The sequence below is a fragment of the Leucoraja erinacea genome, chromosome 2, assembly GCF_028641065.1.
Source record: "Leucoraja erinacea ecotype New England chromosome 2, Leri_hhj_1, whole genome shotgun sequence".
Lineage (NCBI taxonomy): Eukaryota > Metazoa > Chordata > Chondrichthyes > Rajiformes > Rajidae > Leucoraja > Leucoraja erinaceus.
The window spans coordinates 61,726,474-61,953,204 of record NC_073378.1 but is presented as its reverse complement, the minus strand read 5'-3'; the positions used below and the strand labels follow the sequence as shown (position 1 = coordinate 61,953,204).

Sequence of the window (226,731 nt, the reverse complement as noted above, 5' to 3'; positions counted from 1 at the left end):
CAGCATATAATGAATTTATTCTTTGAGTCCTTGGTGTTATATCCGTGATATTCGGGTGATTCTATCCTTTCGGCCCGCGGTTCTATCATAGGGCAAATGCCTGGTGTATAAGGCCAACCCTTGCCTATTACCCTTTGATAGGCAATTGTGGAGATAGCGTATTGTTCTTGAATATTCTTGCCTTAGGTCTTATCGTACGTAATTTCATCCCTAATACAATTCTCTCCCTTATTAAAATTTTTGGAGTACCTTGTAAATACTTCCAGTCTACTGATCAAATATGCCTTTCTGCTCCAGCATGACACTGAAATATCTTCATTGTCCTCATTCAGAGTAGTATAGAAAAGCCTTCTCAATTATTAAAAGGATTGTATTTTTGGGTATAATCCCGTTTGATCCTATTTATTAAATTGTTATATATATTTAGCCTTCTAGCTCTAAGCTTTGCTAAAATTTTCTGATCCGATTTTAAGTGACTGCTCTATACGACCCGGTTCATCTAAAATCTTTATCTTTTTTTTGGTAGACGTTATTGTTGCTTCGGCTAGGTTTCTGGTATTTATTTTCAGTGAAATAGCTGCATGTGTAAATTGATATCTTGGTTACTATTGACTCCTGAATCTTTTATAAAGTCATGTACTAAAACGCAGAGTCTTGTCCGGGGCTTCCCCCTTTTTCAGTGAGTTTATTACTTGTTTTATTCTTCAACTAGTAATCCGTGGCTCCTAATTGCTCTTGGTCGAAACTTCCAATTTTGGAAGCTTGCAATTAGCTAAAAAATTGTATTTTTACTTACATCTGCCGTTATTTTAGATGTAATAACATTATGATAAAATTGGGCCACTCTTTAATCTCCTACAATGTTAGAAACTCCCCTTATCCAATTTAATTTTTTAGTAAGAGTTTTTTTTCCTTTTCTCGTTGCTCTTCGTTTCCTCGCAAGTAGTTTATGGTGGCTTTCCCCAAAGTCGAAGTGTGCTTGTTTGGAATTTGGCATAACTTATTACTCTAGCCGTAGTATCTATTGACTTTATATTTCAATCAAGTTCTTCTTTTGTTTATTTATGTTGGTCCAGTTACTTGTCCATTCTAATAAGTTTATTTCTGTTCGATCCGCTGAAGTTTCTTTTATTTTCCTTATTTTGAAACTTTGGTAAGAAATTATGACACCGTGAATAATGCCTTGAAGGTTTCCCCATAATAGCGGGCAGAAATACCCGCGTGTCATTTATTTCGCAAAAAAGTTTTGTTTGTTCTTTTTATACTTGGGGTATATACTAAAAAAACATAACAAAAAAAGAAAATAAATAAAAAAAAAAATAAACAAATAAAAAAAAAATAAACCCCAAAATAAACACCCCCCCCCCTCAAAAAAATAATTATACATAAAAAAAATAAGGCTGTATGTATTACTATGTTGTGTGTGTATATCTAGGTAATGAACGCCATCTAACATATATATAAATCTATAATTATATTGGTGTGGTATAGAACATAATAAATAATAAGATTCTAGTATGTGTAATAGGTGGTGTGATATCTATCTGGTGTCAAATATAATATGGAACTACTGTTTCATAATTATATTCTCTATAAAAAATACTGTGTAATATAATGCGGGCTGTTTTAAATAGCAAAGCTGTAATAATAAAACACACCCACCTATAAACTATTATATATATATATATAAATGATGATGTTGCGGTATATCACACATTCTATAATGGATCTATATCTAAATAGCTAATATATATCTAATGACAGTGTAAAAACTCTGCAATAATAGGATATACACACATACTACATATAAAAAAAAATATAGAACCACAAACATACAAATAATATATAGAACCCCCATATAAATCACCTAAACACATAACCCAAACTATAACAAACAAAAACAAAATTCAAAACCATTATAAATTATAGCATAAAACAACCGCGCCTATTAAATCCAAAAACTAAAACAATGATATACCCCCCGTAAACTACTACTCACCCATATACAAACACATATAACAAATAAATATATACATACTAAATATATAAGAATAATATATATACAATATATAACAATCATACTAATCACATAATACACAAAAAAATAATAAAATTATATAAATACATACTATAACCACAAAAAAAAAAATAAATAATATAAGACAACAACCAATATTATACATATAACCACGTCATGACATATAACTACAATGCATATACAATAATACACACATAATCTATATAATATAAATGTATAACCTATACCCACCCCCCACATAATATATATATATATAAAATAATATGCCATTCATAAAACAACATATATCTAGAATATATGTATGTTGTACATCCACAACATAAAAGTCATAATGCGTATAATATATATTTCATAATGAATATATATAGAATAATAAACTGTGTGTGTAAAACCTGTATATAAAACGGGTTGTGTTTGTTTAATATGTGTGTGTTGTGTATTAATATATCGTTGTGTAGTAAGTATAAATTTAATATTGTGATAAGACATAATACTATGTATGTATATATAATAATATATACACACACACAGCATCCCATATTATATATCAACACACACACATATCTATATATGTATATATATATACATATATTACCTACCACATGGACTTTGTTCCTATACACATCATATATCCCATGCCATATGTTATATACATTATATAAGTATTTAAAAACTCACAGGTCTTAGTTTTAACAAGACACTTCCCTAGCTTTATTGATTTATATATAATGGGTCTATACACACAGATTGAACATCTCCCCCCATTATTATATTTTGAAAATTATGCTCTGCGATTAAAAAATCTATTATACTTTCCTAAAAATTTTTGTATATTATATCAAAATTAGGCGCGTAAATATTTATCATAGTTAATGTGTATTTTAAATTATCTCCCGTGACTATAACATATCTTCATATCTCGTTATCCAATATGGATTATCTTTAATTAAAAGGTATGCCCTTCCGAATTATAATGGCCGTGCCTCTTGCTTTAGAGGTGAATGAGGAGTAATATGTTTGACCTATCCAATTTGCCCTTATCTGATCTGAATTTGTTGTTTTCAAATGTGTCTCTTGTAGGAAAGCAATATCCATATTTAATGATTTTAAATTTATGCCAGAATTTTACCTCTTTTAATTGGCTCATTCGCACCTCTGATGTTCCAACTACAGAAGGTGAGACCTCCGATATTTATTCGACTATTATCTTGCATTGGCTATTATTACCATACTGTATGATTCATGTGATGCAGCCAAGTACCTCAGAATCCCGAATCCAGAGTTGTCCTTCATAATTTCTACAGTAGTTCTACATCGCCTGACACTATTAAACATAATTAAGGGAAAGAGAAAAACATAAATAAAGTGTACATAAAAATAATTGAGTCATACAACACATAATTGTGAATAAACAAAAAAGTGTGAATGTAACTTTATCAAAAAAGCGATAAATTACAAAAAAAACACCTAAGCAGCTAGATTTGTTTTTAAATTGACCTCCGTCGATGATATTATGCACTGGGCCTTGTCCCCTATTAGAATTTGACCCAACGTTAGTCGGTCCCTCTAATTGTTACCAAAATTATCATATCAGTCATCGCTGAACAGTTTTTAAAATAGAATAACATAAAAGGGAAGGTTTAAAATAAAAGTAATTATTTGTTAAAATACCTCGTCAAAATTACACTTTTTCATTTACCTGTAATATTGTTAGTTATACTCATTATTAGTATTTCGTATCTAAAATATATTCTAACCTCCCCCACCCTTTCCTGCTATATAGTTATCGTGTTAGTATAGGACATGTACCGCCTTTAACATTGGTTTGAGTTTATTGCGCGTAATTGGATAATAGTCATATAGTGTTGGAACAGATGCCTCATATCATGGCCATTTCAAAAGGAGATGGTCTCATAATTCTCCGTGCTGAAGGGTTTGGTGACGAGCTTGCGACCTTGAGCTTTCATATGTGCTTTCAGTTCAGAAGTTTTGTGTAACGGCCCTTTGTTATTAAACAGCACATTCTTGCCAGATAAGCTTGTCTGGTAACCGTCTGAAGCATTCTAGTGTCTTAATTGTAACAGAAAAAACAGAGTTTCACAGATAAAATGGCTATTATTCTGTTCCTCCTTGATTTTGTTTAAAATATCCAGACCTTTTTTGACGGTAAGCTGGGGAAGCTGCTGCTAGTGTACAATATGGCAACTGACCAATCCGTGATGCCTGTAATTCGCCCCGCCGCACAGAGTGTCATTCGCCATGAAGGACAAGGTGGAGGCTATGCTAAGGACATGTCGATATGGGTGTTTTTCTGGCATCAGTCAGCGAGCCCACCCGAATGGGTCCTCCACCATTTCGCCACACATGAAGAAAGTAACGAATGAGATACGGGTGTGTGCATCAACCCAAGGACTTGAACTTGGCTATTGTAAGAGGACAGAAATATTAAAGATCAGAGTATTCACAAGTAATAACATCCTCATTTTAAAAAGCTTATTTAAAATTGTTCTCGCTGTAGGAATAATGAGTGCCACATGTAAATATCCATACTTAACGTAATCTGGTAATGCTGCGCATCTCCCTTTGCAGTCAAATGTAATTGCAATGCCATAATATACATTGAACCCATTACAATTATAGACATAGGATATTCTAATGGGAAGATTGGACAGGTTGTATGCAAACACTAGATTTAAACCCGTGGGCCAGGGGTAAGTTCACCTAGCTTCATTATTTACTACCAGTATATCTATGCCAACATTTATCATCGACTCTCATGGGCTGAATTACCAAAATGCTACCAGTGCTGATCGGATTGTTATACTGGTCGCCATCATGATGAGAAATATAAAGGTTGCATTCTTTGTTATACACTTTGTTCACCATGCATTGAGAAACATGGATATGCCATTCATGTGGGTATACACAACCCCACTTCTCAAAGTCATTTATGATCGTATACTCTTTTTGCCATATCAGCCAAGCAGAATTCCTTGCACATGTTTCTGGGAACAGTTTTCAGAAAACACATTCAAAGGCTGAATAGGGAAGCAGCAAATTTCCACTTTGTTCCACTATGCATGCGTACTATTTCACACAGTTAAAGACCAAGAGCACAACTAAGTGACATCCCCTTCACAATTGATAACAATAATCATGTTTTAATTTAATGGTTGAAACACAAATATGTCGAAACAAAACATACTAAACCAACATTTTTTCCCCACTTGGCTAATTTATGTTTTTTGCGTTTGTCGTCTTTGTCTTTTTGCGTCGTGTTTTTTGTTGCGTTTGTCTTTGTCTTTTTGAGTCGTGTTTTTGTCTTTGTCGTTTGTCGTTTTGTCTGTTTCGTCGTCTTTTTGCGGTTGTCTTTTTTCTTTTTGCGTTTGTCGTTGTGTCTTTTTTTGCGTTTGTCGTTTGTCTTTTTTGCGTTTTGTCGTTTGTCTTTCTTTGCGTTTGTCCGTTTGTGTTGTTTTTTTGCGTTTTTTGGTTGTCTTTTTGCGTTTGTCGGTTGTCTTTTTGCGTTTGTCGTTTGTCTTTTTGCGTTTGTCGTTTGTCGTTTGTCTTTTTGCGTCGTCATTTTGCGTTGTCATTTGACTTTTTTGCATTGTCGTTTGTCTTTTGTCTTTTTGCGTTTGTCGTTTTGTCTTTTTGCGTTTGTCGTTTGTCTTTTTGCGTTTGTCGTTTGTCTTTTTGCGTTTGTCTTTTTGCGTTTGTAGTTTGTCGGTTTGCGTCTTTTTGCGTTTGTCGGTTGTCTTTTTGCGTTTGTCGTTTGTCTTTTTGCGTTTGTCGGTTGTCTTTTTGCGTTTGTAGGTTGTCTGTTCGCGTTTGTTGGTTGGCTTTTTTCGTTTGTTGCATGGTCTTTTCTCGTGTTCCGTTTGTCTTTTTGCGTTTTGCGTTTGTCTTTTGGCGTTTGTCGTTTGTCTTTTTTGGCGTTTGTCGTTTGTCTTTTTGCGTTTGTCGGGTTGTCTTTTTGCGTTTGTCGGTTGTCTTTTTGCGTTTGTCGGTTGTCTTTTTGCGTTTGTCGGTTGTCTTTTTGCGTTTGTCGTTTGTCTTTTTGTCGTTTGTCGTTTGTCTTTTTGCGTTTGTTCGTTGTCTTTTTGCGTTTGGTCGTTTGTCTTTTTGCGTCCGTTTGTCTTTTTGCGTTTGTCGTCTTTTGGCGTTTGCTTTGTATTTGCGTTTGTCGTTTGTCTTTTTGCATTTTTCGTTTGTCTTTTTGCGTTTTCTTTTTGTCTTTTTGCTTTTTGTCGTTTGTCTTTTTGCGTTTGTCGTTTGTCTTTCTTTTTTGCGTTTGTCGTTTGTCTGTTTTTGCGTTTGTCGGTTGTCTTTTTGCGTTTGTCGGTTGTCTTTTTTTTGCGTTTGTCGTTTGTCTTTTTGCGTTTGTCGGTTGTCTTTTTGCGTTTGTCGTTTGTCTTTTTGCGTTTGTCGTTTGTCGTTTTGCGTTTGTCGTTGTCTTTTTTCGTTTGTCGTTGTCGTTGTTTGTCGTTTGTTGGCGTTTTTGCGTTTGTCGTTTGTCTTTTTGCGTTTGTGCGTTTGTCTTTTTTGCGTTTTTGTCGTTTTTTTGCGTTTTTTGCGTTTGTCTTTTTGCGTTTGTCATTTGTCTTTTTGCGTCGCCGTTGTCTTTTTGCGTTTTGCATCCATTGTCTTTTTGCGTCGTCGTCTTTTTGCGTCCGTCGTTTGTTATCATTCGTTTTGCGTTGTCGTTTGTCTTTTTGCGTTGGTCGTTTGTCTTTTTGCGTTTGTCGTTTGTCTTTTTGCGTTTGTCGTTTGTCTTTTTGCGTTTGTCGTTTGTCTTTTTGCGTTTGTCGTTTTTTTTTTTGCGTTTGTCGCGTTTATCGTTTGTCCGTTGTGCGTTTGTCGTTTGTCTTTTTTTGCGTTTGTCGGTTGTCTTTTTGTCTTTGTCGTTTGTCTGTTGTGCGTTTGTCTTTTTTCTTTTGGCGTTTGTTTTGCGTTCGTCTTTTTGCGTTTGTCGTTTGTCTTTTTTGCGTTTGTCGTTTGTCTTTTTTGCGTTTGTCGTTTGTCTTTTTTGCGTTTGTCGGTTGTCTTTTTGCGTTTGTCGTTTGTCTTTTTGCGTTTGCGTTTGTCTTTTTGCATTTGTGTTTGTCTTTTTGCATTTGTTTGTCTTTTTGCGTTTGTGTTTGTCTTTTTGCGTTTGTGTTTTGCGTTTGTCTTTTTGCGTTTGTCGGTTGTCTTTTTGCGTTTGTCGTCTTTTTGCGTTTTTCGGTTGTCTTTTTGCGTTTGTCGGTTGTCTTTTTGCGTTGTCGTTTGTCTTTTTGCGTTTGTCGTTTGTCTTTTTTCTCTTTTTTCTTTTCGTGTGTCGCTTTTGTTTTTTTGTTTTTCTATTTTCTTTTTTCGTTTGTCTTTTTTTTTGTTTTTTGTCGTTTGTCTTTTTGCGTTTGTCTTTTGTCTTTTGTCTTTTTGCGTTTGGCGTTTGTCTTTTTTCGTTTGTCGTTTGTCGTTTTTGCTTTTGTCGTTTGTCGTTTTTCGTTTGTCGTTTTTGCGGTTTTCGTTTGTCGTTTTTCTTTTTGCGTTTGTCGTTTGTCTTTTTGCGTTTGTCGTTTGTCTTTTTGCGTTTGTCGTTTGTCTTTTGCGTTTGTCGTTTGTCTTTTTTGCGTTTTGTCGTTTGTCTTTTTGCGTTTGTCGTTTGTCTTTTTGCTTTTGTTTTTGTCTGTTTGCGTTTTTGTTTGTCTTTTGGGTTTTTGCATTTGCGTTTTGGGTTGTCTTTTTGTTTGCGTTTGTCGGTTGTCTTTTTGCGTTTGTCGGTTGTCTTTTTGCGTTTGTCGTTTGTCTTTTTTCGTTTGTCGGTTGTCTTTTGTGCGTTTGTCGTTTGTCTTTTTGCGTTTGTCGTTTGTCTTTTTGCGTTTGTCGTTTGTCTTTTTGCGTTTGTCGTTTGTCTTTTTGCTTTTGTGTCGTTTGTCTTTTTGCGTTTGTCGTTTGTCTTATTGCGTTTGCCGTTTGTCTTATTGCGTTTGCGTTTGTCTTTTTGCGTTTGTCGTTTGTGATTTGTCTTTTTGCGTTTGTCTTTTGTCTTTTTGCGTTTGTCGTTTGTCTTTTTGCGTTTTCGTCTGTTTGTCTTTTTGCGTTTGTCGTTTGTCTTTTTGCGTTTGTCGCTTTGTCGTTTGTCTTTTGGCGTTTGTCGTTTTTCTTTTTGTGTTTGTCGTTTTGTCTTTTTTTTTTTTGTTTTTTGTTTTTTTTTGTTTTTTTTTTTTGTTTTTGTTTTTTTTTTTTTTTTTTCGTTTGTTTTTTCGTTTGTTTTTGTTTTTTTTTTTTTTTGTTTTTGTTTTTTGTTTTTTGTCGTTTTGTCGTTTGTTTTTTTGCGTTTGTCGTTTGTCTTTTTGCGTTTGTCGGTTGTCTTTTTTCGTTTGTCGGTTTGTCTTTTTTTTTTTCGTTTGTCATTTGTCTTTTTCTTTTTGTCGTTTGTCGTTTGTCTTTTTGCGTTTGTCGGTTGTCTTTTTGCGTTTGTCGGTTGTCTTTTTGCGTTTGTCGTTTGTTTTTTGCGTCGTTTTTTGCGTTTTGTTTGTTTGTTTTTTTGCGTTTGTCGTTTGTCCTTTGTGCGTTTCTTTTTTGCGTTTTTGCGTTTGTGCGTTTGTTTTGTGTTTTTGCGTTTGTCGTTTGTCTTTTTTGCGTTTGTCGGTTGTCTTTTTGCATTTGTCTGTTGTCTTTTTGCGTTTGTCGGTTGTCTTTTTTCGTTTGTCGGTTTTCTTTTTTCGTTCGTCGGTTGTCTTTTTTCGTTCGTTTGTCGGTTGTCTTTTTGCGTGTGTCGTTTGTTTTTGTCTTTTTGCGTTTGTCGTTTGTCTTTTTGCGTTTGTCGTTTGTCTTTTTGCGTTTGTCGTTTGTTTTTTTGCGTTTGTCGTTTGTCTTTTTGCGTTTGTCGTTTGTCTTTTTTCGTTTGTCGTTTGTCTTTTTTCGTTTGTCGTTTGTCCTTTTGCGTTTGTCTTTTGTCTTTTGTCTTTTGTCGTTTGTCTTTTGTCGTTTGTCTTTTTGCGTTTGTCTTTTTGCGTTTGTCGTTTGTCGTTTTTTTTGTTTTGTCGTTTGTCGTTTGTCGTTTGTCTTTTTGCGTTTGTCGTTTGTCGTTTGTCGTTTTTTTTTTTGTGTTTTTCGTTTTTCTTTTTGCGTTTTTTGTTTGTCTTTTTGTGTTTGTCTGTATGTCTTTTTGGTTTTGTCGTATTGTCTGTTTGCGTTTGTGGTATGTCTTTTTGCGTTTGTCGTTTGTCTTTTTGCGTTTGTCGTTTGTCTTTTTGCGTTTGTCGTTTGTCTTTTTGCGTTTTTCGTTTGTGTTTGTCTTTTTGCGTTTGGTTTTTTTGCGTTTGTCGTTTGTCGTTTGTGTTTTTTTTTTCTTTTGTCTTTTTTGGTTTGTCGTTTGTCGTTTTGCGTTTGTCGTTTGTCGTTTGTCTTTTTGCGTCGTCTTTGTTTTGTGTCTTCTTTTTGCGTTTCTCGTTTGTCTTTTTTTGTTTTTGTTTGTTTGGTCTTTTTGCGTTTGTCGTTTGTCTTTTTGCGTTTGTCGTTTGTCTTTTTTGTCATTTGTCTTTTTTCGTTTGTCGTTTTGCTTTTTGCTTTTGTCATTTGTCTTTTCGCTTTTGTCGTTTGTCTTTTGCGTTTGTCGTTTGTCTTTTTGCGTTTGTCGTTTGTCTTTTTGCGTTTGTCGTTTGTCTTTTTTCGTTTTGTCGTTTGTCTTTTTGCGTTTGTCTTTTTGCGTTGTCGTTTGTCTTTTTGCGTTTGTCGTTTGTCTTTTTGCGTTTGTCGTTGTCTTTTTGCGTTTGTCGTTTGTCTTTTTTCGTTTGTCGTTTGTCTTTTTGTCGGTTTGTCTGTTTGTCGTTTGTCGTTTGGTTGTTTTTCGTTTGTCTTTTTTGTCTTTGTCGGTTGTCTTTTTTTTTGCGTTTGTCGTTTGTCTTTTGCGTTTTGTCGTTTGTCTTTTTTGTCGTTTTGTCGTTTGTCTTTTTGCGTTTGTGTTTTGTCTTTTTCGCGTTTGTCGTTTGTCTTTTCGCGTTTGTCGGTTGTCTTTTCGTGTTTGTCGGTTGTCTTTTCGCGTGTGTCGGTTGTCTTTTTGCGTTTGTCGTTTGTCTTTTTGCGTTTGTCGTTTGTCTTTTTGCGTTTGTCGATTGTCTTTTTGCGTTTGTCGTTTGTCTTTTTGCGTTTGTCTTTTGTCATTTCGTCGTTTGTTTTTTTGCATCGTCTTTTTGCGGCGCCGTTTGTCTTTTTGCGTTTGTCGTTTTAGCGTTTGTCTTTTGTCTTTTCGCGTTTGTCGTTTGTCTTTTTGCGTTTGTCGTTTGTCTTTTTGCGTTTGTCGTTTGTCTTTTTTGCGTTTGTCGTTTGTGGTTTTTGCGTTTGTCGGTTGTCTTTTTTGCTTTTGTCGGTTGTCATTTTTGCGTTTTTCGGTTGTCTTTTTGCGTTTGTCGTTTGGCTTTTGTCTTTGCGTTTGTCGGTTGTCTTTTTGCGTTTGTCGTATGTTTTGCGTTTGTCGTTTGTCTTTTTGCGTGGTCTTTTTGCGTTTGTCCTGTGTCTTTTTGTATTTGTCGTTTGTCGGTTTCTTTTTGTCGTTTGTTGATTGTCTTTTTGCGTTTGTTGTTTTTTTTTTTGCGTTTGTCGTTTGTCTTTTTGCGTTGTCTTTTTGCGTTTGTCCTTTTTGTTTTTTTGCGTTGTCCTTTTTCTTTTTGTCGTTTGTCTTTTTGCGTTGTCTTTTTGCGTTTGTCGGTCTTTTTGCGTTTGTCGTTTGTCTTTTTGCGTTTGTCGTTTGTCTTTTTGCGTTTGTCGTTTGTGTTTTTGCGTTTGTCGTTTGTCTTTTTGCGTTTGTCGTTTGTCTTTTTGCGTTTGTCGTTTGCCTTTTTGCGTTTGTCGTTTGTCTTTTTGAGTCGTCTGTCGTTTGTGTCGTTTTTTTGCGTTTGTCGTTTGTCTTTTGTCGTTTGTCGTCTTTTTGTTTTTGTCGTTTGTCTTTTTGCGTTTGTTTGTTTTCTTGTTGCGTTTGTCTTTTTTGCGTTTGTCGTTTGTCTTTTTTGCGTTTTTCGTTTGTCTTTTTGCGTTTGTCGTTTGTCTTTTTGCGTTTTTCGTTTCTGTCTTTTTGCTTTGTCGTTTGTCTTTTTTTGCGTTTGTCGGTTGTCTTTTTGCGTTTGTCGGTTGTCTTTTTGCGTTTGTCGTTTGTCTTTTTGCGTTTGTCGGTTGTCTTTTTGCGTTTGTCGTTTGTCTTTTTGCGTTTGTCGGTTGTCTTTTTGCGTTTGTCGGTTGTCTTTTTGCGTTTGTCGGTTGTCTTTTTGCGTTTGTCGGTTGTCTTTTTGCGTTTGTCGGTTGTGTTTTTGCGTTTGTCGGTTTTGCGTTTGCGTTTTTGCGTTTGTCTTTTTGCGTTTGTCGTTTTGTTTTTTTGCGTTTGTCTTTTTGTCTTTTTGCGTTTGTCGTTTGTCTTTTTGCGTTTTTCGTTTGTCTTTTGTTTTTTTGCGTTTGTCTTTTGTCTTTTTGCGTGTTTGTCTTTTTTCTTTTTGCGTTTGTCTTTTTGCGTTTGTCGTTTGTCTTTTTGCGTTTGCGTTTGTCTTTTTGCGTTTGTCGGTTTTGCGTTTGTCGGTTTTTTGCGTTTGTCTTTTTTTGCGTTTGTCGGTTGTCTTTTTGCGTTTGTCGGTTGTCTTTTTGCGTTTGTCGGTTGTCTTTTTGCGTTTGTCGGTTGTCTTTTTGCGTTTGTCGGTTGTCTTTTTGCGTTTGTCGTCGGTTGTCTTTTTGCTTTTGTCGTCGTATTGTCATTTTTCTTTTGTGCTGTTTGTCGTTTGTCTTTTGTCTTTTTTGCGTTTGTCGTTTGTCTTTTTGGCGTTTGTCGGTTGTCTTTTTGTGCGTCGTTTTATTGCGTCGTCTTTTTGCATTTGTCTTTTTGTCTCGTTTTTCGTTTTGTGTTGTCTTTTTGCGTTTGTCGGTTGTCTATTTGCGTTTGTCGGTTGTCTTTTTGCGTTTGTCGTTTGTCTGCGTTTTTTGTCTTGTGCGTTTGTCGGTTGTTTTTGCGTTTGTCGGTTGTCTTTTTTTGCGTTTGTCGTTTGTCTTTTTGCGTTTGTCGTTTGTCTTTTTGCGTTTGTCGGTTGTCTTTTTGCGTTTGTCGTTTGTCTTTTTGCGTTTTTCGTTTGTCTTTTTTTTGCGTTTGTCGGTTGTCTTTTTGTCGTCTTTATTTTTGCGTTTGTCGGTTGTCTTTTTTGCGTTTGTCGGTTGTCTTTTTGCGTTTGTCGGTTGTCTTTTTGCGTTTTTGGTTTTGTCTTTTTGCGTTTGTCGTTTGTCTTTTGCGTTTGTCGTTTGTCGTTTGTCGTTTGTCTTTGTCTTGTTGCTTTTGTCGTTTGTCGTTTGTCTTTTTGCGTTTTTGTCTTTGTAACATTGTCGTATTGTCTTATTGCGTTTGTCATTTTCTTTTTTGCGTTTGTCGCTTTTCTTTTTGCATTTGTCGCTTTTCTGTTTGCGTTTGTCGTTTTTCTTTTTGCGTTTGTCGTTTGTCTTTTTGCGTTTGTCGTTTGTCTTTTTGCGTTTGTCGTTTGTTTTTTTGCGTTTGTCGTTTGTCTTTTTGCGTTTGTCGGTTGTCTTTTTGCGTAGTCTTTTTGCGTCGTCTTTTTACATTGTCTTTTTGCGTTGTCGTTTGTCTTTTTTTTTTTTGCGTGTTGTCTTTTTGCGTTTGTCGGTTGTCTTTTTGCGTTTGTCGTTTGTCTTTTTCTTTTTTGTCGGTTGTCTTTTTTGCGTTTGTCGGTTTGTTGCGTTGTCGGTTGTCTTTTTTGCGTTTGTCGTTTGTCGTTTTTGTCGTTTTGTCGTTTTTTTGTCTTTTTGTGCGTTTTGTCGTTTGTCTTTTGTCGGTTGTCGTTTGTCTTTTGTCGTTGTTTTTTGCGTTTGCGTTTGTCGTTTGTTTTTTTTGTCTTTTGTCGTTTGTCGTTTTTTTGCGTTTGTCGTTTGTTTTTGCGTTTGTCGTTTGTCGTTTTGCGTCGTTTTTTGCGTTTGTCGTTTGTCTTTTTTGTTTGTTGTCTTTTGTTTTGTCTTTTTTTGCGTTTTGTCGTTTGTCTTTTTGTCGTTTGTCGTTTTTGTTTTTTGCGTTTGTCGTTTGTCTTTTTGTGCGTTGTGTTTTGCGTTTGTCGTTTTGTGCGTTTGTCGTTTGTCGTTTTGTCGTTTTGTCGTTGTCGGTTGCGTTTGTCGTTGCGTTGTTGTCGTTCGTCTTTTTGCGTTTGTCGTTTGTCTTTTTGCGTTTGTCGGTTTGTCTTTTTGCGTTTGTCGGTTGTCTTTTTGCGTTTGTCGGTTGTCTTTTTGCGTTTGTCGTTTGTCTTTTTGCGTTTGTTTGTTGTCTTTTTGCGTTTTTGTCTTTTTGTCGTTTGTCGTTTGTCTTTTTTTCTTGTTTTTTTTTGTCTTTTTTTTGTTTTTTTTTTTGTTTTTTTGTTTTTTTTTTTGCTTTTTTCTTTTGTTTTTTTTCTTTTGTTGTTTGTTTTTTTGCGTTTTTCGGTTGTCTTTTTGCGTTTTTCGTTTGTCTTTTTGCGTTTGTCGGGTGTGTTTTTGAGTTTGTCTTTTTTGCGTTTGTCGTTTGTCTTTTTGCGTTTGTCGGTTGTCTTTTTGCGTTTGTCGTTTGTCTTTTTGCGTTTGTTTGTTTGTTTTTGTCTTTTTGCGTTTGTCTTTTTTCGTTTGTTTTTTGTGTCTTTTTGTCTTTTTGTCGTTTGTCGTTTGTCTTTTTTTTTTGTCTTTTTGCGTCTTTCTTTTTTTTGTCGGGTTGTCTTTTTGCGTTTGTCGGTTGTCTTTTTGCGTTTGTCGTTTGTCTTTTTGCATTTGTCGTTTGTGTTTTTGCGTTTGTCGGTTGTCTTTTTTGCGTTTGTCGTTTGTCTTTTTGCGTTTGTCGTTTGTCTTTTTGCGTTTGTCGTTTGTCTTTTTGCGTTTGTCGTTTGTCTTTTTTGCGTTTGTTTTTTGTCTTTTTTCGTTTTTCGTTTGTCTTTTTGCGTTTTGTCGTTTGTCTTTGCGTTTGTCGTTGTTGTCTTTTTGTCGTTTGTCGTTTTGTCTTTTTGCGTTTGTCGTTTGTCTTTTTGCGTTTGTCGTTTGTCTTTTTGCGTTTGTCGTTTGTCTTTTTGCGTTTGTCTTTTTGCGTTTTGCTCATTTGTCGTTTATCTTTTTGCGTTTGTCGGCTGTCTTTTTGCGTTTGTCGGTTGTCTTTTGTCGTTTGTCTTTTGTCTTTTTGCGTTTGTCTTTTTGCGCGTTGTCGTTTGCGTTTGTCGTTTGTCTTTTTGCGTTTGTCGTTTGTCTTTTTGCGTTTGTCGTTTGTCTTTTTGCGTTTGTCGTTTGTCTTTTTGCGTTTGTCGTTTGTCTTTTGCGTTTGTCGTTTGTCTTTTTGCGTTTGTCGTTTGTCTTTTGTCTTTTTGTCGTTTGTCTTTTTTCGTTTGTCGTTTGTCTTTTTGCGTTTGTCGTTTTTTTTCGTTTGTCGTTTTTCGTTTGTCGTTTGTTTGTTTTTTTCGTTTGTCTTTTTTGCGTTTGTCGTTTGTCTTTTTGCGTCCGTTTGTCTTTCGGCTTTTGTCGTCTTTCGGCATCCGTCGTCTTTTGGTGTTTGCGTTTGTCTTTTTGCATTGTATTTTTATGTTTGTCGTTTGTCTTTTTGCGTTTGTCGTTTGTCTTTTTGCGTTTGCGTTTGTCTTTTTGTCTTTTTGCGTTTGTCGTTTGTCTTTTTGCGTTTGTCGTTTGTCTTTGTTGCGTTTTGTTTTTTGTGTTGTCTTTTTCTTTTTTTGTTTTTTGTTTTTTGTTTTGCGTTTGTCGTTTGTCTTTTTGCGTTTGTCGTTTGTCGTTTGTCGTTTATCTTTTTTCGTTTTTCCTTTTGTCTTTTTTCTTTTGTCGGTTTGTCGTTTGTCGTTTTGTGTTTGTCGCTTTGCCGTTTGTCTGTGCGTTTGTGGTTTGTGTTTTTGCGTGTGTCGGTTGTCTTTTTTGTCTTTTGCGTTTGTCTTTTTGCGTTAGTGGTTTGTCTTTTTCTGTTTTCTTTGTGTTTTGCGTTTGTCGTTTGTGTTTTTGCGTTGTGTTTTTGCGTTTGTCTTTTTGCGTTTGTCGTTTGTCGTTTGACTTTTTGCGTTTTTCGTTTGTCTTTTTGCGTCTGTCGTTTGTCTTTTTTCGTTTGTCGTTTGTCTTTTTGCGTTTGTCGTTTGTCTTTTGTCGTTTTTTCGTTTGTCTTTTTGCGTTTGTCGTTTGTCTTTTTGCGTTTGTCGTTTGTCTTTTTGCGTTTGTCGTTTTTCTTTTTGCGTTTGTCGTTTGTCTTTTTTCTTTTTTCGTTTGTCGTTTTTTTTTTTTCGTTTGTCGTTTGTCTTCTTGCGTTTGTCGTTTTGTTTTTTTGTGTTTGTCGTTTGTCTTTTTGCGTGTCGTTTGTCTTTTGTCTTTTTGCGTTTGTCGTTTGTCTTTTTGCGTTTGTCGTTTGTCTTTTTTCGTTTGTCGTTTGTCTTTTTGCGTTTTTCGTTTGTCTTTTTGCGTTGGTCGTTTGTTTTTTTGCGTTTGTTTTTTTGCGTTTGTCTTTTTTCGTTTTGCGTTTGTCTTTTTGGTTTTGTCGTTTGTCTTTTTGCTTTTGTTTGTTTGTCTTTTGTGTTTTGCTTTTTTGCTTTGTCGTTTGTCTTTTTGCGTTTTTCTTTTGTCTTTTTGCGTTTGTCGTTTGTCTTTGTGCGTTTGTCGTTTGTCTTTGTGCGTTTGTCGTTTGTCTTTGTGCGTTTGTCGGTTGTCTTTTGCGTTGTCGTTTGTCTTTTGTCTGTCGTTGTCGTTTTCCGTTTGTTTGCGTTTGTCGTTTTCTTTTTGTCGTTTGTCGTTTTGTTTGTTTTTGCGTTTGTCGTTTGTCTTTTTGCGTTGTCGTTTGTCTTTTTGCGTTTGTCGTTTGTCTTTTTGTTCGTCGTTTTTTTGTTTGTCGTTTGTCTTTTTGCGTTTGTCGTTTGTCTTTTTTCTTTGTCGTTTGTTGCGTTTGTCGTTTGTCTTTTTGCGTTTGTCGTTTGTCGTTTTTATTTTTGCGTTTTCGTTTGGTTTTTTGCGTCGTCTTTTTTTGTTTGTCGGTTGTCTTTTTTTGTTTGTTTTGTTTTTTGTTTGTCGTTTGTCTTTTGTCTTTTTGTGTTTGTCTTTTTGTTTTTTTCTTTGTCTTTTGTCTTTTTGCGTTTGTCGTTTTTCTTTTTTGCGTTTGTCGTTTGTCTTTTTGCGTTTGTCGTTTGTCTTTTTGCGTTTGTCGTTTTGCGTTTGTCTTTTTTTGCGTTTGTCGTTTGTCTTTTTTTGTTTGTCGTTTGTCTTTTTGCTTTTGTCTTTTGTCTTTTTGCGTTTGTCGTTTGTCGTTTGTCTTTTTGCGTTTGTCGTTTGTCGTTTGTCTTTTTCTGCGCGTTTGTCGTTTGTCTTTTTTTTGCGTTTGTCGTTGTTTGTCTTTTTGCGTTTGTCGTTTGTCGTTTTTTGTCTTTTTGCGTTGTCGTTTGTCTTTTTGCGCGTTTGTCGTTTGTTTTTTTCGTTTGTCGTTTGTCGTTTGTCTTTTTGCGTTTGTCGTTTGTCTTTTTGCGTTTGTCGTTTGTCTGTTTTGCGTTTGTCATTTGTCTTTTTTCGTTGCGTTTGTCGGTTGTCTTTTTTGCGTTTGTCGGTTGCGTTTGTTGTTTGTCTTTTTGTCTTTTTGTTTGTCGGTTGTCTTTTTGGCGTTTTGCGTGTCTTTTGTCGTTTTTGCGTTTGTCGTTTGTCTTTTTGCGGGTGTCTTTTGTCGTTTTTGCGTCGGTTTTTTTGTCTTTTTTTGCGTTTGTCGTTGTCTTTTTGCGTTTGTCGGTTGTCGTCTGTCTGTTGTCGGTTGTCGGTTTGGGGTTGTGGTGGGTCATTGTTCTTTTTGCGGTTGTCGCTTGTCGTTTTGCGTTTGTCGGTTGTCTTTTTGCGTTTGTCGTTTGTCGTTTGTCTTTTTGCGTTTGTCGTTTGTCTTTTTGCGTTTGTCGTTTGTCTTTTTGTCGTTTGTCTTTTTGCGCTTGTCGTTTGTCTTTTTGCGTTTGTCGTTTGTCTTTTTACATCGTCGTTTTGTCGTTTGTCTTTTTGCGGCGTCGTTTGTTTTTTTCGTTTTGTCTTTTGTTTTTTTCGTTTGTCGGTTGTCTTTTTGCGCTTGTCGTTTGTCTTTTTGCGTTTGTCGGTTTGTCTTTTTGCGTTTGTCGTTTGTCTTTTTGCGCTTGTCGTTTGTCTTTTTGCGTTTTTTTTTTGTCTTTTTGCGTTTTCTTTTTTGCGTTTGTCGGTTGTCTTTTTGCGTTTGTCGGTTGTCTTTTTGCGTTTGTCGGTTGTCTTTTTTTGCGCTTGTCGGTTGTCTTTTTGCGCTTGTCGGTTGTCTTTTTGCGTTTGTCGTTTGTCTTTTTGTGCTTGTCGGTTGTCATTTTGCTGTTGTCTTTTTCGTTTGTCTTTTTGCGTTTGTCGGTTGTCTTTTTGCGTTTGTCGTTGTGTCTTTTTGCGTTTGTCGTTTGTCTTTTTGCGTTTGTCGTTTGTCTTTTTGCGTTTGTCGGGTTGTCTTTTTTCGTTTGTCGTTTGTCTTTTTGCGTTTGTCGTTTGTCTTTTTGCGTTTGTCGTTTGTCTTTTTGCGTTTGTCGTTTGACTTTTTGCATTTGTCGTTTGTCTTTTTGCGTTGTCGTTTGTCTTTGTGCGTTTGTCTTTTTTGCGTTTGTCGGTTTGTTTTGCGTTTGTCGGTTGTCTTTGTGCGTTTGTCGGTTGTCTTTGTGCTTTGTGCGTTTGTCGTTTGTCTTTGTGCGTTTGTCGTTTGTCTTTGTGCGTTTGTCGTTTGTCTTTTTGCGTTTGTCGTTTGTCTTTTTGCGTTTGTCGTTTGTGTTTTGCGTTTGTCGTTTGTCTTTCTGCGTTTGTCGTTTGTCTTTTTGCGTTTGTCGTTTGTCTTTCTGCGTTTGTCGTTTGTCTTTTTGCGTTTGTCGTTTGTCTTTCTGCGTTTTTCGTTTGTCTTTCTGCGTTTGTCGTTTGTCGTTTTGCGTTTTTCGTTTGTCGTTTGTCTTTTGCGTTTGTCGGTTGTCTTTTTTTGGTTTTTCGTTTGTCGTTTGTCGTTTTTTGCGTTTGTCGTTTGTCTTTTTGCGTTTGTCGTTTGTCTTTCGGCGTTTGTCGGCGTTTGTCGTTTGTCTTTTTGCGTTCGTTTGTCTTTTTGCATTTGTCGTTTGTCTTTTTGCGTTTGTCGTTTGTCTTTGGCGTTTGTCGTTTGTCTTTTGCGTTTGTCGTTTGTCTTTTTGTCGTTTGTCGTTTTGTTTGGCGTTTGTCGTTTGTCTTTTGCGTTTGTCGTTTGTCTTTTTGCGTTTGTCGTTTGTCGTTTGTCGTTTGTGTCGTTTGTCTTTTTGCGTTTGTCGTTTGTCTTTTTTGGCGTTTGTCGGTTGTCTTTTGGCGTTTGTCGTTTGTCTTTTTGCGTTTGTCGTCTTTTTGCGTTTGTCGTTTGTCTTTTGTCGTTTGTCTTTTGGCGTTTGTCGTTTGTTTTTTTGGTCGTTTGTCGTTTGTCTTTTTGCGTTTGTGTTGTCTTTTTGGCGTTTGTCGGTTGTCTTTTTGCGTTTGTCGGTTGTCTTTTTGCGTTTGTCTTTTTGCGTTTGTTTGTCTTTTTGCGTTTGTCGGTTGTCTTTTTGCGTTTGTCGGTTGTCTTTTTGCGTTTGTCGTTTGTCTTTTTTCGTTTGTCGTTTGTCTTTTTGCGTTTGTCGTTTGTCTTTTTGCGTTTGTCGTTTGTCTTTTTGCGTTTGTCGTTTGTCTTTTTGTTTTTTGCGTTTGTCGTTTGTCTTTTTGCGTTTGTCGTTTGTCTTTTTGCGTTTGTCGTTTGTCTTTTTGCGTTGTCGTTTGTCGTTTGTCTTTTTGCGTTTGTCTTTTGTCTTTTTGTCTCTTTGTCGTTTGTCGTTTGTCTGCGTTTGTCGTTTGTCTTTCTGCGTTTGTCGTTTGTCTTTCGGCGTTTGTCGTTTGTCTTTCGGCGTTTGTCGTTTGTCTTTCGGCGTTTGTCGTTTGTCTTTCGGCGTTTGTCGTTTGTCTTTCGGCGTTTGTCGTTTGTCTTTCGGCGTTTGTCGTTTGTCTTTCGGCGTTTGTCGTTTGTCTTTCGGCGTTTGTCGTTTGTCTTTCGGCGTTTGTCGGTTGTCTTTCGGCGTTTGTCGGTTGTCTTTCTGCGTTTGTCGGTTGTCTTTTTGCGTTTGTCGGTTGTCTTTTTGCGTTTGTCGGTTGTCTTTTTGCGTTTGTCGGTTGTCTTTTTGCGTTTGTCGGTTGTCTTTTTGGCGTTTGTCGGTTGTCTTTTTGCGTTTGTCGGTTGTCTTTTTGCGTTTGTCGTTTGTCTTTTTGCGTTTGTCGTTTGTCTTTCGTGCGTTTGTCGTTTGTCTTTTGCGTTTGTCGTTTGCGTTTTTGCGTTTGTCTTTTTGCGCTTGTCGTTTGTCTTTTGGCGTTTGTCGTTTGTCTTTTGGCGTTTGTCGTTTATATTAAATTGTTAATATAATTATTTAGCCTTCTAGCTAGAATCTTTGCTAAAATTTTCTGATCCGTATTTAGAAGTGAAATAGCTCTATAAGAACCCGGTTCATCTAAATCTTTATCTTTTTTTGGTATAAGCGTTATTGTTGCTTCTGCTAGGGTTTCTGGTAGTTTATTTTCAGTATAAGCCTGCATATATAAATTGAATAATCTTGGTACGATTGACTCCTGAAATCTTTTATAAAATTCATTATTAAAACCGTCTGATCCTGGGGTCTTCCCATTTTTCAGTGAGTTTATTATTTGTTTTATTTCTTCACTAGTAATCCGTGCTCCTAATTGCTCTTGTTCTAAACTATCCAATTTTGGGAGCTTGCAATTATCTAAAAAATTTGTAATTTTACTTACATCTGTCTTTATTTTAGATGTATATAAATTATGATAAAATTGGGCAAACCTCTTATTAATATCCTTAGGCAATGTTAGACACTCACCCTTATCCGATTTAATTTTAGTAATAGTTTTTTCCTTTTCTCGTTGCTTCAGTTGCCTCGCAAGTAGTTTATGTGGCTTATCCCCAAATTCGAAGTGTGCTTGTTTTGGAATTTGGAATAATCTTATTACTCTAGCCGATAGTATTCTATTGACTTTATATTTCAATAAAGTTATCTTATTATGTTTATTTATGGTTGGGTCAGTTGCATTGTCCAGTTCTAGTAATTTTATTTTCTGTTCTGAAAACTTTGGTAAGAGATTATGACACCGCGAATATATGCCTTGAAGGTTTCCCATAATAGCGGTGCAGAAATACCCGGCGTGTCATTTATTTCGAAAAAAAGTTTTGTTTGTTCTTTTATATACTCATAACCCTGCGGGTTATTTAATATGTGTGCATTGAACCTCCAAAAAGGTTTTATACTCGGCATTCCCTCAATTTTAAGTATAAAAGTCAATGGTGAGTGATCAGAAATAATACTATTATGATATGATGGTTTATTCGTATACGGGATCAATTTTGTGTCCAATAAGAAATAGTCAATTCGCGAATAGGTTTTGTGAACTGATGAATAAAATGAGTATTCCCTACCACTTGGATTTGCTATTCTCCAAACATCAGCTATGTTATTATTTTTTATATAAGTATTTAAAAATTCACAGGTCTTAGTTTTAACAAGACGCTTCCCTAGCTTTATTGATTTATCTAAGTATGGATCTATAACACAGTTGAAATCTCCCCCCATTATTATATTTTGAAAATTATGCTCTGCGATTAAATCTATTATTTTCCTAAAACATTGTGGGTTATCAAAATTAGGCGCGTAAATATTTATCATAGTTAATGGTGTATTGTAAATTTCTCCCGTGACTATAACATATCTTCCCTCTTTATCAGATATGGAATTCTTTAATTTAAAAGGTATGCCCTTCCGAATGATAATGGCCGTGCCTCTTGCTTTAGAGGTGAATGAGGAGTAATAGGTTTGACCTATCCAATTTGCCCTTAATCTGATCTGAGTTTGTTGTTTCAAATGTGTCTCTTGTAGGAAAGCAATATCCATATTTAATGATTTTAATTGTGCCAGAATTTTACCTCTTTTAATTGGCTCATTCGCACCTCTGATGTTCCAACTACAGAAGGTGAGACCTCCGATATTTATTCGACTATTATCTTGCATTGGCTATTATTACCAGACTGTATGATTCATGTGATGCAGCCAAGTACCTCAGAATCCCGAATCCAGAGTTGTCCTTCATAATTTCTACAGTAGTTCTACATCTCCTGACACTATTAAACATAATTAAGGGAAAGAGAAAAACATAAAATAAAGTGTACATAAAAATGATTGAGTCATACAACACATAATTGTGAATAAACAAAAAAAGTGAATGTAATTTATCAAGAAAGCGATAAATTACAAAAAAGCCACCTAAGGTAGCTAGATTTGTTTTTAAATTGACCTCCGTCGATGAGATTATGCACTGGGCCTTGTCCCCCTATTAGAATTTGACCCAACGTTAGTCGGTTCCCTCTAATTGTTACCAAAATTATCATATCAGGTCATCGCTGAACAGTTTAAAATAGAATAAAATAACAGGGAAGGTAGAAGATTTGGATTAAAATAAAAGTAATTATGGGTTAAAATACCTCGTCAAAAATTACACTTTTAATTTACCTGTATGTTAGTTAATTCGTTATTAGTATTTAGTATTTAAAATATATGTCTAACCTCCCCCACCCTTCCTGCTATATAGTTAATCGTGTTAGTATAGGACATTACGCCTTTAACATTGGTTGAGTTTATTGCGCGTAATTGGATAATATGATAATAGGTCATATAGTGTGGAACAGATGCCTCATATCATGTCCATTTCAAAAGGAGACGGTCTCATAGTTCTCCGTGCTGAAGGGTTTGGTGAGGAGCTTGCGACCTTGAGCTTTCATATGTGCTTTCAGTTCAGAAGATTAGTTCGGCCTGTGTTATTAACAGCACATTCTTGCCAGATAAGACTGTCTGGTAACTGTCTGAAGCGTTCTAATGTTTTAATTTGAACAGAAAAAACAGAGTTTCACAGATATTATTCTGTTTCTCCTTGAATTTTGTTTAAAATCTCCTGGGCGTATTTGCAAGCAGAGTCCGGGTCCGTGAATGAGCGTTGCTTGCCCTTAAACGTAATTAGCATTTTTGCTGGAAAGATCACGCCATAACGAACTTCAGAATGTCCATATAAAATACTGCTTGCCCTTTTAAACTCGCGTCTTTTTGCCAGAATTTCCCGAGGATAATCCCTGTAGAATCTTACGATATTATCAGCGAATGTAAGATTTTCTCCATAGGTTATCTTCTTTAATAGAGTTTCCACAGTTGAAATATCTAGAAACTTTACAATAGTGTAGCATTATCATGTTTTTGGAAGCGACCCACTCGATGAGCCAGATCTATCTTTGGGTTTTCAGGAAGTTTGAAAACATCTTTAAGTAGCTTAGTAATAAAATCACGCATTTGAAGGCCGTGTTCAGCACCCTCTTTAACTCCTACTATTCTCAGATTTTGCCTCCTTGAGCTAGCCTCTAAATCTTGACATTTCTCATTCAGTTTATTTGTTAACTCCCAATTCGTATCGTGTTGTTTTTTCAGACCTGTTATCTCTTGGCTCATCTGTTCCATCTCACCCTCCATTTCTTCCATCAATTGTTCCGTGTCTGTTAATTGCTTCAGCAGGGTGTCATGTTTGTTGTTATAATCTCTCCGCATACTTTCCATTTCCTTCGCTGTCCTGGACTCCAAATCTTTAAACTGCTGGTTCAGGGCTACATAAAGCTCTTTTACTTCGCCGCAGCTATTATCAATTTTCTTAGAAAGATTGCCCTCCATAGTGGAGAAGTTATTCTGAATTGTAGAATTCATTTTGGCAAATTGCTTCTGAAGATCTTTAGTAATGTCTTATTATGCCTAAGAGATTGATCTCTTAGGTAGGCATTAGTGTCCCATGCCTTTACTATTTATATTTACCAATTACCATTTTATAATGTTAGTCAGGGTAGACAGTGCCTACCTTGCCTACCCTGACGCTATGCCTGGTGTTCAAGTTCGATTGAATTTCGATCTCGATTCAGGAGCGACCATGTACAAGAAAGGGTATCCTATCTGTGATTGGTTCTGTTTATGACCCTTTGGGATTTCTTGCACCTTTTACACTGCCAGCCAAGTTGATTTTGCAGGATCTCTGTAAAAAAAAACTTGGATGGGATGAGAGGATAATGCAAACCTTCTCCCAACGATGGACAGAATGGTTAGCGGATCTCGACAAGATCTCAGAATTCAAAGTGGACCGGTGCATGAAACCTACAAACTTTGGTCAAATCAGATATGCACAGCTGCATCACTTTTCAGATGCAAGTGAAAGTGGCTACGGTACTGTTTCATATCTAAGACTGGAATATGATAACAATGAAGTAATTGTTGCATTCTCAATGAGAAAGGCCAGTGGCACCGTTGAAGCAAATGACGATTCCCAGAATGGAACTTGCAGCCGCCGCCTTGAGAGAAGCACCTAAAGGCTTAAATCAGAATAACATCAAGAGTGTTATGCATCAGAAAAGGATAAAATGAAGTTTTAATCCTCCTGCTGGATCCCATCACGGCAGTGTTTAGGAACAGTTGATCCGCATGGTTCGAAATGAAGCAATCTTAAATGATCGATCGACCCATTACCAAGAGTTCTGATGATCCGAGTAACCTGGACGCATTTACACCAAATCATATTCTTCTGTTGAAAACCAATCCAATACTACCACCTGAGCGCTTTGTGAAGGAAAATGTGTATATTAGACGCAGATGGAGACAGGTACAATATATGGCCGATCTTTTTTGAAAAGGTGGACACAAGAATATTTGCCTCTAATCCAAGATCCATGGTTGAGAGTAAGAACATTTTTTTATTCCAGGTGATATCGTTTTGGTGGTTGATTCTACTGCACCACGAGGTTCTTGGTTGATGGGAAGGATACTGGAGATCATGCCAGATGTTAAGGGTTTGGTGTGTACAGTACAAATTCAGACTAAGAACAACATTTTTGTAAGACAGATAACCAAGGTATGTCTGCTTCTAGAAGAATCGCTAAGGAAGTCTGGATGTTAACAGTGCATATTACTTTAGTTTTTTGTTATATGCTAAGCTTTTATAGCTCCTTTTTAAAATATCTATTGGTAATTGCTTCGTTATATACTAGAACAATTACCGGCCGGTATGTAGGAGCCATTTAAGCTTGTCAGTATATTATAGTTGTGTCTAATATTTCTAGTTCTTATCTGTATGTACGCTTGTAAGTGGGATTTGATACATAGAGGGGTGTGGATACTTAGGTCGAGACTAGCGCAGACCCATAGATTGGAAGTTAGTTTCGCCTTAAGGGATGGTGAGTACAACAGTTTTTTACCACGGCAATGACCGTACGGTCACGACTGTATTGTCTGAAGAAGAAACAGAGGGAAAAGTTATGAATTACTTCAATAAAGACTAATTAATCAAGAGACAATGACTGGAGGATTAATTTTTTACTATCTGCTATCTGTGAGTGCGGCGAATGCGTAAGCTATGTCTCCACCACATCCCGTTGAAGTTGGACATGGAGAAAGTATACAAACTGCCATTATAAATCTGGATACTCAAGCTGGATTCTGTGGTCAAACATTTTTAACAAAAGGCATCCAGTGGGTTTCAAAAGCCCGACCTCAGACTGAATGGACACTTCCAGTTTCTGAAGACTGCACACATCTCTCTGGGCAACACGCAATCATATGCCAGCATTTGGCCCATATACCTATCTAAATATTTTTTAAATGCTGCGATAACACCTACCTTAACTACATCCTCTGGCAGCTTGTTCCTTACATCTACCCCTTAGGTTCCTATTAATTATTTTCTCCATCACCTTAAACCTATGTCCTCTGGTTCTCGATTCTCCGACTCCGGTAAAGAAACGTTGTGCATCTATCTGATCTATTCCTCTCACTCCTATATCCCGACACGAAATGTCACCTATCCGTGTCCTCCAGAGATGCTGCTCAACCTGCAGAAGATTGGCTTTTTTTTGGAAGCCAGTATCTGCCTTTCCTTGTATCCAGTTTTTTTTTAGCCTTTGTTTTTTTAATTTACCATGGTTGTATGTGTCCTCAGAATGCAAGTTTTATTGATGTCGGTACCTTATGTACACTGCCTGTTAGGAATTGTGATTTCTCAGTGGCTTGATTTAGCAATGAATATTAATCAGATTTTTAAAAGTTCTTTAAACCTATATTTGAGGTAAAAGAATGAAAATATCCTGGTTTATAACTGCATTAATACATTATAACATTCCAATACAAAGTTACATTTTCTCGTATACAGCATCAAACAACTGAGTTACAAGAAAAGGCTTCTGAATTTCTTTAAAATTAGAAAATCAAGGATCAGATAATATTTTTTGACAATCCTTAAAGTGAAGTATTGAGAATGCTAAAGAAACTGACATCTTTGGCTTTTTCTTCCTCAGCAAAATTGTAAAAAAATATTTGATGAGAAACATACTGAGACGCAGTCTTTGGACTGGAAACTATGTACAATGAAACACGTATGAGTACACCTTTGATTTGTGGGCTGTGTAGTTAGCCATTCCTGGAAGATCTCCAGGGTTTAAGAAGCCATGAATCTAGGAAAAGTTGGACTGTATCCCACTTTAAACATGTAATTGATTTACCTGCAATATACTGAGTCATAGATAACATATCTTTTTTTCCCCCAAGTGCGCACTGGTGGAGCTATCTTATCAATATTGTGATTATTTCAGACAAATGGGTAAATATTAAATTTGCAGCTGAAGACAAAATGCACTTATCCAAAAATGATACTGCCAAATGGAGGAGTATGCTGCAGGAGCACACAGCCATTGCATTTCCATTTGACATTTGTGCTGGAAGACTGCCACGTCACCTGCAGTAAATGCAGCTCATAATCACACATATGGAGGTGTTGCTCTTGCTTTGAAGAAATCTGCCTTTTACAGCAATTCTCAGCCAACTTCATCAATCAAGTTTAATTCCTATATTGTTTTTCAATGGTGCATTACAGACACCTGTTATGAGACACAAGAAATGGAGAACAAAGATTGAAGCCCAAAAATGTTGCGTGCAATATTTTTCTAGTAATAACTGAGGACTAATGAGTGTCAGATTCAAGTCAGATACTGATATAAGATGCAACAGTGTCAAAGGAACATTGTTCAAAAATAACTGCAATTGTTGCCAATTTCAAAAAAATATATGGGATAGACAGTGAAGGACAAACTGATTATTATTTTTTGATTATCTGCATATCTGAAGTTTGGATGATATCAATGATTCATGATCTCAGCCTTGAGCCATTCTGCTCAGTGTCATTGATGGACAAATTAGATAATCAGCACGGTGGCGTAGCGGTAGAGTTGATGCTTTGCAGCGCCGGAGACTCGGGTTCGATCACGACTACGGGTGCTGTCTGTACAGAGCTTGTACGTTCTCCGTATGACCTGCGTGGTTTTTATCCGAGATCTTTGGTTTCCTCCCACACTCCAAAAGACGTACAGGTTTGTAGGTTAATTGACGGTATAAAAGTAAAAAATTGTTCCTACTGTGTGTAGGGTAGTGTTACTGAGCAGAGGTCGCTGGTCGGCATGGACTCGGGCCGAAGAGTCTGTTTCCACGCTGTTTCTCTAAACCGAACTAAACAGAAATCGACAAATAGAACAAATATGGGAAGGTTGCAAAATATTGCAGATGCTGGAAATCTCAAATAACAACAAAAATGCTGAAATAATCAGCAGATCAGGCAGCGTCTGTGGCGAGAGAAACATTGCGAATGTTTCATGTCCATGAGCGGTTCTGATGAAACGATAGAGGCAATGGTTTGAAAAATGTGGCATGGAGCAGTTCACTAACTTCTTAACACAGTTCATCGACCTGAAACGTTTAACAGTTCCTCTTTTCACAGATGCTGCCTCACAAGCTTTTTTTCTTAAATTTAAAGTAGATAAAAGCAAACAATGAATTTCACTGCATCCTGGTGTATGACAATAAATCCATCCGAATCCAACTCAGGTAGAGAATGCATTGCTAAAGAAGGGACGAGGGAAGGAAGGGGCATCAACTCTGGTACTGCAACAACAGAGAATTATAAGCGATAGAAGAATTGAAATAAGACCAGTAGTTAGAGTGCATAGGGGGAATTGATGTTCCAGGGATGAATCCTTAATTATCTAAATTTATTACAACCTGGTTCATGTTTCAAAAATCTCTTGTGTACAATGGTATTAGATGGATTACATCAAGATTGCGAGGCAGATTAAAATACTGTTCTTGTCAACACAAATTTAGGCAAGAGGATTAAATGTTGGCCAATACATGAAGGGAAATTATCTGACTGCTGAACGTCAACTCGGGGTATAGTCATGATCTCTGAACTACCTAATTGCGGCCCTTGCACTTTCATTCATCTCACTTTCTCTGTAGCTGTGACATTATATTCTGTACTCTGACATTTTTCCCTGAACTTGGCTATGGCTTAATCTTATTCATGTATAATATAAATTGATGGGATAGCACACAAGAAAAGTGCTTCACTGTATCACGGGACATGTGACAATCTGAACAAATATCTATACACTTTCTTGTTAAGACACTGTAAAACACATTTGGCTCATCTAGTCCAAATTACATTGTGTCAGAGAGCTCAGAAGTATTCACATGCTGCAAAGTCTGGAAAGACATTCAGTTGTTGAGCAAAGGCATACCGAAGCCTGCTTGCCCCGAGTGCTTGCAGTTACCCCCCCAGTCAGGGTGAGAAATGCCCCAACACAAAATGCAGAATATGCTCAGCAGCTCAGGCACCATACACAGTGTAATGCATTTAGGGAGTATTGATATAACAGTTTGATGAACTTTGATCAGAACTGGAGGAGTTAGAGATGAAGTAGATCAGTGCTTCTTAAACTAGTTCAGTGTCATTCACCCTTGAGTCTTTATCACGAAATTTCATTTACCCTCGACTAACTTTACTTATGTTTTATGGTATTTTTTGTCTTATTCTCTATGTGTGTCAAGTCTTATAATGTTTTTGTGCAGATTCCCCGCTTGAAAGGGATCTGATTCATCCACCCCGAAATGATGAACTGGATTTCACTCAATGACCAAACCACTTCTTTTCCATTTTTTTATCTCCTTTTATTTTGGCAGATTCAGCAATTAATTGACAGTTTCACTTGATTTATTGCTTCAGCCATTACTTTGAAGGCATTTGGATGTTGTAGGTCTTAAGGTATTTAACAGTTTAGTCTTTTAGCAGATGAAAAACTGGCTGCCAATCGGGTGCTGTAGATAATCAGTCCTGCATGCCTTCGCTGGCGATCGCGGCAGTTTTTAGGACAGTCTCTTAGATTATACTGTTCAAGTTTTTAGCCGCAAGTCAACTTCCGTCTTTATCCTCGCTTCTGGTGCTGTGTGCCCTTTTTTAAAGCCCCGTACGGAACTCGGCTAATCTCCGCTTCTCTGTTCACGGTCGGGCTGACTCTGCTCCCGACCGGGCTTTCTCTGCTTTCTCACCCCACCGGGTTGACTGTACCCAGTTGGGCTGAAGACTCAGCCTCTTGTCGGTGGCTTTTCTGGACCTGTCTGTGGCCTTCACGGTACTAGGCCCCCACCCGACGTCTGTGGCTGCTGCTTGGGCTTGGCTGTGGGCTGCACAGCCCTGGATACATTCCAGGTAAGCTGACACCGTGCTTGGTGACCCTTACTGCCCCTGCTTGATTTCCTAGCTCTTCCCTCAGCTATTGCTTCCCGTTTCTACCTTTTTTCTTTTTGGCGCCAATTCAAAACCATTTGGCTTGGTGCTGTTCCACTTGTTTCCAAATACTACTTCTATTTTTAACTTTTGTTTTCGATTTGTCTTGCTGGCCTTGTTCTTATCTTCTTTCTTTTATCCTCGTCGCCAATTGTTGTGTATTCGGATGCTTTGAACAATCTTGAATAAAGGCTCGGACACGGGAGGAATCATACAAGCTTCTTTACTGCAGGACATAGAAACATAGAAACATAGAAATTAGGTGCAGGAGTAGGCCATTCGGCCCTTCGAGCCTGCACCGCCATTCAATATGATCATGGCTGATCATCCAACTCAGTATCCCGTACCTGCCTTCTCGCCATACCCTCTGATCCCCTTAGCCACAAGGGCCACATCTAACTCCCTCTTAAATATAGCCAATGAACTGGCCTCAACTACCTTCTGCGGCAGAGAGTTCCAGAGATTCACCACTCTCTGTGTGAAAAAAGTTCTTCTCATCTCGGTTTTAAAGGATTTCCCCCTTATCCTTAAGCTGTGACCCCTTGTCCTGGACTTCCCCAACATCGGGAGCAATCTTCCTGCATCTAACCTGTCAAACCCCTTAAGAATTTTGTAAGTTTCTATAAGATCCCCTCTCAATCTCCTAAATTCTAGAGAGTATAAACCAAGTCTATCCAGTCTTTCTTCATAAGACAGTCCTGACATCCCAGGAATCAGTCCTGGTGAACCTTCTCTGCACTCCCTCTATGGCAATAATGTCCTTCCTCAGATTTGGAGACCAAAACTGTACGCAATACTCCAGGTGTGGTCTCACCAAGACCCTGTACAACTGCAGTAGAACCTCCTTGCTCCTATACTCAAATCCTTTTGCTATGAAAGCTAACATACCATTCGCTTTCTTCACTGCCCGCTGCACCTGCATGCCTACTTTTAATAACTGGTGTACCATGACGCCCAGGTCTCGCTGCATCTCCCCTTTTCCTAGTCGGCCACCATTTAGATAATAGTCTGCTTTCCTGTTTTTGCCACCAAAATGGATAACAGGACGCTACCTTGTCTTTTCTTCTTCTGCATACTTGCCCCAGACATCACAAGACACAAATTACTTATCCTAATTATCCCATACCTAACACTCCTCCCCCTTTAACTTGGAGGCCGGTAACACCAATTATATTACATACATAATACTCCTCCCCCTTTAACTTGGAGGCAGGTAATACCTTTCATTACAGTTTGACTTGACAATGTGTATACATTTTACATATAATTTATTGTGTCACATGAGCAAAAAACATAAATTAACTCATTTCTTAAGTGTTTATTTTATTCAACTTTATGAACATCCTAAAAGTATGTAAAGAAAACTAGGAGTTAAAAAGTTTAATTACCACTGGAATTGGAAAATCATTTGATTAGAATGAACAAAAAAACATTCCAACATCTAAACACAGGTCTTCAACACCATCCTACCCTTTCGGGCTTTCATTTCCCATTTATTTCTTGGAAAACTAGCTAAAAAAACATTGGTCTTCCCTGAAAGGTTATATTACAGTAAATTTGGGAAATATCCTGCTACACTGAAATTAGAGAACCATAGGTAGAGAGAAAAAAACATATCAAATTTCCAGCTCCACTGCCATTAAAGCAATAAGAGCTTACTAACTACTTTAAAGGCAATGCCTTTTTTAAGCATAGAAAAAAATATATAAATACCTGAATAAATTAAGTAATTCACCCTTCATTCACCCCTTTAGCTTCATTCACCCTTTGGTGAACCATTCACCAGTTCAAGAAGCACTGGAATAGATGATAAATACGGTTTGAATCGTTCCATGTAGACACAGGTGAAGAGAGTTTTGATAGGCAAATGGTTAGATAAAGGCCAGAGGTCATCACACCACCCCAGAAATAAATTCACCATGAGTATACGCTTCTTTAGACTCCATACACATTATTCCAGATGCAATCGAATCCCTGCAGGTCACTGCCTATCACTTTCCTTGAATCTGAAAACAGGGTTGAGGAGACTCTACCACTCTAGCAGTCATTCACATAGAAGGGGATGCTATGTGGCTGCTTTCAAAGCTTTTTGCTGCGTTCTGTTTCTTGACATCGTGAAGTGGTTCACATATACATAAGACCGGGCCTCGGGGGCAAGCCAAGGTGGATAGTGCACTCTGTACTTCTGGCTGAACATGTTGCAAATTCAGCCTCATCTTTAATACGTGTGCTGGACTCCACCATTATTGAGAATGGGAATTTTCTGAAGCTCTTTCTTGAATTTCTAGTTTGCTTGCCACCTCCGACCCCTCCCTCTCATCATTTGTGCATTCTAGTCCATTAATTATTGAAAAAAAGGAAATATTAACCATAACACATCAATATAAAAAATAGAAAAAAGGTAATGAAAACCAAATTTATACTAGGAACAATAAAAGGCAGTTCCAGACAAAAAGAGTCAACAGGTCAATATACCAGCAGGTGAAATTCATGAATTACAAATAACTTAATAGATGGTCAGGTGAAGCAGAGAACCCAGGTCAAAATATGTTGGACATTAATAGAAGTGAGAGATACCGTAGATGTTCTGGTCAGATTCTGCGACAGAAGTTCAAGTATAGGATAATGATGAGGAGAATATATACAGGAGAGTTGCCTCGGAAATTAAATGTTAATGTATGCAAACAAATGTTTTATTGGATATATCTGGCAAAGAGGAAACATAATAAAGGATAGAAATACTTGGCTGGGATCCGAGTGTTGAAATAACAATATTAGCTTCATAAATAAGTGGGAACATGACTGGAATAACAAGGTCTAATAGATTGCTGGTCTTGATCAAACAGAAAGTGTGAGATTTTTAATTAACTTGAAAATCATTTCAGATAAATGGGATGGTGTTGGGGATAGGAGAATTGGACATGTAAAATATATGTGGGATCTTGTACAAAATGGATTGTCGATAACAAGATAATAAACAAGTGTAAACCGTAGCAGTGAGGCACAGTCAGATAGAAACTCAAGCACTGGGATTCCAAAGGGGTGACTGTGGCTGACAAGGGAAGTCAGAGACAGAATAAAAATAAAAGAGAAGTACAACATAGCAAAGATGAGCGGGAAACAAGAGGATTGGGTAATGTTTAAAGAACAACAGAAGATAACTAAAAAAGCAATACAGGGAGAAAAGATGAGGTATGAAGGTAAGCTAGCCAAGAATATAAAGGAGGATAGTAAAAGCTTCTTTAGGTATCTGAAGAGAAAAACATTAGTTAAGACCAAAGTTGGATCCTTAAAGACTAAAAAATGTGAATTGATTATGGCGAACAAGGAAATGGCAGATGAGTTGAACAGGTACTTTGGATCCGTCTTCACGAAGGAGGACACAAACAATCTTCCTGATGTACTAGTGGCCAGAGGATCTGGGGTGACGGAGGAACTGAAGGAAATCCACATTAGGCAGGAAATGGTGTTGGGTAGACTGGTGGGACTAATGGCTGATAAATCCCCAGGGCCTGATGGTCTGCATCCCAGGGTACTTAAGAAATTGGCTCTAAAACTCATGGACGCATTGGTGTTCATTTTCCAATGTTCTATAGATTCAGGATCAGTTCCTGTGGATTGAAGGGTAGCTAATGTTATCCCACTTTTTAAGAAAGGCGGGAGAGAGAAAACAGGGAATTATAGACCAGTTGGCCTGGCATCGGTGGTGGGGAAGATGCTGGAGTCAATTATAAAAGATGAAGTAGCGACACACTTGGATAGCAGTAACAGGATTGGTCCGAGTCAGCATGGATTTACGAAGGGGAAATCATGCTTGACAAATCTTCTGGAATCTTTTGAGGATGTAACTAGGAAAATGGACAAGGGAGAGCCTGTGAATGTAGTGTACCTGGACTTTCAGAAAGCATTTGATAAGGTCCCACATAGGAGATTATTTGGCTAAATTAGGGCACATGGTATTGGGAGTAGAGTGCTGACATGGATAGAAAATTGGTTGGCAGACAGGAAACGAAGAGTATGGATTAACGGGTCCCTTTCAGAATGACAGGCAGTAACTAGTGGGGTACCACATGGCTCGGTGCTGGGACCGCAGTTATTTACAATATACAGCAATGATTTAGATGAAGGGATTCAAAGTAACATTAGCAAATTTGGAGATAACACATAGCTGGGTTGCAGTGTGAAATGTGAGAAGGGTGCTATGAGAATGCAGGGTGATTTGGACAGGGGTGAGTGGGCAGATGCATGGCAGATGCAGTTTAATGTGGATAAATACGAGGTTATCCACTTTGGTAGCAAAAACAGGAAGGCAGATTATTATCTAAATGGTGTCAAATTGGGAAAAGGGGAAGTACAACGGATCTGGAGGTCCTTGTTCATCAGTCAATGAAAGTAAGCATGCAGGTACAGCAGGCAGTGAAGAAAGCAAATGGCATGTTGGCCTTCATAACAAGAGGAGTTGAGTATAGGAGCAAAGAGGTCCTTCTGCAGTTGTACAGGGCCCTGGTGAGACCACACCTGGAGTATTGTGTGCAGTTTTGGTCCCCTAATCTGAGGAAGGACATTCTGGCTATTGAGGGAGTGCAGCGTAGGTTCACAAGGTTAATTCCGGGGATGGCAGGACTATCATATGCTGAGAGAATGGAGCCGCTGGGCTTGTACACTCTGGAATTTAGAAGGATGAGAGGATATTTTATTGAAACATATAAGATTATTAAGTGTTTGGACACGCTAGAGGCAGGAAACATGTTCCCGATGTTGGGTGAGTCCAGAACCAGGGGGCCACAGTTTAAGAATGAGGGGTGAGGCATTTAGAACGGAGATGAGGAAACACTGTTTCACAGAAAGAGTTGTGAATCTGTGGAAAAGTCTGTCAGGAGACACGGGGAGAAGACAGGAACGGGGTACTGATTGTGGATGATCAACCATAATCAGCCGAATGGCCCACTGCTGCACCTATTGTCTATTGTCTATAGTGACAGCAAAACAAGCTTCCCAACTGTGATGCTTTATTAATCTCAGGAAATATCAGAAATTAGACCATAGCAAAATTTTGCAACTATTGTGGAATTCAGGTGAAACAAACTGACAGAATTCTATTACGCAAGAAATGCAGCATCAATCATGTATGTCAGATAAAATTGGAAGGTATGAATGGAACTTATCTTAGTGGTAGGTCAGGTGCAGAACTGGCTAATCTGGTTAGAAATCTTGTTGAAAAAATCCAATCTAAGATTATGAGTTGGTTGTAGACTATCAAAACAACACTATAATATGATGCTGCATAAAACATTAATGGTATATGAGAGGGAGAAAGTTATCTAAATGTTAAATTCTGATTATTCTGTGTTATCATTACTGCCCTAAGGACATTTGTGAAGGGTATAATAAATGTACACAAAATCAAATAGAACCAAGGGATCAAATTAACATCCAGAACCAAACTAAATTAAACACCAAGTTATAACTTTAATAGGACTCGATTCAATGAAATGAGCGAAGAATTTAGACATATTAATTGGAGCATAAAGTTCGTCAGCTTTTGGAGGTCAAATGGATTATTCTGAAAGAATAATGTTTTCTGATAGGGGATAAGCCATGGAAGTGCACGTGTAAAGCCAATAAACTCAGACTAAGCAACTCCAAATAGATTAATAATAAATAACTTAAAAATGAAATTAAAACCATCTGCATTCTGCAGGGAACAAGAAGGACTTAAATTAACCAATCATAGATTTATCAGAAGGCAAAATGGTAATTGTTGGAGCTAAAATAACTTTTAAAAAGCAGAACTGCAGATGCAAAAAGATGATGGTATATAAACTTTCCAGCTACATTAATGTGTTAAAGAGATGAGATGTTAAAGTATGATTGGACTGAGATTGACATAAGGAGATAAATATTTTCAATGGCTAATTTAATCAAAACACTGACAGTGTTCAACACGGATACCATTTTGACACTTTTTTGTTCTGTTGCTCTAACTGTTCCCTGCATTTAACACCTCCCTCCAATTAACGTCTACTTAAAACCATAATTATACACTTCAATACAAAATAGATGAAATTCCTATTCAGATATCTTAACATAATTCATTTTCTAGCATCATTTTAATTGACTTAGCATAATTCTCATAATTCTATACTCAAGGGAAGTTTTGATTGACCATATTTCTCCCCATTCTTCATTATCCATTGCAAGCAAGTTCTGTTAACTTTGATAAGTTTTTTTCTACAAGTACAGATAGCAGCAGCTTTAATTCAGGTCCATCTAGAATTTAAAAGACAAAGTAATTTGAAAACAAACGCTGATCATTTAAATTTGCAGTCAGAAATGAGCTGGAAGACAGCTAGTAATGTATGGTTCATCTTTAAACATTCAATGATGGTGCGTAAAATTTTCAGAAAAATAAGGATAACTTGCTAAAGGCAAGCACAAATCAGCATTTCAAGGAACATATTATTATTGTCAGTCAGCATGGATTTATTAATAATAATAATAATAATAATCTTATTTATATAGCACATTTTTAGTCAACTTGCATTGACCCCAAAGTGCTTCACATAATTACATTACATTCACACACAGGCAAAGTTGGGTGAAGTGTCTTGCCCCAAGGACACAATGACAGTATGCACTCCAAGCGGGATTCGAACCAGCTACCTTCCGGTCGCCAGCCGAACACTTAGCCCATTGCGCCATCTGTCGCCCCGAAATTAAAGGAAAATCATGATTATATTTTTGAAGAAATCAACAATGTGTCAATGAGGGTAGTAGTGTTTGACATGACATAGAAAATAGATGCAGGAGGAGGCCATTCGGCCCTTCGAGCCAGCACCGCCATTCATTGTGATCGTGGCTGATCGTCCCCAATCAATAACCCGTGCCTGCCTTCTCCCCATATCCCTTGATTCCACTAGCCCCTAGACCTCTATCTAACTCTCTCTTAAACCCATCCAGTGACTTGGCCTCCACTGCCCTCTGTGGCAGGGAATTACACAAATTCACAACTCTCTGGATGAAAACTTTTTTTCTCACCTCAGTCTTAAATGGCTTCCCCTTTATTCTAAGTGTGGCCCCTGGTTCTGGACTCGCCCAACATTGGGAACATTCTTCCTGCATATAGCTTGTCTATTCCTTTTATAATTTTATATGTTTCTATAAGACCCCCCTCATCCTTCTAATCTCCAGTGAATACAAGCCTAGTCTTTTCAATCTTTCCTCATATGACAGTCCCACCATCCCAGGGATCAATCTTGTGAACCTACGCTGCACTGCCTCAATCACAAGGATGTCCTTCCTCAAATTAGGGGACCAAAACTGGACACAATACAACCATATACAACTGCAGAAGAACCTCCTTACTCTTTACTCTTTACTCCTATACTGAAACCTCTTGTTATGAAGGCCAACATTCCATTAGCTTTCTTCACTGCCTGCTGTACCTGCACGCCGACTTTCAGTGACCGGTGTACAAGGACACCCAGGTCCAGCTGCAGCTTCCCCTTGCCTAACCTAACCCCATTGAGATAATAATCTGCCCCCTTGTCTTTGCCGCCAAAGTGGATAACCTCACATTTATCTATATTATACTGCATCTGCCACGCATCTGCCCACTCACTCAACCTGTCCAGGTCACCTTGCAACCTCCTAACATCTTCTTCACAGTTCACACTGCCCCCAGCGTTGTGTCATCCGCAAACTTGCTAGTGTTGCTCCTAATTCTTTCTTCCAAATCATTAATATATATGGTAAACAGTTGCGGCCCCAACACCGAGCCTTGCGGCACTCCACTCGCCACTGCCTGCCATTCTGAAAAGGACCCGTTCACTACTAATCTTTGCTTACTGTCTGCCAACCAATTTTCTATCCATGTCAACACCGTACCACCAATACCATGTGCTCTAATTTTAGTCTCCAGTCTCCCGTGCGGGACCTTATCAAAGGCTTTATGAAAGTCTAGATCCACTGGCACCCCTTCATCCATTTTACTCAAAAAATTCTAGATTAGTCAAGCATGATTTCCCTTTCATAAATCCATGTTGAATTGGACTAATCCTTTTACTGCTATCCAAATGCCCCATTATTACCTCTTTAATAATTGACTCCAGCATCTTTCCCACCACCGAAGTCAGGCTAACTGGTCTGTAATTCTCTCTCGCAGGCTCTCTCTAGACACAAGGCTGATTTACAAAAAAGAGCAATGCTCTGGAGTAACTCAGTGGGATTTCAATGTTTTTTGTTTGAAGTACTTTTTAAGATAATGTAGGGCCTACATGAGAGATAGGAGCAGGTGATTATTATTTTTGTTATTGCACGACCTCCAAAAACTGGGGGATTATAGTACAGGCTATCCCTCACCTCAAAAAGTGAGGGGATTTAAATGTGTTATAATTTCAAATGCTCTTTTTTTTGTATGCCGTTGGAAAAAGGGACAAGAAATAATCATCACATTTCCTGATGTTGCAAAGTCATACAAATTATGTTTTACTCTGTAGGGGGGGGGGGGGGGGGGGGGGGGGGGGGGGGGGGGGGGGGGGGGGGGGGGGGGGGGTGTGGGGGGGGGGGGGGGGGGGGTTCAGAGTGTTTAGGAATGTATGTGTTCTCCTTTTGACGTATATTTCATTTTGATTTGAATTTAGAATCATAAAACGATGACATTAATAAAGTGGGTATGTTTGTGGAGACGTACCTTTTTTAAAAGACTTTCGAGAAATCTAAAATGCATTAGAAATATACATTTCAACGCAATGGTGCCAAATTGTACCTGTACGTGTTTGGTGTAAAGAAAACGTGACATAATTTACGTGACGCGTAAATTATGACGCTTAAATGACGTGCGAATAACGCCCAAGTGGGACAGGCCCTTGAGTCTAACAAAGACGTGCTTTCTTTGTGGACATGAAGAACAGCCAAGTTGTTGAAACGGCACTGGTTCATTGTGGATCTCAGCCATGTCTTTAACCGTCTCGCCATCGAGAAAGATCTCTCTCTACAGTTTTGTTCGAAGGATTGACGAGAATAAGTTTGATCAAGATGATCACTTCCGAGATAAGACATGTTAGAGCTTTATCAAACTGTTTCACTGGCTTAATACAAGGTGAAGGGGCGGCAGGGCACTGGCGGACGGTCAGTGGGCGAAGGGTCACCGGGTCAGTGGGCGGAGGGTCAGTAGGCGGAGGGTCACCAGGCAGCACGATCTCACCTACCTGGTACCAGGTATCAGGGGACTGGCTACCGGGGGATCTGGGCGACAGGTCACTGATGTATTGGTTACAGGGCACCCGCTCCGTTTATCGCAGTGTTTACGGGCGTGTAGATGGATGGGGTGACAGCGGGACTGCCCCGGGAGCGGGACTCAGGGTCAGTGAAACGGGGTGGCACACGTAGTACCCCATGACCCGAGGAGAGGGCAGAGCACCCTGGGTGGGTGGGATACGCCGTGGTGGGGAGCTAGAGAGGGGTGTTGGGCGGGAGGGTGGTGTTAGGCTGGAGATGTTGGCATGCAAGGAGGAGTGGAGTTGGTACCAATATTGCTGCTGGAGTCGATGGATGCAGTGGATGGCGGCCATTTGACTCATTGAGCCTAGACCATCTCTTTAACCATATAACCATATATAACAATTACAGCACGGAAACAGGCCATCTCGGCCCTACAAGTCCGTGCCGAACAAAAATGTTTTCCCCCTTAGTCCCACCTGCCTGCACTCATACCATAACCCTCCATTCCCTTCTCATCCATATGCCTATCCAATTTATTTTTAAATGATACCAATGAACCTGCCTCCACCACTTCCACTGGAAGCTCATTCCACACCGCCACCACTCTCTGCGTAAAGAAGTTCCCCCTCGTATAACCCCTAAACTTCTGTCCCTTAATTCTGAAGTCATGTCCTCTTGTTTGAATCTTCCCTATTCTCAAAGGGAAAAGCTTGTCCACATCAACTCTGTCTATCCCTCTCATCATTTTAAAGACCTCTATCAGGTCCCCCCCTTAACCTTCTGCGCTCCAGAGAATAAAGACCTAACTTATTCAACCTATCTCTCTAACTTAGTTGTTGCTCTTTGAACGAGCAAACCCTTTTATCTTGTGATCCTTACTGCAGACGCTGGTTTATACCAAAAATAGGAACAAAATGCTGGAGGAACTCAGTGGATCAGGCAGCATTTCTGTAGAAAGGTCCTGACCCGAAAAGATACGTCACCCATTCACTTTCGCCAGAGATGCTGCCTTACTGAGTTACTTCAGCAATTTGTGTCTATCTTCCCGAATGCCTTGCCCTTCCTCCCAGACTTTTACAAGGTTTCCCCTTCAGTGCTAGGCCCAGCCCTCTTTGTGAAGGGTCTCCTGAAGGGCTGTCTCTCCACTCTCTGCCGAGTTTCTCGCCTGCCGTTCCCTCATGTGATCACCCAAAGTCCATGTTGTACGTCTCTTTGAAAACGCCCTTGTTTGTTCCACCGCAGGATTGTGAACATAATCTCAGTCTCCTACTCCCTTCCCCTGCAACGTAAATAGCCCGAGAGTCTACACATGACAGATCTTTCATTGCTCACCTATTCTGGCTTCCCTACGAACTCTTGACATCCTCCCTGGTGTGAGACCAGAGCTGACCCTGGAATCTATCCGGGTTTAGCCAGTGTTTGACATGGCAGCTCTCTGTGTTTTTTGTCCCCGATTCCTCCATAAATAGGAGCAGGAAGGTTGGGTTATTCAGCAGCATTCTCCATTAGTCCGACCCCTTGATCTCGTGCCCTCAGATCCCGGGTTCCTCGTCCCGTTGCTTGCTTCCACACGGCTGCGTGTGAGTGTGGGAAGCCTCCACTCTCCCACCCCCTCCAACACCCCCTCCTTCACGTTCTCCGGCCCGCCATCCTGCCCCATGAGTTGCTGACCCCCCCCCCCGGTGTGTTACGGATGAGGTTGGTGGTTCCTGCAGACACTGAACTGTCCGTGTCGGTCACTAAAGTACATCCGCTGGGCTGCACGTTAACTCCCAGGGGAAACATTGGTAAAAAAATGGGGGGGTTTGCAGCGTCCCCCCCCCCCCCGGTTCCGAGGCCCATGTGTATGCCTCTGCCCAGGATGATTTTTTTAAAATTTTATTTTTTTAATTAATTTATTGAACAGGTTAAAAAATACAAACACAAATAAACTTGTAAGCAATAAAAAAAGAAAATAAAACATAAAGGAAAACAAACAAATAAGTAACTCAAATAATACAAATAATATCGTTCATGTTCAAAAGGGGTAAGAAGAAGTTTGAAAACTTTTCTGGTCCTACCCGCTCTTATTTTCTATACCTGGAAAAACAAAATAATGGGAACAAATGGACCCAAAATCTGTTGAACAGTCCACAAACAAGAAATAACCAAACAGAAAAGAAAATCACTGGTCCAGCTCATAACCATTCAATCTTTTGTTTCTGAAGAGTGTTTTTTAATTTGAATAGAGTCTTACATTTTTTCAGCTCATCATGGCAGTTATTCCAGAGACTAACACCCTTTGCTGTAACACAATGGAGTTTTGCATTAGTTCTTAGTCCGGTTTTTCGAATATATAGGTTCCTCGCAGGTTGTGTTTGCTTTCTCTCCGTTGGAACAACCCCTGGATATTACAAGGCAATTGCTGATTAGCTGCTTTGAACATAATTTGGATAGTTTTATAATCTGTCAGATCTTGAAATTTTAATGTTTTTAGTCTGATACATAATGGTTTTGTTGATTGTAGGTGGTTTTATGTATAATTCGTATTGCTCTTTTTTGGAGGATGAAGATTGGATGTGTATTTAGAAACATAGAAACATAGAAAATAGGTGCAGGAGTAGGCCATTCGAGCCGGCACCGCCATTCAATATGATCATGGCTGATCATCCAACTCAGTATCCTGTACCTGCCTTCTCTCCATACCCCCTGATCCCTTTAGCCACATCTAACTCCCTCTTAAATAAAGCCAATGAACTGACCTCAACTACCTTCTGTGGCAGAGAATTCCAGAGATTCACCACACTCTGTGTGAAAAAGGTTTTCCTCATCTCGGTCCTAAAAGATTTCCCCCTTATGAAAGAAAGAGATTAGTTAAAACAAATGTAGGTCCCTTGCAGTCAGAAACAGGGGAGTTGATCATGGGGAACAAGGATATGGCGGACCAATTGAATAACTACTTTGGTTCCGTCTTCACTAAGGAAGACATAAATAATTTGCCGGAAATAGCAGGGGACCGCGGGTCAAAGGAGTTGGAGGAATTGAGTGAAATCCAGGTTAGCCGGAAAGTGGTGTTGGGTAAATTGAATGGATTAAAGGCCGATAAATCCCCAGGGCCAGATAGGCTGCATCCCAGAGTACTTAAGGAAGTAGCTCCCGAAATAGTGGATGCATTAGTAATAATCTTTCAAAACTCTTTAGATTCTGGAGTAGTTCCTGAAGATTGGCGGGTAGCAAACGTAACCCCACTTTTTAAGAAGGGAGGGAGAGAGAAAATGGGGAATTACAGACCAGTTAGTCTAACATCGGTAGTGGGGAAACTGCTAGAGTCAGTTATTAAAGATGGGATAGCAGCACATTTGGAAAGTGGTGAAATCATTGGACAAAGTCAGCATGGATTTACGAAAGGTAAATCATGTCTGACGAATCTTATAGAATTTTTCGAGGATGTAACTAGTAGCGTGGATAGGGGAGAACCAGTGGATGTGGTGTATCTGGACTTCCAGAAGGCTTTCGACAAGGTCCCACATAAAAAATTAGTATACAAACTTAAAGCACAAGGCATTGGGGGGTTCAGTATTGATGTGGATAGAGAACTGGCTGGCAAACAGGAAGCAAAGAGTAGGAGTAAACGGGTCCTTTTCACAATGGCAGGCAGTGACTAGTGGGGTACCCCAAGGCTCAGTACTGGGACCCCAGCTATTTACAATATATATTAATGATCTGGATGAGGGAATTGAAGGCAATATCTCCAAGTTTGCGGATGACACTAAGCTGGGGGGCAGTGTTAGCTGTGAGGAGGATGCTAGGAGACTGCAGGGTGACTTGGATAGGCTGGGTGAGTGGGCAAATGTTTGGCAGATGCAGTATAATGTGGATAAATGCGAGGTTATCCATTTTGGTGTCAAAAAAACAGGAAAGCAGACTATTATCTAAATGGTGGCCGATTAGGAAAAGGGGAGATGCAGCGAGACCTGAGTGTCATGGTACACCAGTCATTGAAGGTAGGCATGCAGGTGCAGCAGGCAGTAAAGAAAGCGAATGGTATGTTAGCTTTCATTGCAAAAGGATTTGAGTATAGGAGCAGAGAGGTTCTACTGCAGTTGTACAGGGTTTTGGTGAGACCACACCTGGAGTATTGCGTACAGTTTTGGTCTCCAAATCTGAGGAAGGACATTATTGCCATAGAGGGAGTGCAGAGACGGTTCACCAGACTGATTCCTGGGATGTCAGGACTGTCTTATGAAGAAAGACTGGATAGACTTGGTTTATACTCTCTAGAATTTAGAAAATTGAGAGGGGATCTTATAGAAACTTACAAAATTCTTAAGGGGTTGGACAGGCTAGATGCAGGAAGATTGTTCCCGATGTTAGGGAAGTCCAGGACAAGGGGTCACAGCTTAAGGATAAAGGGGAAATCCTTTAAAACCGAGATGAGAAGAACTTTTTTCACGCAGAGAGTGGTGAATCTCTGGAACTCTCTGCCACAGAGGGTAGTTGAGGCCACTTCATTGGCTATATTTAAGAGGGAGTTAGATGTGGCCCTTGTGGCTAAGGGGATCAGGGGGTATGGAGAGAAGGCAGGTACAGGATACAGAGTTGGATGATCAGCCATGATCATATTGAATGGCGGTGCTGGCTCGAAGGGCCGAATGGCCTACTCCTGCACCTAATTTCTATGTTTCTATGTTTCTATGTTATCCTTAAACTGTGACCCCTTGTTCTGGACTTCCCCAACATCTGGAACAATCATCCTGTATCTAGCCTGTCCAACCCCTTAAGAATTTTTACCATGACACCCAGGTCTCGTTGCATCTCCCCTTTTCCTAATCGGCCACCATTCAGATAATAATCTACTTTCCTGTTTTTGCCACCAAAGTGGATAACCTCACATTTATCCACATTATACTGCATCTGCCATGCATTTGCCCACTCACCCAGCCTATCCAAGTCACTTTGCAGCCTCCTAGCATCCTCCTCACAGCTAACACTGCCCCCCAGCTTAGTGTCATCCGCAAACTTGGAGATGTTGCATTCAATTCCCTCGTCCAAATTATTAATATATATCGTAAATAGCTGGGGTCCCAGAACTGAGCCTAGCAGTACCCCACTAGTCACTGCCTGCCATTGTGAAAAGGACCCGTTTACTCCTACTCTTTGCTTCCTGACTGCCAGCCAGTTCTCTATCCACATCAATACTGAACTCCCAATACCGTGTGCTTTAAGTTTGTATACTAATCTCTTATGTGGGACCTTGTCGAAAACCTTCTGAAAGTCCAGATATAACACATCCACTGGTTCTCCCTTATCCACTCTACTAATTATTCGTCAGACATGATTTACCCTTCATGAATCCATGCTGACTTTGTCCAATGATTTCACCACTTTCCAAATGTGCTGCTATCCCATCTTTAATAACTGATTCTAGCAGTTTCCCCACTACCGACGTTAGACTAACTGGTCTGTAATTCCCCGTTTTCTCTCTCTCTCCCTTTTTAAAAAGTGGGGTTACAAAAGTGGGGTTCCTTTACTCGGAGAGTGGTAGCGGTGTGGAATGAGCTTCCAGTGGAAGTGGTGGAGGCAGGTTCTTTGGTATCATTTAAAAATAAATTGGATAGGCATATGGATGAGAAGGGAATGGAGGGTTATGGTATGAGTGCAGGCAGGTGGGACTAAGGGTAAAAAAATTTGTTCGGCACGGACTTGTAGGGCCGAGATGGCCTGTTTCCGTGCTGCAATTGTTATATGGTTTATATTAGCTACCCTCCAATCCTCAGGAACTACTCCAGAATCTAAAGAGTTTTGAAAAATTATCACTAATTCATCCACTATTTCTGGGGCTACTTCCTTAAGTACTCTGGGATGCAGCCTATCTGGCCCTGGGGATTTATCGGCCTTTAATCCATTCAATTTACCTAACACCACTTCCCGGCTAACCTGGATTTCACTCAGTTCCTCCATCTCATTTGACTCCCGGTCCCCTGCTATTTCCGGCAGATTATTTATGTCTTCCTTAGTGAAGACAGAACCAAAGTAGTTATTCAATTGGTCTGCCATGTCCTTGTTCCCCATGATCAATTCACCCGTTTCTGACCGCAAGGGACTTACATTTGTTTTAACTAATCTTTTTCTCTTCACATATCTATAAAAGCTTTTGCAGTCAGTTTTTATGTTCCCTGCCAGTTCTTTCATAATCTATTTTCCCTTTCCTAATTAAGCCCTTTGTCCTCCTCTGCTGGTCTCTGAATTTCTCCCAGTCCTCTGGTAGGCTGCTTTTTCTGACAAATTTGTACGCTTCATATTTTGTTTTGATACTATCCCTGATTTCCATTGTTATCCACGGATGCACTACCTTCCCTGATTTATTATTTTGCCAAACTGGGATGAACAATTGTTGTAGTTCATCCATGCAGTCTTTAAATGCATTCCATTGCATATCCACCGTCAACCCATTAAGAATCAATCGCCAGTCTATCTTGGTCAATTCACCTCTCGTACCCTCAAAGTTACCTTTCTTTAAGTTCAGGACCCTTGTTTCTGAATTAACGATGTCACTCTCCATCCTAATGAAGAACTCAACCATATTATGGTCACTCTTGCCCAAGGGGCCACGCACAAGACTGCTAACTAACCCTTCCTCATTACTCAATACCCAGTCTAGAATAGCCTGCTCTCTCGTTGGTTCCTCTGCATGTTGGTTTAGAAAACTATCCCGCATACATTCCAAGAAACCCTCTTCCTCAGCACCCTTGCCAATTTGATTCACCCAATCTATATGTAGATTGAAGTCACCCATTATAACTGTTTTACCTTTGTTGCACGCATTTCTAATTTCCTGTTTGATTCCATCCCCAACTCCACTGCTACTGTTAGGTGGCCTGTACACAACTCCCACTAGCGTTTTCTGCCCCCTAGTGTTTCACAGCTCTACCCATATAGATTCCACATCCTCAAACCTAATGTCCTTCCTTTCTATTGTGTTAATCTGATCTCTAACCAGCAACGCTACCCCACCTCCTTTCCCTTTCTGTCTATCCCCTCCTGAATATTGAATATCCCTGGATGTTCCAAGAAATTTGTTTTGTATGTGTTCCCCCATACCTCCATGCAGTAGATCATGTATGGGAGCATGAGGGAGCAGTACAACATATACAGGGAGGCTTGATTTAGTAGGTCTCTGGCTTTATTCAGTATTGCAATTGATTTGGATATTTTGGCTTTAATATAATTTATGTGAGGTTTCCAAGTTAATTTGTTGTCAATTAATACTCCAAGAAATTTGATTTCAGATACTCTTTCTATTTCTGTGCCATTTATCATGAGCTTTTTCTGTGTTGGTTGATCGATTTCCAAATATTATGAATTTTGTTTTACTTAAATTCAATGTGAGTTTATTTTCGTCAAACCAGATCTTCATCCTCAGCTCAATTCCTTTTCCATACTATCCAGGAGCTGTTCCAAGTTGTCTCCACAGCAGAGTAAGTTAGTATCATCAGCGAAGAGAATACAGGTGAACAACCTTTTATCCGAAAGCCTTGGGACCAGACACTTGTCGGATTTCGGACATTTTCGGATTTCCGAATGGAAGATTTGTAGCGTAGATTAGGTAGGTAGCGCGGGCGGCTTGAAAAGTCTGGAGCGACTGCCTCCTCACCGGAGACCAGGGAATCATTGTAAATCATTGCATAAATGTTAGTCAGTTAGTTTGGAGGGATTTTATGTGGTGGTGGTGGGGTGGGTGGGTGAAGGGGTAAACTTTAATTCTCAGTCCCCTACCTGGTCGGCGACTCCCAACATCGCGGAGCTGGGGGCTCCGTCCGGCCGCGGGCGGCGCCGGTTGTAGCTCCGATCCCGGCAACTCGACCCCTGGCTGCGCGGCGCTCCAAATCCAGCGTGGCCCACGGCCAGACGCCCGCAGCCCCAGCTCCGCGAACGTTGGGAGAAGGCGGCCTCAGCGCCCTGGAGCTTACCGCACAGCGACCCGGTAAGGCATTGCCCGCTTCCTGCTGGTATCCCAGCGCTGCGACGCCGCCGACTGCCAACATTGCGGAGCTGGGGCTGCGGGCGTCCGATCGCGGGCGGCGCTGGATTTGGAGCGCCCCGCAGCCAGGGGTAGAGTTGCTGGGGTTGGAGCTACAACCGGCGCCGCCCGCGGCCCAGCTGGGAGTTTGCGGCCACAGCGCTGCAGAGCTTACTGCATGGCGACCCGGTAAGGCATTGATCGCTCCCCGCCTCTCCGACCAGGTAGGGGACTAAGAATTAAAGTTTACCCCTTCAACCCCCCCCTTCACATAAAAGTCCTCCAAACTAACATTTAAGCAATGATATACAGATGTTTAAGTGTCTCCCCGGTCTCCGGGGAGGAGGCACCCGCTACAGTAGTACAGACCTGGGTTGACCATGGGTCGTTTCGGGTCAAGTTTGGCGCCAAACGCGAGCTTTGGTGTGCAGACGACATCCTGGAAAAAATGGCCGGTTTTCGGAGTTTTTCGGTTTCCGGAACACCAGATAAAAGGTTGTGCACCTGTAGTTTCAAGAGTTTTTGACACTTCACATATATTATTGATATACAAAATGAATAATAATGGCCCTAACACTGAGCCCTTGGGCACCCCACACGTAACCTGCAGTAATTGTGATTTATGGTTTTGTATTTCGACATATTTTTCCCGGTTCTGTAGGTAGCTGGATAGCCATGATAGTGCGATGCCTCTAATGCCATACTTTGTAGTTTCTTTATTAATAACTCATGGTCTACGGTGTCAAATGTTTTTTTTTTTTTTTTTTTTTTTTTTTTTTTTTTTTTTTTTTTTTTTTTTTTTAGGAGGAATCGCATTTCCTCAAGATGAGCAGTGTCCAACATACTTGCAATCCACATTTTAAGCGTTGGTATTGATGTACCCTTCCAAAATTTAAGTATTAATTTTTTTGCTATTATTAAACCATAATTAAGGAATAGATTTTGAGATGTGTTCAATTTATTCCCATCTTCCATTACACCAAATATAATCATTTCAGTATTAGGTTCCATTCTTGTCTTGAATAATTTTGTAAGTATTTCAAAAATATCATTCCAAAATCTATAAAGTTTTATGCAGGAAACTAAGGAGTGTGTTATAGTTGCCTTTTGGGCTAGACATTTATCACAAGTGGCGGATATATTTGGATAAAATTTGTTCAATCTTGTTTTTGAATAATATAATCTATGTACAATTTTAAATTGTATTAGATTATGTCTTACATTAATTGAACATTTGTGAATATATATCAGGTATTTTTCCCATTTAACCTTCGTAATTTTTATCATTAATTCCCGTTCCCACTCTTCTCTAAGTACCTCTGTCGATGGTAGGTCTATATTTAGAATACTATTATATAAATAGGATATTAATTTTTGTGAGTCAGCTTCAATATTCATTGCTTCTTCCAATAAGTCAGGAGTTACTTTTTGATATCCTTGTATATATTTTTTCACAAAGTCGCAAATCTGAAGATATTTAAAATATTGATTGTTTTTCAATTTAAATTTTAATTGTAGTTGTTGGAATGATAGTAGGTTTCCTGTTTCGTACATATCCCTGATCCTTCTAATTCCGAGACTTTCCCATTGGTTATATGTCTTATCAATAAGAGATGGTTTAAATAAAGGGTTATTCGCAATTGGCATTAACAGTGATAGATTTCTTAATTTTAAAGATAATTTTATTTGTTTCCAAATTCTTATTGTACCATATATAATTGGGTTCTTCTTATATATTGTGTTAATTCAGTTTTTTGGGGGAAAAGAGGATCGTTCCTATATTACAAGGATGACAATCCTCCTTCTCCATTTTTATCCATTCTGTCTGTTGTGTAGAACTATCCAACCAATAAATCATATTCTTAATATGCACTGCCCAGTAATAATACATAAAATTCGGAAGTGAAAGTCCCCCGACCTCTTTTGGTTTACATAAGTGTTTTTTTGTGATTCTATGTGATTTATAGTCCCAAATATAATTTGTAATGTTAGAGTCTAATTTTTTAAAAAAATATTTTGGTATATATACCGGTATAGACTGAAATAGGTATAGTAATTGTGGTAGGAAGATCATTTTTATTGCATTTATTCTACCTAATAATGATAAGGGAAGTGTTTTCCAAAATTTAATCTGTGTATTAAGTTTATTTAATAAAGGTATGAAATTAGCATTGAATAATGCTTTATATTTTCTAGTAATCTGAATACCCAAATATTTAAATTTTTCTGTTGCGATTTTAAAGGGGAACTTCAGTAAGTGTGTAGGTTCTTGAGGTTTTAATGTCATGATTTCGCTTTTGTTCCAGTTTCTTTATTAATAACTCATGGTCTACGGTGTCAAATGTTTTTTTAAGCCCAAAAAAATTCCTACTGCATACTCTTTATTTTCTATTGCCTTAGTAATTTTTTCTATAAATTCAATGATTGCAAATTAAGTTGTTCTGTTAGCTCTAAAACCATATTGTTGTTCGTACAGTCTGTTATGTTTGGTGATAAATTCGTCCAGTCTTGTGTAAAATATTTTTTCCAGTATTTTGGAGAACTGTGGAAGCAATGAAATGGGTCTGTAATTTGAAAGTACATGTTTGTCTCCAGTTTTATATATTGGTATGACTTTAGCTGTTTTCATTTTGTTGGGAAATACATTTGTAATCAGTCCCTTCAAACCGGTGTGAGTCAGAGGTCTTGCTATGCATTCTATAATGTTTTTAACTGTAAACATGTCAATATCATGACAGTCTGTGGATTTCTTACTCTTGAGTTTTTTTACAGTGTCAATAATTTCTTTTTCTTCAGTCCCTCTTATAAATATTGTATCCTTTACATTTATCTCTTTACTTTCTACATCATCGCTGCTACCAGTCTTTGCAATTTTTCCGGCCAAATCAGGACCAAGACCAACAAAGAATTTGTTGAATTCGTTTGCAGCTGAGGCCATATCAGTGACTATTGTGTTGTTTATAGATAGGAAATGGTTTGGATATTGTGCCTTTCCATTTCCTTTTTTAATTATGGCATTTAATACATTCCATGTATTTTTAATATTGTTTTTGTTGTTCTCCAGTAACTTACTATAGTGATCGATTTTGCTGCATCTCATGATTTTTGTTAGTTTGTGTTTATATGTCTTATATTTTTCTTCAGCTTCTGCTGTTCTTTTCTTTAAAAAATGTTTGTACAATAAATGTTTTTCCTTACATGCATTTAATATTCCTTTAGTTATCCATGGTTTATCAGCATATTTTAGTTTCACTATTTTCTTTACTGGAGGACAATTGTTTTCGTACAGTCTTGATACAGTTGACGGAAATGATTCGTAGGCTACATTTACATCTTTTACATAAACTTTGTTCCAATCTTGTTTCGATAGGTCTTCTTTGAAGGAATTAACAGCATCTTGTGTTTTGTGTCTGGTTATTTTTATTGTTTTGGTGTCTTTTTTGATCCTGGTACAGCTCTGTATAGTTGCAAAGACTGGCAGGTGATCACGTGTCATTTATTACTAAGCCACTCACTACTTTTCTATCCATAACGTTTGTGAATATATTGTCGATAAGTGTAGCACTGTGTGTTCTTATTCTGGTTGGTCGTGTGATTGTGGGGTATAAGCTGCTGCTATACATTGCATTGATAAATTCTGTGGTTGAGTTGTGTTCTTGTGGGTTTAGCAGATCAATGTTGAAATCTCCACAGACAAAAAACATTTTCTTGTTATTTATATTGTTGTAAAGTTCCACTAATGTTTCCTTAAACGTATCAATACAAGATCCTGGTTTTCTATACACGCAGCTTACCAAAATATTTTTTGATTTCTCAATCTCAATTTCTACTGTGATGCATTCCATGATGTTGTCTATAGCAAAAGACATGTTACTAGCACATTTACTTTTGTAACTTTTATCGACGTATAATGCAGCCCCCCCACCTTTAGAGTGATTCCTATTAATATTGAACATTTCATATCCCTCAATCCCAACCATGTTAGTTTGCTCCTCATTAAGCCAAGTCTCAGATATTGCTATTACTGTGAAAGTTCTGTCCATTTGCCTTAAACAGTGTTTGATCTTTGAGACATTTGAATTTAGGCTCCTGCTATTAAAATGTATCACTGATATAGAACCATCCATTATTACATTCCTTTTGAATTGTTCTTCTGTGTAGTACTCACAATAGCTGTGTGTGTTATTGTAGAAATTATTTTCAGGATCAATGTCATTTTCAATGTCTTGTGATTTATGTTCAGTGTATTTAAAACAACCCAAGTCCAGTCTTTCATATTCAGGAGATGGGTGGTTTCTGTCTGAGTTTGTCATGGGTGTTCTTGGTGTATTCAATTCAGAGTGTATTCAGTTATCTTGTGTGTGTTTTTTTTATACCTCGAACTTATCCAGCTCGGTGATGTCCCTGATGATGAGCACTTTCGCTGCCTCTGGTGTTAGTCCATTCAGTTTGATGAGTATTTTGCAATTTGAAACCCATGTTGCCTGAATCTTGTTTTGTTTTCTCAGAATGCGTGCTTTCCTCGCGATGTCCGCGTCTTCTTGATGAGGTGTTCGTTGATGTACACGTCGGTCCCTTTTAGTTTCCTTCCTTGTCTGAGGGTCAGCTTCTGATCCAGTGAAGAAAGGGGCATTGCAAGATATTCTTCTGGAAATGAGATGGGTCAGGTGCACCAAGTTTCCAAAGGGGAACATTTAGGAAATAGTGATTGTAACACCTTAAAAATTAGTTGAAAAAGTTGAAAAAGTATTAATTGGAGATGGTAATTTCCAATGGGATGAGAGTGGATCTGACATTGGATGTGGAGCATAAAAGTAAGAATGTTGTGTTGAATTACTGTAAACCACTGAACGTTTCTGATCACATATTTACCATATTATTGAAATGCATTACTGCGAAAAATGCAGACTGTTGAATATCAAGAATAAAATAGTGTGCTGACAGATTTAATGCTTGACCTTATGGAATTTAGAACCCATCTGGAAAATAAATAACTTTTTGTCAGCTACATTAGATATCTTAAATGTATTTTCTTTCAGCATGAACTCTTCAGACAAAGGCTCCATATTTCTGCCACAATTATAGTCAAGTTATTCCTGAGAAAGCCACGATAATTACGATGAAAATGTGATCCATGAACCATTTTTATCCACATGCTATAAAGCATGTCATAATTTTTCTTTTAACACCAATGTGCTGTGTTTAAACATTGACCTGTGGCTTCAACTGAAGTGTTACAGGCTGTTTAACAAATTCCTCAAGAAACACACTGCATTTACTAAAATAGGCAAAACTTTAATGTTCCAATTAAATGCAACTATTTTTTACAGCATTCTAACATTTTATGTCACCCAAAAATGAGATTTGAAATCTAATCATGCTGAAGCATGTTTTCCAACAATTCCATAGACAAGTAATATTACTAATATTATTAATTTTGAATGAAGCTACAAAAATAAAACAAATCTTGTTTTATCACTTTCATTTAAGTACATTGCTATCACAATAATTTAAATGTGGAAAATATTAACACCAGTTCACAATTATATGATTATTGTATTAAAATATTAATTCAGATTTTAAAACTATTCACAATCACAATTTTATTTTAATTATGGCAGAAAATGCCATTGAACATGAATTATTGTGCTACAAAATAAGTGCATCACCTAGGCAAAATAGCAATTAAATTATAATCATAAACTGAATGGTATTCAGAATCTTACTAGACGATATCATGAAATAACCAAAACATATCATTCACCCTTAATAAAGAAAGAAAAAATGAAACACCATGTGTTATTTTGCCCCACGGACAGTTCAATAAAAATGTTGTTACTTGGGCAAGTCAAAAATTGCAGTTAGACCATTCTTAACACAAACACGAATGGGTGCATACACTAAGCAATAATGTGTCTTTTCACAAATTAAAGTGATTATAGTACTCTACTATTACAAACCAAAACTGATTCTGTAGCACAAATTTTCACTCTAGTTCATTTCACTGTTACATCTGAAATGAACATTATCGATACAAAATTCCATCGGTCAGAATTACATATAAAACTGATTAAAACAAACATAGATTAACAAAATAGACATTAAATAAAGGAGGAGGATGCTTCTCAACCTTAATATATTCTGCATGGACATTAACCTAGTTGAAAAATAAGTGACCAGATATTTTAAACATCTGGAGGAATTAATCGCAAATTACCTTGATAAGTATATTTCACTAAATTTCAAAAATAAAACAAGTGACTGGGTGCTATATTGATATTCATTAGCCTTATTGCGTAATATAAAATAAACTAATTTCTGGCAGATATTTCAGTGCATTTGATTTCCAGCATGTTTGAGATAAGAATGAATATAATAGCATCTTGTGATCATCAATACATTTTGTATGGTACTACGCACATTAAATTTTAATGTAACGTATACGATAATCCACAAAAATAACCTTTTATTGATTTAAATTGTTCAATTGCAGATGAAAGAAATAATTCCATACCTAACATGAAATACAACCGCCATCACCACTCAAAGCTTCAGAGCTAACTATAAAGTGATGGCATTTAAAAATAATAAACCTAAGGTTGAAAGATTAATGCTTCAAATGAATGATAAGTAATACAGTGCCCTCTATAATGTTTGGGACAAAGACCCATCATTTATTTATTTGCCTCTGTACTCCACAATTTGAGATTTGTTATAGAAAAAATCACATGTGGTTAAAGTGCACATTGTCAGATTTTTTTTAAAGGCCATTTTTATACATTTTGGTTTCACATTTGGGGTCTATGTATAAACACTGCTGTAATTTCTACATGTTGAAACCGAAATGTATAATACCTTAATTAAAATCTGACAATGTGCACTTTAGCCACATGTGATTTTTTCTATTGTGCGAATGTACGCATCATATTTTGTGGGATTCCTATGATATCAGGTGGGTATGTGGTATAAAGCCTGTAAATTATACACTACAATTAGCATTTACTGTGAACAGGTACGGATTTGCAAATAAATATACAGGCCTTAAGGAATTTCTTATCAGGAGGTTTGGCCTAGGTGACATCGAGCGGGCAGCTCGGATTTTCAGAATAGACGGCCTGGGCAACCGCCAGCCGTCTGCCCTCCTGGAAGACATGCTCACCCTAATGGGGGGCCATGAACCTTGCTTTCTATTTAAATACGCCTACCTGCAGCAGCTCCCCCCCGACACTCCCTTGCAACTCGCCAGGGATCCATTTACCGACATGCGGGCGCTGGGTGAACTCGCCGACGAGCTGTGGAATTCCCGCCATCAGAACCTGGAAGCGCTGACCGTCCTTCCCACGGCGTTTGGAGGTTCAGAGCAGGTCGGGACCGCTTACTTTATTAATTAATATTAAGCTTACTTTAGAGATACGGTGTGGAAACAAGGTCATCGAGTGCACACTGACCAACGATCACGAGTACACTAGTTCTATTCTACGCACTAGGGACAATTAACAGAAGCCAATTAACCTACACACCTGAAGAAGGGTCATGACCCGAAACATTACCCATTCATTCTCTCCAGAGATGCTGCCTGTTCCGCTAAGTTGCTCCAGCATTTTGTGTCAACCTACATACCTGTATGTCTTCGGAATGTGGGAGGAAACCTGAACAATCAGAGAAAACCTACGTGGTCACAGTAAGAATTTGTGTCCTGTACTTGTAGTCAGGATCGAATCTGGATCTTTAGCACTGTAAGGCAACAACTCCATTGCTGTGCTCTTTGTTTTTATAGTTGGAATTATTTACTCAAGATGTCATGTCTTTTGAAATTAGCTTAAATCTTCGAGTCAAAGAGTTATATTTTCATAACAATATAGGTTATTCCATTGAACATTCCAGATAATATGAAGGCTTTAGAATTTAAGTAACAGAGGACTTAACCAGATTGAAAAACATTTTTTTTTTCTGCCAACTGCACTGCTCTGATGAACAGTTTAATTAACGGAAATATAAAAATCAAATTTTTTGCCTCTGAACCAATTTTGTTTTCCTTCTTCGGAGCAAGTGGTGATACAAAACCAGGCCTGGGCATTTACAAAGTCTTGCATTAATATTGGGTGACTGGTCTGAACGTTAGCATGTACCTGTGTACCAACATGCCATACGCGTTCTATCCTTTATACAGTGTTCAACCTAATAGAACCATTGCAAAGTTGAGAAATTTATCATATGTAGTTACAAATGCATTTAAGATAATAAAGCCAAGTTGCACAAAGGCACACAAAGTGAAGAATTTCTGACAGAAATTATTTGGCCTCCCATTAGATAATCAAACAAACTCAGGAAACACTTATTAGTCAAAATAACCACGTCATGTCATATTTTACTTCAAGTTAATTATAGACAATAGACAACAGGTGCAGGATTAGGCCATTCGGCCCTTCTCGCCAGCACCGCCATTCCCTGTGATCATGGCTGATCATCTACATTCAGCCTTCTCACCATATCCCCTGACTCCGCTATCTTTAAGAGCTCTATCTAACTCTCTCTTGAAATCATCTAGAGAATTGGCCTCCACTGCCTTCTGAGGCAGAGAATTCCACAGCTTCACAACTCTCTGGGTGAAAAGGTTTTTGCTCATCTCCATTCTAAATGGCCTACCCCTTATTCTCAAACTGTGGCCCCTGGTTCTGGACTCCCTCAACATCGGGAACATGTTTCCTGCCTCTAGCGTGTTCAATCCCTTAATAATCTTATATGTTTGAATAAGATCCCCTCTCAGCCGTCTAAATTCCAGAGTATACAAGCCCAGCCGCTCCATTCTATCCACATATGACAGTCCCGCTATCCCGGGAATTAACCGCTTGAACCTACGCTGCATTCCCTCAATAGCAAGAATGTCCTTCCTCAAATTTGGAGACCAAAACTGTACACAATACTCCAGGTGTGGTCTCACTAGGGCTCTGTACAACGGCAGATGGACCTATTTTTAGGTTTCACTGTTTAATCCTTTGTATTAGAATTGCCTCACCTCGGAATCGTGTACACAATGTTTTTCCTCACTCTGAAGCAAACATCTTATTCTGTGGACATTTTAAGTACTGATCAAGAAAGGTCGTAGTTCAAGGATATAAAACTAAATACCAAGTTAAAACCAGATTTTAAAATTGGGGACCGTTATAAGGATAATTCATATCTTAATCTAATCAGAAGCATCCAATATACAAAATCAAATATAGTTGCCTTAAAGCCAAAGTGACCATGTATGTACATTATATTTTGTTTAAATAATACAAATTGTAAGAAAAATGTAGCGCATTGCAGTTCAATGTAATTTTCATCACATAGAGCATGAGACATTTACTCTGCAAAATCAACATCTTAAAAAATCATAAATCAACTGTTTCAATGAATTATAATTAGTTGATTAAAGTTAGCAGCATTATTCAGAAACACTTCTTCCATTTTCAACATTTAAACAAACCAATTGTTTGGATTAAAGTTAATTGCTGTCATCTTTCCAATTTCATGATGTACCTTTTTAAAAAGTATACATAACAAAAACAGTGTACTAAAAGATATCATATTTTTACCAAAGATATCCAAGCATACTCCTTATTTAAACAGTGTGACGAGGTAGGCCTGTCAATCATCCAGTAGGTTTCCTTTCAGATTTATGAGGCAGGCCCAGAACTGAGGCTTGGTCTTTTGTTTCAGATTTTCCAACAACACTACCAACTTGCTTTGTGGACTGTTTCCAATGGTCGAATTAAACCTTCTTCGTAAACACGCAGGATGGCTTCGCAGACAAATTTGTATTGACTCTGGAATAAATAAAATGTTATTTAAATCTTGCTTTAATCAATTCAAAGTAAAATGAGAATGACGATTTGCACATGGTTACTCGTTCTGGATTGTTCCATTACACATAATCCCTAATTCTTTTGCCCACATTGACTAAATTAAAACATTTTGAATTCTAAAAATCTGTAGCATTTAAAGCAATACAAAAAAAGTTTATTCGGAAACATCACATCAGATTCGATTAGTTTATTGCCAAATTAGTTTTACACCAAATTGCAATGAAATTCCTTGTTCGCGTGAAGTGCAGAAGTACATATGACACTACCTACAGTACAATCATAAACATGATAGATACAACAATAAATATGACGATTAATTCAAAACAGCAGAAAAGTGCAAAGATTGTAGTGCAATCTGAAATAATGTAAAGCAAATATGAAAAGTGAAATAACAGATTAACTCATGAGGCAGAATTAAGAGCCCATGGCAACATATCTGGGAACAAGATACAAAATAAGTAATTGATTCAGGAGTCTGGTAGCAAATGTTCCAGGAACAAAAATAAAATTAATATATTTTTCTTAAAACGTTAAAATAGATCAAAATGACCAGCTAAAATCAAAGGTAGACAAAAATGCTGGAGAAACTCAGAGGGTGAGGCAGCATCTATGGAGCGAAGGAAATAGGCAACGTTTCGGGTTGAAACCCTTCTTCAGGCCCCTGTAAAATCTGTAAAATGCTGTAAAATCTTGTTACAGCAGCTTTAACAGTTAAACATCCGAAGACACTTTATTGAAGTGATAAAAAAACTATTTTGCACTGAGGCACAAATGAAGGTATTAGGAGAGGCAACCAAAAACTAGATTAAAAATCATAAATTTTAAGTATCTTCAAAGAAAGTGACAATGAGTAGGGAGAGAATTTCAGTTAGGTGCCATTGGGTGCTGAAGGGAAGGCCAGTTATGGTGAAGTAAATTTGCAGATAATCAAAAGGCCAGAATTGTTGCACATATATTGGAGGGTTGCAAGATGGACTTAAAAACGAATCTTATGAGAATTGTTAAGGCTTGTTGCTTCAGCAAACACAGGAATGGTGGATGAAATGGGCTTTGACAAATAGGATATGTCACAGGAGCAGAATCAGACCATTCAGTCTATCAAGTCTACTCTACGTCATTGAATCATGGCTTATCGATCGATCCCTCTGATCCCCATTTTTCTTCCTTCTCCCCAATTCTGGCCGGTGGGCGGCGCGACTCTGGTCAGCAGCGGCCTCTGCAGTCTGTCCGCGTTTTATTATTTTCTGTCTGTGTTTAAATGTAGTTTTTGTTATTTTTTGTTGGGGTGTGTGTGTGGGGGGTGGGGGTGGGGTGGGAGGGGGGGGGAAACTTTTTAAATCTCTCCCTGCACTGGAGACCCGACCTTTTCTCGTCGTCGGGTTTCCGTTGTCGTTGGGGCCGCAACGAGGAGCGGCCTCCAACAGGAAGAAGCCGGGGACTCTGGTGCTACGACTCACCGTCGCCGTCGCGGGGCTGGCCGAGTCCGGAGCGGGTGGAGCGGTGGAGGAGCGCTGCTGCTGCTGCTACCGGGGAGTCGGAGGCTCCAACAGCAGGTCTGTGGACGGCGGCACCGGGAGCCCGCGGCTCCCTGGAGGGAGACCGCTTTTCAGGGCTCTCGCAACGGCGACTTCCCCCGCCCGAGTTGCGGGGTTGAAGAGCTCCTGGAGCGGGGCCTAACATCACTGCCCCGCGCGGCTTGGAATGGCCGCGGGACTCTGCGAGCGCACGCCGGGGGCTCTAACACCAAGACCCGGTGTGCGACCTTGCACCACCCGGCGTGGCTTTAATGGCCGCGGGACAATCGCCATCGCCAGCCGGGGGCTTTGACTTTGACTCTGACATCGGGGGGGGGGAGAGTGCAGTGGAGAGATAAGTTTATTAGGCCTTCCATCACAGCGATGTGATGGATGTTTATGTAAATTATGTTGTGTCTTGGGTCTATGTGTTTGTAATGTATGGCTGCAGAAACGGCATTTCGTTTGGACCTCAAGGGGTCCAAATGACAATTAAATGTATCTTGTATCTTGTATCTTGTAATACCTTTGACACTCTTATGGGCCTGTCCCACTTAGGTGATTTTTCAGCGGACTGCCCATGACTGTCAAGTTGCCGGCAGTCACCTGAAAAACAGGCAACTGGAACAGCGACTGTCAGAGTGGAACACACACACAAACACATTGCTTCCTTCACCAAGCTGCGTGAATTTTTTAGACAGCGCTCCCACCGCTTGCCCTGTCCAAAAAAATTCACGGCCGCTGCTGACGAGAGTCGCGCCGCCTACCTGAGAATGTTGGGTACTCAAAAAATGAGTACAAGTCTCTTTGCACCAAAGATTTCTGCATTTTTCCGTTTAGAAAATAATCTACTTTCGATTAAAGTCATTTACACCTAATAATATAATTAGGTTCAGAGCAGCTATAGCTTTGGGAATTAAGCTGTTCCTGAGTCTGGAGGTTCGGGCGTAGAAGGCCTTGTAACGTCTGCCGGAGGGAAGTAGTTCGAACAGTCCATTACAAGGGTGTGAGGAGTCTTTATGGATGCTGACGGCCTCCCTGAGGCACCGTTTGTAGTTCATGAAAATAGAAAATGGTTTGTAGTAGAGTAACGCGTTTATGTATTTTTATGTAATTTCTGAGTGGTCTATCAGACATACAGAATGTTGCAAGTAATATTTTACCCAAAACTCAGGTAGATGCCCTCCAAGTCTGGTAGCTGTGTCCCAATAATCTGCGCTCTGCCACCTACTACCAAAATGCATGACTCCACACTTTGCTATGCTACATTACATCTGCCACTCTCCCAACCTGTCCAAGTCCTTCTGCAGAGTCCCTGCTTTCTCTACCCAACTGCCCATCCACCTATTTTCGTATCATCTCCAAACTTGGCCACAAGCCTTTAATTCCCTCATCCAAATAATTGATATAAACCGTGAAGAGTACAAGTCCTAGAAATGACCTCTGCAGAACACCGTGAGTCACTTAAGCCAACTAGGAAAAGGCCCTTTTATTGCCACTCTTTGCCTTCTGCCTTAAGTAACTTACAGGGAGTGATGGGCCTGTCCGACTTAGGCGACTGCAGGAGACTATGCAGTCACCACATGGTCGCCACATGTTCGCGGGTGGTTGCTGGGGAGTCGCCTTCATGGTCGTGAGGCATTCCCACATTCTGGGAACTAGTCGCGGCCTCATTATGGTCACCGCAAATTTTCAACATATTGAAAAATTAGCAGGGACTAGAATGAAGCTGCCATGGAGAGTAGCGAGAATTCTCGTGCTGTAGGTGGGTGGCCAGGAGGTCCTATTGGGTTGCCAGGAGGTCGAAGGTTCTCGGAGGTTCTCGTAGGTTGTAGCTGGTGCTGGCCGGTGAATTTCATTGGCTCATTGGGAGAAAAAAAAAGTTAGCAGCAGAACCAAGGATTACTGACCGGTAATGTTAACGTCCGCCGAGCTTCACAGCCGTGTATCTCTGGCTTCTTAAAAGTTGTCCCCACTCCTTCTTCCCCCTTTTTCCCGTCCTCTTTTAAAGGACTTACCGTACTGTGCTTTTTAACTTATTAATTACAGCGGCAACCTTCCTTTGTGGTGTGTGTCTGTATCACAATGGCTTTGGCCTGCATGTAAAGGGCTGGTGAAGGAAGCTGTGTGTGTGTGTATGTGTGTGTGTGTGTCTGTTGTGTGTGTGTGTGTGTGTGTGTGTGTGTGTGTGTGTGTGTGTGTGTGTGTGTGTGTGTGTGTGTGTGTGTGTGTGTGTGTGTGTGTGTGTGTGTTAGCAGCAGTGTTCAGAACCAAGGATTACCGACCGTGTGTGTGTGTGTGTCTTTGTGTGTGTGTGTGTGTGTGTGTGTTTGTGTGTGCTGTTTGTGGTGTGTGTCTGTGTGTGTGTGTGTGTGTGTGTGTGTGTTCCACTCTGACAGTCGCCGTTCTAGTTGCCGGTTTTTCAGGCCACTGCCGGCAACTTGACAGTCACCGGCAGTCGCCTGATAAATCGCCGAAGTGGGACAGGCCCATGAGTTTGAGCAACTGAACCAACATTTGAGGATTGATATCCCATCTTCTGATCAGTTGCCATATTGAACAATTGTAAATCAGGATCCTATTATGTCAAATTGGTATCATTCTACACAGTCAAAAGATTCTCTATGCTAGCAAATTCAATTATTTTCATAAAATTTTGCCTTGAATATTAGTGAAGCCTTTTAGAATAACCATTTCAACCAGCAGTTAGAATGCTATCTAATACAGCATTCTCGCAGACAGCAATCACACTCTAATTTACATAACCTATGATGGAACTAAATGGATGTTGTGCAAGGTGATGCATCAGAATTATGTGCACTTGAGTGTTTGCATGTGGCATTAGATACGGACCTGGATAACAAAGAGTGTATCTGCATTAATGCAACATGTTAAGACATTTGGAACATTGCTTAAAAAATACTAGAAATTTAATTTTAAGACATCTTAAGTTAATGGTGAGAGCAGATATGTATCCTGCCTGCGTGTGTTCTCGTGGTCAGCATGGTTTAGTTAAAATATAAAAGCGATAAGTATCCAGAAAGAACCGAAAAGAAACCAAACAAAATTTACCACAAAGCGCTGGCTTGAAAATTTGATTGATTGTTCCTTCTGGATTCTTAAAACATAAATATATTCAATATTCCTTCATGCTTATTATCCAGATCTTACCGATGTTTGTATCATCATAGCTCGTTGATCCCTCATCCTTCTAACAATATCCAGTGGGTACACAGGTTGGCCATTTTCAATCAAGCACACTGCTGTCTCCATGGCAATAAGAACACCAGTACGACCAATTCCAGCACTGCAAAAGAAAAATCAAACAAGATTTAAATTAAGTATAAATTGGAGGCAATAAATTTAATATCGTTTAAATCTTTAGTCAGTGAGAGCAATTTAAAAGACTGAATGAGTGATAAATGTACATTTCTGAAAATAAGGGCATCAGTCTACACCTATTGTACAACAGGTTAAAGGAAAAGTAATTACACTGCACTGATGATAATATTTGTATATTTACGAGATCAAGATGCGAAATTGAAAGATGTATAAAATTCAAAAGGCCATCTGACTATTCTGCTCACGGAATTTCCAATCCATTTTCACGGTTTGATTAAACAGACAATATTCTTCTTTGTCCTGATCTTCCCACTGTGAAGTATCACGACAAGCAAGTAAAAACAAGACAAAAACCATTAAAGAATCTGACAAAAAGAATAAAAGGTAAACTGTAACAAAATATTTCTGTGGTGATGGAAATAAAGAAACACAAGCTCAGTAACAGCTGAGGAATGTTGTAATATCAATATTAGTGCTTTAAAAAAATCCAGACAGCGAACACAATTCAGCAATTTACAATTTAGTCAATTTTTAGGGCGACAGCAAAATAAAGTTTTAATTAATGAAGAAAAGTCAAAAATATTATTATGCATCATCTTGTAAGTACATTGTTGAAACAATCACAAAGATAAAATCACAGTACAAAAAATGGCGAAGGTTTGGTGTAATGCATTTCCAATTAAGAAAATAATTTAAAATACCAATCTAACTGGAAAATGTATTTCTCATGCAACACTCACCCTTGCAATCTAAATCAATTAAACATTTGTAACACAATGGCTTGTGATAGAAGTAATGGGATCAGACGATCCGTAAATCACATCAGAACACAAACAGGACAAGGCTTCATTATTGACTTAAGATGGTGTGTCAGGTATTCTTATACATTGTAACTGCAACCAAGATCAGCATGAGAGCATTTTGTTCCTCAGCAAGCAAAATTATCTTCCTTACTGAAAAGAAAATAAGTACCTGCAATGAACAATAATTGGCTCATTATCCCTTCCAATTCGTTTCTTTCTCACGAAAGTCACAAAGTCAAAGAAGTCCATTGAGTCATCAGGAACACCATGATCAGGCCACGCCACATATTGAAGATGACTGACAACACGTTCTAGTCCTGTCTGAAACAACAAAGAAACAAAAAACAGTTACATAATTCGAATATCACTGTACTTTAATTGGTACACGTGACATTAAAATACCTTTGTAGCAAGAATAATTACCTCAGAATGCTGCTTATACAATGAAAAGAGCAAACAGCAAATGAAGTGAAACAGGTTTACACTGACTGTGGGTGGTAATACCATGTACTCTAATTTTGCCCACTAATCTCCTATGTGGACCTTATCAAACGTTTTCTGAAAGCCCAGGTATACTACATCCACTGGCTCTCCCTTGTCCATTTTCCCAGTTACATCCTCAAAAAATTCCAGAAGATTAGTCAAGCATGATTTCCCCTTTGTAAATCCATGCTGACTTGGACCGAGGACATGACTTCAGAATTAAGGGACAGAAGTTTAGGGGTAACATGAGGGGGAACTTCTTTACTCAGAGAGTGGTAGTGGTGTGGAATGAGCTTCCAGTGGAAGTGGTGGAGGCAGGTTCGTTGGTATCATTTAAAAATAAATTGGATAGGCATATGGATGAGAAGGGAATGGAGGGTTATGGTATGAGTGCAGGCAGGTGGGACTAAGGGAAAAAAAGTTTTGTCGGAACGGACTTGTAGGGCCGAGATGGCCAGTTTCCGTGCTGTAATTGTTATATGGTTATATGATCCTGTTACTGCTATCCAAATGTGTCACTATTTCATTTTTGATAATTGACTTCGGCATCTTCCCCACCACCGATGTCAGGCTAACTGGTCTATAATTCCCTTTCTCTCTCGTGCCTTTCTTAAAAAGTGGGATAAAATTAGCTACCCTCCAATCCACAGGAACTGATCCTGAATCTATAGAACATTGGAAAATAATCACCAATGTGTCCACGATTTCTAGAGCCACTTCCTTAAGTACCCTGGGATGCAGACCATCAGGCCCTGGGGATTAGAAACATAGAAAATAGGTGCAGGAGTAGGCCATTCGGCCCTTCGAGCCTGCACCGCCATTCAATATGATCATGGCTGATCATCCAACTCAGTATCCTGTTCCTGCCTTCTCTCCATAACGCCTGATCCCTTTAGCCACAAGGGCCACATCCAACTCCCTCTTAAATATAGCCACAACTGGCCTCAACTACCTTCTGCGGCCGAGAATTCCAGAGATTCACCACTCTCTGTGTGCAAATTTTTTTCCTCATCTCGGTCCTAAAAGATTTCCCCTTTATCCTTAAACTGTGACCCCTTGTTCTGGATTTATCAGCCTTCAGTCCCATCAGTCTACCCAACACCATTTCCTGCCTAATGTGAATTTCCTTCAGTTCCTCCGTCACCCTAGATCCTCTGGCCACTAGTACATCAGGGAGATTGTTTATGTCTTCCTTAGTGAAGATGGATGCAAAGTACCTGTTCAACTCGTCTGCCATTTCCTTGTTCCCCATAATCAATTCAACTGTTTCAGTCTTCAAGGGTCCAACTTTGGTCTTAGCTAATTTTTTCCCTTCACATACCTAAAGAAGCTTTTACTATCCTCCTTTATATGCTTGGCTAGCTTACCTTCGTACCTCACCTTTTCTCCCCGTATTGCCTTTTTAGTTATCTTCTGTTGCTCTTTAAAAGTTACCCAATCCTCTGGCTTCCCGCTCATCTTTGCTGTTATACGTCTACTCTTTTATTTTTATACTGTCCCCGACGTCCCTTGTCAGCCACGGCCGCCCTTAACTCCCCTTGGAATGTTTCTTCCTCTTTGGAATGAACTGATCCTGCACCTTCTGTATTATTCCCAGAAATACCTGCCATTGTTGTTCCACTGTCATCCCTGCTAGGTATCTTTCCAGTCAACTTTGGCCAGCTCCTCCCTCCATAGTCCCCTTTGTTCAATTGTAATACTGACACTTCTGATTTTCCCTTCTTCCTCTCAAATTGTAGATTGAAACTTATCATATTATGGTCACTTCCTCCTAATGGCTCCTTTACCTCGAGTTCCCTTTATCAAAACCGGTTCATTACTCAACACTAAATCCAGAATTGCCTTCTCCCTGGTAGGCTCCAGTACAACCTGCTCTAAGAATCCATTATGGAGGCACTCCACAAACTCCCTTTCATGGGGTCCAGCACCAACCTGATTTTCCCAGTCTACATGTTGTAATCTCCCATAACATCTGTAGCATTACCTTTGCAACATGCCAATTTTAACTCTTGATTCAACTTGCACCCTATATCCAGGCTACTGTTTGGGGGCCTACAGATAACTCCCATTAGGGTCTTTTTACCCTTGCAATTCCTTAGTTCTATCCAAACTGCATCTCCTGATTCTATGTCACCCCTCGCATGTCACTGTAATTCCCACATCATACTTGCCAATTTCTAACTGAGCCTCAAGCTCATCAACTTTAGTTCTTATACTTTGCATTCATATAATACTTTTAATCCATTACTCCCCTCACCTTTCACACTGATTTTTATTTCACTTGGCCATACTCTCCTATCGGGGTTCCATAAGGCTCCATCCTAGGCCCTATTCTCTTCTCCCTGTATATGCTCCCCTTAGGCCAAGTCATTCAAAGGCACGGCATTTCCTTCCACTGCTATGCAGACGATACACAACTCTATCTCTCCTTGAAACCCAACAACCGATCAAATCTACTCGGCCTTATCCACTGCCTCGAGGATATAAAGTGTTGGATGGCCCAGAACTTCCTCCAACCAAACGAGAGTAAGCCCGTGGTCATCCTACTTGGCCCCTCGGACTCCATCAAAACGATAGCAGGCAGCCTTGGAAGCCTTACCCCATTACTCAAACCTCACGTCCAAAACGCCGCAGCGAGACTCCTGACAGGCACCCGAAAAAAGGACCACATCACCCCAATTCTGGCCTCTCTCCACAGACTCCCAGTGCAGTTCCGAATCAATTTCAAGCTCCTTCTTTTTGTTTACAAAGCCCTTAATGGGCTTGCCCCCACCTACATCGAAAATCTGCTTTCCCACCATACCACCTCCAGGTCCCTCCGATCAGCCAACTTGGGGTTACTGACCATCCCGCGGTCTAGGCATAAGCTCAGGGGCGACCGCGCTTTTGCAGTTGCAGCACCTAGACTATGGAACAGCATCCCTCTTCCCATCAGAACTGCCCCCTCCATCAACTCTTTTAAATTTAGACTTAACTTATTTCTACTCTCAGGCCTTCCTTGAGGTTCTCCGAGGGAGCGCTGTATGTATGTATTTATGTATGTATTGTTGATCTATGTACCACTGTTTGTAGCATGTTAGTACCTGCACTAATGTAAAGCACTTTGGTCAACGAGAGTTGTTTTTAAATGTGCTATAGAAATAAAATTGACTTGACTATCCCTTCCTGAGCTTTCTGCCCCGTTAATTCTGGTGCCTTTCTTAACTTTTCTTATACTCTCTTGCCCTTTAACTCCATCCTTATATCTATAGTTTGTCTCCTCCCACTATTTAGTTTAAACCCACCCGTGTAGCAGTGGCAAACCTGCCTGCCAGAATGCAGGCCCCCTTCATGTTAAGGTGCAACCCATCCTTTTTGTATAATTCACTCTTTCTCCTAAATTGATCCCAGATGTCTAAGAATCGAAATCCCTGCTTTCCGCATCAGATCCTCAGCCACACATTCAGATCCCCTATCTCCCTGTTCCTGCCCTCACCAGGACGAGGAACTGGAAGCAAACCGGAGATAACCACCCTGGAGCTCCTGCTTTTCAGCCGTCTTCCGAGTTCTCTGAAGTCACATTGCAATAGACAATAGGTGCAGGAGTAGGCCATTCGGCCCTTCGAGCCAGCACCACCATTAAATGTGATCATGGCTGATCATCCACAATCAGTACCCCGTTCCTGCCTTCTCCCCATATCCCCTGACTCCGCTATCTTTAAGAACCCTATCTAGCTCTCTCTTGAAAGTATCCAGAGAACCGTCCTCACCGCCCTCTGAAGCAGAGAATTCCACAGACTCACAACTTTCTGTGAGAAAAAGTGTTTCCTCGTCTCCTTTCCAAATGGCTTACCCCTTATTCTTAAACTGTGGCCCCTGATTCTGGGCTCCCCCGACATCGGAAACATGTTTCCTGCCTCTAGAGTGTCCAAACCCTTAACAATCTTATATGTTTCAATAAGATTCCCTCTCATCCTTCTAAACTCCAGTGTGTACAAGCCCAGCCGCTTCATTCTCGCAGCATATGACAGTCCCGCCATCCCAGAAATTAACCATGTGAACACTCCCTCAATAGCAAGAATGTCCTTCCTCAAATTAGGGGACCAAAACTGCACACAATACTCCAGGTGTGGTCTCACTAGGCCCTGGTACAACTGCAGAAGGACCTCTTTGCTCCTATATTCGACTCCTCTTGTTACAAAGGCCAACATGCCATTCGCTTTCTTCACTGCCTGCTGTACCTGCATGCTTACTTTCAGACTGATGGACAAAGACCCCCAGATCCCGTTGTACTTCCCTTTTTCCCAACTACGCCATTTAGATAGTAATCTGCCTTCCTGTTTTTGATACCAAAGTGGATAAATTCACATTTATCTACATTAAACTTCATTTGCCACGCATCTGCCCACTCCCCCAACCTGTCCAAGTCACCCTGCATTCTCATAGTATCCTCCTCGTAGTTCACACTGCCACCCAGCTTTGTGTCACCTGCAAATTTGCTAATGTTACTTTGAATCCTTTCATCCAAATTATTGATGTATATTGTAAATAGCTGCGGTCCCAGCACCGAGCCTTGCGGTACCCCATTGGTCACTGCCTGCTATTCTGAAAGGAACCCGTTATTCCCTACTCTTTGTTTCCTGTCTGCCAACCAATTTTCTATCAATGTCAGCACTCTACCCCCAATATTGAATGACAATACTGGTTCAAGGGACCAATTGGTTGAGAGTTCCTTTCACAGCGTGTGGCCAGGGTTAAAGTTGCGGGGAGGGCAGGAGCATTGAGGAGGGGGCCGAGGATCATGCTAGTAACCCACTCATTCACCGCTGCTGCTGCGCTCCAGGCATGGAGCCACTGCATTGTGGCTGGGAAGGACAGCGAAACTGGCCGCCGGGACCTCACATCTGCCGGCCCGCTGCCCTCTGGCAGTGCTCTCAGGCTGAAAACCTCTCTCCTGCCGCTCGCCGGCCTCAGTCATGTCAGCCGCTTCCCGCAAATCCTTACATTCCAACAGCCGAGTAACCTAAATTAGTCCCTCGATCGCGCTGTCGGAATTTCGCCGAACTTGAAACAATTCGCCGATGGCTCACGGCCGTTGCGGTCCGGATCCGCCCCCACTTCTACTCCCTGAGCGGGGCCAAGAAAATTGAAGATGGACATATAATGCAGGAGTAACTCAGTGTGACCGGCAGCATCTCTGGAGAGAAGCATTGGGTGACGTTTCGGGTCCAGACCCTTCGATGAGTCTCGACACGAAACGTCACCCATTGCTTCTCTCTAGGGATGCTACCGGTCCCACTGAGTTACTCCTGCATTTTGTGTCCATCTTCAAATGACGTCACGTGCTCCAGACAGCTGTGCGCATGCGTGGAACCTTCGTGGCTAAACGCGACCAGGAGGTTGCGTAATTTGCGTGCCAAGGACACATAAGTGGGACAGGTCCTTAAGATTCAATTATGTACCTGACTAAAGATAAAGAGAGCAGGAGTCATTACATTACAATATCTGAAGTGTTTACACATGGAACCATGCCTGTTGGTCGTCAAAATATACCAAGACATGAAGACTTGAAACAATGGCCTTACCTGAAGGATATCAAGATATCTGAAATAAATTCTAGTGTTGATCTACTGATCGGAATGAATGTTTTGAAGGCATTGGAACCTATACAGATTGTTAGGTGATGGACCGTATGCTACGAAAACCCGACTTGGTTGGGTTAGCAAAGGCTCCTTAAAAAGGAGCCATGAAAAAGAGAATCAGAGGAGCTATCCTATTACTATCCCAGTACTGCCCATTATATTGTGGGTGGGATTTATGACGTATATTTGAGCGTGTATGGGTCTATGTATCTTGCGCAGAAGCTTAGTTTTTAGTTTAGTTTGGAATGAGCATGGAGAACGTTTACCCTTCGACCATGCGAAGTCTAACGGAGACACGAGGAGTTTTCTAATGTTGAAAGCGATAAGCTGGAGTTCGATGAAGATTATAGATACGACGCAGAAGAAATTTCAACAATAAAGATTTTATTAATCAAAAGACTATGTTTTGGAAGACTTATCTATGAAGAAGCTCTGAAGGTCTCTGATGGTGAGCTCGCATGCATACAGAGACATTCCTCTCAACCATGCTGTCCATTTAGTGGCTAGAGGGGCTAATCTCTTGAACGATACAAACATCTGCCGCTACAGTTGGTTTATAAGATTATAAGTGATAGAAACAAAGAAAATAGGTGCAGGAGGAGGCCATTCGGCCCTTCGAGCCAACACCGCCATTCATTGTGATCATGGATGATCGTCCCCTATCAATAACCCGTGCCTGCCTTCTCCCCATATCCCTTGACTCCACTAGCCTCTAGAACTCTATCTAACTCTCTCTTAAATCCATCCAGTGATTTGACTTCCACTGCCCTCTGTGGCAGGGAATTCCATAAATTCACAACTCTGGGTGAAAACGTTTTTTCTCACCTCAGTCTTAAATGACCTCCCCTTTATTCTAAGACTGTGGCCCCTGGTTCTAGACTCGCCAAACATTGGGAACATTTTTCCTGCATCTAGCTTGTCCAATCCTTTTATAATTTTATATGTTTCTATAAGATTCCCCTCATCCTTCTAAACTCCAGTGAATACAAGCCCAGTCGTTTCAAACTTTAAATACCTGGGAGTCCACCTCACCGAGGATCTGACATGGACAACACACACTGCCACACTGGTGACTAAGGCAAGGCAGTGCCTTTACCACCTCAGGCAGCTGAGGAAATTCAGAGTCTCTCCGAGGATCCTTCAGTGCTTCTACTCTGGGGCTGTAGAAAGCATCTTGCCCGGCAACATCACAAACTGGTTTGGGAACAGGAAGGTTCTTCAGAGAGTAGTGCGTTCAGCTGAACGCACTATGGGAACTAAACTCGCCCCCCTGCAGGACCTATACACCAGGAGGTGCAGATTCAGAGCCAGCAACATTATGGGGAACCCCTACCACCCCAGCAACGGACTGTTCCAGCGGCTATGGTCAGGCAAACGCCTCCGCTGTCATGCTGTGAAAACAGGGAGGATGAGACGAAGTTTCTTCCCACAGGCCATTATAGTATATTATCTTTATATACAGGTGCACAACCTTTTATCCGAAAGCCTTGGGACCAGACACTTTTCGTAATTCGGAATTTGTCGGCCTTCATAATGGAAATTTTTTAAGCGTAGACTTTTATGGCTGGCTCAGTGGTAGAGTGCTCGGCTCATATCCGCAAGGTCGCGAGTTTGTGCGTTGATCCCGGCAGTTCCTCGGTAGCGAGTTTGAGTTTTCAATGTAGTTATTTCTTGCAGAATAAATGGCTGTATGAAATGCAGTGTGTTGAATGAATTCCTGAATTTGTAAATGTGACCGCAGCATTGAATCACCTCTCGCACTCATATCACCCTAGCGGGGCTACATGCCCTTAGGCGGCCTAAGGCGACACTTTCACACTCTTATATCCGTGTGCAGCAGAGGCGACATGCGTTTGGCGCCAAACGTGAGCTTTGGTGAGCTTTGGTGTGCAGACGACATCCTTTTTGTCTGGGATCGGCGCTCCGGAACACGCTTCCTCGTGGATACTGGAGCAGAGCTCATCGTCCTGCCCCCTTCGCTGGCCGACATTCGTTCTGGTAAGCGGGGGCCCGTCCTCACCGCGGCGAATGGCAGCCCCATCCGCACATATGGAGTGCGCATGGTTCAGATCGTGTTCGGCTCCTGCCATTTCTCGTGGCGGTTTACCATTTCCGACGTCTCCCAGCCATTGCTCGGGGCCGATTTCCTCCGGGCGCATTCCCTCACGGTGGAAGTCAGGCGTCAGCATTTGGTCAACGCCGCTACGATGGAGCCGATCACGTTGCGTTTGTATCAACCGGTGGGACGGCCCCTGGCGTCTGTGGACTCCCGCTTCGCACGGATCTTGGCCGCGTTCCCAGCCATTCTGACCCCGCAGTTTCGATCATCGGCCCCTAGCCACGGAGCGGTGCATTTTATCCAGACTACCGGCCCACCACTCCATGCACGAGCACGCCGACTGCTGCCGGATAAACTGCGTCTGGCACGGTGCGAATTCCGCACAATGGAGACCTTGGGGATCGTCCGCCCTTCGAGCAGCCCTTGGGCGTCCCCACTCCACATGGTCCCTAAGTCGAGCAGGGGCTGGAGACCTTGTGGGGATTACCGACGGCTGACCGCCGCAACAACAGCGGATCGATACCCCATATCGAGGACTTCACCGTCCATTTGGCTGGGGCCACAATATTTTCAAAAGTGGATCTGGTACGGGGTTATAACCAGATCTCGGTTTATCCGGATGACGTACCCAAGACGGCGATCATCACGCCATTCGGACTTTATGAGTTCATGCGGATGCCATTCAGCCTCAAGAACGCTGCGCAGGCCTTTCAACGCCTAATGGACGGGGTTTGTCGCGACCTCGATTTCGTGTTTGTGTACCTGAACGACATCCTGGTGGCCAGCCACTCGCAGCAGGAGCACTGCGCCCACCTTCGGCAGCTCTGTCAGCGGCTCAATGAGCATGGTTTGGCCATCAACCTCGACAAGTGCCGTTTTGGTGTAACCGAGATTGACTTCCTCGGCCACTGCGTGACTGCGCAAGGTGCGGTTCCCCTGCCTGACAGGGTCGACGCCGTCCGTCGGTTTCCCCGCCCACGCACGGTACGTGGCCTGCAGGAGTTTGTCGGCATGGTGGCTTTTTACCATAGTTTCGTGCCATCCGCGGCCCACATCATGCGGCCTCTGTATCAACTTCTGGCGGGTGGGCACAACAAGAACGTTGAATGGACCCACGAGGCAGTGGCTGCATTTGATGGCGCGAAGGAGGCCCTTGCTCGGGCTGTACTGCTGGTGCACCCGCGGGAAGATGCCCCAACTGCTCTCACAGTGGACGCCTCGGAGTCGGAGGTTAGTGCTGTGCTGGAGCAACTGACGGGCGGAGGCTGGCGGCCCCTGGCCTTCTTCAGCCAGCACCTCAACCGTGCGCAGTCAAAATACAGCGCATTCGATCGTGTACCTGGCAGTGCGCCATTTTCGCTACTTCCTGGAGGGCCGCCCGTTCACCGCCTACACGGACCACAAGTCGTGCACTTTCGCCCTGGCGAAGGTTTCCGACCCCTGGTCCGCACGACAGCAGCGGCAATTGGCCTACATATCAGAGTATACAACATCTATCCGCTACATCGAGGGGAAAGAGAACCGGGTGGCTGACGCATTGTCCCGCCCCACTATCAACGCCATGTTCGAGGTGGCACCCGGAATTGACTATTCTGCTCTGGCAGAGGCACAGCTCACGGACGATGAGGTGCCCGCCTACCGGACTGCCATCTCCGGCCTCCGCCTTGAGGATGTCCCTCTCGGTCCTGGGGGAGTGACAATCCTGTGCGATGTGTCGTCCGGTCAGCCGCGCCCCATCGTCCCTGCCACCTGGCGCCGGAGGGTGTTCGAGGTGATCCACGGACTGGCTCACCCATCAATCCAGGCGACAACGGCACTAGTGGCCGCTCGTTTCATGTGGCACGGTCTGCGCAAGCAGGTTGCCCATTGGGCTCGCACCTGCATTCCGTGCCAGACGACAAAAATCCAGCACCATGTCCGTGCGCCTCTCCAGGAGTTTGGTCTACCTCACCGGCGATTCGACCATCTCCACGTAGACATTGTAGGGCCTCTCACGCCGTCTCGGGGCATCACCCACCTTTTTACAATGTTAGACCGCTTCACGCGGTGGCCGGAGGCCATTCCGCTGGCCGATACTTCAACGGCTAAGTGTGCTCGTGCGTTGTCCGCGCACTGGATTGCTCGCTTCGGGGTGCTGGCGCACATCTCCTCAGACCGGGAGCCACAGTTCACCTCCGAGCTGTGGTCAGCCATGGCTCGCTTGCTGGGGGTGCGGCTACAGCACACCACGGCTTACCGCCCTCAAGCTAACGGTCTGGTAGAGAGATTCCACCGGCAGCTAAAGGCAGCACTGACGGCACGACTCTCCGGCCCGGACTGGATGGACGAGTTGCCGTGGGTCATGCTGGGCATCCGGACTGCTCCCAAAGAGGACTTGGCCTCATCTTCGGCGGAGCTCGTGTACGGGTCGCCACTCACGGTGCCCGGGGAGTTCGTGCCGTCGGCGCCGGGGCAGCAGGGAACGCCCTCATCCACCCTAAAGCGCCTTTGTGAGCGAGTTGGCAGGCTCGCACCCGTCCCGACATCCCGCCATGGGACATTTCGCCCACACGTGCCATCAGCCCTCAGGGACTGCCCATACGTCTTCCTGCACCGTGATGCCCACCGGACGCCACTCCAGAGGCCGTACGAGGGCCCGTTCCGGGTGCTAGAACACGGGCAGTCGACTTTTGTCCTGGACATGGGGGGCCGGCCGGAAACAGTGTCGATTGACCGTTTGAAGCCGGCGCACCTGGACACAACCTCGGCCTCGAGGGCGCCCCCCCTTCACGGCTCCCTCCGCCTGTCACTACACCTGTCCTCTCGCCGGTCCCTCGACCTGTCCCTCCACCTATGCCTCCGCAAACCCCACGATCTGCTGACTTCCGCTCACGGGCTGGCCGGGTCGTGCGCCCGCCGGTGCGTTTCGTGCCTCTGGTTCTGGAGGGGGGTGTCCTGTGGTGGCTCCCAAGGGTCGCGCCATCATACTGTCGAACCCCTCGGCACGGCAGTGGTTCAGTCTGGAGGCGGCCCTTAGCCAGAGGGTTTAAAGGCAGGGGTTTGGGTGCCATCTTTCTCTTGTTTGGTCTTCCCTACAACCGGGAGGAACATAATAAAAGGTGCCTCTCAAAACACTGGACTTCGTGCTTCCTTTTGAGACCCACGCACTACATTGTGACAGTTATATGACCTCTGTGACTCTGCAAAAAGCCACAAGGCAGGCGAGACCAACAAAGAGGGTCGTGATATAACCATTACGAGTGGAAAACTATTGGTGAGGTGGAGCCATGGAAGATAGGTGGGAGCAAGTGATTGGCTGATGATAGGGGAATGTCTGCAAATGATTGGGTATGGAAATGCACCAGGGGTGGGGCATACAGAGTTGAACATACCATAAAAAGGGACGACTCTTTGAAACAGGGCATTCACGTGGGCTGGCTGAATGACTGCTCCAGCTTTTATTTGCAAATAAAGGCTTGAACTTCTTAAAGAATTCTCCGCGTCACCTGAGTTAATTTGAGTATTAGTAACCCCAACACCATCAGGACTGTAAACTCTTATCTCACCAGGGACTAATTTACTGTCTTAATTTACTGTGGTGTTGTGGCTTTTGTAAAAATTTATTTTCCAACATGTGAATACTGATTCTGTTCTGTAGTTTTTGCACAATCCGCAAGCATTGCCACTTTCATTTTACTGCACATCTTGACTTGACTTGACTAGGCAGGCAAATGGGACTAGCTTGCATGGGGCATTTTGGTCGGCATGGATGAGTTGGGCTGAAGCATGAAGTTTAGTTGGAGTCACACAGCACAGAAAAACCATGACTCCATCTACACTTCAGAGTTTTAATAGGAACCCAAGAGGCAACGTTTAAAATACATTTAGGCGGGTACATGGATAGGATAGGTTTAAAAGGATATGTGCCAAATGCAGACAGGCATGCCGTGTAGATGGGACATGTTGGCATGGGCTAGTTGGGCCAAAGGGCCTGTTTCCATGCAGTATAACTATACGCCGCAAACTTTAAACCCCCTAATCTGCTTTTCTTGCACATAGATTCACTGAGCTTTTGTGTACTTCTGAATTTAATTTACAATTCAGAATGATTGCAGTTTTTCTTTTCACTATATAGTAGTGGACTTAACAAAGGACAAAGCAAATGAAGTTATGCATTCTGAAAGAAAAATATAGGCAAGGGAAAATTGTTTTTTTTAAATCATCGAATAATAAATGACACTTACCTCTAAATTAGTAAGTGTCATTTCTCTGACAACGTGGGCGATGCTCCACTCTTCCAAGTGACACGTCACCTGAAAATTGCCATATGTGCTTATTTCGGGAGGATCTGGCCAATACTGATGGCATTTCACCTATAACAACAGCAGAAAATTCATTTTAAATGTTAGGCTGGTTTCAAGGTAACCCCAAGCAAAAATTATGAATCAATTGACACAATATATTGTGACATTTTCTAATTATAAGTACACAAACATTATTACAAGATTCTGTATCAAGAATAAAACAAAGTTACAGCAATCTGATAGTCCAGCTATAGCTCATGTTTTGGGTAATATGATCAGGAATGTCAGTTATTAATGTATTTATTTAATCACTACACATCAAAACTATAAATTACATCAATAGTTGACATCTAATCTAACCTAAGGATATGGTCTCAGCATAAGAATGAAACCTGATCACATTATTTGACTTGCTTTCAATCCTGTCCTGTGGGTTGTGAGGTGCCTATCGGAGGCCAATGATGGACCTGCAGTCCGTACTTAGGTGGAGCAGGTGATGTTGGAGCTCCAAATTGATTGTCTAATTTGGATGTTTGGTGTCTGAACTAATGGAGTAAAGACTCAATTTTCTGACATTGGGCCAGTTGAGAACTGGCTTATTCTGCCTGTGGATTTAGTAGAACCATATTGGCCGTAACATACTATAGGTAGTTCATATTTTAGAATCGTACAGGAAAGCAGGGGTTACTGCTGTAGAACTGTGGTGGATTTGAGGTCTTGATCTTACATTTTTTTTCCCTTCAAGACATCCGAAGGCCATGCAAATGCATAGCGATCGATTGAAAATGTCATCAGGATATTGTCCTTGCGTGATTGCCCCCAAGATAAGGGAAGAGGTCCACGTTTTCCAAGGTCTTGTCAGGAACCTTTCTTGTTAAAGGGTAGCGTTACACAGCAGAGGTAGAGAACATTTGTTTTGCTATATTAAATGTATGGCACATCTTCTGGTATGCTTCAGTGAATAGGTCAACAATTTGGAGTTCGGCCTGTGAACACCAGCACACTTATGCATTACCATGTTTCTCAATGGTGGAGATTTTTTATATTTATCTTACAGATTAACTCTACTCCAATGGGAAACGTGCATATACAGGATTTATTACACATATTTAGTTCAGGCAAATCACACTATTATTCATACCCAATATTGTAATGAATCATCTAACACTGCCTATAAAATAAAATTCAGTCATGACTCTTCTTCAGCAGTGCTTTCAGATCCTATTTGGTACATGTTTTCCACATCACAGGAACCCTCTCCAGGCTCAGGCTGAAGATATGCTGGAGTACTCTGCACAACTGGCTAGCACACACCTTGAGTGCCCTAGGGCTGACACCATCGGGACCAGGGGGGTTGAGCGGGAGAGTCTGTCGGGGAGCAGGGGGGAGGGTGGGCAGAGGCCCCACCATCAAATCTATGAAAAAACAGGTTTAGCCTGTTGGCCCATTCCTGATTGGTTTCCCTCCCCAGGCCACTGGTCTTCCTGTAGCCTGTAATGCTCATCATACTGCTCCACACATCCCTCATGTTCCGCAGAAATTTCAGTTCCAGCTTCCTCCTGTAGTGGTCCTTGCCCAGTCTCAGTCTCGTCTTCAGGCCTTTCTGCAACTGTTTCACCTCCTCCCTGTCGATTCCTGAATGCCCTCTTCTTCTGGTTGAGATGGGCCTTTATGTCACTGGCGACCCACGGCTTGTTGTTGGGGAAAGTGTACAGTCTCCTCAGGGATAACATTATCCACACAGTCCGTAAGTCCATTGATGTCCTCTCCATGGGGACTACAGAGTGCAGCTCAGTCTGTGACCTTGTGGGCCACTGGTAGGAGTTGAATCAAGTTGTGGTTGGATCTTCCCAGTGGTGGAAGGGCTATGGAGCTGTCCGCCTCTTTAACATTGGCATACAGCAGGTCCAATGTTTTCATATCCCTGGTGGGACAGTCAACAAACTGAGTGAAAGTGAGAAGGGTAGTGTCCAAAATCACGTGGTTGAAATCCCCCAAGATTGCAATGAAAGCACCCTGGAGTCCTGCGGTGTGTAAAGGTCCCCCAGCTCTACACTTGCCACTCTCTCTGCAGTCCCTGTCCGCCCGAACAGTCTGAAAGCTGTCCACACTAGTCTCTGTGAAACACATCACACTGCTCTCATGGTACTCCCTCTGGGTTCTCACTAGTGCAGCTAGCTCGTCCATCTTGTTAACCAACGATCTTGCATTCCCCATTGTGATGGAAGGCAAGTATGGCCTATAATCTTAGAAATATAGCGTCCTAAACAGCACTCTACACCTCTGTAGGTTTCCTTGATTTCAGCACCGTTCAGTATTATAATTCCTGTTGCACTCTTCCAAGCAAACACTCTTCCGATTTCTTTCATTCTCACAACTGCCCATGTCACCTACTATAAAATAACCTCATTATGCTCCGCAACTATTCGGCATACGACAGCGAAGCATCATTCCCTGACGCGCTAAATGCGTTCTAAGCACGCTTTGAGAGGGAGAACACTGATGTGCATGAATCACAGATGGTGATGAGTCAGAGTATAGAAGTGAGATCGACCGATTGACTAAATGGTGCCAGCACAACAACCTGGCTCTCAACATCAGTAAAAACAAGGAACTGATTGTGAACTTTGGATGGAGAAGGATGAGGACCCACAATCCTGTTTACATCAATGGGACGATGGTGGAGAGGGTCAAAAACTTCAAATTCCTGGCAATGCATATTTCCGAAGATCTTTCCTGGACCCAGCACACTGATGCAATTATGAAGAATTTCTTCTGAGAAGATTACGGAGATTCGGCATGTCAAATATAAATCTCTTGAACTTCTACAGGTGCACAGTAGAGAGCATACTGACTGGTTGCATCGTTGCCTGGTTCGGCAACTTGAACGTCCAGGAGTGGAAAAGACTGCAAAAAGTTGTGACCAAAGCCGGTCCATCACCGGCTTTGACCTCCCCACCATCGAAGGGATCTATCGAAGTCGCTGCCTCAAAAAGACAGCCAACATCATCAAAGACCCACACCATCCTGGCCACACACTCATTTCACCATTGCCATCGGGAAGGTACAAGAGCCTGAAAACTGTAACGTCCAGGTTCAGCTTCTTTCCTACAGCCATCAGGCTATTAAACACGACAACAAATAAGCTCCGAACTGCAACAGACTATTATTATTATTGCACAACATTTGTTATTTATTGAGTACTAGACCAAGTGCAGACCCGTTGGGTCTGTTCTCCCAACGTGCGGTTGTGGGGGGGGGGAGGCGGCATGCAGCGTCACGCACACTAACTATCCCCCCCCCCCCCCCCCCCCGCACTCACGCTAATTACCCCCCTTGATATTATATTAATATTATTAATTTGCTCCTTTTACCCCATAACCACCCTATCTACTGACGCATAGCCCCCAACTTGCAGTCACATCTAGAGGGGGAGGGGGTACGGGGTTAGAGAGTGAGGGCAAAGAGAGAAGGGGCAGAGAGAGAGAGAGAGACAGAAACACACAGAGAGGGGCAAGAGGGATGGGGGGTGGAGAGGAGCAGAAGAGGGAGGGTGGGTGAGGGGGAAAAGGTGGGGGGAGGAGGGGAGGAGAGAGAGAGGGTGAGAGTGAGGGGGAGAGAGAGGGAGTGCTGGGAGGGGGTGAGGGGGAGTGGTGGGGGAGCAGGGAGGGGGAGGGAGGGAGGGGGGGGGGAGGAGGGGGGGAGTTGGATAATCAGCCATGATCATATTGAATGGTGGTGCAGGCTCGAAGGGCCGAATGGCCTACTCCTGCACTTAATTTCTATGTTTCCCTCTCCTCACCCCTCTCCCTCCTCCACCCATCCCTCTCCCCCCCCCCCCCTTCCCTCTCTATCCCACCCCCCCTTCCCTCTCTCCACCCGCCCCCTTCCTCCTACCCCTGTCCCTCTTCCATCACTCCCCCCTACCCTCCCCACTCTTCCACGTCTCCCCCTTCCACCTCCACTCACCCTCCCCCCACTCTTTCCCCTCTCCCCCCACCCCTCTCCCCCCCCTCCCTCCCTCATCCCCCCCCCTCCCCATCCCCCCCCCCCCCCCCCCCGCTCTCCTTTCCCTCCCAAATCTGTCCCGTTTCCTCCTCCTCCTCCTCTCCCCTCCCCCCACCTGTGTGTTTGGGGGGTGGTTAATGTGAGTGTGATGCCGCGGCCCCCCCCCCCCCCCCCCCCCTCCCGCAAATGCCGTTGGGGAAAACAGACCCAACGGGTCTGCACTTGGTCTAGTATGACAATAAAACATTCTTGACTCTTGGCAAGCTTATCACATTACGAATCAGAAAGGATGCAGGCAGACCTCACTCTCGTGCACTCCTCTCTCCACCCCAACATTTCCTCATCCTGGTTCTATTCCATCTTACCCCATTCAGTGTGTGCACATGTGTATGTATCATGCATGCGTAGAAAGAGAGCTAGACTTGAAAGACTGTGGGATTGCAAGCATGAATGGGAAAGAAACGGTAATTAAAGGACAGAAAGATCAATTTTTGATTGCTGACTCAATGATATTCGGTCATGTGATTGTAATTACTTGAATCCAGCACAAAATACAAACTGATGATGGGACTCAGTGGCAAGAACGACATCTGTGAAGGAAAAAAGAATGGTCAACATTTCTTGTTGAAGCCTGATATAAAGACCATGATTGTACTGGGAAAATAGCCGGAATAAAAAGGTGAGACAATGGCTGCGGTAGGTAATAGTTGGAATCTGATAAGGTGTTGGAGTGAGGTGAAGATGGAGGTTGACACGTGATTGGTAGAATTAGATAAAGGACGGATGCATAGATGGAAGCAAATGGGGATGGCACTAGGAAGGGAAGGCAATGGAGAAAAAACCCAGGTGTGCAGAGGATAGACAAACGATAAATGAATAAGCGAAAGAAAACCTTGGTGGACAAGTAGGAGCAGAAAAGGAACATTTTGTTAACCTGAGAAAAAATCCCCCCACAATGTTTATATCATTGGGTTGTAGGTCTAAGTAGAGTACGAGGTGCTATTTTTGAAGTTTGAACTTGGCAGTAAATATACAGGCGAGTGGGAACGGGAAAGCAAGCTGAAATGACATGCATTGTCTATAATTGGATGTTATTTCATCCACTTGGGAAATGCATTCCAACCACCCTGAAGGTAAAAAAGACCTTCCCCAGATGCCCTCTACAACTTTCTTCTCTCCCCCAAATCCCATACCCTCTAGATTAAGATACTTCTCTGCAAAAAAACATATGGGCAGGCCGCTTCTCCAAGCTGAGGAATCAGGGTTAATCTCAAACTAACTGTAAAGTCAATTACAACTAAAATGAAGATACGTTTCTTCATTCTCTTGGTGGTGAATCTTTGGAATTTTCCACCCTAGTGGACTATGGAGGAATTGCCATTGATTGCACTGAAGATGCGATTTTGATAGCTTTCTAGAATTAGAGGATTTGGGGATAGGGCTGGAAAATGATATTCAGCTTGAAGATCAATCACGATTTTATTAACTAGCAATGCATTTGGACAAATTAGACCCAAGATGAATGAAAAGATGTAGCAAAGTTGATGGGCTTTTTTGCCATAAACTATTTTAGGAAATATTATTATAATTTAAATAATAAAACAGCAGAATAATTCTATTATAAAAACATTTAAAATTTTACATTTCTATTTTCTTTGAGTGTAAAATTCATACGTGATTTTGTATCTCGTTCATATTACTGGGTAGAAATTGGTATAGAGTAAAATACACAAGGTGATGTGAGGGGATAGGAGGGAATGGTAAATAGCTAAGAATGGGAATTCTGAACTACTTATACATCTCAAAAACTTAATCCATCTCAAAAGCAATAAAATCATTTGAAAAAGTGTTGCACATTTTTTTATAACCATTATTGCACTGATTTTAATGTGCGGGATTTGTTGATCAAAGTTCATCCACATTCACCATTCTCCTGAAATTAGAATCCAAGAGTTCTTGAATTGCACAACACAAAATCAGGACCTTATGCCTATCAGGTCCATACTTCTATGTCTTGCCTATTTTACTGTCTTTCTAAATGCCTCTTAAACATCATCAGTGTATCTGATTCCCACTAACTCATGCTTCCTAAATTAGCAGCAGTCATTTAACTATTTCAATTACATTCACTTAAGGAAAAAATACTTCTAAAAGTTACACTCAAAACACTTTTTCAATGGAGTATCTTATCAAATAGCTTCTTGTATTATTTATGATAGCATATGGAAAAATGTAACGTTTACCCGTCCTCTTTCTGTCAACGTCGTTAACATGACAATAAATGATGATCCTTGTTCCCAGACTGTTTGCCAAAAATGGGGACAGGTATGTGGAAGTGGACCCTGGGCTGCTATGTACTTATTTAAGATAGTGCTACAACAGATTTCCATCTGAGGAAGAAAAAGACAAACATTACAGTAGGGCATTTTATATTTCAATCCTGCCACAGTACATTTAAACCTCAATATTTTGCATTATATTTGTTCAGTTGCTAATGTTGTTAAACTCAACATTTTTAATCTTTTGGACTAAAACTGCAAAATAGTGTTTCCTCCTGTTTATATATTATTTTCAAGAGTCTTGTGTTATACAAGACTTCTCTTTATGTGAAAAACAATTAAAATAGATAATGTTGATAATATTTTGCCTTCAAAATAAAATAAATACATTAAATAACAGGTACCGGTATATGCTTAAAGCTAATTCGGAAATACAATTAATGACAAACTTCTAAGATGCAAGATATAGTTATTAGGTATAGGTTTATCATTGTCACATGTACTGTGATAAGCTTTGTGTGCTATCCAGTCAAATCATACGAAACACTAGTACAATCAAGTCATACACGTTCAACAGATAGTACAAAGAGAAAAATACCAGAGTACAGATTATAGTTAAAGGTCGATTGCATGATAAATTATTTAATTCAGTAAACCACCATGGCAAAATAAGAGAATTTAAAAAAAAAAAAAAAAAAAAAAACATTTCTTATTTCTGGCATACTTAATGTTTTTATTGTATTAGAAACATAGAAATTAGGTGCAGGAGTAGGCCATTCGGCCCTTCGAGCCTGCACCACCATTCAATATGATCATGGCTGATCATCCAACTCAGTATCCCGTACCTGCCTTCTCTCCATACCCCCGATTCCCTTAGCCACAAGGGCCACATCTAACTCCCTCTTAAATATAGCCAATGAACTGGCCTCAACTACCCTCTGTGGCAGAGAGTTCCAGAGATTCACCACTCTCTGTGTGAAAAAAGTTCTTCTCATCTCGGTTTTAAAGGATTTCCCCCTTATCCTTAAGCTGTGACCCCTTGTCCTGGACTTCCCTAACATCGGGAACAATCTTCCTGCATCTAGCCTGTCCAGCCCCTTAAGAATTTTGTAAGTTTCTATAAGATCCCCTCTCAATCTCCTAAATTCTAGAGAGTATAAACCAAGTCTATCCAGTCTTTCTTCATAAGACAGTCCTGCCATCCCAGGAATCAGTCTGGTGAACCGTCTCTGCACTCCCTCTATGGCAATAATGTCCTTCTTCAGATTTGGAGACCAAAACTGTACGCAATACTCCAGGTGTGGTCTCACCAAGACCCTGTACAACTGCCGTAGAACCTCCCTGCTCCTATACTCAAATCCTTTTGCAATGAAAGCTAACATACCATTCGCTTTCTTTACTGCCTGCTGCACCTGCATGCCTACCTTCAATGATTGGTGTACCATGACACCCAGGTCTCGCTGCATTTCCCCCTTTCCCAATCGGCCACCATTTAGATAATAGTCTGCTTTCCCGTTTTTGCCACCAAAATGGATAACCTCACATTTATCCACATTATACTGCATCTGCCAAACATTTGCCCACTCACCCAGCCTATCCAAGTCACCTTGCAGTCTCCTAGCATCCTCCTCACAGCTAACACTGCCCCCCAGCTTAGTGTCATCCGCAAACTTGGAGATGTTGCCTTCAATTCCCTCATCCAGATCATTAATATATATTGTAAATAGCTGGGGTCCCAGCACTGAGCCTTGCGGTACCCCACTAGTCACTGCCTGCCATTGTGAAAAGGACCCGTTTACTCCTACTCTTTGCCAGCCAGTTCTCTATCCACATCAATACTGAACCCCAATGCCTTGTGCTTTAAACAACAGTATTAAACAACCTAGAACGATATTTGGAGACCGCACTTTGAATCCTATGTAGCAGTACCTATTGCAGAAGATGAAGTGAGGGAAGCAATACAAAACATCAATGCAGAATCAAAGGGAACTATATTTTTACTACAATGAACCAAGTTACAAAACATTGCAAAACTGGTTGCAAAATATCACTTCCTATTTATGTTTGCTTTTATTGGTCAGATTCAAGAACAGAATAATGAATCTGACTATCCTTAGGAAGGTTATTAAAGATTTTTATTGAATATATTACCTTAAATTATGGAATAAAATTGTTCATGCACTCTGTGGAGCATGTTAAAATTCTAATGAAAGATCAACCTGAGACACCGACTCTGCTTCTCTCCCTCTACAGTCTTAGCTTTATCTGCACTGTTTCCAGTGTTTCTGCATTTGTTTAAACATTAATCAGCATGATCAGTCCCGATATAATTTCAATCCTATATCAAATTATTAGATTTGTACATTAATTTTGGCTTAGAATTATGAATTGCACCTTCCTGAGAACAACTTTTGATCCTTTCTCTTGTAGGTACATCCAAATATAACCTTGAGAATTATAATACCAAACATATCTAATTATATTGTGATTTTGCATGCACCCAATATTAAAAAGTTAAATGATTTTAATTCTCGACTCAATTTCTTAAATAAGCTATTAGGATAATAAGGAAAAAAAACATTTGTTTATCTGGAAAATAACCTTCTAGTCATAGTGCACCAAAAAAGGCACTTAAGGTAATAACAGGCCTAAGTGCACTCAACATTCTATACCTCTGATGTCAGAGCTTCAATACATTGTACCACAAACATTTGAATATCTTTTGAAAAAACAATGTTAGTATTTATTTTGACTGCTAAAATGGTCAGGTTAGCCTCTCTGCTGATGAATGCAATAGATGGTTACCCATATGCTAATTGATTTGACTTCAATTTAAATCTGTCAGTCTTCCAGTGTCACTGATTCAATTCTAGATGGGCAGGTGGTCGTCGACTATTTATACTAAATCCACCGTCTCAAAAAAATAACCTCATTCAGCATTTACCAAGCCAAGGGTCTTCCTGGACTGTATTGCTAAATAATGCATCAGCATTTTCTTCAATGGATTCACTTTTTCTCCCTCAGTAACATCAAGGTGAATACTTACATTTACATAATTAGCATTAATATAATTTTCTGATCCATTTAATATAACCCGTGTGACATCATCTGTTTTAAGAAGGAAAAAGATTAAAATTAACATTTCAAAGTTGTTCTTAAATTTTCTCTGCAACATTGTCAAGAAAATTCAGTTTAGGTTCAGTGGCAGATTTTTAATGTATTGCAAAATAAACCTTTGACCATGCCACTTTTCCAGCTAATGCAACATTGGGCCAGATCTTCCCATCTGAGGCCATCATTAATGCTGGAATTCCCCATGGAAGCCCTAGCTTCCACTTTTAACATGAGTCTCAGCTGTTGTGGCTGCTGCCTTGCACCAGTGAACTCTCTTGGCTCTCAAACTGGGAAGTTTCCTTCCCGAACCTGCATCAGATTAAATCTGCCCCAAATATTGTGGTCCCATTCAAATGAGTAGGAAAAATTATCTGTGGGGATTTAAAAAAAAAATGTGTAGCAGTTTTTTTCTCTTCATATCTTGTATGTTTTTAAATATTCCATGTGTAACACAATTTTAGTTTTAGGCCGATCCAATGGATTATGAATGTTTCCGAATGTCATTTCCAGAAATAAGCCAAGGAATAAGCAGAGAAAACTCACATGGTAATACATCTTTATATCTGTTCCTGTCCATGTTCTTTGTCATCTTTGCACACGAGATTATTAAACCAGGCTTTTTTCTGTACAATTGCTAGAAAATGAAAAGCATGTTTCAATTTAGCTGGGTTTTTTTTTAACCATTTATTTGCACAATCTCAAGGTCATCTCTTCCTGTAGTCACTATTTTATGTTCTCTCAATGTTGCACAGCACCATATTACCGAAAAGCATGGAAGGAAAACTTGTACACAGGACCTCAGTTTCTCTTTGTCATAAATTTAGTTCTGATACTCTGTGTGCACATATCTCTCTAAAGTCTGAGGCCTTCTCTGCCTCCGTCTGCGCTGAGGCCTAATGGCGGAGCTGGCGGTCTCCAACTGCGACCAACCTCGAGGCTCTGGAAGCAGAGCCAGCCAGGACTCACCAACGCGAGGCTGGCCGTCTTCGGAGCTGCAGCGGGCGTTCCCGGCGTTCCAGTGGCAGCGGCACGACCCGGGGCCGAGACGGTGCTCCGGTGAGGGTGGCCCGGCTTGGGGCTGAGACGGCGCTCCGTTGAGGGCGGCCCGGCGCGGGGCTGAGACGGCGCTCCGGTGAGGGCGGCACGACTCGGGGCTGAGACGGCGCTCCGGTGGCAGCGGCACGACTCGGGGCTGAGACGGTGCTCTGGTGGCCGAGGCGGCGTTCTGGCTTTCTAGCGGTAGCGACCTGAATCCGGGGCTCGGCCGGACCAGTGGACGACGTCATCGGGAGCTCGCAGGTCACAGGCTGGTGCCTGTTTTCCGGAGCTCCCGCGGCAACAGCTGCGTCCGCTGGACTGGAGGGCGGCAGCTTCGACCACTCCGGGCCGCGGAGCTTGAACCGGCCCGTTCGCGGAGCTCGAGTGAGCTGCGGGACTGACTACCATCGCCCGGTGGGGTAACAACATATCGTCTCAGCGCAGAGGGAGAATGAGGAGGGAAGAGACAGTAACTTTAAGACTTTTGCCTCCATCACAGTGAGGAGGTGCCTGGTGAACTCGCTGTGGTGGATGTTAATTTGTGTTTATTGTGTGTTTTGTTGTTTATTATTATATGTATGGCTGCAGGCAACGACATTTTGGAATAAAGGATCAATCTAATCTAATCTAATCTAAAGGAAAAATCTGTATCATATCCAGCTGACATATGGTGAAATGCCAAGCTACAAAACAGAGACTTCCTTTAGTCATTTAATAATGTACTCATCAAAAGATATTCCGACACACACTAGGGTGTAACTTTAAATCTAGATTCATTAACCAGTCAAACAAACAAAAACTGGAACAAAATTTCAAGCAGCAGTACTTTACAATTTAATCTACTGAAAGAGTAAATATAATACTAATGTAGAACTAATTTCAGAGTTAAAACAGACTGAACAAACTTACATCAAACTGATTTAGTATAGCTCCACTTTCAAGTCCTTGCCGAAGCTGAATCATTGATTCTTCCAATGAATCTCCATATTCAGAAGAAACTGGATAGATGGAATTACTGGGAAAATGTTGGAAAGTTGTTCTGTCTTCCATATTTTCCTCCAAATGACTGCTTACAACTTGTAAAGTAGCAATGAAAGCAAAGTTTATTTCATTAGATTTACATACTACGGCTAACAATTTATTATGCAGGTATTGATGCAATATGAATGGAGTTTCAGCAGATATCAATACAAGGAAAGCTATGAAATTCCTACAGAGGTTATTGTTCAGTTGGTGAAGGAAAAGAGTACAAGAACCAATCTACATCTCACATGTGCACATCACATTTTCTACTTACATTTACAGTGCATTCAGAAAGTATTCAGACCCCTTCACTTTTTCCCCATTTTACGTTACAGCCTTATTCTAAAATGGTTTAATTCTTTTTTTTAATCATCAATCTACACACAATACCTCATAATAAAAAAGTGAAAACAGGTGTTTAGAAATTTTTGCAAAGTAATTAAAAAGAAATAACTGAAATATCACATTTACATACGTATTCAGACCATTTACTTTGTTTAGACACCTTTGGCAGCGATTACAGCCTCAAGTCTTCTTGGGTATGACGCTACAAGCTTGGTACATGTGTATATGGTCATTTGTCCCATTCTTCTCTGCAGATCCTCTCAAACTCTGTCAGATTGGAGGGGGAGCGTCGATGCTCAGCTATGTTCAGGTCCATCCAGGGATGTTCGATCTCGTTCAAGTCCGGGCTGTGGCTGGGCCACTCAGGGACATTCACAGACATGTTATGAAGCCACTCCTGTGTTGTCTTGGCTGTGTGCTTAGGGTCGTTGCCCTGTTGGAAGGTAAACCTCCGTCCCAGTCTGAGGTCCAGAATGCATTCAGGCCAAAGAGTTCAATCTTGATTTCATCAGACCAGAGAATCTTGTTTCTCGGTCTGAGAGGTCATAGGTGCCTTTTGGCAATCTCCAAGTGGGCTGTCATATGCGTTTTACTGAGGAGTGGCTTCCGTCTGGCCACTCTACCATAAAGGCCAGATTGGTGGAGTGCTGCAGATATAGTTGTCCTTCTGGAAGGTTCTTCCATCTCCACAGAGGAACTCTGGAGCTCTGTCAGAGTGACAATCGGGTTCTTGGTCACTTCCCTGACCCTGACCAAGGCCCCCCCCCCCCCCCCCCCCCCCCCCCCCCTCAGTTTGCTCAGGGCGGGCGGCCAGCTTTTTGAAGAGGCCTGTTGGATCCAAAGTTCTTCTATTTAAGAATGACGGAGGCCACTGTTCTCTTTGGGACCTGCAATGCTGCAGAAATTGTTTTATACCATTCCCCAGATCAGTGTCTCGACACAATTCTATCTCGGAGGTCTACGGACAATTCCTTCGTCTACATGGCTTGATTTTTGCTCTGACATGCACTCTCAACTGTGGGACCTTATATAGACAGGAGTGTGCCTTTCCAAATCATGTCCAATCAATTTAATTTACCACTGGTGGACTCCAATCAAGTTGTAGAAACATCTTAAGGATAATCAATGGAAACAGGATGAACCCAAACTCAATTTTTAGTGTCATAGCAAAGGGTCTGAATACTTATATAAATGTGATATTTCAGTTATTTCTTTTTAATTACTCTGCAAAAATTTCTAAACACCTGTTTTCGCTTTTTAAAAAATCATGATAAAAAAAATAATTTAATCCCTTTTAGAATAAGGCTGCAATGTAACAAAATGTGGAAATAGTGAAGGGGTCTGAATACTTTCTGAATGTTATTGAAACATATAAGATTATTAAGGGTTAGGACACACTAGAGGTAGGAAACATGTTCCAATGTTGGGGGAGTACAGAACCAGGGGCCACAGTTTAAGAATACGGGGTAAGCCATTTAGAACGGAGACGAGGAAACATTTTTTCTCACAGAGAATTGTGAGTCTGTGGAATTCTCTGCCTTAGAGGGCGGTGGAGGCTGATTCCCTGGATACTTTCAAGAGAGAGCTAGACAGGGCTCTTAAAGATAGCAGAGTCAGGGGATATGCGGAGAAGGCAGGAGCAGGGCACTGATTGGGGACGATCAGCCATGATCACAATGAATGGCAGTGCTGACTCGAAGGGCCGAATGGCCTACTCCTGCACCTATTTGTCTATTGACATTCTCTTTTGTTCTAGCATTTTCCCCACCTTTTCTGAAGCTGGAAACTATATTTTTTCCTTTGCCCAGTTCCAATAAAGGGTGTTGGAATTTAAATTTTAAATGTTTATCTTTCCAGAGATGATGCCTGATCTGTTGAATATTTACACCATTTTCAAATTTCATTTCAGAAAGGGTCAGACAATTCTCCATTTTCAATTTATTGCAGGCACTGGGATATAAATCCTGCATAGAATTATTAGAACATAGCAGCATCAAAATTAGTTGTGAATACAGAAGCCACAATATTACTTGCTCAAGAGTTAATTACAATGGAATTGATGTAAATTGCCTTTCCAAGTGGGAGCAGGAATAATATAAGGGCCACAAAACTCTCATCCTGCAAAATGTAAATATTCTGCTAAATAATAAAAATCCCATTGATTTGATTATTTTAAAAGCGGAAACACTAGTGTGGTCATGAAAATGAGACCAAATGTTCCGAGTAACATTTAATTTTTATATTGAACAAGCCCCAATAAATGCAATGTCAACTACAAAGACCCAACCAATAAAAGTAGATTTTAAAATATTTTTTTGATTCTTTGTCAATAATATGACTGCATCTAGTAATTATGCAGATCAAAACAACCAAAAGCTTTGAATTATAAATGCTCACAAAAACCTATTTTATACTATCAAAACTATTTTATGGTTCATTGGGTTATTGCAGAATGCAATGATAAAACTATGGAACATAACATACTTTTGCAAGTCTCCTCAGCTTATTGCACAGTTCAGTAGTTGGATGCATTACCAGGCGACTAAAACAAATGGGTAGTTAGCAAGTTAAAGCAAGTCACTGAAAGTAAGCATGCAGGTATCAGTCACTGAATGTAAGCATGCAGGTACCAGTCACTGAAAGTATGCGTGCAAGAAAGCTAATGGCATGTTGGCCTTCATAACAAGAGCAGTTGAGTTTAGGAGCAAAGAGGTCCCCTTGCAGTTGTACAGGGCCCTAGTGAGAACACAACTGGAGTATTATGTGCAGTTTTGGTCTCCAAAATTGAGGAAGGCCATTCTTGCTATTGAGGGAGTGCAGCATAGGTTCACAACGTTAATTCCCGGGATGGCGGGACTGTCATATGTTGATTGAATGGAGCGGCTGGGCTTGTATACTCTGGAACTTAGAAGGATGAGAGGATATCTTATAGGAAACATATAAGATTATTAAGGGATTAGACACGCTAGAGGCAGGAAACATGTTCCCGATGTTGGGGGAATCCAGAACCAGGGGCCAAATTAAGAATTAGGGTAGGCCATTTAGAACGGAGATGAAGAAAACCTTTTTCATCCAGAGAGTTGTGAATCTGTGGAATTCTCTGCCTCAGAAGGCAGTGGAGGCCAATTCTCTGGATGCTTTCAAGAGAGTTAGATAGAGCTATTAAAGTTTTTTGTTGTCTCTTAATTGAAGACAATGACAATAAATTAAATCCAAATCCAAATCTAAAGATAGCGGAGTTAGAGGATATGGCGAGAAGGCAGGAACGGGGTACTGATTGTGGAAGATCAGCCATGATCATGTTGAATGGCAGTGCTGGCTCGAAAGGCCAAATGGCCTACTCCTGCACCTATTGTCTAGTTGTATCGGTTAAAGCAAGATCTCTCTACTCCATTCTGAGGGTCCAACCTGCTTTAAGAAAACCTCTATTATCCAGATTCAAATAAAAGCAAGGTAATGTGCTTTAATTTGATTCTTGATTAGTAGGGTATCCAAGGTTATGGGGAAAAGGCAGGAAAATGGGGTTGAGAGGGAAAGATAAATCAGCCCTGATTGAATGGCGGAGCAGCCTCGATGAGCCAAATGGCCTAATTTTGCTCCTATGCCAATGAACTTAATGACCGCTGTCCAGTGGAGCGGACATCCATTATTATTCAATACTTTAAGAGGTTGGTCATGGCGCACAGCAACACCAGCCTCCCAGGCAGCTTTGGTCCACTGCAGGCGCCATCTCCAAGACCCTATGCTCATCCCTGAAACTTCTTGATAGAAAGAACATCTTTGTTGACTATAGTTATGCCTTTAACACTACAAATCTAAGCAAAAGAGTGTCCAAATTCCAGCACTAATGACTCAGCACCACCCTCTGTAGCTTGATCCTCAACTTCCTGATCCACAAACAACAAAGAATAGGTGACAAAACATCCCACACAATAATTCCCAACATCGGTTTCCCATAAGACTGATTTCTCATTTCTTTACAGTACTCCCCATACACACAACTGCGGGGTCAAATTCTACTCTAACTGCATTTACAAATTTACATATGATCCCATCATAGTGGATCGGATCTTGAACAATGATGCGCTGGAGTACATGAAGTACAATAGTACATCTCAAGACAACAATGGCTCCCTCATTGTCAGCTAAATGAAGGAACTGATCAATAACTTCAGAAAGCTGGGGGTTGCACAGCATCAATGGTGCTCCAGTGCAGATGGTTGAGAACCTCAGGTTTCTGGCCCAATCTTTGGAAAGTGAACCAAAATGGCACACACGTGACCAGTCATATTTGGCCTATGACCTTAAACAAATATTGTCAGCATAACATATAAAAATTTCACTTGCTAAACCGAAAAAAATATAAATTATATATACAGCACAAAACAATCTATGGCATGTTTTCAGAATTAGAAGAGATGTATTCCACAATTTTTCATCTTTTTTTTCAAAAATGGGCCTTCTGTGTGTTAACAATCTATCCTGGTCCAACCATATTGAATGTACGGCCAAGAAAGTACACCAATGTCACTTCTTCCTCAGAAGACTTAATTTGGCACGTCCCCAATGAATCTTCCAAATGTCTAAAGATGCATCACAAAAAGCATCCTATCTTGATGCATCGCAGCTTGATTTAACTGCTCTTCCCAAGACCACAAGAATTTGCATATTGTGATGCAGCCCAGTCCATCACGTCAACTAACTTCCTTTCCCGCCACACACCCCTCCAAATTGACTCGATCTACACCACGCTGTCCTGTGAAAGCAGCCAAAATAATCAAGGCCTACTTACACAACGATCATTCCCTTTTCTCCCCTCAAAATAGAAAAGCTAGAAAGCAAATACCACCAGATTCATGATCAGCTTACTGCATGCTGTTATCGTATCATTGACCTCACATAAGCTACGGGTCAAGTCCTGGTCTCCCAACCTATGAGCATTTAAGCGTCTCAAGAAGGGTTTCGGCCCGAAACGTTGCCTATTTCATTCGCTCCATAGATGCTGCCGCACCAGCTGAGTTTCTCCAGCTATTTTGTCTACCTATGAGCATTTAAAATCAGCATTTAAAAAAAAAACATAACTAAATTCTGCATTTTATTTATTTTACCCAATGCACTATTTGTTGTAGAGTGTATGGCTTGAATTTACTGGATTGTATACAAAGTTTTTCCACTGTATCTTGGTGCACATGACAATAATAAAACGATACTGCATACACGGTCTTGACAGATTGAAGCTAAACCACATCTAAAAAGGTAACGTGCCTTGCGACTGAAATTACAGCTGTAAAAAGTCGGGACCCTTCTTCACACTGACAGTTGTGGGGGGGGGGGGGGGGGGAGAAAAAACTGGAAGAGAAGACGGGCAGGACAAATTCAGGCAGGTAAAATGTTGCTACAGGTGAGGGGAAGGGTTTGACAAGTAGATGGTTGGACAAAGGCCAGAAGTGAAAAGACAGAAAAAGTGATACAAAAGGATTGAAGTTGCAAATTGTGAAGCTAGAGGAAGGAATGTAGGTGGAAGGGGAGAAATAGGTACGAGTCCAGGTGGGGCACAGAGGACAGAAGGGGTGGGCGTGGATGGGAAAGAAGTTGGGGGGAGGGTTTGTTGTTACCTAAAATCAGAGAATTCAATATTCATACCATTGAGCTACCCAAATGGAATATGAGGTGTTGTTCCTTCAGCTTGCTTGTGGCCTCATTCTGGCAATGGAAGTGGTCCAGGACGAATGGTCATTATGGGAATGGGAAGCATAGTGTAAATGGTTAGCAACCAGGGGATCCAGTACGCCTTGGCAGACAAGACTTGGCAAATGTTTGTCAAAACAGTCGTAGAATCCATGCTTGGTCTGGGCAACCGTTTCACTGAACACTCAATGCTGAAAATGGACATTTGCAATCCAGAGATGCATTCCAGTATCTCAATTTCTTGCCCAAATGTCTAAAACCATACAGTGCCCTGACAAAGACCCATCATTTATTTATTTGCCTCTTTACTCCACAATTTGAGATTTGGAATAGAAAAAAATTCACATGTGGTTAAAGGGCACATTTTCAGATTTTAATAAAGGTAATTTTTATACATTTTGGTTTCACAATGTAGAAATTACAGCAGTGTCTATATATAGTCCCCCCCATTCCAGGGCACCATAATATTTGGGACACAGCAATGTCATGTAAATGAAAGTAGTCGTGTTTAGTATTTTGTTGCATATCCTTCACATGCAATGACTGCTTGAAGTTTACGATTCATGGACATCAACAGTTGCTGGGTGTCTTCTTTCTGGCAGCTTCATTGTCAGTTCAGAGTACTTGGTCTTTTTCCTCTCATAACCTTCTTCAACACCATCTTCCCATGGTACTGTCAATTCCACAACGTATGCCAACTTGGCTGTTGTGGACCACAGGGCCATGTCTGGCCGGAGTGTTGTAGCCACAATGTCTGGGGGAAACACAAGTTTTGTTTCCAAGTCCACGTCCATTTTCCAATCCCGAGCAGGCTGCAGAATGCATGCATTTTTTGATGTTAACTGGTTCTCTGGAGGTTGGCCTGCTGCTACAAATGTTGTGAAGTAGACATTTCCTTCCGATGTATGTGGGGAAGCATTTGTGGTTGTTCGCCTCTGTTCAAGGATTGATGCCAGCTGTCTGAGAACTTGGTTGTGCCGCCAAGTGTAACACCATTGGGCGAGGCTCGTAGGGCATCCTGTTAAAATGTGCCTGAGTGATGCCGGTGCTTGGCAAAGGGAGCAAGCGGGGTCTTTTCCAAACCACTGTTTCACGTTCTGGGGTGATGGTGGGACATCATAAGTGGCTCTGATAACTTAGCCAAGATCCCTCCATCTTCCAGTGGTCAAGCCATCTGAGCTTCCTCTTTTCCAAGCTCTCCCAGTTAGTCCATTGGCCCTGCTTGGCCACTGAAACGGCCATGGCGTGTCGCTCTGCTTCCTCCTGTCTTCTCACCTCCTCCACCACGAGTCGTCTCTTCTGCACTGATGTTGCCTTGTGCCATTGAGGAGCTTTTGGGATGAGCTCGAGCCCGGCTTTCCCGTGTTGGACTTGGCCAACCACATCCCTGAAATGAAGAGCAGAATTCTCTCCATACTTTGCTCTTGCCATCACTCCGATATGTTAATCTTCGTCTCATCTGCCCACAAGACCTTTTTCCAGGACTGTGGTTGCTCTTTTACGCACTTCTTGGGAAACTGTAACCTGGCCATCCTATTGGACTTGGACGCTAACCAGTGGTTTGCATCTTGCTGTGCAGCCTCTGTATATCTGTTCATTAAGTTTTCTGCAGTCAGTGGTCATTGACAAATCCACACCTGACTCCTGAAGAGTGTTTCTGATTTGTCGGACAGGTGTTTGGGGATTTTTCTTTATTATAGAGAGAGTTCTCCTGTCATCAGCTGTGGAGGTCTTCCTAGGCCTGCCAGTCCATTTGCGATTAGTAAGCTCACAAGTGCTCTCTTTCTTCTTAATGATGTTCCAAACAGTTGATTTTGGTAAACCTACAGTTTGGCTGATGTCTCCAACAGTTTTATTCTTGTTTCTCAGTCTCATAATGGCTTATTCCACTTTAATTGGCACAACTTTGGTCCTCATATTGATAAACAGCAATAAAAGTTTCTAAAGCTGATGGAAAGACTGGAGGAAAGAGCTCTCTTATACCTGCATTAAGGAGGCATTTAAACACACCCGAGCAATTACAAACACCTTTGAAGCCATGTGTCCCAAACATTATGGTGCCCTGAAATGGGGGGACTATAACCATATAACCATATAACAATTACAGCACGGAAACAGGCCATCTCGGACCTACAAGTCCGTGCCGAACAATTTTTTTTTTTTTCCCCTTAGTCCCACCTGCCTGCACTCATACCATAACCCTCCATTCTCTCCTCATCCATATGCCTATCCAATTTATTTTTAAATGATACCAATGAACCTGCCTCCACCACTTCCACTGGAAGCTCATTCCACACCGCTACCACTCTCTGAGTAAAGAAGTTCCCCCTCATATTACCCCTAAACTTCTGTCCCTTAATTCTGAAGTCATGTCCTCTTGTTTGAATCTTCCCTATTCTCAAAGGGAAAAGCTTGTCCACATCAACTCTGTCTATCCCTCTCATCATTTTAAAGACCTCTATCAAGTCCCCCCTTAACCTTCTGCGCTCCAGATAATAAAGACCTAACTTATTCAACCTATCTCTGTAACTTAGTTGTTGAAACCCAGGCAACATTCTAGTAAATCTCCTCTGTACTCTCTCTATTTTGTTGGCATCCTTCCTATAATTGGGCGACCAAAAATGTACACCATACTCCAGAATTGGCCTCACCAATGCCTTGTACAATTTTAACATTACATCCCAGCTTTTATACTCAATGCTCTGATTTATAAAGGCTAGCATACCAAAAGCTTTCTTTACCACCCTATCTATATGAGATTCCACCTTCAAGGAACTATGCACGGTTATACCCAGATCCCTCTGTTCAATTGTATTCTTCAATTCCCTACCATTTACCATGTACGTCCTATTTTGATTTGTCCTGCCAAGGTGTAGCACCTCACATTTATCAGCATTAAACTCCATCTGCCATCTATGTATAAACACTGTTGTAATTTCTACATCGTGAAACCAAAATGTATAAAATCTGATAATATGCACATGTGATTTTGTTCTATTACAAATCTCAAATTGTGGAGTACAGAGGCAAATAAATAAATGATGGGTCTCTGTCCCAAACATTATGGAGGGCACTGCAAATCTTTATAAACATTGAAGCAAATCCATTGGCACTATTAACCAAATCTAAATTTTAGAAAACAGAGCAAAAATTTGTACAGAAAATGTATAAAAGCCATTTATAATACCATACCACTAATATCTAAATATTTGATTCCTTTAGGATTCCTCTCCTTATCTCAGTTATTATGAGTAGCCAAGAGCAGATCATGCAACCTGTACAGGCAGGGGGGATGATTTTCAGCTACATCCCCAAGTAACTAGTAAAAGCAACTGTTAATTTTTTTTAAAAGGCATAAAAGGAGTAATTAAAAACATGCAAGTTCAGATTTGCATCTGCACCCATTTGGAAAAAAATGTTCTCATCAAGATCAGATTAAAAATGGCAGAACAGGCTCAATGAGCCAACCGTACTTGTCCTACATCTTGTGTTCTTATTTGTGTAAACTGGTTTCTGTTTTGTAGCAAAAAATTATTCAAGTAGAACAAGTAAACATTTATTATATTTAACAAGTTCAACAATTGGTTACCTTCTCGTTTGACTTGAAGTACAAGTTCTCTGGAGTGCGATTCTCTGCTTGCTTTTATAAACATAACAACTTGATCATGTGTATGGTCAGAGATATCTCTGCCATTAATTAATAAGATTTGATCTCCTTCATTCAGTTTGGATGCACAAATGTCAGCCTACACAACAAATGTGAAAATATTTCAATCAAAAACATCAGATTTTGGAATTATTTTCATTAACAGAGAGCTGAAGACATTTTGTATAAAAGCACACCATAAAAAGGCTCCTTTTTAGTTTATACAGTATGGATTGAACTGCAAATGTTTATTTCACCAACACATACTTCAGCAATATACAACCAGTTGCTTTGACTCTGGGAATTTTTGTTACAAATCACCGAGTAGTAAAGCAATAAAAATATTTTCCACTTCTTTTGTAATTAAATCAAACCTTCAACAACTCAAGCAATTTGGAACCAATATTTCACACAGCAAGTGGTTTTCAATTCCTGTGAACTTTTAATGCAGAAAACTGCTTAGATATTCGTCCCAAATGGAAGCGAACTCATTTAGCACATATTTACCAGCACAGCGGCTTCACACACAGGATATTTTCAATATTCAGCTGGAAGGTTACCACATCCTTTGTTGGTACAGTATAGCTATTGAACTTAAACTTTTTGTAAACACATTTATTTGCGATATGGGCATTGCTGGCCAAGCCAACAATTATGACCCGTTCCTAGTCGATCCTTCAGGTGCTGGTGAACCACCTTCTTAAACCATTGCAGATTTTCTGGTAAAGATATCCAAACTGGTGATTGATGGGAGTTCTCAGATGCGAACCCCATAATAATAATAATGAAATTACACATTTTCAATCATGTTGAAACTCCATTATTCCAGAGCACCCCTGATTTTGATGGTGCTGAACTAGTAAACGTTTTGGACAATTGAATGTTCTTCCCAGGCATACTCCAACATCCTTGTAATTCATTTTTCTTTAAAAAAGATTAATTAATTTTCCAGTGAATCTGGTGACTTTCAAGGGAGTATGGGAGCCAGGACGTTGCAAGAAACGTGTTTAAGAGGGAACTGCAGATGCTGGAAAATCAAAGGTACACAAAAATGCTGGAGAAACTCAGCGGGTGCAGCAGCATCTATGGAACGAAGGAAATAGGCAACGTTTCGGGCCGAAACCCTTCTTCAGACTGATAGGGGGTGGCAGGGAGAAGGAAGGAAAAAGGAGGAGGAAGAGCCCGAGGGCTGAGGGATGGGAGGAGATAGCCCGAGGACTGAGGAAAGGGAGGAGACAGTAAGGGCTAACAAAATTGGGAGAATTCAATGTTCATGCCCGCAGGATGCAGACTCCCCAAGCGGAATATGAGGTGCTGTTCCTCCAATTTCTGGTGTTGCTCACTCTGGCCATGGAGGAGACCCAGGACAGAGAGGTCGGATGGGGAATGGGAGGGGGAGTTGAAGTGCTGAGCCACCGGGAGGTCAGGTAGGTTCTTGCGGACCGAGCGGAGGTGTTCGGTGAAACTATCGCCCAGCCTCCACTTAGTCTCACCGATGTAGATCAGCTGACATCTAGAGCAGCAGATGCAATAGATGAGGTTGGAGGAGATACAGGTGAACCTCTGTCGCACCTGGAACGACTGCTTGGGTCCTTGAATGGAGTCGAGGGGACAGGTGTTGCATCTCTTGCGGTTGCAACGGAAAGTGCCCGGGGAGTGGGTGGTACGGGAGGGAAGGGAAGAATTGACAAGGGAGTTACGGAGGGATCGGTCTTTGCGGAAGGCAGACATGGGGGGAGATGGGAAGATGTGTTGAGTGGTAGGGTCACGTTGGAGGTGGCGAAACTGACGGAGGATTACTTGTTTTCCAGTAGGCGGCGCGACTCTCGTTAGCAGCGGCCTCTGCAGCCCGTCTGCGTTTTTATTATTTTGTGTCTATGTTTTTATGTAGTTTTTGTTATTTTTTGTTGGGTTGTGTGTGGGGGGGGGGGGGGGGGGGGGGGGGGGGCAGGGGGTAACTTTTAATCTCTCCCTGCACGGGAGACCCGACCTTTTCTTTGTCGGGTCTCCGTTATAGTTGGGGCTGCAACGACGAGCGGCCTCCAACAGGAAGACCGGGGGCTCCAGTGCCGACTACTCACCGTCGCGGAGCTGGTCGAGTCCGGAGCGGGTGGAGCGGTGGTGGAGCGCTGCTGCGGCCCGATCTCCGGAGATTCGGAGGCTGCAACTGTGGGTCTGGCGGACGGCGGCACTGGGAGCCCGCGGGTCCCTGGAGGGAGACCGCTTTTCAGGGCTCCCGCAACGGCGACTTCTCCCGCCCGAGTTGCGGGGTCGAAGAGCTCCTTGAGCGGGGCCTCGCAGCACCGCCCCGCGCGGCTTGGAATGGCCACGGGACTCTGCGAGCGCACGCCGGGGGCTTTAACATCAAGACCCGGTGTGCGACCTTGCACCACCCGGCGTGGCTTTAAGCGGTCTCCCTCCAGGGACCCGCGGGCTCCCGCAGCGGGACAATCGCCATCGCCAGCCGGGGGCTTTGACTTTGACATCGGGGGGGGAGAGTGCAGTGGAGAGATAAGTTTTTTTGGCCTTCCATCACAGCGATGTGATGGATGTTTATGTAAATTATGTTGTGTTTTGGGTCTGTTTGTAATGTATGGCTGCAGAAACGTCATTTCGTTTGGACCTCAAGGGGTCCAAATGACAAATAAATTGAATCTTGAATCTTGTATGTGACGGCTGGTGGGATGAAAGGTGAGGACTAGGGGGACACTGCCCTTGTTGCGAATGCGGGGATGGGGATGCCATTCAAAGGGAAAACAAGCCCAGCACAGGCGTTTGACGATTTTTCTTTATTATAGAGAGAATTCTTCTGTCATCAGCTGTGGAGGTCTGCCTTGGCCTGCCTGTCCCTTTATGATTAGTAAGCTCACCAGTGCTCTCTTTCTTCTTAATGATGTACCAAACAGTTGATTTTGGTAAGCCTAAGGTTTGGTTGATGTCTCTAACAGTTTTATTCTTGTTTCTCAGACTCATAATGGCTTCTTTGACTTTCATTGCACTACTTTGGTCCTCATGTAGATAAACAGCAATAAAAGTTTCCTAAGGTGATGGAAAGACTGGAGGAAAGACTAGGTGCTGAGAGCTCACTTATACCTGCATTAAGGAGGCATTTAAACACACCTGAACAATTACAAATCCCTGTTAAGCCATGTGTTCCAATCATATGTGGCCCTGAAATGGGGGAACAATGTATAAACACAGATGTCATTTTTACATGGCGAAACCAAAATGTATAAAAATACCCTTTCATAAAATCTGACAATGTGCACTTTAACCACATGTGATATTACAAATCACAAATTGTGGAGTGCAGAGGCAAATAAATGAATGATGGATCTTTGTCCAAAACATTATGGAGGGCACTGTATGTAGGTGTCAATTAAAGACCAGTCGATGGAAGTTTAGATCTGGCATGTTCCAGTAAGGAGATGGGATAAGGATGGCAAAGTATGGGAACCTTGGATGAGGTGGTAAATTTGATCATAAGGAAAGAATTTGAGGAATAAAAGGTGGAACGAGATAGGAGGGAGGAGAGAGGAAAGAACTCAAGGGGGAGATTACAAGGGTCAAAAGAAGCCACGGAATGGCATCAACGAGTCAGATTGAAGAAAATCCCAAAGCCTTGTATACCTACATTAAAAAAAGGGTAACCAGGCAGAAGGTAGGACCGCTTAAGGATAAAGGAGTGAATTTGTGCTTGGAGTCTGGTGACGCATCGGTTTTCACTGAGAAAGACATGGAAAATATTAAGAATACTAATATACAAGCGTGGTTTGAGATTAAAAAGTTGTTGGGGCCCTTGAAGAGCATCAAGGTGGATAACCACCACCAATCAATTGGTAACCTTTCACAACCTCCTATCCCCTCCCCCTGACCTGTGTTCATCTCGACTCTATTTCCTCACTTCCACGGCCTCCCCCCCCCCCCCCCCCCCCACCCCCCCCCTCCTTCTGCTACTTTCCACCCTCTGGCTATACAATCTGCACTTATTCAAACCTGCCTCACGCCTTCCTTTTTTATCTCTGCTCTTTGTTCCAACGTTCTGCCTATCAAAACTCTCCTCCCCTTTGTCGACCTATTACCTGCCATCCCCATCCCCCCCCACTTGTAACAAGGGCAAAGTCCCCCTTGTCCTCACCTTCCACCCTACCAGCCGTCACGTACAACAAATAATCCTCTGTCATTTTTGCCACCTCCAACGTGGCACCACCACTCGCCACATCTTCCCATCTCCTCCCCTGTCTGCTTTCCGCAGAGACCGCTCCCTCCGTAACTCCCTGGTCAATTCGTCCCTTCCCACTTGAACCACCCCCTCTCCGGGCACTTTCCCTTGCAACTGCAAGAAATGCTACACTTGTCGCTTTACCTCCCCCCTTGACTCCATTCAAGGCCCCAAGCAGTCTTTCCAGGTGCGGCAGAGGTTCACCTGCACCTCCTCCAACCTCATCTATTGCATCCGCTGCTCTACATCAGCGAGACCAAGCGTAGGCTTGGTGATCACTTCGCCGAACACCTCCGTCCGCAAGAACCAACCTGATCTCCCGGTGACTCAGCACTTCAACTCCCCCTCCCATTCCGAATCCGACCTTTCTGTCCTCGGCCTCCTGCATGGCCAGAGTGAGGACCACTGTAAATTGGAGGAGCAGCACCTCATATTTCGCTTGGGCAGTTTGCACCCAAGCGGTATGAACATTGACTTTAATTTCAGGCAGTCCTTACTTTCTCCTCCCCTTCTCAGCTCTCCCTCAGCCCACTGGCTCCACTTCCCTTCTTCTCCCCCACCCCCACCCCCCCACTCTCACATCAGTCTGAAGAAGGGTTTCTGCCCGAAACATTGCCCATTTCCTTCGCTCCATAGATGCTGCCTCACCCGCTGAGTTTCTCCAGTATTTTTGTCTACCTTCGATTTTCCAGCATCTGCAGTTCCTTCATAAATACTTTGGCTTGGAAAACACTTCCAGCTCACCCCATCCCCATCTATTTACAATCAGTTTGAAGTGTTACGACCCGAAACATCACCTATCCATGTTTTCCACAAATGCTGCCCGATCTGCTGAGTTTACTCCTGCATTGCAAGTCCTTTTGCATGCTAACCAGCATGTAGATCTTTGTTTATACAAGGGCAATAAATCCCAGGCCCTGATGGGATCTGCACCAGGTCACAAGGAGCGAACACACTCTGTGCAAGCTGTATCTGCAGTCAGGAACAAACCCAGGTCTCTGGTGCTGTAAAGCAGGAACTCTACCGCTGCACCACAGTACTGCCCAATTGTGGAATTTAAGAGGCTTTTATACATGCACGTAGATATGCAGGGAATGGAGAGTTGTGGATTATGTGTAGGCAAATAAGAATTGGTCTTAGCTCAAACAGGGGCCGAAGGGCCTAGTTTTGCATGTACTATCATTTATAAAGTCCTTAAAGTTTAAGAAGAAGAGTAAGGGGGGGGGGGGGGGGGGGGGGGGGGGGGGGGGGTGAAGAAAGCTAATGGAATGTTGGCCTTCATAACAAGAGTATTTCAGTACAGGAGTAAAGAGGTTCTTCTGCAGTTTTATAGGGCTCTGGTGAGACCACATCTGGAGTATTGCGTACAGTTTTGGTCTCTTAATTTGAGGAAGGACATCCTTGTGATTGAAGTAGTGCAGTTTAGGTTCACGAGATTGATCCCTGGGATGGCGAGACTGTCATATGAGGAAAGATTGAAAAGACTAGGTTTGTATTCACTGGAGTTTAGAAGGATGAGGGGAGATCTTATAGAAACATATAAAATTATAAAAGGTCTGGACAAGCTAGATGCAGGAAAAATGTTCCCAATGTTGGACGAATCCAGAACCAGGAGCCACAGTCTTAGAATAAAGGGGAGGTCATTTAAGACTGGGGTGAGAAAAAACTTTTTAACCCTGAGAGTTGTGAATTTATGGAATTCCCTGCCACAGAGGGCAGTGGAGGCCAAATCACTGGATGGATTTAAGAGAGAGTTAGATAGAGCTCTAGGGGCTGGTGGAGTCAAGGGATATGGGGAAAAGGCAGGCACGGGTTATTGATAGGGGACGATCAGGTTTCTATGTTAACAGCTAAATCCTTGCTGGTCCAGCTTGGAATAAAGTTGCAATCGAGCAACACTCAGTCCTTCCAGCAAGTTATTAGCTCAACAGGAGAAGCCAATTGCATTCTTTTTTAAAGTCCTAGAAGCAAGAGATGGGGGGGGGGGGGGGCAGTGCTGGGGATATGCCCCTGCACAGTTGGGGGCTATGGGTGAGTGGTGGAATATGGGGGAATGGGTGAGTGGTGGATTATTGTTTTGGGGAACGGGTTGCGTTGGGGGACCAGGCCTCCCATGTGACAGGGACCCAACAGGTCCCAGTTGGTCTGGTTCTAGAATTGTTCTTGAATAGTTCTTGTGTCCAAAACAAGGGGTCACAGTTTAAGGATAAGGGGGAAAACTTTTAGGACCGAGATGAGTAAAACATTTTTCACACAGAGAGTGGTGAATCTCTGGAATTCTCTGCCACAAAAGGTAGTTGAGGCCAGTTCATTGGCTATATTTAAGTGGGAGTTAGATGTGGCCCTTGTGGCTAAAGGGATCAGGGGGTATGGAGAGAAGGAAGGTACAGGATACCGAGTTGGATGATCAGCAATGATATTGAATGGCGGTGCAGGCTCGAAGGGCCGAATGGCCTACTCCTGCACCTATTTCCTATGTTTCTATATATGTTTCTGTTCTATGATAGTTATGTGCAGAGTATGCACAGATTGATAGACATGAAAAAAAAAAGATTTTACTCACAGGTGACCCTGGGCTTACTCTTGAGACAATAAGCGGCATTTTCTGATCAGCTCCACCCTGCACATGGAATAAGTGTATATATGGCATAAATAAGAAACTTTATGTGTTTAAAGCTGCAATTCAAACAATCTATATTTCATTCAGGATTTCTGTAAGAGATTGTAACTCCAGATTATGGAACAATTAACATTTATAAAAATCTTGCATTCTAAGATACTTTTGAAAGTGTACAGCAATCATTAGCATAGATATGGTTAGATTATGTAGTTTAATCAAAACATAATTGGTTTAATTGAATGGTTGACCAGAACAGAAACATATATAGAACAGTACAGCACAAAATTAGTCTCTTCGGCCCACAATGTCTGTGCCAAGATTAATTAACCACATTCACTGGATATTCAGCACTGAAGAGATCTGCCAAAGCTGCTTTGATAGCAATTATAATTTAGTATTCAAAAGCATTAATAAAATTATTGAACTTTATCATTGGTTAATCATCTTGAAAAGCTCAATTAGTTAAAGAATGCTTGAATGCATTAAGTTTTCTCATATTCCATTATAACATGAAGTCTGTACTGGCTGCACGAGAATTTGTCAGTCCTATTCCTTTATTTTCCTGCAACCTACTCGCTCCTGTTCATCAACTCCTCCTCCTCCCCCCCCTCTCTAATATTTCTACTTCCCACCTAGACTAGTGGCCAGTGGCGGACTGGCCAGGGTGTCAGCTTGCCCGATGGCAAGTGGGTCCCTGATGAAGTGGGCCCCCTTTGTCTCCTGGCAACCAATATTTTTAGACCCAGTCCGCCACTGCTAGTGGCCATTTAAAATAACCAGTCAATCCACCACCAATTTTTGGAACGGAAGAGAAAATCCAGAGCACCCAGAGAAAACTTACAGTCACCGAAGAATGCAAATGCCACAAAGACACCAGAATCCACTTGGTCGCTGGAAAGTGTAGCAGCATTACCAACTGCTATGCCACTGTGCTAAAACTCATCAGAATTTGGGATGAATCTGGGAAGCCAAGGCCTATATTAAGTCTTTGTAACTAATAAGTTACACCAAATGAAAAAACTTTTGAAATAATTTTGAGGTAAATATCAAAACAAGTGAACAAATAACTTTAGCTCGCAAGCTACAAGTTCAAAACAATGCTGGAAAAGGTTCTTTTGTTCAGAAATCTGGAACTTGATTCCTGAATCTCCCTCCATAGAAGTGCCCTCACTTAATTTCCTTCACTAAAAAGAAAAGCAAAATTCGGTGGTACAGGTATGGTGCTCAATTTTAACGTCATGTCATTCCCCACCAAGGAAGGTTATTATGCACAATACACTTTTTCTATATTTACTGTTTATAATAGTTTTTTTAAGGAAAGTTAAATTTATTCAATTTACCTTCAAGTTGAACCCAAACTTTCCATCCTCATCAGGTATCATTCGAACTAAAAGCAAATTACGATCATGGATTACTGCATCACTCTGGAAAGAAAGAACCTCAACTTTACCATGCAAGAATCATTAATATACATAAATACACTCTCAATTTGCACAAGGCATAATTACTTGGATAATTTTATGCAGCCTTATTTGTTGAATAGAATGTCATGTCCCAATTCAAATGACTTCATCGTAGAGTTACACTCTACAGGTGAGAAAGAACATTTGTAGTTAATATAAACATGAACATAGATGCACCCTGTACTCAGATGATACTCTGCCCAGTGCAAAGATTCTTGCAAAGATTTAACAGATTCTAAGATGAATACCAAAGGGTAGTTTTCTCTTGGTAGAGTATCTGTAGCTAGGAGACATAGTTATGTAGGATTGTGAAGAGGAAAAAAACCTTTATCCAGAGATTGCAAGAGTTTGAAAATTCAGCTTTAAATGTAAATATATTTAGACATACACAATGGTCACAAGCCTGAGGTAGAAAAATCTTCTTATCCTTGCAAGATCCATTTTAGAAAAGATGGTTTGGGAACCAGTTTGTAGGGTTTCTTTCATATTATGGTTAAAATCTAGCATTCATTTATACAATACAATTACCCATATGATGCTCGCAATCCAAACAACTGGGAGAGATGATTAAATAAAACCTACAATTTCAGGCTAGTTGTCAGTCATTTAAAAAATGATCCATTAACATGTTTGTCTTGTCAAAGTCCAAGGTCAAAGTAGCCTTTATTGTCATTCAGACCTTGCGGTCTGAACGAAATGTTGTTGCCTTGAAGTCCTACATATAGTAAAAATGACAAAAACAGACAATAAACACAAATGAACATCCACCACAGTGAGTTCACCAGGCACCTCCTCACTGTGATGGAAGGCAAAAGTCTTAAGTCTTTGTCTCATCCCTTCTTATTCTCCCTCTGCGCCAAGGCGATCCAGGCTTCAGATGTTGTGACCCCGCCGGGCGATGGCAAGTCAGTCCCGTGGATGAATCCGAGCTCCGCGAACGGGCCGGTTCAACTCCGCCGCCCAGGGTGGTCGAAGCTGCCGAAGCTGCGGCCCTCCAGTCCAGCGGATTCATCTGCTGTTGCGGGAGCTCCGGAGAACAGGTCACCAACCTGTGACCTGCGAGCTCCCGATGATGTCGTCCACTGGGCCCGCGGTCGGATCAGGTGGCCGCTGCCGCTGGAACACTGCCCAGGCTCCGAGATGTTATATTGCATCTGTTGCTCCTTCCCCTTTCTCAGGGCCATCCTTACACCAAGCAAAAATGAAACACTCAGAAGAATTATTACTAGAGCCAGGATGTTTTGGCACTAAAAACCTCTGAAATAGGCAGGCAAAAGGGCATAATAAAATTACAACAAAGGCACAAAAAAGACATTTATTGACAAAAAAAAGGCATTTATTTCCACCATCAAAATATGGTTAAAAATGATAATATAAACATATACTACATTAAATGACCAAAGTTGCCTGGTTGCACATAATTACTAGCATTTTTTTCAAATTATCTGCTGCTAAACTATGCCGTCTGTCGGACAGAATATTCTTCAGTTGTGAAAAACCTATTTCTGAGGTCACTGGTACATACCAGAAACAAGTTACAAACGCTATATTCATGTCGATATCTTGTGCATTATAACTACCTTTGCGAACTTTAGCTATGTTTTCTATTTCTTGAAGATCTTTGTTAGCTAAAATCACTCTCACATTTTCCTTGTATGTCTTTACCTACATCGCCAGGAACTTTACGAATATCATCAGTTACTTTGTTAAAAACCTGCATGTTATTCACTAATGTTTCGCCATGTTTCTCAAGGGAAGTGATAGCTTGTGGGAAGTTTGCAAAATTGGAAGCAATAAACACAAGATCGTGTTTTTCCGCATAATTTCACTGACGACCCTGACTGCAGGAGATTCTTTTTCAAAACAGTTAATGATTTATTTTATCTTTTCAAAATTTGCAGCAAAGTAGAGGACAGCAGAGAGCCATGTAACCCACCTAGTCAAAACGGGCTGAGGAGGTAGCGGAATCTCGGGTGCCATTTCCTTGAAGAGCTGCACACGTGATAGTGCTTTGAGGAAGATTTTCTTGACATTGGAAACTAGGCGATCGACATTTGGAAACAAGCTACGTATGTGCTTGGCAATTCTATGCCGTCCTCGAGCTAAGCACGTCAAATGCAACATTTTGGGGACTAAAACGTTAAGTCACAATCAAGTCAAGTCAAGTTTTTGTCGTCACATGCACATAAAGTGCAGTGAAATTAATTTGCCAGCAGGGGTACAATAAAAAAAAAGAACACACAGTACACAATTAAAATTCAACACAAACATCCACCACAGCATTCATCACTGTGGTGGAAGGCACAAAATTTGGTCAGTCCTCCTCCTTTTTACCCCGTGGTCGGGAGCACAACCCACCGCAGTCACCACTGCGGGCGTCCAGATGTGCAGACAAGGTAAGTCCAGGTAACTCCTGAATCGGTGCCTCCCCACCGGAGACCGTGGCTTGAAGATGGTGTAGGTCGCAGGCCGGCCGTCAAAGATCTAAAGTCCCCGCCGTGCCGCAGCCAGAAGCACCGCAGCCTGCAAGGCCGGCGGTCAAAACTCTTCTCCACTGGGGTCCCAGACGCTGCGCCAGCTGGAACTCCGCAGACCGCGGCTTTAGGCTGCCGCCGGCCAGCGAACGGAGCGCTCCCCTCTGGCGATCCCCAGCGAGAGCTCGCCCGCTCCATGACGAAAGACTCCTCGCTGCGCCCGATGCTGAAGCCCCAGGCGCGTCTCCAGGAACGGCCGCACAGATCCTTGGTTAGGCCACAGGGGGGTGACATGGAAAAAGTTGCCTCTCCGTGGAGGAGGCGACCAAAGCGGTTTCCCCCTTACCCCCCCCCCCCCCCCCCCCCCCACACAAGACACAGAGAAACATTAAAAACACACATTGAGACGCATAACAAAACAAAAAAAGTAGAAAAAAACCCAACACGCTGCTGGCAGGGCTGCCGGCTCGCAGCGCCCCCACAGACCAACAGAAGAACATTTTCGTGTTTTATACCTTCTGGCCAAAGTACAGCAAGTGAAGATGTAAACAACTGAGCAATAGTTGAGCTGTTTGACTTCTCCAATACTTCCGATGTCAACAAATATTTCTTTGATGGTTGCCCTGCCTCCAGTGTACCGATGACCACATTGACAACATATCTCCCCACAGCATCGGTTGGCTTGTCTATTGAGATCCATATTTTGTTGCATGCAACGTCATCTCTAATTTTCTGCACAACAATGTTGAAGTTGCTGTCAACATAATGTTTCCGTAAGGATGACTCGCTTGGTCTATGTTCCTTTGTGTATTTCTCTAAAAAACCTCTGAGAGGTTTGTTTTCCAATTTCCACAGTGGAATTCCAGCATCAATGAATGCCTTGCACAGATCACTCAAAAACTCAGATTTACGACTGGAGCCAGCAGTAAATGTAGTGAGGAGACAAGCTTGGGTATTTCGCTTGGGTAATTTACACCCCAGTGGTATCAACATTGACTTGTCTAATTTTAAATAGCCCTCGTCTTCTCCCTCCTCCTCCTTCCCAGCTCTCCTTCTAGTCCTACTGTCTCTGCCTCTTCCTTTCTTTTTCCCGCCCCCCCCCCCCCACATCAGTCTGAAGAAGGGTCTCGAACCGAAGCGCCACCTATTCCTTTTCTCCATAGATGCTGCCTCATCCGATGAGTTTATCCAGCATTTTTGTCTACCTTTGATTTTTCCAGCATCTGCAGTTCTTTCTTAAATAGATCTTCGAGAAGACAACCAGCGGGCAGCTACACGAACAAATGAATGACCGATGGTGGCGTCCCCGGTGGCAGAAGTTTTCTTATAAGTTATACTATACTAACACATTAATGATAACATTAATATTAACGTGTTAACATAGAAATCATTATTGTAATAACAGTACAACTATAGAAAATCGCACAACCATTTAGCAAAATGTCAAAAAAAAGGCTGATTTAGGCATGAAAAAGGCATTATCGTGGTGAAATCATCAAAAAGGGCATGAAAAGGCACTGATCGCATTTATGGCAAAATCCTGGCTCATTACATTCAAACAGTGGTGATGACACCAATCTTCTCCTGATTATTTGTCCCTTTTCATGCCAAGATATATAATAAAAGTGATTGAATATTTCATTTTCAGAATCAAATATCCTGCTGCTCTGAGGATTTCTGCTCTAACATGATGCATTATTCTGTCGCTCACATTACAACTGCTTATCAGATTCAACTTTAGATTGCTTAGAGGACAATAGACTTGTCAAACTTTTGTTCAGCTGATCACATTGTTAGTTGCAATGATAAGAATGTTAGTGGAGATATTGAACACTGGATTTGTGTTGCATGACAAAAACAAGGAGGCAAAAACAAGGGGGCAGATTATTATCTCAATGGGGTTAGGTTAGGTAAGAGGGAGGTGCAGCGAGACCTGGGCGTCCTTGTACACCGTTCACTGAAAGTTGGCTTACAGGTACAGCAGGCAGTGAAGAAAGCTAATGGAATGTTGGCCTTCATAGAGATTGATCCCTGGGATGGCGGGACTGTCATATGAGGAAATATTTAAAAGATTAGGCTTGTATTCACTGGAGTTTAGAAGGATGAGGGGTGTTCTTATAGAAACATATAAAATTATAAAGGACTAGACAAGCTAGATGCTGGAAAAATGTTCACACTGTTGGGCGACTCCAGAACCAGGGGCAACAGTCTTAGAATAAAGGGGAGGTCATTTAAGACTGAGGTGAGAAAAAACTTTTTCACCCAGAGAGTTGTGAATTTATGGAATTCCCTGCCACAGAGGTCAGTGGTGGCCAAGTCACTGGATGGATTTAAGAGAGAGTTAGATAGAGCTCTAGGGGCTAGTAGCACGGGATGCTTAAGATTCATGGGCCCACCTCATAAGTGACTTCAGTGTCAAGTTAGTGCTAACCATGCCATTTGTTTTCTCATTGCATAGTAGTATTGCTTCGTTTGGTTGACGACCACCAGTGAAACCATCTGCTGCTGATTAGGCCATGTTGTCAACCACTTTAGGATGGCTGAAAGCTAATGCTGCAGTTGCCTTTGCTGATGAGATGGATGCAAGGAGAAAGCTTCCCTATTCAGAGACCTAAAATGATCTCCAGTTCTGAATGAAGATTGGTAACATTTTCAGAACCTCACATCACATTCATCCTCCGCATTAACCAAATATTCCCCTTTTCCAAGTATGTCCCCAACTCGCTTAACAATGATCAATTGCTGTTTCTCGCATTTGTAGGCTGTGCTACAGCCAGGGACACACTTACCCGTTTTCTAAACCTCAAACTTCACAGCTTCTAAAATGCCTACTATTCAAACGTTACAAATGCATTAAGCAGAAAGATTGTCACGGAAAAGGTATCCTCTTTTGCAGGAGCCTATAAGGTTCCATTCTGGTAGCAACACCATCAGATCAGCAGAGGATAGATCCACTTTCACCACCCTAGAGAATAACAGCAGCCAACTACTGGAGCAGGCACAAATTGTGGCCAGTGGACGGGGGGGGGGGGGGTTTGCCTGGCACCACAATGAAGATATAGGTATGTTGCAAAACGTACCTGAAGCATCGCTAAAAATCTGTCCCAGCCCGTGTGGGCGATTTTGGCGCCGTTTAGAGTGGGCGGGTTTACACCGCGATTTTCCCTAGGCTGTTCAAATCGAGGTTTTTCAGCCTAGTTAATTATTAACGAAAAATCGCTGGAAGATTCCGTCGCTTGAGCTATTATTAGTTTTAAGGGCTTTATTTACTTGTTATAGTAGGTTAAAAATTAACCTCTAAACCCGCGACCGCCGACAACGGGCCGGATCTCATACAGGGGAAAACGGAAGGTAGGCTGTTTATTTTTACGTTAAAAAGGGCTTCTTAAGATCCCTTTATACAAAGTTTAATGTTGCAAGTAGCTAATTTGGGGCCCATTATATCCCGCAGTATTTTTCTGGGCATTTGAGGGCACAAATCTACCGCAATGTGAACGTTCTAAACCAGCGTGTTCACAGGATCCGACTGGAAAGCTGATTTAAATTGACATTAATTTACAGCAATTGAACACTAAATTCCTTCCATTTGGCCTATAAATGAATGTAAAATGAGATTTAAAAATCATGTTTTATCGTGAATTATTTGTGAATATTATTTGGACACTTAGGCTATTTAAAAATGTTAATCATTTATTAAGAAATGGATACATCTTTAGACCTAGTAATTGAAGTTTGGAATTAGCTACAATTGGGTAACTAACTAATTATATGCTTTAATTTCAGGTCATCCAAGTAAGATTATTTTATATTTGTTTCAGAATGCTTTAATCTATGATAACTGAAAATTTCATTCAGTTCACTTAATTTTTAAGAAAGTTATGGGCTTTTGACTGTCCACGATCAAAGCTTTTATGTTATGTCCATAGAAAATCAAGATGCTAATTTCCGAGTATGAAAATGGCCATAACATTTTAAATACTTGAGATATGAAAGTGAATTAGGTGTCAAATTAAACTTATTTTTATGCTTTATCTGATGGGATAAATTGCAGACTTGATTTTTTAAATCTCAAAATTTTGTAACATTGCTAGAAGATAGTCTGCTCACTTTTATTATTCTTTCTCACATCCTCCACGTCCATAGTTTACAAGCAGCAAATATTTTAGCTGTGCATCACATATCACCCACCCTCCTACCGCTATAACTTATCCTGTCTTTTATTTGAAATGTTGAGAAACCCACCTATTCAGGGAGCAGTTACAATTGCATGTAGAAAGGAATGCTTTGGTTTATACCAAAGAAGGACACAAAGAGCTGAAGTAACTCAGTGGGTCAGGAGCATCTCTGGAGAAAAAGGATGGGTGACGTTTCGGGTCAGAACCCTTCTTCAGACTCAATTGCCCTGCCTTTCAATCTTCACCAGCTCATTTCACCAACTTGCTTACTTTATGCCTTAAGATTTCAGAATTCAATGTGGTGGCAGGACAATGGGCATAAGCAGGCTGAACAGTTAATGGGAAAAAGGTATCAAGGTGCCAACTCACAAAAGAGTAAACATTATGCACAAGATCTCTTGTTTTGAAAAGTTTCCAAGGATTGAAGACAACTTGGTTCAATTTTGTTGATTCTGAAGATGATGAGACCAATGTGGAATGCTCAGGTTCCACCATAGGTATGATATTTACTTTGCTCTCTCTACTACCCCGAGGTACCACTACAGGTATTCCAAGCATCAGAAGTAAAATTAAGGCAGAATTCAATGCTGCCCATTAGAAAGTGCTTTGATGGTCAACCGTTAAAAACCAGCATAAATACTCGTCGCACACCGAAAGCATGGTAAATTTTATGATTGACATTTGACTTTGCTCTCAAGTTGTTTCCAAGATATGGAAAGTACCCCCATTTTCTGGTGTTTTATTGATTACCAAGATATTGCACAGCAGGCAAATCAATGGAAGGCATATGTCTGGCCATGCACAGTATTTGGTGCTGCTCTTCGCATCGGAGTTGCTTGGTGCTAAAGATTATGTTCACCAATGCTCCAGATGGATGGAACCCATACAGTAATTCTGGGAGCAGTTCTTCAGGCAAGAAGAGACAATTTTGGGGAAGACCCTGGTGATGACTTTCTCTGTGGCAAGCAACCTAGTAATTATCATTTTAGATTTGTCTCCTTTCTCAAGTTACATCAGGGAAGAGGAAAACTGATTCTGATTAATGAACCTTTGGAAAGACCTCAGGAAAATAAGCATACTGTAAAAAAAAAAAAACACTGTTTTCTTTTGCATTTAAAGTTTTAACCAGAGAAAAGATTTCAGAGTTATTGAAAAATATTCATTATAATTCCATTCCAACTAATGGTTTTGCAGCCATAACACATTTTTGCTATTTTGGGTTTCTTGTACTCCATCACTGACATTCTTAAATAATCCAAATGAGTATTAAACAATCAGAGGTAGACACAAAATGCTGGAGTAACTTAGCGGGACAGGTAGCATCTCTGGAGAGAATGGGTGACATTTCGGGTCGAGACCCTTCTTCAGACTGATGTCAGGGGAGTGGGCGGGACAGAGGTAGAATGTAGTCTGAGGCAGTAAGACTGGTGGGAGAACTGGGAAGGGGGGGGATGGATACAGATGGAGAGAGAGGGAAAGCAAGGGCTATTTGAAGTTAGAGGTCAATGTTCATACTGCTGGGGTGTAAGCTACCCAAGCAAAATATGAGGTGCTGTTCCTCCAATTTGCACTGGAGAAGCCCCTTTCGACTGAATATTAAACAACAGTGAAAGAGAGTTGGTAATCTGTAATTAAGCTCGAGTCAAATTGTTAAGATTACGTCTCTTCAAGTAATTCTTTGATGTAAATGAACTCAGAAGTTCAGGTATATTATGATGTAAAGAAATATTTTTTCTTATCCACAATGGTGAATTTACATGCTCACACGACTCAGGATTTCATAGTTGAGGGAAGTCAGTGGCTAGCCTAAACTTTTTTTTAAATCAATGACCTTGGCCTTTCAAAAGTTTAATAAAGATAATAAAATAAAAGATAAATTTGATGGGCACATCTGAAATTTTGAATTTAACCTCATCTTCTTTGAAATCAATTACAGATTTAGAAATGTTAGATCCAGTGAATATGGCACACAGAATAACATGTTTTCTAAGATGTAGATGGTTTGTTTCCCTCTACTTTCATTACGAAATCTGATTTTAAACCGATTGCTTCACACCCATATTTTTGCAAGAATCTGCTTTCTCCACACCATCTTTAATTGCTTTACAAGCTGATATAGTGTCAATTATATTTTGCACTTAAAATGAAGCTTACACCTTCAAAATGAAGCTTACAATCTAGTTTTACTAACCTTGAAATCACAGTAGTATTGGCCTGGTGCCATTTCATCCTCATTTGTTCCTGGTGCTGTCGACTCATAGGCTTCGAGAAATTGCAAATCAACACCAGCCAGTGTGTGAGAAACTGCGAGATCATCTTTTGGTATATTAGTATCCACACCAGTCATTGAACATGTTAGTGATCGCCGTTGTGCTTTGATGGTATCAGAAAACAGTTCTTGCACTTCTCCACATGTCCTATGAACGTTAAATTACACAAATAATGGTGACAACTGTTCCATTAATAAGTTAAAGACAATAACTTCTAAAACATTTAGAATGGTAGGTTAATCAAGTTCATTCATCAAGGATTTATATGGGTAGATTTTTTTCTGAACAACCCAACTGAATTTTATGGGATGATCATAGGAAAGAAAGTGTGTTCAAAAAAAGGTGAACTTAGCAGGACAAGTAGAAATGTACAAAGTGTAATCCTATTATCCAAGGCACAGAATACAAAAAAAAGCAGTCATTACAGCAATGTACAAAACACAAGTTGGTTTACACATAGTGTATAGCATGCAAACATAGGTCGCCATTGCATTTAAGATGTGATTGCACCCAAGAGGCTACAGCAGAAACCTACAAAAAGCCTCATTAGGATGGGAAATTTTTAGTTATGGAGCTCAACAGACTAAGTATGAGTCTAATCAAGCTGGTGTCTAGAACCACCAGTCTTGAGTCCATCTTGGATTCACGTGGCCTTGCTCTAAATACTGGATAGATGTTTGAACATCTGACACTCCATTTCTGGATTTCACTTCAAGCAGAGCCCACATGGAACAGAACAGTACAGCACAGGAACAGGCCCATCGGGCTACAATGTTTGTGACAAACACGATCCTAGCTGAACTGATCTCTTGTGCTGCACATGATCCATATCACTCTATTACCTGAAATTCCATGTGCCTGTTCATAAGCCTCTTAAACACCACTATCGTATCGGCCTCCACCATCACCTCTGGCAATGAGTTCCAGGCTCACGCCGCCCTCTGTGTAAAAAAACATTCCTCTGCACATCTCCATTAACCTTTCACCTTATAGTACTGCCCTCCAGTGTAGGACATTTTCACCCTGGAGAAAAGGTTCTGACTGTCTATCCTTTATTTGCCTATCATTATTTTAAATACTTCTATCAAGCCTCCGCTCAACCTCTGATGTTCCAGAGAAAATAATGTATCTAACCTCTCCCTGTAGCTGAAACTCTCTAATCTAGGCAGCATTTTGGTAAAGCTCCTCTGCACCCTCTCCAAAGCTTCTACGCCATTACTATAATGGGGTGATCAGAAGTGCACACAATTTTCCAAATGTGGTCCACCTATAAAGCTGTATCATGACTTCCTGACTCTTGTACTCATTGCCCCTCGCAATGAAGGCAAGCATACTGTATGCCTTCTTTGTCACCCTATCTAGTTGTGTTGCCATCTTTAGTGAGCTATAAACTGGGACTACAAGATCCCTCTGCACTCAATGGTGTTAAAGGTCTTGCCATTAACTGTATACTCTCTCCTTACATTCAACCTGCCAAAGTCCAACTTGCTTGGGTGCCTTACTTGTCTTACTCCATCTGCCATTTCTGCAGCTGATCTATATGCTGCTCTATATTCTGACAGCCTTCCTCATTGTTTGCAACACCTCCAATTGTGGTGCCATCAGCAAACATACTCATTAACCCATCTACATTTATATCAAGGTCATTTATATATGTGCTGCCATTCTCCAGCACCTTGTGGAAGAATCAATATCTGTGATTTACACTCACTAGACCAGGTAAAGGTAAATACAGTTATCTACCATTTAAAAAAAAATAATCTTGTTATTTTATTTTTAATTTAAGGGAAGGTTAATATATTGTTAGAAATATATAAAAGATATATTGTCTAAAGATTGCAAAGGCAGAGACTGCACCATTACATTAAATTCCCATCTGGAGATACTAGGCCATAAAAAAACAGTGAAAAGTGAGATTAGACTGTTTCCTCTTTGTTGGCTGGCATGAACATAATGAACTGAACTGCAGTTATCTCTATCACATATCATTATATTCAGAATCAAGGGATCATACAAGTCTTAAACCCATAATCAGAATATATTTTGCACAGACTAATACATCATATTTGTACAGTGACATAGGTCATTCAGCCCATTGGTTGCCAATGCCCAATGGAGAAACCCTAACTGCCCTGCTCCAGAAGTATTTTCCTATACCTCACTCACCATAAATCTGGCCCAATGTTTGCTGGAACATAACTTGCAGCACACAGTTGTACCCAATTCAAAGAAGAAGGTGTATTAAATAACCTCACAGTAAATTATTTCTGAGGAAGTCGTATCATCATAGTGTATGATAGAATGGTGTACTCAGTTTGAGAGATAAATAAGCAGCTTTAGGCAAAATGTCATTTGTGCAAAGCAATCACTGGACAACCAAAAAATAGCAAACAAATGCTGGAGAATCACAATTCATTGAATCAACCCTCATCCACCATCTCAATTTTCCAGTTATTTAAACTTTAATAATAACAACATGCATAATCCGGAAGATGCAGGATCATTTCATTCTAAAAAGGAAGAAAGATTCTAAGGGGAGGAGGAGGCAACTGTAGCTGACAAGAGAAGTTAGGGATCGAATAAAACTAAAAGAAAAGATGTATAACACAGCAAAGAGTAGCCGGAAGCCGGAGGATTGGGAAAATGTCAATAGGACAACAGAAGGAAACAAAACGAGCAATATGGGCTGAAAAGATGAAGTACGAAGGGAAACTGGCCAGGAATATAAAGAAGGACAGTAAAAGCTTCTTTAGATATGTTAAGGGAAAAATTGTAGCAAAGTCAAATGTGGGTGCCTTGACGGCAGACACGGGTGAAATTATTATGGGCAACAAGGAAATGGCAGAAGAGTTGAATAGGTACTTCGGATCTTTCTTCACTAAGGAAGACACAAACAATCTCCCAGATTACTGGAGGACAGAGGATCTAAGGGGGTAGAGGAACTGAGAGAAAATTTCATTAGGCGAGAAATAGTATTGGGTAGGCTAATGGGACTGAAGAATGATAAATCCCATGGGCCTGATGGTCTGAATCGCAGGGTCCTCAGGGAGGTGACTCTAGAAATAGTGGACGCATTGGTGATCATTTTCCAATGTTCAATAGATTCAGGATCAGTTCCTGTGGATTGGAGGATAGCTAATGTTATCCCACTTTTCAAGAAAGGAGCAATAGAGAAAACGGGGAATTACAGACCAGTTAGCCTGACTTCGGTGGTGGGAAAGATACTGGAGTCAATTATTAAAGAGGTAATAATGGGGCATTTGGATAGCAGTAAAATGATTAGTCCAAGTCAACAAGGATTTATGAAAGGGAAATCATGCTTGACTAATTTTCTGGAATATTTTGAGGATGTGACAAGTAAAATGGATGAAGGGGTGCCAGTGGATGTAGTGTATCTAGACTTTCAGAAAGCCTTTTATAAGGTCCCGCACGGGAGACTGGTGACTAAAATTAGCGCACATGGTATTGGGGGTAGGGTGTTGACATGGATAGAAAATTGGTTGGCAGACCTGAAGCAAAGAGTAGGAGTGAACGGGTCCTTTTCAGAATGGCAGGCAGTGGTGAGTGGAGTGCCGTAAGGCTCGGTGTTGGGGCCGCAACTGTTTACCATATATATTAATGATTTGGAAGAGGGAATTAGGAGCAACACTAGCAAGTTTGCGGATGACACAAAGCTGGGTGGCAGAGTGAGCTGTGAAGAGGCTGTTAGGAGGTTGCAGGGTGACCTGGACAGGTTGAATGAGTGGGCAGATGCGTGGCAGATGCAGTATAATATAGATAAATGTGAGGTTATCCACTTTGGGGGCAAAAACAAGGGGGCAGATTATTATCTCAATGGGGTTAGGTTAGGTAAGGGGGAGGTGCAGCGAGACCTGGGCGTCCTTGTACACCGGTCACTGAAAGTTGGCTTACAGGTACAGCAGGCAGTGAAGAAAGCTAATGAATGTTGGCCTTCATAACAAGAGGATTTCAGTATAGGAGTATAGAGGTTCTTCTGCAGTTGTATAGGGCTCTGGTGAGACCACATCTGGAGTATTGTGTACAATTTTGGTCTCCTAATTTGAGGAAGGACATCCTTGTGATTGAGGCAGTGCAGCGTAGGTTCACGAGATTGATTCCTGGGATGGTGGGACTGTCATATGAGGAAAGATTGAAAAGACTAGGCTTGTATTCACTGAAGTTTAGAAGGATGAGGGGGTATCTTATAGAAACATATAAAATTATAAAGGGACTGGACAAGCTAGATGCAGGAAACATGTTCCCAATGTGGGACGAGTCCAGAACCAGGGACCACAGTCTTAGAATAAAGGGGAGGTCATTTAAGACTGAGGTGAGAAAAAACTTTTTCACCCAGAGAGTTGTGAATTTATGGAATTCCCTGCCACAGTGGGCTGCGGAGGCCAAGTCACTGGATGGATTTAAGAGAGAGTTAGATAGAGCTCTAGGGGCTAGTGGAGTCAGGGGATATGGGGAGAAGGCAGGCACGGGTTATTGATAGGGGACAATCAGCCATGATCACAATGAATGATGGTGCTGGCTCGAAGGGCTGAATGGCCTCCTGCACCTATTTTCTATGTTTCTATGCATATGCAAAATCCTACTATTTTCCCCATATGATCTTTCCCAATTTAATTATTTACAACAATTCTCCCAATTAGTAACTTTGTTGGGTACAAGAATCAGCAACTTACTTTGGTGATCGTTGTTCCTCCGACCTGTAAAAAATTAACTTCAATATCACTCTGTGCTTTTACAAACATATGCATCTTTCTTACTTTATGAACACCCAAATTAATCCAAGTCAGATTCCTGAAAGCAGAGTGTGATTATAAAATCTAGAGTTATGCTCAGAATCATGAAATGTTATTTCAGTTCAGCAGACAAAATTTGGCTTCAATATTAAAATTTGTATTGCCTCTTCCATTTTGTCTTACAATTAATTAATAGCATTGTTCCAGTACTTTTATTCAATGATATTTTGATCTACTTTAAGAGTCATGGCTAGTTTATCCTTGTCCAGAACAGGGCAGGGTACAGGGCTGATCACAGATAATGTGTTTCACGAAAGTCTACCTACACTTGTTCTCATTTTAGGTCACTGACATAAAAAAAAAGATTTTCTCTCCACAAGCAGTGCCTGATTAGTTTTTACCGCAGTCTATGCTCACAAATTCCTAAAAAAAATTAATTACAATTGAGGCCGTATCCTCTTTCCCCAATCCCAGCCTCAGCAAGTCAGAAGGTCATAAGGAATAGTAGAATTAGGCCATGTGGTTCATCAAGTCTACTCCGCCATTCAATCATGGCTGATCTATCTCGCCTTCCTAAACCCCATTCTCCTGCCTTGTCCCCATTACTTCTGACAACTGTACTAATCAAGAATCTATCTATCTCTGTCTTTAAAAAAATTCCACCGACTTGGCCTCCACAGCCTTCCGTGGCAAAGAATTCCACAGATTCACCATCCTCTGTCCAAAGAAATTTCTCCTCATCTCCTTCCAAAAAGAACGTCCTTTAACCCTGAGGCTATGACCTCTAGTCCTAGACTCTCCCACTAGTGGAAACATTCTCTTCACATCCACTCTATCCAAGCCTTTCACTATTCTGTATGTTTCAATTTGCCCCCCCTCCTCATTCTTCTAAACTCCAGCGAGTACAGGCCCAATGCTGACAAACATTCATCACGGGTTAACCTGCTCATTCCTGGGATAATTCTTGGAAACCTCCTTTGGACTCTCTCCAGAGCAAGCACATCACTCCTCAGATATGGTGCCCAAACTTGCTCACAATATTCCAAACGCAGCCTTACCAACATTACAACCCTGTTTTGTATACAAGTCCTCTTGAAATAAATGTTAGCATTGAGTTTGCTTTCTTATAGAAGAAGAATATCTCCCTGGATCATGGTTTGAGTTATCATCATGTCCTCCAAGGCGGAAATTAGGTCATGTTAGTTTCACTAATAGCACGGGTAGCTTCTAACATGTTTAAAACTTGATCCCAGACATCTGTGTTATATAAAATAGTCTGGCAACATTTTAAAGAACGATTCACTCAGTCCAATTAATAGGTTTATCGCCCACAGCCTTGCATTTTTTTCAATGGTGCATTTATTCATTTTTTGTAAGTTACACCAGAATTTTCTTTTCGCCAACTTTCAGACAGCCACTTCCTGATTATTACAACTACTTGATTCATGGATAGAAAATGTTTAGAGGGATGTGGATCACAAACAGGTAGATTTGACTAAGTTACATGGGTATCTCGGTCAGCATGGGCAGGTTGGATCAAAGGATCCATTTCCATGCTGTATAATTCCATAACTGCACCAAAAGTATAATTTCATCTCCGTTCTGGTTCTTTTGCCAATTATCTGACATCTATAATTTCCAATGACTGGTGCTACTGCAACTGGAAACATTGGTCAGTACAGATAGGATCAAAACCTCGTGAATTTAATCAGCTCTTTCAAATTTTCCCTTAACCTTCTTTGTTCCAAGGAGAATATTCAGTTTCTCTAGTCTCTTCATATTACTGAAGGATGGAGAGAGAGAAACATGGAACTACAGACCATTTGATCTATCATCAACAATAAGGAAAACATTAAAATCCATTACAAAGGATAACAGGAACCCCCATCAAAAAAAAACCTATTTGAAAATGTTAAAAACAATTAATTGCTGATGATGGTTTACCAAAAAAGTATAAAATGCTGGAGTGACTCAGCAGGTGAGGTAGCATCTCTGGAGAACATAGATAAGTTAATTTTCTGGTCGATATCCTTCTTCTGAAGAAGGGACTCAACCCGAAACTTCACCGATCCATGTCGTCCAGAGATGCTGCTTGATCTGCCTAGCTACTCCAGCACTTTGCCCTTTCATGGCATTGCCTTCAATCAAAAAAGTCAAATTAATGCCTCCTTCAGGAATCCTATTGCCCATTTTTTTCACCTACCAATCTTTCTTTCCTATCTAATTATTAGTTCAATGAAAATAATTATTTTCCAGAAATTGTCCTGGTCTTTCATAACCACTAAACCTGATAACACTGAGATTATCATTTCTGAAATACTCTGGAGTAAAAAGTTCTATTTCCATTGCTAGCTCTGCATCTTTTTCAAATATTTGGATGGTATTAATAAAGCATTGCTGAAAATGTGGCTAGTGGTGGGATCCCGTTGGAGGTGGCGGAAATTTTGTAGGAATTGAGGCTGATGGGGTGGAAGGTAAGAACTAGGGGTCTCTGTCTTTGTTGGGACTAGGGGTAGGGAGAGCAAGGGTGGAGCTGCGGGGTACCGAGGAGACATGAGTGAGGGCCTCATCGATGATGGGAGAAGGGAACCCCAGTTTCCTAAAGACTGAGGACATCTTGGATGTTCTTGTATGGAACACCTCATCTTGGATGCGGTGTAGACAGAGGGATTGGGAGTAGGGGGATAAAGCCTTTGCAGGAAGCAGGGTCAGAAGATGTGTGGTCGAGATAGTTGTGGGAGTCAGTGGGTTTGTAATAGACGTCAGTTAATAGACTATTTCCTGTGAAGGAGTCTGAGAGATCAAGAAAGGGGAGAGAGGTGTCGGAGATGGTCCAAGTAAATTTGAATGCAGGATTAAAATTGGTGTTGATGAAGTTCATGAGTTCTGCATGGGTGCAGGAGGTAGCACCGATGTAGTAATCAATGTAACGGAGATAGAGTTCTGGGATAGGGCCCATGAACGCCTGGAACAGGGATTGTTCAATGTACTCTACAAAGAGGCAGGCATAGCTGTGCGGGTGCCCATAGCTATGTTTGGACTTGGAGGAAGTGGGAGGAGAAGTAGTTGAAGGTGAGGACCAGCTCTGTGAGGCACAGTAGAGTGTTAATAGTGGGATATCGGATGGTTCTGTGGTCAAGGAGGAAACGGAGAGCTTCAAGGGCTTCGTGGTGGGGAATGGAGGTGTAGAGTGACTGAACGTCCATGGTAAAGATGAGGGAATGGGGGCTCGGAAAGCGGAAGTCAATAGACAATAGAGAATAGACAATAAGTGCAGGAATAGGCCATTCGGCCCTTCGAGCCAGCTCCGCCATTCAATGTGATCATGGCTGATCATCCCCAATGAGTACCCCGTTCGTGCCTTCGCCCCATATCCCCTGACTCCGCTATCTTTAAGAGCCCCATCTAGCTCTCTCTTGAAAGTATCCAGAGAACCAACCTCCACCGCCCTCTGAGGCAGAGAATTCCACAGACTCACAACTCTCTGTGTGAAAAAGTGTTTCCTCATCTCCTTTCGCAATGGCTTACCCCTTATTCTTAAATTGTGGCCCTTGGTTCTGGAACAGGTGAGTTGATCATGGGGAACAAGGATATGACGGACCAATTGAATAACTACTTTGGTTCCGTCTTCACAAAGGAAGACATAAATAATCTGCCGGAAATAGCAGGGGACCGCGGGTCAAAGGAGTTGGAGGAATTGAGTGAAATCCAGGTTAGTCGGGAAGTGGTGTTGGGTAAATTGAATGGATTAAAGGCCAATAAATCCCCAGGGCCAGATAGGCTGCATCCCAGAGTACTTAAGGAAGTAGCTCCAGAAATAGTGGATGCATTAGTAATAATCTTTCAAAACTCTTTAGATTCTGGAGTAGTTCCAGAGGATTGGCGGGTAGTAAACGTAACCCCACTTTTTAAGAAGGGAGGGAGAGAGAAAAACGGGGAATTACAGACCAGTTAGTCTAACATCGGTAGTGGGGAAACTGCTAGAGTCAGTTATTAAAGATGGATAGCAGCACATTTGGAAAGTGGTGAAATCATTGGACAAAATCAGCATGGATTTACGAAAGGTAAATCATGTCTGACGAATCTTATATAATTTTTCGAGGATGTAACTAGTAGCGTGGATAGGGGAGAACCAGTGGATGTGGTGTATCTGGACTTCCAGAAGGCTTTCGACAAGGTCCCACATAAGAGATTAGTATACAAACTTAAAGCACACGGCATTGGGGGTTCAGTATTGATGTGGATAGAGAACTGGCTGGCAAACAGGAAGCAAAGAGTAGGAGTAAACGGGTCCTTTTCACAATGACAGGCAGTGACTAGTGGGGTACCGCAAGGCTCAGTGCTGGGACCCCAGCTATTTACAATATATATTAATGATCTGGATGAGGGAATTGAAGGCAATATCTCCAAGTTTGCGGATGACACTAAGCTGGGGGGGAGTGTTAGCTGTGAGGAGGATGCTAGGAGACTGCAAGGTGACTTGGATAGGCTGGGTGAGTGGGCAAATGTTTGGCAGATGCAGTATAATGTGGATAAATGTGAGGTTATCCATTTTGGTGGCAAAAACGGGAAAGCAGACTATTATCTAAATGGTGGCCGATTGGGAAAATGGGAGATGCAGCGAGACCTGGGTGTCATGGTACACCAGTCATTGAAGGTACGCATGCAGGTGCAGCAGGCAGTAAAGAAAGCGAATGGTATGTTAGCTTTCATTGCAAAAGGATTTGAGTATAGGAGCAGGGAGGTTCTACTGCAGTTGTACAGGGTCTTGGTGAGACCACACCTGGAGTGTTGCGTACAGTTTTGGTCTCCAAATCTGAGGAAGGACATTATTGCCATAGAGGGAGTGCAGAGAAGGTTCAGACTGATTCCTGGGATGTCAGGACTGTCTTATGAAGAAAGACTGGATAGACTTGGTTTATACTCTCTAGAATTTAGGAGATTGAGAAGGGATCTTATAGAAACTTACAAAATTCTTAAGGGGTTGGACAGGCTAGATGCAGGAAGATTGTTCCCGATGTTGGGGAAGTCCAGGACAAGGGGTCACAGCTTAAGGATAAGGGGGAATCCTTTAAAACCGAGATGAGAAGAACTTTTTTCACACAGAGAGTGGGTGAATCTCTGGAACTCTCTGCCACAGAGGGTAGTTGAGGCCAGTTCATTGGCTATATTTAAGGGGGAGTTAGATGTGGCCCTTGTGGCTAAGGGGATCAGAGGGTGTGGAGAGAAGGCAGGTACGGGATACTGAGTTGGATGATCAGCCATGATCATATTGAATGGCGGTGCAGGCTTGAAGGGCCGAATGGCCTACTACTGCACCTAATTTCTATGTTTCTATACTACCTGTCCCGGCTGAGTTACTCCAGCTTTTTGGGTCTATCTTCCATAGTCAATACTGATGAAGGCCAATGAGCGAAAGCCTTCTTGACCACCCAATTTACTAGCGACGCCTCTTTCAAAAAACTATATACTTTGATGTTGTTAAGCTGGATAGAGTGCTGAGAAGATTTACCAGGATGTTGCCAGGATTTGAGGGCCTGAGCTATAGGGAGGTTGGGCTGGATAGAACTTTATTCCTTGGAGTGCAGGAGGATGAGGGGTGACAATCCTTATCCTCACCTACAAAGCCCTCCACCATCTGGCCCCCCCATATCTCACTGACCTCCTCTCCCCCTACCAACCCTCACGGTCCCTCAGATCCACATCAGCCGGTCTCCTCTCCATCCTCAAGTCCAACCTCCGCAGTTTTGGGGACAGAGCCTTCTCCAGGGCAGCTCCCAGGCTCTGGAACTCCCTCCCCCAACTGATCCGCAATTCCGTGTCCCTCACCATCTTCCAGTCCCGCCTCAAGACCCATCTCTTAGCCCCACGTCCCCCTCCCTTTACATCTGTGCATTAATTGCCTCATATTGTGTTTTGAATTGAATTTTGTCTTTACTTTGTGTACTAGTCATGTCTCTCGAAAGGCGCACATAAATAAAATGTATTATTATTATAGAGGTATATAAGATCATGAGGAGAATAATAGTCTAGGAACAGCCTTTTACCATGAGTAGGGGAATTAGAACTAGAGGACATAGGTTTAGGGTGAGAGAAGAAAGATTTAATAGGAATCTGAGAAGCAGCTTTTTCCACACAGAGGGTGCTCGGTATATTGAATGAGCTGCCAGAGGAGGTTGTTGAGGCAGATACTATAACATTTAAAAGACATTTGGACAGGTACAGGGACAGGAATGGTTGAGGGATATAGGTCAAACATGGGCAGGTGGGACTAGTATAGATGGGGTAGCTTGGTAAGTATAGGTAAACTGGGCCGAAGGGCCCATTATCATGCTGCATAACTGCATGAAGTTCTCCAAAGGCAGCCTGGCTACAATCTTCAGACAGAAAAACAAAAATAAAGACGATGGCTTCTTATTTTCAATAGATAAATCAGAAGTAATCACAACAGTCTCTCTCCCAGGAAGCTGTTAAAGTAATATTTGGCAATGCCTAGCTGGTTGGGAAGAGAAAATAATTCTCGGCATTTCATAATCCTAATTACATGAGAAAAGCAAAAGCCATACAATGAAGACTTCAGAAAGCAGATCAACTGTGTGAAAGGCAAACTACCACGATTCCTCATGTTACAAAACTATATAGCATGCATGGCAGTCACTGTAATTAAAAAAGGCACCTCACATTCACAAGATTTTGGAAATGCATGACTTGTGGAAACATTTAGCACAACCTCAAAACTGAAAATGGTTATTGAGATAAAAATACAAGCAGTTTTGTTTTGGATAAATACTTCCTAGGTAGGATATGTTACAGGGCATTAAATAATGTTATGTTCCTAAAATATTAATAATTGGCAGAGGTTTCCCCCACAAAATGTTATTAAAGAGAAAATAACCTTATAACATGAATAACTCTACTATTTGATAAAACTCAAAGCACATACCAGCTGTGTGATGTAGATTTTGCAAAGTTAAATGCATCAGTTTTATTTGCGTTCATTGGAATGTTCATCTTGTAGTTATAAAAAACTTCTTCACTCTCTGTGACATATGCCATTTCTGAGGCAAGGTTATCGACGGAGGAATGCCGTGGCTTTTGAGCATCGTGCCTTATTCTTGGACTCCGCCTAACCGCAAGACAAATTGAAGCTTTTACTAGTTGAAGCAGCACACCCAATATCATTACACTAAGATTGTTTTGGGGGGGTTTGGAAGTACTAAATTTTAGCTTTTTAAAAAGCACGTAAAATAGATGGGTGTGCATGATTTGAGCCTGCAGTTGCAATCTGTAAAAACAGTCCTCAAAATGGAAGAAGCATTGGAATTGTTGCTTGACATATCTATACAAAATGACGTCCAAGATGTATATCGTTGGATCTAATGATCCAATACAAATTTAATTTGTAAACTTGCAGAATCTACCTGTGATGTCACTTTCAGGGAGCCATAGTTTTGTACCCCAAGGCCATCTTGTACATGACATTTGCTTCATGTGTCCAACCAAGATCTGATGTCTCATGTATCCTACCAAGATCTGGTGCATTACCTTCCCAAAGGAGAATCCTAAAACTTTTTATTAGTACGTTGTGCGCAAAAAGTGAGCTAATGAAAGAGTAGACCGCCTCGGGGAATAAAGGGTCATTCTATGAGTGGAGACAGAGGACATTAATTGAATGGAATTGAATACTCAGACTCAGTAAAATTCTTTGCTTACATATCATACTACGGTATGCATGTAGTCACCCATTAAGGGTGCTTACAAAGTTACAAATTCGCCTTCCCCCAGTTTCCCTTTGTTCTTCCCCTAACCTCCCCGCCCCCCGCTCCTGACGGTTCCCCCACACCAGGTCCCCATTGCTCTTCCCCCTCCCCCATGCCGGTGCCTCCTTTGTTCCTTCCCTCGGCAGCGGCGTTTGTCCTTGTCCGTCGGTCAGCGCCATTATAGAGCGCCACACCGACCTCTCCATTCACGCCTCCATGGCGCCGACACAGGCCCCAGCTGCGGGCTCTGTTGGCCCAGGCATCGATGGCCACATGGTTCGTCAACCTCCGACCCTGGTAGCCAACTCTTTGTTGGCCACAAGTGAAGTGCCTGAAATACTGAAGGGTAGCCAATATTTTCCTAATCACAAAAGTGCAGTGGGGTGGAGGGGATGTTGGAGAAAATTGAGGAACAAGACTGATAAGGAGGTCAGCATGACTTTGTGTATGGGAGATCATGTCTTCCAAATCTGATCAAGAATTTTGAGGAGGCATCTAAGTGTGTGATTGAGTGGGCGGTATAAATATATATATATTAGACCAAGTGTAGACCGTTGGGTCTGTTTCCCCAACGGCGTTTGCGGGGCGGGGGGGGGGGGGGGGGGGGGGGGGGGCTGCGGCTTCACACTAACCTTAACCACCCCCCCCAAACACACAGGTGAAATTAAGCAGGAGTAGGCCATTCGGCCCTTTGAGCCTGCGCCACCATTTAATATGATCATGGCTGATCATCCAACTCCGTATCCTGTATCTGCCTTTCCTCCATACCCTCCTATCCCTTTAGCCACAAGGGCCACATCTAACTCCCTCTTAAATATAGCCAATGAACTGGCCTCAACTACCTTCTGTGCCAGTGAATTCCAGAGATTCACCATTCTCTGTGTGAAAAATGTTTTTTCTCATCTCGATCCTAAAAGATTTACCCCTTATCCTTAAACTGTGACCCTTTGTACTGGACTTCCCCAACATCTGGAACAATCTTCCTGCATCTAGCCTGTCCAACCCCTTAAGAATTTTGTAAGTTTCTATAAGATCCCCGCTCAATCTTCTAAAATCTAGCGAGTACAAGCCGAGTCTATCCAGTCTTTATTCATATGAAAGTCCTGACATCCCAGGAATCAGTTTGGTGAACCTTCTCTGTACTCCCTCTATGGCAACAATGTATTTGAGCATTGGGCATCGTGACATCACACGATGGAACGTCCACCAGGGGCTGGGGCTCCTGCAAAGGCATATGTAAATGAATCCATTCCGATTGGACAAATGTGAACATTGGGCATTGTGACATCACACGATGGAACGTTCACCATGGGCTGGGGCTGGTGCTGCTTCTATGGGTGAGAAGCCAGTTTATTTTTGAAATATTGGGGGGGGGGGGGGAGAAGGATTTGATTAAAAACGTGTACTTAAACACGACGAAATGTAATGAGAAGCGGATACTTAGAAAGAAAAGTGAAATCTCTACCGAAATGGAAAAGATGTCGGCGATTCTGCATCTGGTTTCGGAGTTGCAGTGAACCAAAGGAAGAAAGTCCGATTGGACATCTGTGAGCATTGGGCATTGTGACATCACACGATGGAAACGAATCAAAAGGAAGAAAGGCAGCCGGACGGACGGCAGGCGACAGGCACACAGTTTTATATAATAACTAGACCAAGTGCAGACCCGTTGGGTCTGTTTCCCCACAGCACGTATGCGGGGGGGGGGGGGGGGGGGCGAGGCATCACACTCACATTAACCACCCCCCAAACACACAGGTGGGGGGAGGGGGGGGGTGAGAAGAGGGGAGGGAGGGGCGAGGAGGAAGATGAAATGGGACAGATTTGGGAGGGAAAGGAGAGCGGGGGTAGGGGGTGAGAGAGGAGGATGGGGAGAGAGATGTGGGTGAGGGGTGGGGGGGGTAGGGAGGGAGGGGAGGAGGGAGGGAACGGGAGAGGGGGGGGGTGGAGAGAGGGGAAAGAGTGGGGAGGGAGAGTGGAGGGGGGGAGGGGGGGGAAGAGAAGTGAAGTGGAAGAGAGGGAGGAGTGAGGGATGGGGAGGGGAGAGAGATGTGGGGGGTAGGGATGGGGACAGAGAGGAGGAGGGAGGGGTAAGAGTGTGGAGGGAGGGGGAAGAGTGTGGAGGGAGAGGGAGGAAGAGTGGGGAGTGGGGAGGGATAGTGGGAGGGGGAAGGGGGTGGAAGAGTGGGGAGGGTCAGAGGGGTAGGGGAAGGGGTGGAAGGGAGGGGGCGAGAGAGGGGTGGAGGATGGAAAGGGGTGGGGTGAGGGAGAGAATTGGAAGAGTGGGGAGGGAGGGGTAGGGGGAGTGGGAATAACCGTGCATAGTTCCTTGAAGGTGGAATCCCATATAGATAGGGTGGTAAAGAAAACTTTTGGTATGCTAGCCTTTATAAATCAGAGCATTGAGTATAGAAGCTGGGATGTAATGTTAAAATTGTACAAGGCATTGGTGAGACCAAATCTGGAGTATGGTGTACAATTTTGGTCGCCCAATTATAGGAAGGATGTCAACAAAATAGAGAGAGATTTACTAGAATGTTGCCTGGGTTTCAGCAACTAAGTTACAGAGATAGGTTGAACAAGTTAGGTCTTTATTCTTTGGAGCGCAGAAGGTTAAGGGGGGCTTGATAGAGGTCTTTAAAATGATGAGAGGGATAGACAGAGTTGATGTGGACAAGCTTTTCCCTTTGAGAATAGCGAAGATTCAAACAAGAGGACATGACTTCAGAATTAAGGGACAGAAGTTTAGGGGTAACATGAGGAGGAACTTCTTTACTCAGAGAGTGGTAGCGGTGTGGAATGAGCTTCCAGTGGAAGTGGTGGAGGCAGGTTCGTTGGTATAATTTAAAAATAAATGGGATAGGCATATGGATGAGAAGGGAATGGAGGGTTATGGTATGAGGGCAGGCAGGTGGGACTAAGGGAAAAAAAAGTTGTGTCAGCACGGGGGTAGGGCCGAGATGGAGAGGGAAGTGCTGTAATTGGGTAGATATGGTGCAGGGGGGTGGGGGAAGAGGGACAGGGGAAGGGGGCGGGGGGAGAGAGGGAAGGGGAAGGGATAAGAGAGAGAAGGGGGGTGGGGGACAGAGGAGAGGATGGGGTGGGAGAGGGAGAGAGAGAGAGAGAAGAAAGATAGAAAGAGAGAGAAAGATAGAGAGATAGATAGAGATTAGATAGATAGATAGATAGATAGATAGATAGATAGAGAGAGATAGATAGATAGATAGATAGAGAGATAGATAGATTTGGTGAGAATGTAGATAGTCTAATTAATAAATTGGAAGACAACATGTGGGAGCCATGCACACTATAGAAAATTGTCCAATGGTAAATCACTTTGTAAATTAGGTGGAGTGTTGGTAGTTAAAATTTGATCAGGAAGTCAAATTCTGGCAGATAAGGTAGAGTAAAGTGTCAAGGAACTTGATGTACCGGGAGATCGTGAGGTGCAAGTCCATAGCTCTCTTAAAGTAGAGACATGCGTGGATAGGCTGAAGGTGCGGCATTTGGTATGCTTGCCTTTAAAGCCGAGGCCCTGAATATAAGATTTGCGACATCATGCGGCAGATGTTCAAAATAGTAAGATTTTTACTGAACTGTCTGCAAAAAAGGAATTTCACTGTACGTGGTTAAATGTACCAATAAAGTACCATTGAACATCTGTTAGACTGCACTTAGAGTATCATGTACATACATGATTCCCATACCACAGATTTGATGTGGTAGCAATAGAAAGAGAGCAGAAGAAATCCACCAGGACGTTACCTGGAACGGAAGGCCGTAGTACCCGTGGCGGGGGAACTGCCCCCTACCTGACCTTACATTACACGGACAATGCAAAGTGACTCACTCACTTTTACACACCGCCTACGTATTGGATTTCAATTTCCCCTGTAGCATCTGCTCAAAATCACATTCAACAATTTAGTATAATTTGATAAAACTATATTTATAATCATTTACCAATCAGGTGTAGATGGTGGAGAGCGAGAAGGAAGACTTCTGGTTTCCAGCTGTTCCAGAGATACAGACTTCCATAATATTGGATTCCACACCATTCCACCAATGACACGATGGCAGGACTGATTTTTGATAATCCTGTGGCAAATAAAATTGAGACCTTAAATACTCTGAATCCTCCCATTTTTGAAAATCCACTTCTCATTCTCATGATAGAGAATTACAATTCTGAATAATAAAATATAGTCCAATTATATACAGCTTAATGTAACACTGATTATTTTGGGCAATGGATTCTTTACCTAAGTCATGCAAATATCAAAGTCTTGATGACACCACCAGTAAGAATTTACTTAATTTCTTGTTCCAAACAACAGGGTTAGTACACTTGGAACAGCTATAAATGCAATTAAATTTCAAGGACTTTCAAGGTCCAAAAACTCAATTTTCAAGGACCAAAACAGAAAACATTGATGGTTTATCAGACACTTGTATATAAATTGCTTAGTATTGGATTATTTGATTATGTACCAAATAAAAGTAAGTAAGAAGGTTGGCTGGTCAAACGTTGAGGGATTACGTGAAGACCCCGCCAGTACGCATGCGTGTCAATCTTCAAAGCAGCGGTGTGAAATCACAGACAACAGTTATTTAACTGAACATAGTAAGATAAGAGAAACTATAATACCAGTTGACCTTTATGATAGAGGGTGGGCGTGGAGGGCACGTAATCCCTCAACGTTACTCCTCATAAAATAAAGATTAAACTTCAAACTGGTAAGTTCTCGTTTAATCTTACTATTTTACTTCTGAGTCACGTGTGACTACGTGAAGATTTTAAAGCTCTGTGATTTCATGCCGTGGAAACGAGTCCAGGCGTCATACACTGCATCAGTAGGCCAATGATGAGTGAACATTAATATTGCATTCAGACATGACATACATATAGACATGTTGATGCTATTAATGAACAATAGTGGCAATAGTAACCTCCCTCAACCGGGAGGAAGTATGAAACATACTTAACATAGAGTTGGCAAATACCCCCCGATCTGGCAATGGGTTTATTCTGAATATTTGGACAGATCAATAGTTTGACCATCCTGCAGCTGCTAGGATGTGGTCCATAACCCTGCTGCTGAGGAATAGCTGTCCTGGTGGAGTGAGACTCAAAATGTCAATGTTCACTCCTGTATATGGCAGACCCATTTAACCCTCTGGAGAAGGTTTGTAGTGATTCCTTCTAACGAGGTTTTATGTAACTAACAATATTGCTAGTCAGAGGCTCTTAGGGATCTTGACATACTGGTGTAGATGCGTGATAACACGCAACCCAAGGTCAATGGGATATGCAACATCTAGTTTGGTCTTATGTCCCTGTCTACTCTGCTTGACTAATAATAAACAAAACATGTTATTATAGCCCACAGATATGATCATCCTATCCAGTGTAGAAATGACAGGACCCGTAGGGCTGTACTCAGCACCATGGCATAACCACTAGTAAGTGAGTTTGACCAAGGACAGGGATGTTGCTGGTGCCCATCAGCGAAGTGACGTAGCACAATGTTAACAACCCATATCTCTGCGTCCCTAGACCTGGAAGGTTTTAAGTTGACGATACCCTTCATAATTTAGATGTCAGAGGGTGAGACTGGACAGAGTGGTTTTTGTTCCCCGCAGCCAAATGATGAGGAGGTACTTCCAGCACAGTAAATGGAACTTTAACTTAATGTTATATCCCATAAAACTGAATTTCAAGGTGTCAGTCATCCGTGCCGAGTTAAACGTAAAGAAGCATAAATACTTCCCATCTCCTATGAGGAATGTTGCTATTTGGTGCTATCCCTGCGATCTGCAGTGAGCACTCCCAATGCTTTTGGTTTGACAACCCGAGCTGCAGGAACAGTCTCTGAGTCTGTAAGTCAATGAATTGATTATATCATGCAGAGGATGGTTTCAACATCACAACTGAACCAGCATCTTTTTTGTGTCCAGAAATAACCATATAAGGTTTTATGCTCATTCCCCATATCAGCGGGAACCATGGGTATAAAACCCAGGTAGGCACTATGAAAAAGCCGGAAGCGGGAATCATGCTGAATTTTGCAAGACCCGTCTTATGAGGCCAAATGGAGGAAGATATAAAAGAACATTCCTCCCTAGTGTAGCTAGAATGCACACTTCGCCACTGATATGCCTCGTATTTTTTGCAACTGGTGATTGAGCCTAAATGCAAACATCTCGATCGTTAGTGTTCCATCGATCTGCAATGCCATTAAATACTTTGTGATCGCACATCCATTCTGTGTTGTCATTGATTTTGCATGATAATACACCAGTGCTAAATGCGGTTAGGTAAAACTATCACCGGATACTTTGATTTGATTGTACCTTTGTGATTAACATATACCACCACTAAAGTGTATCACCTTGGACTTGTGCATGTAGATTATGCATATTCACACACCCTTTAATGCACAGAATGCACCTGGTGTCCATTGGCAGTTGATACCATGACTGAACAATTGATAACTCATGCTAATCCCATCTGCCTCCCGATGGTATTACAGGTGCACAACCTTTTATCCGAAGATCCAAATAATGAAAACCTCCGAATAGCGGACATTTTTTCGGTCCTTGAAGAAAGGTCCTTGAAAACGTTCACCGAGCGCGGCCCGCAGAGGTGACAGCGGAACCTCCGGTCGGTCCTCGAAGAAAGGGGAACTAAATCCCCATTCATAAAAGAGAAGGTGAGCACACATTGCGCGGGAGAGTAAGAATCCCAAGACAAAGTTGAGTGAGCGTTCACCGAGGGTGGCCCGCAGAGGTGACAGCAGAACCTCCGGTCGGTCCTGGAAGAAAGGGGAACTAAATCCCCTTCATAAAAGAGAAGTGGAGGGTATATTGCCCGGGAGGGTATATCGCCTACCTGGAAGAAACCGGACATTTTTTCCAGGATGTCGTCTGCACACCAAAGCTCACCAAAGCTCACGTTTGGCGCTAAACATGGCAGGCCAAAGCTCGCGTTTGGCGCCAAACGCACGTCGCCTCTGCTGAACACGGATATAAGAGTGTGAAAATGTCGCCTTAGGCCTCCTAAGGGCATGTAGCCCCGCTAGGGTGACATGAGTGCGAGAGGTGATTCAATGCTGCGGTCACATTTACAAATTCAGGAATTCATTCAACACACTGCATTTCATACAGACATTTGTTCTACAAGAAAAAACTACATTGAAGACTCAAACTCGCGACCGAGGAACTGCCGGGATCAAGGCGCAAACTCGCGACCTTGCGGATATGAGCCGAGCACTCTACCTCTGTGGCAGCCATTAAAATCTACGCTAAAAAATTTCCATTCCGAAGGTCGACAAATTCCGAATTACGAAAAGTGTCTGGTCCCAATGATTTCGGATAAAAGGTTGTGCACCTGTAGTACATTTCCAATCTTTGAGAAATAGCATCAGTTTGGAAATTACTGAAGATTTACGGATGAGAGGTTTAGTGGAGCAACGCTGAATACTGTTCGTCCACCATTGTGACTTTGATAGTTTCAGCTGGGAATAGCAGAGCAATATCTTTTGTCTCAGAGCCAAATCCCAGACAAATAAATGGATTGATTGTATCCCAATAATCAATAGTTTCAGTTGGTATCAACTTAATTTAAATTTAACTGGATGGGTGAGAACCCAATTTCTCAAATATAACTATGTGGCTGATAAGGCTAATTGAGTAAAATATAGTATGTTCAATATCATCCAGATTGGCCAACACTTATTTGTTAGCTCTGTGCAGCCGATGCACTGATTGGAGTGATTTGGTAAATAATCTGGAAACTGAAGTTAGCCCATTTTGCAACGCTGCTGAGTGTATCATTGCCTCATCCAGTTAAATTTCAAATATCTCCGAACCCTGTGAGCGGAAATGATCACATGGAAGTTATTCAGAAATGTCTATACTGCACATGTGGGTTGAGGCTGTTGACAATGATCAGCCCATATCTCCAATAATTGTGAGGCTGCCTTGAAAGGCAACTCCATAAACTAATTTTATGTTATCCCAAACCAGTGTAAATATTCAAACCAGTTTAAATATTACCAACTTGTAACCGTGACAGGAGACATCATCGATGTGGCTCCATACCTTTATCCGAATGGGAGGACTTATGCAACCCGACCCAGGAGCTGCATCAACCATGTGTGCATGATTTTTGCACTTCTGCTCCTGGGAGGTAGAGGAGCTCAAGTACAGGGTTGGTGCATCTTCCAGGAAGGCCGTTCTGGGCTGTGGCCTGAAAAAGACCTTTGTCCTGGTTGTACGGCCTTCAAGTTCTCATCAGATTCAGTGTATCGTGGTTTGCTGGTGGGTGCGTAGGGGTGCTGCCGCCAGAGAAGTTGAGGTCTTGCGTGATGATGTTGCCTTCATGAGCTCGACGGCCCTCGTCGAGCTCTTGACTTGTTTCAACAAGTTGCCCAAATGGCAGTATCCCCCAGATAGCTGTTCACCACAGGAACACTGAGAGAAACACAGTTCCCTGGTGCTGGGTATTTGGTAGTTGTCATTCACAGCCTGCTCTTGCTGCTGGTCGTGTTGTTCCTGCACCCCCAGCACACTTGTGGTATCTTCAGCCAAACCCCCGTCTTCAGAGTCAGCCCAGAAGTGACTCCTAATGCTCCCCTCTGTCGAGGGAGATGCATTATGCAGCCCTCAATAAGGTGCTGCCATGGGCATCCTATGACCCCATGGTGACTAGACTACATATCACATTGCAGCATCTGCTCCATCAACCGCTCCATGCGGGATATGCGATCGGAGACTGTTGACGGAGACAGGTCGGAGACTGTTGATCAATAGCGATCCAGGTGCAGCCTACCGCTGCTGACTACCCGCAATTCCGTGGTCCTCCGCAGTCAGTCTAGATGCGGTCCATTCCTGTAACATATTCTCACAAAAAAATAGCACAAAACGACCTTAGAGTAAGGAATTTACCTGCATGTCCTGTTTTAAACCTTCTGCTGCAGGGGCAACGCTCCCCCCGAGCCTGGCCTCGTGGTCGTAGTTGTTGCAGCCGGGATTCCCTCTGTGGTCCTTGTAGAAGGCTTCCATTGTCGGGTTTTTTCCCCCTGAGCTTTTCCTCCGCGGTCCCTTATAGCAGGGCTTCTCCGCGATGTTTTCCATTCGGGGCTTCCCCCCCCCCCCTCCGAGCTGGGTATCCCCGCAGTAACTGCAGCCGGGATATCCCCGCGGTCCCAATATAAGGCATAGCCGCAATTTACATAGTCGGGGGGTATCCTGCTGTGTTAGTCTAGGTGCCACTGGCACCAATATGAAGCCGCAGGTTTTACAGCCAGCGAATTCACCGCCGCCCGCTACCCGCATTCCGCGCGGTCTTCCGAGCGCCTTGGTCCGTGGGCGGGATTCCCCGAGGTCATGACCGGGATTCCATGAAGTTCGTGACTGGGGTCCCGCCTCCGTCCACGTCTTCGACCCGGACTTTTAGCAGGACCTCTAAGTAGAGGTTCCTGCAAGAAGATATAAACCTGAAAAGTTTTTTAAAACTTACCTTCAGGTCTCCGCTGGCAGGAGCATCGCGTCCACCCTGCCAGTCGTAACGCAATGTGATAGACGACATGACACGCATGCGTACTGGTGGGGTCTTCACGTAGTCACTCATGTGACTCCGAAGTAAAATACACAATAAACCGTATTACAAATACACAATAAACAAGGTATGCATTCTTGTACTATTACATGGGTATGACCGCACATAAAAAATAAATTTCAGCAAAATGGCACCGAGTAAAAATATTGATTTAATCAGCAAAATACTGATTTTCAGGTACGAGAATACTGAAATGCTCCCACAAAACTTGGCAGCTCCGAATGTATCGCGATATCGGCAAACTACTAAAAAACCCTTAAATTCCAGGAGCTAAGGTGGATCCCTGGATCCCTTTTTTCATTTTCAAATGTTGGCAGGTATGTAATTGTACCTTGAAATGACACTGTTTTCTTGCCTGTTTAAACTTAATTTATACTGTAATTTTTTTGTACCTTACATAACACATTTTTCTTGCTTATCACTTCTTAATTTACACAGAAAATATGTGATAATCACACCTTAAAATGACACCAACTCCCTGCTTGTTTACACTTGATGCATATTGAAAATATTTCATTTCACTCCCACACCTACTTGTAACATACCTGTTCCTTGCTTGTTTACTCTAATTAGAGAGAAGTATCCTTATCACAGGAATTTTTTAATAATGTTTTCATTATTATTATCGAATGACACAATTTCCGTGCTTATTTACCCTTAATATACACACACTCCCCCACACGCACTCCAGGGCTCGAAATTAGCAGTTGCCCTCAGTCCCGCCGGGCAACCTAAAAGCCATGCCATTTTGCCCGGCTTGGCAAGCACCCGGGAGACCTAACGTTTAATTCAAAGTGGGCCCCCTCTCTATCTTTCTCTCTCTCTCTCTGTCACTCTCCGTCTCCGCCCGCCACCCGTATCCGTGTCCATGTCTCGGGTCTCCTCCCGCTGTCCGTGTTGCAGGTCTCCACCCGATCCTCGTCCACTGGCACGGCCGGCCGCCTTACACATGCGCACAACCACGGCCAGCACCAAAGATCCTATAGCGAGGATCTTTAGCCAGTACATCATCGGCCGTGGCCGTCTGTTTATTTATTGTGTATATATATATGGTCTATGGTATATAGACACAGTGAACTTTTATCTAAACTCAGGGCTGAGGCGGTGCTCCGGTGGCAGCGGCACGATTCGGGGCTGAGGCGGTGCTCCGGTGGCGGCGGCATGACTCGGGGCTGAGGCGGCAGCAACCTGAATCCGGGGCTCGGCCGCGGGCCAGTGGACGACTTCGTCGGGAACTCGCAGGTCACAGGTTGGTGACCTGTTTTTACGGAGTTCCCGCGGCAACAGCTGCGTCCGCTGGACTGGAGGGCGACATCTTCAGCAGCTTCGACCACCCCGGGCCGCGGAGCTTGAACTGGCCCGTTCGCGGAGCTCGGTTGAGCCGCGGGACCGATTTACCATCGCCCGGTGGGGTAACAACATCGGAGGCCTGGATCGCCTCAGCGCAGAGGGAGAATAAGGAGGGAAGAGACAGTGACTCTAAGATTTTTGCCTCCATCACAGTGAGGAGGTGCCTGGTGAACTCACTGTGGTGGATGTTAATTTGTATTTATTGTGAGTTTTGTTATTTATTATTATATGTATGACTGCAGGCAACAAAATTTCGTTCAGACCGAAAGGTCTGAATGACAAATAAAGGAATCTAATATAATCTCCTGTTCTGTATTATGTTTACATATTCTGTTGTGCTGCAGCAAGCAAGAATTTCATTGTCCTATCTGGGACACATGACAATAAAACTCTTGACTCTTGACAAACAAAAAAGGGTTCTTGGGGGAAAAAAAGAACTACCTTAAATTTAATTGCTTCTGGTTGGGTACCTATAGTAGGATGAAGACTATTCCATGCTTTAATTGTGCGGCGGAACTCCATGGAGCAGCCAGCATCTCTGGATAGAAGAAATTAGGTGACGTTTCGGGTAGAGACTCTTCTTTAGATTTCCTCTGGTGTTAGTGTTTTAGTTTAATTTAAACATAGTGTGGAAACAGGCCCTTCGGCCCACCGAGTCCACGCCAACCAACGATCACCCATACACTAGTACTATCCCACACATTAGCGACGTAAGTCAAGAGTCAAGAGTGTTTTATTCTCTCATGTCCCAATTAAATCCTTACTTGCAGCAGCACAACAGAATATGTAAACATAGTACTCTGTAAACAATGTTATAAACGAGAAAACAAAACAGTGGATATTTATATAAGAATATATAACTATACACACACACACACAATTTCCCTCCTGAGATTAATAAAGTTCTATCGTATAGTATCGTGTGCGTAGGAAAGAACTGCAGATGCTGGTTTAAACTGAAGATCGACACAAAAAGCTGGAGTAACTCAACAGGTCAGACAGATTCTCTGGACAAAAGGAAAATATTACTTTTTGGGTTGGGTCTGAAAAAGGTTCCTGCACACCTTTGGAATGTGGAAGGAAACAAGAGCACCAGGAGAAAACCCATGCGATCAAAGGGTAAAGGAGCAGACTCCATACAGACAGCACCCATATTCAAGATCAATTCCGCGTCTCTGGCAATTTTAGGCAGCAACTTTATGGCCAATGTACTGTCCCATAGTCTTGAACCGAGTTAAAACATACAGTAACTGTAAAGGGGAACATAGCATCACTTAGAGATTTAAGACTGAAAATGGATAGTTTCTTTTTTTTACTTAACCAAAGTTATCAACGTATAATTTTTTGTGTGTTGGAAAACAAAATATAGTGGCACAGCTGGTGGACTCACACGCGAGGGATCTGTGTTCGATTCTGTCCTCGGGCACTGTCTGTGTTGAATTTGCACATTCTCCCTGCAAGCATGTAGGTTTCCTCCCACATCCCAAAGATGCATTGGCTTTGTAGGTTAATTTGACTTTGTAAAATTGCCCCTAACGTGTAGGGAATGGGTGAGGAAAGTGGGAAAACAGAACTTGTGTGAATGGGAAGACAAAAATGCTGGAGAAACTCAGCGGGTGAGGCAGCATCTATGGAGCGAAGGAAATAGGCGACGTTTTGGGTCTAGACCCTTCTTCAAACTGATGCGAGGGTGGAGGGGGTGGGAGGAAGAAAGGAAGAGGCGGAGACAGTGGGCTGAGGGTGAGCTGGGAAGTGGAGGAGAAAGCAGGGACTACCTGAAATTGGAGGTCAATGTTCATACCGCTGGGGTGTAAACTGCCCACGCAAAATATGAGGTGCTGCTACTACAATTTACGGTCCACAATTTAGGGCCTCGCACTGGCCATGGAGGAGGCCCAGGACAGAAAGTCGGATTCGAAATGGGAGGGGGAGTTGAAGTGCTAGGCCACCGGGAGATCTGGTTGGTTATAGCGAACCGAGCATAGGTATTGGGCAAAGACATCGCCAAGCCTATGCTTGGTCTCACCGATGTAGAGCAGCTGACACCTAGAGCAGCGATGCAATAGATGAGGTTGGAGAAGGTGCATGTGAACCTCTGCCGCACCTGGAAAGACTGCTTGGGTCCATGAATGGAGTCAAGGGGAGAGGTAAAGCGACAAGTGTAGCATTTCCTGTGGTTGCAAGGGAAAGTGCCAGGGAAAAAGAAAGGAAGAGTTGGAGACAGTAGGCTGTGGGAGAGCTGGGAATGGGAGGGGAAGGAGGGAGAAAGCAAGGACTACCTGAAATTAGAGAAGCCAATGTTCATACCGCTGGGGTGCAAACTACCCAAGTAAAATATGAAGTGCTGTTCCTCCAATTTGCGGTGGGCCTCACTCTGGCCATGGAGGAGGCCCAGGACAGAAAGGTCGGATTCAGAATAAGAGGGGGAGTTGCAGTGCTGTGCCACTGGGAGATCAGGTTGGTTATTGCAAACTGAGTGTAGGTATTGTGCGAAGCGATCGCCAAGCCTGCACTTGGTCTCACTGAGGTTGATCATACGCTGAATAATCCAACCAGAATTTTGATTGGAAGTGGAAAGAAATATAGAAATTGCATTCATTGCAATGAGTAAAAGGAGATGAGATACTGTATTTTGCTGCATGTCATTGTGGTGTATATCATGTCTTGATTGGTGAATGTTTAGTTTGTGACTTTATTTGAAGCAGAAATAATACGTGAATGCTTCATTGAGCATAATTCTGACTGGTACCTACGCACTTCGTCCGAGCACATTATCGCACGTGTCATGCAAGCCGTCTTAAATGACCACCTAAACTGTCATTTGGCAACCTAAAAAGCTGCCTAGGTTGCCCGGCTGGCAACAGGGAAAAAAAAGTTAAGCAAGAGCCCTGCACTTCCCCACACAGACACACTCACGCCCACATACATACATACACACACACACACTCACTCACTCACACTCATCCACATACACACTCACACCAATGCACTCATTCACACCCACAAACATACACTGACATTGACACTCAATCACAGGAACACACTCACTCACCCACACACATGCACTCACCCACTCCAGACCGGCCCCTCCACCAACATTCCTTGATTCGACCGCCACCCGGAGCAACCAGCTCCAGCGTGGTGCTGCCTGCCCAACAACCACGAGGCCGAGATGCCACCACGAGGAGCAGCAACAACATCCACTTCCTCTCCGTTCCTCACCACCTTACCGGCCAAACCCAACCACTGAAATTGCGGCCCGCAGCTGCCGATTATCACCACCTCCCTGGGCGGGGCCACTGTCGCTGACCTTCACAGTCTCCCTGGACACCGATGCTGCTGCCGACTACCCGTATCTCAACTCCGCCGACCCTCGCTTCTCCACCGGCCACCAGCGGGCCAGAGCCGACACTCACCTCACCAGACCCACACACATCCTGCACTGGAGACCCGACCTTTTCTCGTCGGGTTTCCGTTGTCGTTGGGGCCGCAACGAGGAGCGGCCTCCAACGGGAAGAAGCCGGGGACTCTGGTGCCGACTCACCGTTGCCGTCGCGGAGCTGGCCGAGACCGGAGCGGGTGGAGCGGTGGAGGAGCGCTGCTGCTGCTGCTGCTGCTGCTGCTGCTGCCGATGCCGCTGCTGAGTCGGAGGCTGCTACTGCGGGTCTGCGGACGGCGGCACCGGGAGCCCGCGGATCCCTGGAGGGAGACCGCTTTTCGGGGCTCCTGCAACGGCGAATTCTCCCGCCCGTGTTGCGGGGTTGAAGAGCTCCTGGAGCGGGGCCTGACACCACTGCCCCGCGCGGCTGGAATGGCCGCGGGACTTTGCGAGCGCACACCGGGGGCTCTAACATCAAGACCCGGTGTGCGACCTCGCACCACCCGGCGTGGCTTCAATGGCCGCGGGACAATCGCCATCGCCAGCCGGGGGCTTTGACTTTGACTCTGACATCGGGGGGGGGAGAGTGCAGTGGAGAGATAAGTTTTTTTGGCCTTCCATCACAGCTATGTGATGGATGTTTATGTAAAATGTAATTATGTTGTGTCTGGGGTCTATTTGTGTGTAATGTATGGCTGCAGAAACGGCATTTCGTTTGGACCTCCAGGGGTCCAAATGACAATTAAATTGACTCTTGACTTGACTCTTGACTCTTGACACCCTCCACGATGCACACAGCACGTGGTCTGACTCTGCTGGGTCCTAGTGCTCCCCCCTCCCTACCGCCTACAGGTGAGGAGCATTGTTAGCAAACATATCATGTTTCCCGACTTAATAAAAATGTCCATTGTAAACAATGAAAAAACACATAACTATATGAATTAATACTTTCATCCTTTTTCAGACTTTCAACAACCTGTGATAAATCCAAAGACTTTCAAGGACTTGAAAAACAGTTTCAAATTCAAGGACTGTCAAGGACCTACAAGCCCAGAAACAAGTACAGGTGCACAACCTTTTATCCGACAGCCTTGGGACCAGACACTTTTCGTAATTCGGAATTTGTCGGCCTTCGGAATGGAAATTTTTTAGCGTCGATTTTAATGGCTGGCTCAGTGCTCGGCTCATATCCGCAAGGTCGCGAGTTTGCGCCTTGACCCCGGCAGTTCCTCGGTCACGAGTTTGAGTCTTCAATGTAGTTTTTTCTTGCAGAATAAATGTCTGAATGAAATGCAGTGTGTTGAATGAATTCCTGAATTTGTAAATGTGACCGCAGCATTGAATCACCTCTCGCACTCATGTCACCCTAGCGGGGCTACATGCCCTTAGGCGGCCTAAGGCGACATTTTCACACTCTTATATCCGTGTTCAGCAGAGGTGATGTGCGTTTGGCGCCAAACGCGAGCTTTGGTGTGCAGACGACATCCTGGAAAAAATGTCCGGTTTCTTCCAGGTAGGCGATATACCCTCCCGGGCAATATACCCTCCACTTCTCTTTTATGAAGGGGATTTAGTTCCCCTTTCTTCCAGGACCGACTGGAGGTTCCGCTGTCACCTCTGCGGGCCACCCTCAGAGAGCGCTCACTTAACTTTGTCTTGGGATTCCTACTCTCCCGCGCAATGTACCCTCACCTTCTCTTTTATGAATGGGGATTTAGTTCCCCTTTCGTCGAGGACCGACCGGAGGTTCCGCTGTCACCTCTACGGGCCGCCCTCGGTGAACGTCCTGTCTCCCTGTCCCTGGGATAGCAGGGGGCGATCAAACAGCACAATACCCCCCTCCCCCTCCAGAGGAATCCGCTCCCCGATGAGCCGCTACGGCGACAAGTGGCAGTTCGCCCACAGTCCAAACTGCGCGACCCCAAGAACAAGACGTACCTTGCACACCATCAGCTTCTGCCCCTACGGGGAGCGTGTTCCTCTGTAGTTGGAGCGGGGCTGGGCTGGAGTTGCTGATCTGGGATCTCCGTGCTTGCAGCGGGCCTGGGGGTCGGTGTCCCGATGAGGGGGCACAGCTCGGGCTGTGGGCAAACTGCCACTTGTTGCTGCAGCGGCCCATCGGGGAGCGGCTTCTGGTGGTCCTGATGTCTCCCGCTAGTTTGCAGTTTTCCTCTGGAGTTGGAACGGGACTGCTGCTGGCTGTGGGTCTCTGGGATCTCCGTGCTTGCAGTGGGCCTGGGGGTCGGTGTCCCGTTGGTCCTGACGTCTCCGGTGACTGGCATTGTATGCTGGCATCGCCGACGTGAAGACAGTACAAAGCCCCCACGCCGGTGCAATGGGCGGGGAGCTGGAGAGGGGAGGAAAGGGGTCACACACATGGCCGGGAAGCAGAGGGGTGTAGGTGGGGTGAAACTGAAGGGAGCGACAATCTTCTGCTCCCTGCCCGCTGAGTTAAAAAGTTCCCACGCAAGACTCACGATACACTGTGTATCGTGAGAACTTTTTAACTCAGCGGGCAGACAGCAGCAGATTGTCAATTATTAACCCTCCCGCACAATATACCCTCACCTTCTCTTTTATGAATGGGGATTTAGTTCCCCTTTCTTCGAGGACCGACCGGAGGTTCCGCTGTCACCTCTGCGGGCCGCTCTCGGTGAACGTTTTCAAGGACCTTTCTTCAAGGACTGAAAAAATGTCCGCTATTCGGAGGTTTTCGTTATTTGGATCTTCGGATAAAAGGTTGTGCACCTGTAGTTTGATGATCGCAAAAGTAGAAAGTGGTGCTTTTTTGCAAGCTGGTCAACAGCACTTACATTCTACTTATGCCCAACAAGCAAAAACATAAATAAGGATGGCACAGTGACACAGCAGTAGAGTTGCTGCCTAAAGGGCCTGTCCCACTTGGGCATCATTTATGCGACAGGCCGGCAGTTACTGTCGTGCAAAAATTGTCTAGCAGTACGACAGTCGCGCGCAAAGTGCTCTTGAGGGCCCTGCTTCTTTTGGGAGCCATTTGCGATGTCATTTGTACTTAGTCCGGTCTCCCTGGCAAGGATTTTCCCAGTGAAAACATTTTAAAACTACGCGCGCTTTATACCCAGGTGGTCACGTGGTGTGGCGCTCAAATGGAGCGCCGATGGCGTACGGGCTGCTCATGGTTACGGACGTTGATACACGGTGATGCATAATAAATTAGCATAGGCAATGTTCCTGCGTAACCATGCATCACCACGCCGTCAGTATGTCAGCGTACGCCATCAGTACGTCAGCGTGCACAGGAGATATGTCACCCAGGTGTCGCGCGAGGATTTTGAGCATTCCAAAGTCCTGGGGCGCCGCACGTCACCGCGCGTCACTGCGCGTCACTGCATACGCCACCAAGCCTCACCACGCAGCAAACGCGCGCCAACAAATTTTTAGGATGTACCGTAAATGACGCGCAATTGATACCCAAGTGGGACAGACCCTTTACATCGCTTGCAGCACTGGAGACCTGGGTTCGATCCTGACTGCGGGTGCTGTCTGTATGGGGTTTGGACATTCTCCCCGTGACCTGCGTGGGTTTTCTCCGAGATCTTCGGTTTACTCAAACACTCCAAAGGCATATAGGTATGTAGGTTAATTGGCTTGGTGTATGCGTAAATTGTCCCTAGTAGGTGTAGGATGGTGTTAATGCGCGCGGATCGCTGGTCAGCGCGGACTCAGTGGGCCAGAGGGCCTGTTTCCGCACTGTATCTCTAAAACTAAACTAATAAAAAACTACAACTAATTCAAATCTGAAATGAATTAGAATCCTGACACAAGGAAAGGGAACATGCCAACCCGTAATTATGAAAAAAACCATTAAAAATATCCACCTCTTACGGGAATGCCCTATTGTCCCCAAACTGTGCGGGGTTATCATTGGTTGGTGCGGACTCGTTGGGCCGAAGGGCCTGTTTCCACGTTGTATCTGTAAAGTTTAAATCTGTGGATGTGCCATTAATGGTAAGATGGTAGTGTGCCCAGCAAAGTAGACGTGCATGTAGGTTAAGAAAAATTGAGCCAACATGAAATAAAAAGAGAAAATGGAAAATGCTCGAAAAATTAGACATCATCTCTGGAAAAATAAATAGTTAACATTTCTGATGAGGGACCCTTCATCAAATCTGAGAAAGGGTGAAATAACTTAGTCTGGATAGCAATGGGTGACAGCATGGGTATTATTATGATATAGTTAACACGTGGCAGATGAGATCAGTAACCATGGTGGTGTAATTTGTTGCTCATGTGGTTGTGGTACACCAGGACATTCGCTAAGTAGGTCAGATAAAACAGACAGTAGAAAAGAAATAAGGAAAGACATGCTGAAATGGTTCTCATACAAAGAGCATGTTTTCTAAAGTTAGAAAATTCAATAGTATGTCAAGCAGGCTGCAACATGCCCAACTGCAAGATTAAGTGTTCTTCTTCGAGCCAGTGTTATGCCGCCTTATAAGTGGTATAGGCCACAAAATATATTTTTGTTTCTTATTCCTGCCATTTGTTTACCCATTTTAGGACCATCAATTAAGTTAAACAAGTATGATAAACACATGGAAATTAATCCGTTAATCTTTTTGCTGCATTAAATTTAGCCGTTTTACATAATAAAAACATAAATAATTGAGTATAAATACATTCATTTTACTGGTCTCTCAATCCTGGATCGTGCAGATAGCCACATGTGGAGATTGTTGCCTGCAATGGGAGCTCCCTCTAGGTTCCGAACAGTGCTAAAGCAATTGTTTTTACTAACAGGCCATTTAGCATACCATCAAGAACCTGTCCATACTGATTCCATTTACTCGCAGTTGATCCTACTATGCTTGCTTATTTAAATGCTTATACAGGCGCTTCTTCAGTGTAGTGAGAGTACCTTTTCAGGCAATGCAATGCAGACTTCAACCACCCTCTGGGTGGAAAAGTTCTTCCTCAAATCTTCTTTCAACCTCAGTCCCTCACCTTAAACCTATACCATATAATCTTGGGTACCTTTGCCATATGGAAAAGTTTCTTACCACAGACTCTACCCAAGCCTCTGATAATTTTGCATATTATTATCTTGCTCCCCCTCAGCTGCTTCTGCTCCAAGGAAAACGAATGCAACTTATCTAGTTTCATAACAGAAAGTTCTTCCAGCAGTTCACTTGTTTAACTCTCTCTCAGTCTTGATGCGGCCTCTTAAAACCAAACTTCAAATATCCCACTACCTTCACAGATGCTGGCTGACTCAGAGTTCCTCTAGCAGCTCTTTTTTTTGCCTCAGATTCCAGCATCTGCAGTTTTCTCTGTCTTCCTTCAACAGTATGCGTCTTGTATTCTACCCTCACTTTCTTTATCAATCTTTTGGTCTACAGAATTCTGAAAACCTTATGTTTTCTGCTCTTTATAGCAATGAAAAAGTATCATATTAAGGAAAAGGTAAGATTTAACATCTCTAGCTAGCCATGACCACACTTCTGTTAGGGTTTTGATGTAATAAACATTTGGGGTTGGTGATGGCAGGTCGAGTGGGATCAGCGACATATACAGGGCCAGTCACATGATCTCCAATGCATACAATCTGTAGTGAAAACATTAAAAAACAACTGAACTGGCATCTAATACAAAAGAAACAGGGTTTCAGGTTCAAGTCAGAATTGAAAAGAGAAAACAAGCCACCATTTAATAATAGACGTGGGCATTTGCCAGGGAAAGAGCCCACCAAAAACCATGATGGAGTTTGGTAGCTTTACTGAGATTCTGTAATTTTTGGTTCAGTTGGAATCTAGCAAATGGTAAATTAGGCACCCTGGCCAATTGTTACTGAAATAATATCAGTTAGGAATGTTAATGTGATATTTTTGCTTTCGCAATCATTAGAATCTACAGTTACTGCATAATGTTTACTGGACAAACGAGTCAAGTAAAAAAAAGTACATACAGTCAGTGAGGGTGAACAAAACAAGGGGGCAAATGCAGTGCTTCAAACCACACTTTGTTTTGATTTTTAAATCACTCGACAACCTTACTGTTTGTTAAACATTACCAAGGTGAATATTTGTTTGGTTCTAACTTCTGTACTTTGTTGTTATGAGTGTGCTAATCTTCACTTATTAACATAAGAACACAAGGATTAATTCTTAAAACTGCTCCTGCTTGTGTCTAACCATTGCAGTTTGAAAATCCAGATAAATGCATAGATTGGGAAAAAACCTTTATGTAAATAACAAAATGATAATCTGCATTAGTTTTGTTTCTCACATGTGATTTAATGGGGACAGTGCATTATGCAATATTCATAGTGGACTATATAAGCAAGGCAAAACATTTACTGCTTTATGAACTTAATAACAAACACAAAAATAATGTCACTATAGAAGAAGAATGCTATGCTGACAAGAAGGCAACCACTCTGTGGCAAAAGCACATTGTATACTTTAAAAAAATGAAAAAAATCAACCAAACCTGTTCTGGCTTCTGTGCCCAAGTGTAAAATAGTCCGTAAGTACTTTTTTCTCTCGAGTTGGTGGCTGCTTTGCTTGAAAGAATGTGTGGTGTTCTACACAAGATTTCCAGAGAATTTTACATGCTCTATAATTGAGCACATTAAATCCAACAACACCCTCTTGGGAGTCCTTCTGTCAATTAAATAAATAATTTAATAAATTTAAGCTTCTTTAATAAGTCTTGTGTGGTGTTCATGGCTATTAAAATAGGAGCAGATCACACGCACTAGCTTCTCTCTAGCACTACCCACATTACTCCTCCAAGGAGTGAAGAAAGCGAATGGTATGTTAGCATTCATAGCAAAAGGATTTGAGTATAGGAGCAAAGAGATTCTACTGCAGCTACTATTCCGTATTGGTGAGACCACACCTTAGATAATTTTCTTAAAATTAAGCTTTGCAAAAGGGTTTTTCCTGGAAATCTGGAAATATTATTATCTGTCTCAGTGTTCAGTTGATCAAATTAACAATTTCAGGAACCAATCATAAAACATAATGCAAATTTTCAGAGATATTGTAAAACTGGTAATCCAGTATTCAATTGCTCAGAAATCCTGACGATTCAGCATCTGACTTGCTAACAAATTTGCAACACAAGCCAGGGGTCCAGAGTGCAAGTGGGGTGTGAGGACAGAAGTAGATGTTCACTGTGAGGACAAGCTGGAGACTATGGTCTGAGATTGCAGCCAAAGCCAGGGTTGAGTTCCGAAACACCAGCAGCCAGGAACAAAGATAGATTTGAATCTGGAGCAGTTGTACATTTCCTGTTCCCTTTAAATTAACTGATTTCCCTGGAAAATTTGCAGAAGAAGAAATAATAGTGTCATTGCAGTAGGTAGAACAATCCATAAAATCTGCCAGCCAGTCACAACCAAAGATCTGGGTAACTGGTTAATCGAAACTTTACTATAGGAAGATATGGTATGCTCTCACCCTCAGTTCATGTTTGGTATCATTCTCCTTTCCCTCACTAAAAAGATACTAGGGATGATCAGTAAGCCAGATCTCAGAACCGTGTTCTGTTGAATCTCAATTTCTGCTAAATTTATTTTCCCATTTAGACTAAAAGACCCATTTCACATTGTTAAATGTAAAAGAGCCTAAAGCCTCTCTCCCACTTAGGCGATTTTTTCGGTGACTACAGGCGACTAGGCTGGCTCCACATGGTTGCGGGGTGATTGGTCATGAGTAGTCTCCTCAAGTCCCCTAAAGAGTCATAACGTTTTTCTGGTCACCGCTGGATTTTGAAATACTCAAAACTTTTCAGTGACTGTGGGTTTGACGAAACTTGTTTTCTCCTGTCGTAGGTGCTGTCGTAGGTTGTCGCCAGGTGCTGACTTCGGTGAATTCCATTGGTGACTACCTACGTCAACCTACCTCAACAGGTACTGGCAACTAAATTGTCTTCAGTTGTCTTCATTTGTCGCCGACAGGGTCGTTGCTCGTCTTAGCTTGTCGCAGGTGGACGTAGGTTGACTTTGGTTGTCACCTTTGTGGTCCTAGGTTGTCGTAGGTGGACGTCCTAATGGGTCGTCAGTAGCTTGCCGTAGCTTGACGTCGACTAGGTGCTGGTTGTCGTAGCTTTTCTAGGACATTGTCGTGGGGGGGGGGGGGGGGGTCCAGTCAGTTGTCAAAAAAAACGTCTAAGTGGGACAGGCCCTTAAGTACTAAAAAGGATAAAAAATCTCAAATGCTAAAAATGTGAAATAAAAACAAAAAAATAACAATGCAGCTGACAAGCAGGGAAAGTTCACTTAAGATTTTCGTTACAATCTTTTACACTGGATTAAACAAGATTTTAACTGAGGCTCAAAAAAAAATAAATTATATGGTTAATGACTGATTTTCTTTCCACATAGGCTGCCTGACCAGCTGCGTATCTTTAGCATTTTTGGGGGTATCTTTAGCATTTTTGGGGGGGGCTTATAATCTGGTCTGTGACCAGATTCCTAAAACTTCAAATCATCAAAGGTTAACAAAAGTGCAAAGTGCTCTGTGCAGTTTGTACCACATCAGAAATAACATTTTCAAAATTATACCTCAATGGGGAGGGGATTCAGGATACTTGTTGTATTTAATTTACATAATCGTGGAGTTTTTGGAAATTTAATTCCTGCTAAACACCACCCGATTGAAATGAAATTTGACATTTGTGCACCTCAATTATCACATTCACATTATAAATACCAACATAGTCATAACTGGCATTTCTCCAAAATGATTACTGGCAATATCCCAAGACGTACTACTCAACATGAAAATTTGCAAACTGCAGCTACATTTATTGTCACTACCAAGCATATTTTCACTGTATAATACTTACAGGTTTTTGCCTAAGCTGAATGAAAAATCGTTTCCTCTTGAAAGAAATCTTCGTTATATTTACCCTGAACATAAGAACATTCTTGTTACATATTCAGTGAGAAAAAAAAGTAGTTGCCCAACTATAAAATTGAATGTTCAGTTGCCAAAGCAACATAACATGCAATAAACTGCTTATAACATGCTGTAAATATTCTTTCAAGTACAATTATTTGAAACATATGAAAGTTGATGAATTATACTTTGTCGACCATTATTATTTCATCATATATATCTATCTATATTACTAAAAGTCTGATCTTGACCGCTTTTGGTTCGCTGTGGTGTGATTTCCGAGAGAACGCCACCACCTACGGCCGTCATTTTTGGCCAATCTGCTCAGAGCCCCCCTCCGCCTTCCGGGACCGGAGGATTTTTCCCATCCATAAAAAATCAGAGCAATATTAATGTTTAAAAAAAATCCCCATTCTCTCTGCTGCCTCCGCTGGCAGCAGGGGGGGCGGGACTATAAACCCCAGAAGTGTAGTCCCTCACTCGGTCTCTGCCAGACCCAGGAAGCGAGAGGGACACAGCTCTCTGAGCTGCAAATAACACTGAACGCATGTGTACTCCACGGTGAGTCCCCTCGATGCGGTTGTAAAGTGGCTGCTGCCCAATTGTTTGCCTCGCCTTTTTAACGAGTTTGTATTCACAAAATGAATTTTGGTTGTCGGGTGGCTGCAGCCCAATTGTTTGCCTCGCCTTTTTTAACGAGTTTGTGTTCACAAAATGAATTTTGGTTGTCGGGTGTCTGCAGCCCAATTGTTTGCCTTGGCTTGGCTTTTAAAATCGTTGCAACAGTTGGCTGCCAGCCCAAGAATCCATTCGGCCCACAATGTCTATACTAACCCTCTGGAAAACCAGTACCTTCGGCCCGCAACACCCATACTAGCGCAACAGAAAGCACCCCCTCCCCCCCTCCCTCCCCTGGCAAGCAATATTGGAATTGGTGGAGAGGTGGAATATTGCGTTGGTGACCAGTGTGATGCTAGACACTTAGTCTAGTAACTTATAAAACTCTGTGTGTGTGTGTGTGTGTGTGTGTGTGTGTGTGTGTGTGTGTGTGTGTGTGTGTGTGTGTGTGTGTGTGTGTGTGTGTGTGTGTGTTTTCATATGTGATTCACATCTCCTCGAAAACCCAATGTGGTAACGGTGAAATGTTTACATATTCGGGTAGAGATTTACCGCATGATTTCAAAAATCCCCTCATCTGAAAATTTGATTCATCACGGGAGACAGCCTCCTCTCTGTCTCCTCTGCCCAATCGTCTGTCACGCTGGTAGGTGTGCTTACCCTCGCGAAAGTGACGATCGACCGGCCCTCTGCTGTTTTTCACCGTCCTCAAATCGCTCCGGGCGTCGCTCTGGTCCACCGCGGCCGCAGCCTATCTCGGGCCCTGCGCCTGATATGGAGGCTTGCGCTCTACGACTTGGGTAGGTGCTGCCTCTACCCCCTCCCCCTCCTTCTCTACCCCCTCCCCCTCAAGCAGAGAAAGAGGGGGGGGAGAGGGAGGGGGGGGGAGAAAGAGGAGAGGAGGAGGGAGAGGAGGAGGAGGAGGAGGGGAGGGGGGGGGGAGGAGGAGGGGTGGGGGGGAGGGGAAAAGGGGAGAGAGAGGGGAGGGAGGAGGAGGAGGAGGGGGGGAGGAGGGGGGGGGAGGAGGAGGAGGAGGAGGAGGAGGAGGGGAGGGAGGGAGAGGGGGGGAGAGGATGGGGGAGAGGAGAAGGGGGTGGAGAGAGGGGGGGGGAGGAGAGGGTGGCGAGAGGAGAGGGTGGGGGGGGGAAGGAGAGGGTGGGTGGGGGGGAGGAGAGATGGGGGAGTGGGAGGAGGAGGAGAGAGGGGGGGGGAGGGAGAGAGGAGGGGGGGCATCCTCTCTGCCACCCACCCCTCTCTGCCCCCCTCTCTCTCTCTGCCCCGCCCTCCTCTCTGCCCCTCCCTTCTTCTCTGCCCCCCCTTGCTCTCTAGGTAGTGGTGAATATTGGGACATATGGGTGAGTGGTGGAGTATTGCATTTGAGAACCAGCCCTCCCCTGTGACGCCGTCCCCCCCCACCCCTCAATCTCTACCCCCCCCCCCCTCTCTAGGGGTATGAGGTAAAAGGAGCGAATGAATAGTATTCATATAATATCAAAGGGGGGGGGAGGGGGGGGAAAATTGTGTGTGTGTGTGTGTGTGTGTGTGTGTGTGTGTGTGTGTCTGTGTGTGTGTGGGGTGTGTGGGGGGGGGGTGTGTGTTTGTGTGTGTTTGTTGTGTATTGATTTACAATTACGTTAAACACCATACTACTAATCAGATCTGTTCATTACCATTCATGTTTTATGTTACTTTTCTGAAAAGAGTAGTACATACACAAGCAAGGAACATTATCTTTAATGTCTGGATATTTTTTCAATAGTTTAAATAGGAAAACTTTTTTTTGACTTCCATCAAAGTGAGGAATGTGGAGGAGTCACTGTCGTGGATTAAATGTATTTTGTGTGTTCTGTTGCTTTTTATTGGTATGACTGTATGGCAAATCAAATTCCTCATATGTTCCAAAACATACTTGACTAATAAAGTATGATTATGATTAAAATGTGGAAAACCACCTATCAATATTTGAGGTCAATCAAATATTTGAAAATTTTAAAACAACTTGTTTTCCAATTGTTTCAGCTCGAACCAGAGAAACTAAGCATCACATTTATTTAGATTGGGAGAGGCTTCTGGTTGCATTGCTTCTTTAATTAAACAAGGCTTCCCCTGTGACAACAAAATTGATTAATGTTTACGAGAAAGTAGTACATAATTGTTTGTGGAAATGAGCCCCAGAATAAACAAATACTCTAGCAAATGTCATAAAATAATGCTCATCAAGACTTTTCTAGTTGATTGTCATCACAACCCCTTTAACATAAAAGACAATGCTTTTCGAAGAAAATACTTACTAGGTATAGATAAGAAATATTCATTCCAAAGAAACATTATTCAACGACAAACAATTTAAACTTTACAGTAATGAGACAAATAAAAATACCAGTAAAGAGAGAAGCCAACAGGCAATGGTTACCAGGGATAAAAATTGATCCGAACCAAATTTCTATAGACACCAAGGCCTCCAGAAGATATTCCAATCTTTATCTCTAAATTTCCATGATCCTAAAATAAATACATCAATAAATCACTATTTTTCTTGGTCAATTAGATAGACACGTTAAAAGCAGTTGCATCATTGCAAATTATAGAAATCTACGAACAGCGTGATCATCTTCAAGAGAATTACACTATTAAATTATGGAGGCATTTAGGTTCAAACTGATCATTGCATTAAAAAATCGAGGCATAATGGGGAAGCATGACTTGGCAATTTACGTGAATTGAAATGTATAACATGTAGAAAACAATACCCAAGGGAGCATTCCAATCCTCAAGTCTGGATGTGACAAGGGGATGAAAGCACACTTGAGTAACAGATGGGCTGAGATGCCAGCAATGACGATGAACGTTATAGCCGTGCAATTAGTGATCATTAATTGCAAAAGCGCAACAGAGTCAATAAACAGGTCAGAGCTGTGCACTCTAGAAACAGGTCCGCAGCTCAACTTATCCATGTCAACCAAGTTGTCAACCCATTTGCCGACATTTGGACCATGTCCCTCTAAACATTTTCTATCCATGTACCTGTCCAAATATTTTTTAAACATTGTATAATTGTATCAGCCTCTACCACTTAACATAGAAACATAGAAACATAGAAATTAGGTGCAGGAGTAGGCCATTCGGCCCTTCGAGCCTGCACCGCCATTCAATATGATCATGGCTGATCATCCAACTCAGTATCCCGTACCTGCCTTCTCTCCATACCCCCTGATCCCCTTAGCCACAAGGGCCACATCTAACTCCCTCTTAAATATAGCCAATGAAGTGGCCTCAACTACCCTCTGTGGCAGAGAGTTCCAGAGACTCACCACTCTCTGCGTGAAAAAAGTTCTTCTCATCTCGGTTTTAAAGGATTTCCCCTTTATCCTTAAGCTGTGACCCCTTGTCCTGCACTTCCCCAACATTGGGAACAATCTTCCTGCATCTAGCCTGTCCAACCCCTTAAGAATTTTGTAAGTTTCTATAAGATCCCCTCTCAATCTTCTAAATTCTAGAGAGTATAAACCAAGTCTATCCAGTCTTTCTTCATAAGACAGTCCTGACATCCCAGGAATCAGTCTGGTGAACCGTCTCTGCACTCCCTCTATGGCAATAATGTCCTTCCTCAGATTTGGAGACCAAAACTGTACGCAATACTCCAGGTGTGGTCTCACCAAGACCCTGTACAACTGCAGTAGAACCTCTCTGCTCCTATACTCAAATCCTTTTGCAATGAAAGCTAACATACCATTCGCTTTCTTTACTGCCTGCTGCACCTGCATGCCTACCTTCAATGACTGGTGTACCATGACACCCAGGTCTCGCTGCATCTCCCCCTTTCCCAATCGGCCACCATTTAGATAATAGTCTGCTTTCCTGTTTTTGCCACAAAAATGGATAACCTCACATTTATCCACATTATACTGCATCTGCCAAACATTTGCCCACTCACCCAGCCTATCCAAGTCACCCTGCAGTCTCCTAGCATCCTCCTCACAGCTAACACTGCCCCCCAGCTTAGTGTCATCCGCAAACTTGGAGATATTGCCTTCAATTCCCTCATCCAGATCATTAATATATATTGTAAATAGCTGGGGTCCCAGTACTGAGCCTTGGGGTACCCCACTAGTCACTGCCTGCCATTGTGAAAAGGACCCGTTTACTCCTACTCTTTGCTTCCTGTTTGCCAGCCAGTTCTCTATCCACATCAATACTGAACCCCCAATGCCTTGTGCTTTAAGTTTTGTATACTAATTTCTTATGTGGGACCTTGTCGAAAGCCTTCTGGAAGTCCAGATACACCACATCCACTGGTTCTCCCCTATCCACGCTACTAGTTACATCCTCGAAAAATTCTATAAGATTCGTCAGACATGATTTACCTTTCGTAAATCCATGCTGACTTTGTCCAATGATTTCACCACTTTCCAAATGTGCTGCTATCCCATCTTTAATAACTGACTCTAGCAGTTTCCCCACTACCGATGTTAGACTAACTGGTCTGTAATTCCCCATTTTTTCTCTCCCTCCCTTCTTAAAAAGTGGGGTTACGTTTGCTACCCGCCAATCTTCAGGAACTACTCCAGAATCTAAAGAGTTTTGAAAGATTATTACTAATGCATCCACTATTTCTGGAGCTACTTCCTTAAGTACTCTGGGATGCAGCCTATCTGGCCCTGGGGATTTATCGGCCACTTCTTCTGGAAGGTCATTCTGTCTCTCTTAAAATCTTTCCCATCTCACAAACGCATGTCCTCTAGTTTTAGACTTCCCTAGACCTGGGAAAAAGACTGATCTCATCTATGCTGCTCGTAATTTAATATACCTCTATAAAGTGACCCCTCAGCCTCTGACAGTCCAAGAATAAAAACACCAGCCTATCCAGTCTCTCCTTATAACTTTAGCCATCTAGTCCTGATAACAACAAAATGCTAGACTAACTCAGCAGGTCAGGCAGCATCTCTGGAGCGAAGGAATGGGTTGGAGAGAAGGTGTGGGTGACGTTTCGGGTCGAGACTCTTCTTCAGACTGATGTCAGGGAAGTGTGTGGGACAAAGATAGAATGTAGTCGGAGACTGTAAGACCAATAGGAGAAATGGGAAGGGGAGGGGATGGAGAGAGAGAGAGGGAAAGTAAGAGACAGTAAGACTGGTGGGAGAAGGGGGAGAGGATGGAGAGAGAAAGCAAGGGCTATTTTAAGTTAGAGAAATCGATGTTCATATCATGGGGTGTAAACTACCCAAGCGAAATATGAGGTGCTGTTCCTTCAATTTGCACTGAACCTCACTCTGACAATGGAGGAGGCCCAGGACAGAAAGGTCAGATTGGAAATGGGAGGGGAGGTTGAAGTGCTGAGCCACCGGGTGATCAGGTAGTTTAAGATGGACAGCGAAGGTGTTCAGCGAAACAATCGCCGAACCTGCGATTGGTGTCGCTGATGTAGAGAAGTTGACACCTGGAACAGCGGATACAGTAGATGAGTTGGTGCAAGTGAACCTTTGCCTCACCTGGAAAGACTGTTGGGTTCCTTGGATGGAGTCGAGGTGGGAGGTAAAGGGATAGGTGTTGCATCTCCTGCAGTTGCAGGGGAAAGTACCTGGGGAGGGGGTGGTTTGGGTGGGAAGGGACGAGTTGACCAGGGTGTTTCGGAGGGAACGGTCTCTGCGGAAAGCAGAAAGGGGTGGAGATAGAAAGATGTGGCCAGTTGTGGGATCCTGTTGGAGGTGGCGAAAACGTTGGAGGATTATATGCTGTAAATTATGTAGTCTTGGTAACATCCTTGTGAATCTATTCTGCCCCACTTCCATCTTAACAAAAATCCAAATAAGGATTCTCCAAGTTTTATGACTTGAAATATCTTTCTCATAAAGTCTATTAAGTAAACTCAGAACTGTGGGGATTCATGTTAATCTCTAAGGCTGGATACCAAACAGTTATACACAATGCATGTGTGTTGTTGAAGTAATTCCAAATGCAGATAAAGGTGACTTTGGTTTGAGGACAGCAATTTTTCTAATTATAAATTATCCATATCTGTAATTCAATGTAAAATCAATAAACCACAAATTGGCCCGAGTTGCAGACCAAACAATAAAGGACATTAAAAGTTCATATTTGATATAAAGCAGATGAATTACAATATGTAAATAATATGTAAATAATTAAGGCCTTAGTCCAAATATAGTGATGGAGATCCAGGCAAAAGAGGAGGTAGAAATTCCTTTCTGATCAAGAGGATATGACTATAGTGATCTCGGAGGTTATTCCTGGGCGATCGTCTCGTTCGATTATAAAGGTAGAACTTAGAAATAGGAAGGAATGATCACTTTGATTTGACTGTGTCACAAGCCTACCAATAATCTGTGTAAATTAGAAGAGCAGATGTGTAGGGAGATTGCAGATAGCTGTAAAAATAATACAATAGTATCATTGGGAAATGTCAACTTTACTAAGTTGACTGGATCTCCCATTCATGCAAAGAGTTTGGATGGGGTGGAATGTGTCCAAGAAGGCTTCCATTAATCAATATATGGAGGGTCTTGCCAATACTTGACCTTCTCTTATGGAATGAGGTAGCGCAAGTGACTGAACTGTCAATGGAGAAGTACTTGGGATCAGTGACCATAATCTGTCAGTTTTAAAGTAGTTATGGAGTAGGAAAAGAGAGGCTTAATGTCCTAAATTGGGGCAAGGCCAATTTTGGAGGCATTAGGTGGGTACCTGCAGAGGTCGATTGGGAGTATGTTTGCAGCTAAGGAGGGGGGGGGGGGGCCGCTGTCAAGTGGAGACTTTCAAGAATAAATGAGCAAGAATACAGAGGCAGCATGTTCGTATTAGGGTGCGGAAAAGGCTGGCAGTTTATGAGGGATGTTGAGGCTGGTTTGAAATAAGAGGGAGGCATACATCAGAATTAGGCCATTGGCATCAAACAAATTCCTCCACAAGTATAAGAGGGGTAAAAGGACACTTAAGGAGCCAATCACGAGGGCAAAAAGCAAAAAGGAAAATTCCATGAGATTCCATAGGTATAAATAGTAAAAGGCTAGCCAGGGAAAGAATGAGTCCCCTTGAAGATCAGCATGGCTGTTGGTTTGTAGAGTCACAGGGGATGGGGAAAATATTAATGAATACTGCTCCTCTACGTTTACTGAGAAGATCATGGAGGTTATGGAATTGAGGCATAAGAGTTGTGATGTCAGATTCATATATCAATCATTAAAAAGGTGGTGTTGGTAGTTTTAAAGCGCATTAAAATGGATAAATTCACAGGGCGTGGCCAAGTACATCCTCAGTCCTTGTGGGAAGCTAGGGAGGAAATTACAGAAGCCCTTGGAAATATTTCTATCATCATTAGCATAGATGAATTTCCAGAAGATTAGAGTGTGGCTAATATCATACCTTTAAGAAAGGACAAGTCAGGGAACTACATACTAGTAAGCCTGATCAGTGGTGAGAAAGTTGTTGGAGGGGATTTTTTGGATAGGATCTAACAGCATTTGGATAGGCACGGACTGATTAGAGAAAGTCAGCAAGGCTTTGTGCGTGGAAATAATATCTTACTAATCTGACAAGAGTTTTGGATGAAGTCACCATGAGTATTGATGAAGGCCAGTGGACTTTTCTGTCTGGATGTAAGTAAGGCCTTTGACAAAGTCCTGCGTGGTAGGCTAGTCTGGAAAGTTTGAATGCATGGAATCCAAGGTAACAGCCATCTGGATCCAAAATTAGCTTGGAGGAAAGAATCAAATGGTATTTGTGGAAGATTGCTTTTCTGATTGTTGACCTTCGACTGGTGGAGTGCCACATGGTTCAGTGCTCAGTCAAAACACAATAGGTGCAGTCGGCCATTTGGCCCTTCAAGCCAGCACTGCCATTCACTGTGACCATGGCTGACCATCCAAAATCAGTACCCCATTCCTGCCTTTTCCCACTATCCCTTGACTGCGATCTTTAATAGCTCTATCTAATTCTCTCTTGAAAGCATCCAGAGAATTGGCCACCACTGCCTTCTGAGGTAGAGAATTCCAGATTCAGAACTCTCTGGGTGAAAATGTTTTTCCTCATCTCACTTCTAAATGGCCTACCCCTTATTCTTAAACTGTGGCCCCTAGTTCTGGACTCCCCCAACATCGGGAACACGTTTCCTGCCTCTGGCTTGTCTAATCCCTTAATAATCCTATGTTTTAACAATATCCTCTCTCATCCTAAATTCCAGAGTATACAAGCCCAGTCGCTCCATTATTTCGACATATGACAATCCCGCCATCCTGGGAATTAACCTTGTGTACCTACGCTGCCTTCCCTCAATAGCAAGAATGTCCATCTTCAAATTTGGAGACCAAAACTGCACACAATACTCGAGATGTGGTCTCACTAGGGCCCTGTACAACTGCAGAAGGACCTCTTTGTTCCTATACTCAACATGCCATTAGCCAACATGCCATTAGCTTTCATCACCATCTGCTGTACCTATATGCTTACTTTCAGTGACTGATGAACAAGGACACCCAGATCTCGTTGTACTTCCCCTTTTCCTAACTGGACACCATTCGGATAATCTGCCTTCCTGTTCTTGCCACCAAAGTGGATATCATTTATCCACATTAAACTGCATCTGCCATGCATCTTCCCACTCATCCAACCTGTCCAAGTCACCCTGCATCCTCATAGCATCCTCCTTACAGTTCACGCTGCCACCCAGCTTTGTGTCATCTGCAAATTTGCTAATATTACTTTAATCCCTTCACCTAAATCATTAATGTATATTGTAAATAGCTGCAGTCCCAGCGCCGAGCCTTGTGGTACCCCACTACTCACTGCCTGCCATTCTGAAAGCGACCTGTTAATGCCTACTCTTTATTTCCTGTCTGCCAACCAATTTTCTATCCATGTCAGCACCCTACCCCCAATACCATGTGCTCTAATTTTGCCCACTAATCTCCCATGTGGGGCCTTATCAAATGCTTTCTGAAAGTCCAGGTACACTACGTCTACTGGCTCTCCCTTGTCCATTTTCCTAGTTACATTCTCAAAAAATTCCAGATTAGTCAAGCATGATTTCCCCTCGTAAATAATTTGTCTTATCCATCTGTTGATCACCTTTGTTAGCATATTTTATCTCATCCCCATTCCACGACCTGGTTACCATTAAATACTCATTATCCTACACTGTTTACTTGTCTTTTCCCCTTAACTGTTCCACTCCATTTCTCCCCCAAGTTCCCTCCACCTATTTAGTTTACAGGCCTATCGATTTCTCTAGTTGTTTGATTTGCATGGAATAGCATGGTTCAGGTTTAGTCCTTTACAAAAGAACAGCTTTCTTCTTCCCATCTACTGATGCCACATTTCAATCTGTTTTTATCAGGATTGTATCAGTGGATCTTCTGTATCTTTTCCATCAGGTGCATCTCATTCTATAGTAGAGTAACAGTAGATAGAAATCTGCTTCTATCTTTAAGACAATTATTTGAATTCAACAAAAATGGTAATTGATCACTGTTTAAAAAGTGATCCATTTTTCAAAACGTTTATGTAAGTTTCATTCATACTAAAAAATCCCAATGAAGATGAAAATGTTGACAGTAGATTAAGCTCTAGCAAGCAGGAAAACTCTAGAATGGATTTTAAATTAGCTCAAATTTAACTAATTACATTGAGAGAGAGCAGCTTTGGAAGATTAAAATGTTGTTACCAGCCAAAATCAATCCTAACTAGAATAATTAAACTATACATATACAGGCTTACCTTTGCATTATGTAATTCCACACCATAAAATTCAAGGGTCTTTGCTTTATTTAAATAACCAAGTTCTGCTTCAGATTGTTTAAGGTCTCTACAAACGGCAACAAAAATTGAAATATGCTTGTAATTCAAAATTATCAAGAGAGAAATTAATAGCGCACAATCAATTTCATCCTAAAGATTGGTGTATAAAATGCCATACTATCAAAAATTTAAAGCTGGGATGTAAATGTAATTACGGTAGTTTTCGGCAAGAGGACAAATATCTCTGCAATATATTATATCAGGTTGCAACTTTTCAACTTAATCAGGTAATATCTATCGCAGATACTTATTACAGATGTTCAATTCAGTTTGAAACCTCGATGGAATAACCTTGGTACAAAGTATAATAACAATACAATGCTATTAAGTGATGAATAAACTGTAATTGTATAAAATACAATTTCTCATTTTTTGTTTCATTCATGTTTTTGCTTTTTATGTGCGTGATAAAATTCATTTAATTTCAGATAGCAGAATATAGCTAATTATTTTCTAATTTGTTGAGCATTTTTACAAGCAATTTTTTTATTTTGGTAATTGCAAATAAGGGCAATTTCCATGTTGGCCATTATAATATTCATGCACAGCATATAAATAGGATGTATTAGATCATTATTTATCTAACTTTGTTCTTCAATGGTAAAACTTTTTTGTCAAATAGTCAGTTTGAATGGAACGTGATGCAAATACATTAACATTTTATGACAATCATTTGCTTTAAAACTGGCATATCTCATATCTGTACTATAGAATAATTAAAAGGAGTGCATATGCAACAAGAAAGTCACAAATAATGTCCTTGACTTCCTCATGTATCTTTATCTAGTTTTGTTTCTGTTGGTGACTTGCATGCTGCTCTAGATTTTATAATTTCACGCATTATGGAACTAAAAAGTAGATGCATGTGTGGATGTATACTGCCAGTGCCGATTTTAAAATCAGAAATATAATTCCTGCAGGTATCCCTTCAAGAGTGACATGGTTTAATCGCTCATCAAGTAGCACACGACAGAAATGGGCTCTTTGGCCCACAATAACTGTGCTGCATCTAACACATCTCGTCTATCTCAACATGATCCATATCTCTGCATTCCCTACATATCCATGTGCCTATCCAAAAGGCTATTGGATGCCACTGTCATAACTGCCTCTACCACCACCGCTAGCAGTATGTTCCATATACCCGCCACCTTCTGTATAAAAAAACCTGCCCAGCACATCTTTTAACTTTGCCCTGCTCACCCTAAAGCCATGCTCTCAAATCTTTGGCATTCCAACCCTGGAATAATGTTGCTGAATGTCCCCCCTCGAGCATCCGACACTCAAACACAGAACTTCGCCAGGTTTAGTTTAGTTTACAGATACAGCGCAGAAACAGGCCCTTCGGCCCACTGAGTCCGCACCGACCAGCGATCCCCGCACATTAACACTATCCTCCACTGGTACAATTTTTAAAATTTATACCAAGTCAATTAACCTACACACCCGCACATCTTTGGAGTGTGGGAGGAAACCAATGTTCTCCGAGAAAGCCTATACAGGACACGGGGAGAACGTAGAAATTCCATACAGAAGCACCCGTAGCCAGGGTCGAACCGAGGCTCTGGCCCAGTCAGTGCTGTAAGGCAGCAACTTTACTGCTGCACCACCGTGCGGCCTTATTCATGGTCATGGCAGGGTTCTGTTCTTGTGAACTGTTTGTAACCCGTAAACAGTACAAAAATCAAATGTGGCCATCTGACAATAAAAAAATAAAAACATAGGCCATTCAAGGGCAACATGTAGTTAAATCAGGGTGTTTATTTCAACCATTCTGATATTGCTGCAAACCAAGTTCTCACATGGTAGCTGATGTCTATAGCCCTCCAACAGCTGGTAAATCCAGCCAATCGATATCCCAAACTCTCAATCATATGTATGGACTGTACTTATGTCGGGTATTCATAACCTGGGGAAAACCTGTACAAAAAAACCTAAGTAAATAAAAATCCATGAACAACACTTAAATAACTTGTAGAAACAAGGAGAGGCAGATGCTGGTTTACAAAAAACAAGACACAGCGCTGGAGCAACTCAGCTGGACGAGCAGCATCTCTGAGAACATGGATAGGTGATGTTTTGGGTCGAGACCTCTTCAAATTCAAGTAAATAGCTTATATAGTATTATCAAATGTTTAATATTAAATGTTTTTTAATTCCAAACACGTAATAGTTTTGATTCTACCTGTGTTGCTTGTGCAAAGACATCACTTTGATTTGAAAGTCTGGATTTTGGTCGGGTATAAAATTGAACTTTTCTATGTACCCAGGATGATGCTCAGAAGGATTGTACTCTCCAAGTTCAGCTGAAAGAATTAAGTCACCGTTAATACAATTCAAATGGCTGGCATTCCACTGTCTTTCTCACATTCGTGAAAATTACATTTTTGGGAAATACATATCCTTCGATTTAAGCATACATCAGCATTACTGTTCAAAACGCAGACCTATACATCTTTTTTCCAATAATATTTCTGCTATCATTTGAAAATAATTTGTTGAATTTGTCATTTCATGCAACTGCTTCTTTCTGAACAAAAGATTTTTAAAGCTACAAAATGTACAATTTCTATCCTCAGAATGAAAATAAATCCAGCTGCCCATGTTTGGTGTTGATGGTTTTGGCAGTGGCACTTTTACCATTTGATTTAAAAGTTTACAAATTTATGAATTCGAGACATCTGGATTTAGAAAAATCTTGGCACAGACCAAGTTGATGTTAGTATTTGCAAAGCCACACATTTCTTAACTTCCTTAAACCAAACTTTGTCCAGTAAATCTACGAAAACAGATTGATAATGTGACAATTTCACTACTTACATTGGACTGCATAGGAAGCAAGTAATATTGCTTTACCGTGAGGACAATGTAATCTGGAAAACATTAATATGACACTGTAAACAGCATAATTCATGATTAATTAATACTGAACTAAATATCCATTTGCCAAATCCATTCCACCAAAAAAGTCAAAAACATGACAAATTATTTAAATTTTTAAGATTGATTACACAATCTTACAAACGACATCTTGGACCCTAACCTTTAATGCAGGGGTTCCCAACCTTTTTCGTCCCGTTTACCCTGCCAATATTAATAGCACATAACAATTTTTTTTCACTTATTTATGAACAACTAATGATGAGCAGATACCGGTATACCAGAACCAAACACAGTCAGTCAATGAGAAAACCTATGTCCAAATCCAGAATCAACAATTGATTGAGAGGTCATGTTGCAATTGTCTAAGATGTTGGTGAGGCCACATTTAGAGTATTGTGTTCAGTTCTGGGCACTATGTTATAGGAAAGATGTTGTCAAGCTGGAAAGGGTACAGAAAAGATTTAGGAGGATGTTGCCAGGACCAGGGGTTCTGAGCTATAGGGAGAGGTTAGAAACATAGAAAAATAGGTGCAGGAGTAGTCCCTTCGAGCCAGCACCGCAATTCAATATGATCATGGCTGATCATCTAAAATCAGCGCCCCGTTCCTGCTTATCCCCCCATATCCCTCGATTCCTTTAGCCGCAAGAGTTAAATCTCTCTCTTGAAAAAGGTTGAGTAGGCTGGAACTATTCCTTGAAACACAGGAGGATGAGGGGTGGTCTTATATAGTTATATACAATCATGAGAAGAATAGATCGGGTAGTTGAACAGAATCTCTTGCCTAGAGTAGGTGAATTGCGGATTAGAGGACGTAGATGTAAGGTGAAGGGGAAAAAATTTAATATAATATGAGGGGTAACTTTTTCACACAAAGGGTGGTTGGTGCATGGAACGAGCTGCCAGAGGGGGTAGTTGAGGCAGGGACTATCCGAACGTTGAAGAAACAGTTGGACAAGTACATGGATAGGACAGGTTTGGAGGGATATGGTCCAAATGGAGTCAGGTGGGACGAATGTAGCTAGGACATGTTGACCGGTGTGGGCAAGTTGGGCTGAAGGGCCTGTTTCCACGCTTTATGGCTCCAAAACTGCACAATTTGACTAAACTTCTTTGCACACGGTAGACATGCAACTAACCTGTTCTTACAACCCCTTGAAATGAAAAAGTAATCCAATGCGGGTGAACCCAAACAGTTCAGAATGTTGGCCTGTCCATAGCTACAGTTTTAAGAATATTTTTAGCATCCAAAAGGAAATAATTACCGTCCATCAGTAAATTCTTTCTTCAGTTGTAAAAAGTACAAGTGCCTGTAACACAGACAGAAAATTCAAAAATCAACAAGACACTTAGAAGTACAGAAGGCATTGACAAAAGTTTATTGATTTGATATATTTTACTTTGTAGATGCTTTATCTGGGACAAGCTAGACAGAAACATTTGAAAATTTAACTTACATAAATAAATAGACATTAAGTAAAAGAATATTCAAATTATCTCTTGCCTTCCATCAATTATTACCACTGACACAATATTACTTGAAATAAATATTAAATAGTAGTAATTTTAACACCAATTCTTGCTGCTAAAATAATAGAAATGTTTTGGAATTTTCTCTCCACCATTCGCATTTGTACAACAATGCTCTTTGTAATAAAATCTTATGTAGTCTCCAGCAGGTTTTGTCCCATCAATGAGATTACATCTATTTTTTCTTATTATAAAAGGGCATCCAGTACTTCAACTTGCTCAGTTCTCGGCGAGTAGCGGAATACATTGTTTATTAATGTTAGTGCACTATGATGCCCATGTACGATTATCAGGTTCAAATCATTCATGGGCAAAAGTGTTAGAAAGGTCGATGGGGAGGCCTACGAGATGAACAAAGGGTCATTTAAACAAACAATAAAAATTGAAACTAAAGGGCCTGTCCCTCGAGCATGCGACTGCATGCGGCAAGCGTGACCTAACGTGGTCGCTTGAGCCATACGGCCTCGCGGGGCCGGTCCCACTTCGATCACCAGAGCCGGTCCCAACATCGTGCAGGGCTCCGAAAAACTGACACTGTTCAAAAATTCCGTGCGGCAATGGTCTGCCGGCCCGCAGCCGCATTGAGGTCGTACGCACTGCCTCGACGGGCATACGCACCGTCTCGACGCTGTACGCACAGTCTCGACGCCGTACGCCTAGCGCGAACTTCACGCGAACTTCACGTCAACTTGTACGGGATCACTCGACCTCCGCGCAGCCCCCGCTTCCGGTTTGGTCGCGCTCGCCGCATGCTATTGCATGCTCGTGGGACAGGCCCTTTAAGCTCAAAAATCTGATCAAGGTAGCATTTCTTACTGGAAGTTTCAAAAAAGAAAAAAGGAAGCAATTTAAAAACTGTTTTTGCAAAAAGAAACGTAAGATTTTTCAACTAATCTGTTGCTCAGGTTTTTTGATGTTCACTCTTTTGTCAATACCAACTGAAAACCAATGAGATTTGATTGCTTCATGTTAGATCCCTAGGCAGAATGTAAATGAAACTCAAGATACAGAATTTGAAGAAACGTTCCGCAGCAAGAACAAATTACAACTTGCTAAACTTCTTCCAAATAAGTCACTCAATTACCATTTTTAATCTTGGAAATGCTACAGAATTACCTGAAAACAACAGAATTCTTGGGACAAAAATCTAGCCTGAAATTACTTTAGGCAACCTTGGTGGTCATTACATCATGGAAAGTGTTGGATCCAAGACTCAAGAGCTATATTTTTCACTAATTGGAAGTTTTCAAACAGAAAAGAGTGTTCCAAATATTTTAATTCTGGGCAGAGTGTAGCATCTAACCGTTTTTTTAAGAACCATCTGCTGAAAAACCGTTTGCAAAAGTTCAGTATGTACATTATATTGAACTAGTATTTTATAAGTAGTACTTACAGGACAAAGCCTACCTTGTCTGGTGTTGTTGAAGAGAATTTGGGTCAGTTACAAAAAATCTCACTCGAAAATTTAGTGCATCCCCTGAAATATTTTAGTTGAAACAAACATTTTATTTTAAAATTTCTTATGTATAATTGTTAGTGTTAGTAAATATTATTTTTCTAATTCAACTGCCAGCATCCAAATTAACCACTCAGGACTAGCACAGTTAACACATGTTAACAAAAGAAAATGCTGGAGTACCTCAGCTGGTGAGACAGCATCTGTGGAGGGAATGGATAGTCGAAGTTTCATATGGGACCCTTCTTCAGATTGTGTCCCGATCAGAAACATCATCTATCTATTCCTGCCCCAAAAGCGTCCTGCCCACCTATTTACTCCAGTTCTGTGTGTTTTGCACAAGGTTCCATCTTCTGCAGTTCCTTGCATCACGAAATATACTTCAAAGCTTGCCCATCATTGTTTGAAAATATATATATAGTGTGTGCTTCATCCAAGAATTTGTGATGCACATTTCAAACATTTTGTGCATTTATTATATTAAACTGGAATAAGTCTCCTGAGACTCCTTAACCACTCTTACTAGTAACAGCCAGACTACTTTGGCTTTGTCATCGTGTGGAATTCAATCCCGTTGCGGAGTTCAAAAGACAGAACGAGCCATTTGACTATTCAAGAATTTTAACTATTTCTGAAATGCAATTACTAAACCTGTTACTAAATAAGCAGAGTAAATTTTTTTTGATTGAAAGTCACAGCATGGAAACAGGCCCTTCAGCCCACCGTGTCCATGCCATCAATCACCTGTTCACACTAATTGTACGTCAACACACTTTTGCATCCACTTTCGCACTTATGCACTCAGGCATTTTACATAAGCCAATTTACCTACAAATCTGTACATTTTTGGGAAGTGACAGGAAATTGGAGCATACAGGAGGATATGGTCATATGGAGAATGTGCAAACTTCACACAGACAGCACCTGAGGTCAGAATTTAATCCAGGTCTTTGCTACTGTGAGGCATCAGCACTACCAGTTGCACCACTGGGCTGAAGGTGGAGCAGCTTTATGTCCAAGAGAACAACAGGTTCAATTCCAAACTTGGACAAATTGGGGAAAACTAATTCAAGGCAGGTTTGTTACATCACTCCATCATTGAGACTTAGCTCTAGTAAATGGGTGTTTCCGTAAAAAATAGCACTCAGTCGTGAAACTGAAGGTCTCCAAACTTTCAGGTTATTTTCCTGTTTTTTATGTAATATTCCCATTGTTTCATATCCTGTATTTTAAGTAGTATAGATCATGGTGTATAGCCAAAATAATGAGATGAAGCAAAAATAAATAAAGATGTTTTTACAAAGAAAAATAGCAGATATGTCCCTGTGTTTTCTTGACTTTTTTTGTGACATTTTTCAAACAGGGTTTCATCAAATCCTTAGGCTAATTTATACCAGAAAGCCAAATTCTGATTATGCTTATGATTTTTATCATTTATCACCCGATAAGATGGTTTTCTGATGCCCCATGTTTTTGCAGTGTCCATTTGGTCACGTGTGAAATGTGTGAATTAAAAGCAGAGTAACCGTTTTTATTTTATTGCTTGTGTTTAAGCTTTCCATGAAATACTTAATAATGAATAGAACTTAAAATCATGAAATAAAAATCTAGTTTGCTCACCTATTTTAGCGATGTCTCATTCTGTAGTCCCTCCCGTTGAGTAACATTGTGAATGCTATTTATAGCGCTATAACCTTTTTTTTGTACTCGTTGCGATTTTTTTTTAAAAACAAAGCGATTATAATGAGATGACCCTGGCGTGAACTACAGGCCTCGTGGTGGGTTAGGTACCGACATTTTGTAAGGGAGCTTAGAAATCAGTAAGTGTCCCATATGACATAAATAAATCTTTTTCTCTTATTTTCCAAATTTCAGTCACAAATTAGCTCAAAAGGATCATAAGTTGGTCCATTTTTAATGCTGTGGTATCTCATTATGATTTAATAACTTTCAAATTTGGCCACCCATGTCACAGGCCGGTACCCTTATTTACGGAAACACCCACTTCTGTTTTCTACTTCTGTAATTTGGGATAAGATTACATTAGGGACAAAGTGGTTACATAAAAACTCCCAGTAAATGTAATCATCTTCATAAAAAAATCTACCCTAGTACAATAATTTGACCAAGATTACAAAGGTAATATGCAGAGAATTCATAGAGTGCGAACTTCAACAGACTGCTACTTTATCAGTGTGATGTTACGTGGTCTAGAGTCCAGTTCAAGTGGAATGCCTACAAAATCTGTATTGATTTCTGCAAACACGAGGCATTAAGCATTCAACAGTCTATTCAATGCGTCAATGGTTAGTGCCATTAATGTGCATAGTTAAAAAACATTAAGTTCAAGTTCACATTTATTGTCACATGCACCAATTAATGTACAGTGATATTTGATATTAGGCTCTAAAGCTAAATTTAAATATTTAACTTTTGGCAATACAGATTGCATGTTTGATCTGCAGAATCATTACCTCTTAGATAGTTCCTCAAGATTGAGAACAAATTGCTTCAAGTCCAGTGTTGTGTGTTCTGAAGTGGCAAATGAGGTAAATGTGGCATGTTCGTAAGGGGGCGCTGTTCTGGCAGCAGCCATGTCAGCAGCTCGTTGGTTTTTTTAACTTTTTTTTTAGTATGTTTTAAAGTATGTGTTTGATGTTTCTCGGTGTGTTTTGTGTGGGGGGTGGTGTGGGGGGGGGGGGGGGGGGGTAAGGGGGAAACCGCTTCGGTCGCCTCCTCCATGGAGAGGCGACTTTTTCCAGGTCGCCTCCCCCGTGGCCTAACATCAAGGATCGGCGCGGCCTTTCCCGGAGACGTGCTCGGGGCTTCAGTGGCGGGCGCAGCGTGGACTCTCGTCGTGGAGCGGGTGAGCCCTCGCTGGGGCTCGCTGGAGGGGAGCGCTCCGTTTCACTGGCCCGGGGCAGCCGGCAGCCTGAAGTCGCAGTCTGCAGAGCTCCAGCTGGTGCGGCGTCTACAGCCCGGGATCCCTCGTGGGGGACCCGGGGGGGGGGGAAGAAGAAGCCATCACTGCAGGCCCGCGGCCAACTTCTACCGTGGGCCCGGCGTGAGCTTAACATCACCCCTGGAGGGGAGCTTCAACCGCCGGCCCTGCAGTCTACGGTGCTTCTGGCTGCGGCGGAGACTTTAAATCTCGACCGCCGACCTGCGGCCTACACCAACTTAAAGCCGCGGTCTCCGGTGAGGAAGAGCCGATCCTGGGCTGACTCTGGACTCTGGTCCTGTCCACGGGGGGGAAATGGAGGAGGACTGGCCAAATTTTGTGCCTTCCACCACAGTGATGAATGCTGTGGTGAATGTTTGTTACATTTTTATTGTGGTTGTGTGTTCTTTATTATTGTTCCGCTGCAGACAACCCAAATTCCACCGACCCTGGTTGTGTGGCAAATAAATTCTATCAAAATCAAATCAAATCATTTGATCCCCAAGACTGTGGTTGAAGGAGAAATTCTATCAGGATTATAAAACACACCATTGCAACATTAAATTCGGGCTCTGGTTCAAGTGTTGGACAATTGAATTAACCTAATGTCCACCTTTGGGGACCATGGGTTTTGCCATAATTTCTGAGATGATACGATAACACTTACCAGCAAGTCAACACCAACATAACTGCATATGCTAAACATGCAATTATAAATGGCATTGTGGCACAGCTAATAGAGTCACTGGCTCAAATTGGAAGAGACCTGGGTTCAATTTATTATGGGGAACAAGGAAATGGCAAATGAGTTGAACAGGTACTTTGGATCTGTCTTCACTAAGGAGGACACAAACAATCTTCCTGATATAGTAGTGGCCAGAGGATCTGGGGTGACAGAGGAACTGAAGGAAATCCACATTAGGCAGGAAATGGTGTAGGACACTGATGGGACTGCAGGCTGATAAATCCCCAGGGCCTGATGGTCTGCATCCCAGGGTACTTAAGGAAGTGGCTCTAGAAATTGTGGATGCATTAGCGATAATTTTCCAATGTTCCAATTTTCCAATTCCAACTCAGGATCAGTTCCTGTGGATTGGAAGGCAGCTAATGTTATCCCACTTTTAAGAAAGATGGGAGAGAGAAAACGGGGAATTATAGATCAGTTAGCCTGACATCGTTGGTGGGGAAGATGCTGCGGTCAATTATAAAAGATGAGATAGTCGCACATTTGGATAGCAGTAACAGGATCGGTCCGAGTCAGCATGGATTACGAAGGGGAAATCATGCTTGACTAAGCTTCTGGAATTTTTTGAAGATGTAACTAGGAAAATGGACAAGTGAGAGCCAGTGGATGTAGTGTACCTGGACTTTCAGAAAGCATTTGATAAGGTCCCACATAGGAGATTAGTGGGCAAAATTAGGGCACATGGTATTGGGAGTAGAGTGCTGACATGGATAGAGAAGTGATTGACAGACAGGAAACAAAGAGTAGGGATTAACGGGTCCCTTTCAGAATGGCAGGCAGTGACTAGTGGGGTACCGCAAGGCTCGGTGCTGGGACCGCGGCTATTTACAATATACATCAATGATTTGGATGAAGGGATTCAAAGTAACATTAGCAAATTTGCAGATGACACAAAGCTGTGTGGCAGTGTGAACTGTGAGGAGGATGCTATGAGAATGCAGGGTGACTTGGACAGGTTGGGGGAGTGGGCAGATGCATGGCAGATGAGGTTTAATGCGGATAAATGTGTGGTTATCCACTTTGGTAGCAAAAACAGGAAGGCAGATTACTATCTAAATGGCATCAAGTTGGGAAAAGGGGAAGTACAATGGGGATCTGGGGGTCTATGAAAGTAAGCATGCAGGTACAGCAGGCAGTGAAGAAAGCGAATGGCATGTTGGCCTACATAAGAGCCCTAGTGAGTTGTGCACAGCCCTAGTGAGACAACACCTGGAGTATTGTGTGCAGTTTCCGTCTCCTAATTTGAGGAAGGACATCCTTGCTATTGAGGGAGTGTAGCGTAGGTTTACAAGGTTAATTCCCGGGATGGCAGGACTGTCATATGCTGAGAGAATGGAGCAGCTGGGCTTGTACACTCTGGAGTTTAGAAGGATGAGAAGGGATCTCATTGAAACATATAAGATTGTTAAGGGCTTGGACACGCTAGAGGCAGGACACATGTTCCCGATGTTGGGGGAGTCCAGAACCAGGGGCCACAGTTTAAGAATAAGGGGTAAGCCATTAGAACAGAAACGAGGAAACACTTTTTCTCACAGAGAGTGGCGAGTCTGTGGAATTCTATGCTTCAGAGGGCGGTGGAGGCAGGTTCTCTGGATGCTTTCAAGAGAGAGCTAGATAGGGCTCTTAAAAATAGTGGAGTCAGGGGATATGGGGAGAAGGGAGGAACGGGGTACTGATTGGGGATGATCAGCTATGATCACATTGAAAGGCGGTGCTGGCTCGAAGGGCCAAGTGGCCTACTGCACCTATTGTCCATCATGAACTCGAGTGTTATCTGCATGTTCTCCACTAGGCCATGTGTCTTTCCTCAGGTTGCTCTGGTTTCCTCCCACATTCCCAAGACATTTGGGTTGGTAGGTTAATTTGCCACTATAAAATGCTTCAGCATGCATGTGACTGACAGAATCTGTGGGAATTGCTGGGAATATGGGAAGAATTAACAAAAATAGATTAATATAAGATTAGTGTCAATGGGTGGCTCGGTGGCCTAAAGAACATGGTTTTTTTTTTTAAATGTTTTTCTGCATGACTGAATGTATTATCATATAGGTCAGTATCAAGTGACATGAACTTCATGCTCAAAGCCTGCAGGACAAGGCAAGGAAAATATTGTTTTCATTTAAATTCTTGTATAGTCATCCTCATTGCTTCCTTAATGACATTTTCCAGTTATCTCCTTGCCATAAAGATAAAAATTTAAAAAATATTTGTTAGGGGGGGGGGGGGTTTGGGAAGAGCTCATTTAAAATAAAAATACATCCCAAAATATAACTGTCCACTTAGTCACGCATTCCGTAGATACTTCCTATATCAGATTTGAAGTTTATTATTACTAACACTGAAATTAATCTAGTAGGTCTGTGATGTTAACAACATTTAGTTACTGCAAATGAATCTACTTACCTTTAAGTTGTTTCCTGATAGGTTTGCTCGGTTCAAGCCACCTCTGTGCATGAAATTAGTGAATCCATGTTAGTTTTTCCAATCGTTAGTAGCAAACGCATGCACAATAACAAGCATACTTTAATGATAGGTATACTCACAGGACACTCCAAAGAATCATCTATAAACTGTAAACCAAAATATTCCGTTTCAATCAAATCCAGGTGTTTATAGGCCATATTCAATAGAACTTGACCAGTGTCTTGCTTCTGCAAAATGAAACAAAGCTATTTTGTGTTGAGAGCAAAGAAAATCTCCCTGAGATTAGATCATCTGCATACAGTTTCCCCACAAAGCCATCAATTGTGAAAATGGAAAATCACACAACACAAAAAAAATAGGACCTTTGGCTCAACATGTCCACGTCAACCAAGATGCTGAGCTATGTTAATCTAATTTGCCAGCCTTTGGCCCATATCCCACCCTAACCCTAACGTATGAATATTTTTTAAATGCTGTAATTATACCAGCCCCTACCACCTCTTGTCTTCTTTTATGTACCTACGAGCCTCTGTGCGAAAGCAGCCCCCTCAGGTTTCCATAAATTGTTTTCCCCTTAATCTTAAACTTATGCCCTCTGGTTTTAGACTTCCCTAGCCTGGAAAAAAACCATATGCTCCTGATGATTTTATAATGAGGTCACCCCTCAGCCTCCGTTGCTCCAGATTCATTATGCCAGCAGTACACAGTGGCTGTTTTTTTCACATCAAGTAGAAAAAGCACTCCAGTTATTCTCCCAGGCTACCCTGACAGTTCCTTCAAAACTTGCAACCTCCATCACCAAGGAAGACAAGGGAACCTGTTAAATGAGAATGCCCCAACCTGCAAGGTTCCTTTCCAATGCTTAGATCATCCTGACTTTGAAATATAATCGCTGTTCTTCCGTCATCAAAGGGTCTAAATCCTGGAAATCCCTAATCAACAGCACTGAGGGAGCATCGTTGATAGAAGTCCACCTCTATAGAAAGTTTAGTCTTGGATTTGACTTATTCCCAAAGCTGGGTGCAGTGGATTTTGCTTTGTAAATATTTGTTGGGTGTGTTTTCCAAGTGTTCATTCGTTCAGACTAATAGTCATTACCAACCTTTCAAAAAACATCTGAAAGTGGGTCAGAATTGACAAATTGTAGCACGAAGAAAAGCAAAAAGTGCACAGCGGGCAAAAAAATAATTGTTGGAGGAACTCAGCAGGTCAGGCAGCATCAGTGGAGGGAATGGACATGTGACATTTTGGATAAGGACGCTTGTTCAATCTGACCCATTAATCTCATTCAGCCGTTTGTTTTTTTTGGTCAAGTTTCCAGCATTTGCAGGTTCTCATGTCCCTGAGTGCTATGAGCACTGGGAAGATAGTGAGTTCAAGGGAAGGAAAACAGGTGGATGGTACGGTGGTCTAATGTATCCACATTTCCTTCAGTTATCAAATGGTTCAATTATTCTTTATTGTCATATGTACCAAGGTTCATTCCTTTTTTGCATACAGTTCAGTAAATTATTACTATACATAAACACAATCCCAGATTAAGTACAAATGTATAGAAATAGCCCAAAGAGACCATATGCAAAAGTTGCCAGCTTTTTACATAGCTGGCCATAAAGGCCCTTGGCCTGGTGGTGTTACAGGGCTGTCCTCTCCAAGTGATGTTGTAAGCCTCCTCCATTGTTCAGTGCTGCTGCAGATCGCGCTGGTCCGAGCGCTCTGTCTCCTGGCATGCTCGATCCAGTCGAGCCCCATGATGCTGCAAGGCCTCCAGTCATCACCTCGATCCAGATTGGCCAGCGAACCGTCATCACTCTTCTCGTCCGGCCACCATTCAACCTTTGTGCAACTGACCTTGAAGGCACGGAAAGAGAGACCCTGACTCTGGTCCTCAGGGACAAGCAGGGGCCGGGCTTGGTGGCTTCCCTCTTCAAGCAGATTTCCTAGTTCCGCAGCAGACTGGCCAGGCTTGTTGCCGGGGGATGGCCATGCAGTATGGCAGTCTTCAAGAAGTAAATTTTAAAATACACCTCCCTTTACCATTTCATTTTCTTTGATGGTCCTTTTAATCCCCCTCTTTGATCAAGCTTTAGAATACTGTGCACTGTCATACTTCCTCCGATTCCATTCGTACTGCCATTGAAAGTTTCACGTGATTTATCAACTACAACATTTAGTTCAACTAAAACATTTTAATTGCAGATGTCCTTCATTCAAAGTGATGAATTGAGATCCTAACTAACCATTTCCCTGTATAGTATATTCTATACCAGAGTAAGAGATGACTTGCTGACATAAACTAAATTTAATTTCAAAGCATTTGTACTTTGACATTTTCCTGTTATATAATTGCTTTACTGCTTTGTTGGAACATGCAATCAGATTATGAAATAATATTTTTAACAGCATGTAACCATTTAGAAATTGAAAACTTATGTTTATTTAGTCTGCCTGGTTAGCAGTCCTTAAATAATTATTTTAAGAAACGTCTTGGCTGTTGTGCATTCAAAACACATCAGACCCGACAAGCTTTCCATTATAAAATTGTAATACAAGATGTGATCAGTTCAGTACTTTCACTGCTATTAAAACAACAACTCCATTATGAGTTTTTCACCTATGTAATTTTTTAATATATATATTTAGATTTCTCTAAGTATAGCAACCTTTGTCATCTGCTATTCTTCATACACAAGAGATCCAAATGATTGGATTTTGGCTGCACTCTGGCCGATTATGGACCATGTCCCGCACTTCGGGGCAACATTTGTTGGTCAGTCAAAAGTACTGATCATTCACTGTTCTAAACTTCATTTTCTCCAAAACATTTTTGAATATTTTATATAACTTCAAATATTTATTTTGCAATAATCTGATTTTAAGTTTTATTTGCCAATTTAGTAATTGTAGAACTTAAGTTCATGTCATAGGTGCAGAATTAGACCATTCAGACCATTGAGTTAACTGCCATTTAATCATTGCTGATCTATCTTTCCCTCTCAACATCATTCTCTTGCCTTCTCCCTGTGACCTTTGACACCCCACTAATCAAGAACCTGTCAATCTCTGCTTGAAAAAAAATCCAAAGACGGCCTCCACAGCCCTTTGTGGCAATTAATTCTGCAGATTCCCACCCTCTGGCTAAAAAAAAATCCTCATCTCCTTTCTAAAGGTACGTTCTATTATTCCGAGGCTGTGCCCTAGATTCTCCCACTAGTAGAACGATCCTCTTCACATCCACTCTATCCAGGCCTTTCATTATTCAGTAAGTTTCAATGAGGTCCCTGCTCATTCTTCTAAACTCCAGCGAGTACACGCCCAGAGCCTTCAAATGCTCATCATACGTTAACACAATCAACACCAGCATATCCTTTTCAGATATGGGGCCCAAAACTGCTCACAATAGTCCAAAAGAGGTCTGACTAGTGACTTATAAAGTCCCATAATTACATCCCTGTTTTTATATTTTACCCCTCACTAAATAAATGCCTTCCCGACTACCGATTACAAATTAACCTTATGGGAATCCTACATCAGCACTCGCAAGTCCTTTTGCACCTCTGATTTCTGAATCCTCTCCCCATACTGCATTTTGTTGTCTCTGTACTGTACACTGCACAATGACAATAAAGTTGAATCTGGAATCTAGAAAATGGTCTATGCCTTTATTCCTTTGTCTATCCTGTTATTCACTTCCCCAAAGAACAGATTTATCAGACAATATCCCTACTTCACAAAGAAACAATGACCTGTCCATTTTATCATGTGCTTCTGGGTACTCGGAAAATTCATCCTTAATAATGGACTGTTACCAACCATTGAAGTCAGGCTAATGATCTATAGTTTCCCATCTTGTGTCTTGCTCCCTTCTTGAACAGTGGAGTATCATTTGCACATTTCCAGTCCACTGGGATCACTCCTAGCTCTAATGATTCTTGACAGATCACTACTAATGCCTCCACAATCTCTAAAGCTACCTCTTTCAGAACATTGGGGTGTAGTCCATCTGGTCCAGGTGACGTATCCACCTTCAGTTTTATCAGAACTATCAATGTTTGCTTAAATGATTCAAGAATTTTCTCTGAAAGGAAATAAATAAGTTTCATTCACACTTTGTCAAATTTGCAATCAACTTTATACAGAATGCCTACTTAATAACATGCAATGGAGAATCTGAAAAAAAAACTGGTCTTGACTTCTTTCCTGTAATCAAAATGACTGACCTTATATTGCTCAGGTCTTGAGTAAAAACAAATTATTATTCAGTTTAAAATATTGATGTACTTTATAATAAGGTAATTTTCTACAAATCCTTCAAGACCAGAGCCTGCTTATTTTGCTGAAGACCTGAATCAGAACTAGCTATGACCAAACTGTTTCAGACCAATTGTAACACTAACATCTGCCGGAAAATATGTATCATTTCCTATTTATGTCCGTAAAAGGCAGGACACGTAACCTGTTGATAACTGTATAATCTTCTCATAAATTAGCAAAATGATAGAAGACACTTTTTAGCTATTTGTATTTCCCAATGTCAAAGAGACTGCATCGCAAACATCAAATGCAGCATACTAAATTAAATCAATGCATCACTTGGAAGAGGGCTAGGATCCCTGAATGATGGGAAAGGATGATATAAAAGTGTAGGTATTGTATATACTACAACTGCATGTGAAAATGTGAGAACTTGAGAAGGTATTGGTAGAGATAAAAGAGTGAACTAAGAACATAGCAGATAGAACAATTATTTGGAATTACCAAAAGGAGATAACATCATGTCGATGATATCAGAAATTACAAAGATTGATCCATTGAACATGAATGAATGAAGGTACACAAAAAAGCTGGAGAAACTTAGCGGGTGCAGCAGCATCTATGGAGCGAAGGAAATAGGCAACGTTTCGGGCTGAAACCCTTCTTCTTAAACACATGAATGTATGTTTATTGGCCAAGTATATTCACATACAAGGAATTTGCTTTGGTGCTCCGCCCACACATGACAACATGACATTGTGACAGTTAGGAATGACACATAAAACATTAAAAATAAAACATTATCGCGTAAACATACAAATTAAATAAAATACCAGAGCAAAAGGAGGCTACAGATTTTTGTTTATTGAGTAGAGCTACTACGTGAAAAAAAAGCGTTTTTTATGTCTGGCTGTGGCAGCTTTGACAGTCCGGAGGGAAGTGATTCAGAGTTTGTGGCCACCGTGAGAGGGGTCAGAGATGATTTTACCCACTCGCTTCCTGGCCCTTGTAGTGTACAGTTCGTCAATGGAGGGAAGGTTGCAGCCAATAAGGTAAGTCTGGTAAGGTAAGTCTGATAAGGAAGGTGAGGACAAAGGGAACCCTATCCTTCTTCTGGGTAGTAGTGAAAGGAGTGAGTACAGAAGTGCAGGAAATGGCAACCTTGTAGTTTATATGAATTTTCTATCTTATTCTGACTTCCAAGCTTTATGGACAGCATTCCATCTTCTGACAGCATATTAGAATCCTCAGGGTGAGTATTGATCAACAAATTTAATCTCGCTTTTCCATTTTGTAATCAAAATTGGGCAGTTAAGATGAAAGGTTGACATCCCAAAGCGTTAACTGTTATCCTCGTCAGAGATGCAGCCTGACATGGAATATTCCCACCGTTTCCCAAGTTCACTTAATTGCTTTTTCTTCATTTAGGTTGTTTTAAAAAAGATAGCAGTATTCTGATGCTTGATTCCCTAATCCCTCGTTCCTCCTGCAACTTCGCAAAACAAACCAATTAATTGCCCATAATCTAACTGAATGGCTCAAAATGTCAACCAGCCTTTGTGTTTTTGTCATCTTTCACCCTTTTACATTAGCTGTTGAATTGTTGCACAATGAACAGTCACACCATTAAGCTGTTAGCATTGTTTTTAAGGTGGCCTAATGACCTGGCAAATTATTACAGGCATGTGGGTGATTCTTCAGTAAGTGTCTACTTTTAATTTTCTGGAAACACAATTATAAAACTTAAATTTTTGCAACTTGAATGTTGTTTCACATAGATGAACATCTCTACTATGGGAAAAATATGTTTGGCGTAATCTTTTAAAGAATTTAATTCATTTTTTCCCTCTATTTTTTCCAGGTTGCCATTGCATTCAGTCATATAGAATAGAAGATAGAATTACTTTATTAATCCCCTTATTCAGGGGAAATTCAGATGTCCTTGCAGCACACTAATAAAAATACAACATAGCATTCAAGAAGTTTAACATTAAAACATCAAAACATCCCCACAAAGTCCACATCCGCCATATCCGCCACATTGTTATGATGAACAACACCAAGTCAAGTCAAGGCAAGTCAAGATAGTTTATTGTCATGTGTCCCAGATAGGACAATGAAATTCTTGTTTACTGCAGCACAACATTGTAGGCATAAATACAGATCAGTGTGTGCATATGCCATAGAATATATATATATATATATTCTATGGCATATGCACACGCACACAAAAATAAACAGATAAAGTGCAATAGGCTGTAATAGTTCAGTTTGTTTGAAGTGTGTTTAATAATCTGATGGCTGTGGGGAAGAAGCTGTTCCTGAACCTGGATATTGCAGATTTCAGGCTCCTGTACCTTCTATCTGAAAGCAGCGGAGAGATGAGTGTGTGGCCAGGATGGTGTGGGTCCTTGATGATACTGGTAGCTTTTTTGAGGCAGCGACTGCGATAGATCCCCTCGATGGTAGGGAGGTCAGAGCCGATGATGGACTGGCCAGTGTTTACAACTTTTTGCAGCATTTTCCGCTCCCGGACGCTCAGGTTGCCGTACCAAGCCACGATGCAACCGGTCAGCATGCTCTCTATTGTGCACCTGTTCGAGAGAGTCCTCCTTGACATACCGACTCTCCGTAATCTTCTCTGGAAGTAGAGGCGCTGGTGTGCTTTCTTGATGATTGCATCAGTGTTCTGGGACCTGTAGAGATCTTCGGAAATATGCACGCCCAGGAATTTGAAGTTCTTGACCCTTTCCACCATCGACCCGTTGATATAAACGGGACTGTGGGTCCCCATCCTACCCCTTCCGAAGTCCACAATCAGTTCCTTGGTTTTGCTGGTGTTGAGAACCAAACTGTTGTGCTGGCATCATTTGGTCAATCGGTCGATCTCACTTCTATACTCCGACTCATCTCCATCAGTGATGCGTCCCACGACAGTGGTGTCGTCGGCGAACTTGATGGTGGAGTTCGCACTATGACCGGCTATGCAGTCATGAGTATAGAGAGTACAGCAGAGAGCTGAGCACGCAACCTTGAGGTGCTCCCGTGCTGATTGTTATCGAGGACGACACATTTCCACCAATACGGACAGACTGTGGTCTGTGAATAAGGAAGTCGAGGATCCAATTGCAGAGGGATGCGCAAAGACCCAGATCTGAGAGCTTGGTAACCAGCTTCGAGGGAATGATGGTATTAAATGCCGAGCGGTAGTCAATGAATAACAGCCTGACATATGAGTTTTGTTGTCTAGAGCGTAATAGAGAGCCAATGAGATTGCATCCACCGTTGATCTGTTGTGGCGGTAAGCAAACTGCAGTGGGTCCAGGTTTTGGTTGAGGTATGACTAGATTTGCGCCATGATCAGCCTCTCAAAGCACTTCATCACCACAGACGTTAGTGCCACTGGTCGATAATCATTGAGGCACATCACCTTACTCTTCTTGGGCACCGGAGTAATTGATGCCCTTTTAAAGCAAGTGGGAACCTCAGGCCTCAAGTGAGAGGTTGAAAATGTCCGTAAAAACTCCAGTCAGTTGGTCCTCACAGGTTTTTAAAACATGCTCGGGTATACCATCAGGTCCAGGCGCTTTCCGAAGGTTCACCCCTCTGAAGGATCTTCTGACGTCGGCCTCTGTGACTGTGACCGAAATGCCATCACGGCGAATGGGGGCTCGGGATTTAAGAAAATAAAATCAAATTTTTGCCACAGTCTTTCAAATTATAGAGTATCTTCCTCAAATAAACCACCAAAAAATAAGTTTTCAGTCTAACGCATTGATTTTAAAACATCATAACAGTTTACTGCTGAAAAAAGTGGTGATTTTCAGCAAGAATGGTAACCATCACATAACCTTTCACCAACTTCCTCTAAAACAATATTAACTTCAGATGAATAGGCAGTATACTGTTCATTTATCAATTACAATTCATAATTATGGTCATTGTTGTATTATTTTACACATTATGAGCATAAAATACTCGTGTGAAGGACATGACAGTGTTATAGAGGTGATGAACAGAGACAGACACAGACAGACAGGGAGTGCCCGCAATCCCCACCACACGTCGAGTCCACGTTCTCTGCCCCCTTCCCGTCCCCCATCCTCCCGCCCCACTTCACCAGCCCCCACCCCGCGCCCCCGACATGGGGACCATTGATTACCTCCATAAATTCCATAATTTTTCTTGTGGGGGGTGATGGGGGTCATTAGCTCCAGGGGTCCCGTCTCCAGGGTGGGCGAGGCCCAACGGGTACTACTTGGTCTAGTTTATCATTAAAAATGTCATAGCTTTATCTACAGAAAAATCTGTGTAGTGTATGTCCATAATATAGAGAAGTCAAAAAATGGCCAAGCATGTGACAAGTCAAGGGCACTGCATGTTGGATAGTTTAGTTTATTTGGAACTGGAGAAGAAACAAAACTACACCATTATTTTGAATATTTTCAGAAGTGTTAAATGCAATGAGTGCCTTAGTCAAAGCAGTGTGTACAACATTGAACAGTTTGTGGCTGTACACAACAAATTTACAAATATTTTACAAAGATTTATGGATGACAAGCTATGAACCTACGAATTCACACAATAGACACGAGATGCTCATGTCAGATATTTTTGTTCTAATGTAATGAAATGGTGAATAAGTATTATTCAGACTTAATGGCTGCCAACAGAACACGGAAGCAACCTAGGTACACAAAAATGCTGGAGAAACTCAGCGGGTGCAGCAGCATCTATGGAGCGAAGGAAATAGGTGACGTTTCGGGCCGAAACCCTTCTTCAGACTGAGTCTGAAGAAGGGTTTCGGCCTGAAACGTCACCTATTTCCTTCGCTCCATAGATGCTGCTGCACCCGCTGAGTTTCTCCAGTATTCTTGTGTACCTTCAATCTTCCAGCATCTGCAGTTCCTTCTTGAACACGGAAGCAACTTACATTGATTTTGAAGCTCTGTACACTACTATCCAGGAAGTGAACATTGCAGACAACTTCTGATCGATGTTTGTCTCTTGGCATCTCGAGAACACGCATGTGGTTTGTCCTCCCACCTAGCGCACGAAATCGTGATGTCATCACTACACCTCCGATATCTAAAAGTGAAAATGAATAGGATAAGCTAACAACAAAACTTTCTCTTTCATTGAAGCCGTTATCCCTGATACCCATTTCTTCCTCATCTCCAAATTGTTGGATAGTCGTTTAGTAACATTTTCAAACATGCAATCAGGTTCCATGTTTACAACGGTACCATGTCCCATTCTTCCACAGGCAATTAACTTTTCTGTTGCCTGCTTCTCGAACTCCAATATCATACTTTAACTTTAAACCATTTAAAATTCAGCTGTCTTGCACATTCTTTTCATCCATAACATCCATGTTTGCTGTTGTTTCTTACTCCTGCTTTCCCAGGTCCCAATTATTTAAATTTCTGAGCCTTGTTTTTAAGAGCAAAATAACTTTGGTGAGATGTCCAGGGCCTCCTCCATGGCCAGAGTAAGTTCCACCGCAAATTGGAGCAGCAGCACCTCATATTTCGCTTGGGCAGTTTACACCCCAGTGATATGAACATCGACTTCTCCAATTTCAGGTAGTCCTTGCTTTCTCCCTCCTTCCCCTCCCCTTCCCAGCTCTCCCATAGCCTACTGTCTCCGCCTCTTCATTTCTTCTTCTCCACCCCCCACCTCCACATCACTGAAGAACTTATGTTTTAATAGCACCTCCAAAAAATTAAAAATCTACCATGTAAAAGGACAAATGCAGCCATCTTCCTACAAGCTTCCCAAGTCACAGAATTTCCCAGCTTGGTATAAGTAGGTACCTGTAGGTATAACCTTGTTAGATAAAATACAGCAGTTCAAGGAAGTGGCTTGCTATCGCCTGGAATTAAGAAGAATGGGTAGGAAATGCTAGTCTTATCAGTGAAACTCATCTAAAAGACAAAATGATTTTGCCAAGTTTATTTCAACATAACTCATGCTACATAGACTTCATATCCAAAACACATTAAAGCGAAACATTTATAGTTCAGAAATTGTTTTGTTTTTTTAATTATTGTTTTCAGTATTGAAATTGTACTCCAATCCACAGAACCAGACTGAAAAAAAGTCACCCAAAACACACTGTCAAAATGCCAGAGGCAGATTTTTATTTCGTACCCGGGGATAATGATCCATGCGACGTAACTGAGTCAAATTAATTTTGATTTGACTCGCCAGCTGACTATTTTTCCTCCGAACCAGATCAAGAGAGCCAAATGAGCCTTGGGCATCAGGAACTGGAACTGGAGGCCTCAGAAATCATAGTGCATAAACCATAATGCCCTGCTTCTAAATGCACAAACAGCCTATCTGAAGGCAAGGCTCTCATTGGAGCCACAAATTATTTAAAAGCTGGGAGGCTATTTTTAAAAATATCTAATACATAATTATTAATGCTTCTGCAACTATTTGAAAACAAACATATGAAACATTAATAAATAAAACCATAAACAATTAAGTTACATTATCCACGTATCTTCGAGCTCAGGAATCCACATTCATAACGGGATCCTATAGGAAGAACAAGATGGATTTCCCAGTATAATACTGGGAAAATCCCAGTACATTTGAGGTTTGGCACCAAACTTAGGCCTCTCGCACTACTGGCTACTCTCCATAAACCTAAAGCCATCCACACCTTCCTGATGTTACAAGAAATAAACTCCATTCACCTTTCATTCCTGTGCTTGTAACCCAACGCAAATTCCTAATTAATCATCATTTTGGTTTTCAAATGCTTCCAAAATGTTGTTCTTAGTTGCTCTGTGATCTCTTCCAGCCTTACAGTGTATAAAGGCACCAGCTATTCCATCAAATCTTAAGCCTTATGTAATCCAAATGTAATTGCTGTAACATTGTCAGCCAAGTCTTCATCAATCAAAACTTGGCGTTCTGGATTTCTTTCTCAATACCTTTGTCTCTTTGTTACTCTTTCATCCTTTAAGAAGCTCCTTAAAAGCTATCTTTCATTGAAGTGGTAGGGAAGCTATTGGAGAGGATTCATCAGGATAATTTACTTGCATTTGGAAGACTATGAGTAAATTCATTTAGTTTAGATTATTAATGTCATGTAGAGTGAAAAGCTTTTGTTTGCATGCTATCCAGTCAAAAATCATACATGATTACAATCAAGCTGTCCACAGAACACAGATAAAGGATAAAGGGTACAATATTTAATGCAAGATAAAGTTTGATGAAAGATCGTTCAAAGGTCTTCAATGAGGTAGATGGGAGGTCAGGATCACACTCTAGTTGATGAGATGACCGTTCAGTTGCCTGATAACAGCTGGGAAGAAACTGTCCTTGAATCTGGAAGTATGTGTTTTCAAACATCTGCACCTCTTGTCTAATGGAAAAGGGGAGATGTAAGAGGGACCAGGAGCGAGACCGGTCCTTGATTTTGCTGGTGACCTTGCAGAGGCAGCATGAAGTACAAGATGTTAAATATTACTTACACATCCAAACCTCAGAGAAAGAAGAGTGGGTCACATTCATGGTATTTGGAGCTCTCGAAGCAACCTTCTCTACATTGTCAAGGCCATATGTAGACCAGGTAACAGCTACATTCTGCCCATTTTGGCCACCCCAATCTCCTATTTCAACTTCCCATTCCCACACCAACCTCTGTCTTTGACCTTCACCACTGCCAGGGTGCAGGAAAATGCAAACTCGACATACAACAATTCATTTTCTAACTGGGTAACCCATTATTATGAATACTGAAATTTCCAATTTCAGGAAGCCTACATTCCTTGTGCACCTTCCTCTCTCCTGATCCACACAGATTGCGTTCCTGAAAAGAGAGCACCTCAGACATCCTGAAGTGGAAGGCTTCATCTCAAGAAATAATGAAGTTGAGACAGAGAAACTGATCCTTTCAAGGGACAGGATATGAGGAGGTGTGGTCATGATGATGTGGGTTTGCGGTAAATATCAGCAGATAGTTTGTCACCCGAGATAGAAGCAGATGGATCAACAAAGGGGAGAGGTGTCAGAAATGTTCCAACAGAGAGTGGTAAATCTCTGGAACTCTCTGCCGCAGAGGGTAGTCAAGGCCAGTTCATTGGCTATATTTAAGAGGGAGTTAGATGTGGCCCTTGTGGCTAAGGGGATCAGAGGGTATGGAGAGAAGGCAGATACGGGATACTGAGTTAGATGATCAGCCATGATCATATTGAATGGCGGTGCAGGCTCGAAGGGCCGAAAGGCCTACTCCTGCACAATTTCTATGTTTCTATGTTTCTAAAGTGAGACTTCTCTACCTTTGTACTCTAACTCTTATGTTCCATTTATCTTCCCAATTATTTGCTCAAACTTTAATGCCAACTCTGTATTTCAAGGAGACTCTGATTCCTCTGAACAGCAAGGTTCTAATATCAACCATCCTCCTAATTCACCATAGTTCAGCACACATTTTTATACTGTCACAGTTTCCTATCACATGATCAGAAGGATTGGTCTACTGTAGGTATATAAAATTGTTATGACTAAGCAGTCACTGCTGGATGGATCAAATCCAACTATTTTGTACTCAGTGTTAAAAAAATATCTTGGACCAACACCCATCTTTACAGTGATCTACTGAGTCACCCTTTAGGAGCCTGGAGTAAAAGTGGTTTAATTTTGTTGGAGCACAAAGTAACAATAAAGGAAAACCATGCATGATCGTAATCCAAACAATGGTATATCTTTAAAAAGCAAAACCTATAGGTTCTTCCATCTGCAATAAAGTTCACCATACTAGAGCTTCAGACTGCAAAAATTATCTCTTTGGGATGGCAAACAATTACAAGACCAGAGAGAGCAAAATATCTATATTTGGGAATATTAGAGGTATTGAATATAATATGAGCAGTTGCAAATAAATTAGGACGCGATACATACATTTCAGCAGATTGAAGACAAATGATTTGGAATAAGCAGATATAAAAATGCACAGCAGATCATATAGAAGATGGAAGGTTTAATATTAAATATAATAATTTCTACAATGTACTTGAAAAGCTGTGAACAGTTCTTTCACAACAAAATTGTCATAAATTCAAGTCCCTAGTTTGTGCAATGTTTCGAGAAAATATACATTCTCTAAATGCATTACTATTTGAGTGCCATTTTGCAAACTTCCCAGCTAATCTTTAACATGCTCAGTAACTTAGAGGGCAAGACCTATTTTTCAAAGAATGTAAATTTGCAGGCACAAACCTGGAACTGCAGAATAGAAGTAATATTTGACTAACTTTAATAATCTTTTAGAATTATTATCAAAGCTCAAATGAAAATGTAAAATGTTTGTTGAATCTTTTAATGATTATAAATGATTACTATCATAGAACATACAACATACAGCACAGGAACAGGCCCTTTGGCCCATAATGTCGGTGCCAAACATGATGATAAGTTAAACAAATTTCATCAGTCTGCACATGATCCAAGTCCCTCCATTCCCTGCATATCCATGTGCCCATCCAAAAGACTCTAAAATACCACTATCATATCTACCTCCACCACCAACACTGGCAGCACGTGCCAGGCACATACCACCCTCTGTGTAAAAGCAACTTGTCCTGCATATCTCCTTTAAACCTCTCCCCTTTCACCTTACTGCCCTGCCCTTGACTATTTGCTATTTCAATTCATGGAAAAAGTATCCTTACTGTCTACGCTATCTATGCCTTTCATAATTTTATATACATCTATCATGTCTCTCCTCGACTTCCGACATTCCAAAGAAAGCAATCCAAGTTTGTCCAACTTCTCCTTATAGCCAATACTCTCTAATCCAGGCAGCATTCTGGTAATGGCCCTGTCCCACGATGCGAGTTCATTCAAGAGCTCTCCCGAGCTTAAAAAAAAATCAAACTCGTGGGAAGCACGGAGAATGAACGTAGCGGGTACATTGGAGCTCGGGGACAGCTCTTAACGGCTAGTAACGCTAACCGCAGGTACTCGGGAAGACTCACTAACGGCAGGTAAGCTTGGGAAGACTCGTGAAGATTTTTCAACATTAAATATTCATGACTAAATGTGGCACTGTTTTTGCCACATTTAGTCATAAATATTTAATGTTGAAAAATCTTCACGAGTGTCCGGGAACATTACCATCTGGTTTGGGAATTGCTCTGCCCAGGACAAGAAGGCTCAGCAGAGAGTAGTGCATTCGGCCGAACGCACTATGGGAACTTCACTCACCCCCCTGCAGGAACTATACAACAGGAGGTGCAACTCCAGAGCAAATAAAATCATGGGAGACCCCCTTCCACCCCTGCAACGGACTGTTCCAGCTGCTACGGTCAGGCAAACGCCTCCGTTGCCATGCGGTGAGAACGGAGAGGTTGAGAAGGAGTTTCTTCCCAGAGGCAATTCGGACTGTAAACGCCTATCTCACCAGGGACTAACTCTACTGAACGTTTTTCCTTCCATTATTTATCATGTAAAAGAATATGTGTGTTATGATTGTGTTTATAATTTATTTGGTTGTTTTGTTGTTTGTCTTTTGCACAAAAGTCCGCGAGCATTGCCACTTTCATTTCATTGCACATCTCGTATGTGTATGTGACAAATAAACTTGACTTGACTTGACTTGGTGTGCAAATTGGTGGTAAAACAATGAAAACTTGTCGGTCATGAAAAAAGTTTTTGACTTGCAGTTTTGAAGTTATCTAATTTATATCTGCTATTTATAAGGTTTCACATGATGGATAGATTTTTTTTTAAGAGCAGTGTATTGGTGTAAAAAAGTGAATACTAGTCTTGTTCGTCAAAAACTCCCCAGTATTGTAAAAAGACACATATGCCTTCTTAACCACTATCTACTTGTGCCTCCAATTTCAGAGAGTTATGGACTTGGACCATAACATTTTTGTTGAAAAATGGCCATCAGAGCCCCGAGTACCGACAAGCGGCCATTACCGTAAATCTCCGAGTCCGAATCAGGGCAAACTCGGGAGAACTCTTTGAATGAACTCGTACAGTGGGACAGGGCTTAAAAATCCTCAATACAATTACAATTACAATGAGAAGAACTTTTTTCACACAGAGAGTGGTGAATCTCTGGAACTCTCTGCCACAGAGGGTAGTTGAGGCCAGTTCATTGGCTATATTTAAGAGGGAGTTAGATGTGGCCCTTGTGGCTAAGGGGATCAGGGGGTATGGAGAGAAGGCAGGTACGGGATACTGAGTTGGATGATCAGCCATGATCATATTGAATGGCGGTGCAGGCTCGAAGGGCCGAATGGCCTACTCCTGCACCTAATTGCTATGTTTCTATTAGTAAAGGCATACTTTACGCATGTATAACTAAGAGAAAAAGATCAACTATAGAATTCAATGTACAATAAACATCACAAAGAAGTCATATAAAGTAAAGACATGGAACATGGTTTCAGCAGCAGGTGAGTCGAGATGTGGTGTGAAGATTTATGGATACATTTTGTTTTGGAATTAATGGTTAAGAGCAACAAGGGCTTTTGATATACTCTTGTGATAGTTTTTGCAACACTAGTTCAAAGATACTAGTACATTGATCCTCCCGTAACTGTTCTATTGATGGACATCATCTAGCAACGTTTTCCACTAATAGAGCAGGCAGAGTTCAAGACCACTCCAGGCCACTGAAATTTGTTCTGTACCGCTAATCGTTTGAGTGCAACAAGTGGTCTACTTGTAAATTCCGGTGCAATGTATGGAGTTTCTAGCTCAAGTCCTATTCTTCATGATAATGAGAAAGTGTCACAGGGTGCATCAGAATATGCAGTCAAAAGACTAATGTTAATCAGTACTAGACTAAATGGGACCCGTTGGATCCCTGTCATACAGGTTTGGTCCCTCAAAGCAATATTCCACCACTCACCCATAGCCCCCAACTGCACAGGCGCACCTCATTTCCCCTCATCCCTAGCACTCTCCCCCTCCTCTTCACCCTCCCTCTTCTTTCCCCTCTCCTCCTCCCCTCCCCCAATCCCCTCCCTCACCTCTCTCCTTTCCCCTACCCTCAGTCACTCCCTCCCTCCATAAGTCCTCTCCTCTCCCAACTCCCCTTTCCCTCTATCCCCTCTCCTCCCCCACTCTCCCTCTCCAGGATCTCGAGGTTGCCGCTTCTCTCCCTTCTTGCGTGCCCCAGAGGAGCATCAGGTCGCCTGTGAGCCTCGGGACTAGCTGCAGTTCCCAGGTTGCCTGCGAACCCCGGGACTAGCTGACAGTTCCACTGTCTCGTAGCCACCCGAGCTACTGAGTGAGTTGCTGGCATGATCCCCGACCCCCTCCTTCTGAACGCTCCTGCCATCCCTGCAACTTTACCCCTGGCAGCCCAGCCGTTCTAACACGGGACAGACTCCCCACACCCTGTGGAAGGAACTCTCCCCCCCCACCCCCCAGCAGTGCTGTCCTTTTACAGCCACTGTACTGAGGGATAGCCAAGTCTATCTTACTTGGCTAACAATCTAACCTTCGGCCTCCAAGATGCAGGTAAATGGTCGGGCCTTATTTTAAGATAAAAAATAGTCTTCATCGCCCGTAAATACGGTATATATCGATGCAATGCCAAATTTCTAAAAATAATTCAGGCAATTCCATGTATTCAACTTGCAAAGAGGACGCAGTAATAGGTAGGAGGAAGATCTTTAATACTTTAAGTCATCCATAGTCACTCACAATTTGTTCCCAATAGGTAACAATAGGCATAATCACTTTTGTGTTGCTTTGTGAAATGATGTTTCCAATGTTGCTGCTGCTCACTAAAGGTACAAAGGGGGATTGATTAACAGGGCCACCTATTGAATCCCCTTGTAATCACAGCTGGCAGGTTACCTATTGGGAACAAATTGTGAGTGACTATGGATGACTTAAAGTATTAAAGATCTTCCTCCTACCTATTATTGGCAGTCTGGCATACACTTAATTTTTCTGACATTTAAACATGCTGCTTGTTTTGCAAGAGGTTGAAAAGAACATGAATATATAATGTTTTCATATCAGTGCAGTCCAACGTGCAGCCTTTAAACAGACTAATATTTTAAAGTACTTTTTTGGAGCTCTTTGATCGTCCTTAAGAGCTTTATCAACTATCTGTCCAAACATTTGCAATCATGCAATTTTAATCCACTCTTTTTTTCAGGAACATAATTAAGTTCATAAGTCATAGGAGAATGAGGCCATTCGACCCATCCAGTCTACTCCACCATTCAATCATGGACGATCCACTCGCGTGCCTTCTCTCCGGAAACCTTGACACCCTCACTAATCAAGAACCTATCAATATCCGCTTTAAAAATACCCAAGAGTTGGCCTCCACAGCCATCTGTGGCAATGAATTCCACAGGTTCATCACTCTCTGACTAAATAATTCCTCCTCACCTCCCTTCTAAAAGTATGTCATTTTATTCCGAGGCTGTACCCTCTGGAGACAGCTTCAAATTTATTGGCATTAACATCTCAACACGTAGAAAATGTGGCAGCACCCCTACGTTCTAAGAAATTCAAAGTGTACTTGTGCATAGCACAATAAACTTGAATTTACTTAAATATCTGAAACAGAAAATCTCCTAGTCAAGCACCAAAGACCCGAGCATGCCGGATTAAGAGTTTTATGATATCTAAACGAACATAATAACAGTGCAGGCTTCTTATCACATTGGAGTACACCATTAAAATGAGTTTTCTTTGCCCTTTTCTATGGCTGGGCTGGCTTCCAGAGCTGCAAGATGAGTGTAAGTCCAACAATTTGTATTGGTTCCTTTATCACTCATGTGCTGAAATAAATACTTACATTTTAAAGCAGTCGAGCAGAAAAATGCCAGAGAACCACTTTGTTGTTAATATTTAATGCAATATCCATTTGTCCCACAATAATGTTTCATGGAGAACAGATTAAAATATCTGTCTGAATATGTATACACCATGCCCTTTCAACCATCATCCTTGTTTTTGCTAACATTTATTTACTTCATTCAGAAAAATTAAAATTAAAGTTTATCATTTGCTTCCTGATCTTACATCCCCCTAAATGTGCAATTTCTCCAAAAACTCTAGTTGTTGGTCTATCCCCAATTTCTTTCACACCCTCACTAATGCCCATGTCGCAATCATGTCAGTCAAGATCTGGAATTCACTCCCTGAAAATCTTTAGTCTCTCAAGCTTCTTCAGATACTCCTCAAAACATAGCTCTTTAATCAACCTTATGCTTGCCTGCCACCATATCTCCTTTTGTGATTCACTATCTCTGCTGTATAGAACATTTAAAAACATAATTATTTTTTCATAAAGAAAATTTGAGCGTATTATTTTTTAAGTACTGGGTTGCAACTTCCCTAATAATTGACAAGCTTCCATGTCGGACTAACAGCCTGCAGTTCTTTTTCTCTATCCCTTTCTTCTTGAATAGTGAAATTATATTTGTGATACATTGTGTATACCAATCTGCCTAGACCTTGACAGAACCAAGGGATTTGATAATCAATACATCAGCCATCAGTCTGAAGAAGGGTTTCGGCCCGAAACGTCGCCTATTTCCTTGGCTCCATAGATGCTGCTGCACCCGCTGAGTTTCTCCAGCATTTTTGTGTACCATCAGGTCCCCAGGGATTGGTCAGTGCTTTATCCCATTAACATTTTCAATAATTGTAATTCTTTTAAAAGTCTTACTCTGATCTGATCATTGGTTACCAAATTTTACTGGTCCCTTGATTTACTGAAGATTGATGGAAAATATTTGTTCGTTGTTCATACCGCTGGCAGTTTACACCCCAGCAGTATGACTTCTCTAATTTCAGGTAGTCCTTGCTTTCTCCTCCCCTTCTCAGCTCTCCCTCAGCCCACTGTCTCCGCCTCTTCCTTTCTTCTTCCCACCCCCCTCCCCCCACATCAGTCTGAAGAAGGGTCTCGACCCGAAACGTTGCCTATTACCTTCGCTCCATAGATGCTGCCTTGCCCGCTGAGTTTCTCCAGCATTTTTGTCTACCTCCTGTTCAATGTTCCTGTCATTTCCTGTTCCCTATCCCAGTTTTTAAGAATCAAGTTCTTACTTTTCCTTTTGACTCATTGGCAGAAGTTTTATTTCTTGCTAGTTTACTTGCATTTTCTGGAACTGTTTTTCTTCGTAACTTAAAAAAATGTCTCCAACCTCGAGGTCAACAATTCAATTTTATAAATATCTTCTTTCAATCTCTTAACTTTCAGCTTCAACTTTTCACATTGTGTGCAAGTCCCTAACCTCACTGCAATGAAGAACAATTATGGATAAATAAAAATGCACCAAACTGATAGTAATCTTGCCATATATAGAAATGCAACATTCTTGTACATTATAGCTCATTTATTATTTTTGAGCCTTAATTTGACTGTGATAGATCATCTAATAAGTAAAGCTCAGAAAACAATCTCTCAAATCAAGTACTACATGAATAACCTCACTAGTCTGGACACTTATATAGGCCCGAAACTCACATTTGCAGATTAACTGTTGCCCATATTATTCTAGCAGGAACTCTAAGCAACTGTTGACAACCTCTTCAATAGCTGGGGGGGAGGAAGAAGATGTATGTGAGCTTTTTAAACATGATTAGTCTCCAAAACACATAGAAATAGATAGAATGGTAGATAGAAAAGACGGTAATGACAAAGATGCGATGGTGTATGCTGGCTGAAATGACAGGTTCCATTAAACATATCCACTCAACCAGCAAAAGTAGTGGATGATAGGACTCCAGTAATGGTTATGGCAATGGTGAAGACTGATAAACCAGCCTTCACCATTGCCACAGTTCAGTTTGGTCATAAATGGCAACGTTCCAGCAGTAGAAATGGAGGTACAATAAAAGTTTTGAGAGTCCATCCAAATAAGTGTAGTGAGCAGCCGGAGTCTTGAGCAACAGCAAAAATAGCTGTCAGTCCTATATCTGATAAAAAAAATAAAGGCAAAGCAAATGCAGAGCAAATGATCATTACTACCAATACCATGGCATGTGACAAATTATTTATGTGTTGTAATTTGGGCATTCTAAGCGACTTTCTATAAAAAGTTAATATGCATGTATTACAAGCAGTTAGGACGCAAATAGTATCTCAATCTTAAGGTGACCTAATCTGCGGCGACCTAATCTGCGAGTTCAGGAGAGTTTGCCCTCGACTAAAACTCGCAGCAGGGTCGACGTGGTCCAAGGAGGTCCTATGAGGTCATTGGAACTGTCCTACATGCTCGAGGGAAGTTCCCAAATACTCGCGGCCTCAACTAGGTCGCAGGTTTTCAGCATGTTGAAAAAGTTTCCGTGAGGAAAATTTGGTCGGCATGGTTCTTTTTAACTCATAATGCAGTGGAGTGGGGTCGCTATTTGGTTACAGGCAGTCGAGGGCAGCCGTAGGCAATCTCCTTCGCTGACCGGGCAATTTGATTGCCTCATTGGAGTTTTCAGTACCAAGGAAAACCGAGCGGTAGGTAAAATGCCCGCTAAAAGTTATTATACTTCTTAAAAGTGTCTCCACTCATTCTCCCCCCATCTCGCGGCGGCGGGGGGGGGGGGGGGGGTGTGTGTGTGTGTGTGTGTGTGTGTGTGTGTGTGTGTGTGTGTGTGTGTGTGTGTGTGTGTGTGTGTGTGTGTGTGTGCGCGTGCTCACGGTTTCAACGCGGACGGTCGATCCAGCTCAAAGCTTTATAGGCGAGTGCCCTCGAGCTTGAAGGTCAAAGACACTCTTCTTAACTCGCGGATTACGTCGCCGCAGTGGGACAGCCCCTTTAATCACCAAAGGATTTGAGAACAAGAGTAAAAATGGTTTATTGCAATTTTGCAGATCCTCAGTGAAGCAATGTGGGACCTGATCTTCCAAGCTAAGCAAAGGCCTACCTGTGAAAGAGGGAGCACAACGAAGGTTCCCCGATTGATTCCTCGGATGGGTGTTTGTCCTTTGTTGGAGAGATTAAATTGGTTTATACTTTCTTAAGTTTAAGAGAATGAGGGATGATCTTGGAAACATGAAATGCAAATTACAGACTGGATGCAAGGATGATGTTTTTCATAGATGGCATATCTAGAACATATCTTTGGAATTTTCTACCCAATGCCGCTCTGGAGGCCAAGACAGGAATTACAGTCAAGACACCATCCAGAGATCTATTGATTTGTGCAGGAAACAGAAGATATGGGGGGGGGGGGAATAGTACAGCAAAGCAAAGGGCCAAAATTATTTAGTTGTCCATGTAAAACACTGATGATCACACCACCAGCAAAACAATGAGCTTTACGGACTGTCCCACTTGGGCATCATTTGCACCTCACGCAGGTGGCGCTACCGCATACGCCACCACGCGCCATGCATGCCATGCTCGTGACGCGTAAATTATGTCACGTAAATGACACGCAAATGACGCCCAAGTGGGACAGGCCCTTTAAGCTCAGCCACAATCTCATTTGGGTAACAATGAGGGGCCAAATAACCTGTTCCTGCTTTTATTTCTGATGTCGCCTTGTTGCAAGGCCAAACATGGCCAGTGCATGGCCAGTGATGAGAGCAACAGAGTTTCTGCAGCTGTTCAGGAAGTACATACTGCACAATATGTAGTCTTTTCTGAAAAGTCACGTGCTGGGTGAACAGGCTAGAACTTTCAGCCACTCGCCTCCTACAGAAAATCAGTTTTATTGGATTGAGACCCATTGCTAGGGTGAACACAGTAAAACAACTCAAAGATATGGAGTCTATAGACTTTAAGAGATACAGTGCAGCTATAGGTGCTTCGGCCCACCAAGTCCGCACCGATCAGCAATCACCCCCTCATACACTAACACAATAATGCACACTAAGAGACGATTTTACCGAAACCAAGTAACCTACAAACATGTACATCTTGTGGGAGGAAACTAGAGCACCCAGAGAAAACCCACAGGGAGAATGTATAACTCCTTACAGACAGCACCCGTAGTCATGATCGAACCCGGATATCTGGTGCTGTAAGGGAGCAAGTCTTCTGCGACGCCACTGTGCCACTCTTAAATCATAGAGTTGCAGAACCCGAGTCGTATACAAACAAGCTCTTTGGTTCACCACGTCTATGTTGACCATCATACACAGGCATTAAATTGCATTTGCCAAATTAATTTTATATTCCTCTATACCTTGCTCATTCAAATACCAAGGCAAACAACAAAGTGCTGTGTCCCTCCAGCACTTTGTTGTTTGCTCAAGATTCCAGCATCTGTAATCTCTTGAGATTTCATTCACGTATGTCCCCAGACACCTTTTAAATTTTGTTATTTTTCCTGCGTTCACCACCACCTCTAGCAGCTCATTCCAGACACCAACTGCTGTGTGTGAAAATGTATCCTTCACATCTTCCTTAAACTTTCTCCCTATCGCCTTATATTTATATCCTCTACTTTATGACTCCTCTAACCATGACTTACACCCACTTTTGTTCCAACAAAAACACACAGCCTATCCAATTGCTCTTTATATTTCAAGCACTCCAACCCACCCTGTGAATATTTTCTGCACCCTCCAAATCACATCTTTCCAGTAGCGTAGCAACTCCAAGTGTGGTCTAATCAATGTTTTGGACAACTCTAACACCATGTTCCATCCTCATGCTTAATGCCTCGGCCAACAAAGGGAAGCACGCCATACACTGTTTCTATCCATGCTGCTACTGTCAGGCAACTCTGCACTCGTACCCCCATGTCTCTCGGTAATACATCCGCAGGGAGTGTTGCCTACTTTCTCAGTCAATCTAGATACTGTTCAAATCTTCGATAATCATGTTCACTCTCCACTATACCATCAATTTTGGTGTCAGCTGCTGACTTACTAATCATTCCACTAGCATGTTCATCTAAACTTCCAATAAAGATGACGAACTACAGGGACCTTGCACTGATCCCTGTAGTACAACATTGGGCACAGGCTACCAATCTAAAAAAACAGTGCTCCTGTACTACATGACACCTCCAATTTGGTATTCAATTAGATAGCTAACGTAATCTAAACATCCAGCCGCTTATGCAGAGCAATGGCCACGAACATGTAGGCAAACGCTAACACCCAAACGTAAAGAACACCTGTTCAAGAACAACCAATTTTAGAGACACACACAAAACCACACTGATTATTCCTAATTAGTGCTTGCGATTTCACAAAACAAATCAAACCTGGTTCTCAGAAAGTCTCCCACTTTCCCACAGTGAAGTTTGGCTCACTGGTCTGGCCTGTAATTTCTTGGCCTTTTCCTGCTTCCCTCTTAAAGAAAGGCACATTATATATCTTCCAGTCTTCTGGCACATCACATATGGCTAAAAAAAGTTATAAATATGTCTGCCAAGACCGCACAAACCCCTCCCTCGCTTCCTATAAAATCCTATATCATGGAAAGTTTATGCTAAAGTATTTAACTGTTAAAAGGTTTACTGAAAAATATTACCATTTAATAGTATAGAAATAGTTCACTGATACCATATACAGTTCCCCCATAATGTTTGGGACAAAGACTCATAATTTATTTATTTGCCTCTGTACTCCACAATTTGAGTTTGCAATAGAAAAATAATTTCTTGCGGTTAAAGTGCACATTGTCAGATTTTAATAAAGGACATTTTTACACATTTTGGTTTCACCATATAGAAATTACAGCAGTATTTATACCTAGTCCCCCCATTTCAGGGCACCATAATGTTTGGGACACAGCAATGCCATGTAAATGAAAGTAGTTATGTTTAGTATTTTGGTGCATATCCTTTGCATGCAATGACTGCTTAAAGTCTGCGATTCATGGACATCATCAGTTGCTGGGTGTCTTCTCTGATGATGCTCTGCCAGGCATGAATTGCAGCCATCTTTAGTTTACGCTAAGCTAAAGTTTATGCTAAGCTAAGCTGAAGAAGGGTCTCGACCCTAAACGTCGCCTATTCCGTCTCTCCATAGATGCTGCCTCACCCGCTGAGCTTCTCCAGCACTCTTTGTCTACTTTAGCTTATGCTTGTTTTGGTGGCTAATCTCACCCGCTAACTTTCTCCAGCAAAGTTCATGTGTCTATACATTTCAGAATTCATTATGCTACTACCATGAGCAGTTGTATCATCAATGAAAATAAATGAGCCAGTACCTACAGCAGCCGTACATGCCCAGGCCATAACACCCCCACCACTGTATTTTACAGATGAGGTGGGATGCTTTGGGTCTTGGGCAGATCCTTCTCTCCTCCATACTTTGCTCTGGCTATCACTCTGATATAAGTTAATCTTCGTCTCATCTGTCCACAAGACCTTTTTCCAGAAATGTGGTTGGTTTTTTAAGTACTTCTTGGCAAAACTGTAATCCGGCCATCCTATTTTTGCGGCCAACCAGTGGTTCGCATCTTGCAGTGCAGCCTCTGTATTTTTGTTCACAAGTGCTCTCTTCTTAATGATGTTCAAACAGTTGATTTTGGTAAGCCTAAGGTTTACCTGATGTCTCTAACAGTTTTATTCTTGTTGCTCAATCTCATAATGGCTTATTTGACTTCCATTGGCACAACTTTGGTCCTCAAGTAGGTAAACAGCAATAAAAGTTTCCAAAGGCGATGGAAAGACTGGAGGTAAGACTCGGTGCTGAGAGCTCTCTTATACCTGCATTAAGGAGGCAATTAAACACACCTGAGCAATTACAAACGCCCGTGAAGCCATGTGTCCCAAACATTATGGTGCCCTAAAATGGAGGGGACTATGTATAAACATTGCTGTAATTTCTACATGGTGAAGCCAAAATATATAAAAATGGCTTTTAATAAAATCTGGCCATGTGCACTTTAGCCACATGCAATTTTTTCCTAATACAAATCTCAAATTGTGGAGTACAGAGGCAGATAAATAAATGGGTCTTTGTCCCAAACATTATGGAGGGCGCTGTACAAGAGCTGCCAGGTTTTGGCGCTGTTTTCAAAGTCCAGGTTGCTTTAAGTACAATTAGCCATAAAGGCCCGTTGCCCTGATGACATTGCAGGATCGACCTGGCCAAGCGATATTGTAGGCATTCTCCACCACTGCTCCATGCTGCTGTCACCCCTGGCCCGCGCGCTCAGTCTTCTGGAATGATGTCTAATCCAGGCGAGTCCCAGGCTGCTGCAAGGTCTCCAGCCATTGCCTTGGTCCAGATTGGCCAGCAAACCATCGTACCTCCAGGGCTCTCACTTAACTTTTTTTCCCTGTTGCCAGCCGGGAAACCTTGACAGCTTTTTAGGTTGCCAAATGACAGTTTAGGTGGTCATTTAATATGGCTTGCATGACGCGTGCGATAATGTGCTCGGACGAAGTGCGTAGTAGTTACCAGTCGGAATTATACTCAAAGAAGCATTCACATATTATTTCTGCTTCAAATAAAGTCACAAACTAAACATTCACCAATCAAGACATGATATATCCCACAATGACATGCAGCAAAATTATAAGACAGTATCTCAACTCTTTTTACACATTGCAATTAATGCAATTTCTATTAGTTCTTTCCACTTCCAAACAAAAATGTGGTTGGATTATTCAGCATATGATCAACCTGTGTCAATAAATCCTGGACCATGGTAACATATATACGTACATAAAGTTGTGAATGTTGTTCATTAAATAATTACAGTACTGATACTCCATATTAAGAGCATTGATTTGCTGTTAAAATGAATGTTAGAAGGCAGTCGGTGCAGAATGGATGGATTGAGGCAGGTGAATTAGTACGTGTTGGTTGGAGTAGGTAAAATTGTGAGGGGAGAGCACGGGGGATGTCAGTGGGCTTCAGTACGGGATGGATCGGGTAGACAAAAGTGCTGGAGAAACTTAGCGGGTGAGGCAGCATCTATGGAGCAAAGGAAATAGGCAATGTTTCGGGTCGAGACCCTTCTTTAGACTGTTACCCTCATTCTTCTTGAATGGGAGGATCAGTACAGGATGGATGGGGGGGGGGGGGGAGAGCAGCGCAGGATGAATGGGGGGGGGGGGGGGGGCGGTCTGTACAGTGTGGATCAGAGGGTCTGTGCAGGATGAATGGGAAATCACTACAGGATGATTGAGGGAAAGGGGCAGGATAAATGGAGGGTAGATCAGTACGGGATGAATGCGTGGATTAGTACAGGATAGATGGGGGATCAGTACAGGATGGATAGTGGAGAAGTGCAGGATGGATGGGAAAGGGGTAAGTACAGGGTGAATTGGGGAACCAGTGCAGGATGGATGGATGGGGGGGTGGCAGGAGAATCAATGCGAGGTGGATAGGGTGATCAGCGCAGGATGAATAGATTGGGGGGGGGGGGAAGAGAGAGAGAGAGAGAAAAGCGAGAGAGAGAGAGAAGGGGGGCGAGGTGGGGAGGAAGGAAGGTCGGCGCTCCTCGGACAACATCGCCCCACTGCCTTGGCCGTTGGGAACTCCTCGCCACCGCCTCCCTCCTCCGCCAGCCAACAGCATGGTGCGGGCCGAGCGGTGCAGCTCAAAGATCCCATTGCTATAGGATCTATGGTGCAGCTGCTTCAGAAGTGTCGGAGCGGACGGGTCCCGCGATAGCGGCTCCATTTCCTCCTCCTCCCTGATAGCGTCTGCTGCTTGCAAACCCGCTTACGCGTAACCGCTTTAAAAACAAACCCTCCCGCACGCCGAGGCCTCCCCCTCCCTCCCTCCCTCCTCCCAGTCTTGGCGTGCGGGAGGGTTTTTTTTTAAAGCGCCGTTAGCGGGTTTGCAAGCAGCGGCCTTATCAGGGCGGGCGGGGTGCGGGAGGAGGAGGAGATGGAGCCGCTGTTTGGAACCCGCCATTCACTGCGACCCATCGTCACCCCGAACCTAGTATCTTTCCCACGCAATACAGCCATTACCGCAGACACAAAACGTTGCGTTCCTTTCTCCTGAGATGCTGCCTGACCCGCGGAATTACTCCAGTTTTTTGTGCCTGTCTTCGGTACAAACAAGTATCTGGTTGCCAAGCCGGGCAAAATGACTCGGTGTTTAGGTTGCCCGGCGGCGCTTTGAGTGGTCAATGGCACCCGGGCAACCGTTAATTTCGAGCCCTGACCTCTCCTTGACCGGCAACCATTCAGCCTTGTGTCTGCCAATCTTGAGGGTGCGAAAGGTAAGACCCCGGTTCCTCTTACCTGTCCTTTACTCTTGTGTCTGCCGTCTCTGACTCCGTCCACCCTGCTCTCCAATTCTCTTGTCCTCAGGGACGAGCAGGGTCTGGGAGCAGTTTCCTTCTACAGGGCGGATTTCCTGGTTCCATAGCAGTCAAGCCGGGCCTACTGCCGCGGATAGCTGGGGCATGACAGTCTTCTGAGTTTTGTAATGCTTCCGAATTATTTCCAAACGTCGTAAAAATCATTTTTTTTTTTAAATGTTTGGCAGCTGGTTAAACCAGAAAGTGTGGCTTAACAGAGATGCCAACATTTTTCCAATTGTATAGAGCAGGATTTGTTAAAGGTGCACCACCACCTCTCCCTTCCCTCCATCACAGTGACATTTATGCCGAGGAAGGCCCAGCTGGTACTGAGATTTGGAATGACAAGTTTCTGTGAGGAAATTGCAAACACAATTGCTTCATTAAGTCCATCTTCAAATCCAGTGTTAAAACACATTTGTACTCCCTGGCTTTTGACCATGCCTGAGGCTTTGCTTCTGTTTGTGGTGTTTTTGATGTTTCTTTATTTTACTAGTCTTTTCCTACTATTTCTTTTGATTATTATTTTTGGTGTGTATTAACTTTTTTGTCAATGATTAGTGATGTACTGCACTTTGTTGCAGCTATGTTTGTTTTTAAAGTGCTCTATAAATAAAATTATTATTATTATTATTATTAGTTTTGAGCATGGATAATGCAATCCTGACCAAAATGCTGAAACCATCACTGGAGCATATAATAAGAAATCATGCATTAAATAAACTAACTAAATTTTCACCCTCTGAAATTAGGTTTATTGGATAATGTTCATCAATTTTAATTGATACATCGAAACAGGACCCAAGAGAGTCTAATTGAAGCCCACTCCCCCAGCTATCCACTTTTGCACAATTATGGATACAATTCGTTGCCTTTTCTGTGCAGTATGTTTGGAGTCTGATGGAGGAAAATAAATTTAAATAAATACCAGCAGTTCCCATTTCCCCCCTTCCTCCTGCCTCTGCATAACTCAATCCACACCATCAAATCCCACTACAGACTTCCATCCCAAAAGGTGATCGCTGGTTGGTGCAGACTTGGTGGGCCGAAGAGCCCGTTTCCACGCTGAATCTCTAAACTAAACAAAGCAATATATTCACAGGCCACAAAAGTACTTTCTTCAGTTGTATGAGCAAGCCAACCATGATCACGCCACCAATTATGATGACTGTAATTTCAGAATTGCATAATACCACCACTGGCAGAATAGTCTAAAAAAAAATAGGCTTTAAAAAAAAATCTGTAAAGCATTGGAGATACTTCCTCAAATCTCCAGAACATTCGAAAGAACTTCATAGCTGAGGAATTACTTTTTATAATGGAGGCACTCATGTAGTCAAATAAGGCAACCACTTTACAAAGAGAGGTCCAAGAATAGACTTGATATTCAATTTTGGCCAACGACTAGTATGATAAACATTACATTTATTTACAAAATCAAATCAAATAGGGTCTTATCAAAAAGTAGTAAAATAATCCATTAATACTACATTGTGATGTCAATCTGAATTAGTGTTCCATCTTTAAACACGAGAAAGCTGGCAGCAATGCCCAACTAATAGACAGAAAGAACTACTATTGTTTCACTGTTAATTTATAAACTGACAATAATAATGAAGTGATGCTGAGAAACTTTAAGGCTGACCACCTAGAACTGAAAGATCCTGCATGCATTCTCATATATGGACACATGGAACAGTAAGATACAAGTTTGATGCATATTGCACCACTTACTGAATTTCTGATGTTACAAGAGAGATGTTGAATAGAAGCCAGAATGAATCAGACTTGAAAGAAAGGAAAGGGGAAAAAACAAGTTATCTGGGCCACTGCACTACATCTCCTAGCAACTGAAATATAGCGACAGAACAATGAGAAGGCTAACTCTCAAAAAAGTGAAACAGCCTTTTTCAAATTTAATCCTTCTATAGTATTTAATAACACCAACAACAAAATGTACATATTTCATGCAGTCAAGAACAAATTCATACAAAAGTATTAATATGCACATCTTTATACTGCTAGTTTCCTAAAAATGACTTTAAATGTAAACATTTAAATTGTCTCACTCCTAGTGTTATTTTAGATCAAATGGCAAATTTCTTGCCAAAGTACAAAGTACAACAATAACTGCTGAACCAAATAAATGCGTTCTATATATATTTTACAAAATGTTGAATACCATTCAAAGAGAATGTTTATCGATGCTGGAATAGACACCAAAAAAACTCTGATAACTCAAAGTTAAGAAGTGCTAAATTATCCAAATGAATCCGCAGTTCAGAAAACAGAGGATTAGCCACACAATTCTGGAATAACTCAGCAGGACAAGCAACATCTCTGGAGAGTAGGAATGGGTGACGTATTCAAAAACTGGAGTGCCAAGGAGTCTGAAGAAGGGTCTCGACCAAAAGCGTCACCCATTCCTTCTCTCCCGAGATGCTGCCTGTCCCACTAAGTTACTCCAGCATTTTGTGTCTATCTCCGGTAAACCAGCATCTGCAGTCCCTCGCTAAGCATCAGATTCACCGAGATAAAGATGCAAACCAAACCAAAAGTCTGATTGGGGCTAATAGAGATATAGAAAAATGGTATGCATTAAAAAAAAAATCAACACTATATCAAGAGGACTAACAGATTAACACTATAAAGAGGTCAAAGAGGAAGTTCAGAATAGCCATTAGGCACAACAGCAGCAATTAAATGGTGTTCAAGTTCAAGTGAGTTTATTGTCATGTGTCCCTGATAGGACAATGAAATTCTTGCTTTGCTTCAGCACACAGAACATAGTAGGCATTTACTACAAAACAGATGAATGTGTCCATATACCATAATATAAATATATACACACATTAATAAATAAACTGATAAAGTAAACAGATAATGGGTTATTAATAATCAGTTTTGTCCGAGCCAGGTCTAATAGCCTGATGGTAAATTCAGTTATTTTAAGCAAATTAGACCATAAAGCTGCAAAAACTAATGTACACAGAGAAACCATAGTACGGTTCTGGTTATGTGGCTCAATAACCTAATGGCTGATGGGAAGAATCAATTCTTGAAACCCATGGTAATTGTTCTCAGGTTTCTGAACCTTCTTGATGGTAGTGCAAAATGAGTGTGTGGCCAGGCATCACAGCTATTGACTTCCCCACCAGCAAAGGGATCTCCAGGAAGCATTGCCTATTTTATTCATGTTTAATCCATCTTTGATATGTAATAAAAATCCCAGGACCAATATGTAAATATTGTTCATACAGTCAGGAACAACTTGATACAAAAGTATTTATTTATATATCTTTTTCATTTTCCCAAACAAGACTTTAAACATACATTTATGTTGCCTTATCCTTTGTGTTATTTCAGCTCAAGTGGTAACATTTTTGGCAAAGTACGTCAAAGAGTCAATGCTTCCTGTAGATTCCTTTGATGGTGGTGAGGTCACTACCTGCGATGGACAGGATATTAGCCACCACTTTCTGCAGCCGTCATCTTGAGAATTCAAATTTCCAAAACAGGCCATGACTCTCTCCACTGTTGTCCCTACAAAGACAGGTTCATGGACCCTCAGCTTTCCCTTCTTGAAGTCAACGATCAAGTCGACTTGATCTTAACGTGGAAAAATTGTTGATCTAGCATCACACAAGCACTTTCCATCCCCATCCTGTACTCTGACTCGTCGTTATCCTTATTTGTCCAAAGACAGTGGTATTGTTGGTGAAGTTAATGATAGCATTAGAACTGTGTCAGGCTACACAGTAACATACAGTACAGCATGGGATTGTTCAGCACTGTGGCACCGCAGTGATGATACGATATAATTGTATTTACCCCAGGAGGGAAAGTGATCTGCCAGGTTTTCCTGCTGGAAGGTGAACCTCCGCCCCAGTCTCAAGTCTTTTGCAGACTCTAGCAGATTTTCTTCCAAGATTGCCCTGTATTTGGCTCCATCCATCTTCCCATCAACTCTGACCAGCTTCCCTGTTCCTGCTGAAGAAAAGCATCCCCACAGCATGATGCTGCCACCACCATGTTTCACAGTGGGGATGGTGTGTTCAGGGTGATGTGCAGTGTTAGTTTTCCGCCACACATAGCGTTTTGCATTTAGGCCAAAAACTTCAATTTTGGTCTCATCTGACCAGAGCACCTTCCTCCACATGTTTGCTGTGTCCCCCACATGGCTTGTGGCAAACTGCAAACGGGACTTCTTATGGCTTTTTTTCAACAATGGCTTTCTTCTTGCCTCTTCCATAAAGGCCCGATTTGTGGTTATATGGTTATGGAGTGCACGACTAATACAGGTGCACAACCTTTTATCCGGTGTTCCAGAAACCGAAAAGCTCCGAAAACCGGCCATTTTTTCCAGATGTCGTCTGCGCACCAAAGCTCGCGTTTGGCGCCAAACCTGACCCAAAACGACCCACGGTCAACCCAGGTCTGTACTAATGTAGCGGCTGCCTCCTCCCTGGAGACCGGGAGACACTTAAACATCGGTAAATCATTGCTTAAATGTTAGTCAGTTAGTTTGGAGGGCTTTTATGTGAAGGGGGGTGAAGGGGTAAACTTTAATTCTTAGTCCCCTACCTGGTCGGAGAGGCGGGGAGCGGTCAATGCCTTACCGGGTCGCTGTGCAGTAAGCTCCGCAGCGCTGTGGCCGCGGGCGGCGCCGGTTGTAGCTCCGACCCCGGCAACTCTACCCCTGGCTGCGAGGCGCTCCAAATCCAGCGCGGCCCGCGGCCGGACGTCCCAGCTCCGCGAATGTCGGGAGTCGGCGGCGTCGCCGGGTCGCCGTGCGGCAAGCTCCGGAGCGCTGTGGCCGCCGACACACAACATCGCGGAGCGTCGCTGGATTTGGAGCCGCGCAGCCAGGGGTAGAGTTGCCGGGGTCGGAGCTCCAACCGGCGCTGCCCGCGGCCGGTGGTGCCCCCAGCTCCGCGGCTCCAAATCCAGCGACGCTCCGCGAATGTTGGAAGAAGGCGGCCACAGCGCTCCGGAGCTTGCCGCACGGCGACCCGGTAAGGCATTGGTATCCCAGTGCTGCGACGCCGCCGACTCCCGACATTCTCGGAGCTGGGACGTCCGGCCGTGGGCCGTGCTGGATTTGGAGCGCCTCGTAGCCAGGGGTAGAGTTGCCGGGGTCGGAGCTACAACCGGCGCCGCCCGCGGCCGGACGGAGCCCCCAGCTCCGCGAGGTTGGGAGTCGCCGACCAGGTAGGTAGGGGACTAAGAATTAAAGTTTCCCCCTTCACCCCTACACCACCACCACCACATAAAATCCCTCCAAACTAACTGACTAACATTTATGCAATGATTCTCCCGGTCTCCGGGGAGGAGGCAGCTGCTCCAGACTTTTCAAGCCGCCCGCGCTACCTACCTAATCTACGCTAAAAATCTTCCATTCTGAAATCCGAAAATGTCCGAAATCCGACAAGTGTCTGGTCCCAAGGCTTTCGGATAAAAGGTTGTGCACCTGTAGTTGTTCTGTGGACAGATTCTCTCACCTGAGCTGTGGATCTCTGCAGCTCCTCCAGAGTTACCATGGGCCTCTTGGCTGCTTCTCTGATCAATGCTCTCCTTGCCAGGCCTGTCAGTTTAGGTAGACGGCCATGTCTTGGTAGGTTTGCAGTTGTGCCATACTCTTTCCATTTTTGGATGATGGATTGAACAGTGCTCCGTGAGATGTTCAAAGCTTGGGATATTTTTTTATAACCTAACACTGCTTTAAACTTCTCCACAACTTTATCCCTGACCTGTCTGATGTGTTCCTTGGGCTTCATGATGCTGTTTGTTCACTAATCAAGTCAAGTCAAGTTTATTTGTCACATACACATACGAGATGTGCAGTGAAATGTAAGTGGCAATGCTCGCGGACGTTTGTGCAAAAGACAAACAACCAAACAAACTATAAACACAATCATAACACACATATTCTTTTACATAATAAATAATGGAAGGAAAAACGTTCAGTAGAGTTAGTCCCTGGTGAGATAGGCGTTTACAGTCCGAATGGCCTCTGGGAAGAAACTCCTTCTCAACCTCTCCGTTCTCACCACATGGCAACGGAGGCGTTTGCCAGACCGTAGCAGCTGGAACAGTCTGTTGCAGGGGTGGAAGGGGTCTCTCATGATATTGTTGGCTCTGGAGTTGCACCTCCTGATGTATAGTTCCTGCAGGGGGGCAAGTGAAGTTCCCATAGTGCGTTCGGCCGAACGCACTACTCTCTGCAGAGCCTTCTTGTCTTTGGCAGAGCAATTCCCAAACCAGATGGTAATGTTCCCGGACAAGATGCTTTCCACCGCCGCTGCATAGAAGCACTGGAGGATCCTCGGAGACACTCTGAATTTCCTCAATTGCCTGAGGTGGTAAAGGCGCTGCCTTGCCTTACTCACGAGTGCTGAGGCGTGTGATGCCCATGTCATATCCTCGGAGATGTGGACTCCCAGATATTTAAAACAGTTCACCCTACCCACAGGATCCCCATTTATCCTCAATGGAGTGTACGTCCTCGGATGATGTGCGCTCCTAAAGTCCATGATCAGCTCCTTCGTTTTTTTGATGTTCAAGAGGAGGCTGTTATCCTGGCACCAGAGTGTTAGACCAGCCACCTCCTCCCGGTAGGCCTTCTCGTCGCTGTCCGAGATCAGGCCCACCACCATGGTGTCATCAGCAAACTTAATTAATGAGTTGGAGCTGAACCTAGCCACACAGTCATGCGTGTACAGGGAGTACAATAGGGGGCTGAGGACGAAACCCTGGGGCGATCCTGTGCTCAGGGTGAGGGACTTCGATGTATTCCCTCCCATCTTGACTACCTGGGGCCTGGCGGTGAGAAAGTCCAGGGCCCAGGCACACAGGGAGGAGTTGAGCCCCAATTCCATTAGCTTCCCGGCCAGTCTGGTGGGGACTATCGTGTTGAAGGCTGAACTGTAACTATGAACAGCATCCTCACGTAGCCCCCCTTCTGGCTGTCCAGATGGGAGAGAGTGGTGTGCAAGACCTGGGAGACCGCATCGTCCGTGGATCTGTTCGGACGGTATGGGAACTGCAACGGGTCCATGTTCCGAGGGAGGAAGGCGCAGATGTGTTTCTTCACCAGCCTCTCAAAGCATTTCATGACTACCGAGATAAGGGGGAGGCATTTTTTGGTACCGGTACAATGATGGATTTTTTGAAGCAGGCAGGGACCACGGACTTGTCCAAGGAGAGGTTGAATAATGTAGTGAGCACTGGAGCTAGCTGCGTAGCACAGGACTTGAGTACTCACCCCGAGATGCCATCGGGGCCTGCAGCTTTTCTCGTGTTCACCCGTGTCAGAGCCCTCCTCACGTCGTGCTCGGACAGCGAGAATGTGTGCACATTCCTCCCTTCAGCTTCGGTAGCCAGCCCGCTGGCGGTATTGTCAATAGTCGGCAGACCTGGAGTGGTGTTGCCCCTCTCGAAACGAGCGTAAAAGGAGTTCAGGTCATCAGCTAGGGAGGTGCCGGCACTTGCGGACGAGGGAGGGGTGCTCCGGTAGTTGGTTACAATCCGTAGCCCCTGCCACAGGCTTCTGGTGTCCTGCTGCTCCATCTGTAACTCCATCTTGTCTCTGTACCTTCTCTTTGCGTCCTTCACCACCCTTCGCAGTCGGTAGGACTCTGCCTTGTAGACGTCCATGTTTCCTGTTGTAGGCAGCGGTGCGAGCATTCTGGGCCACACGAACAGACCTGTCTACCCAGGGTTTTTGGTTCGGAAAGGTGCTTACCCTTACCGTGGGGACGATGTTGTCGGTTACTGTTGCGATGAAGTCCATGACTGCTTCCGCGAACTCACTGACGTCACTGGAACTTGGTTCGAACATATTCCAGTCGACATCACTCAGTGGTGATGTTCTCTAACATACTCTGAGGCCTTCACAGAACAGCTGTATTTATACTGAGATTAGATTACACACAAGTGGACTCTATTTACTAATTAGGTGACTTCTGAAGGCAATTAGTTGCACTGGATTTTATTTAGGGGTATCAGAGTAAAGGGGGCTGAATACTTTTGCACGCCACACTTTTCAGTTTTTTATTTGTAAAAAAATTTGAAAACCATGTATCATTTTCCTTCCACTTCACAATTATGCACCACTTTGTGTTGGTCTATCACATAAAATCCCAATAAAATACATTTACATTTGTGGTTGTAACGTGACAAAATGTGGAAAAGTTCAAGGGGTATGAAAACTTTTGCAAGCCACTGTATATCTGAAGTCTGAGGTGTAGATGGTGAACAGGAAGGGAGAGAGGACCGTCCCGTGTGGGGCCCCTGTGTTGCCACTACCATGTACGAGACACAGTTCTGTAGCCTGACATACTGATGTTCGTCAATGAAGAGAAGGTGTTGCTGTCAATCTGTACTGATTAAGATCTGCTGATGAGGGCACAAGGAGGAACAGAAACCCAGTTCCCTGAGTGTAATTATGAATTTGGAAGTATTGATGGTATTTAATGCCAAGCTTTAGCCTGAAATAAATGCTCTTATTTGCCAAGCGATCTAGTAAAATGTACTTATTGTTGTATCTATCATAATCATGTATACTGTTTACTCTATGAGCTTCATGTGAACAAGGAATTCAGAGTCACGGAGTCATCCAGCACAACATCCACAGAGTTAGAAATGTTCAGCACTGGAACAGGCCCTTTGGCCCATGTCATCCATGCCAATCAAGTAGCCCCATCCAATTTGCCCATATCCCTCTCAACCTTTCCAATCTATGTACCGAAGTGTCTTTGAAATGCTTTTCATGGTACCCGTCTCAAATACACCCTCTGGTAGCTCGTTCTATATACCCACTTCCTTAAATGAAAAGGTTGTACTTCAGGTTCCTATTAAATCTTGTCCCTCTCATCTTAAATCTACATCCTCTGGTTCTTGATTCTCCCATTCCTGGATAAAAGACACTGCAAAAGTTATCAATTTCCTCACCTCTAAGATCATCCATAAGCCTTCAGACAGGGAAGTCCTAGCTTGCCTGACCTCTCACTGTTGTTCAGACCTAGTACCATCCTTGTAAATCTTCTCTACACTCTTTCTACCTTAACAAAATCCCTCCTAGAGCTGCACATAGCATTCCAAATACTTCCTTGTGAACATCCTGTACAACTGTAAAGTAACATCCCAACTTCTATACTCAATACCAATGAATACCAATGTACCATATGAATACCAATGTACCAATGATGAATACCAATGTACCAGAATTCATCTTTACTGCCCTATCACTCTATGACTCCACTTTCAAGGAACTATATACATGTACTCCCAGTTTCATCTGTTCCATAACACTAGGACCCTGCCTTTGACGGCAAAGGACCAAAGCTGGCTCTGTCCCTTCTTGTAAAGGGCCTCAGCGCTCTTGAACCAGTCCAGTTTACTGTCCACGTAAACTCCAAGGTATTTACACTCCTTGGAAAACTGCACATCTTTCGAGCAAGCACCCCCATCCAATGTGATCATGGCTGATCATCCCCAATCAGCAAGACTCGAAATTAACGGTTGCCCGGGTGCCAACGTCACCTAACGTCCCGCCGGGCAACCTAAAAGTTGTGTCATTTTGCCAGGTTTGGCAAGCACCCGGGACACCTGCCATTCAATTCTGAGCAGGGCCCCCCTCTCTATCTCTCTGTCACCCTCTGTCTCCGCCCGCCATCCATATCCATGTCCGCTGCCGGGACTCCGCTCTCCACTCGCTCCTCATCCGCCGGCACAGCCTTGCACATGCGCACTGCTACAGCCAGTACATCCTCCCCCTGCACATGCACCCAACCAAGGCCAGCGCATCATCTGCCACCCTACACATGCGCACTGCCACAGCAACTGGTCGGTGCTGGGGACTTTATCACTCGCTTTGAATTGTGGGAGATCTGTCCGCCATTGAAGTCTGGTCGCCGCGACCGCTGAAAACCAGCGCAGAATCACTCCCTGGAGCTGGAGTAACTCCCTGGAGTAACTCTTGCTTCTGGTTTCCTGGTCCTCCAAAAATATTCTAAATGGAATTTAAACTGGAGGTGGTGGGGGGTCCATCACCAAACTCCAAACTCTGAACAATAACAGTCTATTGCATTTTATCTGTTCATTTATTGTGTGTATATATATGGTTTATGGTATATAAACACACTGAACTTTTATCTCCCGTTCTGTATTATGTTTACATATTCTGTTGTGCTGCAGCAAGCAAGAATTTCATCGTCCCATCTGGGACACATGACAATAAAACTCTCTTGATTCTTGACAAGCAAAAAAAGGGTTCTTGGGGCAAAAAAGAGCTACCTAAGATTTAGTTGTGTCTGGTTGCGTAACTATGGTAGGGTGAAGACTATTCCATGCTTTAATTGTGCGGGTAAACTCCATGGAGCAGCCAGCCAGCAATAGAAGAAATTGGGTGACGTTTCCGGTAGAGACCCTTCTTTAGACTCCCTCTGGTTTTAGCGTTTTAGTGTAATTTAAAGATACAGAGTGGAAACAGGCCCTTCGGCCCACCGTGTCCACTCCGTAAGTAATATATTTGCCCACACACACAATTTCCCTCCTGGGATTAATAAAGTTCTATCGTATAGTATTGTGTGTGTAGGAAGGAACTGCAGATGCTGGTTTAAACTGAAGATCGACACAAAAAGCTGGAGTAACTCAACAGGTCAGATGGAATCTCTGGACAAAAGGGAAATATTACGTTTTGGGTTGGGTCTGAAATAAGTTCCTGCACACCTTTGGAATGTGGAAGGAAACAAGAGCACCCGGAGAAAACCCATGCGATCAAAGGGAAAAGGGGCAAATTCCATACAGACAACAACCATATTCAGGATCAATTCCGGATCTCTGGCACTTTAAGGCAGCAACTTTATGGCCAATGTATTGCCCCATAGTCTTGAACTGAATTAAAACATACAGTAGCTGTAAAGGGGGACATAGCGTCACTTGGAGATTTAAGACTGAAAATGGATTGTTTCTTTTTTTTTACTAACCAAAGTTATCAATGTATAATTTTTTGTGTGTTGGAAAATAAAATATAGTGGCACAGCTGGTAGACTTGCTGCCTCACACACGAGAGATCCTGTCCTCGGGGACTGTCTGTGTTGAATTTGCACATTCTCCATGCAAGCGTGTGGGTTTCCTCCCACATCCCAAAGATGCATTGGCTCTGTAGGTTAACTTGTCTCTGTAAAATTGCCCCTAATGTGTAGGGAGTGGGTGAGGAAAGAGAGATAACAGAACTTGTGTGAATGGGTAGAGAAAATTGCTGGAGAAACTCAGTGGGTGAGGCAGCATCTATGGAGCAAAGGAAATGGGTGACGTTTCGCGTTGAGACCCTTCTTCAGACTGATGTGAGGGTGGGGGGGGACGGGAAGAAGAAAGGAAGAGGCGGAGACAGTGGGCTGAGGGATAGCTGGGAAGGGGAGGAGAAAGCAGGGACTACCTGAAATTGAAGAAGTAAATGTTCATACCGCTGGGGTGTAAACTGCCCAAGCGAAATATGAGGTGCTGCTCCTCCAATTTACAGTGGGCCTTACTCTGGCCATGGAAGAGGCCCAGGACAGAAAGGTCGGATTCGGAAAGGGAGGGGGAGTTGAAGTGCTGAGCCACCGGGAGGTCAGGTTGGTTATTGCGAACTGAGCGGAGGTGTTGGGCGAAGCATTCGCCAAGACTGCGCTTGATCTCACTGAGGTTGATCATATGCTGAATAATCCAACCAAATTTTAGTTTGGAAGTGGAAAGAAATAATAGAAATTGCATTCATTGCAAAGTGTAAAAACGGTTGAGATACTGTATTATAATTTTGTTGCATGCCATTGTGGTATATACCATGTCTTGATTGGTGAATATGTTTAGTTTGTGACTTTATTTGAAGCAGAAATAATATGTGAATACTTCATTGAGCATAATTCCGACTGGTAACTACGCACTTCGTCCGAGCACATTATCGCACGTGTCATGCAAGCTGTCTTAAATGACCACCTAAACTGTCAGTTGGCAACCTAAAAAGCTGCCTAGGTTGCCCGGCTGACAACAGAGGAAAAAAAGTTAATTGAGAGCCCTGAGAGTACCCCGTTCCTGCCTTCTCCCCATATCCCATGACTCCGCTATCTTTAAGAGCCCTATCTAGCTGGCTCTTGAAAGTATCCATAGAACCGGCATCCACCGCCCTCTGAGGCAGAGAATTCCACAGACTCACAACTCTCTGTGTGACAAAGTGTTTCCTGATCTCCGTTCTAAATGGCTTACCCCATATTCATAAACTGTGGTCCCTGGTTCTGGAGTCCCCCAACATTAGGAAAATGTTTCCTGCCTCTAGCGTGTCCAACCCCTTTATAATTTTATATGTTTCAATAAGATTTCCCTCTCATCATTCCAGAGTATACATACTTAGCCGCTCCATTCGCTCAGCATATGACAGTCCCGCCATCCCAGGAATTAACCTTGTAAACCTATGCTGCACTCAATAGCCCTAATGTCCTTCCTCCAATTAGGAGACCAAAACTGCAGAAAATACTGCAGGTGTGGTCTCACTGGGGTCCTGTACAACTGCAGAAGGACCTCTTTGCTCCTATACTCAATTCCTCTTGTTATGAAGGCCAACATGCCATTCACTTTCTTCACTGCCTGCTGTACCTGCATGCTTACTTTCATTGACTGATGAACAAGGGCCCACCAGATCCCGTTGTACATCCCCTTTTCCCAACTTCACACCATTTAGATAATAATCTGCCTTCCTGTTTTTGCTAACAAAGTGGATAACCTCACATTTATCCACATTAAACTGCATTTGCCATGTATCTGCCCAACCTGTCCAAGTTACCCTGCATTCTCATAGCATCCTCCTCACAGTTCACACTGCCACCCAGCATTGTGTCATCCGCAAATTTGCTAATGTTATTTGTAATCCCGTCATCTAAATCATGAATATTCTAAATAGCTGCTGTCCCAGCACCAAGCTTTGTGGTACCCCCCCTTGTCACTGCCTGCAATTCTGAAAGTGACCCGTTAATCCCTACTCTTCGTTTCCTGTCTGCCAACCAATTTTCTACCCATGTCAGCACTCTACCCCCAATACCATGCCATAATTTTGCCCACTAATCTCCTTATGGGACCTTATCAAATGCTTTCTGAAAGTCCAGGTACACTACATCCACTGGCTCTCCCTTGTCCATTTTCTGCGTTACATCCTCAAAAAATTCCTAGTCAAGCATGATTTCTCCTTCATAAATCCATGCTGACTCAGACCGATCCTGTTCAAATGCTATTCAAATGTGCCGCTATTTCATCTTTTATGATTGACTCCAGCATCTTCCCCTCCCTGGACTCTACATATGCCAAATCATGATGAACCTTATCAAATGCTTTGAGGTCCATAGATACATTGATAGCCTTGCCCTTAGCAACCTTTTTGGTTACTTCTTCAAAAAACTTAAATTCACAATACATGATCACCCATGTAAAAAACATGGACAGGTTTTGCCAAAGGGCCAGTTTCTGGGCTGTATAATACCATGACTATAATAATCTTCCATTTAGTACTAAATCATTCTTATATTACAATTTAGAATATTTAGTTCTAGGCAAATCCCTATAAAAAGAAAGTGCACCAGAGGGCAGAGCTATATTCAGTTATATCCTTTCAATATAGGAAAACTCAATAATTGAAAAATGTCAATTCACATTTTTCCAATGGGCGAGACCAATTCGACAGCCCAGCACTGAGACAAACTAAATTTCATGCGAGTCATATTTAACTTAACCTTTTGTGCATTTATACATTTTAATTGCCGATTACCAAAATGCCCAACAGCCAATAGTCTTGTTAAAGGAAGCATTTATTCCACTGTTCTAAATGAAGGCTGCCCCATTCACCCAGGTCCATCCCTTTTCTATTCACCTGTAAGCGCAACGCAATTCACGTGTTAACATCTCAGACATTTATGGTTTCACTTTAATGGTGCCAGGAGGAGACGTAACTTTCCAAAATAACCAATGCACAGGGTGGGCACTCCACCCCATCTATGGCTCCGAACATTTGTTTGCTCTCGCACCACTCACGGACAAATCGGCCGATTTGTTTTTCCGTTATGACTCTTAAAACATAGATATTTAAAAAACATACAGACTGAAGTTCAGATTAACTGTCCCCGATTGCCTCCCACAAGTGACTAAATAATTTACATGTATGTCCTTGTTATTGGGCATTGGCCCATTGCACTAATTGCGTATATGGATGTGTTGTGGACTTGCACAGACTAGCTGCTTCCCACTTGCCTCATCACTTTACCTGCATCGCTCTCCTTCGCCCTTCCCCATCGCTGTAAATATGCGCGCGCACCGCCTCCACCTTCACCTCCTCCCACTGTACTTTGACCACGCACTCCCAAAGTAAAGCAACCCGCAGCTCGTCGTCGTTTAAGTTCGGCGATGACAGCTCAACCCGAGGAAGCATCAGACTCCGTACCTTGGCATTCGAGGTGCCGCTCCTCCTGGTCGACCGCTGCCGGCGTTGCTGTTCGCCCCTCGCTAGCCGTGCCACGCCGCTACCGTAACTCCCATGGTGAGACTTGCTTGGCAGCAGGTGTGCAACGTCACTCCTCCCCCACCCTCCCGTCGCTCCCATCATCGCCCGGGAGCGCGCGGCTCCTCCCAACCGCCGGCGCCGGCGCCCGCGCCGAGTCTCGAGGCGCATGCGTGCGGGGGTGTGGCGCGGCGCGGCTGCGTCTAATGGTAGGTGCGAGGGCGATCGACGGAGCGGTGATGTTGTGGCACCTCGACTCCAACGCAAGCTCTTGCCGAGCAGCGCATCGTATCTGGCGAGTAAAGTGTTCAAGCTCGCCGTTTGGTTGTTTCTTTCTAACAGGCAATCATCGTCAAAAATGTGCACGCGGAGTTGTGATGCACATAGTAAGATCCCACAAATAGGAGTGAAGTGAATAAGTTGTTCATTAACTTTCTTTTGCCAGTAGTTTTGTTCTTGCTCTAATTATTTCTTTGGTATAACCAAAATAAAGAATTTATAGACTGTGATATTTATTGTGTTGCTCAGTACATTGTAATATTACACCATATTTTTCACTTTCCCTTCCCAATTTAAATCGCATGTATTAATATTAAACATATTTAGATCATAATTATGCACCCAACTCATTTAATAATACGCTTAAACTATTAGTAACTTTGGTGAATACAGGCTTATTCACATGACAATCCTGCCATCCTAAGATTTTAGACAATAGGTGCAGGAGTAGGACCTTCGGCCATTCGAGCCAGCACCGCCATTCAGTACCCCGGTTGATTGATGATTTGGTTGCTGAAACTTTGTTGCACTCTTCCTATGACAAGTACACCAATAATTTCCTATGTTATTTTTTGGAAATCATCTGGCTTACCTATTCCAAATTTTTTAAAGTAATTCAGACTATTCCAATGCTCTTAAACAAACTTGGTCTATGTATCCTTTAAACTTAATTTAAACTTGTTTAGTTTGATCGATTATTATGTAACATCTAAAAAAAAGTGCCTTAAAAGTGTGCCAGTGTATTAATAGGAATAATTTCCAAAAGTCTGGAGTACTTAAAAGTTCATGATAGAATAGGCCGGTCAGCTTTGTGAACGGGTCTTGCTTGACAAATTTGCTGGAATTCTTTGAAGAAGTAAATAGCAGGGCAGACAAAGGAGTCAGAAGACGTTGTTTACCTAGATTTTCAGAAGGCCTTTGATAAGGTGCCAAACGTTAGGCTGCTTAGGAAGATGAGAAAGGATTTGAGTATAAGAGCAGGGAGGCTCTCCTGCAGTTGTACAGGGTCTTGGTGAGACCACACCTGGAGTATTGCGTACAGTTTTGGTCTCACAATCTGAGGAAAGACATTCTTGCCATAGTACAGTACAGAGAAGGTTCACCATACTGATTCCTGGGATGGCAGGACTTTCATATGAAGAAAGACTGGATAGACTCGGCTTCTACACGCAAAAATTCAGAAGATTGAGGGGGGATCTTATAGAAACTTACAAAATTCTTAAGGGGTTGGACAGGCTAGATGCAGGAAGATTATTCCCGATGTTGGGGAAGTCCAGAACTAGGGGTCACAGTTTAAGGATAAGAGGGAAGTATTTTAGGACCGAGATGAGAAAATCATTTTTTACACAGAGAGTGGTGAATCTGTGGAATTCTCTGCCACAGAAGGTAGTTGAGGCCAGTTTGTTGGCTATATTTAAGAGGGAGATAGATGTGGCCCTTGTGGCTAAAGGGATCAGGGGGTATGGAGAGAAGGCTGGGATGGGATACTGAGTTGGATGATCAGCCATGATCATATCGAATGGCAGAGCAGGCTCGAAGGGCCGAATGGCCTACTCCTGCACCTATTTGCCATGTTTCTATGAGAGCCCACGGTATCTAGCAGTTACTAGCATGGACAGAAAACTGGCTGGATGGCTACCAGTGACAACTGGAGTTCTGCAAGGCTTGGTGCTGGGGCCGCAACTCTTTACGTTGTATATTAATGATTTGGATGAGGGGATTGAAGGCTTTGTGGCCAAGTTTGCGGATGATACGAAAATAGGTGGAAGGGCAGGGAGTGTAGAGAAAGCAGGGACTCCACAGAAGGACTTGGGCAGTTTGGGAGAATGGGGCAGAGAAGTGGCGGATGGAATATAGTGTATTAAAGTGTGATAGGAATAAAGGTAGACTGTTTTCTGAATGGGGAGAGAATCTAGAAATCAGAGGTGCAAAGGTTCATGGGAGTGCTGGTGCAGGATTCCCAAAAAGTTAATCTGCAACTCGAATCGGTAGCAAAGAAAACAAACTCAATGCTAGCAATTATTTCAAGAGAGCTTGTATACAAAAACAGGAATGTAATGCTGAGGTTGTATAAGGCGCTGGTAAAGCTGCATTTGGAACATTGTAAACAATTTTTGGCACCATATCTGAGGAAAGATGTGCTGGACCTGGAGAGGGTCCAGAGGAGGTTTACAAGAATGATCCCAGGAATGAGTGGGTTAACCTAATATGAGTTTTTGTCGGGTCTGTGCCTGTACTCGCTGGAGTTTAGAAGAATGAGGGGATCCTCATAGAAACATACAGAATAGTGAAAAGCTTGGGAATTAAATATGAAATCCCTAAATTTGCGGATGACACAAAGCTGGGTGGCAGTGTGAGCTGCAAGGAGAATGCTATGAGGCTGCAATGTGACTCGGATAGGTTGGGTGAGTGGGCAGATGCATTGCAGATGCAGTATAATGTGTATAAATGTGAGGTTATCCAATTTGGTGGCAAGAACAGGAAGGCAGATTATTATCTGAATGGTGTCAGATTAGGAAAAGGGGAGGTGCAACAAGACCTGGGTGTGCTTGTACACCAGTCACTAAAAGTAAGCATGCAGGTACAGCAGGCAGTTAAGATAGCTAATCCTCAAATCCTCTTGCAATAGCCTTCATTGTGAGAGGATTTGAGTTTAGGAGCAAGGAGGTTCTACTGTAGTTTTATAGGGCCCTGGTGAGATGGCACCTGGAGTATTGTGTGCAATTTTGGTCTCCTAATTTGAGGAAGGACATTATTGATATTGAGGGAGTGCAGCGCAGGTTCATCAGGGTAATTCCCGGGATGGCGGGACTAACATATGATGAAAGAATGGGTCGACTGGGCTGTACTCACTGGAATTTAGAAGGATGAGAGGAGATCTTACAGAAACATAAAATTCTTAAAGGATTGGACAGGCTACATGCAGGGAAAATGTTCCCGATTTTCGGAGAGTCCAGAACCAGTGGTCACACCTTAAGAATAAGGGGTAGGCCATTTACGACTGAGATGAAGAAAAACTTTTTCACCCAGAGAGTTATGAATTTGTGGAATTCTCTGCCACAGAAGGCAGTGGAGGCCAATTCACTGGATGTTTTCAAGAGGGAGTTAGATTTAGCTCTTGGGGCTAAAGGAATCTAGAGTTATGGGGGGAAATGTTGCTGGTTACTGATTTTAGATGATCAGCCATGATCAGCTGGCTCAAAGGGCCGTTTGGTCTACTCCTGCGCCTAGTTTTTCTATAAAGTGGATGTGGAGAGGATGTTTCCACGTGGGAGAGTCTAGGACGAGAGGTCATAGCCTCAGAATTAAAGGACGTTCTTTTAGGAAGGAGATAAAGATACATTTCTTTAGTCAGAGGATGGTGAATGTGGAATCCTTTGCCACTGCTGTGGAGGCCAAGTCAGTGGATATTTGTAAGGCAGAGATGGAGAGATTCTTGATTAGTACAGGTGTCAGAGGTTATGGGGAGAAGGCAGGAGAATGGGGTTAGGAGAGATAGATCTGCCGTGATTGAAGGGCAGAGTAGATGGGCCAAGTAACCTAATTTTACTCTCATCACATGACTGTAAGTCTGTTATAACTATAGTTCCAAGGATGCTGGATTCTTGGAGTTTTATTGTATCTCTTGGGTGGGGAGACCATGAGTGTTCCACTCTGGTGAACAGCACATGGATGAAGTACTGATAGTAGAAAGGGCACAAGGGCACATAGTACTTTGTGAGAAAGAAAGGGCACAAGTACTTTGTGAGCCACCATGAAAAGCATGGAGTGAGAGGAAGGTGGGGGTGGAGACGGAGAATGGAAGATGATAAGTAGACACACAAGAGGCTGCAGAAGCTGGAATATGTTAAGGAAGGTGATAAGTGGAACCAGATATGGAAGGAATGATAGCCAGATGAAACCAGATAGGGAAAGGGAATAGAATTAGATACCAGGGATTAAGGGTGTTTTGGTGACAGGGGGATGAGAAAACCTGTGTGGATAAGAAGTAGAGAGAATGGAACACGGGGTTTGGGTTACCTAAAATTGGAAAACTCAATATGCATGCCATTGTGTTGCGGGTTACCCAAGTAAAACATAGAGTGTTGAACTTTTTATTTGTGTTTAACACCCTGAGCAGTGGAGAAGACCAAGCAGAGAATGTTCAGTATGGGAATGGGAAGTGCAATTGAAGTAGTAAGCAACCTGGAGCTCAATATGACCATTGGGGGCAGAGCACAGGAGTAACACAAAACAGTCCCTCAACCACATCTGGTCTCGTTGATGTAAAAGAGCCACGTTGAAAGCATCAAATGCAGTAGATGAGGTTGGAGGAGGTCCATGTGAAAATTTGCTACACCTGGTAGGAATGTTTAGCTCTCTGGATAGTGGTCAGAGAGGAAACATAGTGATAAGTGTTGCACTTCCTATGTTTGCGAGGAAAATGCCAGGGGACGGGGAGGGGTGGATGTGTAGGGCTGAGTGAACCAGTGAGTCATGGAGAGGGCGGTAACATGAGAGACTGCAGTTACTAGAATCTGAAGCAAGAAACAATTTGCTAGACAAACTCTGCAGGTCACGCACTAGAACTTTTTTTTTTAAACAGATTTTTTCTTTATTGTTTTCTGTTAATGGCATTTTTGGCTGATAAAATTGGCAACAATCCTTTTATTGTCAGTTCTGGAGAGCAGAGGGGATAGCGAGTAACATTCTACACGTTTTAAAGAATTCCTAGTTTGATCCTGATGGGAAAAGAAATTACCTGAATTATGGCAATATTAAAAAACACTTCAAATTGACTTAACATTTTGACCAGAATTCAAACTTTTATTGTCAACCGACACTTAAGATTAGGTAATATGGGTTTGCTAAAGGTATATATTAAAGTCAAATGTTTGACCGGTCAAAGTGGATGTTTCACGAAAGTTAAAGAGCCTCAATGATTCCCTGGATAATGTTTCTCTTAACCATGAGAATGATAATCACAGTATTCAAGGATATTATTTCCATTCCTTATTTGGGCCATGATGATGCCAAGAGCATCATCCTAATTGCCCTTGGGAAGGTTGTGATTGGACCACCTTCTCGAACTGGGCATTGCTTTTTTGTGAAAGTACTTGCACAAAACTTTTCGGTACGAAGTTCTCATATTTTCTCTCCGTATTGGAATATTTCCAAATCTGGTAATGGATACCAGATACCAAATACAGTAAACTCCATCAATCCAGCACATTCAGGACTTTGGTGGTGCCGGACTAGCGGATTTTCTGGACTATTCATATGTATTTCATTCAATACCACATAGCATTTTTAATTTGCTTTTAATTAAAAATGATGTTAAACAACACCATTTCAATGTTAGTTTAAAGGAAGTGTTGGAACTGGGACCCTCTCAAGTGGAAAGAGAATGCAGGGGTTCAGGCCCCATTGAGTGGAAGGGAGCATGGGACAGGAACCTAGAGCCTTGGCACGTGCAAACAGGAACAGAGTGGAAAGTGATTTGTGGGAATCGGGGCCCTGAGAAATGAATGAGGAGTTTGGAAATTGGGGCCTGTGTGAGTGAGCACAGGGGCCATAAAGGGAGCACAAGATCTATGGACCCAATGAATGGAAATTACACGCATCACATTGTGAGCCTGATGCCAAACGACTTTGATTGGTTAGAGAGCAGATTTTCACATTTTTACTAGCATTGTAATCAATTAAGAACAGCTTGACTAGTGGTGTGGTCAGTTCTGGAATGTCTTGGGATCCTTGCTTTATTAAATATTAGACTAAGTGGGACCCGTTGGGTCCCATGTTCACACGGGAGGGTTGGTCCCCCAACGCAATATTCTACCTCTCCACCAATTCCAATATTGGTGGCCAGTGGGTGGGGGTGGGGCTTTCTGGAGCGCTAGTATAGGTATTGTGGGCTGAAAGGACTGGTTTCCAGAGGGCTAGTATGGACATTGTGGGCCAAATGGATTCTTGGGGTGACAGCTCAGGCACTCAAGCCGGATGTGCTGGCAGCTCACTCACGGCTGGTGGGCGAGCAGTTGACTCACGGCTATTCCTTGAAATTCCAGTTCAAGCAGGGTGCAAGGCCACCAAATTCAAATGCAGTTTCCTACCATTTCATGCAGGGTGCAAGGCCACCACATTCAAGTGCAGTTTCATACCATTTAAAGCAGGGTGAAACCACCATAAAATCACACAAAACACCACATAAACACCACACTCACAGTTCAGTAGGCATTCAGTGTGTTCAGTTGATTCACAGCTCAGACAGAGTCGTGACCTCTCCCGCCCCCATCTTGCAGAGACTGAGCCACACCCACACTTCCGGGTTTTATAATCCCTCCCCCCTCCCACCAGAAGGGTGTGGCCTTCATGGTGTGATTGACAGAAGAGAGATTCACAACATTTTTTTAAACACTAATAACACTTTTACAAATAACACTTTTATTTTTCATTGATGGGAAGAATCCTCTGCACCTGAGGGGGACTGAGTAAGATGGCCAATCATCACAGCCGTAAGTGGTAGCGTTTTATCTAAAATCAATATACAGTGCAAACAGGAAGTTGTCAAGTTGCCACCACCAACAACCATTTGCAGTGCAGCATTTCAAAGCAGTTACCACCACCAACAACCATTTGCAGTGCAGCATTTCAAAGCAGTTACCACCACCAACAACCATTTGCAGTGCAGCATTTCAAAGCAGTTACCACCACCAACAACCATTTGCAGTGCAGCATTTCAAAGCAACCACATTTTCATTTTCAAACCACATTAAGGGCACTCACAGTTGAGTAGACATGTGTTCAGTGTTATTCACAGCTCAGAGAGACGTGACCCTCTTGCTTCCTCCATCTTGCAGAGACTGAGTGAGGCAAAACACTTCCGGGTTTTATAGTCCCTCCCCCCTCCCACAACAGAGAGAATGTCAACATTTTTTAAACATTAATAACTCTTTTATTTTTCATCAATGGGAAAAATCCTCTTGTCCTGCGCAGCGGAGAGGGGGACTCTGAGTAAGATGGCCAACAATCACAGCCGTAAGTAGCAGCGTTTGTTCAAGAATCATGAAACAGAAAAACAGGAAGTCGTCAAGATCTTACTTTTAGTAATATAGATTCTCAGTTATTTGTTGGCTTTTCTGAACTGGCTGAAGCCTAACTTCTGCGAAAGTGGAGATCTCAGAAGGAAAGTGGAATAGTTCATCCACATGACCCTCTGGCTGAATATGGTTAATATGGACAATACTTTACTTGTATCTTTCAAAATATAAACAATAGCAGCAGGAGGAATATTTTCCCTCATTTCCCTCATTCTCCTCCACTCATTACCATTCTCTACCCCAGGACCTACCCAGGTTGTAGAGCAGCGCCAGGGCTCGGCTCCAGAACTCGGCCAAATCCCGGGATCGGCTCTCACTCCAGCTCGAACACCAGGATCAGCTCCAGCCAGGTCCCGCGGCAGCATCCTTGCCACCAGGTGTCGGGCGCTGGCAGCCGCTGCACGAGCGCTGGGGTGCCCCTCCCTCCCGGAGTGTCCTATCCTGCCTTGCAAGTGCATTGTGACGTCAGTCGTTTTGTTTTCCGAAAAGGGTGTTTCTGAAACTTTAAATGATTAAAAACGTCAGAAATATAGGTGGGAATGCGATGGGAAGATGTTTATCACCTCAACGGGAAAAATGTGAGTAGAATGTGTGAAAATGGGAAGACTGTGGCCTAGCGTTTGGTAGAAAATAGGAATTAACGAGATATTAACGCACACATACACACACACACGCACACACACAGCCACAAACAAGACGAAGAGTTTTAGTATTATAGAGATGATAGGCAGATGGAGCATATGGTGATAGGTAGGGGAGGGGAGGGATGGATATGGTGAGGATGCTTCTTCTTGCCCAGAACGTCGGTAGCATTTTCAAAATAAGGGATAGGCCACCTAGATTAAATGATGAGAAAATACTTCACTCAAAGTATGGCGAGTCTTCAGAATTGTTTACCCTGAGGATTGTGGGGGCACAATTATTGACCTAATTCTGACGCAAGACTGATAGATTTCTCGATATTGAAGAATTAGGGCGTATGGGAATAGCGGAGGAAATGTTTGGAATAGATCAGCCATAATCTTGCTGACTTATGAGCCTGTCCCACTTAGGCGATTTTTCAGCGGACTGTCGGCGACTGTCAAGTTGCTGGCAGTCGCCTGAAAAACTAGGAACTGGAATGGCGACTGTCAGAGTGGAACACACACACAAACGCATCGTAAAGGCGGGGGCCAGGGCAAGCGGGGAGCGCTGTATAAAATATTCCCACACTGCAAAGCCAAGGTGATACACACATCGCGATGAACAGGAAGGTAGGCTCTATAATTAAGATGACTAGCACAGTGTATGGTAAGTCCTTTAAAAGAGGGGGGAGAAGGAGTGGAGACACTTTTAAGAAGCCAGAGATACACGGCTGTGAAGTTCGGCGTACATTTAATATTACCAGTCGGTTCCTTGGTTCTGAAAACTACTGCTTACCTTTTTATTCCCTCAATGAGCCAACAAATTTCACTAGTCAGCACCGGCTCCAACCTACGAGAACCTCTGCAAAACCTTCGACCTCCTGGCAACCCACTAGGACCTCCTTGCGACCCACCTACAACTTGAGAATTCTCGCTACTCTCCATGGCGACTTCATTCGAGTCGCCGCTAATTTTTCAACATTTTGAAAAATTCTCGGCGACCATAATGAGACCATAATGTGGGAACTCCACATGAAGGCGACTCCCCGACATCCACCCGCGCACATGTGGCGACTGCAAAGTCTCCTGCAGTCGCCTTAGTGGGACAGGCCCGTTCGTATGTTGAGACAATTGGCAAATGAATGGTATGATGGATTTCCTGCTATAATGGTATAATGATGTCGTTAATGATCATATTTGCAATTCAGAAATAATGTCATTTTTATCTCCAAGTCTATTGTGCTCTCATGCTCAAAAACACACAAAATGTTGTTTCATAAAATATCCTATGGCAATTTGCTTTTTTTCTCCTCACCCATGACAGCTACTCTTTTAGGAATGTAGCAAACAAGAAACACCCATAGAGCAGATATTTGCTAAGATTTCACAACATACAAGACAATGGAAAACAAAAAATACTGACCAGGCAATGCGCTTCCAATATTTGGCTTTATAAGAAAGAAAATTATAGCAGGAAGGAAAGATTGAATGAGATAAAGAAAAATATAAGTTTCGCATTTCTATAAAGGAATAAAATAAAGTGGGAAATACTCATTTCTACAGTGGGAGGAGAGGTGGGAGGAGAAAACAGGATAAGCATGTAAATCTGTGGATTCCCAAAGTTTTATCAGGAGACTCGGAATCCAGAGGACAGGTTTGGAAACTGTTCATTTCATTGACTGCCTAAGAAGAGGCCTTAAAAAGATGCATTCTGACTATCCTTTTGATTATCTTTTTGTGATTTAGTATCAAATTTTGACTTGCATCTTCACAGGATTTGAAATAAGCAAAGTAAATGAGAATTGTTCATAATATACCTTACAAATATTTTATATCTTCCCAATTTAAATATGAATGATATCTATCATAAGTTTCTATCATATACTAGAAACTCGCTCAGCTCTGTAGAAGTGAATTCATGGATAGAGAAGTGATTGGCAGACAGGAAACAAAGAGTAGGGATTAACGGGTCCCTTTCAGAATGGCAGGCAGTGACTAGTGGGGTAGCGCAAGGCTCGGAGCTGGAACCGCAGCTATTTACAATATACATCAATGATTTGGATGAGGGGATTCAAATTTGCAGATGATACAAAGCTGGGTGGCAGTGTGAACTGTGAGGAGGATGCTATGAGAATGCAGGGTGACTTGGACAGGTTGGGGGAGTGGGCAAATGCATGGCAGATGAGGTTTAATGCGGATAAATGTGAGGTTATCCACTTTGGTAGCAAAAACAAGAAGGCAGATTACTATCTAAATGGCGTCAAGTTAGGAAAAAGTACAATGGGATCTGGGAGTCCTTGTACATCAGTCTATGAAAGTAAGCATGTAGGTACAGCAGGCAGTGAAGAAAGTGAATGGCATGTTGATCTTTATAACAAGAAGAATCGAATTATAGGAGCAAATAGGTCCTTCTGCAGTTGTACAGAGACCTAGTGAGGCCACACCTGGAGTATTGTGTGCAGTTTTGGTCCCCTAATTTGAGGAAGGATATTCTTGCTATTGAGGGAGTGCAGCGTAGGTTTACAAGGTTAATTCCCAGGATGGCGGGACTGTCATATGCTGAGAGAATGGAGCAGCTGGGCTTGTACACTCTGCAGTTTAGAAGCATGAGAGGGCATCTCATTGAAACATATAAGATTGTTAAGGGTTTAGACACGCTAGAGGCAGGAAACATTTTCCTGATGTTGGGGAATCCAGAACCAGGGGCCACAGTTTTAGAATAACAATAAGGAGTAAGCCATTTAGAACGGAGACGAGGAAACACTTTTTCTCACAGGGAATGGTGAGTCTGTGGAATTCTCTGCCTCAGAGGGCGGTGGAGGCAGATTCTCTGGATGCTTTCAAGAGAGAGCTAGATAGGGCTCTCAAAAATAGCGGAGTCCGGGGATATGGGGAGAAGGCTGGAACGGGGTACCGATTGGGGGTGATCAGCCATGATCACATAAAATGGCGGCGCTGGCTCGAAGGGCCTACTCCTGCACCTATTGCCTATTGTCTATTGAATTCAGAAAGGTATTATGACTGTGATAACATTGTTTGAAAGAACCTTAAACAATGGAAATTTGTGTGCCCCAGAGGTCTATAACTGAAAATAGATTGGCAGCAGAAATTGTTCTCAGGAAGTCATGTGATCAGAAGGATGAACATTTTTATTTAAATGTAACCCTGAAGTTTCTTTGGAACCTAAAGTCAAGCTTTGGTCCTCCTGACACAAAACGCAGAAATTAAAAACTAGAACTTACCTTCCTATGTCTCTTTTGGCTTTACATTCTTCACAGTTGGATGGCCTTGATAGGAAACTTATTGCCATTTCTTGTTTCTGACACCAGTTATGCATTGCATCCGAATCACAATCACATTGTATATCTGTGTTTAAGAGGGAACTGCAGATGCTGGAGAATCGAAGGTTACACAAAAAATGGAGAAACTCAGCGGGTGCAGCAGCATCTATGGAGCGAAGGAAATAGGCAAGTTTCGGGCCGAAACCCTTCTTCAGACTGATCGGGGGCGGCTTACCTGGGGCATGGGAAAGGGAAAAGGGGAGATTGCCAGAAGGCTGGGGGATGGGAGGAGACAGCAGGGGGGCTGAGGAAGGGGAGGAGACAGCAAGGACTAACAAAACTGGGAGAATTCGATGTTCATGCCCCCGGGGTGCAGACTCCCCAAACGGAATATGAGGTGCTGTTCCTCCAATTTCCGGTGCTGCTCGCTGTGGCCACGGAGGAGACCCAGGACAGATCACAGATGGGGGACAGTTAGAGAGGAGGTTGTGAAACTGTCTCCGGAGAGAAGAGGAGAACTTCTTCAAGGTGGGCATATCTTGAAGAGATAACGCAGTAGAGTATACACAGTGTTTAAGAGGGAACTGCAGATGCTGGAGAATCGAAGGTTACACAAAAAAGCTGGAGAAACTCAGCGGGTGCAGCAGCATCTATGGAGCGAAGGAAATAGGCAACGTTTCGGGCCGAAACCCTCGTTTCGCCGAACACCTCCGCTCGGTCCGCAATAACCAAGCTGACCTCCCGGTGGCTCAGCACTTCAACTCCCCCTCCCACTCCGTCTCTGACCTCTCTGTCCTGGGTCTCCTCCATGGCCACAGCGAGCATCACCCGGAAATTGGAGGAACAACAACTCACCTCATATTCCGTTTGGGGAGTCTGCACCCCGGGGGCCTGAACATCGAATTCTCCCAGTTTTGTTAGTCCTTGCTGTCTCCTCCCCTTCCTCAGCCCCCATGCTGTCTCCTCCCATCCCCCAGCCTTCTGGCTACTCCTCCTTTTCCCTTTCCTGTCCCCACCCACCCCCGCCCCCGATCAGTCTGAAGAAGGGTTTCGGCCCGAAACGTTGCCTATTTCCTTCGCTCCATAGATGCTGCTGCACCCGCTGAGTTTCTCCAGCCTTTTTGTGTAACCCACATTGTATATCTGTTGGAAGGGACTTTGAAATGAGAGTAGTTAAAGCCCAGATTCTATGAACTCTGTGATACTCCAGTCTTAGTAAATGTATTGAATGATTTTAGCTGCTTACCTGCTGCATGGGCAGGGATAAAATCTTTCACAGATGATTGTCAATTCACATATTTAATTTTTTGCAATGATGATTCTTGAAAGAATGATAGGTGGAGCCTGCTTAAAGAAGAACAGTAAGCGTCTCAGTTAGATTGTCTTGTGTTCCACGAAGAGACAAGTGATAGCAGATGCTACAATCTGGAGTCATAGAGTGATACAGTGTGGAAACAAGTCCTTTGGCCCAACTTGGCCACACCGCCAATAATGTCCCAGCTACACTCGTTCCACTTGCCTGAGCTTGGTCCATATCCATCTAAACCTGTCCTATCCATGTACCTGTCTAATAGTTTCTTAAACAATGGTATAGTCCCAGCCTCAACTACCTCCTCTGGCAGCTTGTTCCATACACACACCACCTTTTGTGTGAAAAAGTTACACCTCGGATTCACCTTGAACCTATGTCCTCTGGTCCTCGATTCCTCGACTCTGGTCAAAAGACTGTGCATCTACCTGATCTATTCCTCTCATGATTTAGTACACCTTCATAAGATCTCCCTCATCCTCCCGCGCTCCATGGAATAGAAACCCAGCCTAGTCAACCTCTCCCAATAGCTCACCCTCTAGTCCTGGCACCATCCTCGTAAATCTTTTCTGAACCCTTTCAAGCTTGACAATATCTTTCCTATAACATGGTGCCCAGAACTGAACACAATATTCTAAAAGTGGTCTCACCAACGTCTTATACAACTGCAACCTGACCTCCCAACTTCTATACTCAATACTCTGACTGATGAGGGCCAAAGTGCCAAAAGCCTTTTTGACCACCTTATCCACCAGTGACTCGACCTTCAAGGAACCATGCACATGTACTCCAAGATCCCTCTGCTCTACAACACTACCCAGAGGCCTACCATTTTCTGCTTGGCCCGATATGCTGAGGTGATATGGCCTTTCTTCTGGCAGTTATAGCACTTGGCCATTTTGAACTGACAAAATTGGGATGAGTGCAACGATAACAACTGGCTGAACTTGATTCCCCGCCATACTTTGGTTTTGGTTTAGCGCCTCTTTGTTTGGCCATTGGCACTGCATTGTGTGTAAATGGCCACTGCAGTCTGTGGTGGATGAAACACCCGAGCATTCTTTGATGCCATCTCCATTGTGGGAGCAATCTTGCATGCTTTCTCGAATGTAAGATCTGGAGTGTTCATGAGTTTGGACTGAATTCATTTATCTACTAGACCACAAACAAATTGTCGCGTAGTGCACGTCCGAAAAAGATTCCAAAGTTACAGTGCAAAGTTACGTTTTTCAAGGCAACAATGTACTCATTGATTGTCTCATTCTGCTTCTGGTTTCTAATGCCAAATTTATAGCTTTCTGCAATTTCCAGAGGCTTTGGGTGGAAGTGCTCCTCCAACTTCTTCATTATGTCATTGAATGGCACGTCTTTTGCCTTTATGAGCGCAAGGAGATTCACAAGTGTGTCGTACACTTCAGGACTGATCTCCGTGAGCAGAATCGCTTTCATGCATTCGCAAATGGGCTTATTTGTTTCAGTCACTATCTCTCCTTCACCACTAATCTCCATTATGTTGTTTGCCATGAAAAACCATGTTTGCTCTCTCCATATAGGAGCTGAACGGCTCTCTACTCTTGTCAAAAGTGCCAAGGTGTCGATGTAGCCCGTGAACGCTGCCATTCATGTCGTTCTTTCGCTTTGAAACTTCTTGGAGGAAGCTAGTTGAGCCGCAAAGGTACTGAATGTAGACACAAGGAACTGCAGGTGCTGAACGTACTGTGATTCATCATCAAGAGAGGCTCAGTAAGACAAACTGGCCAGTTCCTGAAGCAT

At 42.4% G+C, this 226,731-nt stretch overlaps 1 protein-coding gene across 4 annotated transcripts; it reads right to left on the bottom strand.

Annotated features, from left to right (window-relative positions):
* Nucleotides 1–51,242: 51,242 nt before the first annotated feature.
* Nucleotides 51,243–212,890, bottom strand: LOC129710598 (tyrosine-protein phosphatase non-receptor type 3-like). Of its 4 annotated transcripts, none has more exons than XM_055657732.1 (27): nt 212,154–212,890; nt 179,626–179,780; nt 170,558–170,665; nt 170,418–170,460; nt 164,280–164,349; nt 162,608–162,652; nt 161,282–161,334; nt 160,647–160,767; nt 158,381–158,468; nt 151,065–151,153; nt 147,981–148,044; nt 145,617–145,789; nt 128,761–128,895; nt 123,981–124,163; nt 116,978–117,001; nt 112,208–112,433; nt 103,245–103,328; nt 101,848–101,904; nt 95,006–95,162; nt 85,270–85,436; nt 83,866–83,956; nt 83,255–83,316; nt 80,173–80,319; nt 73,862–73,990; nt 61,645–61,796; nt 60,502–60,637; nt 51,243–55,777 (listed from the first exon to the last, which is right to left on the bottom strand). In XM_055657732.1, the coding sequence occupies exons 2-27, from the start codon at nt 179,761–179,763 to the stop codon at nt 55,685–55,687; spliced, it is 2,835 nt and encodes a 944-aa protein (XP_055513707.1). In that variant the 5' UTR covers nt 179,764–179,780; nt 212,154–212,890; the 3' UTR covers nt 51,243–55,684. The 4 variants fall into 4 exon arrangements, with proteins under 4 accessions (XP_055513707.1, XP_055513698.1, XP_055513716.1 ...); XM_055657723.1 differs by having other exon boundaries at nt 212,331–212,890; XM_055657741.1 differs by lacking the exon at nt 116,978–117,001 and having other exon boundaries at nt 212,331–212,890.
* Nucleotides 212,891–226,731: the final 13,841 nt, after the last annotated feature.

Bases quoted from the DNA above. Each gene is read 5' to 3' on its own strand.
- LOC129710598 (XM_055657732.1), bottom strand. From the start codon at position 179,763: ATGACATCACGATTTCGTGCGCTAGGTGGGAGGACAAACCACATGCGT. The intron at 170,666-179,625 runs GTAAGTTGCTTC...TTCATTTTGCAG, and splicing joins TACAGAGCTTCAAAATCAAT to AAGCAAGACACTGGTCAAGT. The intron at 164,350-170,417 runs GTAAGTAGATTC...AAAATATTTCAG, and splicing joins TATCAGGAAACAACTTAAAG to GGGATGCACTAAATTTTCGA.